The sequence below is a fragment of the Brachionichthys hirsutus genome, chromosome 18 (genome assembly GCF_040956055.1).
Source record: "Brachionichthys hirsutus isolate HB-005 chromosome 18, CSIRO-AGI_Bhir_v1, whole genome shotgun sequence".
Taxonomy (NCBI): domain Eukaryota; kingdom Metazoa; phylum Chordata; class Actinopteri; order Lophiiformes; family Brachionichthyidae; genus Brachionichthys; species Brachionichthys hirsutus.
Window position 1 is genome coordinate 9,244,458 of NC_090914.1, and position 274,564 is coordinate 9,519,021.

General features: G+C 45.5%; 32 protein-coding genes and 1 long non-coding RNA gene across 36 annotated transcripts; 21 read left to right on the forward strand and 12 right to left on the reverse strand.

Annotated features, from left to right (window-relative positions):
• Window positions 1–3,472: 3,472 nt before the first annotated feature.
• On the reverse strand, window positions 3,473–11,999 carry vps39 (VPS39 subunit of HOPS complex). Its single transcript, XM_068751715.1, has 24 exons — window positions 11,770–11,999; window positions 11,593–11,658; window positions 11,410–11,474; window positions 11,276–11,318; window positions 11,037–11,131; window positions 10,781–10,879; window positions 10,607–10,699; window positions 10,295–10,478; window positions 10,041–10,161; window positions 9,787–9,907; window positions 9,406–9,535; window positions 9,015–9,157; window positions 8,666–8,806; window positions 8,289–8,430; window positions 6,927–7,013; window positions 6,543–6,616; window positions 6,241–6,457; window positions 5,857–5,985; window positions 5,452–5,554; window positions 5,320–5,365; window positions 4,690–4,839; window positions 3,900–4,034; window positions 3,717–3,808; window positions 3,473–3,576 (listed from the first exon to the last, which is right to left on the reverse strand). Exons 1-24 carry the CDS (start codon window positions 11,840–11,842, stop codon window positions 3,495–3,497), a joined length of 2,631 nt encoding a protein of 876 aa, XP_068607816.1. The 5' UTR covers window positions 11,843–11,999; the 3' UTR covers window positions 3,473–3,494.
• An 857-nt stretch (window positions 12,000–12,856) lies between these two features.
• Window positions 12,857–20,676, reverse strand: LOC137907329 (transmembrane protein 87A-like). The gene is made up of 20 exons (XM_068751645.1): window positions 20,566–20,676; window positions 19,770–19,827; window positions 19,230–19,327; window positions 18,891–19,007; window positions 18,711–18,758; window positions 18,564–18,605; window positions 18,168–18,291; window positions 18,012–18,073; window positions 17,740–17,923; window positions 17,548–17,647; window positions 17,356–17,449; window positions 16,382–16,453; window positions 16,185–16,293; window positions 15,938–15,996; window positions 15,700–15,803; window positions 15,036–15,112; window positions 14,839–14,903; window positions 14,679–14,731; window positions 14,539–14,569; window positions 12,857–14,438 (listed from the first exon to the last, which is right to left on the reverse strand). Exons 1-20 carry the CDS (start codon window positions 20,674–20,676, stop codon window positions 14,397–14,399), a joined length of 1,650 nt encoding a protein of 549 aa, XP_068607746.1. The 3' UTR covers window positions 12,857–14,396.
• A 1,414-nt stretch (window positions 20,677–22,090) lies between these two features.
• Window positions 22,091–30,937, forward strand: capn3a (calpain 3a, (p94)). The gene is made up of 21 exons (XM_068751644.1): window positions 22,091–22,342; window positions 22,657–22,726; window positions 23,438–23,556; window positions 23,659–23,792; window positions 24,253–24,421; window positions 24,540–24,623; window positions 24,720–24,814; window positions 24,981–25,058; window positions 25,307–25,467; window positions 25,722–25,891; window positions 26,005–26,016; window positions 26,290–26,498; window positions 27,749–27,785; window positions 27,893–27,970; window positions 28,094–28,151; window positions 28,248–28,312; window positions 28,604–28,672; window positions 28,772–28,850; window positions 29,389–29,505; window positions 30,080–30,138; window positions 30,270–30,937. Exons 1-21 carry the CDS (start codon window positions 22,091–22,093, stop codon window positions 30,294–30,296), a joined length of 2,142 nt encoding a protein of 713 aa, XP_068607745.1. The 3' UTR covers window positions 30,297–30,937.
• Window positions 30,938–30,950: 13 nt separating this feature from the next.
• Window positions 30,951–41,919, reverse strand: znf106a (zinc finger protein 106a). Its single transcript, XM_068751643.1, has 21 exons — window positions 41,866–41,919; window positions 41,615–41,676; window positions 39,955–40,149; window positions 37,602–39,407; window positions 37,066–37,513; window positions 36,712–36,781; window positions 36,416–36,570; window positions 36,240–36,300; window positions 35,883–36,164; window positions 35,003–35,801; window positions 34,854–34,903; window positions 34,549–34,694; window positions 34,297–34,431; window positions 34,017–34,133; window positions 33,723–33,914; window positions 33,107–33,169; window positions 32,872–32,991; window positions 32,703–32,774; window positions 32,539–32,610; window positions 32,284–32,430; window positions 30,951–32,203 (listed from the first exon to the last, which is right to left on the reverse strand). The coding sequence occupies exons 1-21, from the start codon at window positions 41,917–41,919 to the stop codon at window positions 32,153–32,155; spliced, it is 5,097 nt and encodes a 1,698-aa protein (XP_068607744.1). The 3' UTR covers window positions 30,951–32,152.
• A 1,603-nt stretch (window positions 41,920–43,522) lies between these two features.
• pacc1 (proton activated chloride channel 1) lies at window positions 43,523–48,978 on the reverse strand. The gene is made up of 9 exons (XM_068751881.1): window positions 48,796–48,978; window positions 47,728–47,819; window positions 47,017–47,131; window positions 46,653–46,862; window positions 45,835–45,989; window positions 45,562–45,704; window positions 45,262–45,403; window positions 44,684–44,791; window positions 43,523–44,588 (listed from the first exon to the last, which is right to left on the reverse strand). Exons 2-9 carry the CDS (start codon window positions 47,761–47,763, stop codon window positions 44,421–44,423), a joined length of 1,077 nt encoding a protein of 358 aa, XP_068607982.1. The 5' UTR covers window positions 47,764–47,819; window positions 48,796–48,978; the 3' UTR covers window positions 43,523–44,420.
• On the forward strand, window positions 48,703–50,276 carry nenf (neudesin neurotrophic factor). The gene is made up of 4 exons (XM_068751882.1): window positions 48,703–48,857; window positions 48,974–49,034; window positions 49,193–49,296; window positions 49,972–50,276. The coding sequence occupies exons 1-4, from the start codon at window positions 48,717–48,719 to the stop codon at window positions 50,146–50,148; spliced, it is 483 nt and encodes a 160-aa protein (XP_068607983.1). The 5' UTR covers window positions 48,703–48,716; the 3' UTR covers window positions 50,149–50,276.
• A 1,002-nt stretch (window positions 50,277–51,278) lies between these two features.
• Window positions 51,279–57,798, forward strand: ezra (ezrin a). Its single transcript, XM_068752145.1, has 13 exons — window positions 51,279–51,290; window positions 52,648–52,731; window positions 52,964–53,059; window positions 53,288–53,562; window positions 53,970–54,053; window positions 54,203–54,349; window positions 54,671–54,767; window positions 54,907–55,070; window positions 55,146–55,276; window positions 55,587–55,747; window positions 56,011–56,103; window positions 56,810–57,094; window positions 57,634–57,798. The coding sequence occupies exons 1-13, from the start codon at window positions 51,279–51,281 to the stop codon at window positions 57,796–57,798; spliced, it is 1,794 nt and encodes a 597-aa protein (XP_068608246.1).
• A 1,932-nt stretch (window positions 57,799–59,730) lies between these two features.
• On the forward strand, window positions 59,731–61,353 carry kcnk3b (potassium channel, subfamily K, member 3b). Its single transcript, XM_068751936.1, has 2 exons — window positions 59,731–60,013; window positions 60,482–61,353. Exons 1-2 carry the CDS (start codon window positions 59,731–59,733, stop codon window positions 61,351–61,353), a joined length of 1,155 nt encoding a protein of 384 aa, XP_068608037.1.
• A 3,183-nt stretch (window positions 61,354–64,536) lies between these two features.
• marc1 (mitochondrial amidoxime reducing component 1) lies at window positions 64,537–67,190 on the forward strand. Its single transcript, XM_068751822.1, has 7 exons — window positions 64,537–64,805; window positions 65,030–65,200; window positions 65,289–65,451; window positions 65,519–65,659; window positions 65,972–66,033; window positions 66,151–66,222; window positions 66,446–67,190. The coding sequence occupies exons 1-7, from the start codon at window positions 64,561–64,563 to the stop codon at window positions 66,570–66,572; spliced, it is 981 nt and encodes a 326-aa protein (XP_068607923.1). The 5' UTR covers window positions 64,537–64,560; the 3' UTR covers window positions 66,573–67,190.
• Window positions 67,191–68,558: 1,368 nt separating this feature from the next.
• On the reverse strand, window positions 68,559–74,811 carry hhipl2 (HHIP-like 2). The gene is made up of 9 exons (XM_068752146.1): window positions 74,458–74,811; window positions 73,030–73,682; window positions 72,107–72,250; window positions 71,548–71,879; window positions 71,285–71,411; window positions 70,917–71,062; window positions 70,753–70,834; window positions 69,658–69,740; window positions 68,559–69,115 (listed from the first exon to the last, which is right to left on the reverse strand). Exons 1-9 carry the CDS (start codon window positions 74,809–74,811, stop codon window positions 68,559–68,561), a joined length of 2,478 nt encoding a protein of 825 aa, XP_068608247.1.
• Window positions 74,812–76,364: 1,553 nt separating this feature from the next.
• Window positions 76,365–79,117, forward strand: wdr32 (WD repeat domain 32). Its single transcript, XM_068752375.1, has 7 exons — window positions 76,365–76,825; window positions 77,068–77,181; window positions 77,344–77,541; window positions 77,681–77,883; window positions 78,161–78,241; window positions 78,343–78,488; window positions 78,746–79,117. The coding sequence occupies exons 1-7, from the start codon at window positions 76,365–76,367 to the stop codon at window positions 79,115–79,117; spliced, it is 1,575 nt and encodes a 524-aa protein (XP_068608476.1).
• A 3,183-nt stretch (window positions 79,118–82,300) lies between these two features.
• On the reverse strand, window positions 82,301–88,600 carry cpxm1a (carboxypeptidase X (M14 family), member 1a). Its single transcript, XM_068751601.1, has 13 exons — window positions 88,285–88,600; window positions 87,452–87,561; window positions 86,783–86,922; window positions 86,519–86,603; window positions 85,993–86,140; window positions 85,829–85,911; window positions 85,595–85,718; window positions 84,968–85,164; window positions 84,145–84,327; window positions 83,187–83,481; window positions 82,961–83,100; window positions 82,758–82,860; window positions 82,301–82,647 (listed from the first exon to the last, which is right to left on the reverse strand). Exons 1-13 carry the CDS (start codon window positions 88,598–88,600, stop codon window positions 82,301–82,303), a joined length of 2,271 nt encoding a protein of 756 aa, XP_068607702.1.
• A 1,997-nt stretch (window positions 88,601–90,597) lies between these two features.
• Window positions 90,598–96,488, forward strand: zmp:0000000662 (RING finger protein 145). The gene is made up of 10 exons (XM_068751805.1): window positions 90,598–90,769; window positions 91,323–91,431; window positions 91,895–91,986; window positions 92,221–92,462; window positions 92,706–92,881; window positions 92,968–93,108; window positions 93,702–93,884; window positions 94,005–94,152; window positions 94,233–94,589; window positions 95,089–96,488. The coding sequence occupies exons 1-10, from the start codon at window positions 90,601–90,603 to the stop codon at window positions 95,947–95,949; spliced, it is 2,478 nt and encodes an 825-aa protein (XP_068607906.1). The 5' UTR covers window positions 90,598–90,600; the 3' UTR covers window positions 95,950–96,488.
• A 630-nt stretch (window positions 96,489–97,118) lies between these two features.
• On the forward strand, window positions 97,119–102,354 carry LOC137907214 (ubiquitin-conjugating enzyme E2 D3-like). Of its 3 annotated transcripts, XM_068751517.1 has the most exons (8): window positions 97,119–97,546; window positions 98,574–98,637; window positions 99,172–99,203; window positions 99,343–99,420; window positions 99,880–99,985; window positions 100,064–100,157; window positions 100,247–100,296; window positions 101,359–102,354. In XM_068751517.1, exons 1-7 carry the CDS (start codon window positions 97,523–97,525, stop codon window positions 100,293–100,295), a joined length of 447 nt encoding a protein of 148 aa, XP_068607618.1. In that variant the 5' UTR covers window positions 97,119–97,522; the 3' UTR covers window position 100,296; window positions 101,359–102,354. The 3 variants fall into 3 exon arrangements, with proteins under 3 accessions (XP_068607618.1, XP_068607619.1, XP_068607617.1); XM_068751518.1 differs by lacking the exon at window positions 100,247–100,296; XM_068751516.1 differs by lacking the exon at window positions 97,119–97,546 and having other exon boundaries at window positions 98,502–98,637.
• manba (mannosidase, beta A, lysosomal) lies at window positions 102,219–109,236 on the forward strand. Its single transcript, XM_068752147.1, has 18 exons — window positions 102,219–102,225; window positions 103,173–103,315; window positions 104,074–104,168; window positions 104,264–104,369; window positions 104,451–104,624; window positions 104,901–105,024; window positions 105,170–105,339; window positions 105,431–105,538; window positions 105,855–106,006; window positions 106,374–106,491; window positions 106,783–106,869; window positions 107,029–107,196; window positions 107,282–107,500; window positions 107,603–107,767; window positions 108,029–108,173; window positions 108,307–108,449; window positions 108,564–108,821; window positions 108,917–109,236. The coding sequence occupies exons 1-18, from the start codon at window positions 102,219–102,221 to the stop codon at window positions 109,139–109,141; spliced, it is 2,607 nt and encodes an 868-aa protein (XP_068608248.1). The 3' UTR covers window positions 109,142–109,236.
• A 670-nt stretch (window positions 109,237–109,906) lies between these two features.
• Window positions 109,907–114,909, forward strand: slc39a8 (solute carrier family 39 member 8). The gene is made up of 8 exons (XM_068751719.1): window positions 109,907–110,134; window positions 110,621–110,783; window positions 111,507–111,676; window positions 111,763–111,885; window positions 112,394–112,564; window positions 113,951–114,158; window positions 114,423–114,607; window positions 114,763–114,909. Exons 1-8 carry the CDS (start codon window positions 109,907–109,909, stop codon window positions 114,907–114,909), a joined length of 1,395 nt encoding a protein of 464 aa, XP_068607820.1.
• Window positions 114,910–116,019: 1,110 nt separating this feature from the next.
• Window positions 116,020–117,380, forward strand: LOC137907997 (probable N-acetyltransferase CML1). The gene is made up of 2 exons (XM_068752358.1): window positions 116,020–116,105; window positions 116,461–117,380. The coding sequence occupies exon 2, from the start codon at window positions 116,472–116,474 to the stop codon at window positions 117,150–117,152; it is 681 nt and encodes a 226-aa protein (XP_068608459.1). The 5' UTR covers window positions 116,020–116,105; window positions 116,461–116,471; the 3' UTR covers window positions 117,153–117,380.
• Window positions 117,381–119,488: 2,108 nt separating this feature from the next.
• Window positions 119,489–130,733, forward strand: dctn1b (dynactin 1b). The gene is made up of 30 exons (XM_068751534.1): window positions 119,489–119,734; window positions 119,818–119,896; window positions 120,235–120,266; window positions 120,916–120,936; window positions 123,175–123,192; window positions 123,987–124,007; window positions 124,213–124,398; window positions 124,637–124,660; window positions 124,932–125,129; window positions 125,197–125,401; window positions 125,502–125,580; window positions 125,665–125,824; window positions 125,927–126,031; window positions 126,108–126,299; window positions 126,373–126,489; window positions 126,577–126,729; window positions 126,802–126,962; window positions 127,126–127,294; window positions 127,373–127,441; window positions 127,545–127,757; window positions 127,838–127,999; window positions 128,084–128,215; window positions 128,294–128,422; window positions 128,506–128,648; window positions 128,727–128,878; window positions 129,535–129,662; window positions 129,824–130,010; window positions 130,094–130,167; window positions 130,363–130,452; window positions 130,596–130,733. The coding sequence occupies exons 1-30, from the start codon at window positions 119,507–119,509 to the stop codon at window positions 130,731–130,733; spliced, it is 3,765 nt and encodes a 1,254-aa protein (XP_068607635.1). The 5' UTR covers window positions 119,489–119,506.
• Window positions 130,734–140,666: 9,933 nt separating this feature from the next.
• Window positions 140,667–141,414, forward strand: LOC137907215 (uncharacterized). Of its 2 annotated transcripts, XR_011105930.1 has the most exons (4): window positions 140,667–140,770; window positions 140,962–141,020; window positions 141,146–141,215; window positions 141,341–141,414. It is a non-coding gene; the product is annotated as an uncharacterized lncRNA (long non-coding RNA). The 2 variants fall into 2 exon arrangements; XR_011105929.1 differs by lacking the exon at window positions 140,667–140,770 and having other exon boundaries at window positions 140,868–141,020.
• A 262-nt stretch (window positions 141,415–141,676) lies between these two features.
• Window positions 141,677–145,860, forward strand: si:dkey-33c12.4 (uncharacterized protein LOC560112 homolog). The gene is made up of 15 exons (XM_068752203.1): window positions 141,677–141,726; window positions 141,811–141,867; window positions 141,974–142,159; window positions 142,311–142,496; window positions 142,657–142,842; window positions 142,935–142,989; window positions 143,080–143,170; window positions 143,254–143,395; window positions 143,559–143,663; window positions 143,744–143,843; window positions 143,937–144,153; window positions 144,453–144,527; window positions 144,625–144,727; window positions 144,990–145,096; window positions 145,242–145,860. Exons 3-15 carry the CDS (start codon window positions 142,124–142,126, stop codon window positions 145,369–145,371), a joined length of 1,533 nt encoding a protein of 510 aa, XP_068608304.1. The 5' UTR covers window positions 141,677–141,726; window positions 141,811–141,867; window positions 141,974–142,123; the 3' UTR covers window positions 145,372–145,860.
• A 14,245-nt stretch (window positions 145,861–160,105) lies between these two features.
• LOC137907862 (nanos homolog 1-like) lies at window positions 160,106–160,789 on the forward strand. The gene has a single exon (XM_068752221.1). The coding sequence runs from the start codon at window positions 160,106–160,108 to the stop codon at window positions 160,787–160,789; it is 684 nt and encodes a 227-aa protein (XP_068608322.1).
• A 565-nt stretch (window positions 160,790–161,354) lies between these two features.
• Window positions 161,355–163,846, forward strand: neff2 (neuronal intermediate filament family member 2). Its single transcript, XM_068752148.1, is given in 5 exon segments — window positions 161,355–161,388; window positions 162,175–162,233; window positions 162,236–163,303; window positions 163,554–163,678; window positions 163,786–163,846. Coding segments are annotated over 5 exon segments (1,347 nt in total).
• A 1,164-nt stretch (window positions 163,847–165,010) lies between these two features.
• On the forward strand, window positions 165,011–167,230 carry mrps26 (mitochondrial ribosomal protein S26). Its single transcript, XM_068751578.1, has 4 exons — window positions 165,011–165,366; window positions 165,491–165,637; window positions 165,734–165,857; window positions 166,028–167,230. The coding sequence occupies exons 1-4, from the start codon at window positions 165,146–165,148 to the stop codon at window positions 166,157–166,159; spliced, it is 624 nt and encodes a 207-aa protein (XP_068607679.1). The 5' UTR covers window positions 165,011–165,145; the 3' UTR covers window positions 166,160–167,230.
• Window positions 167,189–175,203, reverse strand: loxl3b (lysyl oxidase-like 3b). Its single transcript, XM_068751576.1, has 14 exons — window positions 174,924–175,203; window positions 174,318–174,481; window positions 173,227–173,444; window positions 171,496–171,703; window positions 171,057–171,237; window positions 170,772–170,926; window positions 169,993–170,163; window positions 169,250–169,405; window positions 168,545–168,704; window positions 168,222–168,465; window positions 167,997–168,112; window positions 167,668–167,804; window positions 167,431–167,542; window positions 167,189–167,326 (listed from the first exon to the last, which is right to left on the reverse strand). The coding sequence occupies exons 1-14, from the start codon at window positions 175,198–175,200 to the stop codon at window positions 167,253–167,255; spliced, it is 2,373 nt and encodes a 790-aa protein (XP_068607677.1). The 5' UTR covers window positions 175,201–175,203; the 3' UTR covers window positions 167,189–167,252.
• A 2,335-nt stretch (window positions 175,204–177,538) lies between these two features.
• pank2 (pantothenate kinase 2) lies at window positions 177,539–182,418 on the reverse strand. Its single transcript, XM_068751577.1, has 7 exons — window positions 182,118–182,418; window positions 181,347–181,699; window positions 180,911–181,164; window positions 179,133–179,309; window positions 178,887–179,010; window positions 178,490–178,615; window positions 177,539–178,412 (listed from the first exon to the last, which is right to left on the reverse strand). The coding sequence occupies exons 1-7, from the start codon at window positions 182,314–182,316 to the stop codon at window positions 178,305–178,307; spliced, it is 1,341 nt and encodes a 446-aa protein (XP_068607678.1). The 5' UTR covers window positions 182,317–182,418; the 3' UTR covers window positions 177,539–178,304.
• Window positions 182,419–182,636: 218 nt separating this feature from the next.
• On the reverse strand, window positions 182,637–185,669 carry mavs (mitochondrial antiviral signaling protein). The gene is made up of 4 exons (XM_068751798.1): window positions 185,547–185,669; window positions 185,231–185,411; window positions 184,358–184,962; window positions 182,637–184,162 (listed from the first exon to the last, which is right to left on the reverse strand). The coding sequence occupies exons 1-4, from the start codon at window positions 185,667–185,669 to the stop codon at window positions 183,428–183,430; spliced, it is 1,644 nt and encodes a 547-aa protein (XP_068607899.1). The 3' UTR covers window positions 182,637–183,427.
• A 5,425-nt stretch (window positions 185,670–191,094) lies between these two features.
• Window positions 191,095–192,228, reverse strand: LOC137908082 (G-protein coupled receptor 151). Its single transcript, XM_068752447.1, has one exon. The coding sequence runs from the start codon at window positions 192,226–192,228 to the stop codon at window positions 191,095–191,097; it is 1,134 nt and encodes a 377-aa protein (XP_068608548.1).
• Window positions 192,229–207,595: 15,367 nt separating this feature from the next.
• rab11fip5a (RAB11 family interacting protein 5a (class I)) lies at window positions 207,596–218,151 on the forward strand. The gene is made up of 7 exons (XM_068752149.1): window positions 207,596–207,957; window positions 211,677–212,185; window positions 212,364–212,922; window positions 214,363–215,563; window positions 216,596–216,675; window positions 217,347–217,488; window positions 217,894–218,151. The coding sequence occupies exons 1-7, from the start codon at window positions 207,596–207,598 to the stop codon at window positions 218,149–218,151; spliced, it is 3,111 nt and encodes a 1,036-aa protein (XP_068608250.1).
• A 2,480-nt stretch (window positions 218,152–220,631) lies between these two features.
• sfxn5a (sideroflexin 5a) lies at window positions 220,632–229,535 on the forward strand. The gene is made up of 14 exons (XM_068751717.1): window positions 220,632–220,679; window positions 221,526–221,594; window positions 222,467–222,544; window positions 222,801–222,827; window positions 222,997–223,051; window positions 223,386–223,411; window positions 223,546–223,599; window positions 223,858–223,914; window positions 224,011–224,076; window positions 224,681–224,771; window positions 226,676–226,791; window positions 226,866–226,951; window positions 228,109–228,226; window positions 229,147–229,535. The coding sequence occupies exons 1-14, from the start codon at window positions 220,632–220,634 to the stop codon at window positions 229,222–229,224; spliced, it is 969 nt and encodes a 322-aa protein (XP_068607818.1). The 3' UTR covers window positions 229,225–229,535.
• A 1,919-nt stretch (window positions 229,536–231,454) lies between these two features.
• Window positions 231,455–235,023, reverse strand: emx1 (empty spiracles homeobox 1). The gene is made up of 3 exons (XM_068752223.1): window positions 234,678–235,023; window positions 232,992–233,176; window positions 231,455–231,622 (listed from the first exon to the last, which is right to left on the reverse strand). Exons 1-3 carry the CDS (start codon window positions 235,021–235,023, stop codon window positions 231,455–231,457), a joined length of 699 nt encoding a protein of 232 aa, XP_068608324.1.
• Window positions 235,024–240,231: 5,208 nt separating this feature from the next.
• On the reverse strand, window positions 240,232–241,155 carry noto (notochord homeobox; the record flags this gene model as incomplete). Its single annotated transcript, XM_068752150.1, has 3 exons — window positions 240,232–240,429; window positions 240,516–240,700; window positions 240,783–241,155. Coding segments are annotated over 3 exons (756 nt in total), but the record flags the coding sequence as incomplete, so codon positions are not given.
• Window positions 241,156–251,675: 10,520 nt separating this feature from the next.
• Window positions 251,676–255,742, forward strand: cdc25b (cell division cycle 25B). Its single transcript, XM_068751910.1, has 15 exons — window positions 251,676–251,887; window positions 251,988–252,070; window positions 252,278–252,329; window positions 253,221–253,262; window positions 253,404–253,437; window positions 253,538–253,651; window positions 253,785–253,904; window positions 253,994–254,125; window positions 254,224–254,298; window positions 254,406–254,591; window positions 254,724–254,828; window positions 254,933–254,995; window positions 255,065–255,163; window positions 255,269–255,514; window positions 255,602–255,742. Exons 1-15 carry the CDS (start codon window positions 251,676–251,678, stop codon window positions 255,740–255,742), a joined length of 1,704 nt encoding a protein of 567 aa, XP_068608011.1.
• A 3,106-nt stretch (window positions 255,743–258,848) lies between these two features.
• ap5s1 (adaptor related protein complex 5 subunit sigma 1) lies at window positions 258,849–259,913 on the forward strand. Its single transcript, XM_068752329.1, has 3 exons — window positions 258,849–259,077; window positions 259,151–259,442; window positions 259,602–259,913. Exons 1-3 carry the CDS (start codon window positions 258,896–258,898, stop codon window positions 259,728–259,730), a joined length of 603 nt encoding a protein of 200 aa, XP_068608430.1. The 5' UTR covers window positions 258,849–258,895; the 3' UTR covers window positions 259,731–259,913.
• Window positions 259,914–274,564: the final 14,651 nt, after the last annotated feature.

Here is a 274,564-nt window from a genome sequence, read left to right on the forward strand (position 1 = left end):
AATTAAGGAGTTGAATTTTTTCCGTATCCACGCCAAAGCGTTATGGTTCCTTCCGTGGCATGTGCTCGACCCTTTCATCTCCACTCATGGTAACCGGATGAGAAACAAGTGGTGAGAAGGGCCCACTTTTTTAAAGCAAATTGAAAACATCCCGAATCCTCCCACTTTATCCGGATCTACTCCAACATTTGATGGACTTCTTCCCCCCCAGGTGACCTTTTCATCTTCAAGGAGGTTGAAGGAGAAGACATGTAAAAGTGTCAGATGTGGCTTTGTGTGTGTTTTCCACAGTCACTCCCACAGATCATCACGAGCCATTTAGTTCCGCTAAAAATCACCACTGGCATTTCAGACGACCGTGCCAAGATGTGGAATCCACAAAAAGCAAACAAAGACACTCACAAAATACACACACACACATTTTCACTTGAAAAAAAGGCAAACAAACAAGACAGAAATCTCAGCATGTTTGCATACACACAATCCCGTACGCCTCGGTGGAATTCCACCGTGATGATGGTGGAAAGTCATCCAATCGGCGGCCGGCAGAAACCAACCATTACCTGGAGCTGCGACATGCAAGTTCATTCTTGTGTTGTGTGTGTGTGTGTGTTATACAAACAGTGCCAGACAGCAGACACACCTTTAGCAGCTTGATTCTATGGGCCAATCCCTCCTTTTTAAAAACATAACGTTCACTGTTTATCACGTTTGCACGGTTATTTGTGAAGAGATTATATTTATGCTCTTCCTTTCCTGGAACGGTGGCCATCTTTCATTTACGCTTCCTCTGGTTGCAAAGCATTCTGGATTTCTTTTTTGCCCCTCCGGTTTTGAGTCTGCACTTAGTTCGTATAGTTCACCACCACATTCTACCCTCATCAAGCTTCACACGTGTTAAACACGTAGTAGCTGTGGCTTTCTGATCATTTGTTGTTGTGGTGCGGTTTCCATGGAAAAGGCCTGTACACACATGAAGGAATGGTGATGTCAGTGTTTTTACGACCTCCATCGGTGAGTGGAGGTCGTTATGAACCGTCTAGTGGTCTTTTTAGGGGGCAGTCCTGCAAACAACAAGCAAGGGAACGAGAAACAGGACTTCTCTGACCGAGCTAATCAAGAACAGCTTAAAAATAATGAGAACTTTGTCAGAGGGTAAATTGTTACTTGGAGAAAGCTTTACCCTGTGGGACACCTGGTGGTCCTCACTTTTGTTTATGGAGCCAGGCCTCCGAAAAGAAACGGAAAGTTGCCCTCCCATCAGCACCGCGTCATGATTGACTCGGCTTTTACTCAAAGTTCTCCGTGGTTGTTCCCTCTCCGGGTCAAAGGGGTCAATCTCCTGCCACCTCACAGCTTCTAACTGGAGCACAATCCCGAGACATTGGGAGACCTGCCATGATGAATTATTCAGCGGTTCACACAGCTTCATGGACACGGCTTTTACAAACCCGAAGGGGACATGGTGTGATCACATCCTCCGTAAGCAGCAGCGATGCGTCTAGCAGTCGAACATATTCTGCAGGTCCGAGCCGAGTTGTCGGGCTCGTTCCTGTCTCCCTGCCCAGACGACGGCGTCATCGGGACACATCCGAGGCCCGTGATGGAGGAGGAAAGCTGTTGGCAGACTCCACCGCTGAGGACTTGCAGAGCAGCCGGGCTGTTGGGAAATTGTTGCTCCAGCTGGATCGGCTCCGGGCAGGAAGGCCATTAACGGCGTAGATATTCTCCAGAGATAATGGGCCTATGTAGGACAGGACTTCAAGATGAAGTATGGATGATGCCGGCCGTCCATGAGTAGACGAGTAGAGGACGGCCACTGGGGACGTTTAGACTGCATGCCGTTCAGAAAAGAAATGCATTAAATGTTTAAAAAAAAAAAGAAATCAAGAGGGTAAATATTTGCATTTAAAATCAGAGGTCAGAATTCAGATAACTACCGGTAGTATGCATAAACTTTAAATGTCTTTACAATTCCTTAAAATTCAACCTTGACTTATTTTAAAGCATAAACGGCTGCTATTTCCATCCCAATAAAGACTTCCACACATTTGGGGGACGGGCATCACGTGACCAGCCTACCCACTAAATACCGGCACCAGTGTGAACATGTGGCAGACAGCGTTGCATGACGCAGACACGAGTGGAAATTCTTGTTTATTACAGATTAAAGCCAGACAGAGTCGTACCACCTTCAGAATCAAGTGGCATTGTGAATACTTCTGTATTTATACAGTATACACACAGTGGTACAAATGTTCCAAATAAGAACCCATACTCAGGAACAGTCTTCAGCTTAGTGGTAATAATATTCAGTTGTGTACAAACGACCTGGAAGCAGTCTGAAACTACATTCGTCGTTTTATCATCAAGTCCGGACAAACTGGAGCATCTTACCTCTCGGATGAACCTTCATACAAACAATACACAGGTGTCTAATCTATCAGGACCGCTGTTAGAATATATCGATCAATAATTCCTTCCAGTTCAATTAATAAACAGGATTTCCACCCACTTTTAAAGTGCTGTCATTTCAGAGTGAGTTGATATAACCTTTGGTATAATGACTATCTACACCGCTCTATCCAGATCTATATAGATATATATATTACGATACGTATTGTCAGGTTTTTGACAGTCAGCCCTGCTCCAGGTTTTTTCCGATTAACAGCCGACATTTTATTTAACTTACTGCAAATACAGTTAAATTTCACATTTCTGAATTTACAAATTGCTGAATTTCTGTTTTAAAATTGACAAATTTTCAAAATAGATGAACTACCTGATTAAAGAACAAGGTTTACCGATAGAATTTTGAAAGTAGGTAAGAAATTAAAGAGGAAATCCTGTGTTATTATTATGAAACGATTGTTGCTACATTGGCTGCTGTTCAAAAGTTATAACAACTCACCGGTGTGCAGGAACCCCCCCCACACACACACACACACACACACACACAAAAAATAAATATTATTCAAACAAGCTAAAGCCAGTAAAGGAGATCCAGTCGTGAATAATGTTAGCGAAAGAAGCAGCTCATGTTTAAATCACATGCAGCAGCGCACCGCAAGACAGTTTGCGCTATCAGTAATGGCACAGACATGCTAACCAGCAAATGAAGAGACCGAACCCCCAAAGGCATCAGACGGCGCTCCTGCAGAGTGACGCTAGCGCAACGAGGAGTTTCTGAGGCTTACACAATGTTACGGGAGGAGGGAGGAGGTTCTCTGCTGCTGCAGGCCGAGGGCACTGAAGTCCTTCCAGCGCTACAGCTAGCGCTCCCCCCTCCTGATGAGCGACGCCCACACATCCCCACCCTGCTACTTCAAACCGCATCCCAGGTTGAAAAGAATGTCGCCGCTCGTGGCTCTGCTTCGAATGCGGTCGTGTGATTCCACCGCCTGGCAGTTTCAAAGGTGTCCGACCATCAGAATCCAGGGAGACAGAGGGCGGGGGTTGTTTACGAGTGAACGGTCAGCGTCGGGGGGGAGTCCTTACTGCTCCGTGGGACACAGGTTACGGTCCTTGCAGCAGAAGTAATGCACCACCACGCCGTTTGGATAGCGAGCAAATGCACTGAAAGAGGAGGCGGAGCAAAGATTGGACGCTGATCTAGTGATCTCAATAAAAGCAGACACGCAAACGTAGCGTCACACAATGCGGTGGGATCACATGGAAGCGGCTTACGAGCCTGAACTGCTCCTCCAAGCGTTTACCTGGTTCCTATTTTCTTCTTGCAGACTCTGCAGGTCTTCTCCTCCGTGATGACGCATTTAACCTGCTGGTGGAAGATCCGCTCCTCCTGCACCTGAAGATATTGCATTCGGGAACATCATCAGGCTCCCTCAGGTGAAAGGTCGCTGACCCAGCTGCTTAACGCCCCGTTGTGCAGGACTCACCCGCAGGAACTCGGCCTGCAGCAGACTCTTCAGCACCTGGTTGCAGCGTTTCCTCTGGGCCTTCTCCTCCAGGACGCTCTCCAGGAAGACGCGGATCTCTCGGATCTGGGTGTTCGCTGGCAGCAGATTGATGGCCTGGAAAACATCGGCTTTTTAAAACACTGGTAAAACAAATATCTTTTAAGAACTCTTCCACGAGGGATTTCATTCCATCACCAGATGGCCGTCTGTGGATTTTGATATGAAGGTCATTTCTTTAACAGAAACTTGGGTTTCTATTTCGGGATTACAGGCTAACCTCAAAGGAGAGCGTCTCCCTTTTTGCATTTTCTATCACAAAGGCAGCATTCTGATTAAAAAAAGAATTGGAAAGGCTGCTTTTAAACGAGTCGTGTTTGCTTTAATTCAAACCAAATGCCACACGACCTAATTCTAATTGTGTTATTCTATCTCATTCAGATCCTGCCAAAAACGAGCAACTCTTATCCGGTTCCTTTTCAATGCCATGTCTTGTCTGAATTGGCAGCGATGACTAAATTAGAGAGACGGCACAGAGCCCATTCTTTAGAACTATATATAAAGCCCAGGGCTGAATTAGAAAAAAAGCTCCTGCGTTCTGATTTAAAGGGCAGTTTGAAGCACCGGAGAGGTCGTCGTCTGGGAAAGTTGAAGTTTAAGTACAAGAGTTTTATGCAGAAGTACATATATTAAAAAATAGGCTTATTTTTGAGTGTTATGCCGCCGGGGTTTGTACTGACAAAACCCCCGGCGCCGCTCCGTCCTTGTTTACCTTGGTGGTGTCGAGTTTGCTGTGATGGACCTCCAGGACATGCAGGGCCACCTGCAGGTTGGCCTGGGGCTCCGTCAGCTCCATCTTGATGGGGCCCAGACAGTGGGCGTCAGGGGGCGACAGGTACATCCGCAGCAAAGACAAATAGACCTGAAGGAATGAAGCGCAGCCATTGAAACTTTGGTTTGGTCCACGTTTAATCAACCATCAACATTCAATACTAGAGAAAAATCTATGTACGGCGCTTTCATATATACCTATACTGTATATGAAAGCAGCGTTGATCTTTTCAACCATCTCGCGACAAGAAAGCAAACATTTCCAAAGACGTTGAGCAACTTCGACAATAACAGCTTTAATGGATCCAAATGGGGATCAAACATTTTATAGCCCTGAAAGACAATATCAGCTCACTTCTCTGACATCTTTGTAGAACTGGCTACGCTCTTATCCCCGGAGTGCCTGAGGTATAAATAATCCATTATATTTATTGAACATTTTCCGCAGACAAAAAGGCACTCAGCAGAAAATGATGTTAAGTGGTCATGAAAAAGTGAGAATTTTAAAAAGCAGCAAAATCTAAGAAGGCAAAGAAAGAATGAAATCAGGAAATCATGAAAAGCTACTTACGTCTTTGTTCCCATGGACTAAACTGTTGTAATGTCGGTGACAGTATCTGCAGAAAGATAAAACCAGCTTGGTGTTAACGTCCTTCCAGTTGTGCAGGATGCGGGGGGGGGGGGGGGGGGGGGGAGTACTCACTTTTCAGCCATGCTGGTGTCCTTCAGGATGTGAACGTAGATAAAGAGCGCCTGCTCGTGTTTACCCATCCGTCCCAGAAGCAGAGCTCGCTCCTCCAGGAGGCCTCGGGAGGATAAAGATATTCACATAGAAATACACAAGTAGAGAATATTTGTAAATTCATTTGACAAAAATGACACATTTGCTATTCCTTTCCACATAATCCAGAACCATTAAGGAAAGACAGTATTTGTTTTAAAACATACAACATACACACTGTGGCTGCTACAATATAGTCCAAGGTTGAATTGATAGACAATAAAAAGTGTAAAAACTAAGATAATATTTAATGGGTTTTCATTCATGGAGGGAACTGATCCCTTAAGCAAACTGAATCGATGTCCACCGTTGAAAGACAGTCCTCACCATCAAATGGGAAGTCACTGATGAGTCCGGCTGGTTCATAGCTGGTGGAAGTATCCAGGAAAGACAGCAGCTTGTTCCTGAACTCGCCCAGATCTCCTTCCTCCTCCCCGGCGGCGACAGCTGGGTCTCCTACGACGACACGTGGGTTTTAATGATGCCGCATCTATTTGGACGAGCTGCAATGAAGCGGCTGGTGGACTGAAGGAACGTTCCTCTTGAAACGGTGCATGATGGCGTTTCCATTTGCAGAAACCCTCTTCTCAACCTGTTTTTTTTTTCTCTTAATATTTTATCTGGAATCTTTCTGCACTAAAATAAATGTTCCGATTGAAAACGCAAATGACTAAATCCTGCAGAGCTTTTGAGGCTTTCTTTATGCCGTACCTTCTGGCAGTGAGTTGAGGTACTGCTTCATGAGGCCCTGAACCCGCTCCAGGTAGAGCTGGATCAACACGTTGTGAAATTCCGGGTCCTCGTCTTCCCACACGTTAACGATGTGCTCCAAATACGGGATGGCGAGTTCCTTAAAGCCTTCCTTCAGGAAGTTCAGCACCTTGTGTCTGGGCAACGTCTCCACCTCCGTCAGGTCCTCTGTGAAGATCTGGACAGGAGAGATTTTTACATTTTACATTGACAAAATAAAGAAAGAGTTTTCTTGTGTTTTATACAAACGCTTTGTGTCCCACCTTCAGGCCGTCCTCGGGACAGGTCTTTAACACCCACGGAGAAAACTCAAAGATCATTCCCATATTCTCCACCCCTGCGTGAAGGATGACAATCCTTTAACTTCACCACCACAGTAGGAATGGAGATGCAGCACTTGATTTCAGCAATGATTTAAAGTTATTGACATTTTATGTCTTTTGTTGCACAATAATAAAACAGCACAAAAAAAACCTTCAGTCAGCGCCAGACTCTTGAAAGACCGCAGACCGTGATGCAACAGAAGACAGACAATACTGTAAATGTTACATCCAATATCCACAATAAATCAGGGTGAAGGGTTTCTCAGAGGCGTTGCCAGAACCACCACGGCAGATTAAACACGCCGTCGGACCGTCGATGCTCACCCAGCCGTTGGAGGTACTGCACCGTCCGCTCGTGGCCCTTCAGTGGAGAGTTGGCCTTGGTGGACTGGTCCAGCAGCACCTGCAGGGCTGAGAGAGTAAACCGGGTGAGGAAGAAGGGACGTATGGTTGGAACAGTATGATGAGATCACAGTCAACGGCAGTTTACTATTGTTATTATCAGGAGTAGTAGATGTCGCAATTAGAATGGTCCGTAACGGAATAAAAACGGTCTTATTGTTGAATAAAACAGTGGAATCATGAACTTTTTCTTTTCGTGGAAGTGCATGTTTCAGTCTCCCTCGTCTTATGAATGTGTTTAAAGTGGTAAAAGGCATGCTAGGAAAGCTTCCTCAGGACAAAATCTTGTTGGTTTGGCAAATATCCATTACTGATACTGATACTATTTCTTTTTTGGGAGAATGGAAATCGGTGATATTTGCCTGTTTTCACTCAACCGTTTCCTCTTCTGTGTGTGTGTTAGAGGCGCCCACTGCCATATCTGACAGGCAACCGGCAATAAGGAAACGTCCATTATGCGATAACCCTCAGATTTTAGACCGCAGCACATGGTGAAGCTGAGAACTGCTGCAACCCCGACAACAAAGAGCAAATGTGAGTCGAGTTTTAGTGACGGAAAGCAAGAAAATCATCCCCAGAGTCGTCTCCCCTCCCTCACAGGCAATGCATTGTATAATTCCTCGGTGCACGGGGATTGAACGAGACACACGTGGCGTTGGACTGGTGGACGGGAGCAGCTGGTTCTTATTGGCATAGAGGCAGAGCGAGCAGAGTGATTATACAAGCATAAATTACAGCAGACAGATTAAAGCCAGCCGCGCTCGCAGGCCAGGAACAAAACGACTATTAAGACGGCTGACGGTGTTCCGACCTCGTGCTGCCGCCTCAGGCCTGCGACACATCAATCACACACACAGAATCTATTATTCAAACCAGCTCTAAAGCATACTGCTGCATCGTCAACATGCCAGGATATCCCATAATGCCACTAAATAATGTCTCCCTTGTTTTGCTTTTCTATGATTTCCATATCCTCTTGTGTGTGAGATACACAAATGGATTTGGTTGCAACTTAAACACGTTTGTGACAAATAAAAGTCCTAATCAACGGCGGCGATTTATTTGAGGTGAAGTCACGTCTCGTTTGGTCGCCTGTCGAGTGAGAAACAAAGTCTAAACCTTCAGAGAATAAAACCTTTCAAACATCCTCTCATCCAGGAAAATATTCTACCCGAGTCATCTCAGATTATCACCTGAGAACTGCAACTCCCATTCTCCCACCCTCTGTTTTGTTATCAGTGAGGGCCCCCTAGTGGCTGCAGCTATTATAACCCTGACCCTTACCCTTCTGGTGCAGACCCTTCTTCTCATAGAGAATAATGAGCTCGCTGTACTTGTGGGCCTTTTTCAGGACGTACTCGCTCTCCTCGATGTGGCAGTGGTTGTTTTCCAAGCGAAGGAGGGGGGACACCAGAGCCACGTTGGTCTGGACGCGGGAGGAAACATCAATGCTAATGAAGGACACAAGCTGAGCATTTGAACTGTCTCCCCTTAAAGTAAAAGCAAGTCTGTGTAAAATAGCTTTGTGTTTATGTTCTTAAGTACTTTTTAGAGGACTTGACTAAAGAGGAGGAGTTCACAACCAATATGCTGCAAATGCATCATGGTCCAGTCAAATTAGCATCACAATGAATCATGAAAGAAGAACAGGCCGGACTTACGTGCAGGTAACATTTCAGCAGGGTGGTGTCGATAATCTGCAGCAGTTTTTTGCGGCTTTTGATCGTAGGCGTTCCTTCCATGAGCGGCGACGTTGAGGACGGGTCCGAGTCGTTCAGCTGTTTAACAAGATGGCTGCGTTTCTGTGAAAATAAAGTCACATAAATGCCATTTATTTTTCACCTCTTTTAATTCACGCTGATTTGTTTTTATTTTCACCTTAAATACACTACTAATATAAAACCCTTTGCTTGCTGTCGTTTTAGGGCCAATCCCAACCCAAGGAATGATGGGTTAGGGCTAAAAAGAACACACACACACACACACACACACACACACACACACACACACCTGGGTGAGGTAATCGATCAGAGCCAGGTGAGCCTTCTCCAGCTCCGCCCCGGACAGGGAGGGCAGAGGGTTGGGATAGTGCAGCTGTTTGCGGTAGTCCGGCGGGAGCAGGTCGGGATACAGTCCGATCACGTGGGTGGGGTCTGCAGATCACAGGACGGGACACAGATGAGAAGGCAACAAGATCATAACTGGAGCGGAGAAATGATTTTTCAATCATGTTTGAACTCCATCGACAATGAGCAAAATTCAATTCCAGGGTAAACTTTATTGGTTGTTACAACTTCAGTGCAACTTTTCTATTAAGGGCCACAACTCCTGGAAAAACAGTCCAACAGTCTCCAAACTTCGGCTGAAGTCACGCGTCCCTTGGGAAGGAGGGGAACCTCACCTGTGCCGAGTTTGGCAAACACCTGCATGGAATCATCAAATCTCTTCTGGCAAAACAGGTTGAAGGCGAAGAGATTCTGGATGTGATGTATCTGCTGCTTCTTATCGCCCTCCGAATCGTCCTTCATCTTCTGGCAGAAAGAAAGAAAAAGTCAGAAAACGCATCAAAATGTCTCCAGTCACTAAAAAGCTCGCTTCCAAAAAGGTTAAATTCCTGGAAGCCCCCCTGGAAAGACAGATTGGCAGATACGCCGACCGTAATGCAAGAAGCCACGAGCGTTTAAAGGATAAAGGTGAGGAATTTATGGTTCCTCTACTCGGAGCTACAGCTCTAATTGAATCTTAAGGAATTTCATAACAAGGTTTAACAAGCGAAGCTCACCGCCAGCTGAAGAGCCAACTCAAACTGCTTGTCCTGAAGAAGCTGCCGGATCTGGCTGGATATCGGCACGGGAACCAGGCGCCACACAAAGTGGTTACTGGCCACGTAAACAACGTTTGGCCTGAGACAGATGGGAGAACGGGTTTGAATTAAAATGTGCCCCGTCAGAAAGAACCACCATCCAATCAGACGCCAGGGGAACCGATGAAAGCAACAAGTTAGTCATTATGTCTTTTTTTTAAGGGCTCGGTTACCCGGCTGAAGTGATGAAACGGGGTCTCTGCAGCTCCACGCTCTGCACCAGGAGCCTCGGCTCAAAGGTGCGGATCTCCACGAACCGGGGGAGGACGGCTATGATGTACGGCGGCTGGTGCTCTGAAGCGAGGCGACAGGGATACGTTTAACTGCATGATAAAACGCGATGAAGCTGAAACCATGGGAACGGGAACGGGAAGGACATTCAAATCACACGGCAGATTTATTTTCTATTTGCGTGGTAGCGACCTACCCATTGCTATCGGGATGTCTGTCCAGTTCAGGGCACACTTCTGGGTGCAAACGCCCTCCTCGTTTAACACTACAGTCAGGTCATCCTGACCGACGGCCACCTTCCCATCAGCCAGCGGGGCAACCAGAGGCTCCAGCTGTTTCCCAGTGGGGAAAAGCTCCTTGATGGAGCCGCGGCCATCCATCTGGTTCACGGGAGAGTTGGTGTGAGTGAAGGAAGGAAAGACGCAGCCTAATAGTAACATCTGAAGCTTTACTAATACAGTCAGTAAGTGAGCGATGGGCGGATTATCTAAGTGTATGCGACACACACCCGAATGAGGTAATAGTCTCGTTTAAAACCAACACAGATGGAGTTTTCACACCAAGCCATGGATTTTGGAATATCCGGAGCGCCAAAGTCCCCCTGATGGATAAAAGAAAACGTGTCTGATGGAGTCTTGGATCAAACTGCAGCGAGTCACATCTCAAATGTACATTATTTTACCTGCAGTTCATGAAACTCTCGATCCTTCCAGTAATAAAGCTGGAGTTTCTTTTTAACGGCGACACACATTCTCAGTCTTTCCTCTCCTGTGCTGGTTTGCTGAAAACAAAAATAAATAGTGACACAGGAAGACACTGACAAGAGTGCTTTTTGCTTAACTAGCCCAGCATTTTAGCCGACTAGCAGCATGCGTGTAGACTAAAGTGAATATTATTAACACTGTAAGGGTTTAGAATTTAAAGTGACTGGAACTGACTTGGAGATCACAGGCAAAGAGCGTTGCTCCTTTAGCTTTGGATAGCACGGTGATCTGCTGGAAGGTAAGGAGGTCATGGACGTGGATATTGTTCTCTGCAGATGAACACATGAAATAGTCTTTGACTGATAAGAGAATGAAGATCAATCGTTTGTGTCAAATCAGTAGAAAAGTGCAGATTCATGGCTGAACTATAACCTACATGAACTTTCATATCTACGTTAGGGAGAGAAACTTACCGAGCAGACTGACAAGGATTTTGTACTGAGAGACAACATAAAGCTGCAGAAGAAGTGAAAACACAAAAGAGTGAACCAACACAGCAGGTAGTCGTGAAATTGATCGATGCAGAAATCACTGAAGTCTTATGTACCTGCTGAATCTTCTTTGAGAAGTTCTTATTTGATTTTTCCAGTGTCACCTCAAACCGATTGGTACCTAAGGGGGAAAAAAAGACATCGGAAATGACTAAACTTTTAATTTGAAGCAGAAAAACACATTGTCGAAATGGTCTGCAAGGAATAAGCAGTTCGATTATCCCCTTTGCTCTTCGTACATGCATCCTTCTTTATTCGGTAGAGGAGAAGATGCCCCGGCTTCGTTCCCACAAGCAGCCAGTCCTCTGTAAAGGAAGAACTAACAATCAAGGTCTAAACTCCCATATGGACAGTTTTTGTTTTGTTTTGGTCAAATAACGAAAGTCCAGCAGAGGACGAGGTTGACAGAAACTTACCCCACGCCGCCAGGCATTCAATTTGAAGAGGAAGTTTTTCTAAGATAGGCACTGGTTCATACGCGTCATGCATCTCGAAGCGATATTGTTGACTCAATCATAGACCGTTCTGATGGATAAATCCCACAAAGGAGTCGATGCTACATCAGCTAACTGAACGACCGATGATGAGTCTGTCAGGCTGGGGGGGGGGAGATCTTATGTCTCCATCAAACGACTGAGCTGAGTCTCGGTTGGGTTGGAGAGGAAATCCAACAGGGTATACTCTGATAACGTTGAGTTTCGCTGTGCTAAGAGGTTTGGCTTGTTAGCCAGCTATCTCTCCAACCAAAACAACAGCTCATCGCTAGCTTGTTAGCAAGCAAAACATTGTTCCTGTTTTTACTCCATGTCACCTGAAGTCCAAACAATCGCAGTTATTTAGTTTATCGATAAGGACTAACACAACTTCTATGCAATTTAAAATTAAATGCTACCCTCTGTATTGGCCGTAGCATTTAGTTTGCGTTATGCTAGTTAGCTAAATTTTTACTTCCTCATTTGTGTTGACGGCTGCGCGAGCAGGGTTTGACAGGCACGTGACTTGGCGCGCTCTTACTCACGAGGAACGCATTAAAGGCGCAGTGACTAGATTTGTAAAGGTTCAAGGTTCAAGGTTCAAGGTTACTTTGTAGTACAGTACAGTAATATAAGTGTCATGCTATTCTCCCGAGACTTCATAAAAAGATGTCTCGCACGAAGAAAAAGTGCAAAAATAAGTCAAAATAATGCTTAAAAACTGCTGCACATTATGTAAGATTGTTTCGAAATACAATAGTTTTGAAATTATATACTGAGGATCTAACAAGGGTAGACTTAAGTACAATAATTGAGGTATAGAAAAGTATTACTTGTGTAAAACTTGTACTTTTTCCATTTTGTGATTTCAAACGAAATATTTACAGCTTAAAAAAAATCATTTTAACTGAGTACTATTTGTTTACCGAAATCTGAAATCATTGGTTGGCTGTAAATTTTTTTCCATCTGTTAATTAGTATTCAAGTATTTGTTCGACAGTAAAAAATAAAAATAAAACAACTTGCACAGAAATCAGGTTTTAATACAAATTTTATGAGCAGAACATAGGCAATAAGCCATACAATATCATCAGCTTCACATTACTATGCAGACTCACATCGATAGATTGGGCTTTACTGTCTCTCTACAATAAAATATCCTAAACAAGACATGAATATAAAAAAAACAACCCATAAATTAAGGAATTTGGAGAATCCACACATTCTGGAGAAGATTGCGACAGGACGGAAATATTGATTTCACCAGTTAAGGCAGGATTATTTGGTTGTGCGACAAAAAAATCATCTGTTTTTTTCACCATGAAGTGTTACTGAAGTCCAACAAAAGTCCAGTCAGGCCGGACTGACACACTAGATTCAATAGCTAAAAATAATTTTAATTTGGTGATAAAATGAAGCAGATCTAAATCACAGCTGAATGTGAAAAGCTTTTTATAGAAGTGAAAACATCCCTAAAATTAGACATGGCCTCATTACTAGAAAATAGCTATAGAAGATTTTATTTTTACAACATAACTCCACACGCTGAGGAGTCTTTCACTTGCCAGTAATGAACTTAAAATTACTATCAGTCACATTTTCAGCTGGCTGAATGTTTGTGTTGAGATCACACCTGATAGAAGTGAGCTGATTTACTCCTGCGTACAAAATGAGCAATTTGTCGCACTGCTCATCGCTAAAAGGCTCGTTACATTCTCCAACTCTAGGAAATGGCGTTCTATCATCACAAGGATCCCCAAAAACACAACTGTAGAATGTTTTACCCTGACAAATGTGATATGTTTCAAGTATCTACTGATGCAGCTGTGGATATTCAGGATTACTCAATTAGCCAGACAACAGTATTAAGGGATATATTCGTGTTGTTCGTTTTTTATCAGTGTTATGTTGTGTTAACAAAAAGACATGACCTCAGTGGTGCCATTAAAACACTCGTTATCTGGCTAAAAGGATAATTATATATAGAGGGTGTGCTGAGACAGATCAAACATTTAAACATTAATACATTTAGAAGTGTCTGATGGTTGTGTTGGTTTTCATAGCATAATACCTCTTGAGTGTTTTCTCATCTCATCAATCAGAGTGGGTCACCGCTGTATTTTGTTTGAATATCTTACACTCTAAGAAACCAAATGCTGCTTCAGTATTGAAGCAGTCTAAAACCACAGTGCAAGATTTTCTGAAATATTCCACTTTTCACAAGGACACTGTCAAACGCCGCGGTTTGACTTGATCATTAGCGAGGAAAAGGAAACATTCGCAGAAGTGTTCTGCCGCATCGGTTCATCAGATTCACCCCCTCCCGGAACACCGAGCTCGACTTCAGCGGTCAACCGAACCAACTTCAGGTCAAACAGCACATAATGCACCAGTCACGCTTCTGCGAGTTCCCTGCAGTGATACAAAAACGCCTGGGAAATAAAACTCAAAATGCAAAGTGTCTTGAGAGAACAGTTGGCTTTGCCCACATTTTTTTTGGTAATCAGCCCACTCGGCATCTTTTGCTGCTTCGAGTGAAACTGCTTTCTTTGTGATTCTGGCGTTTGCTTCTACTCCATTTTGGATCGCTCCATCTTGGTTTTCAGAATTTCCTAGGAAACGAGAACACAGATCAATGAAAATGCAGTCATGTGATCGGGGGGCGGGGTATTTTTAATGGAAGTCATGGGACAAAGTCAAAGGGCTCTTTACCTCTTCCTCATCTAGCATTACAGGGAGCGCTCTGTGGAGGAAGGAAACAAACTACTGATTTACTCCAGTTGTGTACTTCTACAGTTGCGTCTTCCACCACTTTGAGCTTAGCGAATAAAATTCTAAATGACTGTACGTACACATCGGCTACAGTTGTAGGAATGTTCTCCTCAACCCATTTTAGGTCTTCATCCTGGTAAAATGTGTTCAGAGTTTAGAGATGCAGAAGTCATAAATCGTGAGTGCAAACACAATAAATGGGGGGGGGGGGGGGGGGGGGGGACACGACTTTCAACCCACCTCTTTACTCAACAACTTCTGGGAGCCATTAGAATCAGGCCTTGATCCTCTCATTTTCATTCCTCCTAGATAAATAAAAAGACAATTAAAATTGTGTGTTAGCACATCTATTTACATTCTTAACACTGTATGAATCAATTATTGATTAGCCGCTCGTCTCTCCTCACAATTCACGACAGTAGCAGGATAGGTCTTACCATAAGCCTCATTCAGCATGGGCTCCTTGGCCTCTTCCTCATCATCATCTTCATCAATCAAAGGAGAATGAGAGAACCTGAGAGAAAACAGGATGAAAAATGGTACATTCTGTACTCTTGGCATGGTGGCGCAGTGAGTAGTGGGTATGCTCTTCCTGTATTTGACATGTAATTTAGGTGAACTGATTGTTCATAGGTGCGTGTGAACAGTTGTCTGAGGTCACCTCATCTATGAGATGGATGCATTATCTTGGTGTAATCAACTCAAACATGCAGCCAACATGCGGTATATCTGTGTGACTTTGAAGTGAACCAGACTGCGAGTGAAACTTGTGATACGAGCAGAAAGTAATGTGAAGCGAGGAGCTTCCCTCTGCGTACATCTTGTCCTGTGCAGGAGGGTCAACTGAAGTAATTAACACATTCTGTTAAAAGTCCTTTGTACTATGTTTTACGACCCTCTTCTCTAGCTGCAGATAAAGACTCCAGATCCGTTTCTGGCTGGACATATGATCATTGTTCAATAAATGTTTGAGACCAATTTGAACGTTTCCTGCGACTTCAGTCGGAGCCGTCAATAAAAGAACTAGAAGAGGGCAAGGTGAAAAATGCTGTCCTTTAACAATTTGGGATGATAAACAGGATCATTTCCAGATCCTCTGACCTCTGGCTGTTAGCAGAGGGCCGCAGTAGCACCATGATAACCAACAGAATGGTTGAGAACAGCAGACGCCAGAAGGCATCGTCCACCCACAAGTCCCTCCAACCCTGTGGAAGAGATTTATAAAAAAAAAAAAATAGCAAAAGGTGAACACAGATGGATGTTTTCAGGCTCACCTTTCATCTCTTATTAAACAGAGGAATCAGTGATCCTCCGATCGATCAGCAGAAAACGAACTCACCCTCTGGCAGTCGACCAGCTTGAAGACTTTGGTGGTCCAGATGATGAATATGATGGAAGCTGTGGACGCAAACGCAAATCGTGAAACCTCCCCTCAGCAGACCCAAAACCAGAGAAGAGAAGTCGAGTGCTGACAGTGCGATTCTTGGGTGGGGGGCTAGTAACGCTAGCATAGCCCGGAGCCTCAGGTAGAGAGGGACATAGACGTCTTCCTCGTAGATAGATAACCCATCCAGGATGCTACTCACCGACGACAGAGAAGATGAGAGTGTTGGTGAAGTGCTGATACAAAGACAGTTTCACCACATTCCTGCGGAGCTTCAGGAGACGAGTGGTTTGAGACAGACTGATGAAAATGTGAGTCTAGGTCAAGGAGAACAAACTGTATGCACGCCCAAATAAGCAGAGTCAATCGGCGATGATTCTGAAGATGGGTGAAGGATATCCACCACATGACGCAGGAGTCAATAAGAGAAAGGCTGAGATTAGCCACCAGGGCGACCGTCCCGTAGAAACCCTGGATTAAAAAGACAAGTGTAAGATTTTAGAAGACTTTGGACCTGAGGACAGAGAGTGTGGGTTTCTGTGTGGGTTTTAAACACAAGATAAGATTACGGTCTGGAAATAATGGCGGTCTCCCTCCCCTGTAGCTGCCTCCTGATGAATCCCATCTTCTCATCGAGCTACACCTCCTCCCTCCGGCCTATTTTCTTATCTCAAATTTGTTTGTAGAATTTTGTTTTCAGACCTTTCGACCCTCTGCTGCGTCTTCGGGCTGTTTCTGAATATTTCTCTTTGATCAAGGTCGTCATTCCCGATTATCATCGCACCAACCCTCCAGAAGCGTCTCGCTCCCGCTGTCTCCTCTACTCAAATACAATTCAATTATTTACTGCATTGAATGCTGCGCCAGGCAAATAGTTGTATGCAAAAATGCACGCTCAGCATCGCAAAGCCTGCGGAGGATGAAGTCTGGACTGTGGTGAAAGTCACTGCAGGAACAAAAACCTTTGAACTGTAATAAAAAAAGAAACTGGAACGTGTGTGTCTCTGGGTTGGTTTTAATTTTGACATATTTTGGGATGGGTGCTGGGTGGCTATCAATCAGGCTATCACATCAGGGATATATCGTTTCATGTACTTCCAAAGGTCAATTCAGTGATTTCCATTTATTTAAATTTCAAATCTTAAATGTGATTTTTTTGTTTTCAGATATCACGCATCCACTTGAAACAATCCATTGTAAAAATCAAATTTCTTCTCGTCTCACTGAATCCACCTCCGGTTCTGTTACCGTCCCCCCCGTACATTAAATACTTCCTGTTATCGTTTCACAATAAAAGCATTTAACGGCACAGCGCAATCTGATGGGTGTTGGAAAAAGTGGCGGGTGGAGTTTAATTTAAAGCAAATACTTACACCTGTCACCCTCAGCACTCCTTCCACAGATGAGAAGAGCAGGAAGAGAAGGCCAACAGCAGCCAGCCGGTGCACAGTGGTCCCCAGCCTGGGCCTGGAGGAGAGAGGCCCATTCAAAAGCAGCGGCAAAAGAATGTGTCTGGAATTTAAATGAATCTACTGAGACGTACGCCGCCGCCGCCGTGAACCTACCTGACGATGCCATAGCCAAGACTGACAATGAGGACCAGGATTCTGGCGAGAGACCTTTTGAGTGCAGAGAGCAGCTCAGCGAATATGACGGCACCTTGAACTGCGAAGGTGCACGAACAAAAATAAACAAACAAGCAAAATAGAAAACAAACAAACAATCAGCCTCTCACGACGAGCACAAGATGAACTAACCGTAGTCTCCTTTGTAGCGGATGCTCTGGTACTCGGAGTAAAACACAGCTTTTTCCAGCATGCCGAGGATGATGACAGCGCCGATCCAGAACTGGATCCGCAGCAGATCTCTCCAGTAGCAGGCGCACCAGAAGAGCCAGAGGGCCCCAAACAGCACGTACACGATGCACATGATCATGAAGAACTGAAGAGGACAGGACAAGAAACGGCTTCGGCTTAATTCACATTGCACCGACGACGAGACTGGAACAAACACCCTCCGAAGCACATACCATCATCAGGGGCCAGTCTGCTGGAGAAGAGTAATCGTGAGGTCCCTTCATCTCAACTCTCACTGATAAAAAAGAAAAGAAAATCATTCTTTCCCCTTCAGACGTTCTATGAAACAACATCTAAAGCTCCTGCAGAGAAATGCAGCCATTTCTCACTGGCGAAGGCGAAGCTGGGCTCCGCTCCGATGTCGTCATCCTCGACCCCACGAACCAAAGGCTGCACCTTCACGATGAACAGATAGGGGCTGTCCTCCCACGACGTGGCCACGGCACCGATGGCCTGCCGAACGACGTTCGCAAACAACAAATCAGGAGTGCTATTTTCTCATTTCTATTTTTTATCCAGGAGTCAGCTGGATTCGAGGCACCTGGAGCTCTCATGACTCATGCTTTGCCCTCGCTCGTTCACACAGTCGTCATTCAGTCAACATCCACACCCACATGCTTTGTTTGACTTTCCCTTCACGGCATAAAGTCTCATCTCGACTTTTCAGGATGTAGAAGGACACGACTCCAGTTCATTTAACATGAAATAGAACGATCGCTTCTTACCGGCTTGTCAGGCCAAATCTGGCTCTGATTTGACGGGTCACTCTAGACAGAGCGGAGAGTGAACAGTCAACACAAACAGAACCTTAAAACAGTTGGACATTTAAGCATTATAATAGGTGGTTTAATAATTCATGGCCGGCAACTCACGCTTGGGCTGGTGAGGGGTTGGTACGGGCTGAACTCTGCATAATACACCTAGGTGAGCAGATAGAGGAAAGGAGCTGCACTAATAAAGACTGGGGCTACATTTATGTACAGCGTGGTCATCATTTGTTTGTCCCTGTGCTCTATCTATTCTTGTAAACGACGTTCGCCTCGACCGCAAACCTTGGGCAAGAAGAGCGATGAGCAGTTGTCGAAGTACATGTAGCCTTGACTGTAGAAGCCTCTCCAGCCGTCTTTCAACATGTGGTCCATCCCGACCATGTTGATCGCTTTGCTGTCCTACGGAGGAGGGAGATCAGTCACACCATGAACCGGGCCGACCCCGACAACGGCAAGGACGCCGATTGCGTTGCAGCACATTTGAGATTGCATGTAGCTCAAGATCATCGGGTGGCCGTTGATCTTATCAACTGTTGTGATTTAGCTGGCGGCAAAAGGGAGTATAGAGGAAAACACGTTCTAAAACGTGTCTGAGCGTTAAAAGCACGGACGAATACTCACTGGTGTGTTGAAGACCTCATTGTAGCAAACAGAGGAGCGCAGGTACCAGCTGATGTTGAAGGCCAGGTTTCTCTCGCATGACCTCGCGTCACCCTGGACTGCAGAGACAAAAGACAACCAGTTGTTTCTCACTTCATGGGAACCGACTGCTGCCGCAAACTGCTGTGCTACTTGGTTTTTAATGGGATTTGCACTAGAATGGTGCCGTGGCCCATGCCCCACCTCTCCTAAATGTTTTGTGGAGGTCAGGTCAGGAATTTTTCAGACTTTCTTTGGCCGTACCGCATTTCGCTTTGCAGCAGTTGATGACTGAAAGTCATTACAGAACAGCTTTTGTAATGGATTTACTACTTCTGTTTCCATACTTAAAGATAAATATAAACTTGTCAAACTTGAAAATCCACAGGTTTATTCTGACTGGGTGTTAATGTGAATAATTAAATGGAGGCAGATACAGGAATACGTCCACCACAGTACATTATATTATGCCCACGTGTTTTAGGAAACAAACGAACGTGACGAACCAGTCAGTCTACTCACACTTCATGAAGATGGTGGTGTTGGCATATAGTGTCTTTCGAAAGACAGCATCCTGTGTCTGAAAACACAACAGAGTCCAAATGATTCGATCAAACAAATCTAGCCAATGTTGATACATTTAAAAGGTTTGGTGCGTAGTTTTTTTTTTTAATGTCCCACTCATAATTATGTCTTTGGTGGAGTGTGATCACCTGGAAAAGATCACTTTGTTGCTGCTGAATTAAAGATCTGTGTAAAAATACTTTAAAAAAATCCCTTTGCAGGGTTTAACATTTCTATAAATGAATAAAGAAAAAAGAAGCCATCGAGCAAATCAAAGACAGAGAAAAATACAGTAAAATACAAGTATGGTTGAGTAGAAAAAGTAGTGGATATAATCACTACCCTTTGTTTTAATCGAGTACATCATGTTTACATTTCTAGTTAACCCTAACCCTAACCCTAGCCTATTTTCTATGCTAATACCATTTATGTCCTAAAACATGTCCTGCCTTTGGTCAGTCCCACTGTTAACGTACGTAAGCTAGCACTACTGTTTAGCATCAATGACAGAGAGCGTTATAACTAAACCTGTAATATAAAACAGAGCAATGTAAACCACCTTATTCCCAATAAAAAGCTCAAATCGTCAGACTAGCGAAATCAAAAACTGTCAAAGTGCACTGTGCCAATCTGCTGAATGGGGAGTAGCTAGGGGAGGCTAGGTAGCTACCTGTGCTAACAGCTGCTACAGAAGCTTTAGCACGACATGCTATATGACAGCCGTAAAAACAAATGCTGCTGGTGCAACACTGACCGAGTTGATGTCCACCGTCCACACGGAGACCTCCGCCGCTGTCCCGACGCGACAAAGTATGGTAAACAACAGCAAGCATGACCGACACGTCCGTCCATCCGGCGTCTTCATTACAGCGTCTACTCCTGGGTCAGACCCCTATCCGCCTCCAAGTCCGGGAGGCTCGGGTGTAGTTTACGCTGTGACCACCTGACGGCGGCAGAACACTCAAAGCAGCGAGCATGAAGCTCCTCCTACAATCAGAGATAGCGTGTAGCCGAGATAAAGAAGGAAGGCCTATGCGGAGGACTGTCAACAAACTGCGGCAGGTTCCGTGTGCTTTATTAAAGTGTCCCCCGTTGCCCCAGTGCCCCGGTACAAAGGTTCCTACCACACAGTTATCCCTTAATTTATTATTAAATACACATGTATTCCATGGTTTTCTTCTCGGGAATATGCTCATTTTTGTAATGTAAAAGTAGTCTCCTTCAAGCCGAATCAGAAATTATTACATTATGTAAAACGCACAAATTTTCTAACATTATATCTCCATAGTTAATTATCCTAGTTTTTCATTAGTGGTTAAAAATCATCATTCTGCAAGGCTCAAATGAAAATTAGAAGAATGGTACCATTTAGAAATACAAATATAATAAGTTAAATTAATGACATTAAATGTTATGTATGAGAGGAATCCTTATTTGTGTAGTATAGCAACTTTAATAATTTAATTGAGTATGTTTGTCTGTTGACAGCTTGAATAGCATCTTTCTAAATGTCTGCTTTCAATGAAATTCATCTGTGGCGAGAGGATCTTGACAACTTCAAGCTTGAACTTGATTTCAGGCTGACTTCTAATCAACTGATGTTTGGCAAACCAAGACAAGACAACATATAAATCATAGATGATGCAAGAAAAAAAACCCAAATAAAATGGATAACATTCTCAACCATCATGTCAGATGAGAGTGATTCTCTCAGACGCACTTCTCCACACACACATACACACCAATCGCTGATTGCTGATAATCAATGCTGTGATTGAATCTGGGCCTGTCTGAGCAAAGCTAAAAATTAGTTTTACTTCTCTTAAAGGCATTAGCCTGCTCTAATTATGCTGAGACTGCTCAATGCTAAGCTCCATTGAGAAGAGGTTTAAAGCGGCTGAATGCCTTCTGCTGAGGCAGGGCATCTCCCGACCCCTCTTTGCATGCCCTCTGCCATGGCCTGCTGGCCTTTGTGTAACCACACAATGATGGCACCGTAGCACCACAGCCAGGGAGGGATCGTCGTCTGGTTCAGCCAATAGGAAAGCAACAAATGATGTGCATATGTGAATGTGTGTAACGCACAGGTGAATGCATATGGAGTAAATGTCTCTTAAACAGCGAGCATCTGCTCTGTGACGAACTAGAGGAGGACGTCACTCCAAAAAAGAGCCAATCAGACATTAGCTGCTTGGATTTATGCCAGGGTTTTTAGGTTTGTAAGGCTTTAGTATAAGCTGCAAAACGCAGTTTTTTGTTTACAAGTCAGCTGAGACGAGATGCCTTATACGCCGGCTGGCTTCTTCTGTGACCGGCTGATCCGGGAAAGAGAGAGGAGAGATGGGGAAGGGTCTCTGAACAAGCCCCTCCGCTTCAACAGCCAGGACTTCAACACCCTGAGGAAGGAATGCCTTCAGAGGAAGACCCTGTTTGAGGATGACTCCTTCCCAGCCACCGTGGAGTCTCTGGGCTTCAAGGAGCTCGGGCACAAGTCCAACAAGGTCAAGAACATCGTCTGGATGAGGCCCAAGGTAGGAGAAGGGATGGATCGCACATGTGGGAGGTATTATAATGATCCCCAGAAACTTGAAACCTGATTGGAAATCAAACTGCTGCTGTGGGATCTTCATGGAGATGGAGTCAAAAAGGCAACGGATGGATGTCATTTATAACTTTGTGTTATAATTGTTTGGCTTATTTGATCAGTAATCCATTTAGCGACATCTGTAACAGGTCAGTTTGTTCCTATCTATCTTTAGCAACATATGACTTTTAATTCACAGACGAAATCAATTATTGCCCTGTAATTGTGATGTTAATTCTTTGTTCAAACTGTTGCCCACAGGAAATCTGTGAGAACCCTCAGTTCATCGTTGGAGGAGCCAGTAGGACAGACATCTGCCAGGGGGATCTCGGTAAATCACGGCCTCGTGACGACGCACTACTGTCAGCTGATCCTCTGTCTTCTGTCTAATATTTTGTTTGTCCTACAATGAAATAAAATCAACCCATTATGAACCACTAGATAAAAACGTTGCCCTGCCACGGCGCTGAGGCGTCTTTCTATCGGTGAAACCCGCTGACTGGGGCAAAAACACACAAGGCAGTATGCAAAAAAACTGGTGACAACTTTAATGGAGGCTATGCAACACTGTTTGTATTCAGGCAGCTTTGGGGGCTAACAGGTAGCAAACATCCCAACGACCCCCCCCCCCCCCCCCTGGACATGGCCTCCCCATTATTGTGCTTATTCTTTTGGAAGGGAATCCAACCAGCAGCATTTCTCATTGTTGTTCATTTTAAAGGGTGAGCGCAAGGACAAAGGTGATGGAATCCATCACCATGTTGAAAAACTTACATTGTTTTCTGGGTCTGTCACACACACACACACACACACACACACACACCTGAACAATCACTAAAACACAAGCATCAGCATTCGGCAGCTGCTTTTCCCTCCAGTGCGCACAGCAGGAGACATTTATTCTATTGAAGTGTCACACTCTGCATCGTGAAGCAGGGTCCCCTGTGAAAACATATTTAAATTGGGAAAATGCATGTTTTTCAACCCCCCCCCCCTATATACGTGTTGAGTTCAGGTGAATGAAAAGACTTTCTGTGCTCAGGTGATTGTTGGTTGCTGGCGGCCATCGCCTGCCTCACCTTGAACGAGAAGCTTCTGTTCCGTGTTGTTCCCCAGGAGCAGAGCTTCTCCGAGGGCTATGGAGGGATCTTCCATTTCCAGGTCAGGGAAATGTCCTTCCTCTGTCTTGACCTCCTCAAATCGCCTCTTTAGTGGACGTTAGTCAGAGACGAATGATGTCCTCTCATCATTTTAACTTTGCAGTTCTGGCGTTACGGCGACTGGGTTGACGTTGTCATTGACGACCGCATCCCGACCTTCAACAACCAGCTGGTGTTCACTAAGTCTGCAGAGAGGAACGAGTTCTGGAGCGCCCTGCTGGAGAAGGCCTACGCCAAGTGAGTGCTGGACTGTTGGAAGACAAGAGGAACTTTTGGAGGGAGTGATTTCCAGCAGTGGAAGAAAAGCGGGGCTCAGCTACCCTCAGCTGGGGTTTCTTTGCTCCTACATTTTAACGTTTACGTTTGTTGATTGCAGTTTTGTGTCACACAGTAAATTGGATTCTTCTTGATTCAGACCATAAAATCTCTCTGAGTCACACTTTCAGGGCTTTTCCAAGACTGCACCTCTTTTGAATACCTTTTTTTCCATCAACAGCACCACTTAAAAATAAAAACTCGATTCCTATTGTGTTTCTCAACACACAGTTTCAACGTGCTTTAAGGTTGAGCGGCATTCTGCAGAGCGCTTACGTCTGCGAAGGCCGAACAATCTGCACAAAGCTTTCTGCAAATCAGTTCAGAAGTTTAAACATGATTTGGGGGGGGAGATTCTAACTGTGATGCCGTTGCTATGCAGGCTGCACGGATCCTACGAGGCCCTGAAGGGCGGAAACACCACCGAGGCCATGGAGGACTTCACCGGAGGGGTCACTGAGTTCTACGAGATGAAGGAGGCTCCCAAAGAGCTCTATAAGATCATGAAGAAAGCTCTGGAAAGGGGCTCCCTCATGGGCTGCTCTATTGATGCAAGTCATTCTCATATACTCTTGAAAAGCCGACCACGCACTTCTGGTTGAACGTTTTCTCTACTTCTAATCGTACCTTCACAGACAATCAAATGTGCACCATTTGTTTCGTCTGCAGTCGCTGGTTCCTGTTCGCTTTGAGACTCGCACTGTGACGGGGCTGGTGAAGGGTCACGCTTACTCTGTGACGGCGGTGAACGAGGTAAACGATAACACGCTTAATGCACACGGATTGATCCTGCAGAGCTTCGCAGCACAGCAAACACAGTTTCAATGTGAGCGATGCGTTCTCCTACAGTGCAGGCCGTCTCAGCACAAGGACGCCAAAGTTCGCCTGGTGCGCCTCAGGAACCCGTGGGGTCAAGTGGAATGGAACGGTCCCTGGAGCGACAAGTAAAGCGTCTTAAATCTTTATTGAAATCTCTTCAGTCTTCTTTAATCAAACTGCTTGGTTACAGCAGAGGCAGGTGGATAGTTCCTTTTTTTATTTATTACAACATTGGGTTAAATTCTTGCAGTTAAACATCTTGGAGAATTTCACCATTTTTCTCTCGGACAGTTCTAAGGAGTGGGCCACGCTCTCCAAGGCTGAAAAAGAGAAGCTGCAGCACCAGAGTGCCGAGGATGGAGAGTTCTGGTAATGTTTTAGTGCATTTTATTTATTTAGGATAGACAGCATTTAGGATGGGATTTCAAATCATCTATAAAAGTAGAGAATTTGACTAAAGGTACTGCGAACAGTGACAATCCAGAGAAACGTTGGGATATTTTCCAACTCATTAAATTCACGTAACTTTTATTTCTATTTGAACAAAATTAGAAATTTCACGAGTGCAGTCTTCGACTGAACATGAGCATATAGCCAAATGCCTTGACCTCTTCTAGGATGTCTTTTGAGGACTTCAAGAAGAACTACACCAAGATTGAGATCTGCAACCTCACCCCCGACGCCCTGGAGGATGACAAGATCCATAAGTGGACGGTTTCCGTCAACGAAGGCCGCTGGGTGAGAGGCTGCTCTGCCGGGGGCTGCAGGAACTACCCAGGTACCGCAGACGATTATAATTATCATTTATGCACATGCATTCTCATTCATTGTGTGCACGCAGCTTCGCGTAGTTCCGTTTTCCTTTTCAGAGGCTTTTCAGACAGAGCTGTTTGAGACAGAAAAGAGGGACGCTGTCCTGCAGCATCTGTTTGCTATTTTGACCAAAGACTGTCACAGATATTTCATATAAGTGTTTGGGAACTGCGTTAACTTGTGGAAAAAGAGTAGAATATGTGACCTTTAAACCCGCAGACACGTTCTGGACCAACCCTCAGTACCGCCTGCGTCTGCTGGAGGAGGACGACGACGCCGAGGACAATGAAGTGGGATGCACCTTCGTGGTGGCGCTCATGCAGAAGAACCGGCGCAAAGAGCGCAAGATCGGCGCCAACCTCTTCACCATCGGATTCGCCATTTATGAGGTGCCGTGTTCTCCCTCATCTTTGTTCTGGTGCACGTTCAAAGTATTACTAGCTTTGTAACCCTGAGAAAGCTTTTAATTCTACATCATAACACTGATGTTGTGTCTCCACAGGTGCCGAAGGAGGTAAGGGTGGCGTCGACAGGGCTCACAGAGGAGCAAACGTTTGCAAGTTAATCACCCTGTTTGCTTTTATATTTCCATGACTGGTTTTACGCTTAAAATCATTTCCGATCAATGCATCAGGCAGATTTCTGATGCAACTTAGACATCAATGAGAATACAGTATTATGTTTCAGTGAGTCCTGCATGTTAATTCCGATCCTAGACTCAAGGATGCATTTGGGATTTCAGTCCGAAAAGCAATACATTCATTGATGAGCTCTCCCTCTCCTCCAGATGCACGGCAACAAGCAGCACATGCAGAAAGACTTCTTCCTCTTCACCTCCTCCAAAGCTCGCTGCAAGTCCTACATCAACCTGCGCGAGGTGACGCAGCGCTTCCGCCTCAGCCCCGGGGAGTACGTCATCATTCCCTCCACGTACGAGCCGCACCAGGAGGGAGAGTTCATCCTGCGAGTGTTCTCTGAAAAGAGAAACACCTCAGAGTGAGTGGGTGAGGGTGACCGGGGGGGGGGGGGGGGGGGAGATGAGCGAGAGGAGGGTGAGCAGGATCATGTTAGCAGAAGTTTTGTTTTCTCCACTGGGATGGGTGTTAAAGCCACGCTGGTAATTATAGGCCTCAAAAGATTGCATTCGCTGTGATTTCCGCCTCACAAAGTCCAGCAACACTAACTGGAACTGCACGTGACAATTATCAATGAGAGAAGCCATCGATTGATCCGAAAATGTATTCTGTTCCTATAATCCCTGCATCAGTAAAAACATTGCAATAGTAATGCATTCATGTGGTGCTGGAATAATTTGAAGACGTATAAAGAAATTACAAATTCCCATTAAAGCTAATGAGAAACTGATGTTTTTTTTTTAATTTCTCTGAAGACAAGCAGTTTAAAAGTAATGGAACACAGAAAAAACTGAACAATCTTTAGTCTATTCATTGAAAAACTGCGTGTATTTTGACAAATCTTGTGTACCTGATGTGTTGTGAGTCGGACTGAGGCAGAAATCACAGCTGTCCATCTATTTTACATCTTGCATGTTAGTTTGATGATCATTACTGTAAAGCAGCAGCAGATTGATTTAGCCTAAGACATTTTATTGGTGACTGGTGGGCGGGGTCTGCTAATGAGGGCTGGGCTTGGGGCTTGGTGGGTGGGACTCAAACCTCCAAGAACAATTTTAACGGCGATTTGATTTATAGAACTGGAAGAAATCGGCCCCAGTTCGAAGCTGTTATGGAATCTTTTTTAGGACAAGCCACTTCAGATTTGGGCACGCACCGGTAAACGTTCAAAAACATTCCAATACTGCATTGCTTCAACAAACATCCATCCTCTCGCCCCACCTGCTGCCCCGGAGGACCAGACGGTACGCCTGCATCCCGATGGACCGGGATGGGACCAGGCTATTATTATTGAGTCAATAATGGCTGACTCTTCTTGAAATACCAGGAGGAGGTTGTTTTCTATGACTTTCTATTGTCCAAAATAAGACAAGTCAAGAGACGAGGCCACAGGTGGTACTGTAATAACTTTTTATTTACAGCTTTATTAAAAGGAATCATTTTGTCCAGAGTGAGTATGGGACTGTGAAACCTTAGAAACGTGAAGGTCTGTTTAAATCATCTTCCTGTTAGAATAACATGCAGTAAACAGATGAGCGCACAGGCTTGTGGTCCACATGAGATGATGATGTTGTCACCATGGTGACTGCTTGTTTGTTGGTCTTCACCCAGGGAGATAGAGAACAGGATCGAGGCCGATCATCCGGTGGTAAGCTGTTATACACAAAGCTACGTGCTACGTGCTGTGTAGGCGTCCACTCTTCGTCCTTTCATGTCTTCTTTGTCTTGCTCCTTGGTCGCTCCGTGACTCCTCAGCCAGCGCCGGCCTCAGCGGGAGAGGAGAGCGAGGAGGACCAGCAGTTCAGGACTATTTTTCAGGAGATAGCCGGCGATGTGAGTAAAAAGAGATGAAATACGCATTTAGGTTTTCATAAATGCCCCTCCTGTGTTGCTCGGTGAGTGTTTAGCAGAGACTTTAATCCATATCTCTTCCTCTACTTCTGGTCTTTATTACAGGACATGGAAATCACAGCCAACGAACTGAAGAACGTTCTCAACAGAGTGATCACGAAGCGTGAGTCCGAAGGCATTTTGTTTTTGTCGGTGAAAGACGATGGGAAGCAAGGAGATGGGAGAGGCAGGTGAAGTCTGACACTGTGTCTCCCTGCAGATAAGGACCTGAACACGGAGGGCTTCAGCCTGGAGAGCTGCAGGAGCATGATTGCTCTGATGGACGTATCCTTTGTATCGAGTGCATCGGGCTGGCTGCTCCCTCAGTAGGAGGCAGAACCTGTGGCAGGTCTGTGATGGACACACAGAAGTAGTGATAAAGGATCAAATAGAGCCCCTTTCTGTTTTGACTTGATGGATAACCCACTTAATTATGACGTAATCCACGTATGCAGAACGATCGTGACACAAATCGGAGTCAGGGATTCTCTTTATGGGAAAACCAAACGTTGATCAATACTGAAAGATGGAGGCGTTTCCTTTCTGATCGGACGCACTTAACTCCCGTCGGTTCAGATGGAGGGGACCGGCCGACTCAACCTCCAGGAGTTCAGGCACCTGTGGAATAAAATCAAACAGTGGCAGGTGGGAACGAGGGCTTATTCATCACACCGCTTCATTTACTCACAGTTAAGTTAGAAGGTGGTTTTTTTTTACATCAAATTCACACACGCTCTCTCCCAGGGAATCTTTAAGCACTACAACGCCGAGCAGTCAGGTAGCATCAGCAGCTACGAGATGAGGAACGCCGTCAACGATGCAGGTAATCACAGCACAGACAAATCAGAACGGCTTTCTGCTCATCAAAATTAAAAATATCCATGCAGATCATCTCCAGATGGAGATATGTGATATGTGTTAGTTTTATTGTTTTGTTAAAGTCGATATTAATGGAATTTATACCATTATATCTGGAAGAATGCTCAGTTCTGACTGGCTGGGATTCACTAAATGTAAACCTTGACTTCAGAAATAAATGGCAAGAATGTTTAAGGGGGGGGGGCAGCAACAATTAGTATAGTACCTCATCCTCTCCAACAGATGGCGACTGTAACACACAATCACAAGCAGGCTACACTGCCCCTCCACCTGCCCCTTTCAAGTTTAAGTTTGTAACCCATTAGTGATTATGTTGTTATTTATTGATATATTTTTATACATTTTGAGTCATATTTACACGGTTCTAACAGTAAATGTGCTGTTTTTAAACATCGTGTGCTGCAAGATGACCTTACAGATTGGAACTCACCCCTCTAAATGTTCTTGTCACTGTACAGTTATGTGTCTTGTGTCCCGCTCAGGCTTCCGTCTCAACAACCAGCTGTATGACATCATCATCATGCGCTACGCCAACGAGAACATGAACATCGACTTCGACAGCTTCATCAGCTGCCTGGTTCGACTCGAAGCCATGTTCAGTAAGTCGGCCTTCTCACCTGCCCTGTCAGTGCCTGACCCCTCTGACCCCCCCCCCACTGGTGTTGCACTGTGTTCTCCCATCATGCATCCTGTCATACACTCCAAGGCTGGGCCAGAACCTTCCCATTAAAGATTACACAATTGGTACAAATGATCTAGAAGCATGAAGCTTCATAAATCAGGCCATTCAGAAATTTCCCAGGATATTTTTGACAACACTCCCTGACCCTTTATATCTGTGAAGAATTTATATCTCAGATATTTTGGTTTGGCGCATCACATAGTGAGATTTTGAGTGTGAAACTATACAGCTTTGCTCACAAATTCCAACTCATTAACACCTTGTGGATTAAATCCATTCACACGTTTCAAAATTGTAAAGCCAAGTCCAGAGAAATATTAAAACTGAAGAGGTTGCAGCTAAAAAACAACAACAGTCCCTTTTGCCAGAACACTTGTACAGTATTTTCTATTTACGATCCATTAGCTCCACAGCAGCTGCTATCGCGGTCACACCTGTGTTGAATCAGATGCAATGTGATGTTTTTTTTATTTTTATTTTTATCTCTCCAGGGGCATTCCAGGCATTTGATCAGGATGGAGACGGGACAATCAGACTCAGCGTCCTGGAGGTAAGCGCCATGACAACCCGTTAAGATGTTCCTCTGCCCTGCAGACACCTGAGATCGTCGCCTGAGTGAAGAGTCAACCTGCAGCGAAAGCTTCTCAGCAGTAATGAATCTTTTCCTGCTTCCATCTGCAGTGGCTCCAGTTAACCATGTACGCCTAAGAGGGCCCCCCGCCTTCTCCCAGGTGAGCCGGAACTGCCAGCCTTTACCTCAACACTCGGTGTGACCGATGGTCGTCAGCTCTCATCCACGCCACATCCAGCCTTCCCCGCCTCCACATCTAACCATCTTCAGTTTCTCACCTTTCTAGCCCCCCCCCCCCGTTGGTTTTTTTTTCTGCTCGTCCTTCACGTTTTATTGAAATATCAGTATCTTCTTACAGCCGCTAGCTCGTACTCTCAGGCGTCAAACACATACAACCTCCATTTTTCTGTTGCAATACCTCACAGAACCCGCCTATGTTGTTCATCCCAGTGAACTGGGCTCACTGGTGGAATAAACTTGTGAACCACTCCTACACTGAACTGTTATATTTCCCCCCCCACCTCCCAAAACCGAAAAGCAAACAACAGGAATGAGCCTTCGTGTGGATGAGCTTGTATTTAAACATCAACGTATTTGACAGAATATGGATAATCGGTTGGACTGCAGCTTTTTTTCTTTTTGTGATTTTCCTATGAAGGCTTTGGTCAAATGAGTGTTCTGCATTTTTAACCATTTTAACCCAATAAATTAATGTGTAGTTATTGCTTTGACTGCGTCACCAGTGGATCTGATGGGAAACAATCTCGTATAGAAGACACGGAACACTTCCATAATACTGTCATTTCTTTTATTATTAACAATGTTTTGTTTATTGCCCGTTCCTAAAAATATCTCATCAAAATCTTCATCAACAACTGAAAAACGTAAAGACTCAGGAATGCCAGGTGAGAGGTGAACTGCACACTTTCTCCAGGCACGAACGGCGAGCGGACGACTCGAGAAGAAGGTGAAACATGCAAACGAGAGCGTTTTGTACCGGTTTAAAAAGAAATGGCTTTGCACAAACTATTTGGGGGTTGAGGTATGGCATGGGAGATGAATCCTAATTCTTCTCCTCCAACTCCTCCAACAAACACCTCCTCAAAACGTCCTTCACCTCTACGATTTATGAGAAGACTACCTTCGCTGTGGAAAACGCCACCTTCAGCTTGATGCATCAAATCTAAAAAAAAAAAAAAAAGGCAAAGACACAAATGCCGTAAAACTAGCATCTCACACGCACTCCTTGGCTTCATCCGTCTATTGAAGATGCCGGAACACACACGCAGCGTCAACCCCGTCTCATCACTGCAAACGGTCACAACACGGTGCCATCGACCGAGCAACGGGAAAATAAACCGCCGACAAAACCGAGAGATTGTTAGACGTCTGTTTTCTGTCTTTTAAAAAATAAAATCAAAACCCAAAAAAGAGTCAAAACACGTCACCACGCCGTGGGCGACTAAACCTTTCACTTCTAAACACTCTGTACTGCCATAAAGCGAGTGAATCAGCAACTTGGTAGAAGAAAAGTCATTAAAGGTCGCTCGACATGACACATCACAACTACGCAACAATAAAAACATCTCTTAGCCCATGCCATATTGTCACCGACCAATCAGAAGGAGATTGCTGGAGTCCGTCGCGGTTCCGACGGGAAAGCGGAGCAAAGCCCTCTCACGCTGGCAATGCCGAGACGACTTTGGTAAAAGTCTCTTTGTCGTAGTTTGGTCAGGGATCAGAGAAAGAGACGCAACGGGGGGCGTGTTGTGTAGAACGTAAAAAACAACAAGAACAACGACCCTCCTATTGTTACTGAATTATGGTTGGATTCCAACACCGACACGAAGGATGGAGTCATCAGACGCCACTCATCTGCCGAGACGAGTGGGTCGCACGAATATCCCCCAATATGGGAGGTTAACAGCGAGGGGTGAAGGTAGCAAGGAAGGGAAGGGGGCTGAGGGGAAAACACAAGTTCCCATCGCCACCCTCATGGCTCCATCTCCTCCTCAGCGTGTTTCTGCATGTGCACCAGCATCACCTGCAAGCAAAACGGGAAATCTGAACGTGAGTCCAACGAAGCCAATGTCCTCCTCTGCGTCCTCAGAATAGTTGAAATACCTTCTTGGAGCTGGCGCGTGTGCTGAAAAACTCCTCGCAGTTTTTCCAACGGCACTTGAGCGTCTGGGATTTGGCGCCGGCGTGGTCGTTGATCAGGTGCTGCTGCAGATGCTCCGCCATGCCGAACACCAGCGAACAGCCGTGCCACTGCCAACAAAACACAACGGGATTGGAGTCCCTCAGAGGAACAAAATCTGCTTTTAAAAATGGCCGTTCCGTGACCATCCCTTCATCCGAGTGAACTCCTCGTCTTACCCAGCAGTGGTGGTTTTGCAGCAGGTTCAGCTTGACGGCCTGCACGCTTCCGTCGTAGCAACCCGTGTAGATCTGGAAGAGGAAATAAAACCGCGCTAGGAGGTCGTAGCTCGGACGTGTAATGCGTGTCGAAGGTCAAACTTTTCCGGGAGAAGGCGTCTCACCATATTCTTGTGGATCGACATGCACATAACCATGTCCTTGTGTCCGCCGTAGACCTGCAGCTGCTCCTGAGACTGTGGACAGAACGACATATTTAGACGTCTTAATAAATACGCACAACCTTCACATCTAAACTTAAAAGAACAAGACGGATGCTTCAAGGAGGCAGACCTGGAGGTCGTAGACGCGCACCAGTTTGTCCAGACAGGCGGTCACCATCACCTTCCCCAGGATGGTCACCACGGTAACAGCGTGACTGTGGCCCTTATAGACGCGCACCAGCTCTCCTGTCTGCAAGAGCCGCAGGGGCGGGGGGGGGGGATAAACCGTGATGTCATTTATTAATGTGTCTGAAACATCACAACTCGTGAGACAACTGCTCAAGGACTGCGCTTGAAGGACTCACATGGATGTTGTGTGTGTAGACGCACTGGTCACTGGAGCCGCTGAACACCAAGTCATTGACCACCTGAGAGACAGAAATAGGACAGACATCAGCAGTCACTAAATTCTAATCAAAGGTAACAGTGATGATGATGATTATGTCATTATGATGTACTGTATATGGAGTTATGAGAATTGCAACTTCTGTCAGATCTTTTTGCTCAAACTGAGCAAAAAAGTGAGTTTGGACACGCTGTCCGTCGTTCCCTGCACTGTTTGTTTCTTTGCTGCATTCCAGCATTCTTCCTACACTGACAGTCAAAGAAGTCGCATCACCGTCACGCTTCATAAATATTGAAACAGAACTATGACCGTCACTGAACATTTTCCACCTCGATAGCTCCACATCCGGACGGTCCCGATCGGTGGCCTGTTTAAGACGTGATTAGGACTCCTGCGCACGTGGACCCGAGCCTCCTGAAGGAGGAGCAGCACCGACGCCTCGCTGAGGCATCACGTCAGCCTGGCGTCTCACACGCAGGGTTCAGTTCTTTCCACAAACAATGACTAATATTCTATTCCGTAATAATTTGGGACAATGCCACGACCTGAACGTGACGTGGCTGAGGTCACGCTACCTCCATGCAGAGGACGGTCTTGGTGTGTCCCTCCAGGGAGCGCAGCAGCAGGCCGTTCTTGGCGTCTCTCACGCTGATGGTGCTGTCGTAGGAGCCGACCAGCAGGATCCTCCGGGCTCCTTCCTGGGTTGACGCGAGGCAGCTCACGGCCCGCGGCCCGTTGCAGTCAAACACATCCGCCTGCTTATTTGTCTGAACAAATAATTGCAAAGCAGAGATGAAAGTACTTGAAAGAGTCCGCCGCTCGTTTCTGCCTTTTTTTCTGGACACATTTTAGGACTCCGGATGACTCACCCGGAGGTCAAAGGTCACCACCGTGCCATTTGCCAGACCTGCGTACAAAGACTTCCAGCGACTGTGGAGGCAGAGGACTCTGTCTGCCAGAGAGAACTGCTGCTCCAGTTCTCCAGTCTGGGAAAGAACATCCAGAAATGAGTCAAGTTCATTTCTCACCGAGACGGAAACAGCTGAAATCCACCAGATGAATGCAAAGCACAAGAAAAGACTCACTCGACGTGTGATTGATTGATTTTTAAGACCGCAGATACCATTTAATCCGATTGGAGGTGGTCACCTTGAGTCTGTAGCAGCAGATGGTCTGGTCACTGGACCCAGAATAAAGGCGATGATGCAAAGACGGCGCTGCAGACACCAACAAGCAGCTCACTTTGGAGCTGTGACCATCAAACACGCCAACGCATTTATGGCTCTGCAGCGGAAAGGACAGAGAACACAACTCCGTTTTGGATTCACCTCCACCCTCGAAAAAAGAGAATTTAAACAGACGCAGGTCCGACCAAATCCAACGTCCTTCATCGACACCCACCACGAGGTTGAAGGCTTTGACGGTCCGGTCCCCGGAGCACGTGTACAGGGTCCCGTTGTGGGCGTGCATGGCGTTCACTGCCTCCTGGTGGCCCACGAACGCACCCTCAGTGGGCAAGGCATCCTCACTGCAGTCAGATGACGCATCTGTGAAGCAGGAGATACACAAAAAATACACATTAGCACCAATAAAATAAAGAGAAGGTAGGTGCTTAAAGTCATAATGGCATTTAAATCCAAAATAAAGAGGACCTCTTATTTGTTGCATACATCATTCAAAATGTAAAACCGTCAATGTGAACATACCTGATGGCATCTTTGATATCTTGGCCAATATGGTGACGCCCTGAATGTCACTGTGGGGTCAAAAAGAGATGATGACCCCCTCCCCATATCGACTTTGGAAGAATGAAAGTGGTGGAAAATGAATCCTGAACGCGCAGGACGATTCTCACCTGTCAGAGGATTTACATATTTCCATATCACTGGTGGAGGTGACCTCGTTGCAAGCCAGGCTCTGCGGCTCCGGTCTGGTGGTGTCTTGCATCTGGGGTGGGGAGGATGCATCCAGGTGGGGCTTCAGGGAGGCTGGAGCAACTTCCATGCTTTCTACTGAATCCAAGTGTATCGCGAGGTCAGCGGGGGCCACCTGGGGAAGCTTCACCGCGCATTTAGCGGACTCTGGATTTATGTTCTCAGGTTTTACAGCTGGCCGCTGCTTCTCGGAGGCCTCCTCGCCTCCCTCCGTGTTTGCGCGGCCATCTCTATCTTCGGCGGGCGGTGTGGAGGTGCTGACCTGCGAGCTCCCACTCGGCCTCCTGCGTGGTTTAACCCACTTCAACCTCAAGGCCTCTCCGTCTAGCTCGGTGTCGCTGCTCTCGGGGTGCTCCGTCCCTTGGGCCTTCTTCAGCGACTTCCTCTTTTTCAGCTTCCTGACTCGCTTGCCGTTTCTCAGTTCCGACGGAGAAGCCGGCGTGTTGATTGAAGCGGGGGCCGGCGGGGGCAGGAAGGACTTTGTGTCAGCACAGTCAACAACACTCCCCGCATCAGAGTCCTTCCTACTGGCTGAGAGGATCTTCATGGGAGGTTTGATGTCAGGTGCAGGGCAGTTCCTCGAGGTTTGCACGCCCCTGTCGGTCCCAGTCAGACCTGACAAACTCTCTCTGCCGTCTGCAGGTTCGCCAAAGTTCTCCCAATCATGTTCGGCTTTGCAGGGCAGTGCAGGAGGAGACGGCTGGAAGTCATGGGCGGGAGCTGCAGGAGTTTCAGGAACATATGGATAAATGCGCCGCAATTTTTTATTGATATGAATAAAATGTGTTTTTTCTTTGTTACCTGGCGGCGCGGCTGAAGGAGGGGCGATTTGCAGCTCTGGAGTAGTGCTGTGAGCAACGTGGGTTGCGTTTCCAGCGGGATCCAGGTCTGAGCTGACGTGGAGAGGAGACCGAGGCTCCTGCTTGATGGTGTGGGGGAGGTTGGGGGAGACACGCGGGCTGAGGGCAGCGGCGGTGTCTGTAATGGAGGGGAATGCGATGGTGGACGGGGGGTGCAGCACAGCTTCCGCTGAATCCATCTTGCCTTCGTCCAGTTTGGTCAGAGGTGCTTCCTCCCGACTGCCTGTAGAACAAAGACGTTCATTATTTATTGCAGTTTAAGATTATTGGAAGTTGCCATTCAACCAAACCCGTGTACCTTGCATATCTTTCAGCAGCTCGATGCGTTGGTTTCTCAGCGAGTTCATCTCTGCGATCATCTGAATCACGACAAAATCACAAGACACTCGTGAAAAAGTGAATTAGGAAAATGAGCGTAAACGGGAACAAATATTTATCAAAAACACAAACAAATAAAAGACAACGCCTTCTTACCTGCTCTTTCACCGCCATGAGACGCTGCACCTCTATGTAGCAGGCCTGCAGGGCAGCCTGGGCCTGGATCAGGGAGGTGTCCATGGTCTGCAGGCAGCCACACAGCTCTTCCTCTCGCAGGGACACAGCCAGCAGCCGATCGATCCGTTGCCGCTCTGCACAGAAAGCAAACGATGCTCGTCACACCATGGGCCATGCAGTAGAACAATTCATAAAGTTTGACAAACGTTTAACGTATCAGAAGAACAATACAGGATATACACGACTTCATTAACGCAAAATAAACACACACAAACCTTTTTTGGATTTGAGCTTCCTTCTTTTGTTATTGTGCTCCAAGAAAGCCGTTTCTGCACTTTGAACATCCTACAGAGGTGAAGGAAAAGATTGTGATAATCATAGCTACGCATCTTGACCTCCATGTGACCTTTTATTCAAATATTTATTAATTAAAGTAGACAAATACATGTGGTTGGATTTGAAACAGTACTCCGCAGACTTAGCATTAGCATAATGCTTCCAAACTCGAGTATAAAAACAGAGGCAGCAGAGCCAGGGTCGCCGTTCCTCCCCGTGAAAACATGCTGACGCTTTGGAAAAGGATTCCGATGTTGTCACTAGTGAGTAATGGAGTCTTCCCTTTTACTCACCGCAGTTGCTCTTCTCCTCTTTCCTGTTCCATGGCCGTCACACAGCTCGGTTCCTGAGCTGCTGTCCCCCAGTACTGAATCAGAGCGTAGGGGGGCCTCCGTCGCTGCTGATGGTAGCTCATCCGGCTGCTTCTGTGCTTTAGCGTCAAGGATCTGCTCTACCTCTCGGGGATTCCGGTTGTCTTTGTTCCCGTCTGCGAACATAGCGCTGGGCGAAACAGAAGATTCACGCTTCACAGAGATGAGGCTGCCAGCGTTAGCCATTTCTGGGGTCTCCTTTGGCTTCAGGGGGGAGTGAGCGGAGGCCGGGGCCAGGCTGCTCTCTGATAAGGAGCGTTTTCGGGGGGCACCTGAAGAGGAGGTGTCCATCATCGAGTCCCAGTGGAAACCCTCTAGCAGGCGAATGCCGTCCTCCTCCTGGTCTAACGGCACCATCTCTATCCCAAACCTGGAAGACAGAAAACCAACAGGAGACGACATGAGCAGAGCAAAAAATCAATATTAAAAGAACGTGTCACGTGAGATCAAAGTTTCACCTGGGCATGCCTTTTCCTTTGTCTTGCTTCTTCCTGACTTCCTGGTACACCTGGTCCCAGTTCACACTGCGGCGAGATCCGGAGGAGCTGATGAGTTGCCGTACGGTGGGTTTGAGTCCCGAGTCTTTTTCTGTGTCGCTTTTCCGCCACTCGCTCAGGTTGCGCACTCGTCTGGCGATGTTCAGGTTGGGCTCGTGGCTCCCAGCTTTGCTCTTGGGGCTGATGTGTTTGGTCAGGTCACGTTTCAAGACAGGAAGCAGGTCAAGTTTGGAAAGGCTCGGAGTGTTTGAGCCGGAGAGCAGCTGACCGGCTTCGACGCTTCTGGACGTGTCACTTTCGGAGCTCTGCCCGTATTCGACAGCCTGCATGGCCTCATCCGGGGCAGCTGTTTCCTCGACTTGTTTCCTGCTCCCTTCCTGATCTCTGTTTGAGGCTGCAGGTTCTGACCTCTCCGTTGTAGAGGTGCTAACCTGCAAAGACTGAAGGAAGTGACTGCTGTCTGAAGACCGGAACGCCGAGTCAGGTAAATTTGATTTAGCTCTCTTCTGCCTACAGCCGCTTTGTTTGTTTACTCCAATCTCTGCCATTGCAGTAGTCTTTTTTCTAGCGTTATCCAACGAGCTCTTCCTGTCTAACACAATCTGTCTGGCTGCAGCCAATATTTCTTTCTTTGATTGAAGGGGTTCATTCTGTGAAACCTGGGGACAGAGCCCGCCCGGCTTCGGGTTTGATTTGGCCTGTGCTTGACCGGAGGGCACGTTGAGTTGAGCTCCGCAGCTGAGACCAGAGTTCGAGGGCTTCTTCTGACTTCTGTGGGGCATCGGCTTATTTGCCCTCTGATTGGAGGAGCCTGACGCAGAGCTGTGGTTTCCGTCTCTCTGAGCGCTACTGCTTCTGCTACTCCGAGCTACTGGATCAGTTTTAGGATTCTTTTTATGCCCGTTTTCTTCCACCACATTTGGACCACTGGAGGTCAACTGCTTTGGTTTCTGCTCGTGTTGAGCCTTCCTCTTAGAAGCACCAGGTTCTGGTGCTTTGTCTTGCCTCTGGGGTTTGGGGACATTGGAGCACTTTTCAAATGAGTTTAGGTTGGCGTTTTTATGAGACGCAGCTTCAGAACCTTTTGCGACTGGATAGGGTGACCAGCGACAGGATTTGTCTAACTTTGGATTACTACCAAAGTTCTTAGAGCTCTTACTGCTGGTGTGGTCAAGTTCCACTGTTTGTTCTTCCCCGTTCTGAAGTCTACTTCCCCACTGACCTCCCTTGTCATTGCCTGTATTTTGGAACTTTTTAAACGGCTGTGCAAATAAATTTGGAGGCGCTGGGTACATTGAAGTGGGGCCACCTCTTTGTAGGTTCTGGGAAATATTGTTTCGGCCATAGAGCCCATTGCTACTGCCTCCATTGCTGAGCCAAGGCAGCCGGTTCCGCTGATAGCCGGAGAACGTGCCCTGACCACAGTGCTCGCTGCCCCAACCTTTCTGCCTATGTAAGCTTCCACCTGCAAACCCTCCAGATTCCCGTTCCTGGAAATTGGGAGGCTCCTGAGCATGCCAGGTGGCGCTCTTTCCCTGTCTATCGTGATACCAGGGCCTTGCCTCCTCTTCCCTGGCGTCATATCCCCTGTTCCAGAACCAAGAACTTTGGTGACTGGACCCACTAAACCCGTGTGATGGATTCTGCCACGTACAATCCAGCCGGTAACGCTCCTTAGCTTCCTTTAGCCTCTGCTGTTGAAGCTCCGCCTTTCGCTTTCTATCCTCTTCTTTTGCGAGCTTTGCCGCAGCAGCCTCCTTGTCTTTTCTACAAACAAAAAGCAGATATATTTTAAGATATATTTAAGATATATTCTGCATACTCACTGGTATCCATTCAAGTCACTGTGTTCAATCAGAATCAAGAAGAGCTGAAGGCCAGATTTAAACTACAATCACACTTCCAGGGGAAATCTGTGGGATTTCAGTACCGAGAGGTCGGGATTAAAGCTTCTGCCCGTGCTTTACCATTTCAAGACGCGGCATTTTAGATCTCTGTGAGTGGAGCCGTGCTTTATTTAGGCTGCGGGCCTGACATACGACGCTGACCGCAGCTCGGCTTCAAGCAGCTGCTAAAACAAGTCTGTGAGCGCTGCTGGGCAAAATGTGACTATACATGTACACAAACAAGTAATGGTAAGCTAACACTTACCTTCACATACAGGGTTCAATCGCATTAACCAATGCCATATTGAATGATTACCCAAAGTACTACAAATACTACAACTTTTTGGTTATTTTAAAGCAACAATCACTGTTTTTGCTGAAAACATGATAACGTCATAAACATTGTTCAACACCTTTAACTGTCTTACCGGATCTTTTCTCTTCTCTTCTCAATCAGATCCACCAAAACCTGATCGAAGTAGTCCTTGTCCAGGTCATTCCCAGCCTGCCCATGTTCTGAAGCCTGCACATTTTGCTTGTGCATAGGGCTGGAAATGTGGCTGGCATAATCAGTCAGGCTCACCACCGTTTCCTTGCATAATCTACACTCGTGTCCACAGTCCCTGGGGAGAGAGGGCGAGAGTGGGCGGTCAATCGTTCCTTCGGGCATTGCTCTGATCTAGTCTGGACGGACGTCCTTGTCTGCGGAGCCTGCAGCAACGCACTCCGGCTCCGCTTTCTGTTACTTCAAAGTCAAAGTAAAATCAGGAAAGGAGGATACTCGACAATCCTGAGAAAATAACTTGTCCAAATTCTCTATATCGGTCACAGATCAGGAGGTAGCTAACTTAGAATTTTCTCTCGTTAAGTTTAAAGTTAAGATAAATCTTGATCTTCCTGATCTTGTTTTTCGTTTCTTTAGCAGGCCATCGGTGGGACGGCAGGAGAAGCAGCCAGGCTGGACCGGGCCAGCGTGCTAGTTTTCTGTCCGGACACGACAACCAGCCATGCGGCAGAGCACTGGGGCGTGTGGCGGGGAGCGAGGCAGAGCGCTATTGCGCTTTCATGATGGTGTCCGCTGCGCTCTGAGACTCTACAGAAGGCACCGTCTGTATTTGACCTCACGCTCCTCCACCATGCCCCCCCCCCCCACCCAGGCCAGAGTGTGTTAATAGAACAGGGTGAGCATCCTGCTGACCAATCCAAAGCAAAGCCCGTGTAACTGGAGCATGTGCAGCTGCTCATAGCCTCCGCTTGAAAATCCTTCCCAAGTATGTCATCTTATGATTCCGACAGAGGCCGCGACTCTCCTCTCTCACATTTCTGTTCAAATCTGTGTCAGGGCTCGTTGCTATTTCCTGACCACCCGTGAAGTTGGCATTTTAGAGCGCACACCAGCCTGGCATAGCAACTTGAAGAGGTTTTCTTTTTCTTATATTAGCTGCTAACTGGTGCTAGCTAACTTTGGAGTCTTTTAGTCGTGTGTCGCACACAAAACATGCCATCAAAACCTCACATCCTACATCACAGTCCAGCAATAGGGCTGCGTAAAAGGGCCAATTGACTTCACCTACATCCTTATCAATGTGTAACTGAAGCTACGCTTCACTTCAGGCCCCTCTTATCTCAACAATCGGCTGCATACTTTTCATAACCTACTTGGGAGTCACAAGATGGCCAGCTGCCTTCTATCGGTCATGCGTGCTGTTCTGGAGAGATTGTGTCTAAATATATTTGCCACAGCGGTGGCAGCTGCCCATATAGAGGATCCTCTTTCCTGAAAACTGTAATGAACGCGTGCCTGTGTGCACACGTGCATCCTGACCCAAATCCAAATCGACACAACCATTTAAACAAAGTCAAACATTTTGTTTTAACGCCACCAACTCACTTCTACACAGAATCTTGAACACAAGGTCATTGCCGGTCATCACGCGCAACAGTTTGCCGTGTTGTGATGCCCAAAGCCTGACTCATTTTCATTTCAAATTATTTTCAGAAGAAAAATTAGTCATATTATAAATATTAATGAGTAATAATATAAATAATAAATGTGCTTTGTTTTTTGTTTTTTTTGAGAAATCTCACCGGCCTTTCAGCTTCTCCAGCTCACGGTGGTGCAGCATACTTCTCATGTGTTCATCCATTTCCTGCACAGGGAAAGTCAAGCTTTTCTTTAAGGGATATATGACTTCTACTCTCCTGACAATTTAAACATTTTAATGTAGGCGGTAGATGACACATATTGATCCCAGAGAGGGTGAATTTACATTTAAATATAAAACCATGCACCTCAAAATTGATCTTGCTTTCAAATCTGAACACTAGAAAAGGCTTACCCGCTTGGAAATATGGACGGTCTCACAGAGGATGCACATTCTGTTTCTCTCCATGTTGTTCACAAACTGAAATCAGCCCATTACTGTCAAAAAAATAAACATTTATTTTAACAAGACTCAACAATAAAAGCGGCATATTCATTGATTATAATTACTAGAACTGATCAATCATTTTAGTCATTTTTTTAAAGCAAAAAATGTAATCTGGCTCCTTTGATATCTTCTAAACTTTATAATCAATCATGAAAATAATAAGATTGATAACCCGTATTCACAGGACACGGCGACACAGTTCTACAATATAATCCTGAATTATAAACATGTGTGGTTTAATTACTACCTATTGAAAAACAATTCTGTGAAGTTCATGCACTTTATGTCTGCATCAGAGCTCTCATCAATAATTCGGACCAGCTCAGGGGCAGAGGCATTTAACAACATGCCAGAGGACCACATTTCCAGTTTCAATGACAAATATAACTTGCAGCTTTCAAAGTTGCTCAACGGAAACAAGATGTTTATTTCACATCTACATTGCATTTAAAAACTATATCGATCTTACTGTAGGGATGGCTCCCATCCGTATAATTAAGTTGGTTGGTTGTTAGCCTAGCTGCGGCTAGCACCTCCGTAATATTAAGCACACTGTATTATGGCGTTTCAAAAATAAGTTGAAAGCAAACAAGGATGCCAGCAGACCCTAACCCTAACCCATATGACCCCCCCGATAGAAAACAACTGTAAGCTAAGAGCTAAAAACATTTAGCTAATGGGCTAACAAACTAGTAGCAGCATGCTAACTAGCAATACAACAACTGCACCGCGAGCTAATACGGTTCAGTATTTCTAAAAATCATTATGCAGTAGAAAAATACTATTTGATACGTGACTTCTAGATACCTGTATAAGATCCAAATGTATGTGAGAGTGACGTAAATGTATGTTTTCCATCCAGTACTGAAGCTAACAGCATCCTCTTCAGCCTCGACCCCAACCTGAGCCAGACACTAGGAGGCGTTCACGAACATCCCTCCTCAGTACAATCAACAGTGTTGCGTTCAAGGTTCTTCCGGTCAATTTTAGCTAAGCCATTAAATCAAACTGTGCAGCTTTAGCTTTATGGACATTCCTAATTTATATGTATGCGGATACTTCTCAGGAAGCCAAGATGGTCCAGCGCCAGTGAAATGTTCTGTGGTGTCGGGGTTAACACCCTTAATGCTCAGCTGAGGCACCTGTCATACAGGTTTATATGTCGGCTGCATGACTCAAGGAATGACATCATCAGAACACTGACTCAGCCAAGCCTAAGTGCTGTGAAGTTTAACTCAGGTATTTGGTGTCATTGGTACCTGATGTTATTATAGGATTACTGTGTTTACTGTGTAAACGTTGTAAATGTTGTAAATGTTATGTGTGCTTTTTAATTGGACCATTGTGTCTGCAATAAAGATTTGATTGATTGATTGATTGATATATGGAAAAAAGACTAACTTAAAAGCTTTAATATGTGATGTGTCGTGTATAAACCTGGCTGCATGTTGCTTAAAGAAAATGCCCATAAAGATATGTTATTACATTAATTTTATTATTATTAAAGTAACTCCAGCAATTCATTTCTTTGTCCATAAAATGTTTTGACAATATAATTGTTGGGGTAAATATAATTTCAGTGTTCCATTTTTTTTAAATGCTGTGACAAACAATTACAGTATTCTTGTGCTCATTAGACAAAAAGAGAGATTGTTATGGATAACTATAGAAAGACTGGGCTGATAGAAGCTAATCTTGTACAAAATTATGCTTCAGACAGAAATAATTGAAAATCTACATGAAACTAAATCAATGTTAATTTCTTTGGATGGATCTCCAATAAACAAAAAAATATTTTTTGTTTTCTAAAAACAGAGCATGTGGAATGCAATATTGAATGACAAGATTAAGGTGTAAATTCAAGCAATTGTTGCAACATCAAAGAACAGACTTAAATGTTTTTACATAATTTTAACGTCAAATTAAAACAGTAGTGAGACAGCATTCAGCTTGGACAGACTTAGCCTAAATACTGAAAACAATGACAGCACAGTGGTAGCAGTTATAATACTCTATGATATTTCACTGAAGAAAGTGAACACAAACATATAATACTCTACAATATTCCCTTTAGAATAACATAATAAAACCAGCAACATACTGACGAAAGTTCACATTTTCTCAGATTTGAACCTGAAACAGCCATAGCTTCAAACATTCTTTAAAAGCTTTCAATATTTTCTCTTAAATGTCTACAAAACTGCATTTCCATGAATGCTTGAAATATTTTTTTTTACAAAAACCTTCTTGAAATAAGTAAAATTTCACGGAAGTCTTGACCAGTGACTGCCCACTTTTCAGTGAGCACATAAAACTCAGTATTTTAAGGATAAACATTCATTACCGTCGATAAATCATATGCACACATTGCTTTTACTGCATTGCCCTCAAAGTAACACAACACTGACAAGCATTTCATCTAATCTTATGAGATCAAACGCTTTTCAGGTTGTGCCATTAGTTCATTCATCAGTTATCTGGTTCAGTTCCTGGGTTTTATTCCTCAACTGCCTTTTGCGCATCTTGATTATCCAAGCGATAGCGGAATTGGCAAAGCCAGCAGCCTTGACGAGAGCCAGGAAGAAACCGCAGAGGATGCCAAGGGAGTTCCAGGGATTTGCAGTCACTATCTGTATGGAAATAAGAAAAAGGTGCGATTAAAAACCAATACACTGAGGTGGATCAGTTAAAAACTAATAGGGAATAAATAGTCTGGGGTTCTTACCAGTCGGATTTCTTGCATAAATGGATCCCGCCATTCAAAGACAGCAAAAAAGAGCTCATTGGTTTTCTCTGACTCAGGCCTCTTGTCGTTGAATTTTACCACAGAAGACTGGAAGAGCCGACATAAATGAATAAAATAATGTTTATGAAATCTATTTTCCACATGCATGTACAGTTCAAACCAACATTATTCGAAAATACAATATTTAACAGGTATTAGCATGAACCAAATCAAACCAGAACAAATCCCGAACGGATTTTTGGGCCTGAATCCTGATGTAATCCTAGTCATTAAAAGTAGCATTTTGAGCTGGAAATTACCTGCGTAATAAATCCACACAAATCTTTAAAAATACTTCCCCCCTTCTAAAACAACATTTCTGCAACACGTTCCTCAAATTATCTTGTGGAACCGGTGTAGGCATGCGTTCAGCCGCATCATGAAACTATATGATCATGTATCTGCTGCTCAGTGAAGGTTCGGGTGAAGTTTGGAATTAAAATTGACATTAAATCACTAAAGAATTAGATAATAGACAGGAACCGGCGGATGGGTCACCCCTCATGGGACGTACGCACCTCTTGTTTAAACTCGACACCTTGATTCTTTTCCCCCGATGTCGTGACTAGAGTCATCTTGACCTTGGTTCTGAATCCTCCAGAGAAGGTAAACTTGGAGTAATTTCGCTCACATTCCCTCATAAACGTTGACTTATTCTCACTGGAGACAGAAAACACAAATACATGAATTCTCATGATGCCATCAGGCTGGAGTGAAATGTTTTCTTGCTCTCACTCTCTGTACAAGATTTGAGCTTTCACGTAATCTGTGTTACAACAATCACACTTATCACAATAAATACTTGTCGTTCCGGTTACCTGTCAGTCAAGTCACTAAATCTTGCAAAAAGCATGTAAGTAATAGCACTGAAATCCTCTTTTGTTTCATTTTGACTGAATTGTATGAAGATCAGCTCCTTTTTTCTGACATCAGTAGGGCCACGGATAACCAGAGCTTTTTTCTGTAATGAAAGAGTGATTGGAATTTATCTTTTTGTTTTTTCAAAACTGAATCATGAAGCAATTTACATTTTTGCATTGCTGAAATCTTCAAATCTGTGAAATCGGCAGCTGGATAATATAATGGCTGACCTCTTTTTCGGTTGTAAACGGTCCAAAGTAAGTCACTTCCTCAATAACGCAGTCCGTTTTTTGTGGTTTGCCTGGGTCCACTAAAGGTGGGATGTTGTCATGGTAGTAATGATTGCAGCTCAACAGCTCAGCGTTGCCGGGGTACAGAGCAATACCTGCTCAAAAGAAGGAGAAAAAAAACAACACATTATTATTATTATTACTTAAAACCACTTTAAATAGAATGATAAACACTTATTACTATTGTTGTCAAAAATAGTTGAATACTTTTTATTCTAACTGCATTTACATCCAGGAAGTGTTCGCTTGTTGGCTAGCCTGACGAGAAACCCAATTAGATTTCACCAAGTCAAAGTGGAGCATTCCGTGTGATGGCAAAGACAACTCATCCGCAGGCCAAGTAAACAAACTCTGGAACAATGTCCCATTTTCCAATTAGGTGAGCTCAGTCTGTTGACTCAAATACATTTAAGAACCCATAAAAAAAAAACCCACATAATTCTGTCATTTGTTTGGTTGCTTTGTGTGTGTATGTGCTGCACTTTCCACATGTTGCAGATTTTTTATTTATTTATGAAAAACAGTTTATTACTAATAAATATATTTTGCTATTATTCTTTGAAAAAGGTGCTATATCCTCCTGGGACCCAGCTTTGGGTTAGCATGCCATCTATAATGGACAAATGTCCACTACAGAGGACATGCTAACTGGCTGGGTCTCAGGACGACATAATTAAGTGTTTACTTTAATTAATATACTGTGTGTCACTGCAATGATACAATATATGTATATATATATATATATTATTTCTACCAACCTGGGGGCGGAAACATGTCGAACTCTTTGTAGATGACAGACATAACAGGATTGTTGAGTTTCTCCAGAAAGTCCGAGACGGTCTGGTAGGCGACGAACGCTGCCACCGCAGTCAGCAACACGTAAATGTTGATGAGCACCGCCGTGAAGACGGTCTTTAGGCAGGTTTTACTGACTCGCATTGACGGAGCGTTTCCTTTAACTTCGTCCTCTGTAATGAAACAAGCTCGCTCTCAGGATAATGCTTCTCCAGTTTTACCACGGCACAAACGACTCCATCAAACTGTAAGGACTTTATAAAAGGCAATAAATGCTCGATCATGTGCCGCTTCTGTAAAAGTATCTTTGCTTTTTTTACAGCTCACCGTTTGAGATGATGGAGCCATTTGGATCCTGGCTGTCCGGGTCTGCACGGCCACCGCTATAGAAGCCTGACGAGCGTGCGTCACCCTTGTCATCGTCTTCATCTTCATCATTGAACTGTGAAGATGAGAAAAAGGATCATCACTATGCATGACAGTAGTTCTCACAAACACTTCCCTGTTGCTGCAGAACTTCATTTATTTATATTAGCATCCCTTAGGAGATGTGACGCAAAAAGAATGACAAACAGAGGCGAAAATAAATACGTGTGTTGGAAATCGCTTCTGTTTTACATAGAGAACATTATGAATTAAATAATGAAATTTAAATAATTTATTAAATTACAAGATTGCATCACAGTTTATCCCAACATAGCATGACAATTGCGTCACATTGCCAGGTGAACATTGCTTGACATGCTTACAAATATTACAGATTAAAAGGAGGTGCGTAAGATAATGGATCATAATGGCTAATGGGGTTCAAATATGACATAAGTACAGGAATAATGTTTGCCTCTAGACATCAGGGTGACAGGTAAAGTGATAGATCAAAAAGATGCAGCATGCGTCAAGGAAGCCTGCAGTCACGTGATGCCAGATAGATAGTGCGCGGACTCTCCGTGTCCCGTGAAAAGGCGCTACTCACTATTACCTGGAGATGAGCGAATAAAACACGCGCGTAATGTATCTCGGAAGGTAAAGCGGTCTCACCTCTTTGTATGGCTTGGATTGCTCTTTCCCGAGCATTCCTGTTGCACCTCCGTCCGCGGCAAAAACAACCGTGGAAGCGTCGTGTTATTTGTCTGGAGCGTGAAAACAAATGACATTCAGTAACAGGCGCATTAAAAAAAAAAAAAAAACACACATTAAAACTCAAACTACAAATATGAACACCCCCGAACACGCTGTTCGCCCGTGAAGGTTTGTCCGAGATAATAAAGGCTCATCCCAGAATAAAGACGCGCTCCACAGATCGTTGTCCCTCAGCCTGTTGCCTGACTTCCTCCAACTTCGCGGTGCCGCCTTCACGTGACACTCGTGAATTATAAATCTGTAGATTGAGTTCTCAAATTCTAACGTGTCTCAAAAAAGCGTTTCATACAGTTGCAAGACACTTCTTATTGTATTCAATAGATCAGAGAATTATACATACATATATATGAAATATTTAATTACTTACTTATAATTACTATTTGTTGATTAAAATTATTAACCTAACATTGACAACAAACCTATAATTGATAAGCATCGATTCCATCATATAACTGTGTAGGAAAGTGAATAATTACATCCAATTATTTAAAAAAAATGAAGGCAATCGCATTTAAAAAATACAAATCTCAATTGTTTTGGTTTCTCAAACGTCTTTTTTTTTAAAGTTCAACCATTAATCACACTATCAATCACCTGACTTAAACACTAATCATTTATAATCCAATTAATATTATATTATAAAAGAAAAAAAATACATTACTTTGAGGGCGGCACAGTGGCGTAAGTTCTCCTAGTGTCTGCCGGGATCGGCTCCAGCACCGTGAAGCGTAAAGAAAATGAATTGATGGACAATACTTTAAGTTTAAAGGCTCGATGAAGGGGTAAATTCCGATAGTTTTAAACGCAGCACTCCACCCCGTGGAGTGAACAGGAAAAACTCTGGGAGATTGTTTATTCCGTTCACTCGGATAATCAGCGATCCCGCAATGGCATCAGCGCGACTCTGTGTCCTCTTTGTGTCCCTTTCTCTGACTTTAGCGAAAGACGTTAAATTAAAATACAAACCATCCAACCAACCCGTCCGGTTATTCACGGAAGAGGAACTGAACAGACACGACGGCAGCGAGGTGGCGTCAAACTTCATCTGGAACCAGAACATGGAGCGTTATTGTGCGTGGATGTTCGTGTCTGTGATGTTTGATCCGTCGGCGCTTTCGCTTCTCCCCCCCCCCATCTGTTTCAGGAGGGCCAGCCTATTTACATGGCAGTTAAAGGTGTGGTGTTTGACGTCACCAAGGGAAAAGGTAAATAGTGCGTAAAAACGTTTTTACGCACAGGATAGTTATTCCAATTGACTTGGCAAAAATGCTAAAGCTGGTTCAAACTTCTTTTTTTTCATTCAGAATTTACAGATCATGATTATATGCTGTGTTGAAGTGATATTTAATTGTATCAATTGCAGAGTTTTATGGTAGAGACGCCCCATACAATGTCCTGGTAGGCAAGGACTCCACACGCGCTGTTGCTAAAATGTCCCTGGACCCAGAAGACCTGACATCAGATACTGTAAGTGTAGCGTGGACGCCTAATTCAATTTTTTTGTCCTGCCAGTGTGTCTCCCACCTGATTTCGTGAACTGCAGGGATTGGGAATGTTCCACGGGACACCTGATTCCAGAGTGTTCGGTAAATGTGGTGTTGATTTTCAAATGAAGGCCGCAAACCCGTAGGCTTTCTGATCTTTGATGATGAAAACAAAAACGAAATATATATGTGACCGGAAAATCTAGCAAAATTCTACATATGGGAATATTTTTGTGTATACAAGAACAAGTTGGGAACACAGTGTGAATATGCTGAGTGGTAAATATTGATGACGCTGTCAGGTCTTGTTCACGCAATGTTTAGGGAAATCCAAGGAATAAGTATATAATCTATTTCCTGAAGCGGATACTGATCAAATACCACCAGAGCCAGTATTTCAAAGGTCACTGCTGGGAAGGAACATTAATTCTGGTTTAAATTTAAATATTAAATACAAGTTAATCTAATTATCAAGTCAAATTCATTTTACTCAATGCCGTCAACTTCAAAGGTTTTTTTTTGTAAACTGGTCCTTAAACGTCCTTCAGAAATGAGTTTTTGTTTTTGGTGCTGGTCCTTATGGAAACCGTCTACAACTTAGCTTTTCCAATGACAGATGCTAATAAAATATGCCGTTTCCCATCTTTTACTTCCACAGACTGGCCTCACAGAAGAGCAGCTGAAGTCTCTGGATGATGTTTTTGAAGGCACATACAAAAACAAGTATCCCATCGTGGGTTACATGGCGTCACGCATCCTCAACGAGGACGGAAGTCCCAACGAGGACTTCAAACCGGAGGACCAGCTTCATTTTCAAATCAGGGATGAATTTTAATCGCAAATTAGTAAAATGTAGTTTTTAATAAATCCTTGTTTTGTTTTTTGTTTTGTGAACATTTTCCGTTACATTTAAGTGCGACAAACGTAGAGGCCTTATTTACATTTATATTTAACATAACTAAATATGAGCACTTGAATAGTTTTATGGTTTCCTTACGTCAAGATAAAAATTGTTTTCAATATGAAATTGTGTCTGTTTTTTTTTTTACGTTAAATTACTCGAGAACTTCTGAGGTCACAGAATCATCTCGAACGTATTGAACTAAGATTTAAGGCGAAACTCTCTCTCTCTCTTGAAAATGGCGTTCTATTGTCAAACGCGCGCGCATCATTCTGCACCGTGGAGACCAAACATTAAAACCGATCTAACAATCAGCGACGTGGATGAAGACAGAAATAATTGATGTGTTTCCAAGACACATAAATATCCATCAAACTGTGCCAACATCAGCTGTTGCATTCCTTTGAGTGATCTATTAGTCGGGCTGACATCAGTTACATCATTCACGGTGCCAGAAAGCGGTGAAAAGCGTCCTTAGATGTGGAATGGAGTCAAATCTTTGACTCAAGTCATTTCAGTACAGTGGCAGCAGGTAGCGCTGTTGCCTCAAAGCGAAAAGGTCCTGGGTTCTAATCCACCTTGTCTGTTAAATGAATGAATGAACCATTTCTTTACGAAATATATCAGCATTAACTGAAGTGATTTTGAGAATATTCATGCCAGCAGTTCCCAGGGATCCCGTGAGGAAGGGACAAACGTCAGGAGGAATCTGGATTTCAGTCATTTGCTCCAGGACAGGTGCAGCTCAAATTAGGTTTTGTTTGATTAAAGTCTTTCAATCTCAGAGATCGAAACATGAAAAGTATGTTTTATCATGATCCGATCAAAGGTCACAGGTGATGGTCTTTGGGTGGAGCTGTTCATCGAGGCGGTCACACCTCCCACGCCCCTACGTGTGATCTACGGTCGGGTTCAAAGGACACACGCCCTGCCCTTGAGTCTGCCAGCGAGAGCCGAGCTGTGTTCTTTGTCAGGTGGAGGATCCGCTGAGAGTCTGACTGAAGCCTCGGTCAGTCTGGGAAACACATTGTCCTGCTGAAGTTCCCCCACCGACCTGAGCCAGGATGCCCAAAATGGTAAGATTCAGGGTTTTAATGCTAAACGGTCTCTTCCTGGTCCAAGTTTGAAAGTTATAGATTCTGAATGTTGCTTATCCATGTGGGCCTGAATGTTCATGGAGAAAGACTTAAATTTAATCTCTTTAGTTTTAGTCACACTTTGCTTTCCCCCCCTCATGTCTAAGCTTGTGAGTTGATTCCAAGGGGCACCGATCCTTCTTGGCATTTACTCATTAACTAAAAGTAGATTTTGACCCATTCCATTCCTGGAAGAACGAAATAGCACTAAAAAAAGGTACTTCATTGCTTGAACTGGGCTGTACGCTGTCTGTTTGGTTGTACATGATCATCGTATCTGCCTCTGCAGTGCTGCATTTAAAAAACAATATGTCTCTCATTGTCAACTGAAGTCTACGGATTGAAAGTTTTAATCCCCTCCTTTAATTAGTCAATTACAATGAAACCATTTTTTTTGGGAAGTTGCTAATGTCCTCAGTTGGAATTAGTTACAACCAGTCTGTAGCGAAACTGATAAGAAAGGCCAGATTGTGCATTACGACTACAAATCTTGGCTTATATTGACACATCAAGGAGAACGCCACTCTTGAGAGGTCATTCTGACGTCTGTCTGCAAGTTTCTGAAATTGAAACCGAAAGGTCTACAGATCCCAAAAAAAGTAATCCAAGTCAAGAGAAAAAAAGGGAATGGAATGCAGAAATATACCGTGTTTTTTTCCTTAAAGTTATTGCTTAATTAAAGAATAGGTCATGCTCTGGTAGCTAATAGTGAGGGATGCATCAGTAGGATTTGTTCAGATTTCTACAGATGATTATTAAAAGTGGAGTAAAACGAGCGGCTTCGTTCAGGGATGTTCCAGTTTCTGTTTGCCCGGGTTTCGGTGGATTTATCTTTATTCTTTATGACACTCGGGGTGTGCTCGAGTGCAGCTTCATAAAACGATTGTGTAACGTCTGCCGGCCAGGGTCCTGCAATACGTTTGTTGTGCTTTTTTGCACATATGGAAGGCAGCTCTATTTATCTGTGGGAAATGCATTCATTTAATTGTTTTGTTATAATAAAGATCCATTTTGGTAACAATGGTTAAAGCCTGAAGGGAACTTGGCAAGCAGTGACTGTTTAGATTCTTTAATCTGCATTTGTGCAACCTTGTGGCACCTTGCGAGGGCAGTCCAAAGTCTAATGAGATAGTGAGCAATTACGGTTTATGAACAATCCACTTCACAGCCTCACATCTTGTTATATTTTTACTATGACTAGCAAAAATTAAAATAGCACGCCCCTTCAAGAAATGCAGGATTGAGAAAAAGGTAGACATTTTTGTTGTCATGCGTTAAAATACTTTTTCCGCTGCAGGTCAATGTTCGCGTCACCACTGTGGACGCTGAGCTGGAGTTTTCCTTCCATCCCAACACCACAGGGAAGGAGCTCTATAATCAGGCAAGTATTGTACAAGTTAAGATGCACCAAAACAGCTCGTCTTCAAATTCTAGTTGTCCCAGTTTGATCACATATTCAATTCAATGACAAACGGTAACCTCACCTCCTGATAACATGACGCGGGTTGTTCCTTCCCTTTGTACCTGATTGGCAGTCAGAGCTCCATAAAGGGGTCGTGAGGCGTGACCCACTGCTTTAGTTGACGTCTGCTGGGGCTCTCTCCCTGCCACAGGTTGCCAGGACCATCGGACTCCGTGAGACGTGGTACTTCGGGCTGCAGTTTGTGGACAACAAAGGCTTCAGCGCATGGCTGAACTCAGAGAAGAAGGTGATCCTGAGTGTGACTAGAAAAACTGATGTGTTTGGTTTGAAACGTGGCAGGAAACGACCGACTGAAGTCTAAGATCTGAGGGTTACGATCCGCAGGCGTTGTTGTATTTGGTTGTATACTAGCATAATGCACAGCCAAAAAGGTAGCAGGGAAAACTAGAATGGACAAATATAGTCTGCCATACTTTGTCCAGCTTCTTTTAAATCATACCTGCTCTGTTCTCAGGTGATGGCCCAGGAGGTGAAGAAGGATATCCCCCTGCAGTTCAAGCTGAGGGTCAAGTTTTACCCCGAGGACGTGGCCGAGGAACTGATCCAGGATGTCACTCGGAAGCTGTTCTTCCGTCAGGTGAAGGACGACATCCTGTTGGACAATATCTACTGCCCTCCGGAGTCCTCTGTGCTGCTGGCCTCTTACTCCGTCCAGGCCAAGTTCGGAGAGTACTCCAAGACGGCGAATCAACCGGGGTACCTGTCCTGCGAGCGCCTGCTGCCCAAGAGGTGAGTTGGAATTGTTTGGTTGAGCTGATGCTCAGTTCTCTGGTTTTTCATTGTTTCATTGATGGAATGTTTTATTATTATTTATTATACATCGCTTCAATGTCTTCGAGGTCACTTGTGAATTTCCCCCTGAGATCAATAACATAATATTTCATCATGACATATTGGTTAATTATATTTTGTCTGAATATTCTGAGTCATGACGTAGTAAGGAGGGGCAGCAGCTCAAATCTGTGCAGTACTTTTCCACATTGTCGGCCTTAACGCAGAGTAGATGCATTATGATCTAATATCCTGCTATGGATTCGCATACCACCTAAAGCTAAGACAGGATAGCAACGACAAGACAATGCAGCTTGTGTTTGGTCCTGTGATCCACGCACTGATAACTGATCTCAACTTCTCAGGGTGTTGGATCAACACAAGCTGTCCAAGGAACAGTGGGAGGACAGAATCCATGTTTGGCATGAGGAGCACGGATCAATGCTGAAGTAAGGGATCGATACTCGGCAAATAGCCCTACCGTGCATTTATCTTCAGTTTGCAGGAATAAAATTTCCTCCGAATAGAAAGCAAACAAGCACGCTTGAGCCCAGTTGCACCCCACCCACCTGCTCATCTATCTATCCGATCTGAACAGGGAGGAGGCCATGATCGAGTACCTGAAGATCGCTCAGGACCTGGAGATGTACGGCGTCAACTACTTTGAGATCAAGAACTTGAAGGGCACCGAGCTTTGGTTGGGCGTCGACGCCTTGGGAATGAACATCTACGAGAAGCAGGACAAGTAAGTCACGGAGTCGGTGGTGAGTGCAGGCCGGTGAGTGCAGGCCGGTGAGTGCAGGCCGGTGAGTGCAGGCCGGAGGTCAGCACACGAGCAGTCATCGACCTCCGATGCCTGGCAGGGAAGTATTAAATGGCGCGTCTGGCCACGTGGGTTTTTGTTTGGCCATTGACCCGGTTTTCCTGCTTCTACTACAACACGAACAAACAAGAAGCGGATTCCCCTGATCGTCTCACTGAACCTTCAGTGTGATCACATTCTATCAGCACAGTTCTCCTACTTTTAAACATGCCGTTCAATCGCTCCTTTCTCTCTGTCCTTCAGGCTGTCTCCAAAGATCGGATTCCCCTGGAGCGAAATAAGAGACATTTCCTTCAATGACAAGAAGTTTTTCATCAAGCCCATAGATAAGAAAGCAACCGTAAGTATTCTTCGACTCACTTCCAGAGCGCGTGGGAGCGTGGAAAGGAGCACGCCAGAAGCAGCGTTAAAGGAACAGTTCACCCCATATTGGGTCTTTCATAGCCTGACTCTGCGATCATGCTTTCTTTCCTCCTGAGGATTTCGTATTCTGCACCCCGCGGCTGCGAGTCAACAAGCGCATCCTGCATGTGTGCAGGGGAAACCATGAGCTGTACACAAACCGCCGCAAGGCCGACACCATTGAGGTTCAGCAGATGAAGGCTCAGGCCAAAGAGGAGAGGCTGCAGAAGAAGATGGAGAGGTACAGGAATCAGGTTAAAGCTGACGGCCTCGGATAATAAATTCAGGCTGTGATTCGTCTTTGTGTGTTTTGCAGGGATCGTCTGGAGGAAGAGAAGAAGAGGAGGGAGGCCATTGAGAAAGAGAAGGGGGACATAGAGAAAGAGAAGCAGGATCTGATTATGCAGCTCTTCCAGTATGAGAAAACAACCAAGAGAGCAGAGTCAGGTGAGAGTTTTCACCTAAAGTTGCCACCATTTTAGAGACTCCTGGCTTAAAATCCATCCGTCCCTCCAATAGGGCTGTTTCAGTCAGCTGGTAAAAAGGTGTGTTAGAAATACGCCGATTCAAAATGTGACATGCCTTTACTGCCCTCTTCTGTTCTATGTGCTTGAAATCTCTTGAAGAAAATGACAAGGGTCTATTTTATTCCTCCGGTTTAGACAGTTTCTTCAGTACATAATATTATTTTCACTGCAATGTTACAGTTATTTTTTTCACCTTGCACAATACATTTTACACTGATATGCCCCTGTAGATCTCCAGGAGCAGCTGGAGAGGGCCAGGATGCTGGAGGCAGAGAGGACTCGGGTGGAGCAGGAGGCGGCCCGGCTGGATGCTGAGAGGATGGAGGCCATAATAGCCAAGGAGGAGCTGACCAGGCAAGCTGAGGACCAGATAAGGAGCCGGGAGCAGCTGGTGAGTACGTCCTGCCAGGAGCGCTTATAGCTTTTCACCTGAGAAAGCAGTGATTGTTGGGTGAAATCTATCAAATCTGAATTTGTTGCACCGGAACTAAAGGTACAGCATTTTTTTATTGGCACCTCGCTGATGCTCATAGCTATTTGATCTCTGCTGCCTTTGCCCATCCATTCACGGAATGACATGGCCGAGGTCACTGAGGTAAACAGGTGTCTTTTCTTGGGCTATTTGACGACATGGTTTGCGCCTCGTTCCTGCAGGCTGCAGAGTTGGCCGAGTACAGCTCCAAGATCGCTCTGTTGGAGGAGGCCAAGAGAGAAAAGGAGGAAGAGGCAGAGTCGTGGCAATGCAAGGTGAGCTTCCGACACTTCATCACATGTTGTCCAGGTTCCCAGAAGTCATGGGGGCTACCTGGAAGTCGCCGAGCAACTTTTCAGCTGGCTGCTTCTCAAATGTCATCTGAGCAACCTGATATTTCTTTCTTTAATTTTGGGTAATACCAATAATATGTTCCCTTTCCATAAAGATATTTAAAGAGACAACTGTTTAACTTTAAAAGTTACAGTCAGATGAATACAAATACCTTGAAAAGGTGAATTTAAGACAATATATGAAATAAAATAGCACATAAACTTCTTTAGTGCAACCTTAAATTCAAGGACAACAATCAGATCTTTCCAAATGTTAACGTGAACAAAGATCAACAGATATCAAGAGGAATTTTGAATTTATTGTACAGTTTATCACCCAACCCTTTAATAAAGGGACTCTTATCGACTTGTGCATAAAGAGGAAGGCCTGCCTCAGTCAGGAAGTTGTGTATGTGTATAGTGGAAGAGATAAAGACAAATTTACATAGTCATAAAAGTGTCTTTCAAAAGAGACAGCTGTGAGATCAGAGTCCAGCTCCACCTGATATTGGTCCATAAACGATGCTATTCAAATTTCAATAATTACAGCATTTATGTCACGATCAGAGGTTTTATGCTCTTGAATGTTGCTCCCGTTCAGCATTTGAAGAACGCATGAACTAAAGTGCGCCTGTCCTCTTCGTCCTAGGCTATGCAAGTGGAGGAGAATCTCATGAAGACGAAGGAGGAACTGAGCAATGTGAAGAGCTCTGCCAATTCGGTTCCTGTCACTGCTCCCGCTCCTGCTCCGGGGTCATCCTCCTCCTCCTCCTCCTCCTCTAGCTCCTCGGATAATGAGAGCGACCACGAGCACAGTGAAGAGAACAGCTCCTGCAGTGCCGAGCTACTCACGCAGGGCATCGACAACCACCGCCATGAGGAGGAGCGGCTGACCGAGGTGGAGAAGAACAAGCGCCTGAGGGACAAGCTGAAGGTGAGTTCAGGGAAACAGAAAACAACAGAGCTGTTTTAAATTAGTTTGGAGAAATTATCCTGTAAGCCTGCTCTGATTTTGAGAATGCTTATGCAAATACCTCCATTGAGGTCCAGCAGATCCCTTAAATTAAATTAGGGAGTCCTTGCAAGTATTAAAAACCTCACGGATGTTGGTCGACCTAGCAGAAGATGGGAGGACATGAGAGTGGTTGGTGCTGGGGAGGATGATGCAAAGGATAGGGTGAAGTGGAGAAAGTCAATCTGCTGTGGGGACCCCTGACGGGACAAGAAGAAAATACAGCAGTAGTAGAAGTTAGTCCAAAATTCAGTGAATCCTTCTTTGGCACAAGCCCCTTTCGTTTAATCAAAATCCATCACAACAATGTCGGATAACGATATCTATGCTTTACATATCTATAGCTATGTGATGTAGAGAGTCCAGAACAGACAGAGGATAGAGTCTCCATCTAGCATCAGCAGCAACCATCAGACAAGGATGAACTCCTCTTAAACCGACTCCTCCTTTTCTCTCTGCAGGCCCTGAGCTCAGAGCTGGAAGAAGCCCGAGACGAAAGCAAGAAGACCCAGAACGATCTGCGCCATGACAAGAACGTCCAATACGGCCTGGACAAGTACAAGACCCTGCGTCGGATCCGCATGGGCAACACCAAGCAGAGGATCGATGAGTTTGAGGCCTTTTAGGAACCTCAGAGAACCGGCGGTCTCTCCCGCATGCCTCGTGAATGCCCTGTTCAGCAGTGTTTTTCATGACGTTATTGTAGCCACATCTTATTTTAACCCAGAAAAGCACGGCTCTGCGCTAAATTAAGCTCCGTAAGTTTTATTTTATTGATTAACTTTTGTCTGAAATTACTGCTTTTCCTTTGTAGCACCCAACGTCTCCAGTGCGCTGGATGGATAAAACCTAGCAGACGCTTGTGTGTTCCTCACGTCATGATCGAAGGTGGTGTGTGAGGTGTGAAAGAGAAAGGAATGATCAATATTTGCTAATATTGCAACCACTGCCCTGTATAAATATATAGAAATATTTAAAACAAATGAAATAAAACGTACAAAAGAGTCAAACAGGAAATCCTCTACATTCATTTGGGGGGTTTTTTTCTTGAGAAAATGACTTAAATGAAAAATCTATTATTGAAAATAATTTGTGATTAACCCATTAAATTACCATTGCCACCATAGACAGCTGTATAATAATAGCTTATTTAATTAGTTCTGTTTGTTTGTTTTATTACTCTAAATAACTGCTTTTATGTATTTCACTTCATGCATCCTGCAGCTTCAGAAACACAACAAACATGTTTTCCTTGTTAAATCGTGTCACTCAGCAGCATTTAAACTCCATGCATCCTGTTTACGACATGTCTTAATGTCAGATAAAACCTAGTTCATCTGATTTACTCATGAAAAGCACAGATAGCAATTTTTTTTAGTCTCCAGTATGAGGGAGCATACATTACCCACAATGCATCTCGGAAATACAAGGTGTCTGCTGTTGACTAGCTGTCTTCATTCACCTGTCAATCTGCAGGTGAGTTCATTTTTCCCTTCCTCTTCGGGGGCGTGTACTCACTTCTTTTGGCTTGGGGGGGGGCATGAAAGATATGCATATTCAAACTTTCAAACCGTTTTCCAATCTATATTATCATAACAGCTGCATGCATTCCTGCCTTTATTCAAAGTATGATGATCACATGTGAATAAATCATCCTAACAGAGTGAGAATGAATGATGAATACTTTTCAATTTTATATAAGTCAAAAATAAAATTAAATCAGGCATGTAAAAGAAATAAAAGAAGTATGTCAAATGCACGAGTTTAATAATAATAATAAAATATTTAAGGGAATAATGAAAGCATGGATCTGGAGTATATTGGGGGATGAATGTGACCCATTTGGTGCGGATCCAAATTAAAGTCCACAAGATTGACATTATTGGCTATTACTAATCCATTAACAATAAATTATGGTCATATGAGTGATTGTCATGGAACAAGGGGACTGGTGGGCCTTTGTGCAGGTCAGTCTGGTTTTTTTTTAGCACATATTCTTTGGGGACAGAAGTTGTCTTTGAAGACTCGCCGTGGAAAGGCCTGTGGCTCTTAAATATTTGCTCAGTGGGAAGGACGGTTTATCATGGGGTTGCTAGACAACTTGTGGAACCAGTAGAGCCAGTCTGTTTAAATAACCGCTATGCAAATATTGTATCCGTGGATGAACACACGGATCACACTGCAGCGAACATTTAACGCACTGCTTGTTGGAGGTGGAAGCGCCTCTGCTGAGGATTGAGCTGGGGGTGGAAGTGGGGGGGGGGAGATAAGCATAGTGTTTGCGCGTAAATGCGCCATGAAGGTTCGCGCTCGGTTTGTGCTCCTACTCCAAGCAGCCGCCTCTGAAAGTCTGTGGGATTGCCCGGTGCAGTCTAAATATAAGTCGGTGACAAATATTCCAAATACAGTAGCAACCCAACTGTGATGTGGGGGTGGTGCTGAAAGAACAGCTCCGGCTCCAAAGCCCCTCCCTCCCCGCCCCTCTGTTGGATCCGGAGACTGTCGAGAGAAGGTCGCAGAGTCTCATCTTTTTTTTTTTTTTTTTTTACTTCACGACCATGAAGAGACAAAACGCCAGGACTCTCGCCCTCATCATCAGCATCCTCACCTACCTGGTGGTCGGAGCGGCCGTGTTCGAGACGCTGGAGTCCAAACAGGAGAAAAGTCACAAGAGGAGGCTCGAAGCCAGGAAGTACGAGCTGATGCGCAAATACAACTTGACCAAAGAGAACTTCGAGGAGCTGGAGCACGTCGTGCTGCAGCTCAAGCCGCACAAGGCAGGGGTCCAGTGGAAATTTGCCGGATCCTTCTACTTCGCCATCACTGTGATCACGACAATAGGTGAGCGGCTTTCACCTCCTCCTGCAGCGCTGCAGTCAGGATCTGCGTAAAGGAGTTACATTAACTCTTAATTACAGAGTTGAAAGATGATAATATTGTAATATTAGCAGAAGAGCCAGAATTAGGTGGGAAAAGTTACAATTTTAGGAAGATATTCAGCATTAAAGTTGTCATTTTGGATGAATTAGCTGGAAATTGTGAAGTAAGTGACAAAGCTTCAGGAATATAACTTTGGGGGAACAAAAAAAAAAGCATTATTTTAAAAACATTTGCTGAAAATATAAATACAAATATAAAAACCTCAAATAGGATTTGAATGCACCTCAGCGGCTAAAAATCAGTTGTTTTTGTCTCATTAAAAGGTGTTTGCAGGCGATTGCCGTTGATGGGGTTTTAGGTGAAGCGTGTATTCAGACATCTTGTCATGCCGGTGTCTCTGAGGTGTAAACGTCACGCTGTCTCCTTCAGGTTACGGTCACGCGGCTCCCAGCAGCGACTCGGGGAAAGTGTTTTGCATGTTCTACGCCCTCTTGGGGATCCCGCTCACCCTGGTCATGTTCCAGAGCCTGGGGGAGCGCATTAACATGCTGGTCAGATACCTGCTGCACCAAGCCAAGAAGTGCCTGGCGATGCGTCGGCCCGAGGTCTCCATGGCAAACATGGTGACGGTGGGCTTCTTCTCGTGCCTGAGCACCCTGTGCGTGGGGGCGATGGCGTTCTCGCAGTGCGAGGGATGGAGTTTCCTCCACGCCTTTTACTACTGCTTCATCACCCTCACCACCATCGGCTTTGGGGACTATGTCGCTCTGCAGAGGGACAATGCCCTGCAGAACGACCCCCGCTACGTGGCTTTCTGCTTTGTGTACATCCTGATGGGCTTGACGGTCATTGGAGCGTTCCTAAACCTGGTGGTGCTTCGCTTTCTGACCATGAACACCGAGGACGAGTGGAGGGACGCCAAGCAGAGGTCCTTGATGTCCGGCGGCAATCCCAGAGGCGAGGTGACTCGTCTATTAAAGGTCACGTCCTCAACTCCTCCCACACCTGCGACAGAAGGCACCGCAAAGGGCAAAGGTGTCTACACCGAGGTGATGCATTTCCAAACTATGTGCTCCTGCTTGTGGTACAGGAGCAAGGAGAAGCTGCAGGGCTTCCTCCCTCAGGAGCTGACGTTCTCTGATGCCTACTTGCAGAAGACCAGCAACGGTTCCCGCTACGCGGAGCCTTCATCGACGGGCTGCGTTTGCAGTCCACGTCAGTGTTCAAGCATAAGCTCCATAACAACGGGCCTACACGTTCTCTCCCCGTTGAGGGTGTTCAAGAGACGCAGCTCCGTCTAGCCTTTCGTTACAGCCGGTTTTCTGCAGAGCACAATGCGTGCCAGGCGGACGACAGACGCTTGGCAGTTTCCTGCACGCGGATGCAAACCGACAGCAGAGCGCCCAAGAAGGAGAACGGTGCTTGAAACATCGACAGCGTTTCTTTGGGGAAGCACGACTTGGAAGATTTGCTTCCGAATTGGTGTCCCGGAGGAAGCCCTTTCGGCGATGCGTGTGGTGAGCAGCGTGTAGAACTCACAGCGGAACAGCTGCAGAATAGTTGCTGCCAGAGGACCCAGGAGGAGGCCTGTGTTTTCGTTCATCGTCTCACAGATGCTGAATCATCATACAAGAATCATACACGTTGCCTTATGTTACCTCCCCACCTCCAAAAACAAACATGGCTGATACACACGAGCAACCGAGTGACTCATTCTCCGTGTGGCCGCTGCTGGTATTATGATTTTCTGTGCTCGCTCTCAGATAGCCGGTGCGTCACTTACAAAAACTCTAAAGTGACTCCACATCAGGGGAGAAGTAAAAAAAACATGAAAACAGCACTTTAAAACATCCCAAATATAGTGGAACTCTTTTAGCAAGCGCTGCAACGATAAGTAGACACTCACCGTGCCGGCGGCCACGCAAACACAGCCGATTTAGAAATGACAATTAACTTACACAACCCTGACATTCTCAGCTAAACGCTCCACGCTTTATGCTCTCACTGAAGACGCTCAAAGAGCAGCTCAGCGTGGCAGAGGGGAGGGGCTCTCTGCGTTTGGACAATGGGTAATAAGACCACAAACAATTTCACCAAAAAAAGACGTAGTCTCACTGATTGATGAAAAAGCAAGAAGTACACCCTTAGATACTACTCCTTGTATTTCTGAGCCTAGTCTGGCGCGTCAGTTCAGCATCTGAAATGACGTGACATCATGTTACATTTGTTTCTAGCAGCTGTGAATTCGGTTCATGTCAGGCAAAAGTATCTCAAAAATATAATTATGACTGAATAAATATTGCATGAGGCAGCAGAACTGGAAAATGTATTTTAATTACATATATTCAAACAACAAAAGGAGATTTAGGGATTGCTCTTGCAATAAGTCCAATAATATCGATTGTTTATGGTTGTGTCATGGTGTTGTTATTCTGATGTTTGTTTTTCCTGCTTCGGATTAATTGAATTCTGTGTGACTAAAGTACTGAAACGTGTATTTGATCCAGGTCAGGTGCCATCTGAGATACTATGTTAGTGAAACAGGCCTGCTGTGTTTGTAATGAGCCTTGCTACTGTATATTTTTACCTCTGCATTTTAGAGTTGAACTACTATGTGCTGGCACAAATGGGTTTCTCAGCTTTTCTTAGAAAACATTTAAATATCTTTAAATGGCCAGCGTCCAACTAATACTTGAACACACAAGTATTTGAACTTGCCAAGGGAGTGTGTGCATACGTGGGAATATTCATCTCTTGAAATTACATATACCGTAATTTAAATGTAATTTCTCTCAAGTCAGAAGAGAATATTCAGAGAAAATATTTCAAATGTGGACATTTCATCAAAAAAATATATAATAATTACCTGGCTAATAAAGAAACATTTTCAGGGAACATTTCTGAAGTGAATTTCTCTATACAGGTTGAGTTACGTGTGATATTATACACCTCCATGCTGCTTATCAGGATGTACTGCGTGAGAAAAGCCTGCTGAATGTATAGACCGTTTGGTCCAGATGGATTCCCTCTGGGAATTCTGACTGATGTCCAGGTTTAGAAAAACCTGCAGCAGGATAGTCACGAGCGGAGAGTACGCCATTGTGTCTTTACGTTATTCTTTGTGAATATATGTATTTCTGTTGGATTCAACTGATGTTCATGTGGTACAGCAAACAGAGGGTAGACGAAAATAATAAAGATTTCAAATTGTGCCAGTTACTACTGCTGGGTTTTCACTTAGACCACGAGAACGCCCCGACTAAAAGGTCTGGGCTGTTGATTCAACCACATGTCAGAGGTCTGTGCTATTCATAGAATGATTTCTGTAGAGAAAATGGAAATTGGTGCACTTCTGAATTCTGAAATAAATCCAAAATATTTGTTTTCTTTCACTTGAAGTCGGCGCTCATGCACTCATATGTGTTTCATATACAAATGTCAGGTTTGTCTAAAGGCAAGCACACAATTCCTAATAAGAAATATACAATATTCAATCATGGATTGACCTTTGATTGAAGGTTAAATGGAGTTTTTGTCACCAGAAGCTGTACCATATTCTTGTATATGTTTTTTTGGGAGTTGCAGCATTTAGAACAAAAAATGTCTAGGTGTCAGAAAACGATCTAAGATGTCTTGATCCACATAATACCATGCGCCAAACACGGCAAAACCAAATCAGAATTATAACATCACGTTTGCTCAGAATAGAGCAATATATGTTCCTATAACAATTAGCCTGGCACTGCAACAACAACACGGCTGATAAATCCCGGACCTGCGCCTATTATATTTTGAACATTGTTTTATTATTTTATGATTATTGCTGGGTACCTAGTCTCATCGCTTGTGCCCTGATGCCACTGTTGCTTTTATACACCCATTTTACATTAATGTTTGTTTAATATGTATTTTTTGTTTATATGATTCATGTTGATTTGTTATTATCTGTTAAAGCACTTTGGGAATTTTATTTCTAAAAAAGTGCTATATAAATAAAGCTTATTATTATTATTATTATTATTATTATTATGAAGAGGCGTTCATCTTTTAGAGGTACACAGAAAAGCAACAGAAGGAGTAGCCAGTCAACAAATCCCTGTGTTGACCCCCCCTGTGGCTGGAGCATCTGCTGTTTTCCACTTTGGCCATAGACCTGAGTATCTATGTCAAAGACAAGAATAGTTCCACTGAGAAGGTCAACTGTGGCGGTAGATCGCTTTCTCTCTTTTAAGCCATTTTAAGTACAAACTATATGCACACCAATACGTCACTTGTTTAAGGGCTGCTCAGTAGTTTGCTTTTTTTGTCCCTTTTTTGGGGGATGTTTTTTTTTATATTTATATATATTTGGATTAGAAATTGCCTTTCACCGTCATTCACCTCAAGATGTTAAAATGATGTTCTAATTGTAGGCGGTTCCTCCGCGCCGCCAGTGCGTAAAGGTTGATGACCGTCCGTGAACGTCACAGCCGGACATAATAACGTCAGAACTCGGCTCGGCCCACAAAATGGACCTGAAAGCGACGGCAGGCAGCGCGTTGTCCCGCAGAGCAGCTCTGGCCGTCGGCGGAGCCGGCGTTGCTGTCCTTGGGCTTGTTCTGGGATATAAATACTTGCGAAAGCCAGAAAAGTTTATTTGCGTGGGCCGAGTGTCGAAGCTCCTCATTCACCCTCTGAAGTCCGGCAAGGCCGTCTCGGTGCCTCTGGCGGAATGCGCCCAATTCGGCCTGAAGGCTGGAGACCTGCCGGATCGGTAAGTAACGTTTACCGTGTCCCGTGCGGCGTTTTCCGAACCGGGACGCACCGAAAATAACGCAGTTACGGGATGTGGCTCTTTACGCACGTGATTCACCGACGCGTGTTTACTGTGAAACAACATGGAGTTGCGCGATACGAGCTGAACTTCAAAGGGAGTGACTTATTCTTGTAGAAATTAAAGCGTCAGTGTTCACTGTTTTGGACTTTTTTGGACTTCAGACACTGGATGGTGATCACAGAGGACGGTCGCATGGCGACCGGAAGACAGGAGCCTCGTTTGGTGTTGGTTTCTCTGTCATGCGAAGAATTTCAAGTTTGTCTTAACGGCCCAAACATGGAGCCGCTGCGATTCCCCGTCAAACAGCCCGACAGCCGCATCATCAACTGCAGGTTTGACACCGGGGGTTCACCCCGCCCCCCAACGCACCCGCCCTAAAGACAACACGCACATTTGCTTTTCAATGTGTTTCTGCTGCAGAGTGTTCGAAAAGGCCATTCAGGGACGGGACTGCGGCGACGAGGCCTCTCGCTGGCTGACTCGTTATCTGGGAGCAGAGAAAACCTTTCGCTTGGTGCACTTTGAGCCCCAGATGACGGCCAGGAGACCGCTGGAGAACGAGCCTCTATTCCCACGATACCAAGTAAAGTGGAACCTGCTGGATTCTGTGTGTTTCCAGTTTTTAAAGCTCGATCTTTGCCCTCATCCAGGTGGCGTACCCGGATTGTGGACCCGTGATGCTGCTGTCCGAACGCTCTGTCGAGGATCTCAGCAGCAGGCTGGAGAAGGACGTCACGGTGGAGCGTTTCCGTCCAAACATCGTCGTAAGCGGCTGCGAGGCGTTCGAGGAGGTGTGTTGTTTAATCCGGCTGATCCGGGATCTGTATTCAAAAAAGGGAAATCTACTGCTAATGGAATGTTCTTCCTGATCCCATCTTGCCGTCTATGCGTCCGTATGCAGCAGATCTTATTCTAACAGCAGGTGTGTGCTGTGAAGTTTCGAGTAGGGCCTCTAATGGCCTCGCAAACAACAGATTTTCTGTGGTCTTTGAGGGTTGGTGTTCTCTCCCCCCTCCTGTTGGGAGCATTTCACGCCTTTATTTCTGACTAACACGATGCCCTTTTGAGCGTCACCAGCGCAGACTAATTTTTCTTTTTTTCAGGATTCATGGGAAGAAATCCAGATTGGCAGCGTGAGACTGCAGCGCGTGATGTCATGTGGACGGTAACGCACTTGATGCTTCACACTGATTTTAATTCGGGCGAATCCCTTCGGTTGCCCGTTGCGGCAAATCCAAAGCTTGAATGCACCAACGTCTGCCAAACGGTTTGCCGTTTCCAGATGTGTTTTCACAACCGTTGACCCCGAAACTGGGATAATCACCAGAAAAGAGCCTCTGGAAACACTGAAAAGGTAAATCATTAAACTCTGGATGCTGGAATCTTCATTGTTGCCTCCTCTGAGATAAAATTATGCATGAGCCCTCAACCCATTTCAGGAAGGTCTACAAGCGCTATTAATAATTTTAATGACGGAGTTTTTAAAATGCTACTCAGAAATTGTGTAACATTTAAACTCGTAGTGGGCTTGCCCGTTTTTAGCCTTCAAGCGCTTTCTAATTGTGATTCTTTTCCAGCTACCGCATGTGCGAACCGTCCGAGAAGCACATCTATAAGTCGTCTCCGCTGTTTGGCCAGCTGCACACTGTGAAGAGGACGGGCGTCCTGCACGTCGGCGACACGGTGTACAAGATCAGCCGCTGATCAGAAACAGAAAGTGCTAAATCAAAGGAAAGAAGAAATCCTTGTTGGAAAATGTTTGCCTACCCTAAGGAAATCACTTAAATAGGTGTACGGTAGTATGCATGACTTCAATTAAAAGTCATTCATAGTGCAAAAAATGATAAACTCTTAATAATAAATCATCGTGCTGTTGGTCCACTGGGTTCCACATCAGATGAGCCATCGCTTAACAGCCACGGTTTGTTCCAGCAGCTGTAAGCGCACTGATCATGAAGCCATCTGCTGCTCTTAATCTCATTGTATATCCACTATGCAATGACAAGAAAGGCTTTCTATTCTATTCTATTAGAAGTGAAAGCGAGTAATCCTTGAAATTCACAAAGCAGAGCGACGCTGCTGCGCAACGGGAACGTCTGCCGTTGGGAAAAACGCAAACATTTGGGATTTAAAGGTGGCTGAAGGGTTGGGTGGTGATGCTTGGCAGGCAGCTCCAAGACACTACACAACACAAATATAACACAACAAATGCTGTTGGTTGTCCCCCCCCCACCCACCTGTTTATATAAGAACTGTGTATTTCAGTATTGTATAAATTACATCAAACGCTACAGACAAGTGTATTAAAGCTAATAAATTTCTCATGTTTGTTACTGGATTTGATCTGTTACCGAGCGAGGTGGCTCCCTGGGGAGTTGTTCCGGGCATGTTTTTTTTTTACCAGCAGAGGTCAGTCACACTCGAACAGGAAAAATAGTGACAGAAACAAAGTTCGAACCTGTGATTTGCTAGTTTATTGGCTATCCCTGTCAATATTCAACTCGCTCAGGAACAAATTCTGGTTTCTTTTGAATAAATTCAAAATTTAATAACTCATGTTTCAGATTTCCACTCCTTGATAGCCACTGGATTTCAGTGTGGAATAATATCTAATGATTCTTGATCGATTAGTTCCATAAGGCTGGACAAAAACATCGACTTCATTGACCTTGCTTTAACAAAGTTTAGTGTTTTCACATTCAGTAGTTTTGACAAGTGGTCAGTACTTCCCCTTGACTGGTCTATTATGCATAAACCTCATGGGGGACAGTGGTGAAACTGGATGATGTGGATCATGTCATTGCATTATATGCCAATCGGAAAGGTCATTTGAGTTTTTTCCAGTAATTATACAAATCGTAAAGTAAAACCCTTTACTGTGAGGCCGCACTCGGTCCGCTTTACATTTCCAGCTCTCATTATGTCAGCCACATTCACTGTAGTTTTTTTATCCAGCTGTGTGCAATTTAATTAGAGACACTTTCTAATGTTTATTTTTAACACTTGCATCTGGGGAATAGATTTATATAAATAAACCAGAAGCCTTTAGTATAATTAGTAGTTTTGTTAAGCTTGTTTCTACTTCAAACCTGTTTTTTTTACATTTTAAATACAAACATGGAGGTGATAAAATTGGACCGATGATTTTACAACATTCAAAAATAAAAGTTTACGCAAAAGTCTCATTGCATGCATCGTAAAAATCTGCTCTTTGGACATGTGCACTTCTTCCGTATTTAGGTGAGGATAGATAGTTTGTACAGCCAGTACAACCAGTTTACCAGTTCAGCCTGGGACATCAGTTATTGGGCTTTGAAGCATATTTTACAAGATATGATTTTATTTTATTTTTACAGCCTCAGTTATAAGTAAATCTGTGTTTTTGTTTGTTTATTTATTTCCAGACAGGTATCCGGATCGCTCCCAAAATTTAATGCGATCTAAGTTAGACCAAGATCCATCTAGCAGTTCTTTCTGTAATACTATTAACAGACAGACAGGCAAATGCCCAGAGGTTGTGCCAGTTCATGAGGAGAAGGATTACCACCACCCACCAGCTACTGATGTTTTTATTCACAATCAACCAAGCAACAATTTATTTTCCCAAAAAGCATCCTATAAAAACATAACAATCAACATTATTTATATAAGCAAAAACATACAAAATAGTGACTCATCCAAAACCAACTTTTAAGGTGATTTGACATGTTTTGCCTGCTTATTTTGTTTTACTTTGTTTGGCATTGTTCTGTTAATTTTCACGTTCAAGTGTGACTTCAGGAAGGCTTCTCTCGCAGGTTCTTTCGTCTTCAGCCTGTTTTTCTCCAGCTTAGTTTTTGTTGTCGCCCCTTTCCTTTGAGGAGTCTTCTTTGAGCGGGTTGGGTTACCTTTCGGACTCTTGGTGGGGCGTTGTCGACCATTATTTTGTAAAACGCCTGCAGCAGTTTGATTTGTCTTTGGCTTTGACTTGTCAACGATAGGCTTAACCACATTGTTCTTTTTTAACTTTTTCTTGGATGTTTGTTTTAAAGCATTCTTCTTCATTTGCGCATTAGTCAGCACTGTCTTACTCTTCCATGGTTTTAACTCGTTATTTTTCTTCACTTTTTGATCAAGCGATTTCCATTTCGCCTCCACACCAGGGGTTCTGGTCGTCGTGCTGGTCGCAGACGTCGGTGGTTTGGGGGTGAGTTTGAATTTTCTTGGAGGTGGTCTGGTAGGTTTTTCACTGGTGTCCAGCAGAGTCACTAAAATGACACAGATGTCAGTCAGTAAGAGCCCAGCATCACAATTTTACTTTCTCAGCTCTGCAGCCACACATGTTCCATTTTACGAGGCTGGATGGATTAAATATTTGGCTCAGAAAGAGGCCTACATGTTCGAAATGCATTCCTGCTTTCTTTGTTTGCTTGATGTATAGTGGGAGCTTCTTTTAGAGTTTTTTTTTTTAATTTATATGGTCTCAATGCAATTATGCAATTTGGCAGAACACAGACATTAAGTGGAGAGAAAAAGCAAGGTCTCCTTAGGACAGAGTTGTCTCGCTGGAACAGATGTCTTCTCATAATAATCCCAAACACCATTTTAATCAACTTGATAATATGTTGTGTGTGTTCTTTATGTTGAATGCAAACTTGATTGGACCACAACTATTTCTACACATAAAAAAAGTGAAACATTTCGAACACAATTTCCCTTTTAAAGGGTGTCTGGAGTAGACAGAACCAAAGAAATGAGACCTAAAATTACAAGGAGTGATACAAATATCACGTTTACTGAAGCAACTTACATTCCTTGGGCACAAAAGGAATCTTCTTCGCCTTCACTTTGACGGGCAGCGGCTTCTCCTTACACTTCCCCGGAGGAGCTCTCCTGCAAAAGTTCAAACGAAAGCAGTTTCTTAGAAGCTAATTTACCTCCATCAAGGGTTCTATGTTTTTTTATCTGTCTGTACACAAGTAACAATATATTCCATGAAACTCAGTGGAAAGATGGTACCAGAAAAGAAAATAGCCAATTCTTATTGTAATTCTAATGTTCTAAAACACTTCACTTCACACTTCAAGATTGGGATTGTTGGGTCATGGCAGAGATTGCATTCTGCGGTATATGGGTAATGTCACTTTACTAAGTTAGCTCATTAGATTCAAGACAGAACATGATAGGAATTTTACGACATGCTTGTTTAAGCATTCATTTTGATGTTCTCTAATTCCTTACTAACCATTTGAGAAATGTGTCATATTTGTTTAGCATTTCTGGCTATCACGGTTATGTGATCTTAGCTGATCACCTTGATGATTTTTCTTATTAACTGTCATTAATGATCAACAATTTAATTGTATTTTTATGAATATTGTATCCTTCTATTATAGTCAAAATTACAGTTTCACAGTCCAAATAGACCTCATGAGGCAGAAGAGCCATTTGTTGGCTCATTTTGACTCTCGTCTGAAAGCCTCAGTAACACCAACTGCCGTAACGGACCTCCATCTGTCCCACTTCACGTGGATTGGATCGTGTGGGTGGCGGATCTGTGTATGTTTTATTAAATTCTTGCATTAATGGTTTTCACTGCAAACCCTTTTTGGTTTTTTTTACCCAGAAGGTACATAGAATTTTTTTCTTTGCCAATAAATTATCCATAACGTTCACATTATCAATAGATGCTCATTTAAAATGTATTGACCTCTAAAGACTCATTTTATTCGCCAGTCACAACGTTATTGGTGGAAGCTGATCATAAACGAGCGCCAGTTAAGGAACAAATGGTGGAAAGACTTGACCAAAAATGACATGAAATGTGCTGGAATATAGATTAAAGAAATAACTACCGGTATAGATTCCTTCCTGAATTACTTGTATGATGTGTCTCATACTACACCTGGAAGGGTCCATGAATTTGAAAACAGTTCCCGTGGGAGATATGGTACTCGGGTACCCGGTGGCCAAAAAGTACAATTCTCCTGAAAGCACAAAGGAACGATGAGCGCTGTTAGATTGGTGCAGACTGGAATAAATCACTGCTAGAGACTGAATAAATGTCACCTCCTTCATCTTCAGCAAACGAGATGATGAACTTGTGGTGATGATTGATGAGTCCGGGGTACGAGCATGTCTTTTTGTCACCCATACACACGCTCTTCTCCCTCCAGCTTCCTGTTAATTTGTCCTCCTCCAACGCCATGATCCGACTTGGAGATCGATTTGGATTCATACCGTCATTATCGTTGCACATTCATCACTTTGTTTAATCAGGCATTAATAGTTCATCTCTCATCCTGAACTCGGTCACTGTTCAGGATGAGTCTATTTAGAGTCTATTTTTTTCTTCTCCTCTGAAAGGCTGACAGAAAAATCAAGGTTTTATTTTTACCCAAGTTTAAAAAAATAATAATCACATGACACATTCTTACCCAGTCATAAAGTCTCCAAAAATATACAGGCCGTTCAGATTTGGTGATTCACATCCTCTGTATACATACCCCCCCGTCACAGACTTCCCAACATGATGGCTGTATGCAAATATAGGGAGGATGTCATCTGGTGGCAGAGAAAGAGGCACGGGATTCAATTAGAATCCAAAGCGTCACAACTAGATTGAACACAGCAAGTTAGGGAGGCACTATGTCTCGTTCTTTCCAATGATAATTATATTAATAAAGTTAATAATACTCACTGAGAGAGGAGTTCTGACACAGAATTAGATCATAACACTCAAAGCCCTCTTTGGCTCTCCATCCATAGTTCCCTCCATTCACAATAATGTTGACTTCTTCGTAGCGGTTCTGACCCACATCTCCACAGAATATTCTGCCCCTTCCGTGGCGAGTGACCACGTCTCCACGGTCCACGGAGCATCGCCATATGTTCCTGACTCCATAAGCGTACACCTCTGGATGTGCATCCGGGTCACTGGCGAACGGATTATCGGGAGGAATCCTGTACCGCTTCCCACTGGAGTGGCTTCCGTCCACATCAATGCGGAGCACTTTTCCCAACAGTGCACTCCTGGGTTATAAAATGTTGTAAATCTTGTAAATATCACAAAGAAAAATGGAAACAATTTGATGCAAAACATTTTAAAATGTAACTAAATCCAGCTAACAAGGAAGCAGAGGAATATAAACAGTGCATGAAGTAGCCCAAACATTATAAAATAATAAATAAATGTCAGCTAAACTGCTGATTTACTGTTCATAAATGGCTAATATTAAATGGCCTGAAACGTCCCTTACTTGTTTTGAGCATTGCCATACTTCCCAAAGGGATCCCCGGCTTTCCCCCCGTCTCCGGTGAAGATGTACAAATATCCGTCAACGCCAAACAAAAGCTGACCTCCGTTGTGGTTTGCAGCTGGCTCCTCGATTTCTAAAATGAACCTGACAAAGAGCACAGTCTTGGGGCGATCTTTTCTCTTTCTGACATGCGGATGCCACGACTGATATGATTAAGTGTGCCTTCAGGTCAGGACGCATTGCCTTCTTGGCACAGACGCTTTGTTATACATCATTCATTCAACATGCAGTAATTGCCAAACAGAAGTGATAACAGAAGAGACCTCGGGTGTCGGTTTTCCCGAATTACCAAAGAACCGATGTCCTTATTTACACTTTGCTGACCACGCTATTATTTTTGTTGAGACGACCATGTGTGTGTGACATCAAATACATTAGAGGTGGATGTTGGTGTAAATATTAGGGAAGACGGCTTCATGATTTATATCATTATTCAAGTGTAGCTTAGATAAGCTCAGCGTAAAGACTGGAAACAGGAGAAAGTAGTTAGTCGGGCTCTGCTTAAGTGGAATCAAATCTGCCTGCTGGCTAGTAATACTTACTATCGAATATACTGACTCAGATTATCTCGCCAATCTCATACACAAGATTAAAGGCGAAGCCAGGTGAAATTTCGTTTCTCCATATTTTTTTTCATTGAGTTGAGTGTAACTCCTGCTCTTGGGTCCGACCTGATCTGATTTACTGTATGAAGCTCGGAGCATGTTTATGCAGGCTATGGTACAATTGCAGCCCAGGTGATTTGTGGCAATGTGATGAATGTCTTTCAGTTGATAATTGCAGTATAGTTGTATATTTATGTTGTCAAACCTTGATGCGATAAAAAAAAAAAAGAAACTTAAAGAAACTGGTGTTCTGCATACCTCTCTGAAAAAGGATCAGCCACATTCATATCATGAGCTGACACCTTCATCTCACTGATTCTGATTTTCTCCAGCTTACTGTCAACCTGGACTGAGTAGTAAATGAAGAAACGTCCATTGTCCCTGTACTCGGGGTGGAAAGCCATACCCAGGAAGCCCCTCTCATCCCCCCACCATGGCGTAGTCATCACCTCCCCGCTCAAGTCCAGGAAGGGCTGCTCCAGCCGACTGCCGTCATTTAGGTAAACCCACACGAAGCCCACCTGCTCTGCAATGAACATGCGATGTGTGCCGTCGCCACAGTGTATCATCAAAACGGGGTTCCTGAGGTGGTTGGCCACCTCTGTCAGGCACAGCTGGAGACACCCTCTGGGGTCCTCTGTCACATTTCCCAGGTTGCTGTTGAGGTCAGAGCTCTTCAGAATGTTGGGGTAGCAGTAGTCCCGGTCAGACAAGTCGACCATGCTGCAAAACGTGGCCACGTCTCTCTCTGAGGCGTCCCGCAGCAGCTTGTTCTCAGTGAAATATTTCACCACATGGCCGCATTTGGCGTGAAACTCGGAGCAGAAGTCAAAGCAAAGGCCGGGCATCTCTCTGACAGGTGTGTATGGATCCTCAGCATCATAGAGGTGGGCAGCATATGGAGAGCATTCCTGGTAAAACATGAAAAACTGCAGTGTGGTGATTATCGCAGGCGTTTTCAAGCACTAGCAGACAAACGAGATTGTCTCACAGACCTTCAAATGTAGAAGACAGAGACATATTCTGCTTTTAAAAAAGGCTCATAGGGACACAGCGGTGTCCCATTTACACACCGCCTTGAAATAAAATTATAATGTTAATTTACAATTATTATAAAGACACTGAATTTGAGCCCTTATTCAGATAAACAATCGTATGCATAAAAACACATAAATCTCAATTTTGAGCTTTACCAACAATTTTCTTAATTGAAAAGAAAGAGTTGTTTGTACTAAACATTGTCAACATAGTGCACCTTTACTCCAAAATACATGCTCTGAGGTGTCTGGGTCCAAAACGTCCCAGCGCCCAGATTATATGAATTTGTAGAAAAAAAGTGTGCATTTAAAATTTGCTTTGTTGATCAAACCTAAACTTCCATTAACCTTCTGACAATTAACATTAGGTAGGAACTAGCTATAGTTGTATTATCACATGTGTATCATATAACAAATATGTGTAGTGCTAAACAAAGAGCTCTATATTGACCTTTACCAGTATAGTTGCAGTACCGATAGTGGCTTTATTTAGGACAGTAATCTGTCTCCATTATATGGTTGAGACAGTTTTAGATTTGCAGAGGTAGAGCCTGCGTGACATCTCAGATTTGTATTCCTGCAAGATTTTACAGCTGTTCAGCATCACAAAGGGAAACAAGCCAACCATTATGGAAGAAGATGCCTTTACCTGGCACATGATTTCCTTTAACATGTCAGTACAGAGGTCATGACCCGCCGTTTCCAGCTGCTCAATAATGTCCCAGTATCTCTCCGCAATCACGTTGTCCGCTTTTTGGTCGCAGCAGCCAAACTGCTCATACTGTGCGCAAAACTCCAGGTGCCACGGAGGTTTAAAGGGTGGCTCGAAGTCCAGACACTGAGGGTGAGCTGATGCTGACTGAACAAGAACGAGCAACATCACTGACACGATTTGGGTAAACGCAGGAGGGCTCTTCTCGGATGAGCTCGGACGTGCCACCGTGCGTAATAACGCGCAACGGGCCCCGATCGGCTGGAGCGCAGCATCCCACATACTTGTCATTTTTGCAGTTTGTCCCCCGAAAGTTGAGCCGTTTGCTCTCTTTTATGTGTGAGCCAGGGCTAGTGAATGCGCGTTCGTGCGTAAATACAAGCGCACGCATACAAAAATGTGTAGATACGTCTGCGTCACAGCCAACCAACCTCATTTGCCCTCCGTGTCCCCACCATCAGCTCAGGTAAAAACGCGTCTTGTCATCAGCTCTGCCTGCAATCAGGCTAATTACTATAATTTAAAATCAAGTTTGAAGTAAAATGATTTAAGAAGTGTTTAAAAGGCGCGCTTCCCTCTCCGCCATGCACTTTGGTTGACCACAGAAGTTGGCAAAGGAAAAGAGAGTTAGGTAAAGTTGCCACGAGATTCACAGATTCAGACTTACCTATAACTAAAAGGAAACGGTTCTCCGAGGGCGCACGCTCGTAAGCATGCACGTACACGCGGATCGGACGGTGTCGAGGCATGCAAACATCAACAGGCTTCCACAACACAATTAGTGGTTTGTGTCTGATTCATGTTAAAGCACCGCAGGCAGCGGGCTGCCTGTGTAACAACCTGGCAGCATGCTGTAGTTGATGTGTCCCTGCATGTCATCTCTTATTTGTGCATTGTTCCCGGCGTCTGTCATCACGTTTATCTGAATCCAGAAGGGTTCGTGTTTTTAATTATCATAATTTTCTATTGCGTGGGGGGAGGTTAATTTTAGCTTTCTTGGAGGTTATCAGATGTGCATGGTCATAACTTTGCACTGCGATTAAAACTCGTCCATGTTAAACCATTTTCCTTACTCCTCTTCATCCCCGATGGGACACGAGGTTTGTGTGGCAACTATCCGCATTAAAAATGCATTAAAAATGCATTAAAAATGACTGTAGTGTGGCATCAAAGTTAGGGTTCCTGAAGGCAGCTATTTAATAATGATACCAATGTGATTAAAAAGCACCGTGGTGCAGTGGATGGTGCTGAAGGTCACAGGTTCAAATCCATGAACGTCTTCAGTCAATGGTGTGGCGCGTGGCAGTTTTCAGCCATCAGGTGGCAGCAGCCAACCTACAAATGCGTCTTAAAATCTACACGGAAGCGGAACTTCGTCACTTCGTTTGAGTTGCATTTGTTTTGGCGAAGAAGAAAGTCGTAAAGTTAGGCAGAATTAAACAATGCTACTTCCGGGTTCTGTGCTTCACCTTTAAACCATTTCTTTTATATTAAATTAAAATTAAAAATAACACTTTAATACAATTATAATTACTATTTTATATTTACATTGTGATTTATCCTTAACGTGACATGGTCATATTTTTTGAAAACATACTTGTGCTTTTATTTTGAAGACAGAAGCGGTAGCTTTCGGTAGCATTTTAGCTAGCTGTGTTTACCTGACGCGCTGCCAAATCCGACAGTAAAATAACATTTGCCTAACGTAATCATGCAGTTAAGATCAATTGCCATGGCAACCCGAGGCGTCGGAAGAAGATAAGTTTTCCTGCCCGATCGGTGACTGGAGTCGGTCAAGCGGCTCCGCCATCGTTCGTCTGTGTGGAGGCTGGAGAGAAGCCACAATGAGCTCGGAGCACCAAAGCGACAGCGAGGACGCCGACGGGTCGCAGGACAGGCCCAACGGCGGCTCCGACAAAGAGGACGCGCCACAAATAGACGCGTCGGACGTGGACGATGACATCGCTCGAGTGTGCTCTCTTCTACCGCCGGAGAGCGGCGGGGAGCAGCCGGAACGCGTGTCGAGGTCCCCGCCGCCTCGGGAGCCGGAGCCCGCCTGCCCGTCCGGCCCCGCGCCTCAGACGGCGAGCGGCGGGGAGTCCGAGACGGACGGCCGGAGGGGGAACAGCCTGTTCTCGTGGTTGCGAAGCAGGACGATAAGACGAGGAGCGTTTGTGGACCCGGCTCGGGACAACTTCAGGACAATGACCAGTTTATACTGTTCCATGAACCCGGCTGTGGATTCTGTGAACCTGAGCACCCAGACCCACGGAGCAGTGTTCAACCTGGAGTACTCCCCCGACGGGTGAGGGGGCCACTTGCTTGTCTTTATAATTGATGTTAAACAGTGGTCTGCGTGGGTTTAATGACTATAGAATGAATGGCACTCATCATTTACACTAAAATCTAACCCTCTGACTGTACAGCAGATGCAGGATCTAAATCCTGCAGCCAGTTCAGGTCAAGCTGTGTCCAGTCTGGGTCAAAGAAATGAGGACTCGCTTCCCGCTTTGCTTTTGTCTGATGTGTGTGACGATGTCTGCTCAGGTCTGTGCTGACTGTGGCCTGTGAGCAGACTGAGGTCCTGCTGTTTGATCCCATCTCATCCAGACACATCAAAACCCTGACGGAGGCCCACGAGGACTGTGTCAACAATATAAGGTGCGTTTCTTCAGTCCCAAATAATCCAGGAGGGGTGTTATGTGTTAGCCGTACGACATTTTGCATCCACATTTCGGACTGGAGGCGAGGCATTGATGGTCGTTTAGATTCATATTTTCAGACTTTAATGGACATGTCCCCCCGACTGTCTGTGCCCTGCAGGTTTTTGGACAATCGCCTGTTTGCTACTTGCTCTGACGACACTACAATTGCATTATGGGATCTACGGAAGCTGAATTCCAAGGTGTGCTCGTTGCACGGCCACGCCAGCTGGGTGAAGAACATCGAGTACGACACCAACACTCGTCTCCTTGTCACGTCCGGATTTGACGGCAACGTCATCACGTGGGACACAAACAGGTTTGTGATTCTGTCTCTTTTGTCCTTCCCACCGAATAAACACCTGACAGCCACGAGAGCATCCCCTTTTTTTAACCAGAACTGCACGGCGTTATTCAAGAAATAAATCAGTGTTCGGTAACTGCGCCGCCCTCTGCAGGTTTACAGAGGATGGCTGCCCGCACAAAAAGTTCTTCCACACCCGCTACTTGATGAGGATGCGTCTGACCCCAGACTGTAGCAAGATGCTCATCTCCACCTCCTCGGGGTACCTGCTCATCCTCCACGACCTGGACCTCACCCAATCCCTCGAGGTGGGCAGCTACCGTATGCTGCGGGCGCGACGGACATCCCTCAGCTCAGGTCCGATCTCAGTTGCTCAGTTACCCGTGCTTCATATTATTTAGCAGATTTTTAATATGCTTTTTATTTAGAAATAAATGACATTTGTTTCTGAGAGCCTTCGTAAAGTGTAAGGCAAAACCCGCTGATTTAGAAGTCACATATTTGATGTAGAAAATCATCGCACAAAAAGCGCTAACCTGGGTCACACTTTGAGTCTTGAGTCGTGCCATCATAATATTACTGTTTTTTTCCATTGGGAAAGAGAATGATTTTTGACCCTTCTGTGATTTGGTAGACGGAGGCACATCGGCTTCCAGGCCTGGTGGAACTCCTCGACACGGAAATGATTCCAGCAAGATCCACCCTCACAGAGAAGGTCAGCAATCCCCATGAATAACAGACACCAGTTCTCCTCATCTGAAGTAATAAAGATGGACTATAAAGTTCTCCACACACACTTATTTTATTTTTTTGTAGGCCTTTCTCCCAGGAATAGCCTGGAGGTATTGACTCCAGAGATTCCCGGCGAGAGAGACAGAGGGAACTGCATCACGTCTCTGCAGCTTCATCCCAAAGGCTTGGCTACGCTCATCCGATGCTCCAGCAACATGGACGACCAGGAGGTGAGAAACGTTTAAATTCCATTATTCCACGTGTTTTTACCATTTCCATAAGGAACACTAAAATATTCTAAAACCATAATGGCGGTGAAGCTAATACTGTTAGCCGGCTGCCAGCTGAAGAAGGTGCATTAGATGCTAGCCTGTTTGAAGCTAACACTGTTGTCAGCCTGCTGAAGAATCTAACGTTACTTTGAACGGATCGGTGTCACTGCGGGACCCACTGTGTGACTTCTAACCTCCATTTTGTCCCTCCCTAGTGGACGTGCGTGTACGAGTTCCAGGAGGGAGCGCCCACCCGCCCTTTGGTCTCCCCCCGCTGCTCCCTCCGCCTCACCCACTACATCGAGGAGGCCAACGTCGGCAGGGGCTACATCAAGGAGTTGTGTTTCAGTCCGGATGGGAGGCTCATCTGCTCCCCGTACGGTTACGGCGTCCGCCTGCTGGCCTTCGACGAGAGCTGCGGCGAGCTGGCGGACTGCTTGCCCGTCCAGACCAGTTGCCTCAGGGAGATCCGCTCCATCTACTCGCACAGTGATGTGGTCCTCACCACCAAGTTCTCCCCAACACACTGCCAGCTGGCGTCAGGCTGCCTTAGCGGACGCGTCGCTCTTTACCAGCCCAAGTTTTAGCAGCGAGTCCCGTCAAAGAGCGACGCGCCGCGGCCCTGGGACCTGACGATCAGGGTTCCTGCACTTGACCCTGTTAAAGGCTTCAGATTGTGCAGCTACATGTTTTCAATGGTTTTAAACTCTTATTATCTAATATATATATATATATATATATGCAGATTTCAGCTGAAGGTTACGGCAAAAGTAAAAAAGAAGAATACTTCATCTGCGACTCCTTGGCTTGGAAAGTGGTAGGTGATGAAAGTTTTCTTACTCTGACTGAACTTCAAGGAGGAAAAGAAAGACTTTGGTGTCTTGTTTCTAAACTCCAAACCTTCAGGAGATGAACCAGTGGGAAACCAACCCCGCAGCTCATTTTCAGACTGACGATCAGCTTTGGTCTCCAGAGCAGTAAATAACCTATTTTGAGATTCAGTTCTTTCTGGAAAGAAAAAGAAAATGATGCAAACAAACGGTAATCTTTTCATTTCTGCGACACAAAAAATAAACATGCACTTATGTGTCTTCTCATGCCTTTCCCACAGGTGCTGCTTTTCTTCTCATACAATCTGAACTTTGACCCTCCCCACCAACTTAAGGACCTCGACATCAGCACCTTCCCTTTTACATGTTTGCTTTCTGTCTCCACCCTGTTTCCGCCATCGTGCCCTTTAGCTAGTGGTCTAGATTTTTAGCGGTTTTATTGGTGTATTAATGTTGCTGCCTTTTTCCCCACAGTATTTAATTCTATTCTCACTGTGTAGCTTCTCGGAGGCCACTTTACTACTTCCATTGGATCCAGATTTCTGCTCACAGTGTGAGGCTTTTCATCTTAAACCTTAAACACTTCACCACAAACCCAACGTCTGTCACTGTCTTTTGTCTTGAAAATGATTTCATAATTGCATCACATGGTTCCCCATTAAAATAAAAAAGGCTCGGTAACTCCTTGAAACAGTTAGCCGATGTAATATTTAGCAACCCGTCCTGAAACTAGCGTAAATACTGAAGATGCCGGGGATTACTTTGCAGAATGTGCCGCAGTATTCCCAGTCACAGCACAGTCTGTATGGAATTTATTTGGGGATGAATAAACCGATTTGCACATGCTTGTTTATGTACATGTGTTCATGAAGGAATGACTGAGCTGTAAGGTACAGAGCTATAGCAGATTTGGCCCCACAGGCGATACGGATTAGTCCTTTAATCGTTATTATTCACTCTTTCGGTAACAATTTGTGGCTAAAGTTGCCTTGTTTGTTTAACCATTATTGGATTAAAGTGTTGCCAAGAATCACATTGTACCTCATTTTTGGCTTTTTTGAGCCCTATGTCACATTCTCATTTTTACAGTATTGTCATTTTTTACCTCTCTTGATTTCTTTGACTGTCTAGCATCTGCAGTGCTTTTGTATTTTCAACCACTGTAGTGTAGCTTGACACGCGTGGTCAGACACCACAGTAAACTAGACTGAATGCAGAATAGATACGAGCATACCCTACTATGCATATCATCCTTTATGAAGATCCTTCTCTTATTTATATAAGGTGATGCTGTGTGTGGCGCTTTCAGATGCCAAAATATGTTTTGCTTGGAAAACGCAGTGCAAATCCTCTGAATGGTGAACTGAAAGCTAACGGTGCTTATTATGCTTTTTTTTATGTTTCTGATATGTGGCAAAATCATAATTTATTTGATTAAAAAAACTGATTGGGGAATTAGCTTTGTTGTTGGATGTTAGATGAGCAGATTGATCAATGTGCTGATCAGTTAGACGAGCTCGCTTGTTGCAGAACCTGGTTGAGCTCCTTTTGCTCTCCTTACTCTTTGGCGTTTGAGTCCAGAATTTCGCTTCTATGTTTTGCTTTTATTCACACACGGGAGAATTGACCACCTCTTCGGCTATCGGTCTTCCCCAACCCATAGAACATTTAAAATGGTCTTATATCTCAAATATTTGAAGTTACACAGTTAAGGTTACAAGGTGTGATGTCGTAACTCAAAGCTCAATGTTACTGTGTGGCTTTCAGCAGGTTGTGCCTCCGTTAACTCCTGAAAATGTGCACATTTTCTCAAATGGGGCCATTTTTTTCTTTTATTTCAGTTCTTTTATAAACTTGTTTTTCTGGAGTTCTTCTTCCTGCTCTGGAATAACTAATTCCGTAAGAGAGACATTAAGAAAATACTATTAAATGTTAAATTTATTTATTAATTGAATGCTGTATATTCAGTGCTTTTAATTTTGCTTATATTCACAGAAGGAACGTGTGTTCTTGTCACTTCAGATTCATTTTTATGAATTTGTTCTGTTGATTTGGGTTTTAATCTGTTCCTGGAGGAGGGAATGTAAAACATGTATGCTAATTTCCTCCTGCTGTTGTTTCCCGAATGACAGCACATCAAGGAATCCCAGCAGTTCCATGAAAATGCTACTTGTCACTGAAATAAAAGATTCAGCTTCTTTTGCACTGATGTTCCGAGTTCAATATTTCTTTTCTAGTGTTTTTTAATTATTATATTCCACGCATGGACAGACGACCATGAGGTGGCAGCCAATTCATTAGTAAATCCTGCAGCTACCCAAACCACTGATACACAGGCTGGGGACCATGAGCCCTAATGTAAAGAATTTTGAAATCCTGTGTCTTTTTCTATAATGTGCTATAATGAGGATTAATATAACAGTTTCCTTGAGTTTCAGAAGCACAAGTCAGTCATTTTATTTGAGATTTTATGGTCCATTTGGACTTACCGGTAAGTCAAATTAAAGAATTGACAGGTTTATTAAAAAAAAGGGCATGTCATATATCAGACCAGCTGACATTTAAATCCTCAACTCATTATCAGCATCATCATCTTAAAGACTGAATAAAACAACTAAAGTGAATGCCTGTCTACAAATGTAGAATCTCTGTTCAGTTTGGATCCTTTTCTTGAGTATCGTCCTCTAAGTGTTTGTGTGATTGTCGTGACCTTAAAGGATCAGTCCACCCTACTGGATTTTTCAATACGCTATTTACCTCAATCAAAGAGGTTATTTTTTCATCTGTGTACTTGACATATTTCCACAAGGATGGAACATGAGTCAGCAAAAGCAAATTAAACTTTGGAGCGGCCCATTTTCCCCTAATTACAGAAAAACTGCTGAAACTATTTCCATCAAAATTTGTGGAGGGCTCTCCCACCCCTCGTCCTGTCTGCTATCATGCTCTTCGGGCACGGGAGGATCGGATCTTTCTTGCCAGCCACAGCTGTTGATGCCGCTCCCGCTGACTCTCCCGGCGACGGTTGATGACCTTCGTGGTGGCGCGAAGCATGCGGAGCCTTAGAGCGCGGAGGCGCAGCTGGAGGTCCTGGGGAATCTTGCCTCCATTTGCCCGAATCGCCTTCAGCCTCTCAATGGGTGTTTTGATCAGGGAAAAGTCACAGATGGTGGCACGTGGCTCCATTCCAACACGGCACTGACGCACGGAGGGAAAGTAGCCCTCCGCCCAAACCATCACCTTGTACTCGCCAGGGTTCAGCAGGCGCCAGTAGTCCCCGCCCGCAGCTGAGGAATTACAAATGACATGGAAGCAAAGGTAAGGATTAATTGTCTTTTGTCAAACCTCGAGTGGTTCAAATCTAATCAGTCATTTTGTTCTACAGTACATTAAAGACCTGATCGGATGTCATGGTCGTGGTCTTCCACCTTGATTACGGCATCTGCTATTCCCTGTTTGGTCAACTTGTCTCTGACCACACCCTTGATGCCTCTGTGAATCTTAGGGAACCGAGGTAGAAATACAATTGTTAACAACTCGGGCTGGCGATGACTTTCATGACTTTCTTCAAGCAGAAGGGGGCAGACGTTTCTGACCAACCTGCTCCATGTAAATCAGCAGAGATTCCTTGTTGTTCTCCCACTCGATGGGAAGCTCGCTGGCATGAGGAAACTTGTCACAGGACAGTTCCACCGTCACCTCGAAGCAGTTGGCGTGCAGGTAACTGAAGTCATTCATGCCTGTGGAAAATGCACAAGTACTTTAGACAGTCATGCAAATAAAAAGAAGGATTTCATCACTCAAAGATCTCGCCGGGCCCTCTCACTGCCGGGGACGGTGTGCCAGGCCCCGCCGTTGATGATGTTGTTGTATTGCTGAAAGTCGTCGTAGTGGCACATGCGGCGGTTGGCGTTGGCCATCACCAGGTTGGTCGAGGCGTAGACGCTGGCCAGCCAGCGGAAGAAAGCGTTGTCTGCTGTGGGAGTGTCTTCCTGAGGGGCCCAATCCCGCGTGCAGTCAAAGGGATACGAGACCACCAGCTCTCCCCCATGGAGGTTCGCACTGAGCACAAAGGGGATATCCTGCATCCAGCTGATGACGGCGCGAGTCTCTGGTGCAACCTGGCAGAGGGTAAGACTTTAGATTCAACACATAAATGCGTTCAATTCTCCTTGCATGCAGAATATTTGATTTTAGTTCGGGCCAAAGTGCAAGGATGATGAGTCGATCCCATCTAGTGGTGCATAAACATGTGTTCGTCATCATTTGTGCTCTAAGTTGAAGATGGATATCCTGCCGGGCGTCATCTGTTTTTCATTTGGTATGTATTCGGACCGGTTATCAGGCAGCTTATGGTTTCGGAAGTACCTGCCCAGTAATGTCCGTGTCACTACAGTTCCATGAAGGAATGAGTTTATGAGATACAATTAAAAAAAAGAATCAAACAAAGTGGAAAAAAAAACCTCTCATTCCTCATGTCGCCATTTACATCAATGGACAATCAATATGCATTTAAAGAGCTGGACTTTAGCTCAGAAGTCACAATTTAGTCTTAAAAAGGATGCAAATAAATCAGAATGCATCTGTACAGATTTATTTTATGCTGGCTTTTGCTTTTCTTTTAACCCTTTAAGCTAAATCCATGCCTCCTTCAGTCTGGGGGAATGTTGCTGTGCTATTTATAACTCACAAGAATGAGTTTATAATCATCAAACATTCCTTTATGTTTCTGTGGGTGGATCTTTTTCTTTCTTTTTTGGTGTGTTCTTTCTTTAGCTTCTCACCATTGCATCTTCCTTGGTGTAGTACTCCGGAATGGGGATGTAGTGGTTGGAGGCCTTGGAATTTTCGGCTGCTGCCGTCTCCTGAGCGTCCCACATGATGTTGTTCAAGTCTGGAAAGTTGTGATTCAGGTCAATCCCTTCAAAGGTGTACCGTCCTTCAGCCCACCCGGCCAGTTCTGAGCCCTGCAGCAGGCCAGACAAGCAGAAACAGAGTTAGTGACTACAAAGGGTAAACGGATTCATGCATGACGGACAACAGAGCCCAAGGAACCTTTTACCATATCTTTACCTTATCTGGTATTTTATTAGTTGCCTGGCTGGCTCAGTCGGTAGAGCATGATACTCTTAGTCTGAGGGTCACGGGCTAAAGCCTCACGTTGGATGAAGCATCCTAATCTCGTTGTATATCCACTGACTATGCAATGACAATAAAGGCTTTCTAGCATGCTTTTTGGCAGCACGGTGGCAAATGGTTAGCTCTGTCGCCTCACAGCAAGAAGGTACTGGGTTCAAATCCTAACTGTGTGGCGTTTGTATGTTGTCTCCCACCTCCAAAAATATGCAATTTAGGTAAATTGGCTACCCCAAGTCCTGATTCATAATTAATCATTGCTTATTTTTGACCCAAGTGTCAAAGAGACCCGGAATGGAAGTCAGCTTGTCATGAACTCTTGTGTTAGAGCTCATTGTTGCCCTGCGTGGTCTGAAAATACTCTGGGCAAGTCAGCAATGTGTAGATTTGTCGGACCTTTTGGTCAGGTTTTTGTCAGTGAGTGTCACATATTAAACCTCCACTAAAACAGGACTTTCCTTTTTCACTCACCTTCTCATAAGCTTCTTCATATCCGTCAGGGTTCATGGAGGGCAGGAGGTGGATTCGTGTCTCAGTCACCAGTCGTCCGACGCGCTGGTTGCCCTTCTTGTATTCTTTACATAAGAACTGCATGAGGTTGAGGACCAGCTCTCGGCCAAGAACCTCATTCCCATGCATCCCCGCCACGTAGCGAAACTCCGGCTCACCTGCCAAGAGGAACACTCTGCGTTTTCAATTTACTTGCCAGCGAATAATTTCTAAAGCTTAAAAACTGAAAATTAAGAACATGTGCAGTGCCGGCCTCAGTTGGAAATCAACTGTAGATCCCGTAAATAATCGCATTCATGAGAGTGAGACTGTTTCTGAGCTAGACAGGAAATCTGCTTTTAATTTATTGAAACCTTGTGGCTACAAAACTCCACATCTGAAGGCAAGTTCTCAAAGGAATCTGTCTCCGATTTGGGTCTGTCTCCAATTTAAGCCCGTTATCAGTCTGTTTACAGAGTGAAGCCTCCTCTGCATGACCCATTTCCCAGTGCTGAGGGGTACGACCTGTACAAACACTGCAGGATGTTGAACTGGGCCTCGGGGGGGGGGGGGGGGGGCTGGCTCACCGGAGTGTTGAAGCGCTCTTACCAAGTTCATGTTTGCTGGGGTTATCCGAAATCACCATGACATACATCTTGAGACCCATGTAACTCTTCCCGATGGTGTAGACGTGGGTGATGTCCGGGCACTCGTCTGTCACGGACTTCATGAGCTTCAGGGTCAAGAGCAGAGGTTGTACAGAAAGTCTTTAAAGGGTTAAACTTGAGGTTCTGGGGAACTCTGCACACTGTTGAAGAGCCGTGCCTGTCCTGACTCACTAACCTTTCTCATCTCTTTGTAGTTGTGGTGTCTGAAGTCCAAAGCGTCCTTTGACGGCGGGTCTTGGAAGCCAGCTGGGTTTACGTGGGGAAAAAGAGCATTCATTATAAAGCCGCACTTTCAAATGAATCAGGATAGTTCTGCACTGTTGCACAGCCACCAACCGTTAGCACGACAGCCCAGGATCTCAGCCCGGAGGCAGACGGTGCCGTTGGGATACCAGGTCTGAGGGTTGATGCGGATGTAGCGGGCGACCGTGGGAACAGGGAGAAGTCCAAGCACTGGAGTCTCTGGATTCTGGTTCCCTATAAAGATCTGACCGGGTTTAGAGCCGAATTATGTTAAATTGTTAGACTAAAATGTAACTGAAAGCATGATTGACCGCATTTTAACATGCTAAGAGGATTTGTTCAAAGCACCGCTGCCTCGGTAGAGTCTCATGGAGTTGATAACTCGGTATAGATCTGACTCTACTGCAAAGAAATATTGGTTTCACCTCCAGCGGTTTGGACAGAGATCAGATTTATTCCAATTTCTTGCTTTGCCTTTGTCTTTTTCTCTCTTTACTTTTATGTTCCCAATCCTATTTCATTATGAATCAACCAAAATAAAATCTGTTTTCTATCTGTGCGTGGTTTACCAGTCACATTAGATGCATTCCTCATATCGGAGTACACAGAGAACTGTTCTTACTGTTTCTTCGGTCCCATTCATGCTGGTCTTCCACTTCACAGTGTCGTTACTCAGCTGGACTTTGTAGGTGTGAACCCAGTCCCAACTACAATGAAGACCAAGAGGACAGGAAAGGACTATTTTAAAGAATCCAACACCTCGAACGTAATGATTTTGCCAGAAATAAAAGCCAAGAAATAACTACTTTGCTTCATTTTAAGCAGCTGATGTCCATTTAAGGCTGAAGCAAACACTATTCAGACATCACTCCTGATACTACCTGACCTCCAGATGGAGTTTCGGCCCTGCAGGATGACTCCAGTGAACAGCATGAGGTGGAGGGCATCCACCTCAAGCCACTGGTCCCTGTTCTTATACGCAGCGCACCAGGCTCCATCGTACATGTCGCCGTCGTGTATACCGGACTGAAAACACATTTAAAGGAGACGTTTTTACGCAACACTTTAAAACTCCTAACCCCTGGTCACGCTCAGCTCCTCCTCCTCTGATGCATTGCATAACCTTTTGACGTAGACGCTCATGGTAAAGTAATTGCTTACAGACTGCAGACCATTGGCTGCAGACTGTGAGGCAGCCGGCCGGGGTTTTGAAGAGCTCTGTTAGCTCCATATTTTACAGGCTCGCTACTGTAATCTTATTGTAGTGGTACTTTTACGTTCAATTAAAAACAATTTGGTATTTTACTCCCATAATTTAAAGATAAAAACTTATTCTGTTCTTGAATTAAACATTTAATGAAATTTGTCATTCAAATGCTTCTGAGGATGAATTGTTGTAACTTTGGTAAAACTTTCAGTGTTTAATACTACTTTAGCTTATGACTAAATACCCCCCAAAAAATCTATTTACCTTCCCATACCTCAGCCATACCTTGTGTTTTGCGCTTACTAACTTATGAAGGCATCAACATTCAGCTGACCCAGATAGACCAACCTGGATATTGAGCCTCCCCCTGTGGGGGCCCAGACCCATCCGCTGAAAGGAGGACGCTTGGATCTGGCTGTCGTCGACCCGCAGCGACTCCATGCCAAGGGGAGGACATTCTGGTGGGAAAAGTTCAAAACAACAAGCAGATAAAACCTTCTTTGTTTTGTGCCTGTGCTCATCTGGAGATGTTAGAGCTCTCCTTGGTTTCCCTGAGTAAGCAAAGCCATGGCTGACATTATAAAAGGTCCCAGCAGTAACGTGGACTATCTAATCATCTGGGGTCAGTTCTGGGGAAGTTTGTGAGGCCCTGGCTAAAGGAAACTGCAGACGCGTGAATTCAACGAGGGGCTTGAAGGTAATTTGAGACCAAGTTGAAGGTGCCGAGAGAGAGAAATCTTTCTCAAGGCAGGCAGAAGAGAGTTAAAGCTGCAGCTTATTTTACACAAACACTAGTCTGTTTAAAAAGAAATGACAAATTACAGCTTTTTACAATCCAAATGTTTGCAGAGTAGTCACTCAGTTTATTAGAATGGATCCACGACAAAACCAGTCCTCTTAATTCTAGCGTGGACGTTTATCAAATAGGAACATTTGTTAATTTCATTTTTAGGTGTCCATAAATGTATTTTCAATGTATTTTAGTTTGGGACTGTTTTCAATTACAATTATTTAAATTATTAATTACAAATGTGCACATTGATGCCTTGATGCTTGTAATGCAGTATTAAAACATGTATGAAGCTGTTCATTGGTTTACATTAAGTATATTTTGTCCTTTTTTCCTCTTATCTACTTTAGGTCATTGAATGCATCGTGGATTACTGCTCTCCTCGTCTTACCCAGTCGTGCTGTCTCATCTGTCTTTTTGCCATCTGTTTCTTCTTTCTTTTTGATCTCGTCTTCTCTGTCCTTGCTGGTGTCCTTGGGGTCCTGTTGAACAGTGCTGGTGAAGAACTCAGAATTCGCTGGAGTCGGTTGCTGTCGGCTGGTGACTGTTGTCGTGGTGATGTTGTATGAAGTTTCTGCAGCATCCACTGACGCTGCCTCGACGAATCCAGTCAGAAAAATCACTGCAGCCAAAAAGCATAACGACTTTTCCATCTTTGCCTTCTTCTGCAGAGTGGGGGAAGAAACTTGACAGGGCCAGACCTCCATCCACATCTCCCCTCCCCCCTCAATCCCACCGCCTTGTCCTTTTAAATCCTACCTCCTCCTCCTCCTCCTCCCCATCTTCCTTAAATCCTAAACAAAGTCCAGGGGGAAAACCATGATTCATTAAAACATTAATTGCTGTTTATTTAAAGATTATGATGATGAATATATTTATTAGATAGAATGTTAGAGTACAAGTACAGTCACACAGCAGCATGTATTACAGTACAAATCTGTATGATCCGTCTCATATCCTCCACAACAGACGATATACCTCAGTGTAAGCTCAACTGTATTTGAATGGAATGGTATTATTACTGAACAGCCAGTTTTGTGCCACTGAATCCACAAGTTTACCTTTACAATCCCCCTTCTGTTTAGTGGCACAGCTTGTAAATGTTATTGTCAATCTGCAGAAATGGCTGTTTCTGTTCTTCTCATATCCCTGTTAACAAGGTCTGGCGGTTATAAATGTCTGGATCCAAAAAACAGCATACCGTAAATGATAAGAGACATATATCCTAATATAAATCCTGTAACTCTCCAGCAATATTGGGACTATTTCCTAATACAGCTGACGTTTTCTCTTTGGTTTAAGCATCAGAGTTGATGTACACTCGGCTTCTTGCCATTTCAGATCCCTCAGAGCAGAGTGTTTGGACACGATGACATTTTATTTTTCTTAAGTTCTCACTCCCCACTAGAAATGATGAATAAGCTTCTGTGGAAATGAGAGCTGTGCAGAACTTCAGAGAAAGGAGAACAGCTTGAACATGTTCGATGATGGTGGGGAAAATTGTAACACCCACACAGAGAAACCACTTTATATTTCCTGCAACAAATTATGTGTTTATCACCATTTAACCTATTGTGATTCATTTATTGCTGAGTTTTCTTTAAAGTAGGATTGATCACAATTAAACCTAAAAACTTTGGTTTTAATGAAATAACCATGCATTGTGATGAATCCCAAATGGACAGTCTTTTTCTTAACTTATCCCCCATCGATAAAACAACACAAAGATTGGACGAAAATTAAATTTCCAATAATGTCACAGTAGTGTTCAACAACACGAGGATGATGTCACTGCTGTGGACCACGTGTGTCCACCCACAATGTCATAACCAAAATCATTCCACTGGACAACACCTGTAATTACTGATTGTGCAAAATGTTGAATAGTCAAGTTGTGCAATTTGATTTATTGTTGCTGCTTTTCTTATTTACCTTTATTTTTGTTTACAAGTTAAATTCAGATAACCATTAAAACTCAATTATTAATAAAGATAAAGGCTATTATTTTCCTGTGCCTAATCAAATTTGCAAAGAAACACAATCGTGCGTCTGTAGTAGTAGTAATAGTAGTAGTAGTAGTAGTGATGGTACAAGTCATCACTTTTATTTTGAAATCAAGAACACCCGATTCTGATTGGTACATGTGGGAATGACGTAGTAGGAAATGGCCACGCAAGCGAGCAGAATCATAACATTGCATGATAAGTCTTTTTATTCGTCTCTGTCTTTGTAATTCGAGCCCTACGGTTCCCATTTTCACTGCACCTACTTCTAACTATCTCTGACAAGCGGGTTACAGAGAAACTGAGTTATTTGGCATTAAGTGTGATGAAAACATGTCGCTGATAGCTGGGAAAGCTAACAAGCAGCACCAACTAGCTAGCAAGTCGCCGTTCGGCTCTCATGTCTGCCACTGTGCGAAGTAGGTGAACTATTGTCACTTTAAATGTGCTGAAGGATGAAAATAGTTGTTATTAACATATTTGAAATTAGAATTTAACTTCTGGCCTCAAGCGTTAATGTATAATATATGTCAAAGCAGGACTTTAAAGCTAACGAAGGGCCTAGTTGCGTTTTGAATCCACACAGACATGGACTTTTCTGTGTGTGTTTTTGTTCAGATGACAAGAAGACGAATAAAACAAAGACACACTTAGCTAACAGCATGTGACCTACAAGCCCTCTGCTCATCGAAAAGGTTTCAAAGATGCCTCGTTTGGAAGAGCTGGCCAACGTTGCCCTTCGGGTTCCCAGCATACTGCTGCTGGACCTGTTGTATAAATGTGACATTGAAGGATTAACGGATCACCTCAAGGCCAAAAATGAAGACATGCTCTTCAAATACAAATATGTGATCTGGAACATGTACTATCTTGGTAAGTAGGCATGTGATTCTTTTCTTATGCAATCTTTCATCAGGCTTCAGCTGTTTCTTCTGGTTTTATTTAACATTTAAAATGTACATTTTGCTGCTTTTATGTGATGTTAGCTGCAGATCTCCAGATCTATCTGGAGAGTGTTGCAGAGCCATTGATTTGTCTGGAACAAAGTCAGTCGTCTTCTGATTTCTCTGTCTGACAGGTTTTAGTGTCAATGTTCAGAAGATATGCAGCTTGTGATAAATAGAACTATTTAATCATGAATCTGAAATGGTTCAACCAAAATATTATGTAGTATTAACAATGCAAAACAGGTTTTACCTGCTATTCTGGTCTCTAGAAACAACAGTGAATATACAGTAAACCTTTCTATTTGCTTAAACCAGTCGAACAAAGTACAGCTTTCAAAGCTGCACCGTACAGCAGTTCCGGTTTGCATATGTGTCCATTTTGTGTGCCTATTTTGGCGTCTCTTTACATCCCAGCAGGTTTTCACGATCTTCACTCATTGTTTCATTAGATAAAACAAGCTTTCCCATTTGCCTTCTAGGACATCTGGTCAATGTGGTGGTGCTGGTTTTGCCGCTGCGACACATCGTAACGCTTTACCTCCATATCCTCGCTGCCCTTTTGCTCTACATGGGACATCAGATTTCTAAGTAAGAAGCACTCCAGTTTCTGCTCCTTCTTCTTCCTGTACCAGATCAGTTTCCGCTCTAACGAGGGACGACTGCACTCAGAGCCCATCCTAAAGAGAATCCTGTGTAGATGCCATGGTTGTTTGCTGCTCACTTGCTGGTGAAATTATTACTTTAAAAAGATCAATCTTATTTGGATAGAAATAAAGTGATACAACTAAGAAATAAACAAGCATCAGTGAAGTATAATATTTTGAAAACATCATCACGTTCTAAATGGCAGAATAGAGTTCTTGGGATAGTTGTGACAACGCAACTACACTTCACTCGTGGCTATTTCCTATTAAGTAACGCACAAGCGCTGTTATTTTGTGATGTTGGTTTTAATGTTACACTGCTCTCTACTGGCCAGGGGTGCATACTACAGCCTACAAAAAAGATGTTTACATAAAATTCTAAATGTGTTTTGTGGTTTATTTTGCAGGGACTACGTTAGAGAGGAGCTGCAGTACGACTATGACGGAGCGGCGTACCTTGATTCTCTGGCCTTCAACAGATTTGTCTCTGCGATGACGAGTCAGTCTGGAAACTTCATATATAAACTGTTTCCTTCTCGCAGGTTTTCATAGGAGTTCACAGTAAATAAGCTGCAAATCATCCTCTTGACATACAGTTCTAGACTTTAGACTTGGGAAATCATCATCGGTTATGTCTTGTGTAAAACCTTTAAGTCACAAATATTTTACCTAACGTTTTCGTATCGTTGAAATCTTTGTTGTCTAAACATTTTTGAAATGACTATCTGTGCAGGTCAGATTATCCTCAGCACGCTGTGCGCCTTCCTGATGAAGACGAGGAAGGTGTGGTTGTTCTCTGCTCACATGCTTCCCCTGCTGGCCAGACTGTGCGCTGCTCCTCATGCCACCCTGGTGGCCGTCGACACTTTCTCCATGGGGCTGACGGGAGCAGGAATCGCCGTGTTCCTCCTCTCGCACCTCTTCATGCCGTATCGCCTTGCAAGGGCTTGCTATTCAGAGCTGCTGCAACACGAGGTAAAATCTCTGTGGGGATTTCACCTATTTTTTGAGTTTCATAAAACTAAATCAAGATTGCATTTAAGGCGCATTTATGTTTTCTCTGTTCATGCATGAAATGAGTTTATTTCTCTGTCACACACTATTAAAAATATGTTGTCTGCTCCTCTCACATGTCTACCTCTTGCTGTTTGTTATCGGTGAAGCACTGTGTCGTGTTTTTTACGCCTCTCATCGTGTCCCTGTCTTCCCGTCCTTTAGGCGATTGAGCTCTATAGACTTCTGGCGGTGGGACTCTCTCTCTGGAACCAGTTTGCTGTCCCAGTGCTTTTCACCGTCTTCTGGTTTGTTCAGTTTGTTGTGCAGCTGTACTCTAACACCGTATCTGGCGACGCCTCAGCAGGCCATCAGGGAATCGTATTCTTCCTGCTCACTAGGTGTGATGACATTATGTAGATTGTACACAGGATATCTTTGTGTGTGTTTGTATCTAATTCTGTACTTGTGGTAATTTATTGAACAGTGTCTCTGAATGTTGTGCCACGCCGTACTCTCTTCTGGGTCTGACCTTTGTGGTGTCCTATCTTGCTCTTGGATTACTCAACCTATGCAAGTTCTATCTGGGAGGTTATGAAGCCATTCAGAATGAGAACGTCATGCACAGGTGAGCTTTTGCTCTGGTTTTCAACCTTCTGGTTCCACTTTTCACAGAAATCCTGAAAAAAAAAATCATCTCCAAGGTTTTTCTGATAAATAGGGAAACAGAATATCCATATTGGAAACAAATATGGAAGCAAAAATGGGAGGGACAGACGGCTAACGGTGGCTATGAGCCGATTTGCCAGTTTCAGGGACATTCTTCATTTTGTTTTAGTTGCTTTAAGTATATTTGCAGCTAATAAAAATGTATTTTATTGGAAGGATATTGGCGTACCCACGTCCTATAGAGTCCAGCAAACGTTGCAGATGTCCTAGAACAAAGTACATACTATGAATCTAGGATGATTTACCTCAGTAAAACGTTAGCTGTGAAATTCCCTCCCTTTGTTTTATTCACTTACCGGTACGCAAACCTTGTGATTCAGAGTGGAAAGTTGAGCGCTTTCTTCCAGCAAATTCAAACAGTCCATTTTAATTGAATTAAGTCTCAATCCTAATCCCCCCCCCTAAATATTCTAAATGATCTGGATCCACTCCCAATTTAACAGATTCATGAAAAGCCGTGATTCATCGGAGTTCTATGTTTCTTCACCACAGAGGTGTGACCGAAGGCATCACTCTGCTCCTGCTCGCTCTTCAGACGGGCCTGTTAGACATGCAGGCACTGCAGCGCACCTTCCTCCTCAGCATCATCCTCTTCATCGTGGTGACGTCAACCCTGCAATCAATGATTGAAATAGCAGATCCCGTTCTTCTGGCTCTCGGTGCGTCCCGCAACAGGTAACAACAATAGCCAGGAAAAAGATTTCTGTTAAGTGAGGCACAAAACAAGTTTGCATTTAAGATTTATTAAGATATTCTAATTGTTAGTTTTAATAATGTTTCTTCTTTGCCTTCTAGGAGTGTGTGGAAACACTTCCGCGGCCTCAGTATGTGTCTGCTTCTGTTGGTTTTCCCCATTTTTATGGCATATAAAATCTCCCAGTTTTTCCACATGGACTTCTGGCTTCTTATACTGGTTTCTAGCTGCATATTGACGTCCCTTCAGGTAGGAATATAGCTTTATGCCGTTCTTATGAAACGTTCCGCACAAGTTTGAAGACTGTAATCGATGATTATTCTGCTCAGGTTACCGGCACGCTGCTGATCTACTCCCTGTTCATGGTGGAGCTGTTTCGCAGTGACCCAATCGAGAGCCTGGATGAAGTGATCTACTGGGTGAATGCAGTCAGCAGGGTCCTGGAGTTTTTGGTGGCTCTCTGCGTGGTGGCGTATGGCACCTGGGAGTCGCTGTTCGGCGAGTGGAGCTGGATGGGCGCCTCCGTCATCATCATCCATTCATACTTCAACGTCTGGCTCCGAGCTCAGTCCGGCTGGAGGAGCTTCCTGCTCCGACAGGAGGCAGCGAAAAAGATCAACTCCCTCCCCAGAGCCACGGCGCAACAGCTGCAGCAGCACAACGACGTCTGTGCCATCTGCTTCCAGGTTAGTTTCACAGTTTCCACGTGGCGATTGTTTAGACAGAAAGCTCATTGGGTAGAACGTGTTGGTCCTGTATTTCCAGTCATTTGGTCATTCCTCCGCTCATCACTAGCTTGTTACATACAGGAAGTAGTTACTGATGGGATGCGAAATGTTAGCTCTGCCATTTCCCCGTTCTTTAGTGTTGGAAGTTGTAAAGATCAATCAAGTGGTTAAACATGTATTTATGGAACACGTGTCAAACAATTTGCACACCTTTCAAATAGCTTTACACGGGATAGGATGAGATTTCATTTCTTTCACCGCTACGATACAACAGCTGATGAAGATGCGGACTGATTTCAAATTGTACATTTGGAAAATTACATTATCATTTTTTTTGAAAGGTAGGCAGTGATCATACATATTCGTTCATATTGTGCATGTACAGCACATTCATTCAGTAAGTCATACATAATGCATAATGTGTTTTAAGACCAGATCATAATGTCTTTTCTGACAGGAAATGACCTCTGCTGTGATCACATACTGCGGACATTTTTTCCACGCCAACTGTCTCCGCAAGTGGCTGTATGTGCAGGAGACCTGCCCCATGTGTCACCAAACAGTCCGACCCACCCCGTCAGATCAGAGCCATGCTTCAGGTGATGCTCCGGTGGGTCCAAATCAGGCGGACACGGGGCCAGACCTGCTTGATCAAGAAGATCAGACCAGTGCCACATCTCCGGAACAGGAAGCTCCTGATCCCTTTGGGCCGCACAAGGATACGGAAGACTGCGGAGGTGGAGACCACGGGACAGAAGATAAAAATGAACCAGTCGAAGGTCTTCTTTTTAGCTCCAGCGGAGACTTTGTAGGATTTGCCAGTCCAGCATCGACCTTTACTTCAGGGTCCGTTTCTGGTTCCCATTCCCCGTTGGGTCAAACGTCTTCTACCTTACTAGATGACAAGAGTGTCGAGGATTCGCCGCTGCCATCGACTTCTAACGCCACGACTGAGAACACGCCGAATGGCCAGCGTGACTCTAACGGCGCCAAGTCGGAAGTTTCCGTCTGTCCTACAGTTTCAAAACACAGTGATGATGAACACGACCGTTGTGACGGGACTCTCAAGTCAAGTAACGGCCTTCATACAAACCGTAGTACCAGTCAAACTGCTGAGTCGTGTGTTATAAGATGTGCCAAAAGCCAAACGTCAGTCAAATCATGCAGTGAAAACTCAGAACTCTCAGACTGCTGTGACGATCCACAGACTTTAAATGATAACGGATCATTATCAGATTCGTATGGGCCCGATGAAGTAGAAACCAGCCCACTGATCCCCCAGCTGTCCACCTCAGATGCCTCCTTTTCTCGCACATAGAGTGAGCGGCGGCCCGCATCAGTGCCTTGAAGGGTTGTTAAAGGGTGAACCTCCATGCTGGGGAATTAAGCACATTTGCCTTGTCTCTGTAAAGGGATTGCTTATTAAATGTGCTTCAGTTCAAGAAGCAAAACGTATCTGGAGTGAATATAGACCCTGAACTGTTCTGGATTATACGGACATTGATTGATCTAATTCTCAGAAATCATGTGCTACAAGGAAAGAGTTATATTGTGGAAATATTCTAGCAGGTTACAAGTAAAGATGTTTACTTGTAGAATTAAGCAACATTAAATTTTCTCCACTTTGTAACCTGGTGGTGCTTTTTTGGGGGGTTTGTTTTTCAAATAGCAATTTTGTGACGGCAAACAGGAAACGCTTCAAAAGTGGTCTTTTCATTAATGAGGAATCAGCCTTTTGTACTGCAAGTGTTCTGTTCCCCAGTATTAATATACTGCTGTCTACATGCACTGCATACTTTTTTTTTTTTTTAACTGTGATTTCTATACTAGTTAATAAATCATGATGATGGATGGTGAGATCTGGCGTCGTGTGTCAGTCTAACATGATTTGTGTAATCTCTTCCTAAGAGACGAGATGATTTGTCATAATATGTCTGCTGTGGGTTTAATCTACACTAAAATATAAAATGATACGAGTAGCACAACAGCCAAATTTCTGTGGATCCACCACGCTGTCACACGAGGTAGTTGTAAACAATGGTTGGAAAGCTTTGAATTAGATTTTGGATGCGACTTCTGCTTTAGATCGTCTGCAAGGCCTTATGCCACAATTACAGAACACATTTCCGTGAAACTCGGAAGGTCCCATTCAATTCTGATGGATCAAGAATCAAAGTTAATCTTGATTCAAGATTCATTTTTAAAAACCTTTTCAGATTATAGAATCTCTCTTGACATTACAAAAATAAAGTTATCAAAAAGTTACAGTAGAACATATTTTTGAATCAGAGAATATGTGGCTATTATTACACGAACAATAATTTAAGTTCTTTAAAGATTCCGCTGACACGTCTGAGTCTGACTGCTTTGTCACCAATGTTTTTTTTGTTTGTTTGTTTTTTATTTAAAGACTTGTAAGCCAATCCGCCGCCGCATCCGTCCCGTCACTCAGCAGCTAACCGGACCGCCTCCGTGTAGCTTCAAATACAAGCAGCTAGCATAGGTGGCTAACGAAACCAGAAGAAGACGAGCGCTTGCCGACCGGGTTATCGCACTCGATCTTCGGTCTCGACTAAGGATAGGATTATTTAAGCTTAACTATTATTTAAAAGTATAATTAGAGCGCGGGGAATCGACGGGAAATTGCGGCGTTTGTTGTTCGGCGAAGAATAAGCCGGATAAGCTCGCCAGCTAGCTTTGTTTCCGACTCCGCGCATACGTAGTTTGATCTCGCTACTCGTCAGCTAATTCCGCTAGCTAGGAGGAAAAGCCGTCGAGTTGAACCGGCGTCTGGAATTTAACGCGGAGCAAATCATCCTGGCACGGCACGGTTGCCCCTCACTGATCGGATTGGAACAATTTGAAGTAAAAGAGAAAAAAGTCGAGAGAGGATGGCTCTGAAACGGATCAACAAGGTAGGGTACGATAGTTAGCCGAACTAGCCTAGCCTCCCACAATGTAAAGGGTAGCGCTGCTCTTCGATGCGGTATAACCTGTTAAACATGGCGGATGAACACGTTTCGAGACGTGGTGAATTTGTTCTTCTCGTTATTTGGGATCGTCTTGGCTTACTCGCAGAACGTATTTTCAATTATTGCTATCCAGTTCGATATTGTTGGACGGACCAAGACCAGCTAGCTAGCTAGCTAGCTAACATTGGTTGCTGTTTTGGATTCGGTGCATTTGTCGAAGTGGATTGACGACAAGAACGAGGCCGCAACACCCCGCACAAGCCCACAAATGTAATAACGGTGATTCGAGTCTTTGTGACTCGTTCGAATGTCTTAAAAAATACTGAAGTTACGATAAATCGTGACTCATATCGATCTCTGATTTAAAAAAAAAAAAAGAAAAAAGTTCGCAGTCACAGACGTGTTTATGATGCACTTCCTTGGTATGTGAACGTGTTGTGTGCCTGCGCACATCTCAGGGTGTGTTCTGGTGCGCAAATGGAGGAAGTTGGCAGCAGAATTGTGACGTTTAATGAGAGGTTCACGTCGTGGTTTTATTTTTTTATTTTTTTTCACTGCTGGAATGTTCTATGAACTTTCCTGTGAAATGGTTTTGTGTCTGCTGGTCGGGGTGGGGCCTTGGCTTCCGCTTCGCCCCGAAGTAGCTGTGGACCTATAAATAACAGTAGAGGCAATAGTAGTATATATACTGGGGTAAAATGTGCGGCCCCTTGCCCCGTGAGCTGGTGGTGTTGTGAAATAAATGACACAACCTCTCATGGCGAACCCCCCCCTAAATCTCCATGCTGACATTTAAACTTGAAATGTAAAATAACACTGGGGGGGGGGGGGGGGGATGGTGACGTGACGCCAACTACTGGCCTGGCATGCGTACTACACCGCATTCTAGTGGATGTGTGTTCATTGGGCTCAAATGAAGACAGGAAGGGAGAAACTTTCATTTATTTGCGATTTATTTGTGTCGTTACAGGAGCTCGCAGACCTGTCGCGTGACCCTCCGGCGCAGTGCTCGGCCGGGCCCGTGGGTGATGACAGTAAGTGTTCCGAGCTGTCTACTATGCTTCTCGTCCATTAACCTACCCCCCCCCCCCCCCCCAACAAAAAAGGACAGGTTATAATTCATCAGAAACTAAGACGACGTCTTCAAACGTTGTCTCTTTTTCCTGAAGTACAATTGACAATCTGGAAAGTATCCGTGTTATGTAACGAACATAAAACATTGATTTCATACTTGGTTTAAAAAGTTCACTAAAACAGAACGCCTGCCTGTTACCCTGATCCTACTGATTATTTGGGGGAACGCCTGCCCCCCCCCAGTTAAATGTCGCTCAAGGATTCAGGAGAAGCTATAAGCACACATACAGGTGCTTTTAATGCGTTGACTGCTGGGAACTGGTTTTGCTGGTTCTGAAGGCATACGTCCTAAAATGGAGTAAACAACTGCAGAGTGAAACTACAGATGCCTTTTGGGGATTATAAAGGAAATTATGTTTCAGGAGCATGTTTTAGGCAGGGGATCATATGTTACCCATTTTTCATTTCTTAACTCGTACTTTTGTCTTTCGTAGTGTTCCACTGGCAAGCAACAATCATGGGCCCTGTAAGTAGATACTTGTAGTGATCAAAGCTGTATAATGTTGCTATTATTAATCAAAAAAATGATGTTTTACATGAAGTGATTGATTGTATTTTTTCCTCAATTCCCTGCTGAAATATGTAAATTTCACCTTTGTTTTCAGACCGAGAGTGCATATCAGGGAGGTGTTTTCTTCTTGACTATTCATTTTCCTACAGACTATCCCTTCAAACCACCCAAGGTACGCTAAAGTGCTCCAGGAATAAAGTTTTCCTATTTCTTGCTTTGTTTGGTAATAATAAAACGTGTTAATCATCACTCGGACGCCCCACTCTCAGGATTAATCATGCAACAATTTAACAGAATACTTCTATTGATACCAGAGGGAAATTCTGGGATCAAATGTTAAGTGCATGGCTGCTATATTCAGAAGATAGGGTATGAGGTCTTTTTAAATACTGCTGAGCTCTTTAAGGATTGTTCAGAGGAGGAAGCAACGTCTCTTGTAAACGAGTCCAGCAGTTGGGCAGCGCGAGCATGCTTGATTGTTTGACAGCCTGCATGAAGTAATACCAGTCATTCCGGTGTCCGACTCGGCGTCAGACGTCGTGCTTTTGATCAGGTGCCGAGTCGTTAGAATTGCATAACATCGCCTCATTGTACAATTAAATTTTCCGATGTCTTTCCCGCACTTCTCCAGGTTGCATTCACAACAAGAATTTACCACCCGAATATAAACAGTAACGGCAGTATCTGTCTGGATATCCTCCGATCACAGTGGTCTCCAGCGCTTACTATTTCTAAAGGTATGAGTGATCGCCCGCGTCCTGTTTTAGCGCCGCGTAGCTTTCACTTGTGTGATTATCCGTTTCCATTTCTTGCAGTACTTCTCTCCATTTGCTCACTCTTAACTGACCCCAACCCAGACGACCCGCTTGTGCCAGAGATCGCACGAATCTACAAAACAGATTCTTCGAAGTGAGTGGCGAATCTTGTGTGCAATAAATAGTTGGTGATTATCACCAGTACTAATTTGCTGATTCTAGTATGTCACGCGACTCTCTCAGGTACAATAAGCTAGCTCGGGAATGGACGACGAAGTACGCCATGCTTTAGGGTAAGGCCAGGAGGCCGCGCCGCATCTTGACTCGCGCTGTACGGTTGGCCGGTTGTGATGTTTCGGGCTGACTAGCAGCTTGGATTTGGCAGTGACTAGCTGCCTTGATCCTGAGCCTGCCTTGCACAGCGATGCAATGATCTGTTCCCAGCTGTGTTTTAAGTGAAGTCCTATTAGTAGTAATCACAAGTCCTGCAACTGCTATTGCTTCTGTTGCATGAAAAATAAAGTCGTCTTTCACAAATACAGTAGTGAAATGCTACCAGGGCTTATTTATATTCATGCTCAGAGAATTGACTCATTCCCTACAAACATTTGATTGGATCAATACAAGCCACGAGTTTAGTTCAGCCCTTTCATGGTGATTTTGAAAATCAACACGTGGAGAGGTGTGTAAAGTGATCCCTTGCATTTACTGTTGTTGCATGTTAAAGGAGTTTGCTTGTTCTCCCCGTTTCTGCGTGGGTTCTCTCCGGGTTCCTTCCACCACGAAAAAACATGCAAATTGGGGGGTTGGTTGCACTTAATTGGCCGTAGGTGTGAGTGTGTGTGCAGAAACTGTTTGTGTAGCCCTGTGATTAATGGCGGCTTGTCCGGGGGGTGTACCCCCGCCTCTCGCCCGTAGACTGCTGAGAGGCTCCAGCACTACCCGAGACCCGGTAGCGGATAAAGCGGCTGAGAGAATGAATGAATGTTTCACATGACCCAAAGCAAACAGAGAAATGTCCTCATGAATGAAGGCAAACAAGACGCCGGGCGTGCTGTTTGGTCTGTTGTGCTGCAGCGGCTTGGCTTTGTTTGGTGACAATAACCGATGGCTCAGGGCAGCGCTGTTGTAGCAGCAACAAAGCCTCTAACTCCCGCACGACAACTCTTGATCTTAGTAAAAGAAAATGCAGTCGTACTCGTTGCGTTGTTGGGTGGCGGCGAGAAAGACCTGAATCCTTCGGATAAAGCCGGGCTCGTGCTTTTCTTCTGTATTGTTAAAAAAAAGATAGTGCTCATTGGCTTGATAAGTTTGACTTTGACTTACTGAATATTTATTCCATTTTCTCTTTACAGATACAGCAAAACAGCAAAAGAATGGACAACCAAATACGCAATGTGAGGGGAACAGGCCGGAAGGAAACGTCATCGCTGGTTCTGATTTTACAAATACTAATGATAAATTCCAGGATTTTGGTTCTTTTATTAATTTCTCCCCACAGAGCATTTCTGTTTTTTGTTTTTTTGCTATAGCGTTTTACTCCCCCCCCCCCCCCCCCCACCTCACGAGCTTATAAGAAGATAGTGTTTTCTCTGTAGGCCAGTTTATGAACACTCAAATTGCGCATGCACCGGTAAATTATTTTTGACCCTCAACTGGTGGTTAGTCAATTCATCCGTGCAGAATCCGATGCTTCCTTGACCCTGAACATTGCGTCAACCCCGAGAAGATCCAGTTGGTTGGGTCCTGTGGGGGTGACTTTTACTGGGCTGCTAGATTTCAGAGCACTTGTAGTGAAGCGTGTCTTCTGCCACACGTTTCTGAATCTAAACTTTTCCAAACTGGCAAAATTCTGCTGCGTCTTATTTGAACTTTCTCACAAGATTTGGGGACTGGTTTTGTTGCTCCTGCGTCTGCCTCTTGGGCCGGTGTGATGTTGGTATATTCTTCTGATCGTTAGTATAGGAATCCATTACCTGAGAAGAAGAAGTGTATCGTATTCCACGATCTGTGTACGGAGAGGCGCAGCATTATATATCGATGTTAAGGAAGCAAAATGTAAGAACTTCGGTGTTGTATTTTATGCATGTTAATAAAGGTAGGATATTATATCTGGTGTTTCTGCAGATCAGGCGGTTTGTAAAGGCTGGAAGTTGGAAAAAATTTAATTCCCCTCAGGCTTTCTATTTTATTTCTGTTATTTACAAGCCAGTAGATGAGCTGTTAGTTTTATGCCCACTTGAACACTGTCTTCTTGTAGCCCTAAAATATTGATGCAAACCTAATGGTTGAAAATCAACTCGCGGCTCTGTTTTTACTTTCTCCCCTCAATAAAGTCACTTAAACCATAACTGTGCTTCCTTCTTTTTCCTATTTTAACTTGACATGTAAATTAGTGAATATAAAAGTTTAATTTGTAATGTGCATATCTGGAGGCGAACGTTACAGGGACATTATTTAAACTTGCAGAAAGTGTATTTTCTCAGTTTTGGATGTTTACTGTTGCTCTTATGAAAACTACCAAAACCTTTGGGGGGGTTCTCACATAAATGCACACTTAATGAACATTGGTTGATGAAGGTCATAATTATTGTTATTAGAGCTCTGGGACACTGCAGGTCCATTATTTACAGTCTGACCAATAGTCAACCTTCCAGAATTCCACTGTAGTAAAGAGTTCTGTTCTATAGAGGAGGTGAAAGTTTAAAAAAAGTAAAGGGGGGTGGATCCTTGGTTAATTTGGAGGTCCTTCAGGTTTATTGATGGTTTATTGAAGTTTATTGATGGTTAGTTGGCATATGTTATGTCACTGCCTGCTTAAAATGAAACATGTCCAGACCTGTAATTTGATTCTGTGCAAAAACACACACTCAACTGAAGTTGTATTAATTCTAATTTAATAAAGAAAGACATTTGAAGTGGAAGTGTTGATTATAAAAGTGTGACATCTCTGTAAACTAGCTTCAGCTCCGAATCGTTCTGGGAAAGTTCGACACCTCCCAACACAAATCAGCTGACCGCCGCGTGAGCGTCACGTGACAAACACGGAAGTGGATCGCCAACTAGGAATATTCACCTTGTTTACAATGCCTACAGGGATCAAACACAATGATTCAAGATGGAAATATTCGTATTGGTATCATTACTGTTCTTTTGTGTTGGTTTACAGCAGTTTTATCCGAGTTTTCTCCGGATGGAACTCTGAGTCTGGACGGTAAATGGACTCTGTCTAACGCCAACGCGTCGCTGTCATTGGCTGCAGAGGTTCCGGGATGTGTTCACTCGGCTCTGCAGCAGCAGGGACACATCCAGGTATGCACGAGAACGATGCACGTGCACGAGAACGATGTACGTGCATGCGTGCACACATGCACACATGCACGTTCAGGTACTGTGTGTACTTTGGTAGGTTCTTAATTAATCCGTCTAATGGATACTTAGGTTGTGGTGCATTTGGGGACATGTTGTCCATAATATGTCTTCTTCAATTAAAATGATGAACCTACAATGTTTTTCATGTTATTAAACGAATACATATTAGGTATAGAATCTTATTCATTCGTGCACTTTCCTATGATGAAACTCTCTTGGTCATTTAAAAAGATAGGAATATGGCAAGAGGAATTTATGTTATTACCAAAATTGTGCTTTTTTTCATTTTTAGAAGGGAGATCTTCATTTTGAGAGGGTAGAATTTACAGTAGTAACTGAAAGCGTACACTTTGAAGCAGTTTTTATTCGGTAGGTGGTGGAGATGCATCTACTTGCATCTAAAAATACTATGTAGTTAAATAAATACTTCCCCGCAACTAAAAAAAATATAAGGAAGGCAAAAACAGATAAAGAAAACCAAAAACAAACAAATCAGCCAAGGTTAAAAGTCCTTACTAAGTACACACACATGTATAGCCAATATCTATGTACATTTCATTTAAGTATTTCCTGCCATTCCTCTTGTAGTCTAGATGCACATAGTAGAAAAGTATGTCCTGATCTCTTCCATGAGAAATGTCAGGGGAATCGCATTGAATTACCAAAGAGTCGTCTAAATCTTTCTGTTTCTCTTTCAGGACCCGTATCACAGGTTCAATGACTTGTCTTATCGGTGGATTGTCCTTGACAACTGGACATACACGACCACATTTACTGTGTCCTCACAGCTGTTGTCAGTATCATGACATTTATGGTTTGTTTATTTTTAAATGGGTGCCTTTGGGTGCCTTGTTTCTGACTCGGATCTGGGTTTTTCCTGCAACAAAGGTCCAAACAGAAGGCACTCCTCATCTTTGACGGCGTTGACACTGTTGCATCAATTTCCCTGAATGGAATCACTGTCGGGAAAAGCGACAACATGTTCCGCAGATATGTATGTTCCCTCGAAAACGAGAGTTCTCTGCTTACATGTTCTTCTACATCATCATCTGGGTTTGTGTGGTCATTTCTGCAGGACTTTCCAGTTAGAGATCTGCTGAAGGATGGGGACAATGTGCTGAAAGTCAGCCTGTTATCTCCAATACTTTATGCGTCTGAGCGGAGGAAAGCTCATTCAGCATACCGAGTTCCTCCTGAATGTCCTCCAGATGTCCAGAAAGGGGAATGTCACGTCAATTTCATCAGGAAAGTAAGCGCTTCCGAATACCTCGCCCTTGGAAAACTAAAACCACAAAATAGGAGTTTTCTTTTATATTCCCTCTGTTTAAAATATAATGTTGAAAAAGAAGATGAAGAAGAGGGTCCGGGGCTTGTTGCTGCAGCGTTATAATCCCTAAAGCACTTAATGTTTTGCTTTTCCGGGCTTGTTATCAAAGCTAATGCTAATCAATACCTTTTTATTAACTTTACATTATTACAGTTTGTATAATACATCTAAAAGTCCAGTTTTGGTGTTTTGGTGAAGGAACAAAGCTCTTTCAGTTGGGACTGGGGGCCGTCCTTCCCCACGATGGGTCTCTGGAAGACAGTTCGGCTGGAGGCGTTTGACGTCCTGCAGCTCATCCACATTTCATCCGTCCCTCTCTACAGTGCGTCCCATCTGATCTTCATTCTCCACCTTTCGTTGGCTACAACTGCAGAAAATAAAGAGTGCTGTCAATGGCTGTAAAATGTTACTTCATTTTAATAGAGATGTTTCGGTTATTTCACCTTCCCTCTTTGTTTGCTGCTTAGATTCCAGCGTCTCTCAGTGGCGAGTCCAGGTGGAACTTTCTGTTGACGCAGTTCACGCAACTAAATGCCAAATCGCGCTCTCCCTACCTGAGCTGGACTCGGATCAGACCTTCCAAACGCAGTTCCTCCCGGGAAAGACCAGGAACAGCTTTGCCTTACACATCAACGCGGTACTGCGACTGCCTGGCGGAGTGAAAGCAGACTTTTCATCTGTGGAATAGGATCTCTGGTACGAGTTTAAAGATCTTGTCCTTCTTCCAGAGCAGCGTGAAGCTGTGGTGGCCCAGTGGGCACGGCGAGCGACCCTTTTATCGCGTCACTGTCAGAGGATTCCAGGAGGGGCTCTTAATCCTGACTGCAGAAACTAAGGTCAGAGGGTCCTCACTGATGGGTGACATTAGGATCCGCTTAAAGTCCGATTTTACTGACATCGGTTCAGAAAAAGCGGACAAATTTAAAGTTAAAATATTCTGCAATTCTGATTCAATTCTGATTCTGATGTCTAAACACCAAGCAGTGGACATTAAATAATTTGCATTCAAAATCTAGATTAAGATTGTGCAGCTCACCACTCCGTTCTCACACTTGCTCGTTCTTTAATTTAATGGTGTCACAAAGATTTAACGGAGACCATTGTTATTGTTGTATTTTTTGAATCAATTCATTCTTTTAATGTCTCCTGCAGCTGTCTTTTCGCACAGTAGAACTTGTCCAGGAGCCAATTGTTGGATCGCCAGGATTGAGCTTTTATTTCCGCATCAATGGGAAACCTATTTTCCTCAAAGGCTCCAACTGGATCCCGGCCCACTCCTTCCAGGACCGAGTCAGCCCCGCTGTGTGAGTTCAGTTTGAAAGGCTGCATTTGAGAGCGGCCCGATAAGAAGAATACTGATCTCATCTTCGTTTTTGTCTTCATCTTCCCGTTCGGGGTCGCCACAGCAAATCAGCTTTCTCCACTTCTAGCTCCGCCTCCTGTCTTTTCCACCAGCTCTCTAGCTAGCCCAACGTTCAAAGTCCCAACTCTCAATCCTAATCTCTTCCATTCCAATTATAAGAATCTATTTCCACTCTTCTTCTCCTTTCTGTGTAATTGTTTTGTTTTTTTTTACACAGATTTAGCACTTAGATTGGACCTCCTTTCAGCCGTTGCTGCAGTGATGGATTCGTTTTTACAGAGGCTGCCTATGCTCTTCTTGTCCTGCAGCTTAAGGAACTTGTTGCAGTCCGCTGTGGATGCTAACATGAACGCCCTCAGAGCCTGGGGAGGAGGAGTGTATGAGCAGGATCTATTCTACAGCATCTGTGACGAGATGGGAATCATGGTATAAATGTATATATATATATATATATATAATGTTGGATCATTGTACCTGTCTGTACCAGCCAGATTTGAACTAAAGTAACCCCTGAATCACTCATTTACTGCATTCACTGTGTGCCTGAAGAAAATAAAAGACCATCATCAGCATAAAGACATTTCGTAACGCCACTGAAAGACGCTTGAGGCCAGCCATTTATTATATCTCTATAAGATATGATTACATCACCACTGCTCGTGACTCTAAACGTGACATATAAAACGTGCGTGTGCGTGTGTGTGTGTTTGTGTTGAGGTTTGGCAGGACTTCATGTTTGCCTGTGCCATGTATCCCGCCGAGGAAGACTTCATACAGACGGTGAGAGAAGAGGTGATCCAACAGGTGAGCTGATCATAAACGATCATTTAAATGGAGACTCGATTGTTCTCCGGCTTCCACAGTTGAATTCTATTTAACAGGTTCGCATTGCATTCAGCGTCTGCACACCGACAGAAATAAAAGTTGTAGCACGAACTGTCTCGTCTTGTGTTCATTCATCAGGTTCAGCGCCTCAAGTCCCACCCGTCCGTCATCCTGTGGAGCGGGAACAATGAGAACGAAGCTGCCCTGGCCACGGACTGGTTCAGCATCCCAGCCTCCCGGAGGCCGGTGTACCTGAAAGACTACGTGACGCTCTATGTGGACCACATAAGAGCGATAGTCCAGGAGGTTAGAGTCAAATCATGGCATGGAATGTAGTTGTGTTATTAGAGTTGGTTTAAAAGCTTGTAAAAATGTCCAACATCTCCTTCAGGAGGACCCGAGTCGCCCGTTCCTAGTCTCCAGTCCGACTAACGGGGTCGAGTCAGAGCGGGAAGGGTGGGTGGCGGCGAATCCCTACGACCCGCTCTACGGGGACACGCATTTCTACAGCTACATCCAGGACTGCTGGGATTGGAGGACCTTCCCGCGGACGCGCTTCGCATCCGAGTATGGCTTCCAGTCCTGGCCTTCCTACTCCACTCTGCAGCCGGTGACTGATTAGAACTCATGATTCCAGGCGAATGGCGAATGCAAAGCTAGCTTTAAACCGTGTAATGTTGAAGCCCTAAGTCTCTATCTTTTGACGCTTCAGGTTTCCATAGAAGAAGACTGGAGCTACGACAGTTCATTCGCCTGCCATCGTCAGCACCACGAGAATGGGAACCAGCAGATGCTGCTGCAGGCTGCGCTACACTTCAACCTGCCAAACGCCACCGATCGCCTGAAGCGATTCACAGATACTCTCTATATCACGCAGGTGAAACAGGCATGTTGTGATTTCTGGGCCGTGTTTGGAGCTGCGAGGGTTTACACACGTCTGACTATGAGTGTGCGCTCTGGTGCTAAAATATATATATATATATATATACCGAAACAGACATTTCTCTGGTGCCACAAATCTGTTTTAAAAAGGAGATTGAGATGACGGTAAGATCAGAAAAGCAATAACTGGGGGGGGGGGGGATGAAGCAAAATAATTTTGTGTGACGACTTTTCAAACACGACTTTTCATGTCCAGGTAATGCAGGCTCAGTGTGTGAAGAGTCAGACGGAGTTCTACCGGCGAAGTCGGAGCGAGATCGTTGAGGGCAAAGGTCACACTATGGGCGCTCTTTACTGGCAGCTCAATGATATCTGGCAGGCGCCGTCTTGGTCGTCGATCGGTGAGTCATGTTTGTCATTTGTAATTTGTACTCGTGCATTCAAGGCTTTGTAGCTATTTTGCTGTGTAACTAATTTTCTCTGGATTAGACGTAACTGTCGCTCAATGATCGGATATCGTTTCTGTGTGCGCAGAGTTCGGTGGGAAGTGGAAAATGCTGCACTATTTTGCACAGAGCTTCTTTGCCGCCGTCCTGCCTGTCGGCTTTGAGGACGACGACGCTCTTTTTGTCTACGCCGTCTCAGACCTGAGTCACGACCTGAAGCTCCGGGCTGTGGTAGGCCCGATAAAAAGCAGCTGTTCACTAAACTTGATGCTAAGCTAATGCTAACATCTGTTTTATCCATGCATCCATTTCAGACTCATTGATGCATCATCTCGTTTCCATTAGGTGAACGTGTTTTCATGGGCTGATCTGGATCCGGCGTGCACACTGACGTCAGACCCGCTCCGGGTCGCTGGTGGCAGCGCGACACCCGTTTTTAAACAGCGGGTCAGCGCCCTGCTGGCAGGGTGCGGTCGCTGCACCCGTCTCACCTGTCTGCTCACCTTTCATCTGGAGGACGGCAGTGGTCAGCTGGGTCCCACGAACCATCACTTCCTCTCCTCACCTAAAGACGCCCGGGGGCTCCGGAGAGCCAACATCACGGTACGGCGCTTTGCTAAACAGCTGCCGGACCGCTGTTATTATTTCACACAGATCTTTTTATTTGAGTCATTTTCAGAGTATTTTTTTCTCTGCAGGCCAAAGTGCAGGAGGATAAGACCGGATACGCCATCACCCTCCACTCCACCTCTGTGGCGGCCTTTGTCTGGCTGGACGTGGGAGACATCCCCGGACGCTTCGGCTCCAATGGCTTCCTGATGGTTTCCAGGAACCTGACGGTCACCTTTGACGCCTGGAGACCCACCAGTGTCGCAGAACTCTCCAGATCTCTCACTGTCAAATCTTTAAGGGACGTTTACTGACCTGAGACCACCTGGCCTCCAGAAGGAGCAATGGCTGCATGTTTTATCACTCTTCTGTTCATTAAAGATCAAATGATGCAGATTAAAAGTTAACTGCCACCCTCCAAAGTGGGGCCCCTGCTGGCGGCGGCTGTACGATAACTGTCATGCAGACTGTTTGCACAGAGAAGTGAACAGACCCGTTTGGTCACTGGTTAGATATTTGAACATTGTGCCTCCTTTGTTTTATATTTAGGTGTATGTTCGTCTTTGAAATAACTTCTAAAGCACAGGTTTTGACCGAATACATCTTTACGGGGGAAGGTGCGGGTAGGTCTTCTTTGCTTGGGGGCCCCCCAGAGTGCAGCAGCCCCCATATGATCTCATTATTTATTTCAGTCTTGCAGTCTCTCTTCTCTGGAGGCCTCCTTCTCTGCAGTACCTGAATGCAACCTTGTTCTTAGGAATCCTGCGTTAACCACAAGCGGCCACTAGGCGGGGACAGATCTACTAAAACCACGTGTTCGAGAGAGAGAGAGAGAGAGCAGATTGAATACAAAGTGATAAAATCTCCCTTGCACGTGTTCGAGCGGTCTGTTTTTTCCATCTGATCTTTGGACCCGTCCTACCTGAGATAATTCGGCTCGACCATCAAAAGAGAATCCTGTATGGAATAGGACGAACTTCTCTGGATCTAGAAGCCGGTTATAATGACTTTGGACGTTTCGAGTGAAGCGGTGCAGGAGTAGCAGATCAATCCAAGGGAAACCCCGCTTCAAAGCAGCGATGTTTAATTTAAGATATTTGATTGCGTGCGTTTTGAGTTTGAGCTGTTGCGCACAGAGTTTACGCACGATCGACCCGGATGGACACAGATTTCTAGAGAATATTCTGCTCTTTTATGGTGAAAATAACTCCCTCTCGTTAGATAATCTGGATGATTTGCTTCTGATAATCTCAGCCAGACGATCGGAGGAAGTGGTCAATGAGGAAAATCCACTGATTGACCAAAATGTGAGCATGCAGTTGACTTTATGTCAAATTAGTGTCAAAGAAGAAGAGAGGTTGATGATTTTTTTTAATTACTTTGTTATAACATGTAGTAATAACTACTATCTGATGATAAATGTCTGATCCATACTGACTATTATTAAGTCACTTCATTTTTGCATTCCATGCTTATTTGTTTTTGTCAAATATGAATGCATCTTTTAATGTATTTTTCCACTTCACATCCATTTTATTCTTAATAGTTTTTGTTTTTTGCTGTCATTTTGCTGTAAATTAAAGCAGCACAATATGTTCTAAAGTCTTTTAATAATAGTAATAATAATAATAGACTTAATTATAATAGAACTTTGATTTTGCCACATTTCTTACAAATAGATCCAAAAAGATGCAGAAAAGCAACATTTTAAAAAACAGTGGTGAAGATTTAAATGACTAAAGAGAGGTTTAAGACAGTGAAAGGATTTTTACGGTGACGTTTCTGCCCCTCAGTGTCCCTCTGCTGCAGAGATTTTGTCCGACTTTGGCTTCAGTAATGTCAGTCAGCTAACTGTGGGACATCTGGAGAAAATCTGTCCTGCAGTGTTGACCCAGGTGCTGCTGCCCTCCTGCCCCTACGCCGTCGCTCCGCCTGTGCCCCCTGTTCACTACACTGGTGAGTTGCTTCATCACAATGCCGGTTTATTTGCACAGACCCCTGCGACACAGATAATTCAAATGTCATGTTGACTCGAGTTTGCACAAGTATTAGAGATTATTCCAGGGGAATAAAGGATGGATGATTCTCCCTGAAGTTTCCGATTTTGTTTTTTTTAAACAAAACAAAAAAAAGGATCTGAGGCTTCATGCCCAGCTGCGCTCAAGAGTTCAAATGTGACCTCAGAGCAGTCAGAGGTCATTTTTTCTGTCTGTCTACAGCAGAATCCCCCATAATAAACAAAACCTGTGGCAAACAGCACCTGAAAATGTTTCCAGGAGTGTCTGGGAGTGGGAATGTAAGAACGCTGATTAAGCTGCCAGACCCCCGACTTAGAGAAGCTATGATGAGCTGTAGCGGGAATGTTAAGAGCTAAAAGTGTCCTAAAGAGTCTCTTGAATCCAGCATCATGATTAAATATGGCCCTCCTTCTATCAGCTTTATCTTTGATGATCTGTTCCTCACTCAACACGAGGAGAAACAAACCGATCAGAGTCGAATCTGTTGTTTGTTTGGCCATTTTGACTTTTGCTTACGAAAGAATTGTATAAAGTTTTACCTCTAAAAAGCGAATAACTTAAACTACAGTTGAATAAATATCAGCGAGCACAAAAAGAGCAGGATCCACCCTGGTTTAGTTTAGCCTTGCATTAACTGTTTCTTGGACTTCTGCCCTGACAGTGTGGGGTTACGGCTTTCTGGCCGTCACCTTGATCAACCTGGCGTCTCTGCTCGGACTCTTCGTCATCCCCTTCACCAAGAAGTCTTATTTTCCCAAAGTGCTGACTTATTTCATTGGCCTTGCTATCGGGACGCTCTTCTCCAACGCTGTGCTTCAGCTCATTCCGGAGGTTTGTAGGGGGTGTGGGCGTGGGCCAAACACGGACCCCATGTTTGGACCAGGGAGGCGTACTAACGTTCTCCTTTTAACCCACAGGCTTTGGGGTTTGATCCCAAGACACATAACTATGTTGATAAGGCTGTTGGGATATGTGGAGGCTTTTACATCCTGTTCTTCATGGAAAAGATGCTGAAAATGTTTCTCAAGCTGGACCAGGGGGTAAGACGATCATGACGTACAGCGTGAGTTCACCGGGTTCCACTTCCTTTATGGCAGAATGATGAATTTATTACGCTTGCATAACCGCGGGTGAAGTGATTTATAGCGTAGCTTGGGATCCTAATGAGCAATTATCACAAGAACATCAACTTTATGGGGTCATGCATTGATGTCGGGTTTTTTTATATTTGATTGTGTGGCCTTGAGCTCTTTTATTATTATTATTTATTTAACAGGGATAATAATGTAAGGCAAATATACAAATGACAACATTTGAAAAGCAAAAAAAAAATGTTTGATTAAAGCTGAAAAAAAAAGACTGATAATAAAAATTTATTACAAAATGAAAGTTATAAGTTTAGAAACCAAACTTCATGAATTGTTATGAATATTATGTTTACATGAAGCACTGCAGAGTTGCGGGCTCCGCCACAATCCCAACATTCATCTTGGGCATCTCGCCTCCTCCTCAATTGACTCCTGCATCTCCTTCCGCATCTCTCGACAGCACAGCCACAGCCCTTTCTCTCCTGCAGAGCCGCCTCGAGAAAACTCCCTCCACAACGGAGACATAGCGGATAAGATGGACTCCATCGTTCTGACGAGCCTCAGCACCATCGTCACAGAGAAGATCAGCAGCAAAGCTGAACTTTCCCAAGGAGCCGTGACGTCGCCTGAGGTATTGATGAATTGGTCGGCTCTGCGCGGGGGCGTCTGGCGAACCAAAGCAGCAATCAACCTTGTCCTCGCTCATCTTTACCCTAAAGTGTAGCCCAGATTAGCTTTTGAACTCTGGGGAGTGGCCGTAATCTTATTAAGTCACTGTACAATTACACAGCAGATGCTAATTCATCAGGGACTATAAATTAAAGACTGCGGTATTGATATCTTATCAGTCTGTAATTTACAACATGCGTCAATGCAAAGAGGAATTAGATTTGGTCCAGCATAATAAGTATCTCAGAGGTACAGTGCGTCCTGCGGCTTTGTTTTTGGATGAGCGCAGATGTTTTCATTTTTGCTTGGGAGTCATTTATTGAGCTTTTGACAGTGACGCAGGACGTTTGTAGCAGATGTTAATATTTAACAGTGGCGTCATCGGTGTCCTTACAGTATTCTGGTTTTGAAGGGGTCGATAATACTATCCAGACAGGTACAGTATGTCGCCGCCACAGAGGGATCCGTGCCGAAGGCCTCAGCGGCGTCCCCTCCTGGTTAATGCAGGAATGGTCTGACTTGAGGACAAAGACTCCTTGTCTGCCTGTGGCTAGTAGAAAAGTCGTTTTGTCACGGCGGCGTATCTTCAACCAAGGCCGAATTCTTTGCCAACGTCTGCCTGATCTCGGATTTCCCCATTTAAAAACACAAGCGCCTTTATACGTTGGCGCTGTGGAGTTCCTTTAGACGTTCTGCACACAACAGCACATCTCCTGTAGTTGATTAATGAGGAACTCTTACATTTTATGCTTCCAAGATCAATTCTTGGAATGTTGATGAAATCCTTTAGGGTTTTTCACCTGGTCTTTATTGATGGGATCACGTGGCTCTATGAATGGTGATGTCGCCACACTTTGGCGATCCCTTAAACAAATCGAGCACCATCCTCCCGTCAATTTGACCGATATCTCTGACAATATATGGATTTATAACTCAGCACATTAATTCAAAGACCATCCTTCATCCTCATACTTCTGTTAAGGCCAAACAAACTGTAGTTTAACGTATTTTTAGAGTCGGATGAAATCATGTTTCATGATTGTTTAAAAGTTACATATCAACTAACATTCCTGATGACACAGGTGGGGTGTTGACAGTGTGTGTGTGTGTGTGTGTGTGTGTAAAATGTAATCATAACACACCAGCCATGTAGCGTGACTATGTTAGCAATTACAATGATTGCAAATGTACTGTAATATGCATTAGCATAAACAAACACAGTGCTCATTTTCTGAATGCACTTGTGTTTCAAGCGTAGCGTTATCGTTGCATGCTAGCTCTGCATGGTCTTAAAAGCCACGTTGTTTACATGTAACTTTTGTAAATCTAAGCCTTTAACTTTCTCCAGGACATCCAGGAGCCCAAATTAATATGTCACTGGCTGCGTGGGAAACGCATCTCCAGCATTAAGACAGTGGCGTGGATGATAACGCTGAGCGACGCGCTCCACAACTTCATCGACGGTCTCGCTATCGGCGCCTCTTTCACCGTGTCGTTACTGACGGGGTTCAGTACGTCTGTCGCCATTGTCTGCGAGGAGTTCCCCCATGAACTGGGTGAGTTAAGTCTGCCATCCAGTCCCAGCCCATGTGGCGTCCGTCACTTTGTGCTAAGGAGAACGGTTTTCGGTTGCACCAGTCCATCAGGAGGAGGATTACAATCATTGCTGATGGTGTACTTTCATATTTACGGCTGACTGCATGTTTGAGGACGGGGTGAAGGTGGAGGAGTTTGATTTGCTGTGGCGACCCCTGACGGGACAAGCCAAACGTTTCAGCCAACAACTTGTTTGTTTGTTTGTTTGTTTGTTCCCTTGTCAGGCGACTTTGTTATCTTGCTGAACGCTGGCATGAGCGTCCCACAAGCTGTTTTCTTCAACCTGCTGTCTGCGATGTCCTGCTATGTCGGTCTTGTGTTTGGTGTCCTGGTCGGGAGCAACTTCGCCCCGAATCCAATCTTTGCCATTGCAGGAGGAATGTTCCTGTACATTGCACTGGCAGACATGGTTAGAACAAACAGCTCTTCATTATTGCATTATTATTTGTGTAGGTCTTGTTTTCGTCTAGCATTACTTGCTGTTGCATCTGTCTACTTCTTCCATTCCTAAAGAAAAAAGTTGGTCTCTTAAGCGATTTTCCTGATTGTCGTTCTTCAACTCAGTTTCCAGAAATGGACAGCATAGCACGGGAACAGAAGGGGACGACCAACAAGATGATCTTCTTCCTGCTTGAGAATGCAGGGCTGCTCACCGGCTTCGTCATCATACTGATGATCACCATGTTTGCAGGAAGCATCAGCTTGGGCTAGAGGACAGGGAGCCAGAGAAACACACTGGAAAGAAAGTCAATAAATCAGCGGCTTCCTTTTCTCAGCTCACTTGTCTGGGCTGGGAAATGAAAATGAAATGAATGTTTTGTACAAACAAAACTGGATGCTTTTTGGGGAAAATGAATTATTTTATATGTTTTGACTTGAAATTTGGTGAAATGTTTACTCCATTTTGGGAACGAAAATCTTTACAATAATTTGACGTATGAACTGTAGTGTGATTTGTTAAAAGGAGACAATAAATTATATTTTCTTTAGTCTTCACATTGTCTGAATTGTTTTGTACCTTTTTAATGCTCCAATTTAAAACAATATACCGGTATTCATATGTAATACAGGGTGCATTGTAATCTGTATGTCCGTAATCCTTTTTTTGTCTGGAGCGTATCTTGCAAAAGCCATGGAAAGATAATTTATCCTCAATGTTGAAGGTTAGTCAACTTCTCCATAGCATATACTACTCTAATTAATATTTCCTGCCAAAGGAACCACCAAAGGAAGTGAGGATTTTTAACATTCTGATTTGTATTTTTACTATCTAGTTTTTTTGGTATTTCCTAAATCCAACATAATAATAATAATAATGTTTTTATTTATTTATTTGTCATTGAAGGGGTCCCAACCTGAAACTAACCATTTCAACAATGGAAAAATATATCATGGGAAAATATTTCCCAGCTTCAAAACAAAATCCTTAGACCATTTTTTATTATAATTATTAATAATAATGCGGTGACGATGATGCCTTATTTACTTCTTATCTTGCTAAACGGAAACACAAAGCGATGCAGACGCGCAACCAATCAGCATTAAACAGGAAGTGCTGCAAGCTGCGTTCAAAATACTCGTATAACTGATACATTGCTTACAACCATTAATTTATGCGCAGACAGAAGATGGTAAAAGCACTAAATTCAAGCAATGCTATACTTATCATTTGTCTAATAAAAAAAACATGTTTTTCAGTGATAGCTACAACGATCCCAGGATAAACCTGGTGGCTATTATCCAAACGGATTTTTAGGAACCCATTTTTCCCACAATTCTTCCGATATATTGAATGCAACATCCTTGAAGTCGCATTAAGGTATGTTGGACATGTGAAACGAGGCGACTTTGATTTATCTACGCTCAACATATCCAGAGAACCCAATAAACAAGAAAAATATAAACACGTAAGACTTTTTTTTTTTAATCACGTCGTTTGTTCCTTCAGAGAACCGCAAAGCAAATCCTTGAAATCCTCTTGTTTTATGACGCTTGATCCGTTAGCTGAAAAGGACACAGCAGTAGTCGTAGTTTTTGCGGTTTTATCAATAGCTATTTGTGGGTTAGCAAGACTAATATAAACCGACTTATCGGGTGGTTAGTCGCTTTGCCTGCAGCAATAATTCATGGTGCGTTTACTGACGCTAAACTTTGGCCGTGACCTTCCCAAAATGCCTCTTTGTACAATAGAGGTGAGAAAGTACTGCTGGCTATAATAATACAAATTGTGTATTAATATTTTTGCTATATTTTGGCCCACAGGGCTCTGAACCATGGCCGCCAGTTTCCAGATCCGGAAGTATCAGGATGATGATGCTGAGACAGTGAGGGAGATCTTCACCCTGGGGCTGAGCGAACACGTGCCGTCACTATTCATGCACCTCCTGAAACAGCCGGTGACCCAAATGGTGCTCATGTGTGTGTTCTGCACTCTCATGGCCAGCTCCAAGTCCTTCCTGCTCCCCATCCTGGCCGTTACCCTCCTCCTGGCCGGCATCCGGCAGTTTGTCGTCCACATGGCAAACCGATACATCGAGACCGGCCTCAGCGGCGACTTAAACGACATCAGTGAGGCTTACCTGAAGCAGAAGGATTCGTGCTTTTGGGTTGCTGAAAGCGACAGCCGGGTGGTCGGCTGCGTGGCTTGCCTACCTGCTGAGAACGCGCCTGGGTGCTTACAGATGAAACGCTTGAGTGTGCGCCGCAGCCACCGCGCGACGGGCATCGCAAAGGCTCTGTGTCGGACGGTAGCCGATTTTAGTTCGGAAAGGGGTCATGCAGGAGTGATCTTGTGCACCTCAATGGTGCAGACCAGCGCTCAGAAGCTCTACGAGCACATGGGCTACGAGAGGATAAGAGAATTTGCCCCCCCGGGGTTCTTATTCAAAGTCACAAACTTCGTTACGTTTGAATACAGACTCGACCTACAGAGGAGCGGGAAAAAAGACAATTAAAGGGGATTTTAAAGGAAGTTTGGCTTCGCCCCAAAAAAATGATAATTCCGTAATCGACTCGCCTCCGAGCAGATGGAAGGTTTGGTGAAGTTTCTTAATCTCAGGGGCTTTATTTAGAAATGGTGATGCATCATTCTCTGCAGCCAACAGGAAAAGATGGACTTGTTTTGACCTTTACCTTAGCTTAAGAGTCTAAAATGAAGATTCAGCTTTCAAAAGGGTGTAATTTTCCAATAAAATCAAGGTTTCTGGAGACGTGGATGCATGTGAAGTCATTATTCTATAGAACCTCCTTCAGGATATTTCTGATCAGTTCTTGCAGCATTTCTTGATAGAAGTTCCTCCCTCCCACGTGATGCTGAAACTCGGCGTCTGAGCTGAAAGATGACGGCGCAGAAACAGGGAGGACTGAAGTTCCACAGGCTCGACAGGGATGATGTCATGCAGTTAGCTGACAGAAGCTGATAGAGTTGGGCTAATCCTGGCTCTGTGGGGGGGGGGCCACAGCGCCAGGATGGGCCCCAAATGCAATCGCTGTGTGACAAAGCAGCACCTGAACCTTTTGTGCTCAGACACAATGCAGCAGCGTCGCGTTCAGTTACTGTCTGCGACTTTGCTTTTTGCTTCACCTCTCTGTAGTTCTGTGCTGTATTGATAAATCATCGTTTGGTGCCGTTCAGTTGGAATGATAGAGATTAAATCCGGATTTTAGACTTCGATTATTGTCCTCATCGGGACTTCAAACACTGGAACGACCCTGATATGCTTCCGAACCTCTGCAGCAGATCAAGCACTTTTGGGAAGCTGCATTTGGTGGGTGTCAAGTTTGGAAGCATTCCAGGGTGTGTGTATTTGCAGGCTTTAGGACCCAGTGCTTCAGCCTGGGCCTGAACCCCCCCCCCCCCACCAGCACACAGACACTAGCGCAGTGCTGCCACTCAGCTGATGTTCTCCCAACAAGCCAAGCCTGGATGCTATTTCTCCTCCTTCGCCCTTTTGTCCCAGGAAGTTCCTGCCAGATCCCAAAAGGCTTCCTGCTGCCACCTTTGATCGGAGAGGAGAGGAGAGGAGAGGAGAGGAGGGCAGAGGGGGGGGGGGGGTTTGGAGAGACTCTGGCAGCATCACCCCCCCATTCCCTCCTCCTAGACCCCCTCCTGTCTAGCCGACGCTGCTCCAGGAAGGACCGGGGTGCCTGTCCCCAATGAGGAGGAGCGCGTCCTCCAGGGTGAGTCGAACCGAGGGATGCTCTAGTTTGCCCCGATTGGTGCACCGTTGTCCCCGTCATGTCTGTTGAATTGCCTCTCCCTTCGTCGGGGGGGGATGACGTCACGTGACGGCAGCATCTTCAGGCTGCTTTCAGCACCTTCTCTGTCGGACAAGCTTTGTTGTCTTATTGCGTGCGTGCTTGTTTCAGGAGTAGAGTGGCACTAAATCATTCAGCGCGGAGCGCGCCCTCCTCGGGTCCGGCTTCTGGCACGTGGCGAACGGGCGGCGGCAGCGACACCCGCATGACGTCACGGGAAATGCGTGATGAAGGATGAGATGGATTCTTTGGATTACACAGATTATCCAAGAGAAGACGCTGTTAAATATTTGTGCGGATCTGGATGAAGGGGGTGGGTCCTGGAGGTGGGTGATTGGACCAATCGGGTGCGTTTGAGACCTTTTGTGTTGGATGGATGCAAATTTAGAAGAACATCCAACAGGGATGATTTAATATAATTCGGTACTTGAGTTGGTTTGTCAACTTCCTGTCTTGTTGGTGTTTCCTGTGTTCCCCAGAAGTCAGAGGTCAAAGGGGAAATGACGTAACTGACGGCTTCAGTATAGCATTACGGAGTCATTGGGGATAATAAGATCATTTCAAACAGAGCAGTGCATAGAGTGCATTTAGCAGCTCAGACACAGGACGGCCTCTCACGCGTTGCTCTGTGCCGTTCTGCTGAGTCACCGTCACATTAAAGGACGAATGAGGTGACGTGGCATTATTATTATTATTATTATTATTATTAAATGTTTGGCTCCGTTTTATAAAGTCTCAGATTGTTGCCATGGAATTCTAGAAAAAGGAACCTCCAGCTAGAACTCAAACTTGAAACATTGAAGCGAGCAGTCCCGGCCTTCGCCTTGGCTTTTTGTTCGGCCCTGAACATCTCAGTGAGTCAGAAAGACGCCGCATTAGCTTCTTGTTCAGGCTTTTCTCTGGCAGCTCCCGCGTCCCGTTCAGGAAGAGCTCTTTGTGGAAAGGCCTCCTTGCATCAGGCCGGTAGCTCCAGCCTCTGAGGAGGAAACCGACTAATTATCATGTCTACTTTACCCCTATCCAGCCCACCAGCAGCGGCAGCGGCAGCAGGATGAGCTCGGACGGGGGAGGGCAGCCCGTCAAGGTGGGCTCCCCGGTGGAGGTGATCGGGAAGGGGCAGCGCGGCACGGTGGCCTTCATCGGCAACACCCTGTTCGCCTCCGGAAAATGGGTGGGGGTCATCCTGGATGAGGCCAAGGGCAAGAACGACGGCACCGTGCAGGGCAAGCGCTACTTCACCTGCGAGGAGAATCGTGGGATATTTGTGAGACAGTCGCAGGTAGCTACAGAGCTATTTACAACTGGATAGGGAGGGATAGAACGCTCCTCTATGACGGTAACCAGTTTTTGTGTCTGTCTTAGATCCAGCTGGTTGATGACGGAGCAGAGACCACCTCACCGGAAACGCCCGAGACCGGGACCGGAAAGGTTCCCAAGCGAGGTAAAGGACGCCTTTACTCTTTTTTTTCCCGGCGCTCTGATTGTGGTTTAGCGTTTTTGGCTAAAGAACTAAAATATAAATGGGCTTCAGAATATATCCCATTACAGGGGACATCATCTGGTTTCATTTTGGTCAAGAGGCACCAATTGCACAGCCAAGGTTGTTGGTTTAAATTCCCCCCACCCCCGGTCTTGTAGCCTGCTTCACCTGAATGGAGAAAAAGAACTTCAGCGTTTATGGTCTGATCTCTATGGCGCCTTTTAAAAGGCCATAAACCCAGATGATAATATAAAACTTTGTTTCTCATGCACGTTGTTTGTCTTCTTTAATCTCCTCAGAGATCCCGGAGGCACCAAAGTCCTCTAAACTGGTGAGTCAGATCACGATAAGTTCTCAGCAAACACCTGACAGACTCACAATTCTTTTTCATGCGTGGTAAACATACAGATATGAAATTTATGCAAGCTGTAAAAACATGTATTATTGACTCTTTTAATCTGATCTGAATAAAGTTTTGAGTTTAAATTGTGTGAACTGATGGTGCATGAGCTGAATGTTGTATTAATGTATGACCAGCAGAGGGTGCTGCGTTTCAATACATGGATATGAAGTAGAATCTTTACATTTGACGCTACTGTTTTATGCCACATTTAGATTCTTGCTTGAATGGCAGAAAGCATTTGGTGCTGCGTTTATTGATAAAGAAGGAGCTGCTCTTTTAACAGGATCACATGAAACACTTTTAGTCTTTGCTGAAATCCATTCCAGCAATTCAAAAGCTCTGTTTATGAGTCTCATTGCATTTCTATTTACTATCAGAGGAAATCTCAGAAGACAATTTATGCTGAGTCACAGCGGCCATGATCTTAATATAATATAACATTACAGCGATCTGCTCTTTAGATGTTTTGTGTGTGTGTGGACGGGAACTGAACTGATGAGACCCCGTCACATCCGGCATGCCTCTGACAGACTCTTGACCTTTGACCTCACTCCTCTCCTTCCTTCGACACATGCAGCGAGGAGCGAAGCCCAAAAAGGTGCTGCATGTTTCTCTAACATCGGTGCCGTTGCGACGATGACTGTAGTAACCGTGGCAACCGTTGCTCTGTATGGCCTCGCTGCTGCATGGCGATAGAGCTCATGCTCATGCTTCCGCTCAGCTCGCCACCATCCTTTTAGTCTTGTCATCGAGCGGCTCTCTGCTTATGTGTGAGTGAATGGAAGAGGAAATGCCACGCCCGCTTCCTGTCATGTGACCTCTGTCGCCGCTCCATGTCCTGTACTCTGCTCTCTGTGTCTGCGTTCTGTTTATTTCAAAGCTTGACGTTCATGGAGGAGATCATTGCCTGATCCGTGGTGGCGCTCTTTACCCGTCATCCTCTGCTGAGTCATGCATGCAGGCGTTCCACTGCTGCGCTGCAGAATTGTCATCTTGTGATGGAGCGGATCTCCGTCCTGCCTGCGGACCTGCAGAGGATGGATTTACTGTCAGCTCCGTGCTGCTTTCTCCTCCTCGGCAGGATCATTTTGGATTAATAGGGTTGCATTTTTTTTACTCTTACATCAAATCCACAAAGTTTTAGTGCAAATTATTTTGGTGGTTTTTGCACAATAGTGAAGATTGCTGATTTCCTGACTCCACCTTTGTCTCACCTTTGCTGGTCCTGTGAGATGAACCTCCTCACTATGGACATGATGTCATCCCATAATGATTTAATAACCGTCAATGTGTCCAGGGCTGCAGGCTCGGGTTGAGTTAATGCATCGAGGCAGTAACTCTATCCGCTGGCAGGAGGCTGCAGGGCGGCGTTCCTCTCTATGTGCTGGGAAAGCAGGAAGTCGATACATCCCATCATCCTCATCACTCCGGCGGAGGATGCTCTCGGAGCACCACTTAGTCTGTGCGGTGGACCGGAAGGGAAAGATGAATATTTCATCAGGACAGATCTCCCTTTGCTCCTCTGTAACGGATACACAAACACTTTTTTCTTTCTGCTTCAGCAGCTCAGACTAATTTACTAAAACCCGAGCCTCGTTCAGTTTCTATTCATCCATCTCAAATTATTCCTGTGATGTCAGTAGTCCAGGTTTAATGCTCGCAGCTAATCACAGTATTCCCACTGTATTAATCGGCTTACGTCGCTGAGCTGCTGGTGCCGAGGAGGAGATTAGCAGAGCTGAGGAAGACATGATAGCTACTCAAACTCAAAGGAAGGAACCGACCCGTTATGACTGAGGCTTTTACAAGCCATTGTCTCAGATATTCTGTGCTTTATCCATTTCCCAAAGATTCGTGCTGCTTTTGTTCCCGTTTTGTAACTGGAACAGGGAGAGATACAAGCATATATAGAGGAACAGTCAGATCCGTAACCTGCAGCGGGCCGGCATCGAGCTGCTGACAATAAAATGGCAAAAGGTTATTTTGAGAAAGAAGAAAAATATTTGAAATATTTTACTTTATGTAAAAGCAAAAACATTTGACCCTTAAAGATCCACTAAAAGTAGTCCCAGGCTGTTTCCTGTCTGTACATATGAGCAAAATGTACACTTTAAAATGTGCCCTTTAAATCAGTTTCATTTGTTATTCAGATCAGGAGTTTCCTCCTCATCCTCGTTGTGTTTATTCTCATTTTAATGAGCCTTAGGAGGTCCTAGAGACTGTTGCTAGGAGACAAGAGAGGTTTGCATCACCACAGTGCTTGATTTGCCCTCCAGCGCCGCCCTCCTCTGTCTGCCCCCAGTTGCCCCCCCCCCCCCCCCCAACACACACACATCCCTCGCTTTCTGTCTGAGGTGATGAAGAGGTGGTGAACTGCAGTAAGCATGTCGAGGAAGAGGGGAGGAGGCTGCGCCGTGATGTAATGCATCAGCCGGGCTGACGAATCATGCAAGGCTTTGGGGGCCAGGGATGGGTGGGGGGGGTAAAGCATCACCGATGAACAGCAGCAGATCGGAGGCTGGCAGCGGAAAGATGTCAGAGTCGTAATCAGAGCAGAAAGGGAAGGGAGGCGCCGGCCGGGGACTCCGACAAATGGATTACAAGAGGAGCACATAAAGGAGGACGACAGCAGGAGGAAGGGGCTCACCCTGGGAGGGGGGCGGCCGAAAGGACGTTGCGTCTATTTGCACCATTGCACCCTCCCAGCCCGATCGGCTGCTTGTCTGTTCGGCTTCGGCCGGTCTCTGCAGATCCAGCATCGTTTTCTGTTTCATCACCTTCCTCTGTGTGTGTGTGTGTGTGTGTGTCCTCTTCTCTTGCAAATATGATGAGGCAGACTCCTGCACCGCGGAAGGTACAGTAATCCAGACGATGGTCTTTTTGTGTTGTTGTTTTTGTTGTCGTCGCCATTCATTTGTTTTGAGCTGCGTGAAGTTTTACTTCCAGCTCATTTCATTTTGCCAGAATTCACTATTTATTCTGTTGAAGTAGAGAAGCTAATTGGTTGAAGTGTGCATTTTTTAAATATTGTATTGATTTCTAATCATTATTCCATGCTTGTCTGTGAAGCAGCTTCTTTATTTCAGTGTCCGTCCTTCCTTCCTCAGGTCAATGATTAATTTATTATTTGGCGGAGAATGAAACGATTTTCATTCTTGACTTGCAGCCAAAAAGGATGATGTGATTTTAGTGCAGCCTGTTCTCGCACCCGCAGCGGCTCTGAAGACGGCTGTTAGCGCTGGCTAATTTCTGCTGAACCGACCGTACTCCAGTTTAGAAGGATAACGAGCCCGGGCTGAACCTGAACCGGACGCAGGAGGAGAACAGGATGATTGTGCAGCTAAAAGAGCAGTTTCCATTTAGAGATTTTAGACTGTGCATTCATTCATGCGCCCGAGGCCGTACCAGTCACGCCGCCCCCACCCCACCCCCCACCCGGGGACGGTCAGAAGCGTTGTCTCCAGATGTTTCTATGTTCCAGATAAAAACAACAACAACCTTCATCCACCCATTTTGTCCTTGTTTTCTGAGATTTCCAGTTCCAGCCCTCGATCACTAATCCTGGATGTTTCCTTCCTTCCTGCCTTCCTCTCCTCCTCTTCTGCCCTTTGACCTTTCCCACTTCCTCTCCTCCATCTGCTCCTTCAGAACACGGTCAGAAGGCCTAAGGTGAGCCCCGTCTTCACGGCCTCCCATTTCAGTCTTTGAATAATCTGGCTTGTTTTACAGCGACGGGATTCTATTTCATCATCAGATGAACGATCAGTTTTTAAATGCACTATTGATATTATTAATGTGACGCTTTTGTTTTTGCACTCATTTAGGGATTACTGGATTACCCTGTCAACTCTATCACATTACTCTGTTTCTCCAGCAGCCCAGTCGGCCTGCAGGGGCCGGCGGCGGGAGGGGGGCGCCGTCTGGCTCGGCCTCGGCCTCGGCCTCTGCTGGGGAGATGAGCAGCAGTGAACCCAGCACGCCGGCCCAGACCCCTCTGGCCGCGCCCGTCATCCCGACCCTCCGCTCCCCCGGAAACCCTCCTGCCCCCGTTCCCAGCAAGGTCAGTATCATCAGCATCACGCTGTAGCTGACCCTGTAGTTCACGCTGTAGTTAACTCTCTAGGTGGCGCTGTAGTTTAACTTTGTAGGTGGCGCTGTAGTTTAACGCTGTAGGTGACAAACTCACAACATCGGCTGTGAACAGCATAAAAGTTACCATTTTGCAAAAGTCAGCAACCGTCTGGACTTTAATTTTCAGGAGGTTCTAATCCATCTATTGCATATTTGTAACCCTTCAGGAGGACATCACCATGGAAACGCAGGTGCAGCAATGTGGCTTGAAGTGATTTCTTTGCACCCAAAGTGTTGTTTTCACGCCGAAGTGTGTCTGAAGTGTATTTTTAATTGGTGTGTGAGGCGTCTCTATTAACAGGCAGCGTCCCTGCATGGTGAAAGCTTCCGAACACATTAAAAAAAGAGTCGAGCGCTGCCATCCAGAGCGTTTCCATTCGGCTTCATGAAAGCAAAACGATTAAAGAGGGAGAACCTGAAGCAACTGTCCTCCATCCTCTCGTCTCCTCCACACGTATCCAGGAGGAGGAGGCGCTGCGTGGACAGCTGAAGGACCTGGAAGAGAAGCTGGAGACGCTGAAGATGAAGCGGACCGAGGACAAAGCCAAGCTGAAGGAGCTGGAGAAGCACAAGATCCAGCTGGAGCAGCTGCAGGAGTGGAAAGCCAAGATGCAGGAGCAGCAGGCCGAGCTGCAGAAACAACTCAAGGAGGCCAAGAGGGTAAGAAGCAGGATAGACGATAGGATAGATCCACCTTTTATTTACGGACTCCATCGCTCTCTCAAAGGAGGCAAAAGAGGCCCTGGAGGCGAAGGAGCATTACGTGGAGGAGATGTCCGACACCGCGGATGCCATGGAGATGGCCACGCTGGATAAGGAGATGGCCGAGGAGAGGGCCGAGTCCCTGCAGCTGGAGCTGGACTCGCTCAAGGAGAGAGTGTATGAGCTCAGCATGGACCTGGAGATCCTCAAACACGAGATTGAGGAGAAAGGTGCTGCCATGAGTCCTGAATTCTCGTTTGCAGTTGTTTTAGCGTATTTCTGCTGCTGGACCGGCAGCACTCACACCTGCGGCTTCTGTGTCTGTTCCAGGTTCGGATGGCGCCGCCTCCAGCTACCACGTCAAACAGCTGGAGGAGCAGAACGGCAGGCTGAAGGAGGCGCTGGTCAGGTACAGTCGGCCCTGCCAGAGCTGAGAGTTTGGTCAATGCGAGATGAGAGAAGGGGAATGACCTCGGACTCGCTCTGACCTCAGGATGCGCGACCTGTCGGCATCAGAGAAGCAGGAGCATGTGAAGTTGCAGAAGCAGATGGAGAAGAAGAACGTGGAGCTGGACGCTCTGAGGAGCCAGAAGGAGAAACTCCAGGAAGAGACGGCGGCGGCAGAAAAGATCGTTGACGAGCTGAAAGAACAGGTTTCAGGGTTTCATCACACAGCCTGCTGCTTAGTGTTCTACTCAATGAAAAGGTAATTGTGCTGCTATTTTATTCAAAGAGACAACATGTCGTTTTGGCAGGTGGATGCAGCTTTGGGGGCGGAGGAGATGGTGGAGATGCTGACGGAGAGGAACCTGGACCTGGAGGAGAAAGTCCGGGAGCTGAGAGAGACGGTGGCTGATTTAGTGAGTGAGAACCGTCAGGCGTGGACGGTTTGGTCCGCCTTCATAGTTTAGAAACAGGCCTGTCTCCGCCCATCAGGAAGCAATAAATGAGATGAACGACGAGCTCCAGGAGAACGCCAGAGAGACGGAGCTGGAGCTGAGGGAGATGTTGGACCTGGGAGCCGGCAGAATCCGCGAGGCCGAGAAACGCGTGGAAGCGGCGCAGGAGACGGTCGCCGATTACCAGCAGACCATCAAGAAGTACCGCGAGCTCACGGCTCACCTGCAGGTGCAGACCGGCGGCGGCGGGTTGTATCACGCGCCCTCAGTCTGACGGTTCTGCACTTTGTGTTGGCTTGCAGGAGGTGAACCGGGAGCTGACCAGCCAGCAGGAAGCATCGGCAGAGCTGCAGCAGCAGCCGCCGGCAGAGATGTTTGACTTCAAGATTAAGTTTGCAGAGACGAAGGCCTACGCCAAGGTCAGAGACAAGTCGGGACGAGCCGACGTGATTCGGTTTCTAAAGTGACCTTTGTGTTCTTACAGCGTCGCTAATATTTGTGTCCAGGCCATCGAGATGGAGCTGAGGAAGATGGAGGTGGGTCAGGCCAACAGACACGTTTCCCTTCTGACCTCCTTCATGCCCGAGTCCTTCCTTCGTCATGGCGGCGACCACGACTGCATCCTGGTGCTGCTGCTCATCCCCAGGCTCATCTGCAAGGTTAAAAAAAAAAAACATGTTTCCTTCGACAGAGGAGGAAGGGCTTTCTGGACGATGTGTGTGTGTCTGCAGGCCGAGCTGATCAGCAAACAGGCTCAGGAGAAGTTCGACCTGAACGAGAACTGTGTGGAGCGGGCCGGTCTGAAGGGCGGCGCCGGCGAGCAGCTGAGCTTCGCCGTGGGTTTGGTCTATTCCCTCAGTCTGCTGCAAGCCACGCTGCATAAATATGAGCAGTACGTTTCACCGAGCGATGGCTGCTTCACGTTGAATGAAGAAGCATCATCAGCCATCAACGTGTTTAGATGATAAATTGTTGTTCCCATAATTTACACACCTTAAAGTTGTAAGAACTGCAGCTCAGGTGATTTTAATAACACGCCTTTGCTTGCATGTCAGAGCGCTGGCCCAGTGCAGCGTGGATGTCTACAAGAAGGTCGGCGCTCTGTACCTTGAGATGAGCGTCCACGAGCGCTCTCTGGACTTCCTCATCGACCTGCTGCACAAAGACCAGCTGGACGAGACGGTCAACGTGGAGCCGCTGACCAAGGCCATTAAATACTATCAGGTACACACACACACACACACACACGGGAGGATGGAGGAGAACTCAGATGAGATCAAACCTCCTGCTTCCTCTCCTCAGCACCTGTACAGCATCCACCTGGCGGACCACAATGAGGACTGCACCGTGCAGCTGGCGGATCACATCAGAGTGAGTCCCGACACCGCCCACTGCGGCGACAGTCTGTAATTACAACTAGCATCGCTTTTTTATTTTTTACCATCTCCCATTCATCGCCTGTGTCCTGGTGTAGTTTACCCAGAGCGCGTTGGACTGCATGGCGGTGGAGGTGGGTCGCCTCCGGGCCTTCCTGCATGCGGGTCAGGAGAAGGGCGACCTCGCCGTGCTGCTGAAGGACCTGGAGACGTCCTGCAGTGACATCCGGCAGTTCTGTAAGAAGATTCGCCGCAGGATGCCTGGAACCGACGCTCCGGGTATCCCGTCCGCCCTCAACTTTGGACAAAAGGTAACCATGGCACCCAAGTCCACCTTACGGAGAACGATGACAACCTTAAGGTTGCCAATGTCTCGACGTTTGTCCCGCAGGTGGCAGACACCCTGTCTGACTGTAGGAAGCACCTCACCTGGGTGGTGGCGGTCCTGCAGGAAGTGGCAGCGGCCGGAGCTCAGATGATGTCACCTCTTGGTGAACAGGAAGGACTGTCAGCCGTCAAACTGGAGGACGTGGCGTTCAAGGCGGGAGAGCAGGTATAATCGATGCCGATTAATAATTGATCTGTAAGCTGACGAATAGAAATCGGTGACGTGACGGTGTGATGCGTGTGTTTTCAGATTTACGGCTCCCAGGGCGCCAACCCCTACGAGTGCTTGCGCCAGTCCTGCAGCATCGTCATCGCAACCATGAACAAGATGGCCACCGCCATGCAGGAGGGAGAATATGACTCAGAGAAGCCTCAAAACAAGGTACGAGTTCTGAGGTCTTGTCCTGGCGGGGCTTCTTTCCTGCTGCAGTTTTACTGTTGTGCGTCTGTCGCCCATCAGGACCCGCCTCCTGTGGACGTCAGAGCAGCGGCTCTCCGAGCCGAAATCACGGACGCCGAAGGTCTCGGCATGAAGCTGGAGGACAGAGAGACAGTCATCAAAGAGCTGAAGAAGTCCCTCAAGATCAAGGTTAGCAAATACAGCTGCAGCAACGGCGATCCCTCGTGATCTTTTAATTGCTGAATCACCATGTTTACTGCATTCATCCTCAGGGGGAGGAGCTGAGCGAGGCCAACGTCCGCCTCAGTCTGCTGGAGAAGAAGCTGGACAGTTCGTCCAAAGACGCGGACGAGCGCGTGGAAAAGATTCAGACCCGACTAGACGAGGTTCAGACTCTGCTGAAGAAGAAGGAGAAGTAAGAGCGTTGTGCGGATTCAGACGTGAAAGGCGCGCTCGGAACAGAAGTCTGCAGCTGCGTTTGTCCATTCTGCAGGGACTTTGAGGAGACGATGGACGCCCTGCAGGCCGACATCGACCAGCTGGAGTCAGAGAGGACTGAGATGAAGCAGCGGATCAACAGCCAATCCAAGATGAGCACCGACGGAGTGAGAGGAATCGCCTCCATCGTTACGGGGATGGCAGGAGGTGAGCGGCAGGACAACTGCACCTCCTTCAATGAAGATGCACATGTGCTTTTTCCAAGTCTTTCCAGTCGCCTTTTGATCTATTTTTTTCCTAACAATGTAAAAACCTCCTCTGTCTTTATCTTTTCATTCTTTAAATCTATTTACCTTCGACAGAGGAACAAAAAGGTATCCCGCCTTCTTATATTGGTATCGATTATTAATCCTGCATGCTGCAATTGATCCTAAATTCAGATTATTTAATTAGGTGCATGCTTTGAGTGCAGTTCAATACTTTCATGCGTGTTTTTATTCAGGGTCTCTGCAGGTTTTAAAGTATCTGCACATAAATATGTTATTATATATTTATTATAACATGGTGAAGCATGCAGAAACCCTGTTACTAAAGACTGAAAAGATATTCTGTGTATTCCCTCAATGTGCTCATCACGAGTCTGTGGTCGTGTGTGTGCTCATCACGAGTCTGTGGTCGTGTGTGCCCCGCCCCCATCGTCTGTATCTATTGATCTCCCCTAAGGGATGACGTCAAAGCGGATTTCTCTCTCGTCTCTCTCGCAGCTCGTTTTAAATGTTTCGTCTGTGAGCATCCTTTGCACCTGAAGAGATGGGGAGGTCAGGGTGTTTCAGAACTTGCACTTGCTCTCTCTCCCTCTTCAGCGAACACGCTATCTGGTGCCGGCTCAGGTTCGGGGGTCCAGGTCATCGACTCTCCGCTGCTGACTCAGCAGATTGAAGCTCAGAGACTCTGCATCAAACACCTGAAGAACGAGAACAACCGACTGAAGGTAGCTCAGGCTAATGTCAGCCGCACGGTTAGCAGAGTTAGCAGATAATAATGCTTTGTCTCCTTTATGTCCTAAAATTTACATAAAATTAATTAAACCCATATTTATAACCACAGAAATCAGTGGAAGCTGCTGTATTTGTCTTCAACATTTCCTTCCAGGCTGAGAAGATGCGTGTGCAGCTCGCTTCGCTTCCTCCTCTCCACGTGACCCGGCTTCCGTCCAGAGACGGCGGTCGTCCCGAAGTGCTCTCTAGCGCCCTCTACCGCAAGACGGAGCAGCTCCTGGAGACGCTGCTGCAAACGAGCGCCAACGTGAAGGTGGTTGACGTCACGGGGAAATCTCCAGGTCTGAACACGCGTGAAGGTTTCAATAATAAGTGAAATGTTTTTTAACGGGTGTGGAGATAGCCATTCAGTGTTTGTTTACAGTGACCCCTAGTGCTCAGCTGCTGGAACAGACGGCCAGGTTACAGTCTCTGAGTGACACTCTGGGAAGACTGAAGGTACCTCGACTGTAAAAATCATTTAAATAAATGTTTGAACCATTTAATTAAACCATTTGTCCTGGAACGGAACTACCTTTTATAGCGTTACAGAACGGGACCGTGTAAACCGAAAATGTCTCCGGTGCAGGTCACCAGCCTTGAGACGCTCGCCTCCACCTGCTAATCCAATCAAATTATATTCCATCTCGGCAGGATGAAATAGCGGAGCATGTCGTCAATCAGCAACCCGGAGCTCGAGTCTCCACAGATTTCGCAACGTTCCCTTCCATCTCGTTTGTGAAGGTAAGGATGAGGTTTCGCAGTCACATCCCCATCCATTAAGTGCGTTCACTTCCTGTCCAGGTGAGCGTTGGAGCCCCCCCCCCCCCCCCCCCCCCCCTTCCAGGACCACCCCCTTTAATGCTCAACTCTTTTTCTTTCTTCAGGCGAAGGAGGAGAAGCGGAGCGACCCGGTGCTGGTGGGTCGGATCATGGTGCCGTGCCCTCGCGGTCAGGAGCAGGTTCACCGCCTGGTCCTGTCCCAGCGTCAGCTGCAGAGAGTTCACCGCCTGCTGCAGACGTAAACGCCCCCCATCCCGATGGTAGTTTACACCAGTCCGATCTTCAAATGCCTGCAAATCGTTCAGCCTGTGAAAATTTACTGGAAATAATTGCTTATTTAACGCTGTGAAATAATCACGTGTTCCTTGAAATGGTCAAAGAGACAAAACCCTGCACAGACGCTTCTCCTGGACGTTCATTTATTGCTTTAAGACATTCTACAGAGGGACTAATGCAATCGGCTGAAAGCGTTGAGGACTTTGTTCCGTGTTGGGATTCCTGGACTGCACAAAACAAGATTAGCCTCAAGGGACTTTATCAAGTGTGATTCTTTGGCATTGTTGAATCTTTTAGTATTTATTATGATTGTTAAGATTACTTTAACGTCCGCATTTACGTAACTTATTTGAATGAGATTATTGGGTGAAGTTACTGAATTAGAAAAGCAGCGCTGCCGTTTACGCGCCTTAAACCTGCAGCGATCGCCGCCTTATTCTAGGTTTAGTTCAACAGGAAGAACACAGACCTTATTTAATCTGTCGTTTACCAGCTGGTGTTTCTGAATCCGTCTTCACTCCTCTTCTTCCTCCTCGTGTGGCTTCCTGCTCTTTCCAACTGATAACTGATCAATAAAGTCATCGATACGCCAAGAGTCTCCGTCGGCCGTTACTGTCTTTAATTTAGATAAAACCCTTAAGGAATAAATACAAGCTGTTTTTTGTTTGTTCTTTATAAAATAGTGTAAAAACGGAGTAAAAAAAAAAACAACAGCTCTGCTGGACTGTTTCATCAGTTCCACGCCGTTCTTCTGTCCAGGACACGGCCGGTGATCCTCTGAAAGAGTAGAAACGTTCATTTACTGGTACATCAGGCCGCCGTTGCTAACGAGAGAAGCTGCTGCCGTTCACCTTGTTGTAGCGCTGGGCGTTCAGCCGGTAGGAGCGATACGCCGCTTTCCTTCGTTCCTCCTGTCTCTTCCGCTGCACCTCGGGGAGGCTCTCGTAAATCCTGGAGCGGAGAGGCATGAAGGACTCGCGATCAATAAAAAAAAACAGTTTGTCTTTAATGAATAACTTCATGAAATGCACTCACTGTTTGGATCTCTGTATCATCTCCTTCCTGGGGACGGCCCTCCGGAGCGGAGCGGTCCCTGCATGAAGACATTTACAGTTTAAAATGCTGATGATGCATCATTTGTTAAAACCCACGAGGCACGCCTCCACCTCTCAGTACCTGCTGGCTTCGGCGGCTGCCGGAAGAGTTCCTCCGTCTCTCTGGAGAACTCCCGCAGCTTCCTCTCATCCGCCCGCAGAGCCAAACGCTCCACCCTCTGCCTGGACTGGGAGATGAACTCTGGGAAACGCGTCTCCAGAGCTTCCTGTGGGATCAAAGAGGAGCGCGATCATTTTATTTTGTACACAGAAATCAACATTGTGCTTAGGAAAGACCAGCCCACCTGCAGCGACACACGTGCCCCACCAGAGGGCGCCTCTTTGGTTCCTGCTTCTAGATCTGGCTCAGCTTGTGTAAATCCGTGCCGCTTATTTCCATCTTCAGCGGCTTGTCTCGCTCCGAGCGGTTCTCTCCATGGTTTGGTTCTGCTGTAGCGCTCAAACCATGCGATGCTCGGGTTCCACTCCCATTCCTTTTGCTCGGGCCGGTTCTCCTTCCTCATCTCGTCAGCGGGGATGAACCATGAAACACCTGCAGCACCGCCCACACAGGTCTTACTGCCGTCAGACATTAACATTCTTAACCAGCGGCTGTACCTTTAGGGCAGGCCTTCGATGGACTCCACCTCTGCTTCGGGGAGCCCTTCGTCTTGGAGGAGCGCCGCTGTCTTCCTCCTCCTCTCCCTGACCTGCTTGAGGAAGATTGGCTCAGCCCGGACGTTCCAGGTGAAGGGAATGTGGTTCCAACATCTCTGGTGTGGTGTCGAGTCCCGCTGCAGACGAGCTCCAGGTCACCTGAGCAAACGGAGGGATGACCTTTACGTTTCCGTCTATAAAGCGTTTGCTCTTCCTGCGTTTCCTCGGAACCAGAACCTCGTACGGACCCGCTTGGATGTTTTTGTGGACCAGTTTGACAGCCTTCTTTCCCTCCAGAGCCCTGGAGGGGCCGCGGTGCGAGCAGGGGGTGCTGAGGCTCGTAGATGAAGCAGAGCCCCCACCAGCCTGAACGATGACGTCAAAGATTAGAGCCGTGTCTGGAATTCTGATCAGATTATTAAACAAACACTTACTGAGCACTCGTCGGTCTCATACAGGAAGTGAAGCGGCTCGCCGCTTCTTCCTCTCCTCTGTTCCCTCCCGTCTTTTTGCCCGTTGATGGTTCTGTACAGTTTGCTGATGCTGGGGCTCGTTTTCAGCCGCTGGACTCTGTAGGCACCGAAAACCTGGATCAGCCGGGCCGTGTCCACGGTCGACATGGAGCCAGAAAGGGAGGACGGCGTCTCCGACTCGTCTGTGGGACAGAGGACGGGGCTCCGGGATGAGTCTCGGGAGGTGCTGGAGGTGAAGGAGTCGTCTTCTGCGGGCTGAAGCCTCTGGGTCCAGGCCTCACGTGTGAGCACTGCTCCGCCTCCTCCGTCTCTCCGCTCCGGTTCTGTGGCCTCCCTCACTGCTCTCCTCCTCACCTCTCCTAGCTTCTCCGCTGCCTCCGGCGTGTTAGCACCTCTTGCACCGTGGATAAGAAGGGACAGACGCTCCAGCCTGTCCAGCAGGGACCCCTCCCTGCCGCTGGTGGGTCGGGACTCCTCCAGGGTCCACTGGCTGGAGAACCTCTGCCACAGCTGGTCCAGAGCGCTGGTCCTGTCCTTATCAGGGTCCATTTCCACATAAACTGGGCGAGACGGCTCCCGGATGGGCTCCAGCTGATCAGGACTGGTCCCTCTGTCTCTCTTGGAGGCTTCATGGTTGCTTGAAGAAGGCGCTCTGGTGAAGGCGGCTGAAACCTGAGACGTCTTCGGAGCTGGAGACAAACTGGATGCTAAAAAGAGGCACCTTTTTAATAAACGTTAGGGTCACTGTTGAGCGGGATGTGACCCACAGCCTGGATCCAGTCTGGTGCGTTCAGCTCACCTCTCTGTTCAGACTCGTTCATTTCGAACGTCGCCGTCTTCAACCTCTTGCTGTAGATTCCCTCCATGTGTTTGGTGGCGATGCCGCGGTCCACTCCCGGGTCTCGGTGTCCCAGGACGTCGCTGCTGAAGGGTGGAGGCACGGCGTCGTCGGAACCTGGATAAAAAAAAAGAGACTCGTTACCTCATGACCGGTGAGTCCTCTTCCCATCTGTCTCTCTGCTCGGGCCCCAGCGCTGCCTTTGTCTAACACAGCCCCTGAACATGAATAATCCATGCACTGCCTGGTGTCTGTTACAACAGACGCTAGCCGCCTCATGCTAACAACCTCTAGAGGGCGTACCTGGGTGGGTGCTCTCCATGCTGGTGGACCTGTCCCCGGTGGAGGACGAGGACGAGGACAGGTCCACTTCAGTCTGAGGCATGTAGAAGACCTCCTCGCTGCCACGGGGTTTATAAGGCAACAGAACAGGCACAACTGGAAGAAGAGAAACCATCGGATCGGATCCCGTTGTTCTCAGGTCGCCGTTTACTGGGTTTTTGTTTTGTATAAAGGAATGATTGAACTATAAAACTTCATATATATTTATAACACACGGGTATATTTCATACCTGGTGATGAGTTTAAGGGTCTTGGTGACACCACGACGCTGTGATACGGCGAGGACTGAGAGGACGCGGAGGTCGTGTTTTCCTGAGGGACCGTGGTTTGGAACAGGGCGGAGGCGTCTGCTCTTTCGGGGCGCCGCGGTCTCATCAGCTTCCTGTCATCGTACCACTCAGGCGGACCGGATAGCCCGACGCCTTCATCTGGACCGGTGGCAGCAGGAGACGAGTGTCTGAGGGGGACAAATTCTTTTTGTGGCGGTGCCAAAGCTGTTTCTCGGTGTCTGGCGAGGACCGCAGCGCCTGAGCTGGAGCCGGCGGGTTTCTGGGAAGGCGTGAGACGGACATGCGAGACGCGACCCGCTGGGCCTAGAGATTCTGGCGTGGATGGACCTGTGACCTTAGCTTTTACATCCTCTAAAGCTGAAGGCACAGCTTGTGGCGGAGGGTCTTCAAAATGGCCTCCGACAGTTTTTTGCCTCTTCCGATCGCCTGGTTCTGATCGAGGAGGAAGGTTTTGGTTCCTGACGTACCTGCTGCCCTCATCGGTGGTGGGGAGGAGGCGACTGTGAACTTTGACACCTCCCGTGGAGAAATCGTTCAGGTGGAGCAGCTCAGGCGCTGGACTGGTGGAAGGTGGCGGGGAGGCCGAGCGCCTACGATCGGTGATTGTGACGGACGCGGGGCTTCGGGGATCCGACCTACGGAGGGAGACGCCTTCTCTGGCAGCAATCTCACGAATCTGAGCTTCTAGATCCGGCCCAGGACGAATCTGGAGCTGAATGGCGGAATGAGACAGAACTGAAGCCGGGAGAGGCAGAGCCGGGGATGATCGGTTGTTAGCGTCACTAATAGCAATGAAAGTCTCCGGATGCTGGCCTGGATCCTGGCCCCTCTGGACTCGAACGCTGGACGCGGCACTGCTCTCCGTCTCCGTGCTCGCTTGACTCTGCGAGAAAAACAAAAAAAAGGTCAGCACCAAACCGTCACGTTGGGTAAAGTCGTCCAGAAAATTCATCACACAGAAACGCTTTTTGGGTGTCAAAACTCCACTAGAAACGAAGTGGAGCCAGTTTAAGTAGGATCTGAACTGACACACCGTTTACCTCAAACAGAAGACTCGTGCTGTCCACAGATTGGAGGCAGACATTAAAATGATAAAAAGAATTAGTACTTTTTGCCCATTACACAAAAGGAACATCTGTTAATGTTACATTTGTTTTTATCTGCATGGGAACGGAAAAGGAGTCAAATTTAATTCCCAGGTGAACTAAACATGCTTCTAGACGTATTTTAGGTTTATGAAACACCGTCACATGAAGTACGACCCTGAACTTTTCATTCGTGTTTTACCTTTACTGGGTTTTTTAACAGCAGCTCCCTCTTGATCTCCTCAATCCTCCTCCTGTCTTCTCTGTCCAGCTCCTGAGGCTCACTCTGCTGTGCTGATAGCTTCATCTTAATCCAATCTGCAGCACAGAAGCATTGACCTTCTGCAGATACTTCCTGGACAGATGTGGGTGTAAATCTTGAGCGAAATACGGGCCTTCTTACCTCTGGCTTTGCTCTCCTCTTGGTTGCTGGACGCCATGGTGGCCGTTGAGTCGCTCTGCAGCAACTTGGCCACTCTGCCTGCCAGTGAGCTTCCGCTGCTCCCGTCACTGATCCCTCCCTGATCGGTGTCCTCGGGGACGGGCGAGGAGGAGCTGCTCCGTGGAATCACCTGGTTTTCCTCCACTGTGACGCCCGTCATGTCAGTGGGAGTCGAGGCGAGCTGTTGCGTACCGACGGCGGGCGAAGGCTCGCCGCCCGGCGGCTGTGGCGGGATGGCGTTGTCAGGAGGAGCAGCGCTGCAGCCTTCTGGCTCTGCCCGCCGGGCTGATTGAGAAAGGACAAAGGAGCCCCCCTCAGCTCGACCGACAGCGCTGTCAGGCAGTCTGTGTGCATCTGTGGGCTCTGCCGTGGTGAGAGCTTGTGTGGATGGATTGTAAAGTTCCCCGGCAGGCCGCAGCGTAGAGCGATAGGAGTCTTCAACCGACAGGGAGGAGGACGCATCCAGTCTGCGCTCACTCTGAACAGCCTCGGCTTGTAACGAAGGCAACATCTGTCTGGTCCACTCTGGAATAGACACTGTGGGTCCCAGACTGTCCGAGCTAAATGGTACGGATACACTGGAGGCTGCTGACAGAACACTGGACCGGGAAAACTCTCCTTTATGGGGACTGCCGTCTGAAAATGCAAGATGTGGCGCATTCTGTGATAGCCGCAATGATTCACCGAGGATAGGAAAGCAATTTAAGATTATAACATTTTCTACTTTCTATTAGTGCAGCAAAATGATCAATAACCAATACTATTTCCTTTTGTCTCACAGACGGTACCTTCACATGGCCGAGCGCTCTTGGTCGGGGTTCCGGTCGATCCTCTGACGGTACAGAGATCCGTGGGAGAGAATTCGGGTTCTCTGATTGGCCCTCTGGGTGCGAATGGATTTAAAATTGTTGAAGGAGACTGGTCAATACCGAGGTTGTGAAGGTACAACTGAAAAAAAGGAAGACATTGAATGCTTAGTCATTAAAATAACATTTCAATAAGTGTGACATTTAAGGTTTAAGTACCGGAATCCTGTCTTCGATGTTGAGCTCCTGGGTCCCGAGTGGAGGCGGCGTGTAGTTATCCACCTCGAGACTGACAAGAGAAGAAGCTCCGATTGACGTTCCTAATTTCATTCCGCTGTGCTGACTATCCTGGGAACTCGACGGGGTTAAATCCACATCAGACGATGCATCGCTAAAACGGCCGAGGCCTGCGAGAGTCGAGGGTTGAGCCGTGGTGCTTGGTGGACGGGGGGCATCATCCCGAGTCTGGCTCTCCTCCTGCTGATCTCTATTGACTGACGTAACAACGGTGCTAAGAGAGGAGTGGGACTGTGACCTGCCCGCGGGTGAAGCCGAGGCTTTTGGTGCAGCGTTATCTCCGTCGCTGGGAGCACGGCCCGCTGCCTCCCCTCTTCTTGAATTAGAGGAACACGAGGGGGCTGAGGAGGAAATCTGACTGGCATCCTGATTGCTGGGAGTTAAAACAGGAGGCTGTTGTAAACTCCTCAAATGTTGACTCAAGATATGATCCAGAGTGTCAGACACTGCATCGTACGCTTTCTTTTTAGGCGAAATGCCAGAAAACCCATGGAGCGCCAGACTATCAAATAGCGACATCTTGCCTGACGTTTGGTTTGCCCTCCACGCATCTACTTTCTGCATGTAGCTGAGACTTGGGAGAGACTGGACTTTATCAGAAGTGGGCGCTTCCTTTTGGCTTTGATTTGGTGTATCCGAGTGTTGGAGATCAGCCCCCGGAATAGTTTGCTGCAGAGAAATCCCCGAGCTTGACTGATTAACGTTTTCTTTTTGCGATTCTATGGGAGAAAGTTGCCCTACTTTTGCCTTCGCGCTGGATTTGGCGGGAGGCTGAAAGAACCCTGGAGTGGACTGAGACTGTGGAAGGATACCCAGGTAAGACCCGTCAGTCCCTGCTTGGGTTCCCGTAGACCAGCGGTCTTCCTCTCTCCACGCTAAACCTCCTGGAAATGCCCGTTTCTGTGGAACACTGAGCGACTTTGTTCTGGTGAAACTTGCCCGGCCTCCAGACACGTCTTGGGGATGAGGCGTAAGAGACCGAGCAGGTAGCGGACTTTTACTCTGAAGGGTTCCAGACTCAGCCACCAGCTCTCTGTGTAAAAGTTCACTGCTTTCATCAGGCTGAGTGCTGCGAAGCCCCGCAGTGACGTTACAGACCTCAGACAACAACGTCTGCGATTGGTCAGAGTCTAAAACTCCGTCAGCTTCTAGTGTCTGACACTGGGGAAGAGCAGCTTCCCCCGGGGGGCCTTTTCTGATGATCCTGTCAATGCCTGCTTGAGTGCTTCTAAAATCTTTAGAGAAAGAAGCAGCAGTTTTTACAGAGGTCTCAGAGGCGGATGAAACAAGACTACCATTTCCACTTGGTATGCCGATATCTCTCTGAAGGAGACCCAGAAGATGCTGAGCAGGAACTTCCTTACGCAGAAGAAACATCTCATCGTCAGGAGTGTCTTTGATCGTCTCAGAGTCCTTCTTCCTGTTGTCTGTATAATCTCTGGATGGAACTTCCTGTCTGCCAGTCGAGGTTTCCTTTTGTTTGCCGCCATCTCCTGGTGAGAGACTGTGCTGCGACAGAGAAGCGCAGCTTTCTTCTTGTTCTTCAGACTGGATTGTGTCCTGGGCCAGCGGATGCTGGGAGAGCAAGCCAAGCTCGGAGACACGATTGGTGCATTCCTGTGGTGGAAAGTGAAACCGCTCCGACGCCATGGAAATATCCGGATATGCCCTTAAAAATTTATTGTTATTAATAAATGTTTCGAACACATAATGAACAAATACGTAGCTTTGAATTTTTTCATCTTTTTTTTACCTTAAAGGGGCAAATTCATTGTCACTTTTTTGGAATAAAGAGTATTCAATGGACATCCGTTCCACTCCGGGATTTCCAGCCATCAGGGGAAAGGCTGGAGACAAATTACTGTCCTGAAATTCTGATGAAACATAAAAGGTTAAATGTTATTTTAATCAGAGAACCAGAATTCTCTCCCACGGATCTCTGTACCATCAGGGGATCGACTGGAACCCCGACCAAGAGCACTCAGCTATGTGAAGGTAGCTGAGACATTCTCAAAAGAAAATAGTATTGGTTATTGATCAAAACTGTTTAGTGCTTCACTAACTTCTGCTAAAACAATAAATACAGACATTCACGGCTTTATTTAATGCATATACCTGGCTGTAAGGAATGTTCCCACAGCTGCGGAACTTCCCAGCCATCTGTTCCCGACTCTGGATGACTCTGGTCCTGCCCGGCACAGTTACGACTTCCAGCTTCAGGTTGGTTTAAGGATGCTTGTCCAACAGACTGACTCACATCTTCATCTGCTGGAAAACGAAGAGGAGACGCCACCACCACCCTCTGTGAGGACAAAAAAAAATATCCAACAGCTCACCGACGATGTCCTCGTACAATTGGACACTGCTGCATAATATAGTGAAGTGCAGTGAAAAGCCTTTTTTGAATTGAATAAACAACAACAATGGGCGCGTTTGCCATTGAAGCCTCAGATTCAGACCTCAGTTGCACCTTGCAGCAGCCTTGGCTGCACATTTTGTGTACACCCCCCCCCCCCCCATCTGATTATCCCTCCACTTCAGGATTTCCCCCTTTATTTACTCTTATTTCCCCCCAAATGGAAGCTCTTGGTATAAACCATATCCTGGGGATTGAAGCACATCAAACAGTTGGCTAATAACAACAGGTCACTGTTAGCTTGGTGAGAAACACATCGTTATAAACTTCCAAAAAATTGCCAGGCTCAACTTACAGACAGCCAATAAGTGCTAGCATCACTGCTATTTATCAAATACAGAAATGGTGTGTAACATTGGTGTAACGTGCGCGGTTGACAATTATTCGTAAGAGAGCTAACAACCTAGCAAAGCTATTAGCAATTAGCTAGCTATTGATACCGGATGCCACTGCGGATTTCTTCACATTCTAAGAATGTCGACATTTAGCGTATAACACAAGCGTATAAATACTTACTTCAGAAGTTTCCATGTTGTTAGTGGCGTGACTAGCCGGCTTCCGTCAACTCGTATCCAAGGACCTTTGTTATGATCTGTAGATAGAAAAACCCGGAAACGCGCGCGCGTGAGCGCGAATTTAAATCAAAGAACACCAGAGATCGTTTATGAATGAAGATGTTTCTTGGCATAATAAAAGAAACGAACTTCTGTTTAAACAACAACAACAACACACTTTCGAGTATTTGAGTTCAGCGTAATTTTTTTATTTATATTTGATTTGTTTTAAATTGTGATCAATTTCAATTATCATACGCCCAATAACAGGTGTCAAGCAATTTCACTTGGACAGGGCTCTTATTTAATTTATTATCATTTATTTAGCTTTTATCATCTATTATTTGGCGTATGTATGTGTTTTCTATTTTGTAATTTTGCAATAATTCTTATGCTTTAACTAAGACATGATGCATGTAAAGCAGAAGAAGAAGAAGACAACAACGAATAAGAAAATTATTATTATTATTATTATTATCATTGTTGTTGTTGTTAAAACAAATACAAAACATTCCAACAGTCGGTGGCGGTAATGCGCTTTTACAATTTTCGCCTACCGTCATAAACCGCAGTGAAGAAGAGGACGACGCGTCATCTTTGACACGGTGAGGAAGGCTGCGCTCACAAGTTACTTTAGCGCTGCTTCTACAAGAGGACAAACGTCACTGACAAGCTGACGTCATGCGCAGAAAACAGCAACATTTTAAAGGTGCGAACGCAGCAGAGATTAGAATGTGGGGATTCTCTATCTCGTTGGCGGAGTTTCATTTCGTCAGAAGTTGTTTTTGTTGTGGTTTGTTAGCGGCTGCTCGGTGTCTAATGTCGGTGAGCGACGCAGCAGCGTCTTAAACCTTAATGTCGTAGCTTTAAAGTCTATTTGATCCCTTTTTAAACTAACAGGCGGCGCTCCCGTCGCCAGGATTCGAGAAACGCCGAGAGCAACGCACGGCCATGCGAGTGTGAGTGTGTGTGCACGCTACCAGGAACAGAAGATTAAAGTTTGGTGTTGATCCAGAAGAGATCCTGCGTTCTGGATCACTTTGAAATGTACAGTCTGAACCACCTGATCATTTCTTCTTCATAGGGATCTATGGCTGATTTCAGGAATGGAGATCACTATAGCAACGACTTCCTTTTTACCTCTGGCTTTTATGGTAAAGTATTTTTTTTTATTGACTATATGGAACAGAAGTGGAGATTAAACACAGCTGACTGGATCAATATTGTAAAGGTAAATGGATCATCCTTGACTTCAACTGCACTTATCTGTATCTCCCAGATTTTAATCTCAGGAGGGCTTACGCAGGCCTGAGGGATTACATATACTGGGGACATTATGAGGATAATCTCTACCCACACAGTGTCACCCACAACCCTTTACACCCACACCCACGGATAAGACAACTGACTGAAGAGGTACTGTTTCAGTTTCACTTCCATGAAAGTGAAACACATTTTATTTTCCACCTTGTCTGTAACAGGATGACTAGAACATAAGAGCTTTAAATGATTCACAATGCATTTTTAGTTCTGGTTTAATGCATTCGTTGTCTATTAGTTTAGAGGTTTGTTTGTTTTTTCTAGGAGGCAGATAAACATGCTGAACTTTCATTAGAAGAGGGATTGCTTAAGGCGAGAACGGAGAGGAACAGGCGTAAGAAATTGGTCAGTTCTGGCATATTTATCAGAATTTAGCTTCTTTTTTTTTCTTGAGAAGTCACTCGTCAAACATTTCTTCTTTTGTTACAGCGTAAAAAAGAAAAGAAACGGTTAGAGAAGGAGAATGCACCTAAAGACGCTTTACCTGTGAGTCTGGTGCACAAAGCTTTAACAGTCTAAATCAAATCCAGAGGGGAGAAGTCTTTACCAAGCAACATCGATTGTTTCTCCTTTCTGTATTTTGTCATCTCAGGAAGAAGAAAACAGAAAGTCAGAATCCCTAGAAAATTCAGAAACAGAAAAAAATGAATTTCCTGAACCCGGTAAAACAGACAATGGGACTGAGGGAGGTGGACGTGATAAAAGCCATGCCCGTAGCTCTGATAATAAAGAAGAAAACAATATGGAGATGTCTAAGAAAGAAGACGTGAAGAAAAAGGTTAGTGGAGATTTCTGCTTTCTGTTCTCACATTATTTGTGTTTTCTTCTTTCAGGACGTGAAGAAAGTGTAAAAAGTCAAACATCCTGAGGGGAGAAGTCTTTACCAAGCAACATCGATTGTTTCTCCTTTCTGTATTTTGTCATCTCAGGAAGAAGAAAACGGAAAGTCAGAATCCCTAGAAAATTCAGAAACAGAAACAAATGAATTTCCTGAACCCGGTAAAACAGACAATGGGACTGAGGGAGGTGGACGTGATAAAAGCCGTGCTCGTAGCTCTGATAATAAAGAAGAAAACAATATGGAGATGTCTAAGAAAGAAGACGTGAAGAAAAAGGTTGGTGGAGATTTCTGCTTTCTGTTCTCACATTATTTGTGTTTTCTTCTTTCAGGACGTGAAGAAAGTGTAAAAAGTCAAACATCCTGGATTTAACATTGGTGTCGTTTATCAGTATCAATAATGTCTCGAGTGAATGAGACTCTCAAAACCTCAACAGGTTCCAGAATTAAACGGTTCATGTTCTGAGTCGGCGCCTAAGGAGACGCGTCGGCAGAGGCCGGCCAAAGCAAGAAAAAAGGGAGGAACTAAGTCGGAGGTTCAGCAGATCGATGACGAAACCCCAAAAGTTCTGGAGAAACCTGAAGTTCAAAGGAAGGAAGAGAAACGGGAGCCAGACGAACAGGTGGGAACTAAATAACTCGTCATCTAATTAACATTCCAGTGCTTTCTGCTGAATGTGCGTCAGACTGATGCGCTGCGTGTCCTTTTTTACAGACCACGACGGATCCCGTAGCGGAAGAGTTCACAAAAAGAAGCATCGATCTCGCCGGTGATTTCTGTTTCCATTGCGTGTTTTTCATGCCCACTCTCTTCGTGGCATTAACTGAAGTAATCCCAACCTTCGTCGATCTTCTTCCAGGTCTCGGAAATAGTTTTGCCGCCTCTGGAGAGTATGAGACGGCAGTGAAATGCTTTACCGATGCTATTAAATACAACCCAAAGGAACTTAAGTGAGACCTTGGTTCTTCTGAAAGCGCTCCGTTAAAGATCTTCATGAATTACGTGTACTCTGGTTTTTTTTTTTTTTTATCAGGTTGTTTGGAAACCGGTCGTTCTGTTATGAGAGAATGCAGCAGTATGAAAACGCTCTCAGGGATGCTGAGCTGGCGCTGTGCATGGAGCCAAAGTGGATAAAAGGTTTATTTAGGAAAGGGAAAGCTCTCTGTGGACTGAAGGTAACAGTAAACCTGTCTGATTATGCACTTTGGTTTATACCCAGTTAAGCTTTTTATCGTATTTGTTCATTCCTTTGCTTAAGAAACATTTTAATAATCGTCATTACTTAATAATTGACGTTTAATTTCACCCCTGATTGGCTGAATTGAACTTTTTTCTCAGCGATACTACGAGGCTTCGCTGATCTATAAGGAAGTGTTGCAGCAGCAAAGTACGAGCGCCGAGGCCGCGCTGGAGCTGGAGCGAGCGCAGACGGCTCACCTCACGGTAGGAGAAGGTTTTACCATTCGCAAAAGGAAGTCCGGGAGCCTTGCAGCGTTATTTTTTATTATTTTAATTTATTCCAGGAAATGGGATTCACCCGACAGCAAAGCTCTGAGGCTTTGAAAGCACACGGGTCGTTAGAGGGAGCGGTCGAATCTCTGCTTGGTGGCACAAATACTAGAGGTGAATGTGACACAATGATTGGAGATTCTTTTTTTATTAAAACTTTCCTCCAGTGTTTGGTCTTTTTTTTTTATTATTTCTTCTTTATTTTAGATTCCAGTGCCAGTAGAGACGATACAAGCAATTCATCTGAGTGGGAAGACACGGACGATGAAGAAGAAGAAGATGACACTGACAACGAGGAGGGAGAGTGGATCACCCAACAATCAAACCAATCCAGAAGGCGGCGCAAAATAGAGCCCGATTCTTTGTCTCAATGCAGGGTGGACTCGCTGTCACTGATCCCTCGTTCTAGGAAGTCCCCAAAATCGTAAGTTCAGTTATTTAAAGTCAGAATCATTCCTGACGCATTATTCCCAGTAGTAACGGGGATATTTAACGTATTAGCACAAAATGTGTCTCAGATAAAACGAGCGTGTTTCCTTGTGTGTGTGTTTCAAGGTGGGTTGTGTTGATTTGCTTTTCAGCGCTCAGTTATTTGGTGTCACATTTCTTACAGTCATCTGAGTAGAACTCGGTCTTTAACCGACGGTTTCAGGCGTGACGGCGTGAGGAGTTCACCGCTTGGTGTGTGTTCAGGATGAAGTGTCTCCTCTGTTTTCTGTAAAGGGAGCTGCACTCCGTCTGGGCTGGATTCCTGGCCCCGGCTGTCAATTACGCGACACTCCACGAGCTCTTCAGCAGGTGCCTCTGAAGTCTTTTCATTTGGGGGTTGGGGCCGTGAATGACGCCACGGGGGTGTTTAAGATGTCAGCTGAGGTGCTCAATCTCTCTCCCTCAGAGCCGGGACGGTTCAGAGCATCAAGATGCTGCTGGAGCACCAGTGTGCCTTTGTGAAATACACCAAGAAGGAAGAGTGTGACAAAGCCATTCAGTGTATTAACGTGTGTACCCGATTGGTCTGAATGACGCCTGCATACCAGTAGGACCCTCCTCTGTGATATTCAGATGCTGTGTGTCTTTTCTCATGGGAGCTATGGGTTGGCTTGCCAGTGAGTGAGGCTCTCTCACCCCCCCCCCCCTGCTGCTGCTCTCTCTATCAAGCCACAGCAAAATCCTCCTCATTTGAGGGTCAAATGTGATGAGAATTCACTCTTTTGACTGCTTTTTGTTCCACCGTGCTTCTGACGTCTACGTCCTCTTTAGGGAATGGTGGTGGAGGGGATTCCACTGACGGTACGCCATCCCTATAAAATCAACACTGGGCTCGGTGCGTCCGACCCGGTCGCCACGGGCGGCCCGTCACGCCCTGGGTGAGGACCTGCTGATGCGCTTCTTCAGATCGATTAAGTTTAATCTTGGTTATGAGCGTTGTCTTCTCGTATATTTTTGAATGTAATGAAAGCAACTTCTACATAAATGGGTGGTAAAGAGCGAATCTGCTGATTGTCTTTGCAGTCAGTACAGGAAGGAGTGCTTCTTCTGGAGGACGACGGGCTGCACCAACCTGGACTGCGACTACAAGCACGACCCGGATCACAAGAACATCGACAGGGACAAATTCACTGGCAGACTGAGCAAAATTTGACATGTAGGCAAGCAGAAATGAATAAATAAATGTGCTTTGGGCACTATTTAATGGGCATTATTTAATGAAGGATCAGTTATTAATTTGTTTGCATTGAAATTGCTTTTTAGGTGTTCCTGTTTCCCCCCACTAGGTGACGCTATTACCCTTAACCCAGTTAGATTGTTAAAGGCTGTAGATATCAACACATTTATTGCGCCGTGTTTAATTCTGAAGCTGTTATTGAACAATGGAGGCGTTGCAGGGTTTTAGTTCATGTTTCGAGCAACACGTTTAGTTCATGCGTGTTGATCTGGATGAGTTTTGTCGTGTCTGTTGTTAAACAACTTGTTAAAGTGCCTGTTCTCAATGTGAGACATGCAGTTGGAAGTGAAATGATTCAAACTGCCGTTCTGAACCGTGCATCTCAGTCTGTAATGAAGAAACGGTTTTAAAAAGCTCAAATACAGCAGAGAGTATTTTTTATCAATTAAAACACAAAATACATGAGTTGTTGTTGTTTTTGCTTTCAACTTTAGTATGTAGGACAGCACGAGGCGGAGTGCTTGTTGAATCCCAGCCCGTTCCTCCCGGGTAAAGACCTCCAACGCTGGAATATTCCTGTACATATCCTGTACTGTGAGGGGTGAATGCATTTATCTTGTGGATATGAAGTTGATTTGTGAGGGGGATTATTATACTGTAATTCAATCATTTCAGATATCAGCGGGAGCTAAAGGAGGGGGGCCAAGTGTGTCCCCACCGGATTAATCCCTGCTGCAGTGCCCTTGAGCGCGGAGCGCTCGGCAGTCAAGTTTAAAGCCGAGTGCAAGTTAAACTCCTGAAAAGTATCGCATTGTCTCAGAGATTTAATTTGAAGCGAGGTTTCTCTTAAAACTAAAAGCCCCCCCCCACACACACTTGATCCGCCTGACTGCATCTCCTCTTTGGTAATGCCGGTGGGATTTGTGTAGTTCCCACTTTGTTCCAAAGCCTGCCGGGGTCAAGGTCATGTCTTGCGGCTCCTGTTATGCAATACGCAGGGTGGGATACAAAATTAAAAAAAAGCCATGCCAAATAACTGACTGATTACAAGGAACAAAGTGCTCCGTCTTGTCCTTCCAGATGCAGCAGCTGCACTTGTGTGCATTAATTGGCCGGTGGTGGCCAATTCCTCACAGAGGCCTTTGATCTGAGAGCATTAAAAGGCCTGTAATTCAAATCGCCTGAACTCTGGGTGAACTCCAGCAGCACCGGCGCATTCAGCTGACACATTACCTAAAAGACTCCATATTTATTCTTATTGGTCTGCTTAAAAAAATCTCCTCCAATGCAGATAAAGGCTGATAAGAGGTTAGGGTTCACAAACCGGCTGGAATCAACGTCACGCCTCCCGGAGCCTGGACGAAGCCAATCCCTCCCTTAACTAAAGCAAACACGGGGAAGATTAAGTGCCTCTTGTTAAAAGGCTGCTTGTTTTGTGGATGTTTCTGTCTTTTTTTTGTTCTCTCTCCCTCCCAACAAGATAAAAAAAGACAAGCTGAAGTTTACCAGCAGATGTGACAGGCTGCTCTCCCACTCTTTGCTTTTTTCCTTTGATATGTGGTATGCAGTGAAAAACACAATCCTCCCTCAGGTCGAGAGAAGTTATTTTTGTTATAATTGAATGCATTTCTTTAAGCACAGGGATAATACATAATCTAACTTGAATTCTATAATTCTGTGGTTTCCCTCCGCTGTTACATAAACTCCTGATTTGTTTCTTGGGAAGCCAAAATAAATGTGGCCCCTGCAGCTTTTGCAGCCGCTCGGCTTGAACTTAGTCACCTTTCCCAGCAGGGCTGCTGTCGTTTGCTCGGCCTCTTTAAAGGAAAGAAACTTAAAACACAGCAGTGTGTTGCACATTTGTGCAACGCGACAAGGTTTCCTGCTGTTTCCAACAAAGTCTTGAAAAAATGTTATTACCCCTTTATACTGGAATCTTTGCCCTGTAAAATAAAAGCACAGTTAAAAAAAATTTTGCATTAACTGTTCCTTTTAAACTGTTATTTTAACTCTGCATCCACACCAAAGCTATCCTTTCTGGTTTATAACATGAATGATAATAGTTAAGTCTTTTTTCCCCCTCAGTTTATTGCTCATGAACGTCCATCAAAACATGGTTGTTATTAAGAAAAGTGATCCATTGCATCTTTATCTTGAAACGTAGACGTATGATGTGGGAGTGGGAGTGGAATGCCTGAGATCAACAAGCTGTTGTGATGGTGGACTCACACAGTGGAGTCGCCGCCTGCTCTCAGACGTTGCTGGACTCCTTTGTGAAACGAATACAGTGATTGTCACAATGAGAAATTGACCTTCCCTTTAATCTCGACAGTGGCCCCCCTTAACAAGTCGAAAAACAGCGCAAACCCAATTAGGGAATTGATTGCTTGCTTTCGTTTTCCTCATTTGCATCAGGGTCATATAGGAAAGATGAATTCATGTCTAGCCCTTTTGTCCGAGCTGTCGTTCCCGGTTGTGGCGCGTCTGTTGCTAAGAAATGAGCAGGAAAAATATTTTGTCTACTGCTAAACACCTCCAGGAATAAAGGTTTAGAGATCTAACACACTCCTATTTCACTCTGTAAGGACAACTAAATCAATTCCAACACCGGAGTCTTTATATAGGTGGATCAGTGAAGCCCGTGCCGCCGCGTGTGTCTGCTTAGCTCGACCGATCCACACCCGAAACACTCAGAGTTCTGCGCCGAATTGGAAAAAGATGGAGGTGAATTTGCACAAAAACGTACACATGTGCAATGTTTCCATTCACACAGAGACCAAAGGGAATCGGAAGCATCGACTCTCCTGATACGCAAAGGCGAATCTCAGATCGCTCGGCCTCCACCAGACAGCCGCCGCTCTATTTCGGTCTCTGTGATGGAGAAATGTGTCGATAACACAATTTCAAAGCCTGTCAACAAAAAAGGCAAGAAGGGCACACAAAAGGACACAAAACGTGTGTCTTCCTCAAGTATTTATATGACTTAATGGGGCAAGAACTATGTGACCCGTGTGTGATGCATTGATTTAAACCTCCAGTCGGCTTGTATTTCATCTTGCTATCGTCCAACATATCCAGAGGTGACATGTTCAAGGGCACGAAAAATATAGCAGCCTGTAAATCCTCTCATTGTTGCCGTGAGGAGTTTGACTTCCAATGACTGATGCCTCTTTCCACCCAATCCCCGGCCCTAAATCCTGCAGAGCTCTTAATTCTAAATCTTTTTTTTTTTTTTTACACATGTTCCGTTTGGAGGCGTGCATTTTTCAAAGGCCATCGATTAACCCTGTGGAACAGCGCTACAAAGCCATGTCGCCGCTGATCTACGAGTTACTCCTCGGACCAGTGATTTATAACAGGAGACACGTGTAATAAAACTCTGTCCTCCAGGCCTGACCAAAACTGTGCACTTCCTGTACAAGAGCAAGCTGCTTCCTTCAACATAGATAGCGCTGAGTGGCGTGTCAGCCCAGCTACTCTTTTATTAAAAAGAATTCATGAATGTAAAAGAATACAATCCACCACGCCGGGCTTTATTTTCCAGCGCTGTGTGTGCAAGCGGGCAGGCTTTGCTGTGCGATGTTTGCCAACATTGCAGAAGCATTTATTTTTTATCTCTCTTCTGCTTCCAGAGGCTGTGAAGCAACAATTAAAACCTTCCTCCTGCTCGCCGCTTGCCTTCGTCCTTTGAAAGCGCTGCAGAGGAGCCATCCATCGCTCTTGTTGTAATGAACCTCCCCGGGGTGGGGGGCCCCCGGCCGCACCACGTGAAGACGCCTCGGCACCAGAGCGATTCATTACCCCGGAATTGTGAGCTTTTGTTCCGTTTTCTGCAGAGTCCCATTCATCTTGGGCTGCCTCCTGGCTTTGGTAATTACGGTTAATCATCATTCAGACGTGCACATGGACCGCTGGCTCCTAAGTGTTTTCCATGCAGGGGCCTTAATCTGTGCGTTTACACACTTCCAACTACATTTCTGCCTTCTTTGTCCCGGGAACCGAACCACCAGAGGTTTTAGTAATGGCGTCCGGTAAGGTTTGGCACCCGGTTTCCTTTCAAGCACAAACTAGTGAGCATCCAAGCCCCCCCCCCCATCTAAACATTTACACTATATCCAGCTGTCAGCGGTGCACAGTTACTGGAGCCTCCTGTTCACCTGGCGTTTATGATTGTGATTAATGGATGATGGATCACTGGATGGCCGATTTCCAGGAGGCAACAAGCAGAAAGATACCATCTGTACGCTGGTGCAGAGGAGAGATGGATAACTTCATCACCCGGGGTTGCACTGACGACACATGGATGATGATGTGTGTGCATCCACATCTATATCAACCGGTACATCACTCCTTTGGCAGTCTGAGCTCTCCTGAACGTAAAATGTGCTACGATGATTTAATGCTGATTTATGTTTACATATAAATGGATGTTGATTAAATGTTGTAGAAGGATGGGATATGGAGAAAGAAAGAAGCTTCTATATTTTGATGCAAATATTGACAAGCCAAGGAATTGATTTCCTGTTTCTTTAATGCTAATCATGCTAAAAGTACCGAACTTACTTCCATGAAACTTTGAGGAGGGGTGGGATTATAAATCAGGCGAACATGTAGGATTATGGTATGGCAGTTTAAAACAGAAGCATTTGCTTGTGTCAGAATGTTTCATTCTTTGTCCAGGATGACAATTCATCCCATTGTGTTCCTTTTTGCTTCTGCTATGTCTCGCTAGAGAAGATGTCAGCCTTTAGAGCCCCCCCCCCGGAAGAACATCCAGTCAGTCATCCGTTCAGCACATTAAAACAACACTGGTGTCCAGGGAAACCGTGAAGACGCTTGATCAGCTCGCTGTGGCACATTCCTCCAAAGACCAGACGCAAGCTCTCGGGGTACTGATTAACATTTTAGATATGAGCAAAGACGGGAAACACTGTGTGCTCTTCTACTGGCAGAAAGAGCCCTTTGACGGTCGCGGTTAAAAATGTAAATGAAGATAAACTCGCCGTTTAAAGGCTCCGCGGCGGTAAAGAGAGCGGAATGGTTGACCGCCGTCAAGAGGAACAAAGGCAAACTCAAACAAGGGCTGTGATAATAACCGAAGAACAAAGGACGCTGAAGACGTTTGGGTCTCGTCTGTCAGAGGGGAGAAAGGAGGGAGGCCAGAGGAGGAGAGAAAGCTTCTCTTCTCAGGTTTGCTTTCCACCTGCCAGGCTGCGCTTTGTGCACAAAGGAGGCAGAAGCAGGAGGATGTCCTGACGCTCACTGGTGCACGCACAGACAACAGAGGTGCGCTCTTTGTTTTTTCCACCCTCAGAACATTCCTGGGAGCTGCAAACCGAGTCTGATTTGAATCATCAGACTCTTGCTGTCAACAGATCTGGGAACACACTCCAGAAAACCCGGATCCCGAACAGAGCGACATCACCGAGAATGTTCGCTTCTTTATTACACCAGCAAATGTAATATTTCAAAGCCACGACCGGCTCTCCATCAGGCGCAGACCTACTGAGGTTATATTTACCCTCGAACCTCGACAAAGAGCCAACCTGGGCTCAGAATGTAACAAATCGTCTATGCTCCAAAGACACGTGGGTTGGGTTTTTGTGATATGCCTGTTAATATCGCTGAGATAAAACCAGGGTAGAACTGTTGGGTCTCCTCTTCCACAAACTTACCCTCGCATTATCGCGCACGACACACAGAAGGCCTGAAAACGGAGCTCGACGAGAGGAAAGACTGAAACGTGCGCGCGCCGGACTTCATTCTGATTTCAATGGTCGAAAATCATAGAAGATGAGCTTTATCAGAAGAGGCATGATTATTACGTTACCGTCGTTCTGCTGGTTTCCACACTCGAGGCTTAACCAGATTGGGGAAGCGCGTGTTTTCCGGCGAGGCCTCGCCGATTGTTTGCTTTTTTTTACCTTGAACCGCAGGACACCTGCCCCATTGTGCGACACTTTCCACCCACATACGCGCAGAGAAAAACCTCTGGAGGTTGCTGCTAGGTCATTTGGTACATTTTTGATGTTGAATCAAAAAAGACAAAATGAGAGCGCGAGGTGGGAGCTGGAGGGGGGGGGGGGGGGGGATCTGGGCTTTCCAGTCCAGTGAAAGGCAGTCTTTGTTGAACGCTCCTCTGCAAACCTCCCTCCCTTCAAACTCAACCCGCCCTCCCTCATCCGCCCGGGTAGATTTTTCATTAAATGCTATCAGAAATGTGACTGGTCCCATTCATGGGCAGATGGAGGTCCGGCTGTGCTGGAGACCAATACCTTCAGTGGAGAATGACAGGAATCTGGGCTGGAGGCGACGGTCCGGCCCAGGAGAGCCGGACACTTCAGAGAAGGGAAAATGTGCTTCACTTTGTGCCCTGTTTTCCAATCCTCAAGACATTTCTCCTGACCGGCGTGCGCTTTATGATTCTCTCCAGTTAGCCCTCCTTTGTTTACGTGAGGAAAAACAGCATCAAATCTCTTAAACTCAAACTCTGCTCCTTGTTGTTGTTGTTGTTGTTGTTGTTTTTAACAGCTACTTAATTAAGACTCCTCTGCCTAAACAAAGCAACACATTGAGCCACAGTTTCCTCAGACAAATAAGGTGACCAGATCCCTCCGCTGTTCACTTCTCGCCCAAAGGAAAGAGATGAGCCTCCGGTATTGTTGGAAAGTGGTTGATTATGTCACGGGACAATGGCGGGCAGCGGGCCGGAAGAAAACACAAACAGCAATTTAATCCTCCGGTGTTAAAAACCTGACACAAAGTGGACAAAGGCGAGGAGGCTGGCACGAATAAACCCCCCAAATCTGAAGATTAAGCAAAAAAGAAAGAAAGAAAAGCGGATCCTTTGTGCTTAAAAAAAAAAAAGGCCTTTATATGCTTTTGAAGTCTGTGAGACCTGCCAACCGTCCTGGGCCTCTTTTGCTCTTTGTAACAGGGCCCCTACGTCCCACAGCAAGCCACCGCCTCACTTTCATCTGCCTGTCATCTTAGGGGGGGGCAATTAATGCCATTCAGGTTTTAACCGCTACGCAGAGGCAGAGAAAGAAGGACGGTGGGGAGGCTCGTCGACTTGATGAAGCAGGCGTTTGACGAGAGTTTAGGGTAGCCTAATTTGGAGGAAGTGAGTGCCATTTGTTTTCAGCAGATAAAATCCCCCCCCCCACCCCACGCCTCATCCGGCCTCCTCGCCACATTATTATTTATATATGATTGGACTTCTGTTTACAGGCAGACAGCGTGGAAACCAGTCAGGCTGTTTCTTAATGAATATTTCACTGTCTCTACACAATAAGCCCCCCCCGATAGCCTCGTGAATAATGTCCTGCTCTGGCTCAGCAATTCCACCGTGCTGCACGCACTAACTCCAACTCACACTTGATGCAGGTGCATGTGGGGAGAGAGAAGCCTCGGGTTTTCCTCAGTGACCTTTTTTCGCTCTCTGCTGTAGTTCCTCTACTCTGGGGACGCCCACTGTGGCCCCGGCCCCCGGCCCCAGCGTCTGCGTCTGCATCTGCGAGAGGCAGGGGAAATAAAATCCTCATTTGCATTACGTAATTTCATGCATTATGCAGAGCTTGGAGAGGATCATTTCACGTAGACAACTCCTCAGATGTGCAGCGAGGAGATAACTGTTAGTGACGGCGCCGGCTCATGCAATGCAGAGTGACTTAACCGCCCAATCTGCTCATATTATCCCGGCCTGAATTGGAAACAGACAATGGAGTGCTCACACAGATGTGCTCTTCCAGAAGCACAAGCTCGCTGCTATTTTGGCTGTTTTGTTTTTCATCGCTGAGAGAGAATGTGGGATATCGGATGCAGGCTTTTACAGTGTGGTGTATTTTATAATAGAGCCAAACAAAGCAGATAAAACAAAGGGTTTCAAAGACCACAGGAAACTGAATCTGTAGCAAGTTGGCTTTTGTCTTCCCGACATGCAGAACCACAATAAAAGAGGCAACTGCCTTGAATGCGGATAGATAATGATCTATTCCTGCTCAGGCTCGCTTCCTCAGCCCGTTGCATTTGGGTCAAAATGGGAACGGCCGTCTGAGGAGGCTTTATTTTGTAACCGGATCGCGTTGCCGTGGGAGCAGAAGCTGCAGCAGCAGCAGCAGCAGCATCACGGGGCAAAGAGGACCCAGGCGACCCAATTAGGTCAGTCAAAGATGCCACCGGAGCAACGGCTGCATGGAAAGGCAGCTCACCTCAACTGGACATTGTTTCTTTATTGTCCGAGCCTGAAACCAGAGAAGAGTCTGAAAGAGCCCACAGCTCCAGCGGCGGCGCGCTTCATACCGCAGCCGGCAAACGCTGCAGAGAAATAATCACAGACAATGGAGTGCATTTCATTAAGCCAGATAATGGTGTGTGCATTTCATTACCATAGATAACCAGGAATATTTAGATGAGGGATGAGGTGCTCATAAAGCGCCAATTGGTAGCCATGGCAACCTGGGTCTTGGCAAACAAAAGAGTCGGAGAGAAATGTTTGCAAGGGGACGGCAAGGGAAAAGGGAAACAGAGAAAAGAGGTAGGACTGAAAGGAACCGCAGAGCCAGAAGAACCGGGCCAAATGGCTCCGTGTTGTTTGTCTTCCTGCCTCCAGAAAGAGGCTCAGGTGACCAAATTAAACACGCTTCCAACCCACCCAGGATAATCGCATGCTAATGTAGCCGTGGGCCAGATAATCAACTTAATCAGCCAAATGTGGAAATCACTGTTAGGAAACCAGCCCATCCATCCTGCACCGCTCCCGTGAATATTACAGCCCCCCCCCAGTCAAACCCGACTGCATTTGTTTATGTGTGCAAATTTTAAATAAAAATAAGAAGGGCCTCCGAGTTTAAATGGACCCGAACCGTTACCTTGACCTTGGGAGGTGGTTCTCATTCATCCCGTTTCAGAGCTGTCTTTTTGAAGATGAAAAGCCATGACGGGTTATATTACTACGGATAAAATCTAGTTCTTGTTGGCAGGAGGTGACAAAGTCCATCGTTATTCCTGCAGCTGCATCAATGACTGATTTGGCATTTGGAAAATACAAATAAAGCCTTACACAGATGAAGGTCGCTCATCTTTCTTTTATCAGCTTTCCCCGGACAGTGTAATTACAATTTCAGTCACAACTGTCTCATTTAATTTAACAGATTACAACACATTTTGTGCTTCTGGTCATTTCATTTAATGATAACTGATAATATACAAAGAAAAAAAAGTACAATTTGACACTTTAATAGCACTTTTTATTTAACGTGTGTGAATATTACTGTGAATAATTATCTCGCCGTGTTGATGCGTTCTTCTGATGCATCGTGCTTTTCAGGCTTCATCGATTTGACGCCGAAAATGGAGAATAACTGCACATGATCTGCACGCGGAGTCCAAGCATTAGGCGAAAGAAGATAGGGCTCCATATGGACGGCCTGATTCTTGTCGCCCACCCCTTTAACAGGAATGCAGAGCTGCTGTCAGACCGTTTGGTCTATAAAAATTCAGCTTGTCAAACCTTCATGCTTCCTCATGGGAACTTTTACAGGGCAGATTCTCATCGACTCGAAACCTCCATGCAAAATCGGTCAGGTGCGGCACCTTTATTTAAACGGGAAGGGGGGGGTCATTCGCTGTAATTAAAAATAGGGTTATTTAAAATAAATGCTTTGCATTTTCTAGGATTCGTGTTTTCATGAATGGATTTTTAAGACATTTAAATGTTTTTAAAGTACGGCGGTGCTTAAATGAACGGTCCGCACTAAACAACGTCGTTTTAATGAACGGGATCCAACTGAAAAATGTCACAAAGGGAGCTGCATTGCATGCAGGTTGGTTGTATATGCGGCGTTCCACTATTCTGAGTAACCTGAGAAGGCGCCATATTCCTGGGATCAGCTTTGTTTTGTTATCTAATCCCACGTGGAACCGGATTTTTTTCTCATTTGAACACCAATGAAAAAAATCTGACAAGCCACACACACACACACACAAACACACACCCACACACACACACACACACACACACACAAACACACACACACCAGGCTGAATCCAGCCTGCAACAGTCAGCCATAATAATGCGGGTTCCCCTGACGATGAGCCTGTGTGTGTGTGTGTGTGTGTGTGTGTGCGGAACCAGACTCCAGTCTCAGCCCGCAGTAATAAGATCAGCCTGTTTTGGGCCTGACAGGCTGAGCCTCTCTCAGGGTGGCCCATCTGGCCAGCGCCCAGGTCCCGGCGCCAGCCACCATCTCCTCTGTGCAGGGACCCATCTGTGGTATCGACCATTATACTGCCAGGCCTGTCCCGATGCGCACAAGGGTCCACGCGGGTCACACCGGTCTGTGTGTGTTCCGCAGATGGGATCCCGGGTCAGGTAATATCAGGAAAACACAAGAGGTTTATGGACGGGGCGGATCCACGGCAGCAAGATGCAAGAAAGCGCTTGGAAAAGTCACACACTTCATTTTAGGATGTTCAGCTAATATAACGATATAGTATGAGATGTTTCAGCATTGATTATCATGTTTGTTGTTTATCTGTGTGCTTGCATTACCCCACATGTTTCAAATGAACATCAACTTTCATATATTCATGCTATCCTGTCTCCAAAATGCACTTTTTCCTCCTCTGAATGCTTATTTGAACATTCGCAAATTGCCACGAGGTGATTTTTCATCTCTGATCATTCACACGAAACAAACAGGACTGGATACTTTTTTCAACCGGATGAATTATAAATCAAAAATGTTTCCGCTTTTTGTCCTCAAACTGAGACGCCCCTCGTCAACAACCTCAGCGTGCAATTTCAGATCTGCACGTGAGCATATCGTAGAAAAACATCTCCCGACTGAGACGGGAATCCAACCGTCTCCCTCCAAATATGTTACAGCTCCTATCCATAAGTGATCAATCTCCTTGTAACGCGCAGTTTCAGGAAATTGGACGTGAGACGCCGCGTCCGCCGCCGAGAGCTAATGGTCCACGAGGTAGAAGAGTTTAGATGCAGAGTACAAGACAGGCTGTGTTTACAGTACAACGTAGGATACGGGAGGGTTTCTCCACTTGCCCAAAGGAAATATTTGCTTGCTTCTAAGCGATTGAAAGGAGAAGACTGTCGTGTTTACAGTAATTGCACAAATTTGTTCCGAAACTTTGATTTACTGCCGGGGCTTTGAGCCAATCTTCCGGACCCTGAAACATTTTCATCTGCTGCCATTTTACGGACGATCAGAAAACTGTAGCTGGCATGTCATATTTCTGAGCGGTTCATTTTGCTCGAGGTTCGCCGCGGCTTTTTTGGCGCTGCCTCTTGGGGTTTTGGGGTCAACCCTGAGGTCGTTTCTCTGCGTAACGGCTCTGCAAACCGAGGAATGGCTCGCTCGCCCATCAATCTGATGCACGCCATCGCTTTAAATGACTACAGCCAAACGCTTTCACAGGCACAGTCACCACTCTATAGCGCTATGCTACAACACATTGCACATCGCACAGGACTGCGTGCATGTATTTAAAAGGCATAGCGACGCCGCCGTTAGCATTGTGCTTCAACCGTACAGTAGATGCACATATCAGCATTGTCTTAGCGAAAGGTTATTCCCACCGGGGACACGACACGGGGACTTCAAACGCCTCGCAGTCCACTCGCCTGGCTGCACATCTTAAAAGCTCGACATGGTGTGTGGGACAATGGCGGCCCATCGAAAAAGCACTGTGGAAATCGGGGGCAATGGAATTTCCCCTGCATCATTAAAAAGGGATTGGCCTGTTCACTGCGCTCGTGGGAAGTGGCGCTAGTTAACCCAACAAAGGTGCTCTGGCAGCGGACCCCCAGAGATGAAGGGCATCACGGGGGCTCAGAGTCTCCTAATCCTCTCTGCCTCGTTGTACCGATACGCTCTAAACCCTTTGCCCACTTCCCGCTCTAATCTCTGCAGATTTGGGCGAGTTAAACAAGTTCCTGATCCACAGGCCGAAGCCTCCTCCTTCTCCTCCTCCTCCTCCTCCTCCTCCGCTTTGTGCTGTAAAGTTTAGTTAACATGAACCAGTGCTGGTGTTATTTAAGTATTGCTGGCTTACTGGGTTTGCTGGGTGGTACCGCAGCAGAACTAAACCGGCCCAGTTCAACATTTAAGATATTATTATATTATGTATCCATCAGCAGCAAAAACGATTTCCTGACCGAACAATCATTTTATGAATCAATGAGGTTGTTACAGTAAAGGTTTGGACCTTCGGAACAGAACCAGCTAACGTGATTGGCGTCAGGAAATTGGGAGGGAATTTCTTTGAAAGATAAACCAACAATCCAAAGATTCTTTTCTATTTTCTTAGACAAAAGAGATTAAAAAATGCCCAAAATATTCCGCATTTTAAACAACATTAATATTAAAGTGCACAGTTGGGTTTTCCTGAAGCGGATGCAATCCTTTCAGCTCCACTTCCCCCATGTCAAGAGGACACTGTGTCTGTGAGTGTGAATATATGAATGCTAACCGCCGGTGGGAGGAGGCCGAGTTTTCGGGGGGGGGGGGAATTGATCGCGAGCTGCATTTAGAGGGCCAGCAATCCTGACAAAACACTTGACAGGCCCAAAGCCACCTCCTAATTTAAGGTTGACCTTAGCTTGTTTAGCATTCTCCATTGCTGCTGGTGACAAAGACACGTGTCTGGGGTCGGGCTCAATGTGTGTGTGTGCGTGCGTGTGTGTGTGTGTGTGTGTGTGTGTGTGTGTGTGTGTGCATGTGCACAGATGGACGGACTGTTACAGATGCAGTCGTTTATCCCCGAGAGCAGGCAGAGGTCAGGGATCAAAGCCACGACTGATTCCCCTCCCGTCTTCAGCATCTGGGGATGTACAGGAACCAAGAATGAAGCGCTCCCTTGGCTGCATAATGTGGTTTGCACAATGAATGCAGGGAAAGGTGCGTCAGGGTCGGGGGCTGCTTCTGTGTCCCCGTGCGTTTGCATGGAAGTGAGAGTGTGCGTGTGTGTCATTAGTGGCAGTGTAGCTGGGGCACACACACACACACACACACACACACACACACAGCCGGGTCTGGAGAAGCCTTTTAATTAAGGGATTTGTTAATTTTCTATTCAACTTGGCAGTGATGGATGGGGTTGCAGCGCATGCCCACCTCGCCCTGGGCTGTTGGGCAGGCAGCGCTGCGTAGGAGGCCTCCGGGTGCGATCATCACACTCCTCATCACAAGTGAAGAGTTTTAACCCTTTAGAAGCTCTCGGACGGTTCTGTTCTGAGAAAGAACTTCTGTGAATATTTGTGATGTGATGCTACTCTGAATTCTCCTAGAACGGATGAATATTTTCCTTTGTTGCTTCAAGAGCGCTCTAGGAACCCTGAAGCAGCAGAGACACGTGTCACATTGGCCTCCACGCAATTTATCTATTGTGATTTGGCAGCCATTCATCCTTTAAAACGCTCTCTCGTGATTTTCTTTGTGCGCGGAAAGCCGGAGGTGACCTTGAAAATGCACCATGCGGTTTATTCTGATGATAATTTATTCTCGCTCATCACAAATTGTCTCACTAACACAATTTTCTTCATGCCACTCTTTTTTTAAAAGTGATTTTAGCATAATTTAACATCAAATCTAATCCTTTTGTAAACCAAATTTCTCTTTCTTCAGCATTTATGCGGCTTGCTGATGAACACAAACCGAGAACCCAGGAGTATGAACATGCAACAGTGGATTTTTGATTTTATGTATTCTTGCTTTCTATAAAACAGAACAAGATCAACAACAGAGAAAGGCTGATATTGATTTATTTCATTTCCCAGCGATGGCAAACTGGATCTGGGCTCCGATTTTAAAACACTCAGCATATTCGGATTTAATGCATATTAATGACGTTAAATCGGCCAATGTAGAACAGGAGCAGGGAGGAAAACGGCTTCCTATTGGTTCATCGGTGCAGGAAGTGATTTGTTCATGCGATCAAATGCATCCTCCTGATTTTTGTCGTCTTCACCCTCTGTGCCATCGTGACATTTTAATGAAACGCAGTCAGTCTTGTGTTCTTTGGTTTTCTCTCACGTTGAGAAACTTTGCAGTTGGAAAATAAAAGGCGATGTTTCGTTTCACGATGTTGTCTGTGGCACCGTGGGGCTTTGTCCCATTTTTAAAAGCAACCCTGATGATGTCACCAGCCTATAAAAAGCATGGTCCTATAAACCCTGTCTTTAGGATGAGATATTAGAGCTAACAAAAGGTCAAACTGAAGGCCTCTTAATAACTGGTATCGATGCAGCTGAAGGCAAGTTCAAAACATTTTACAGCCCAACATTACATTTACACAAAGTAGAAATCACTGGGTCAAAGGTGACGCTTTAACCCAGAGTCAACACCGGACTGGATTATTGAAGGAATAACGAACCATCAGAAGGAAAATAATCACCTCTGATCCAACAGGGTGAATAATTCTGTTGTAACACAAAGAGAAACTCTTTCCATGTCAGTGCGGTGGGAGGGAAACTGATTTTCTGTTCTGCAGCCCGTCCTATGAGGCCGAACCAAACCACGCCCCCCCCCCCCCGGTTTTATTCTGGGGGGGGGGGTTATCTGCGCCTACATGTTGACTACGCTGCAGACTAGCCCCCAGCAGGAGAGGAAAGCAGAGCCCCTCCGCAGACTCCCCCAATGCTGACAGACTCCCCATCCGAAGCGACTTTAAACTCCGCAGCTCCGACAGGATGGAGTTCTTAGACGGTGGCTACCTGGACGCGCGCTCCCCCTGCGATTACACCTTTAATTTCTGGAACGACTACCTCGGCCTGTCGACACTTGTCGCCAAAAACAAGACGCACAATCCATCCTGCAGCCCCAACTCTATAACCGAGTCTCTTAAAGCGACCCTGGGTCTGGAGGACGACTCCCCGGTTTGCTCCTGCGTAATTGCGCACGGCAGGGACAGCGACGGACACTTGGAGTGCTATTGCGCGGCACCGGGCTCCCCGCCGATCTCCATCTATGATCTCAAGGAGCGCATATCGCTCCTCCGGCCGTACGCGCGCCTCTCCGGTGACCCGCCGCTCGGAGACGGAGACTCGTCCTCCCACCGGGGAAGCTTCGCCAGCCTCGACCTGCTCTCCGTGGACAGAAGACGCAAGCAGACTCCAAGGTGCAAGCCGGAGCCGAAGGTGTGCGTCTTCTGCCGGAATAACGGCGCGCCGGAGGAGGTTTACGGCACCCACATCCTGAAGACGGCCGACGGCAGGGTGCTGTGCCCCATCCTGCGCGCGTACACCTGCCCCCTCTGCAGCGCCAACGGCGACAACGCGCACACCATCAAGTACTGTCCGCTGTCGAAGGACCAGGCGAGCCAGAGAGTGGCAAAGGGGGGGCGAGCGGTCGGCAAAAGGCTGAAGATCTTCTAAGTTGGAGCTGCGCTGTAAATTACGAGTGATTTTAGAGGCCGTGCCCCCATTTAAAGCACACGTTTGGAGAGAAATAACGCAAGAGCTTTTCTTTTTAATGCGTAATTTGTCATGTTTTCGGCTAGAATTGCGCGCGACAGCCCCCCCCCCCGTAACGCTCCTTAAGATCCAAAATGAACCAAAGTACTGTACAGATCGACCTGTGAATGGTGTCATGAGAAGACGCTGTGTTTCAACCAAACAGCTTATTCAGTTTATTATGAATGCAGATACAAGAATGTCTAATCCCACCGTTGATTGCCCCCCCCGGATGTAAACACCACGCAGGATGCAATATATATATTTGAAATCGAGCACATTCTGTTCGCTGAATTCAATGTTTTCTACCAAAGGAATACACTTTTTTTTATCGTTTGTATGTCTTATATTCTAATTTGTGATATTTTCTTTATGTGGACAATATTTTGCAGGTTTTAACGGAATGCGTCACAGTGGAAGGCAGACCTGACTGTTTGCAGCTCACCTGTAAGCGCTTCAAAAGCTCTAAAAGCTTTATTGTTCCAACATGGAGATTCCTGTAATTCTTGTAAATATTAAAGGTGTGAACACTTTTAGAAATGAAACGCCTGACATTCCAAAGTCTTTACCTGTCAATAGAAATGTTTTTATGTGTACTTTATTTTTACTTTATGTATCATTGGGAAATATATTCACTGTAAATGATCTCTGAATAAACGTGTAATTTTTACTTTCTTTGACCGTGAAAGACTGAAATGAATTTTAGTCGTCATGAATGAATGAGTTAAGAGTATTTGTTTTTCGCCTGAAAGCGTCTCAGTCCCACAGAGGAGCGCTGCAATTGCGCCACCTAGCGTTCAAACCTCCAAATATCAATCAATCAAATCTTTATTTGCAGACACAATGGTCCAATTAAAAAGGATCAGGCTGTTTACTGAATTGGATGATTCTAAAGGGATTCTGTACCATATAATGATTAAAACATCTAAATGCTGGTCTTTTAAGAGATTTGCCCACCCTCACGTTGCCTTTCTGCACTATATTGTGATTATGGGATGGACAAGCCATTTTTTGCAAGGTTCACCCCAGTCTTTGCGAGCCTGCGTAAAGCAGAATGAAATATGCAGTAGTGAGCAGTGAGGATAATCCAATAAAAGTGGTTTAAAGGGCAGAGGAAAGGAAAAATCCGCTCTACTGCATCGACTCTGGCTGTCATGGATGTGAGAGAGTCTGAAAACCAACCGCCTCTCTTCGCTGCAGCAGTCGGCTATTGGCCTGTGATGCTTCCCCGTGGCGGAGGGAGGAGGAGGAGGAGGAGGCTCGCTTTATAAAAGCCGGGGATCTGCAGCATCATTGAGCTGGTGCAGTGCAAAAACGCTCGCTCATCCTCACCGATGGTGTGCAGAACAAGGGGGACATAAAACCCTTCTGAAGCTACAAACATCCATAACCTTATCTTAAACAGACCAAAAAAAAACAACAATCATCATGAGCTTCGACTCCCCTCTCTCTTACTCTCGCCCTTGGAGCAACTACAGAGGCACTCGCTCCATCTCCAAAGTCTCCGCGTCTCCCTCCATCTTCTCGTCTCCTCGAGCTCCTCCTTCCGGGAAGAGGATCCCGAGGCTGACTTCCTCCTCCCTGCCGGATGGGCCGGAGCGGACGGACCTGGCCCAGGCCAGCTCCCTCAACGCGGAGCTGCTGGGCCTGCGCTCCCACGAGAGGGAGCAGCTGGTGGACCTGAACGACCGCTTCGCCACCTACGTCGAGAAGGTGAGGCACCTGGAGCTGCAGAACCGGGCCCTGTTGGCCGAGCTGGAGGCGCTGAGGAGGCGGCAGAACAACCCGTCACGTCTGCAGGCTCTCTACGAGGACCAGGCGCGGAGCTTGAGGGCCATGATCGACCGCGAGGACGGGGAGAAGCTGCGGATGGAGACGGGGAGAGACTACCTGCAAGATATGCATGAGCAAATGAAGGAGTGCTACGAGGAGGAGTTGAGCCGACGCATGGATGCTGAGGAGGTCCTGCAGAGGGCCAGGGAGGAGGCCAGCAAGGCCGTGCTCGCCGGCTGTGACGCCGAGGCCACTGTGGGCTCCCTGTGTGATGAATTGGTGTTCCTGAGGAAAGTCTTTGAGGAGGAACAAGTGGAGCTGCAGGCCCAGCTTCAGGTGGCCAACATCAGTGTGCACACGGAGGTGTCCCGGCCTGACCTCTCCACCGCCCTGCGAGACGTCCGGACTCAGTACGAGCGGCTGGCAAGCAAGAACATGCAGGCGGCCGAGGACTGGTACAAGAGCAAGTTTGTGAGCGTGGCGGAGATGGCCAGCAAAAACAACGAGGCGGTGCACGCCATCCGGGAGGAGACCACGGAGTACCGGCGGCTGCTTCGATCCCGCTCCTTGGAGATTGAAGCTCTAAGAAACGCCGTCGACTTGCTGCATAAGCAAATGGAGGACCTGGAGGAGACGCAAGCCGAGGAGGTGGCAACCTACCAGGTGATATTTGGCTCCTGTGCCGTATGAATGCTCAACCAGTAGGAGAACGTGAACTAATGTGATGTGCCCCGCTTCCTGCCCGGCTGATATTCAGGGTAAGACAAGATGGCGTCATATTTATGGACAGCATTCACAGTAAAGTGAGACGGCGGGTGAAAGCGGTGCTCCTTTTAGACACGATGCATCCATCCATTCATTTTGTGCGAGTGTTGTAACCGTCCCCTTTGTGTTCCCTTCCTACGGCCCACAGACGAGGATAAACGAACTGGAGCAGGATGTCGCCGGCGCCAAGCAGGAGATGGCGCGCTACCTGAAAGAGTACCAAGACCTCCTGAACGTCAAGATGGCCCTCGACATTGAAATCGCTGCGTACAGGTGAGAGCTGGGTTTAACCGCTTTTGCTTGTGTAAAGGTTTTAAACCAGATATGACCCCCCCCCCCCCCCGCCATCCCATCTCTCTCTCTCTCTTTTTTCCTTACAGAAAACTCTTGGAGGGGGAAGAAATCCGACTGGCTTACCCTTCCCTTGCTGCCCTAAACTAAAACCTTTAAGTGGCAAACCCGGCATAAACCTATACCCCCCCCCCCCCTCACCCCCCCTTTCTCTCCCTCACGCCCCTCTTCCATCGTCGAAACGGTAAAACAACGCTCATTTCCCCTCAAGACAGACGTGCCCTTGTGCCAAGCAAGAGGTCCACCAGGAGTCCCCCTTCTTCTACACACAACAGGAAGACGCAGAGCGGCTGCGCTGCTTTAGCTTCAGAGCTGCTTCGGCTTGCAGTATTGTTTTAAGGTCCAAACATCAGAGTTACTATTTGACTCTCCTGAAGCCTCGTTGTGCAAACACTTGACCAATTGTTTGTGGAGCAAGGGAATAATGTTTGGACTTTTATCTGTGGGAGTTCTATCAGTCCACAATGAGCTGTTCTTGCATGTCTGCTTCTGCAGTGAACCGGTAACCTTAAAGGTGTATTTTAGTTATTCTTCCTCTGCATTTACATCTACAAAAAAGGTTTGGTTTAAAAAACAAAAAACAGCGAGTTGGGGGGGGTCTTCCCACGTGGCCTGTTGTGTAAAGCTCGACTGTCTTTTATTGCTAAACCTTCTTGGACGTGCAAATGCTGCAGAAGAACAATCGTTACTGGATTTACTTCGTGTGTCTTGCGGCTTCTTTGCGTTAGATTTTCTTTTCTGTGAGTCTTTTCTGCTGAAGGCGTTTACACCTGTGACACGAATACAAGGTCTGCACCGTCGTGCTCAGCGTGCCTCTATTCTGAGCTGAATAAACATAGAATTGATCTGCAAGCCAGCATCTCGTGTTTTCCTTCGACCTCCTGGTAGAATTTGTCACATCGGTATTCTTGTCCACCTGAATCACTCCTCACTTACAGTAGGGACACGGCAGCAATGCACCATTTCCCATCCTCCCATGCTCCCGGCCAGCTGACTGCAGCAGTATTTGTGTTCAGGATAATCCACCAGACTGACATCAGGCGTCCTCACTTAACGATGGAAAAACACACAAAACACACATTTGATATTGATCAAATCATTTCCATTCACAGGCAAAGAAAATTGTGCTCATTTATATCTGAATAGACTGTCTATATATTCTTAATGGAGCAAACACAACTCGAAGCGACCGACGGATGGCGCTAGGATCTTAACACGCGCTACTTCCGTATTCACTTCCGCCGGTCAGAGGTCACCAAGATGGCCGCTGCCTTGTGTCGATAACATTTGTGTCTCAATGTTAAGTTAACTAGTTCTCTTCGGGCCCAAATGTTGTGATTATTCTCGCACCATAATCGGAGTCTGTTAGCACATCTTGAAAGGTGCGACATGTTCCGGGTATTCGGCGGGAGGAGCGTCCGGGCGGCCCGGCTCCTCGCACCCAGGACCGCTGTTCTCGTGGAGCCTGTCCGCGGTAGAAAATCCCGCAACGACCCTAAAGCGAAGTCCAAGGAGGGTCGAATCAAACTGCCTCCTCCGGTCGATCCGGTGGAGATGGTGGTCCTCAGGGAGAGGTTCTCGGAATACCGGTTGATCGTGAAGGCGCTCCGGTAAGATGCTAATGATGGATTAGCATTTCACCACAGGTTGTGTCCAGTGTGATTTAACGCACTGTTAAAGCGCTGATTTCATAAGCATATGTGGATTTGATTCGTTTTTTGGTGTGCTTGCCAGCGTGGAGTTCAGGGAAGAGATGCTTCGGAAAAAGTACGAGGAGGAGACCGGCTCCCTGGCGGAGGAGAGGATGAGGCAGGAGGTGGAGGAGCATCGCGCCCTCATGGCCTTTAATGTCCAGGAGAACAGTCGCTTGCTCAAACTCAGGTGAGAAGAAAGTGAAAATGACACTGCATGCATTAATCAGTAGCTGAATAAAAACACGATTGAGTAATTTAATATGTTCCCTCTGTGTTTTTTCAGGATGCAGAGGATCCAGGAGGAACAAAAGGAAGCAGAGCGTAAGAAGGCTGAAGCTGCCCTCCAGCATGAACAAGAAGAGCAGGAATTCATCAAAGAAAAAGAAAGGGAAATTCTGCAGCTTCAGGTTGGATTTTATTATCATTATGGGAGATGATGTTTTCACCCGAGCCTGTTTGTAGTTTGGATGGTTTATGCAATAACTATTTTTTGGTTTAGCTCGGGATAAAGATTTGTTAAAGCGTTGGAACCGGATCCAGATGAATAACAAAAATGTTTGCTTGCATTGGTTTGCAGGAGGATGTGAAGAATTTCATCACTCCGGAGAATTTGGATCAGCGCATAGAAGAGTCTTTGGATAATCCGAAGAATTACAACTTTTCCATTGACAAAGAAGGGAGGGTTGTGAAACAGACGATTCTGCAGTGAAACGCGGGACCGTCCTGGATGATTAAGGAAAACTGTTGTCTTTGATACAGGATGCGTCCAATTCACCCTGAAAGAAACTCGTGTCCCTGGATACGTGATGGACATGAAGGCCACACTGCTTTTATTTTTCATGGCGTCGATTCTTTTTCTTCTTTATTTCAGTTCTGATTATTACTGTCTTCTCCTGATTTGTACATGCAGTAAATTCATGCTAATTAAAGAAGAGTCTTATTATTCACTCTACATTGAGAAGACGCTCCACGGCGTCCAAGAGGAGTTTTCACCCTTCAAATTTGACATCCACCTTTGCTTAAAAGGAAGAGAAATAAATCAAGATGACATTACAGCGAAGATAAGGAGATGCAGCACAATTATGAATCAGCTTTTTATTTAGTGCAGTGGGGGTGAATACTTCGGCACATGTTCAGCTTTCCTTTGAGGGTAAGTGTAGTTTTCCCAGATATGATCTATCCTCTGGCTCTAAATGATTAAAACACAGACTAGTAGAACTACAGACGCTTCAGACCGACAGTAATACGAATGAACCAGTGTTCTTGAACAGTTTGATAGTAGCAATAAATAAATACACAAAGCTGTTAAGACGTACTGATGAGCTTTTATATATATATATAGCTTCCCAGTAACATTTCAGTCTTTCAGGATATTCAATTTCTCCTGTCCATCATGCCCAGTATGAAGTTGCACTCAAGACCAGTAGGACTTTTCTCGGAGCTCCTGTTCACGCCTTGTTTTTTTTTTTTTGCTAATCCACCTCAGGTAGTTTTTAATAATAAAAAAATCTGGTAATAAAAAAGCTGCAACATTAAACTGAAGGCTGTGTGTTTGTCGTACACGGACTTAGTGACTGACTACATATTTTATTATTAAAAGGGTTGCATCAATTAACAGACTTAAAATAAAGACACATTAGCAGTTGAATATTTAAGTATACGAATATAAAACACATTCACTAGATGGAAAAGTACCGCAGGTTTCTTCCACGAATCCAAATGCTCTGATATGCTGATACCCTGAGGGTTGGTGTCTTTCTATCAAATCTCTTCGGCTCTCGTGTTGTTGAAATGTTCACCGATTAGGAAACCTGGTTGTTCAGCTGCCCCGGGTATTTCTCAAACCTCTTCTCGGCCTCTTCGCTGAAGGCGTCGCCTGTAAGGATCAAAAGACGGAGCAGCGAGAAGAGATTCAGACGCAGCCGGATTCAATGTCGACATCTTCAGCGTGTTCTTTTTTTTTTTTTTGCGACCGCTCACCGACGTGGCAGTTGTGGAGCCAGACTCGGTTCCCGTCATATTTGCAGTTGCATTTCATGGCGTTGTTGGTGAAGTCGCTCTCAGCCACCTCGTGATTTGGATTGATGACAATCTGAGGAGGCAAGAAACGTGACATCGTTTCTTTTCCTACTCATCCAGGTCATGGTAGATCTCGGCGTTGAACAAAGCCGACGTTATTTTGACCTCCGCTCCACGAATAACGTTGCATATGCTCACTTGAAAAATGTAGTTTCCAGGTCTGACGTCTGTGATGTCGACCCACTGGCAGTCGATATCGTGGCGGTACAAATCCCAGCAGCCCACGGTGATGCCCTGATCGCCAAAGTTGGCGCACTCGTACCGCTTGGAAACACCTGGGTTAGTAAACCACAGCTTTAGTCACAGCATAATTCCATTAATAGTTATAACGGTCTGATGATGTCATGCATCTTCATAACAGTCACACACTCAATAGTTCATTCACCCAAATTGAATACTGTGACCGTATCCATAGGAACAGACTTAAGAGGAGCTCCTATTTGCAAAGAAATTGTTGGAAATCTCACCGTCTTGGCAGTCGGTGTCCTCCAGACAGAAACTGGCTTTGTGTCCCTCGGCCACTTTGGATCCGTTGGCGTTCAGCAGATCGTAGTGGGTGAAGATGTCCATGCTGTGGTAGTGTCTGTGTGGAACACAGCAAGAAAAGGCTGACGAGCAAACATCACATCTGAATTCTGCCTCCTGTTTCCCCCTCTCGAGCCGTGCTCTGGAACCCGTTGCCAAACATTTACCCATGGCAGGCGTGCCAGACCCATGAGTGCCGCCCAGCTTTGGGCTTGAAGTCGGCCCGGCCGATGTTGTTGATCTGGGAGGAGAAACGGAGCAGGCGTCGGTGTCCGTAGGGCCAGTTGGCCTTGGCGGCAGATTTGGACAGGCAGTCCTCCTCGGCAGCGCAGTAGAGCATGTGCAGGGGACGATCCTCAATGTAAACCGTCTGCTGCACCAGAGGGGCGTTCAGGACGAGGTCAGAGGTCGCTAGGCAGAACCGGGATTACACTTAAATGATGTTCCGCAGAGAACTCAAGATTTTATTCTTTGTGTTGTCGTCACTCACTCTCAGAACAAATAACTCCTGCTGCAAACTTCGCTGCCGACTTCTGGCAGCTGACCGTTTTGTGACGCTGGCACTGACTCAGAGACATCTCGCTCCCCTTGCATTTGACGCCGCTCATCACCATCTCCGTCACGTTGCTGCTGTCCCAGTACCAGGTTTCCTTAGATGGGGGGGGGGGGGGGGGGGGGGGGTTCACATGACAGGAAAGAATGAGAGTTCAATGTGATGCTACTGATCTGTTTTTCAGATGTTCATGACTCACTTTTTGGCTGCAAACCGATGAACTAGAGGGGCTTGTTTTTTTAGACAGATTCAACGGTACTAAGTAAAATACTACTTACTGGAAAGCTTCTCAGTTCCACACTGCCGTCAATGTGACTTAAATATAGTAAAGTATTAAAGTCAAAGTATAACTTAAATCTCATCCTGATGCATTTACTTTTACTTTTTTGACTATACAAGATAATTATGTCAAAATTCTGATAGAAAATTTCAGGGGGAAAAATTACGCATCTCTTCTGCTTTCTTCTTTTCTGCTGTGATATGCAGATTTTTTTTCTTAAGATGATATATTTAATATCAAGCTACTTTCGGTTGTGCTTGAAATACCTCATGTTGATCTAATGAAAGAGTCCAGGCTGACCGGATCGGATCAAACAAACATTTTCAATATCTTATCGGGAAAGGCTATTAAGTCCGACTTACATTGACTGCATGCATGGCGTAGCCGAGCCCTAGCTGCCTGCAAACCACCATGGCTTCCTTGGTGGTCCAGCCTGTGCTGCACACTGTGCCCCACTTGGAACCAACCTGAACCTCCACCCGGCCCTCATAATGGAGCCGGCCACCCACTATCCGGATCTGAGGAAATACCCTGCTGGGAGTCAGTGGAGGGACACGTTTCCTGTCCCGTGCTCGGACACAGTCCTCCAGCAGTGGAGGGTGTGTCACTGAAGCAGCAGTTTGGTTGGACTTTTAAAAGAGTGGAGAACATGCTTTAAAGATGAGGTCATCTCTTGACCTCATCTCATGGCTTTTGGAGTCTATTTGATCCGTTGCTGTCCACATAGCAAAAGACATACGTCCATGTCCTCCACATGGACTATTAATGCACCATTAAAGGAACAGCTGACCCAAAGTAAAGAAATATTACTTTATTTCTATCAACAAATGCATTTTCAATTTTTGGTAAACAATTCCTTTAATACACGCATATATGTTCACAATACTCCAAAAATATACACGGCAACCATTAGCATGATAGCATTGGGTTTTCAGCACTATAACTACAATGAGTACGCAGCACGTATCAGATAAAGTATTTGAACATATATGCGTGGACTTAACTACTTGAAAGCACTGCTTTAAAATGGGGAGAGTTATATTTACAAATGTTAAATGTACAGGTGTGCTGCAGCACGCCGACCTCAGCGGTGCTATTGACCTACTTGCACGCCCTGGTTAGCATAGCCTAAGCCCAGTTGCCTGCAGGCCACCATGGCCTCCTTGGTGGTCCAGGTCTCCCCACAGATCAGACCCCAGCTCTGAGATCCATTAGCATCTGAGCTCAGCACCTCCAAACGTCCCTCGTAACGGGTCCGTCCCCCCGCGAGTCGGATCTGTGTGGGGGCCAAAGGGGTTAGAGACCACAAAGAAGGGCGTAGATACACAAGGGCCGGGCCGGGCTGGTTAAACCTCTATTTTTTTTAGCTGATGTTGTCATTGGACTTACTTTACATGTATGTATGTAATTGAAAATTGTAAAAGTTGTTATCCCACTTAGTCCGGCCTCTTTGTGCATCTACAGGAAACATGGAAGAGTAAGATCTGAATAGCCAGAAATACTCAGCGTTAAAGGGACGTCACAAAAAGCAGCTGCACCCGGAGCCGTTTCCGAGACAGACAGGTAAGTCAGGAAACACAAAGCCAGAACATCAGACAAAAACGGCGATGCTGATTTTTGTGACGGCGATAAAGAAGCAGTGATGGAGAGTTAAAATGTGGGAAGTCCTTTGATGCGGCGAGTTAGACCAAACTGACAGGACCACCGGGGCAGCAGAGGATTAAATGACGACACAATTAAATGGCATGAAACAAAACAATCCCAAGATCTTGCCTGAAGCAGCAGCAGCAGAAACTAAAAAGATGTCTTTTCACAGAACTTCCAGTCCTCATTCAACACATTCTTTTTTTATAAGACTCTTAAGATGGAACTTTTATCTCTGACCGAGTTCTCCAGGCCCATGTAGGGTATGTTGCAGCGGACGCCAGCGTCCTCCGTGTGCTGACAGTCCTCTGATGTGATGTTCTTAAAGGGACAGCTCCAGATGGACCTCTCCTGACCGGCGCACTTCACCTCGTTCATGTAGATCGGACCCATTCCTGGGGGGACAGACAGAAAGCAAAGCATGATGGGGAAAAGATCACAGATTTTAATGTTAATTTTATTTTTCACTTGGAATTCTATCAGAAGAAAGAAATCTGAATTCCCATATGACATTCTTTTCCTCGCCTTGTCCCATTCTGCTTCCGGTGAGAGCCTCCTTGGCGCTGCCGAAGCCGAGCTCCCTGCAGACGACGCTCGCCGATTGCAGGTTCCAGCGGTCGTCGCACACCGTTCCCCACTCGCTGTCCTTCAGCACCTCCACCCGACCTTCGCCAAGTCTGGCCCCTCCCTTCAGCCTCACGTTCCTCTAGACAACAATCAGACAAGTGAAATGATATTTGAATCCACAGTATTCATTCATTCACGTCAGCTAGTAACTTCCACTTTTCTCGCTTTGCGGGTGACAGGAGTTGCTGGAGCCAATCCCAGCTTGCTATGGGCGAGGGGCGGGGTACACCCCGAATGCGTCGCCAGAGCATCGCAGGGCCACACAGAGATAACAACCATTCATGCACACACTCACACACTACGGACAATTTGGAGTAACATTTTTAGACAACTTTACAGACGTTCGAAGTTTTCGTTTCAAGCCGCTCTTCTGGATGAACAACGGCCCCGGCATGCAGCTGACCACAGCCGCCATGCCTCCCACGCAGGACACGGTGGCGTTTGGCTTCCTGAACTCCAGCGGGCAGGCGGCCAGGTGGATCTCCGTGCCGGCACACGCCACAGAGTGAATGTGGAAGACGCTCTTCTGACGCTCCAAATACAACCTGCAGGGAGCAGAGACAGGGAAAGACGACGATGACGGAAGCCTTCACTGTGTCGGAATGGGAAAGCGTCCGTACACTCCAGAGTTTTCTGGCAGTAAAAAAAAAAAATGGAATTAGGGTTCTAAAATTCTGATTCAGAATACTTTATTAATCCCAAAGGGAAAAGAAAATGCATAGAAAAATACACATCTAGCATTTTCTCATCCGTCTGATTGTCTCTTTGGTTTAATAGCATTAGTCTGTGCCACTTTTCGGAGCCACAAGTATTTGGTTCTTTTCAGACAGCTTGAATTCACCCACTGAGTGAATTCCCATTGTCCTGGGATTACCTTTTGTCGGGGCTGCTCTTTTTAGACTTAGAGTTAGCTTTAGCTTTGGATGCTGGCCTGCAAGGTAAACACGCAATGACGTTAAACGTGGAGATATAGTGTTCCCAAGGATGCATCGCCTTCAGCACAGAGGATGTAAACAGAGACAAAAATGGGACGGGAGCCCAGATTCATTGAAAGGGACACATCCTTTTAAAACAGAAATAAAAGCACAACAAACAACTGAATCACTTTGTGTCATCTTGACACATTTTATCCACACGAGCTCATAGAAACTGCATGGCCAAAAGTATGTGGACACACAGCCCAGCATTGATCTCAATCCCAGGTCATGGAAATATTATCGCTACGGGATAGAATGATTTGTTATACAATAGTTTACATTTATTGATATGAAAGAATCGGACTGGCTGCCACAAAACCCTGACCTCACCTTCTGAATGTGTGCATGGTGTCCGCCTACCTTTGGCCACGTACGACGGGTATGGCAGGCGAAGCATGACCATTAACACTGTAGCCAATGTGAACCTCGAGTTGCCACATTGATTTTGTTGGATGAATGGCATTGCTTTTAATTTCCTGACCGCCAAAATGAAGTCTAAAAGTTCCCATTGTCGGTAGAAATGTGAACGAGAACTGCAACCCATTCACATGCTGCATATCACAACGATATGACGGGAAGAGGAGAGACGGGAGCGTCGTCCAACAGGAAAACCACCGTCTGCACTGGAATGAGCAGCGAGCAGACGAAGGTTTTCCAGACGGTGTACCTTCCACCGGCCGGAACGTTAATCTTTGGCCTGGAGACCTTCTCAGCCGCTCGCTTTCTCAGCCGTCTGCAACAGTAGGACAGCCAAATTCCATCACACACACACACACACACACACACACACACTGCTGCTGCGCACATATCGTCACGGTAACGCGCGCGCGAGAAGCTGTGGCGTCAGACATTTTTTAAATTCCACAAGTTTCCTGTATATTATGTTAGGGAATTCAGGAGAGGAGGTTTTCCAAGCTACAATATTACAGACCGGGAAGCCACAAAGATGAGTCACTTCCACTAAATGGTTACAGATTTCTCTCTTGTCTTTTTCTCTTCTTTGACATGTTCCTTTTTTTGACTGGCACAGAAGAATTTGTCAGTTGCAGCTTTAAATTATGAATCATGTCTGAAATAAGACCTTCACTTACTTGTAGACGTTCCTGTTGACTTTCTTCTCATGGGGGAAACCCAGCATGCCACAGACCACACGCGTGTTTTTGATGGTCCATCCCAGGTCGCAGATCTGCGCCCAGCCGTCTTTGTACTTCACCTCCACCACACCCTCCGTGATGGGCAGCCGCCTTTTGGCCGTGGCGAACACGGGCCGAAGTCGCACCTCCTCCATCTTGTCCTCATCAACGTGAGCCTGCATGGAAGGAGTTTAGACTATAAGAAATCTTAAAACCTCATGGATGATTTCTTCTGTGCTCTCGTATAAGAAACCAAACTGTGAGTCGCTGCTGCGAAGGAGAGCAACTCCTCTCTAATCCTCCCATTTACAGTTCCTCAGTGGGAAACATGGCCATCTTTATTTACCACAGAGTTATTTCTGCCGTGGTTTATGTGTGGAAAAAAAAACTAGCTATGGTCAGAAGTCTGGATGGCACATCTGACCGTGACTACCAGCCAGAGAGGAGAAACCGTTCCAACGCCCACTCATCCTTATGAAACTGCTTTCACGGGATCATTCTACGGGACAGAAAAACCTCATTTAAGTTCATGCAGCCGGATCCCCGGTCTAACCTTGTTCACCTCTGACCAGTCAAAATTTGAACTGTCTGGAAACAGCTCACACCTTTCTTTATAGGGGGGGGGGGGGGGGGGGGGGCATTCTCTGCATAGCTGGTGTGGTGTTGTTTTTTTAAACATATGAAACCAACATTTATTTGTGGAGAAAATTATTTATAATAATAATACTCTCCATGAAGTGAAATGATTTTACTATTCAAGAAAACCTTAAATAAGTTAGTTCAGTCCACAAATGAAAAAAATAAATTGTCAAGAACATTTTTCTCAGTTTCCATATCCAAGATTATAAATACTAAATAAATAGGTATAGAGTAAAAGATTTATATTTGTGGCATCTGCCAGGATCTTTTCCAGAACTTCTCCATGATAAGATGATAGAGGCCAAACTACAACCGTGTGGCTGACATTTCAAAACCATAAGGAGACAAATTAAAGAGTTGCTGAGAAAAGGAACAACATTCACATCTGAAACGTTCATTTAGAGACTTACATCAATCACATTTGACTCCACAAAACCAGGGATCCTCTCGTCTTTGCAGACGACCCCTGCGTCCTCGTCGTGAGTGCAGTCGCTGTTACCCCAGCCGCGAGACTTGCAGAGTTCGATGCTCTTCTCCCCTCCGTTGCAAAGCACGTTGTCCAGCCAGATTCTCCCTGGACAGGCAGCAGACTGTCAGTGTGGATCCAGCACGCTGCCAGGTCTGCAGAGAGCAATCAGTCCAGGCCTGGAAGTGACATCGTGGCTACAAGCTAACATAGCCGCACTTCAGACAAGAAGCTGAATGTAAATGTTTAAAATAGAGGTGACATTTCATTGATTTGCTATTTCGTTTCCAGTTTCCAGGTGATCGTTTCACTCAGAAAGTGCATCAAATGTTCATTCTGAAAATGAAATCAATGCACAATTCCATTCATTTTCATTTTGTGAAAGTGCAAGGTGAGAAGAGAGGCATTCTGGGATATGTGCAGTGAGCTTGTGCTGCGTTTACAGAAATTCTATCCACGTGTTTGCATTTCTCAAATTTCATAATATCCTTTTCGATGAAACACAATGATCTCAATCTTTGCCGCCACAACGGGCCGATGAGCCTCTTACCTTGACCCTTGCCGTATTTGGCGCTGTGAGCCCATCCCGTGGCTGAGACAAAGCCCATTTGGCGACAGAGGACATTGGCGTTTGCTAAAGAGAAGTCGTCGTCGCAGATGGTTCCCCACTCTCCCTTGTAGGAAATCTCCACCCGACCCTCGTTGTGTTTTCGCGGGTATCCAGCCAGTCTGACCTTTAGCCGTTCTGGAGTCGGCGCCGGCGTGGTCTGAGCCAAACAGCACGTGATCCACGAGCCGAGCAGAAGGCCGAACGCTAACCGCGGCATGCATCTGGACTTCTCCATAGCTTCAGCTGTATGGGAGAGAAAGGAAAGGAAACCGCTAAGCGTTAGACCTGCTGGAGGAGTGTAATTAAAAGCATGTGGTTGCTCGGGAGTCTGGCTGGGGGGGGGGGACAACGTGTAAAAATGTGTCGACATGGATGTTCATGAATTAAATCATAAATCCAGCTTCTCCATCGATTGCCTTTCAAATTCCATTGAGCAGGAATCCCTTTCACTCAGCACATTTTCTTCTGGAGTTGAAGTTCATTCATATTTCTTGGTATTTAAAACATGTTTTTCCCCCATAATAAGTTAAATATCTTGGAAAATTCCTGTGCGGTTCTGGTAGAAACATTAACACAAACCTGCTATTGATAACTTAACGCCTCTCTCTCTCAGCTTTTAGCAAGTGTGTGTGTGTGTGGGGGGGGGTGTTCCTTTGGACACACAACTACAGTAGTGTGATGTGTCTGAACAGAAGCCACAGACCGAGGTTGTATGTCTGAGTCCAGTTCCACAGTTTATGGAAGGACACACAGGTTTACACACAGTTTTAGCTTCTGTGATTTTTGCAAGCTTTTTTCTGCCCCCATGTCCAACCTCCTGATGAATTAATGTATGAAACAGAGCAGAAGATTTTGGGGGGAAATGCATGATGGGCTATAAACTACATCCTGGTTTGTTGCCTGCCCCTAAAAAGGCAGCAGAATTAGGGTTCAGTCGTTCCCTACTTCCATAACACACATCCATCTGACCGGCCTCCTCCTCCTTCGTGCCCAGAGATCTGCAGCTTGTTATTCTTGGGACAAAAAAAAGAAGAAGCTTGGAGTGAAAGCTCTCTGGGCAACAAAGGAGATTTTCTAACTGTGCTGCTGTTGACCTCAGGAAGTCAGAGAAAGTTTGTTTAGACCATTCGCAGCGTCGGAATGAACAGTTTTATGGACAGGATAAAGTTACACCACTCATTTAACGTCACAATTTGACAGATTTCTTTTACATTTTAAAATTGGTTCTACATTTATATGAAAGGCAGGATTTATGTTACCGGTACTTGTTTTTTGGACCCTAATTACCGCTGTAAAAATCCTACTGTATTCTCCATTACATAAATGCATGTTGCTTCTATTGTGATGTTTTTTAATTTGGTTTATGAAAGTTAATAAGTCGTGCGACAAAGCAAATTTGCAAATAAACACATCTGTTGAAGTCTTTGGAGCGTATATATATCCCAGATATAGAAACAAAGGGAAATGCACGGTGGTTTGCTATGATCTCTGAGAATGTGTAATTATGGTTTGATGGTTTTTCTCCACCTAAAAGATTCCTGATGCAAACTACACAGATGTCATAGTTTCCAAAATCAAGAGAGAACTTTTGGGCGGTACTTCCACACACAGTAGATGCTGTCTGCGTGTTTTAAGTTCTTGAAGTTCAGTTTATGATCAATTTAGATAAGCTACAGGCTTTTTGGCTTGTTAGGCAGTGAAAATGTTGATCTGTCACTACAAAGAAAACGAGACAAAAGAAGCTTCATGTATCCCACAAAGTTTAATTATTATCTATAACGTAGTTTTTGCGCAATTCTCCTGATCACTGGTTTATTCTGCTTACCTTATCGTCCCAGTAGAGACACGACGGGGTCCTGAATTTATCTGATCCACTGACCCCCCCCCCCCCCCCCCCCAAAAAAAAACAAAAGGTTAATTAATATCCAAGTATTATCTCCATTAATCTCCGCGTAAGGATTCCATTTATCGACCAATTACTCCTCGACTATTGTGCGCAGCCCTCACTGAGGAAGAGGAGGAAGAAGAGGCAGCAGGAGTGAAGTGGGCTGGATTTACTCTGTGGAAGGACACTGACTCTTTCATGCGTGGTTCTCTAACAGGCTGTCCTCTCTTCCCCGGCTGGAAGAGAGGACAGCCTAATAAAATATTCCTTTATTATAAAATGTATTTTAACAATAATATGAATATTTCACAGCATATATCAGCTCTACAAACAAGTTTTCCTTTCCCTGAACTTTTAATTGAAATAATCTCTGGAGCGCCTGCGTCACTTCTGGCATGTTGTGGTGGGCGTGTCCACCGGCCTACGTGCGTTGCTTGACGGAAAGCTGCTCTGGAGGAGGGATGAAAAGGACATTTTGGACAAATCGCAATTCTTCTTTTTGAGCCCGCCCCCTAGTTCAATCAGCGCATGCTGCAGAAGCGTTCAGACTGAAACCAGAAATGATTCCCTATAAGTAAAATAACTTGACTATAAATTTAAATGTGTATTTTGTTACATTTACTGCATTGTTCTTGAATGTAACGTGGCAACAAACAGCCGCACTGCGACATCAGTAAACGTCATTTTAATTCACATTGCATTACACATGCATTCATTCCATGAACATGACAGGCACTTCATTTCAAGTTGATTTTACTGCGTATAAAATTAAATTACATCATTTAAATTCCAACAGTTGGGAACTAAGTCTATTCATTAGGTAGATTGCGATGCATTTGATCCCTGTAACCATCGAGGGACACGTTACGGAACAAAGGGATTACATTAAAATGGGACAAATAAGCACAACAAAAATAATAATCACATTTTTCAAGCACTACTATTTAACTCCCTTGACAGAACGAAAGACTGACCGTTTAACGTGGTTGAATTAAAAACATCTGAAACCGGATTTAACATTAAAGACGCATCTACTTTTAGTCATAACAGAACCCGTGAAATATCATTTAACAGCTTTACACAGTGAGGGACGCAGTGACTCAGAGCGACACACCAATAAATGACTTAATCATTCAGTTTATCAAGAGGATTATGGCAATATCCAGAGCACATTATAATACACTGGAAATCTGAATCAACAGTGAATAATTTTGGAGTTCGACGACCTAAAACTCAACTGGGGTAAATAAATAAATGAGGCCGGGTGATGACGGGTTGTTGTTAGTTTTTCAGGCAACCGTGGTGAATTTCCTTTGGATCAAACATAACTCCTTTTTGAAACAGACAATGACTCTGTCAGCTCTTACAGCTTTGGTCCATGCAGGACACGGATTTTCATCCACCTACATCCCACTGTGGAATTATTTCTGGACAATCTAAAGTGCTAATGGTCTCTTAGAGACAAGTGCTTCTTCGGACGCAGTTCGGACGGATGAGGAAGGATGCAGGAGCTCCAACAGTGCGCCGACTGCTCCAAAGTAGCCCTAGCAAGAGGAAATAACAGTTAGACATCCAGTCAAAGCACAAAACTCTGAGGACAACGAACGCTCTAGCTATTTACCTCGTGCCGTAGGAAGAGCGCCTTGAGCTGTCCCTTGGACCAGTAGTCCATGGCGTAGGCCAACAGCTTCATGGACAGGGTGTTCACTCTGAGGAAGTTGCCCACGAACACCACCCTCTCGATGTTCTTCAGCCAAACAGAATCAAATAGTATTATGGGTTTACTTCTGGAAAGGAGGTGATGTTTTCAGCTTCACTTTCAATTAATTATACCCCCCCCCTGCCCCTCCATGCATTGGGTGGAGGGAGACAGAGAAACACCGCAGCTCACCTCCTCTCCGCCTTCATAGCCCTGTACAATGCTGCTTGATCCAGATGCCACAAGGCAGCACCGTAAAGAGGCTGAACGCAGAGAGGAAAAAGCAGGAAAAAGCCAGCTACGCCCCCCCACCACTAACCTCATTGAGAGCACACATCCGGGTGATGGAGCCGATGTTATTGGTGATGGTGACCAGCGTGGCCCTGGCCAGGTCCTCTTTGGACACCGACTCCCTCTTCTCTTTGGACACCATGTTGCCAAAACTACCAAATCAAAACACACAAGAAGAATCTCAATAGGATAATCCTTTTTTAAATACATTGACAGTCTGAAATCACCCTGCAATGGCAAACAGTAAGTGAAAAGAGCCGCTGTCAACTCGTACCTTGAGGCTACAGCCCAGCCTGGAAGCCCAAACTTCTCATAGTCGCCTCCATAGATGTCCCGAACCAGCTTGTCCACTCGGGTGCTCTCCCCTTGAGAAGCTATTTCTAGAGCTTCCTCGAAAGTTGAGCAGCCGGTCAGCAAGCAACAGAGTCCCAGGAAGGTCCCACCGCCGAGGCTGGAAACAGACACACACAAACACACACGGTTGTTGTTTTTAATAAACTGTTGCCACCCGTTCTAGCCTGCCTGTACACAATTCTTCACTTCCTTTCCATAACGCTGCAGGAGGTCGTTGTTAACCCGAGCCTCGACAGATGCGGTATGTCTTTCTTATTCACACTAGCATTTTGTAGTTTGGGAAATGTTTACGCCAGGTGCCATTCCTGACACAACTCTCTGCATTTATCCGGGCTCTAGATAAACAAGGGAGAAACTGGCATTGCTAAGTTACCGGTAGCTCCTGCTAACCACACTACCTGCATCGTGAGGCTGCATCAGTTCATATTTAAGTGATTGCCTGTTTAAAACTTGTATTTTCTTCTTTTTACAGAATAATTAGGTGACTGCAGGAGGAATTAATGGAGGAACTCTATAAAATATCTGAGAATTTTCAGATCATAATATGCCAAATCACAGATATTGATATATAAATATATATAATATAATATTATTTATATATAATATAATATATATTATTTATATATAATATAATATATATAATATAATATATATAATATAATATATATAAATAATAATTATAATAATAATATCCCAATTCTCAGCATTCTAATTACATTTTGGTATTTCGGTCAAAAATGTAGGTCAAAGTATCAAAGCGTTGATTGGCTGAGCGGAATGTAGGCCAAAGGTTGACCGGATGCGCAGAATGTAGATCAAAAATGCAACAATGTAACAGCGTTGACCTGGTAAGCGGCGGATGACGGATTTCCGGTTAAGCGTGATGACGTTTCACAACATCCGGCATGGCGACAGGAAGCCTTGCTTCGCTTCTGTTTACGAGTTACGGAATATTTCGTGATGTTGAAATGTCTCCTGTTAGTTTAAATATATAGTGAAACTACACTTTAACTATGTCGTCGACGCTGCTGCAGAATATTTCTGGGGGAAAGGGCTTTATTGATTGTAGCATTATGGAATCGAGAGAAGGTAAATAAATAGCGCTACTGTTAGCTTAGCTAGAGTTAGCATCGCTAATTTTTCTGTAAAAAGAAGAAAATACAAGTTTTAAACAGGAAACCAATTAAATATGAACTCCTGCTGAAAGCGTATACACACTATTATATACTTATGCAATAGGAATAGTCTCATTTTGTATCGCTTGATCTCTAGTTGCATCTGAAGCGGCGCTAACGCGTCATTTGATTGCTACTCCATCCGTCTGTTTCGGTCGTCTTACTCTGTTGATGAAGATGATTCGGTTCTGTCGCTGCTTCTCATGACGGCTTAGTGTGAACGTCGTACGCATAAAAGAAGTGGACTGATGGAGGGACATTAACGTACGAATCGCTGCCTCTGTCCTGAAGGTTATATTCATTTGCATTAAAATCTGAACTAATGGAGAGGATTGTTGTTTTTTTCAAATATGCACAATTACACTATAACTGATGTTATATTCCCATTATTATGCTGTATGTCATTAACATAAGAGATCTGAAAAGCACATATTTGGAAAGTCAAGTATGTTGCTCTCAGAAATCCTACGTGACTAATAATCAGAGTTCACCAGCCTGTGGACATAAAGTCACCTTCAATTACCTGGTCCCGGTGACCCGCTTGTAGTCATTCTCCGAGTAGACAGCAAGGATGCTGACCCCAGACCCAATGTTGACCAGCAGCAGAGGGTAGGGGTTCTCCAGTGTATAGGGCCTCTGAATGCAATGATCTGGGTCTGTGGGATTCTCAAAGTAGTAGCACTCTGACAGTCCACTGGAAACCACCGAGTCGATGTACAACACTCCCCGAACCAAACAGTCCAGCTCGTCCAGCTTGTGGAGCTGCAGGTCTGCCATCTTTTTGTTATTGATGAGAGGAAGAGAGAACACGGATTGCATGAACAAGGAGATGAGAGTAAGAGAACACACAGGAAGGAAACTGGAGGAACAAAAGATGGCGCCCCCCCCCCCCCCCTACCTGCCCATCCTCACTGATCAGCCTGTTAAAAACAAGCGAAAGAGAGGAAATTCAAACCCACCGTGCGGAAATCAGACTCAAACTTGTACGCGCCGCCTCCCGTGGCACAGAGGGTGGTGTGGAGGCTGGAGAAGTGCTTGTTGCGGCCCATCTGCAGGAAGGCGGGCAGGTCATGGGTGGGGAAGCGGATGAAGTGCAGGATCCCCGTCCTGCCACACATGGTCAGGTCCTGCAGCTCCAGGTGAACGTCTCTGATGCCCGTCTTACCGTAGGCAGTGTTGGAGGTCAGGTAGCGCCTGATGCTCTTCAGGTTCTCCACCTCTTCCTGCTCCTCCTCTGCTGTGATGTCTTTGGGCTCAAAATACACCAGCTTCACCAGAGTGCCTCCGATGTCCATCCCGAACCAGGGAAAGGCTGCGATATATGCAAAAAATACTCTCATGAATAATGCTTATAGTTTTATTTTAAAATGATTTTTTATCGTGTTACATCTAAATGCATTGGATAAACACGAGCGGTGTCTCATTGTCGGCCGACATAACAAGCAGCAGTACAGTGTGCACCGCCATCGCCATCTTGTTGCGAAATAGAACCTGGCTATTTACTGTCGATATTACATTGTAATACCGATTGCAGAATGTTCGTTCCGATTGATTATGCTGCTACTGGTATTCGTTTATAGCTATAGCGCCCGCTAACTTAATGTATTCTCTCTTTTATTTTATGTTTTATATCTAACTACAGTTTCAGTGGAACGCCTCTTGTTTTCATAAACACGCAACCTTCCCCGGTGTATATCCTTAGCCCACGATAGCAAACGCAAAACACCTACGAGGCCTCGTTTTCTTCACCGAATCGGCCCGATGTCTGGTGGGTCGGTCGGACGGGGCTCTCCCCGCGGACTCGGCTGCCTCACTGCCCGGTTTGTGACTGAAATAACCGGGCATCTCCCTGTTGAGCCGCGGCTGCTTCGTGGGCGTTTCGTCCTCGTCGATGCCTCCAACATCTTGTTGGTGGTCATTGAACGCCATTGAAAATTAGTTTAGCATTTATGGTAACCTAAACCATTTGGACTTAAAAGTCTTCTCCAGACAACGAAGTCCGAGGGTTTATCAGCGGACTAGCGCTAATAAGCTACTAAACACAGTAAGCAGCGACGTTCCACAGACGCGGGCGGGATACGCCTCCTTTTTATATTCGCTGTCAAGCCTGAAGGGGGCGTAGTCAGTGGGTGACCGACGCCTGTCCTAACAAATCAAAAATGAAAACGCCAGCGACGTCACGTGTTTCTTTAGTTTTGGGTCACACTAAAAAAAACAATGTGCCAACTAAATGTACAAAATAGACAATCTTCTTTTATATATTTTTTTAATTAGTACGATCATCGGAAGTGTATAATATGCTTCAACGTAAACTGCATGTGTGAATTAAATTAAAATTCACACATGCACCATTAAGAGAATACAGTATAGTCAGACCTTGAAGAAGGAACTGTTTACATTGAGTCCTTGATTTAAGAGAATACAGTATAGTCAGACCTTGAAGAAGGAACTGTTTACATTGAGTCCTTGATTTAAGAGAATACAGTATAGTCAGACCTTGAAGAAGGAACTGATTACATTGAGTCCTTGATTTAAATGAAGCACTATTGTTGCTGGAAACCATCAAAGGCAACTCTATAGGTTACTGACATTTTGTGCCAGAAAATGTGTCCTTGTGAACTGGATTACGGATAAAGCACCAGGCAAAAATCAATGGCACCAAACTGTGCTTGAATATGTGTCCTTGGACTATTTAACCAGCAAGTTGCACAATAGAGATGATGTATTCCATAGAATGTGGGACCCCATACATTGTCTGGACATTTCTACCATCTTTCTTAGAAGGAATAATTTGAATTCAAGACAGTCCCATACGGACTCGCGAGTTTTCCACTTGCCAGAATGTTCCGTCCTGGGTTTTTTGTCCTTTTCTATATTAAGACAATGTCTATCAACATATTTTTTTTGGGGGGGGGGAAATAAATAGTTTGATACTTCTATAGTAAATATACAGTATATGTACAAATAAGTACAGACAGTGTGCAGACTCTCATTTGTAGTGCTCCTCCAAACAGGAAGTCAAATAAAATACTATGGCTCCTCAATGCTTAAACCTCCATGCCACCAGTAGTGCACAGAAAGCGACGCCTGCGGCAGTCAGAATGTACTTCGTATGAGCTGGCGGGTGGCGAGAGGAAGCCTCCTCTGTATCCTGCAGCGTTTTCATTGAAGTATCAGCAGGAGCAGGCTCAGTGGGGAGGTGTTTCTCACAAGACGGGCCGTTTATGATTTCTTCAGCGTCGGCATCGTTAGCCGCTAGCGGCGACACAGAGGCGGAGTCCACGGCTGCTTCATCATTCAGGACTTGAGGTTGTGGCGTCGAGCTTTGGCCGTCTAGGTTAAGGACAGACGGCTGTTCGGATATTTGCACCACGTGCACCTGCACCTCCTGCGTATCTAAACTCTGGCGAGGAGACTCGTAGTGGTTTTCCTGCGGTTCATTGTTATAAAGAGCAATTCCGTTCTCTTGGCACGGCAACGCGCTGTTTGAATTCAGGGTGGCGGAGTCGACAGGTGAGCATGCAGGAACGTGGGCTGAGGTCACAGCAGCAACACTTATTTCCAGTCGATCAGTGTCACCCGAGTAGGGATCCTCCGGTGAGTCGGGTGCAGGATTCGTTGGGTGGCCGTTCTCCTGGGACTGGATGCTGACCAGCTGGCTGGGCTTGCTCATACAAACAGAGTTGTCATCGAAGACGGGGGCATTGATCCCAGCGACACCTGGGAGGGGAGCGACTACAGGTGCAGCTTCGTTCTGTGGGCCGCTTTCAACAACCTGCAGAAAAACATTAGGATAAATGTCAAGATTACTTTATACAAAAAGGCAGCTGGTGAATGTTTAGAAGAGCATACAGTAGAGAATTTAAAATCATCATCTACTCGGCCATTAGATTTTATGAGGTAATGGGGAAAGAGAAGAAGAACGGAGAACAGATTTTGTACTAAAGTACACAAATGATTAAATATTCACTTGTGTGGTAGCCGGCTCCGAAGTCTCCTCAGGCTGTACGTCCACAGGAGGGGCGGTGTCCTGGACTGGAGGCTTCTCGGGGGTCACCACGGCGAAAGAGGATCCATTAGTCACACCAGAGTTCACTCGAGTTAGAGAAGAAGTTTGTGGTGGCCTGACCTCTGGGGTGGTTGTTGTTGGTTGGAGAAGATCTGGGCAGGATGGAGTTAGTGTTTCGTATTGTTCAGCAGTGTCCGCCTCCACGTCTCCTGCAGTCACCTGATCGGGGAGCCCACCATTATCGCCGGAGACATCCTGGACGTCTGATTCTGCGTTCTCCTCCGGCTCCTGGCGAGTAGCGACCTCCCGCGGGGGTGGCAGGGTTGCTGCAGGTGGAGCAGGTGCTACTTCGACCCGAGCCGATCGGGGAGGCTCAGGAATGGGAACAGGATCAGGAACGTGATCTGATGAGCTCTGAGGGTCTTGTGCAGGGGTCTCCAGAGGAGGTGAGGCCAGGGCAATCCGGGCCTGACTGGTTGCTCCACCCGCTGGGGTGGATGCATGACTGGCAGGTGGTGCCGGGTGGACATGGGCCCGGATGACAGTCGTCGGAGGGGAGCTGGAATCTAGGATGAAGCAAGCAGTACCGGTATCACTTCTGTTCTGACTGCAGCTGACTTTATCTCCTGTTGGGCTGGCTGAGCTGTCAATCAGATATGATTTATGCACCAGCAGGATCAGCAAACATTACACAAAAACTACTGACAAATGCCGAACATGAACTCAACTGGACTGCTATAGTGTCCAGATATTCTAGCCCCTGTTGGAGCAGAAAATGGATGACTGAGAACCTGCACAGACACACTGACGAGCTTCACCAGCTTGCAGACTTACCGTTGATGCCTCTCAGGGAGTTGTATTCTCTTCTAATTTCTGCTGCTATGGCCGGATAGTCGCACGCCTCAAGCGCATCGATGAATTGCTCCGGCCAGTTTTCCCTTCTCTTTAGACAATCCAGAAGAAGCACCATGCCGTCATAGTTCCCACAAATCTCTCTTTTAGCTTCTATGTTTTCCTAAAATTGGATAAAAACAAAAAATGAAAATACACATTTAAGTTACGCGTTAAAATGAAATGTCCTTTTTGATTGTGATCCTTAATCTAAACATAATAGAAATGACATCTGACAGCGCATTTGAATATTTGATACCTTGTCATGGTCCGTCAGACAAGGCAGGTGGGCGATTATTTCTCTCACTTTCACTGTGGACACAATTGTCGACAAATTCCGCCGCAAGTATCCTTTGTAGAGTTTGTCATTGACGAATGACATCTGTGAACACACAATGAAGTCAATATCTGTCTCTACTTTCATTGAATGTTTTATTGTCCAATAAATCATTTATGAATGGTTGTCTGTCTTCGCGTGGCCCCGCGATGCATTCGGGATTAAAAACAGAACTCGACTCCTGAGCAGCAGCAGCAAGCCCTTTCCTTCCTAACGCTCAAAAGAAAGACAACGTTCCAACATCTCAAGGTCGCAGCCATTTGTAGCAGCGAGAAAGCAAAGAGGCCCCAGCTAGTCACTGTTTAGAGTTAGGACTCAATATCTGAATGAATGAATGAATATATTTATTAGATAGAATGTTAGAGTACAAGTACAGTCACACAGTAGCATGTATTACAGTACAAATAAAGTCAAACATCCTGTCTAAGAGGAGCATTTCAAAAAAGTCCTTGCGGTCTTGTTTCCGTTGAAAGTCCTTCGTACATAAATCATCCACAATTAACAATACAAATTTAACAATACAAATACAAATAAAACCAATATTCAATAACTCAATTGATGCAACGTAACATTAGAAAAATAAAAATAAAATGATTTTACACCGCCAATGCAAACTAACAATTAATCTAAAATAAATTACACCACTGATGCACAGTGACAATGAATGACAATAGATTACATAAATTACAATAAATTACTAAGGCAATTAATATGTGCAACGTAGGTGGACAAAAAAAAAGGGGGGGGGGGGGTTGATCCGGAGAGAGTCGTGATGACTATCTCCGTTTCTGTCCCCCTAAAAGGTGTATTTTTAGGGCCGTTTTGAAGGAGGCCAAAGAGGTGCATGTTTTGAGGGCGGGAGTCAAACCGTTCCACCCTTGGGTGGCCGTATTGTAAAAAGATGATTTACCCATGTTAGTCTAATAGGAGGGGGTAATCAGGCTGTTGTTTGAGCTCCCTCTAGTGTTGTGGCTGTGGGTGTCACTAAATCTGTGGAGGTGTTCCGTCAGGTATGCAGGGATTGAGGGGACTGAGGGCATAGCTGCATTGACTATTTTAAATGCCAATCCCATTTTGAGTTGTTTAACCCTGTATTCTACCCTGAGCCAGTTTAGGCTAGCAAAATGTCCAGGAAGAAGGTGGGTCATGGGCCCCAGATTGAGGAGTAGCCGAATCAGTTTGTTTTGGGAGGTTTGGAGCCTGGTTTTCAGGGACATTTTGATGTTTGAATACCAGGAGGTGCTAGCATAGTCAAAGAGGGGCTGAACGAGGGCTCCAGAAAGCGTCCGGAGAGCACTTTTGCTGACAAAAGCAGACATTCTGCCCAAAAATCTTGTTCTCTGATTGACTTTTTTGATCACCTTAGTTGCCATACTATCGCCAGACAGGTATTTGTCAAGAACACAGCCCAAATAGGTAATCTCTAAACTTTAAATGCACAGCATGAAAGTCCCAAATGTCCTGCACCAGACACACTTTGGGGTCAAACTCTTTCGGGGTGCTGAATACACCTTAAAACCTCAGCTTTGTCTGTACTAAACAACCGGTCGATGTAATCCGATTCCAACTTCAGTCAGGTGGAACATTTTCACAGTGAACTCAACATCGCTGGCTGCGTCCAACAGAGCAGCACTTTTAAAGTTTAGCGTAAACGTGACGCAGCAGTCAAGCAGTAACCGAAGAGCAAAGTCCTCCTTGCTGTCAGACAGGCCACGGTTTACCTGAAACTCACCTGTCAAGAAGACCGGTGCTGCGTTCAGCTATTAAAATCAATGTTGGAGGTCTGTGGAGATTTTCATCCATGCATGCAAATACAAAGTGACAATGGATCGGAGATTAAAAGGGGCAAAAGCGCCTTGAAATGAGAGCGGATGACCTCTAAAGAGGCCGGATCTCCTTAACTTTTCTGTGGATCAACATTCAACCTTAACAACAGGATCTAACTGCGTCAGAGCGCACGGCTACTGCTTCAGGTTTTCACCACTGCAGGGAAGTTTTTAAATGCGGGGGGGGGGGGGGTATATGTTCTGTAATTTATAAAGAACGAGCTACTTTAAAAAGGAGAAATAACATTGCGCCATCATTTCTTGACAGACAACGTCACCACAAGGCTGTTGTTACCAACCCTATTAATCAACAAAGCAATGACCGCAGCCACGTCGCGTCTGTTTCATGTACCTTTATAACACGTAAAGCTCACCTTTCGTATCTTGACGTCTCTGTAGTTCGCGACTCCGCCGTGTCCGACGCTATTCCTGCTCACTGCGCTGCGCTTGCGTCCTTTTACGCACGTCTGCGCAGCTGTTCTCGCGCTGGTCTCGTGCTGCGCTGCCATTGGGCGCCGGTGCCGTCAATCAAGCGTCCTCGTTCTTTTAAAGAAGGCGGATGACATTTGCTCTGATGGGATGGATTGCATTTTGACTTCTGGTTTATATTTGATCTGCCTCTAATCCCTGAACCTAATCCGTTCACATGAGGACAGAGAGAGAGAGAGAGAGAGAGAGAGTAGTGGATAAACTGTGACTTTTTATGCATGAGATAGATGGCGGTGCATTTTAAAGTGCAACGCTACACTTTCACAAAGTTGCTTTAAATGTAACCTGCTCCATTTACAAAGTGCAAAAGCTTTTCTCTCGCTAATATCACGACATCATTAGCGTTTGGCTCCGGCAGTAGGAACCAATCATGGCTGGGAGTGGTAGCTGGAGAACCAGTTCAACACCCGTCATGTTTGTGTACACAGCCGCCAGCATTCACGTGTTCTTTCCAAGTCAGCGTTGTTTTCACATTTCCTGCATGCCAGTTCTGTTTTGGAAAGGAAATTCCAAAGCATGTTTAACATGTGTTTACCTCCATCAAGGAGATGACGCTGCATGCCACTGCTTGCTCTTGGCTGATTTGTTTGACCAAGTTCAAACATACTAGAGAGAATTGAGAGTTTCTTTCAACTTGGTGGGATCAGAGACTATAGTGGGGAGAGTTTATGCGCTTTAGGAGTAGATATCCCCCCCCCACACACACACACACACACACACATTCTTAAGTAATGAATCAACATTCACTCCATTAGTTGGAGACCGGTGGACTTCTGCGTTGCGTTGTTTGTGCAGCGAGTGATAGAGGGAGGAGCCACGGTCATAAACACACGATTTCATGCAAGACAAGAAACAAATTGAGCAGTTCTGTGGCCCCCCTTCCCAAGAAGTAATCCAGTCTTTGAATCTGTTTCACGGTTTCCTTTCTTTGCTCTAAAACAATGTTCTGAATGTGGAAAACGTTTTAGAGTCTGTCATTCTCACTTTATTTATCATTGCAGCCTTATTCTTAACAAGATGTATTGATCCCATAACTTGGAATGAAAGCATTTAAAAGGGTGGGAAAATTTTGTTGGGCATAAAATAGATGTGCAGTAGTGTGTGTGCATCGTCCAAACGGCTTTATAATAAAAAATACAGCACCTTTATGACATCACAGCCATATAGCGCCACATGAGAAAGGAACCAAATGAACTTATGGTCTGTGCCGCAAGGTGTCGCTATTTGCTCACTGCTATTTGTTCAATCCCCTTTTGGATGATAAACACATGATTCCAAGTATAAGGAGTAGGTTTAAGTAGTCAATAGATCATGCAGTATTACTTCGTTTGGCATAAGTTTAGAGCTTGGTAGAAGAACCGGAGACTTAAACAACACCAAACCAGTTTATCAGGTCAAATGCATCTTCGCAGCGAGGAACAAGAGCTGACCGAAGTCTGCTTCAAACCTTTCATATCTTGTAGGGCGATGCTTCTTGAACAGGAAGGATGTAAAAAAGAAAAGGCACAGTGAGAGCCTGAGGCAGCAGCGACAATCCGTCACGGATGAGTGAAGAGAAAAACAGTGTGTACATCACAATAAAATGATGGGACGCTACTCTTTTCAGAGGCCTTTAGCTTTGAATATACACTAGTAAGAAAAACTGATGAGCAAGGCTCATGCGTTGGTCCAAATGTTTTAGCGCAGGATTTGATTCAGTTTGGCATTGGAAGTGGGGTTTTTCAGATCCTTACCTATAAGCAGGAGAAGTCTAAAAAGAAAAAGAAAAGTGACCCGAGGGCAGACACTCGGGACATCATCTTTTGTCAATGAATAAATTATGTGAAGGAGCACAATCACACCGAAATCCTTTAGAAGCGTGTGTCGTCCCCCCCCCCCCCCCCCCCTCTTCAACCTGTAACCTTTCTTTTCACTCAGGCACATTAAAATGTCAAATCTGCTGGGGCGTCTGAGCCACGGGCGGCTGCTGCGCCGGTACTCACAGATGTCTAAATGTAGGCTTCTTTTCACCACTACTTAAAGGTTATGCTGTTAATGCAGGTCGTCTGTGGTGGAGGAGGAGGTGGTCGCTGCTGGTCATCCGCTACACATCTGGACAAAACATCTGACAAATAGCAGAGCGCATTATAAACATCTTATAATGCGTTATATGTAGTTATAAGCAAATATGTGGCCATTCGTCATTGTAAGTGACCCTCAGTGTTTACAATGAGCATATAAATAGTTAATAAACTGTTTACAACACATCATAATGGAGCTAGAAGCACATACATGTCAATATGTGCTATTTTAGATAACATTTTATATTCAGTATTTACAAGTAGTTTATAAACGTGTAATAGAATGGTTATAATTTATTGACAAGTATGTGGATAAATGTGAATGTTAATGGACAATGCTTTAAACTCTTCTTTGCAACATTTTGTATTTGGCTTATAAGCAGTATACTGTATAAATCTGTAATTGTTTGTAATGGACCAAATAAGGATAAACGTACGTGTTTTATAACACTTGAGATTATATTATATTTGCTCTGTAATAATGCCATACAATGCACTTTAGTGGCCACTTACTTGATCAGGTTCTTAGTGTTATTATATCTTCTGTTAAAAAGTGCAGATTTCACTGAAATATGATGGACTTGACCTGAAACACGGATGGATTACACTTTAATATAATACATGTGCACCGTGCATGTTATCTCATAACCTCCTGAATTTAATGGAGAGATTAGATGTTAGAATTGTATTTTTATCCGTGATTAAGCTCGAGTCTTTTTGCAGGCTTGAAAAAAAAAGCAGAGCACCTTTGACAGATATTTATTATCCATGTTATGTGTCACATATACACACACAGTATACAGTATACACAATCACAACAAGCCTCCTGGTGCTTGATTGTCCTGGATATTTACATTGGCCTCATGGTACAAACCTGCAAGAATTCAAGGTGTTATTTATCCGTGACGTTGCAGCAACACTGCAGGCAAGCACAAATATTCAAAACATGATAGTAGAAAACATCCAAACATGATAGTGTACAAGATCATTTCACATCTAATCGAGCTCACGGCAGCAAACAGGCCACTAAAGTCGTTCAACAGGAGGTAAAAAAACAACTACTACAAACCAGCTGAAAGCAAATTGGCATTTTTATTACAACATTTTCTCCTCTTTCTCCCACGGAACTGGATCCTGCTCCTCCTCGACGTGCGTATTCCTGCGCCCTGTCCAAAAATGCTCCAAATCTGGGAAGGTCTTCTCCTTCTCCGGTGAGACGGCGTTGGCGACGGCGTTGGCTCCGATCTCGGCGCCGTTTCCCTCCGTTTTCGGACACTTGTTGCAGGGGGGCTGCTTTGACCCTCTGCAGGTCACGATGAAGCAAATGCTGATTAGTCCTTGGCGCACGTCGTCGTACATGGTCATCAAGATCACCGGCGAGAGGAAGCTGCATGCGTAAAGGAGGACTTGCGCGAAGATGATCAACCCCACGGGTGGCGTGTTGTACCCAAGCCTGATCCAGGTGAAGGTCCCCCACTCCGGCAGCAGCAGGAGCCCGAGGGCGCCGCTTACACACAGCAAAACCAGGGTAACCTTGCTCTGATGCTGAGGCCTCGGTGCGCGATTCACCGCAGAGTGCAGCGTTTTCGTGTAGTACGCAAGCGTGAAGGTAACCGGCACTACGAAGGTCGCAGTTGGATAAATCTTGTAGAACAAGCTCATGAAACCAGAGGCGCACACTGGCACCTGAGAGACGCAGATGGTGTCCCGACCGTGCTGCACCAGAGACGCGTAAAGCATCTGGGGCATCGGAAACATCATCGACACAATCAGGATGAACGCCAGAGCTCCGTGGATCCATGACGCGCTGCAAGGGGGAGCGGCAGCGGAGCTGGGGATGAACGTGTGTTTGGCTCGGGTGGTGGCTGCAAGGATTAAAGTTTTGGCAACCACACACGAGTGCTGGAACCAGTCCGTGGTGCTGCAGACGAAAGTCCCGAAGGTCCAGGTCTGCTTGTAGTAGGTGACGGCGCGCACGGGGACGCACAGCAGAAGGATCGCCAAATCCGTGGAGGCGAGAGAGGCGAGGAGGGCTTTTACCTCGGAGCCCTTTCCGTTTCGAAAGTCACGAATAAAAATCAGCAGAACGAGCAGATTCCCCACCGCTCCGGACAAGCAGATCCCGATTAGGATGACGGGCATGGCGGTTCTCACGTCATCCCTCTGGAGAAGTTGAACTCCTCCGATAAAATCAAAAAAGGAGACATTTGCTGGTTGATCAATATGCATGTTTTTGGATTTTTAAAGTTCGAGCTGGGTCTGCAAATTGGAATAGAAGAAATTTCTGGAAATGTATCCAAAAAATATTTCAGGGTCCTGAGGAGGAAAGCGAAGTCGGGAGAAGCAGTCCAGCGCGGCGCGTCTCCGAAACGCGTCTTAATGGGGTCGCATCGCATCAGCCAGTGGCTGAGCAGGCTGGCAGGTAGAGGCTATTTCAAGAGCTGCCATTTAGCACTCACGTCATTTTATCAGGGTGGCCCCAGGCTGCAGACAGCCCAAATGTGATGTGATCTCAGAGAGAGAAAAAAGGTCTGGCGTGGCGTCTCAGAAACATGCCCCAAAATCACAAGTAATAATCTGGACTAATCTATGTAGATTATACATGCAAACGTGTGTATCAGAATTTGGATTTTTAGTGAAATCAGTAGAAAAACATCTGGTTTTTGTGCAACCATATGAAGTAAAACCAAAAATGCACACAACTACTCTATAGTGACAATATATTTTTATTTTCCTTTCTCAATCAAATCAATAAAGTATGTTTCTAATGGCCTCCTTCGTTTTACAAACCATCATTATTAAACCATGTCAGCTTCTGCCTCCGTACATTATTAATCCGCTCAGAGCTCCATTTGAGGCAAAAGTCAGAAAAGATCAACACCATTTGGCCAACTGAGGATTAAATCTTGTTTTTCGGGACCTTTAAAACACTTAGAGGCGCTTAAACGTACATTTTAATAAGACTCTCGCTTCTCTTTTGGATGCAGCCTCAGTCAAAGTCTTACCTGCTGTCTCTTTATAATCGTTCACCATTCTGAAGGCCTGTTTGTCATATTCCTTGTTGTGTCGCACACATATTGCGTCTTCGAATGTTTGCACCAGCAGCTAAGCCAATGAAAACTAGAAAACGACAATCAGAGATAGCAGACCCTCGCCTCCAAAAGACTATTTGATCTTGTGAGATAGTAAACAGGGCTTCCGGATCAGAGGGGTCAAACCTGCTCTAGCTTGCTGCTCCGGAACGTACTACAAGACTCCTTCTGGACTCTTTTTCCCATCATGTCATTTGTGTCCCTCCCTCTTAAAGTGGCAGTTTACAGCACAGGCACAATTCCAGATGTAAAAATAATTCTAGAATCTGGATCAACGCCATTCTCGGGGAGGACCGAGCCACAGACAGAACCTTGCTTGTGTAAACATTTCAAGTCGATTGGGTTACTAGTTTTTGAGTTATGCGCTCGGACAGACAAACAAACAAACAAGCAAACAGACAGACAAAAGCACCCAATTGCAACACCCTCGCCTCCTCTTCGGCGAGGGTAAAGAGCATCTTATTAAGGAGGAGAGAGGAGGAATGTATTCGTCTTGTCCTCCACACAGAAGGTAACATTAATGGAAGGAATGTTGCTGTCCTGTTATTAAGTGTTTACAAAGCAACTCATTTGTAAACATATGTTATGACTCATCACATGTTTGAACAGCATCATTTAGTTTTTCTCAGTGTAAATAAAAAGGCAGAGCAAAAAAACTACGTTCATTTTGGGAAATAAAATGTTCAAAGTAAAGGTTGGACTCATGTGATAAACACATTTCTTCACTCAGAAGTTTTGAGGTTGCACATTTATTTGTCCTAGTGAGGACTACTGTGTGTCCATGTTGTGTTTTTTTAGGACTTTCACTAATAATAATGTCTCTATTATGTGTTTTGTCCAGCAGAGAGTAATACCAATATTTTGAATGCTGGGATGCATCGCCATTATACGAACCTGAAGCCTCCCCATCGGGTCATATATTCACTGACACCGACAAAGACGTGTGGATCAGGTGATCTCTGTGACCCGATGCAACAAACAAAGCCAGTATATCTGGGTCACCATGGAATGTATGGAAAACAACATGTCCCAGTCTACTACACGCAGTGATTCAATTATTCTAACGAGAATGAAGTGAATGACATTTCAGGTTAATTATGAGTCTGATGTGACCTGAATGCATCAGTGTGCGGCGCAGGCTGCACCATGGAGTGAGGTGTCTTCATTTGACTTGAAAAAGGCATCCAGATGATGAGGAGGAGGAGGGACGAAGGGTGAGTTTGTGGGAGGTGGTGTGCCGAGGTGAGGGTGCCCACTCAAATGCTGTCACCACCTGTAAGAGGGCTGGTTGCTAGGAGACCAGAGCCACCATCACAGTATGGGGTTAGGAAGAAGAGGCATCGTGAAGAAATAGTGTGAAATATGGATGGATAGGGAGGCTCTAGGGCAGGCATGGTCAAACCCAGGCCCGGGGGCCATATGCGGCCCGTTGGTCTTTTTAATCCGGCCCGCCAAACTTGTACAAATTATATCATTCAATAAAATTGTTATATAATTAAACCTCGTTCATTTGACCTTTTCCCTGTAATGCTGCCTGTAAAAGGCCAAATCCTTTAATGCAATAGCTTTCATGTGTCATTTATATTAGCTCACACAAATACTCCATCCATCTGTTCTTGGTCCAGCCTTCCTGTCAAATTTTAGAACCGATTGTGGCCCGCGAGTCAAAAGGTTTGCCCACCCCTGCTCTAGGGCTTCAGATCTAATCAGTGACTAGTGCCATCGCAGAGGGGTGGAGGCTTAGTGGTATTTAGAGAGATAATATAATAAAACACAAGCTCTCAGGGTGGTAATAACCAGGGATAATGTATATATTATGTGCAAGGCTATGAATAGAAGTCAGCTCCCACTGGTTTTGGCTCCCACCGTAATGTCATTTCATCACTCAAAACACCATTAGTTTAGGATTAGTAATAGTAGAAATAGTCCTAGGTTAAGTGGATAATATGATTAAAAGCACAATAATGATAATAATGGAACATTCAAAAGAAGTCTGGCACTGGGTGAAAAGAATGTGTCCAGATCAGTTTTGGAAACCATTAGCATTTTAGCATCCCCAATGAAAGCATTACCTCGGCTGTGCATGCTTTTGTCTAATAAACTGTGGCCGTGAGTTATTGAAACAAATCAAAAGCTTATTAATAATCCATTTCGGAGTAGAAATTCCTTGAATATAAATTGCTTTGGGTCTCATTCTGTCAGTCGTGGTTGCTATCGTCGCCTAAAAGGTGCATTAATGTGCTGTAATTGCCTACTGTGCCTCATTTGAAAAGATGAAGTCTCGTCCTGGAACATAACAATCTCTCTGCGTGGTCTTGTGAGAATGAAATGTTCTTTGTTTAATCAAACAGGCGCCTACGTGTTGTGTTGTGTTGTGCATGCTTTTTATTCCAACCCAGACCAAATGAGACACAAGAGTAGACATCCGCGACTCTATTTCCCTTTTCCATCCCTGCATCCGCCACTGCATCCTCGACTGAATCGGTATTATGTGAGAACTGGATCATTCCCTCAAGGCTTTTACAGAAGCAGAGATTTAAGGACAAAACAGCCCGAGACAGGATGGGGGGTGGGGGGCGGGGGGAGAGCATGAACAAAAACCCAGAGCTCAGTAAGAGTCTAAAATGAACTCCAGTAATGTTCCCTTCGGATACTCCAGAGGAACAACAGAGATGAAGTACTTTTTCGACCACAGGGAATACCACAAAAAGCAAACCTTGTCGTGATGCATTTTTGTCCCATATCCCTTGATGCAGAAAAACCTTTACAGTACCAAAGAAAACAAATGCAGGTTTTTGTTATGGGAGGGGTGAAAGGTCTCCTCAGGTAACTGAGCTCATGCCTCTTGTTGTTATCAGAAGCTGAGAAACAGTTAGCCTTTTTATTGTTGATGTTGCGGTCTCGTTTTACACGCTTGTTTCCACCAAGCGAGGCTCGAGATGGAGAGTGACGGCCACATCAATGGGTGACGAGATTGACGGTTACCACGACAACCTGCACGCTTGGCTCGCGGAGCTGCTCTGACTTTGTCTTCGGGCGGTGGAGGGTTTTCTCCCATCGGGCCACTTGCATTCAAGATAAGCTGCAGGAAGTCATCGTCACGTCTTCATGTTTATTTGTTTCAGACATTATGCAAAGGGTAAATGGCTCCCTTAAGCAAAAGGGCAGACTCCCACCTGCAAAACAGCAAATAATTAATGAGATGGGGAGCGGCTATAGCGATGTAGGCTTTTTTTTTCTTTTTTTGACCTCAAATACCCCCTACCCACCCCACCCCCCCTATGGAGATAAATGTGTTTATTTTTATGCAATCAAACAAAAAATGGATTTGCAACCAAATATAATGATGTTGATAGATAATAATTGTCTTGTTTGCAATTTCTTTTTTTTTAATTGCAAATCCATTATTTTTGCCTTTTTGTGCACGCAGGCATCTTCTGTGCCTTGTGAAAGGGACTTCCGACTCTTCTCCAAGGCCGGAGAGGTTGTTACAAAAAAAAAGAAATAGTTTAAAAGCAAAAACAGTCAAATAAACTTTTGTTTATGAATAAAAATGAATAAAATGTTCCCCTGCCACCAACTGTAGCAAGTACAAAAACGTTTGATCCTCAAGCTTCCAGGAAGCATGTGTTGGACCAGGCTATTCGGAATGTCATTGTGAAGAATGAGGGGTTCAGGGAACTGCTTCAAACATGAAAAGTTAAAAAGTAATTAGATTAAAGAAAGAACTAGTGTAATTCTACTACATGAAGTAGATCGTGATTTACAAAATAAAAGCACAACAATTTTTTTTTAGAATTTATTCTAGAGTCAGTCAGGGTATGACCCCAGGCAGTCTGGAGGCTTCCGACGGCTTCATACGATGCATCAACTGAAGAAAGAGACGAGCGCCGCCGTGTGGTAGATAAAGGAACAACACCTCAGCCCTTCCCGACATTCATGCAATCATTGCAATTATTATTTCAATAGTTGAAACCAACTGCAAACATGAATACAAAAATAATATATAATAAAATTATCCGTAATATAAATTAATTTATACAACATATTGATGCTGGGAACAAGTTTTGTCTTAATATTACTGTTTAATAAATGAGCACAAAAAAATGAAGATGTTTCTATTTCTACCATCATTTTTCTTTCTGTGAGGAACATCCTATAAGAGAACAGGATGTATAAACACTGGAAGGAGATGCTTTTGTGAGGCGCTGCAGCCTCTGAGCCGCTAGATGGAGACTTCAACATGTGAGACGTCAGAACGTTTGGCAGAGGAGAGTGAATGTCAATCAGCACAAATATCTCCTTTGTGGTTTCAGACAAAGCTCAAACACTTTTGTTGTGAAGCTCCGGAAGTGCTTTCTGAACTCACTTAACTTTCCATCAGCATGGGGTGGAGCCGTGTGTATGAGGATGATTCATTTTGGGGCCTGCAAATCTTGTATAATTAGAATGACTTGTTTGTGCAGTGAAGGCGAACTAACAACCACGTTATGTTTCATTTTGGCGCCAAGAAACTCCTCTGAAAGAGCTGAAAGAGTTCCTTTGCCCAGTTCCACATACATATACGCATTAATAATGAGTTCAAATGTGTCTCTTGAGGTGTTTCATTAAACTGGAGAAAGAGGTGCAAACACGCGCGCAGTCAAAGTTATTCAAGTTCAAGTTAACCAATGAAAAACCAAATGCGTTTTGTTTATGTTTTTTATTTCATCTAGATGACTTGTATGTTCCTGCCTTTATGCACACGAGCCCCCCCCCCTGCTAATCTTGTTCTCCATCGGCCCCTGTGCATAATGAAAAGGGGCTTATCGTGACGCTGGCCTCAGGGTGACGTCGACTTTCTCCATTTCCGCCGAGAATAAGGTGAATGCCACTTAAACCACGTGACTGCCGGAAATCTCCCAGGACCTATAGGTGCCGTCCCCGGCTGAAATGGGAACAATAACTCAGAGAGAATAAAATGAAGAGTTCAATTGGGAAGCGATTAAAATGAATGGAAGCTTTGACCAGATAAGACACATACCATTTCCTCATCTATTTAACATTCATTGAATTGAATAATCCGGCTTTATTATCGTAAATAGTCTGCATATTTACCCTGAATATGCTAATTTATGTTTGCTGCAAGCCCTCTGTGATTTAACAATTTTTTCCATCAATATACGTGGAGCTCTTGCTCCTGTAAAAGAGGAGTGGAAAGCGAGAGAGAGCAGAGAGACCAAAGAGACCAAAGAAAGGGATGAACAGTGCTCATTGTTTCTGTAACGTTTCTATTTATTTATTTATGGTTTTTTTTTGCACTTTGCCCAAGGCCAACCGAGTTACATTTCAATCAAAAATATTCATTGCAAAGTCATTATCCCAAACTAGGCCTCCATAATTGGCTGTCATTCTGCATAGTGGCGGCACTCTGGCTTTAGGGCAAACCACTGCGGTCTTATCTTTCACTTTTAAGGAAAAATAATGGACAATTTATCATTAATCTTCTAAGGGAAATAATAACAAGTTAAATGTCATTCTCCGTGTCGTGCCTGACAAATAAAATCATGTCGCTCAGGGCCTGGACTGATCACCGACTGACCGCTCCTCTTCACAGCAACGGAGGAAATCCAGGGTTTTCTGTGTGGCATGGTTCGATTAGCCGTGAAAACGTTTCCCTTTTGGTTCCCAGTTCCTTAGCGAGTGACTTTAATTAAGAAATGACTTAAAGGGTTTTCAAGAAAGTTAGTAGGAGGGTTCTTCTTGAACCCATTCAATCTAGGAGAGAGGGAGGGCGAGTGGTGGGTTCAGGTGCTGCTGAAAAGGTGTTTCTTTTGCTCTGAGAAAGAGCTTAAAGAGATGAAGGAATGGATCTAAGTGACCTTCTCCAGTTCTTAAATCAGAGGTGGATCTGAGACATAGCCTTGTGGGACGCCATGTCCTGTCTCGGTAGTACATATGCTATATACAGTGTGAGTTTCCAAACAAGCTTTTTTTTCTTTATAAAACATTGTCTCTTCCTCTCCTGATGAGATCCTGCAGCTCCCCTCTGTCTTCTTCCATTCTCTACTCTGGCGACGGTGGCCTGCTGAAAGTCTGAACCATCAAAAAACAAACAAACACTAATGCCATAAACAAATAAAATAATGGTTTAGTTTTATGTAGAATGTGATTGCCTCTTATTGTTGGGCCAATGTCTGGCTGTTTGAACCCTCGAACCAGCAATTTTGATCCAAGTCAAACTTTGCGTTTAAAAAAAAGAGCTTAATAAACCTGTTTAAATCTTTCACTATTGATGAACCCTTAGATCCCAGAGGTTGTTCTAAAGTCTCGACGAATGATCGCGTCCATTCCGAGGGCCTCATCAGTAAACAATAAGAGACAAATGTCGGAGTGAAAGGTTGACATCAGCAGAGGACGACACTCATTCCCATTCGTTTACCGGATTAGGCTGCTGCGAGAGGAGGAGGCGGAATGACTTGTTTGGCATTCAAAGGCAACTGTGGCCCAAAGAGCGCCTATTTAAACAGGGATCAATTATCAATCAGTCTAGAGACGAGGATCAGAGATTACCGAAGCTATAGCCGTGTTGACAAATAGCCCGTGAGATCCTGTCAATGAATGCACATGGACAAACGCCTTTGGCTTTGACACTGGCCACTGCTGAAAGTCGGATTAGAGTCCATCTCATCAGAAGATTAGAGCGTTTATGTCTGCCGTCATTTCAGACGCGTTTAACTCCTGCGTGGTCGACTATGTCTTAGACAGTTTGCAGGGCAGTGTGTCGCCGGTTTTGAACGTTAGACATTGAACGGTTCATTCTTGCAGTGCTTGTTTGTGTTTTCGTGCCCTAGATGCACAAAAATAAATGAAAATTGAGCTGCAGGTGCGGCTATAGAAGGACTCGGAACGATGGATCGTCTGCTTTTCACATGCATATGTTCATCGGATGCAGCCGCAGGGTCACGAATGTTGCATCGCTTCTCTCTGCAAGTGAACGAAGAGCAGAAGACGAGGATTCTCATGACCAAATGTTGCTTCTCTTTTCTATAAAAGAATGGCATCATAATTTTTTCACAATGCATGCAAAGGCGCTGAGGGTTACATTGTTCTGCCGCGTTCGTGAATGCATCAATGGCACAGGCCAGCCTGTCTGTTTGGAGGGCAGGTTGAAGGTTACAGGGGGGCCTCGGACTCGGAGTGCAAACAGTCCCGACGTAATCCCGACCCGAGTTGACCGTGACGGTTAAGAACCCCCATGGATGTCCCAGCACGTCTGGGTGCTGTCAAAGTCGAAGGGACGGGACAGTATTGGACGGCTTTGCCGGGTGGGATGATGTGGGAAAGGCAGAATAGTGTGAAGTTAGGATAAAGGTTCATACAAACATACATGGGATTGAGCATGTAATGCAATTTTAAAATTCCAGAGCTCCAAAACATCACCGGGGGGGGGGGGGGGGGGGGGGTTGTGGGTGTTTTTAAAGGAAACACCCTTTTAGCACCATGTTTTGCAGTTAAACTAACAAGAAATTAAGTTTTATATGATTCCCCTGTGAATTGTGTTCTCCAGGCATTTATCTCACCCTCGGTCCCGAGGAGGGTCACGCCGCTCCTCCGCCCTCACGACCTGCGGGGGGGTCAACGAGAGCAGCTTTACAAATCCTGACTTTATAAAAACACTGCAAGAAGGTCCTCATGGGAATTAACCCTACCCAGGCAACCCCAAACAGTAAATTACAGGGGGGCTTACATGATTCCTGCCTTCCCCGGGGACATCAAACGGTCAGACGGGCTCCGCTAACCTCGGCCTGCTCGCTTCACTTCAGATCTGCTCCTCTCTTTTGTCACGCTGTATTTAGTTTGATACCTTAGGCTACAAGGAGGCTGCTCGGTCTTATAAAGGCGTTTTGCTCCACCAAAGTAGACCCCATAAAAGTTTAGTAAGAATTCACAAAAGGAGGCAAATCCAGGATTTATATGTTATAATTTGATTTATTTTGTTTGTTATAATTTGATTTCTTTGGTTTGGTGGCTTTTTTGTTCTTTAATTTGACTTAAATAAAGGATCCGAATGGCACTTTGAGAACTGTGGCTCATACGTCTGAGTGTTTTTTTTTTAACTCGGTTCTCTCTCTCCATTGAAAAGAGGCCCCCGCTGGGAGCAGATTAGCCCCTTCATGGGGGGATGTGACGCCTACAGAGGAAGTATCAGCGTAGGACAAACACAAGGACAAATCATCCGCCCGTCACTTAATATTCAGCACAGACAGGAGGACAGCAGGAGAGGACTTCCTCTGTGCTGGATACTCGTCTTTGATTTCCTCTGGTCTCATCTCTATTAGCCATGCAGAGAGAGACAAGAGGTGGTGACATTTACTCATGTTTGGTTCTCTTTCTCTTTTAATAACATTGCAGCAATAAAAAGTATAAACTGCTGACAAGCAAACCTGAGCAAAATGAACTAACACTGCCCTACAAACTGTCATTTATTTAATAATTTATTTATGTACAAAGCACATAAATCATCTTATTTATGTCTATTGTCGTCTGTCGCTGTTTTATCTGTTTGGTATTTCTGCTTTCTTGTCTTAATGTTCTTGTATTGACTTAAATCATGTATTCGTTTATGTTTTTTTTAAAAGCTTGGATTACATTTTAATGCGCCTTTTTATTTTAATGGAATTTGGATGCAGTTTACGTTTCTTATTGAGACGCTGATGGGGAAAATGCATTTTCAATGATTAAACAGGAAACATCAGGGATGTTTCTTTACCAACAGATGGCGTCAAACAACACGATGAAAAAGGAACCTGAAACTTTACATCTTTAATGCAACTCTCATTTAAATATGCTTTGAAATGAAATAAACATTTTATGACCTTACACAAACTATCCTGGAGTTTTAATGCATTACTTTAAAACACAGTTTGAGTCTGGCCTGCTCCTTGGAGGATGATTGACAGCTGCCGAGGTCGGCTCTTTCCCACATTTATCAGATAATTAAAATATAAATCGGACAAAGACCACTAAGTCTCTGGTTAAGCGTTACAAAGAGAGAGCCCACATCCCCAGAGCTGGTAAACCAACACTCTATTATTGAGCCCGAAGGAAAACACGCCGCTCTCGCCCAGCTGTTCGTCCCGGTGGCCGCGGATTCCGGCTGCTCTCCGCGGGAGGAACGTTGCGTTCAGGGGCATAAGGCAATGAACCCATCACTGCAGGGTTGCGTTCACACACGCACTCCACACATAAATCAAATATACACTAATAATAATAGTTTAATAACCATGTGAGGTTATATCAAGGTGGCACCACTATGTACTGGATTTTTGAAGGATAGAGCGCGTAAATTGAATGATTACCCCTGAACGCAGCAGTACACATGGCTGTTTTACAGAATTAATCCGTGAAATTGAATACAAAATAAAACACTCATCTACCTGAACATGATGAAACGCAAGGAAGCTTTAGTCATATAGTACATTTCATGCAACAGTTCAGTACACGTCATAAAATAAAATAAAAGTTAAAAGTTCACAGAGGGCGCATTAAGGGACCAGAATTTCAAAAATGAAATGGTGCAGTTCAGAAAATAAAGCTATTTAAATGCATGAAATTAATTTAAAACAAATTAAATTACATCCGTTTAGTATCTAAAATAAGATGATTTGTTTTTAGCCATTACTGGGTATAGATAGGTAAAATAAAAATAATTATTTTGGACTTCAATATAAAAATCACGAGCGTTGCCTGATAGCTAAGTTGTTCGACAATGGACTACAGCTTCAAGGGAAGTTAATTAAACTGTGGCCTGTATGTTGCCATTAATAATATCCTCATGGTTTTACTTGGCAGTGTAACCTCACGCACTTATAATCACCATGAATGCTAAAGAAAACACTGCTTTCATAAAATGCTCTGAAGAAATGAAAAGGACTGATGTTGTCTTCTGCTGCCAAGTGTTGCATGAACATGCATGAAATGCATAACATAAAATAAAAGAACATTGTGTGTAAATTTATTGGGGAAAAGAAAAGTTGTAGTGAATGGCTGCCACTTGCTTTCGGCAGCAATAAACTGATTAAATAGACCCAAAAGTGTTTAATAGAATTCCTCAGCTGGTAAAGTGTTTATCACGGTGGGTTCGAAAGACTTTTTCCTCTTTAGTCCAGAAATTAAATCAGTTGTATTCACATGTTTAAACTCAATTAATAAAGGGAGCGGTTCTGTTTGGATTTGGTCCCAGTCTGGATCCACGATGCCGTCTTCAGTCTGCATAAAAAGTCATTATGGATCTCTAGACACCTGATCTCCTGCACGCAGTCTAAACATTTGGATTTATAGAAAGCCCAGTAACACCACTATCACCAGTGTCCATTGCCCCAGTAACAGCTGCTGTTCAGTGTAATATGACAGACCTGACAAAGGTTTAGTTTGTTTAGTTTCCACCCACATTTGATTGGTTATTGGGATTTTTAATGGCTGTTGTGATGTCGATCAAGTCGATCGGAGTTCCTCTATAATCCATGCAAAATGTAAAGGTGAGTGTTTGATTCATCTTTCGGATTCCGTGTCTCTTAATGAGTGAACTTACGTCTTGCTGAATTATATATGAGACTCATCCGTTAACGTGACGCGCTTACTGGCAGCTGTTTTCGGGGGCCTCGTGCACGAGTACCATGCATATGAGGACAGGAGCATTTCGTTATTCATCAGGGGTGACAATGTGAGCCCTGATTAGTTTTATAATTGCCCAGTTTAAACTCTAAGTAGGCCATTTGCACTCCGGTGCTTGAACTGGACCCATCTATCTGTTTCTCTTGGCTCCACAGAAAGTGTGTGAGCGGCAGCTGCTGGCTCTTATTGTCTAGCAGAGTGTGTGTTTACGTGTGTGTGTGTGCGTGTGTTCCTATGTTGCATGTGGATTAGCTGTGGTTATGTAACAGCTGTTGGTGTCAGGATCTGATATGAGTCTGAGAGACTGATGAGGGGGTGATTGGCAGCTCGCATCCCGGAATAGACAAGGAATCTCTGTTTTAATGAGGCCTTGATCTCTTCACGGGACCCTCGACAGAAATCTCTCATGGTTGACACGATAATATCTTAATGAGACAGATTAGTTTGTAAAAAAATATGGCTAAATGTTTCAGCCCCTCATTTATATTCCATTAGATGCACTGATGGCTCTCAAATATGTTTGGTCTTTCGTGTGATAAGACGACATGGAGGAACGCTGGGCAGCTTTAAATCTTTTATTGGTCTGCCAGCAATTAGAACATTTAGCCACTGCTAAAACATGCAGCACAATCCAAGTGTCCAGAGACCCAAAGATTACAACTTGATTTGAAAATACATGTTTTGTTCATGCACAAGACAAGCTGGATGGACTAATTTAGTGACATCACTGAGTTTTTTTTTAATCTAATATTCAACTTACAGAAGCACGATGAGAAACGAAAAGTGTTTCAATATGAGTAGAAGAAACCCTTTGAGTCATTATTATCTGAAACGATACATTCAGTTGTGTTGGAATCTAACTGTGGTTGCCTGTGACGGCCAAGAGGGGGCGCTGTAAGCCTCAATTAGTATCTGTGCAGCCCATGGTCACCTGTTCCTAACTGCAGTTCTTACAACAATGAGGAAGGAAGGGGTGGAAAGAGATAATTAAAAGTTTAAAGGGGCTCTTGTCCAAAAAGGAAAATCACATTTGCACAAATTGGAATGCAACATCAAATAAACGAAGGTTCATTAGAGCTCTCAGACGGTGGTTTCACGATTCACGCACTAGGATTCATAGGATTTGTCACTTTTAGGTCTATGATATTGCAAGCTCAATCAATTCATTAAATTCCATAAAACTCGGACTGGACTATCTTTACCAAGCCTACATTTTTCTCTCACAACCTCTGCTTTGGCCTCTGCATTACTAATTCCCTGAAAGCTAATTTATTTTCAGACTTCATCATTGTCTCCGCTAAAATTAACTTCCCACAGAATACTACGGACAGATCACTGGTATCTAAAATAAGGTGACCACAGCTGCTAAATTTTTTAAATGCATACTAAACAAGAAAAAAAAGAATAATTGTGAAATGGTTAAATTCATTAGCCTCACTCTTGTGCAGCAGGTATTAAACACCTGTTGAAAGAATAAAAAGTCCAGCAGCAGCAGCAGCACAGAAAGGATGAGGACCAGAGGTAAGGGTCAGTTTTATGAAGATAGCATCCAATAAATGTCATGTCTCATTTTGACTTCCTGGAGCAGTAACTTTTCTGTGTCGATGAATTCCCAATATGGCTGCTGAAAATAACAAAATAAAAAAGGCTCATGAGGTAAATAATCAGCTCATATACGATCATTATTTAAATACGGTTAAAATAAACATTGCTATAGCAACAACTGTTTAGCTGAACATTATCCAAGAGTAAAAAGCCATTTAAGAAAAAGACTTCTTTATTGAGTTGCTTTCATTTTCAGACAAAAAAAATGATGCACCAAAAAAAAGCTTTGTTCTTTTGTGATTAATAGAATATAGTACTCACATCTGTCACAGAGAGTGTCTTGATGGCAGTAAAAAAAAAAAAAGCAATTAGTTACCTGTAATGTCAAATATTTTTCTCTTAAATGCCAGTACTGGGATTTGAAATATCTCAGGTGAGGTGGTGTTAAATTCTTTACTGGTTCCTCAAATGTAAACTGTGAACAATTCAGCAACGCCAGCAGCGACATTAGCCACATCCATCCATCCATCCATCCATCCATCCATCCATCCATCAGTCACCCGCTGGGTCAAACAAGGCCTTTTGCAGCCACACATCAAGTGAGTTCAGACCGAAGCAGGACATTCAGCTGGTAATAAAGTCGACAAAGTGGAATAACGTACAAAAGATGAAGACTTAAACTGGCTTAAGCACAGAACCGAAGACAGCAAACAGCTTGAGGGATGGTGTGAGCAACAACAAGCACATTACTCCAAGCAATTAAAACACGTGACAAACACTGAACTCAATATGCAGAGAAGCGCGTGCGTCTGTTCCTGCAAATGAATATGGCAAAGTTGGCTCTTTTTTTTTTCTCTACACCCGAGGGGACAAAATATGTGATAATCTGCTGTCATGTTCCGGAAACATGTACTGTAGCAACACCATCATGTTGAAAAAAAAAAACAAGATGTGCCAAAAATCACAGCATCAGCCAGAGTACCGAATGGCACATACGTGCTGATGGAGAACATGGTGCCAATAGCTGGTTTCTTCCACCACAGATCGTCAACAGAGAGACGTCATGCTGAACTAACACGCTTGTTCTATATCTGGATACATGCGTGTAAGATCAGTTTTTCGACCAATGAAAGGCTAACGTGCTATTTGTCCGACCCCATCTCCTGCCCAAAGTCAGCTGGGCTAGGCTCCATCCATTCCCCCCCAACCTTACCCCATCCTCTCCGATTGAGTCCTCTCTCTGCCTATCAAATGCCATTCATCAGGTGACTTGAAGATTTTTTTTGTTCCTATGATGTCGCAGCACTATAGCTACCAACCGCTAATGATGCTCATGCAATATATTTAAAGAGGTCATGAGTTCTATGGACTCTGGATCCCAAGACCTGGAATGGTCATCTTTAGACGTGGGGCAGATCTCATGTGGATGTCATTGGATATTTGTTGGGATCATGAATGAACAAATCTTGTAAGATTGTAAAAACGTTTTTATTTTAAAAAAAATATAATACATCTTATCTCTCAAAACAAAATAAACAGAATAGTTGAGTAAAACATTACCCTCATGATGGAGGTGATAAAACCATCATCTGGTACAATAAATCTAATCTAATCCAAACTAGTTTCATTCTAATATATAAACACGTCATCGGGTTTGACTCCAGATTAGAGCTGCAGCATTTAAATCCACTCTCATGGGCATTTTTTTTTAAAAATATCCTTTAAAGTGTTGTGTAACTTATTGTCTAAAGTATTTTTTGCAGCTTGTCGTCCAGTGGAAGTGGATTTCATCACGGCGCGTGCAAAGTGGACAGTCATCACAGAGTCCACGTGGTGGTGGAACCGCCACGGACGCGAAGCCGCCCTGCATTTAATCGGAATAGTTTCAGTTTCGGGCTGAGGCGAAGCAGAACTTCCTCCTCGTCCTGCAGAAGGAGGCTGGACGCGTGACGTCGCTGCCCGCAGAGAGAGAGGCCCGCACGGCAGAAGGAGCGGAGGGAGGGACGGCCCCCGCCACCGCCGCAGAGCAGAGGCAGCGGCGGCGGAGGAAACTTTGTCGGGGGCGGCCATAATGCGGCACCGCTCGCTGACCCCGGAGCTGGCGTGACTTTCATCCAGAGCCGGGAGGGCGCGGCGCGGCGCGGCGCGGCGGGGGGGGGGACGCGAAACGCGTCTGCGCGTCGGCCTCACCTCATCACGGTGAGCGGCGCGCAGCAGGTCGGTCGGTCTGTCTGTCTCAAGGAGGAGGAAGAGGAGGAGGAGGGGGAGGAAGAGGAGGAGGTGGCGAGGGGCGGGGGGGGGACATGTCCTCGCTAACCGGAGAGGAGGACCAGCGATGGGTACCGACGCACGTCCAGGTGACGGTGCTGCGGGGCAGGGGCTTGCGGGGCAAGGGCAAGCACGGCACCAGCGACGCGTACACCGTCATCCAGCTGGGGAGGGAGAAATACTCGACCTGCGTGGCCGAGAAGACGACGGAGCCCGAGTGGAAGGAGGAGTGCACGTTCGATCTGCAGCCCGGCGTGCTGGAACGCGGCGGCTCCGGTAGCAACGAGCTGGCGCTCACCGTGACGCACCGGGCGCTCATCGGGCTGGACGTGTTCCTGGGACAGGCGCTGATCCCGCTGGATAAAGTCTTCCACGAGAGGAGATGCGTGAAAAACGAGTAAGTCCTCTCCTGCGTGCGCGTTTTGCGCGCGTGCGTGAACGGGCACGGAAGGGAAACGCGGCGCGCCCGTGCTGTTTGTGTTTTTCCATGTTCTCTGAACTCATCACGGTGTTCCTTCTCTTTCCTGACATGCAGTTTGTTCTGTTTTCAACCGAGCTGTCAGATCTGTGGCGCTGCACCAGGGCCCTGCAGACACACCCTCCCCTCCTCCTCCTCCTCCTCCTCCTCCTCTTCCTCCTCAACTAACCCTGAGCACAGCAAAGCACCTCACTGAGGCTGAAAACCCCCTTTCCCAGGAACGCCACCTCCCTCAGGGTGTCCACATTGCAGGAGGGGAGTTCAAATGTTGTTTTCCAGTGTCTGGGGCATAACTTCATGCAAGGGGATTAATTCCTGCTCCAGTTTTAGGGATTATCAGAACATATTCCTGCTCTGAAAGGTATTTTCAACATGTTGTTTTACCAACCCCCCCAATGCATTGTGGTCAACTGAGGCAACAGTCATCGGAGAAACCGGACGTCCCAAGATTGATGAAATCGATGAACTAGCGATGTAGACACGTCTGTGTTTTGGTGCCGTGGTACCTTCGGGGCCTCTGCGTGGCATTCAAGGAATCTGTCGGTCAGCAGCAGCAGCACATTCCTGCACGCTGCCGGGAGTCGACTGTATAGAAACCCCCCAAAAATATTTTGACAGGCTGCTGGGGGGGGGGGGGGGGGCAAACGTTTTGGCTTGAACAGCTGGCTTTTGTGTCACCTGACGCCCCGTCAGCGCTTTTTATTTACAAGATTTACAAGATTTAAAAAAATTGAAAGGGTCACCTTCAAACTACTGGAGCTGTCAGCTGGTGGCTTTGAAGGTCGCTGGCTCTAAATTGATGATGCTATCTTTCAAAGCCATTTTCCTGTTGCTGTAACGGATTAGTGTAGCTGGGCGGGTTCGCACGATCAGCCGTCGTCACAGAGCAGATTCTTGGAAAGGTGGGCGTCGGGTGAATTCCCCTGCATGTTCTCTGGGCCAGAAGAACCGCACGCTGTGGAATAAGACTAACAAGAATTCCTCAGCAATACTTTTTGCTTGTCATTTTATTTCTCAAACATTTTTTTCCAGGTTTCCAAGACGATGCATTTCCTGCAGGCCAGAATCGTGGAATCGACTTGACTGTTTTTTTATTGTGCTAATATCCCGACCGAGATGTTATTTTGGCTTATTTTTTTGCAACCACTCAGGTTTCATGTCATGTTAAGGGATGGGGGGGAGGCGAACATCAGGACAGGCCTGAGGAGTGAGTCTGAGACGTCCAGTAGCCACTGCAGAGCGGATGCTGCTGTCTAATGGACATGCTGGTTATATAACCCGCCCAAGCCATCTGAATCATGTTGGTGCACTTCTGCTAGTTCTGCAGAGATTTATCAGGTTATGTTGGGTAAAATATTTGGGATGAGCAGGTATACAAATAGCCCATCAGCCGCCGCCGGGGAGGTGCAGACAAAAGAAAGGAAGAAGAATGTCGCTAATGAGTACCGGTAGCTTGATACCCCACGCTGGGGTATCAAAAAACAAGAACTGTCTCGGAGCAATTCAAGCTAAAATTCCACAGTCGACACGGATCTTGTGCCTTTGGCCCCGGTTTTATTTCAGAGAGGCTTTTCTGTCTGACTCTGATAGCTCTCGTGCTCACAGACCCCCCCCCCCCCCCAATCCCCCACAGGGGCCGAACAGAAGCCGGATGAAACGGGTCTGCAGCCACCTTGTCAGGAACTTCTAGCTCTCTCCCCATCGTAAAGATCTGTTTCTTAAAATTCCTAGATCTGTGGAAGGTTTTGCAACAACGAGGTGGTAGCTTCTGGAAGAGAGGAACTTTCCTGTATATTTCACGGCGAGGGGCAGATAAGGTGCCGAGCTGGGATGGGGTGGAGTGTTGTGATTTCCTGTTTGCGCAAGATGGGCTGGCTGATATGCAGTTATGCTCTGCAGCTCTGGGATGGGATTATTTAAAAAAAACTAAATCTATATAGACTCCCACAGATTGTAAAAAAAACACGGGCCTGAAGTTTGCATCAGAAGACTTCATACAACCCGGAGGCCTAGCTGACCTGCAGCCTGGCTTGTGTGGGACGATGCGTTTGAGAAACTGGGTCTTTTCAGTTGCAGACTATGCTTGGAGTGTGTGGGCTTTCGAATACAGGCTGCCGGTTTTTGCCTGCGGTGCAGTTTCTCTGTTTGCGCCTCACGTCTGTTCACTTGTATGTGCATTTGTTGTTGTCAGGCCTTTTCGCATGAGTCACAAACAGGATGCAGAGATGCAGCAGCAACCCAATGCATCGCTCTGTGTTTCAGAATGTGAACCCCACCTCGGCTTGCAGGGTGTTGGCTCCTGAATGTGAGGAGGAGGAGTGATGCTATTGTTGGAGCATCGATGTGAAACGCCAGACACATGAGCGAGAATCTCTTATTTCATCTGCCTCTGAACAATAAAAACAAGACGCGCTGTCCCGGGGGGGAAGGGATTTCCTTTAATGAGATGCTCCGATGTAAAAAATTCCAGATCGACCACGTTTAGTTACTGGAATCGTCCTCAGGCTGCCACATTTCCAGTGTTGTGTGTTCTCGGTATGTGTGACGTAATGGTTGTTGTGGGTCGACAAAAAAGCGACAGCATTCCGCTATCCCCTCTGGACCCCACCTGCGTGCTCGTCACGCTTCTCCCAGCTGCTCTGGAACGCGTCTATCTGCTAATGGTTCTCGCTGGCATTCTGTTTGGGTGTTAGCCAGCCCTGAACTGGAGGTCCGGAGCAGAACGATGATTCCACAACAAACGGCCTGCGCTGGTAAATCGTCCTGCAGCCCACAGCTGTGACGGTGCTTTTGTTAGAGCGGAGAAATGTCCTGCCTCTTTTCCCATATAACCAAAAGCCTCACGTTAGAACTGGACACTTCCCGGATACCGGATTTGTGTTTGCCGTGAGGAGGTTTTTATTAAATACCGAGGAGCCAGCTCTTTTCTGGTGTCAATAAATGGATACGCTTCTACTAAGCATGTCGTCTCTTTCTGATTCTTTCATCAGAATTCTTGCTTTCGTGTTGGTTTGGTATAAGGTCGAATATTTTATCCGTGGTTACAGCCTTTCACTTTATTTGTTCAATTTTTCACTCCTGTCCTTTTTAACTGCGAAAATATTAAAAATAATTCTTATGGAAATAGAAATAATCTGTATTTCATTTGCTGTTATCTTCACAACAAAAAACCCAATTCCTCTGATTGAGTCAAGAAATGAGTGTTGTCTCTGACTCCATTCTGTATTTTTACATTTAAGTCTCTCGGTGTTTGGCGGAGAGACTCTGTGGTCGCGCTGAGAGGTGAAAATAGCTCAGTGGCTCAGGAAGTGAAAGAATAAAGCAGGTCTCGGTGTCGGGTGCAGATTTGAGTCCTCGTCCCCGACACGTGAGGTGGGGGGGGGTACTTTTCTCAGTAACGATGAGCCAGATGAGACTTTCCCACGGGTGGTTGGCGTGCAGAACTTTTCCGGTGCTGTTGCACGCAAGCCTGGGACGGGACGATCTGTTTTTCCATTCGGGGCCTGTTGCATTTACACGACTCTTCATTTCAATCAGAATTGATTTGTACTTCATCGGGTCCAAAAACCACACTGGTGTTGTGGGATGATGGGCGCGCCCCCTCTTTCTGTCATCCTCATTTTCGCCGTCTGATGCAGGTGGTACCGGCTCAACTCGAAGACGGGGAAGAAGGAGAAGGAGCGAGGCGACATTCAAGTCACCATCCAGTTCACCCGAAACAACCTCACGGCCAGCATGTACGACCTGGTCATGAAGGACAAGGGCGCCTCCACCTTCGGCAAGCTGAAGGAGCGCATGAGGGGGAAGAGGAGATCCAGCGACGACTCCTCCTCGGGCGTCCTGCCAGGCGGTCACGGCTCCCTCGGCAGGATGCGGCAGCGCCTGCCGAGCGACGGCGGCGGGGAGGAGGACTACGAGGACGATGAAGGGGGCGAGGTCCGTCGGAGCAAGATGAGGACCTTCTTCCTCAGAGGGAAGTTGAGGAAGTCGTCCGACGCGCGCTCGAGCACGTCGCTGGGCTCGGAGAGCAGCGAGTCGTCGTCGCGCGGCGGGAGCCTCAGCCCCACGGCCGGCATCAGCGTGGTGGTCTCTGACCTCTCCAACTCGCCCAGCAACAGCAGCAACCTAACGGCCGACGACAGCCCAGGTGAGACGCCAGTTCAGCGTGGCACCATTCCTTCTAGTGAGCCGCTCCATCATCCGGCCAATCAGAAACCACCACTGGAAACGGAACGTTCGTTTGTTGCTATCAGCTAATGTGCTGCACTGCACTTTTCTCACGCTCTCCGCCACTTCTTTTCTCCTCCTCTTGCCTTGCTTTGCAGATCACACGGGAGAGACGTCGCCAAAGTCGGCGAGCTCCCTCCAATGCGAGTTTGGCGATGACGCCGGAGAGATCACCATCGCAGTGCCTCGGCGCTTTGTGTGCGTTAATGGCAGCCACGCTTATGGCGCCCATCCCCTAGATCCAGGCTCGGGGAAACCTCCCAAGTCTGGCGGCCCGGGACTTTTGCAGAAGCATTTGCCTCTGTCCGTGTCTCTGCAGAATCTCAGCCCGCCGTCGTCAACAGGCGTCCCCAAAGGTCCCGTCGGAGACGGGCGGCGCTGGTCTTTTGACAAGCCGGACGAGGAGGAGAAGGCGGCCATAGCGGCGGCCCTGGAACAAACCGGCCCCGTGCTGCTTGAAGGAGAAGAGGAGCCGATTCCGCACAAAGGCGTTTCCCCGGCGGAGGGGGAAATCCAGGGTAAAAAGCAGAGGAAGAACTTGTCCTCCGCAGGGAAAGGACAGAGTCAGCCCAAGGATGAGTCTGAACGGGTTCACGGCGCCGCTGAGGACAAACACAAGGGATGGTTTGGATCGAAGGAGTCGCACAGCAATCCCAGGTGAGACGCCACACTGTCATGACAGAAAAGAGTCCGCCCACGCCGTCAGGCCGATTTGTTACAAGCGATCGATTGTTCCATCAACGTCCGTGTGGGTAGAATCATGAAGGGCAAACATTGTTCAGGAGCCTGCTGAGATTCTAAACATGAGGAAACGGGTCAACACTTTTAGGCATGTTTTATTTTTCCACTGTTATTCTATCAATATGTTAAATGTGGACCTCAACTTAAATTTATGACCAGACATAAGAGAAAACAGCCTGGCTCTGTGGAAAATAAATAAATAAATGCATCTACCAACACCCGATTAAGAGAACGGGGTGCGCCATGTTAGTGAGACCGGAAGGTGTCAGACCCGAGGGAGCTGGCTTCCTGTCTGACTGCGAAGCTACTCGCCTCCCATCTCCTCAGAATAAAATAACAAACAGTCATCGGGTCGCATCTAAGAGTCCGTGTCCAGATAACTTGTGTGGAAGTATTCTCATTTCATTCCGCCTGCTGTGTACCTAAAAGACTTTGCTTCCAGCTCTGCGTGTGTGTGTTTCCCCCCCGATTACAGAAGGCAGCTGCTCTGGTGAAAGGAGCGTTATATAGCCTCGTGCAGATCATGATCACTGCTCTCCTACACTTCTCTGTGTGCGTCTGGGTTTCGTGTTTGCCTTTGCAACCAGGGAGAAGAACTAGAAGCGAAGCGAGAAGCTAATTATTGCATTTGCACTTCTGGCACAAGCACATTTTTAAGTGGCTAATTTATTTTTAGGGTGTCGCATGATTTACTGTACTTTTCTCTTGAGTGGTATTGAGATATTTCTAAAGACCTTAAAGAGCGTAGAGAGAGATTCCATTTCATTTTAAACTTTTCCAATTATTCTTACTGCAAGACTTGAGAATTTGTGGGGTTTGTTGTGCCTCTAATTACAAAAGGAGATTAACGCCTGAATAGGATGAAACATTAATTCAAATTATATAAATATGGCAGCCAATTACTTTCATATTTACATATAATCAGGAAAGAGCACAGCCAAGCCTTCACAAGATTTAGTTAAAATTGATTACAAGCTAAGGAAAATTAGAAATATTCCTGGATACACTCAGAAACTTTAGGCATCTAGACCTGGTCCATTCCCTGTCCTTCCACAAAGTGCCGTTGAAATGCTGACGTGACTGCATAAAGAATAATCCATGTTGGACTTGCTGGCCACAGAAACACTGAAATAAAAGCATTTTCATTTTTCCGCTGGAATCTCTGGAGCCTGCGAGGACGAGTGAACCGGGAGCTCCGGGTGCTGCAGAGCGGAGACGAGTTAAACGTTGTTCATTAATGGCTGTACCTTTTTACAAAAAAAAAAGTTGCATCATGTCATTTTGAGACCGGCCTGTCGTTCAGCCTTGTGAGCGATCCTCACTAATCACCAGGACCGTGTCCCCTTCCTTTCACAGCCTGGTGGTGTCACCTAAACTAGAGCCCTGCACTTACCCCCCTCAGCTACTCTTCCCACCGGGTCGCCCTCTAGAACCTGCCTCCCTGGTGCCCCCGCTTCATCACTCTAACCCCTTCTGCCGCTCTCTTAGCACCCCATCTCCCACATCCCCCTGTAACCCCTTCTTCTCTTTCCTCCAACACAACCCTTTCTACGAAGACATGCTAATGGCTCCGCGGCTAAAACCCTCACTGCCTCCTCTGCCCTATCTCTCCAGTTCCAGCCCCCCGATAGCCCGTCTCGTTCCGCAGACGAGCGACACTAACCCCACTCGCACCTCTGAGAACCCAACCGTCGAATACGCCCTCACTGGTACAGATGCAAACGACGAGTTGATGGCCAGAGTTGAGAATCGACCTCTTCCACCGACTCCCGGGGAGGGGGCAACAACTTTGATCAGGAGGTCGTCCAACCCGTTTGTGTCTCCCGCGGAGCCGGATCCGAATCCGCAGTGGGACGAGTCATTTGAAGCTTTCGCAGCAGGCAGGCTGCAGTCTCCCGGCGAACCGACTGCAGCTCGCAGAATGCCGCAGGACATCCAGCCACTGACGGACCACAGGAAACAGGAAGCCACACTAACAGACGCTGGTCAATGCGCTCGTGTGAACGATGCGTCGCATCATCAAGCTGGCACAGAATGTGGACTCAAAGCTCAGAAAGTCACCGGCCTGGTGACCAGCACTAACCCTCATCAGTTTGACTCATTCACACACTTTCTCGAGACCATCCCCGAGCACGACAGCTTTGAGCGTGACGACACAACTTTAAATAGTCCTAACTCCCGAAGCCTGGCTGCTGCTGCTGAAACTAATGACGCTAACGGTGCTGCTAACGCGAGTGATCTAACGCACGTTAACACGCGTCTAGCGCTCGGCCACACCTCGTCTGTAAAGTACGACACCAGCTCCTCAGATCCTGCTTCCTCAGGTCTCGGCAGGTCAGCAGAGGAAGAAATCCTCTCCTGTCTCTCGTCTTACTCGGATAAATTCTCTCCATCGTCCTCCGAGGAGCAGAACTTTGACATTCAGAACTTTGAGGACGCCGCCGAGCTGGCGGTGGTCAAAAAGCCCTCCGAGTCTGAAGCTGACGCGTCAAATGATTTGTCTTTAGATTTTCTCGATCAGCCCACCGTTATTCAGCCCAAAGATGGCGATGAAAAGGTAGATGTGAAGTCATCAGCACCACAGTCCTCGCTCCTCTCGCATTCAGAGCCAATGATCAACGCCGAGGAGACTCGGGCACCAAAAACCAGCGTCTGTCTACAGCCTGGGGGGGGAAATGAAAAGAAAGCAGGTGATTTAACTGCGTCTCCAGGTGATCTCTCCCAACTGCTGAAGGATTCCACTGATGTGATGACCGCTACAACGCCAGATGACGATTTTTGTTACGCGTCATTGCACGTGATAACCTCCTCCCCTAATGAGAGTCAGAGTTTGTTGAACTTCCCCATTGAGGGTTTAGGGGGGCGGGATGCAATCCGGCATTCTCCAATACCGTTTGAAGATTTGGATTTCCTCCACACGAGTCATGTTGCACGCAGTCCTAGCCAAGGCTTTGATGGTGCGCTGCTGCACACTCGGGTGTCCAATCAGAGCACCAGCAGCTGTCTCCGGAGCTTTTACCTGAGCGCTGATTCCCAGGATTACCAAACCTGCGAGACTCACCTGTCATCGATGTGCTCTGGCGGCTCTGAACCGAGCCAGACGTTACACTCTGTAAATTCAACGCTCTGTGGTGATCTGAGTAACATTCAGCCAAATGCTGGCGCTGCTCCGGGCCCAGAATGTAAGCCAGCCAATGAAGAAATTAACTGCACTAACCAACCGGAGGGATTCCTCCGTAGAGGGGAGGAAAACGCTGCATCTGGGGAGCCAAGTTTCATGGTCGGACTGGATTTCGGTTTGGAAGTGCTCCCGATGGCTTTGGCGAAACATGTAGAGTTCGGGAAGTGCCCACAGACGCAGAGTTCTACGCTACACCGCTCCCAGTCTGAGGGCACACTGACTCCCACCATTGACCAGGTCCTCCTTCCCTCCTTTGGAAGCGATCCCGGTGCCATGCAGGGGGGCCTGCCCTCGCCTCAACCCGGCCCTGACCTCCCCTCTTTGACCTCCTTAACTCCTTCTTTAACTCCTGAGATTAGTAGCTCCCCTGTAGCGCTCTGCTCCCTCCCTCCCGTTGCGGATGCGAAGGCGAGGTCGCCACCCAGCAAGGCAGGAGCTACAATGCCACTGGAGACCCAGCAGCAGCAGGCAGCCAATCGGCAGAGCAGGTGAGGTAGAACGTGGTCGGTGAAAAGGTGGCGAGGAAGCACTCGTTCCTATCCTGTTGTCTCTTCAGTCTCCCTCTGCAGCTCTGCTTTGGCCTGCTTCTCTTCTGTGCCATCTACGCTCAGGAGGTTTCTCCTCTGGTGTGGCCTTCTCCTCTTCATCACTTTATTACAACACACACGTGCAGACATATTGGCGTTAACGGCACTTCTCCTGGGCTTCTGGGGTGTGTGTGTGTGTGTCCTGGCTGTGTCGTAATGAGAGGGGAACAACAGCCTCAGGCCAATTAACAGTAATTATTTTACCTTGAATCCTACCACACATATCCTCTGTCCCAACACACAAACACACATCTCCCTTCCCCAGTGGGCTAGTTAGTGTTCTCACACAACCACACCCGTTCGCTGGAAATCCACAACGCAGCATCATATGAGGTGAAAAAAAAAAGGTGTTGTTGCCCCTGACTGGAATCATCTTGGGATAATAAAGCACTTAATGCAATTGAGCATATTAGATTGCACTAACGCATGCGATTAAGTTTTTGATTTCAATTTTCGACAGTGTTTCCTGTTGTGGAGAGTCTTAAACATGTCAAACGGCCCCTAAATCATCTGACAGTTGTCTGTACTGAACAACACTGACGGTGTGTGTGTGTGTGTGTGTGCCCATCCAGCCCCCACCCAGTGAAGCCCCTGACCACCGCCATGCTGGCTGAAGACAAGCGGACCGAGGGCCGGTCTGTGCTGGAGAAGCTCAGGTCCACCATCCACCCGGGGAGGAGCAGCCTCGGCGAGCAGGACACGGACAGGAAGAAGGTAGCGTGTGCTGAAGGCTAACACGTAGCAGGTGAAAGCCTTCCCAATGTGGCCTCCTGGGGAGGGACGCATCATTTTTCACCAGGAATGATTGCATGAAGTGTTAATAGAACAGCGGCAGCGATTGGATCGCAATCATCGGATCTGTTTTGCATCGACTGTTAGAACCCTGATTCCAACTAGGTTCGGTTTTTACCGGTGTCTTGTCTGTCTGTCAGCAACATAACTTAAAAAAAAGTTACAGACAGATATTGATGAATGTTACCAGGATTAAATGATTAATGATTACATTTTGGTGATGATCCAGAAAGGAGATCCTGGATTCTGGGTTGAAATTTTCATTACCATAAACGGAGCTTCAAAATGAGTGGTTTTAATATTAGAGTCTTCTTTCCGTGTCCGCAGTGCGTGGTGGCAGGAGCCGGATCGTACTACCATCTGAACCACGGGGAGCTGGTCGCCCTGCTGGCGCAGCGGGAGGCGGAGCTGCAGAGCAAGAAGGCAGAGTTTCAGCAGCTGAAGTGTTTGCTCGCCAAGCGGGAGGTGGAGCTGAAGAAGTTGAAGCCGCAGATCAAAGATCTCGAGGACTACATTGACACTTTGCTGGTGCGCATCATGGAGCAGAAGCCGACTCTGCTGCAAGTGCGTTCCAAGTTAAAGTGACGAAGGGGGGGGGGGGGGGGGGGGCAAAGGATTTGCAGGGCAGCCGCATCTGTTCACTCGAAGCTCCACAGCCGCTCTTTAGTCTTTTCACTGCTACGCTGTCCTTTTTGATACCGATATCCAGGCACTGAGATGCTCCACGCGTTTGCCAGACGGCCCCCCTGAGACGCAGCCTAATCGAGGGGTTTGGTTGCTGCGGTTCCGAATGTAGACGGTTCTCAGGTCCACACAGCAAGTTGGTTCTACGCTCGTAGAGGAGTGAGCTCAGTGGGTACACTCTTCCATTATGGGATTGATGGTTGACTCGTCCTCTTTCACCAGAATGAATAAGCAAATATAGAATGAACAAGTGACCCACCTGACATGTTTGATTGAGGAAAAATATGATTTATAGAAGTATACATGCATATTTTAATTCATGCAAAACCACCACCATGCTTCATAATATATTGACTTACACATGTGTGATTGGCTTCAGTCCCCCCCCTTAGCTTAGCTTATGAATATTCAAAAGTGTTCTTAGCCAGCAAGTGAATAGTTACATTTATTTTTTTAATGCACGATAAGTGCCGTTTGCATTTTTGGCTTGCTCTTTCCTTATCCCTTGTCCTCCGTGCTGAAATTACCCATAATGCTCAGCGCCAATAAGCTTGCTGATCCTCGTGTGGGTCAGGTGCAATCAGGTGAAGACAGTATCCAGTCAGTATCAAAATCACACGCGTTTTCACACGTCGCTCCTGCTTTCAGAGGGACATAAACTGCATTTGATGGCATATATGCTGTTGAAATGCCAAATGCTGCCTTATTTTTGTTTTTCATTAAGAATCGAGCACTTCGTTTCTAGTGTCCGGGCAGGTTATGGGAAAGAAGCCATCCGTTCAGTTTTTGCTTTTGTATTCGTGTTGTGTTGTTGTTCAGATCGCTGCACGAGTTTATGCATACCAATGGGAAACGAGCAGTAACGGTGGTTTCCTGTGAAATGCCCCCTCCCCCCAAAAAAGCCTTGAAAGTTCACCATAAAGTATTCCGATTTGATGCCACTTTCAGCATTTGTGGATGTTCTTGCACTACTTCATCGTCAGAACAAAACTTGACTGTACCTGTCCGTAGGTATCGGTATACTTCGATGTACTTCTCACCGTGCTGCACTTTGGAATAGCTCTGTAATTTAAGCACTCTGCCACCACAATGATGACGCGCTGGTGAGCTTGAAGCATCCAAAAGCGTCTTATCATCTTTTCTGCTGTGTGATCTCAATATCAAGTGCGTAGATGACTGTAGCGACATGGTAAAAATTTACTTCCTCCTTCATGTCTTCCATTTTCAGAGGTTTTGTTCAAGTTCAAACTGATTGTATTTTGTCCTTGACTGTCTAGCTGGTGGAATATGATTAAGGTAGTATGTAAGATCGGAAAGTTTACAATTCGCGATGCAATTCTGTTTCACAAATTTTGTATATTTAATAAAGAATATTTAGTTTCTTGCTCACCGAATGCTTGGCTGTAAATCTTTATTTGGGGGTGTTCTATGTTTATAAGGTTTGTGTCTGATGGTGGTGTTTTTTTTATCCAAGTTTTTGACAGTTTTTATATTTGTATTTATTTATTTGCATTCATTCAATTCACACAATATACCGTGACAAAATTATTTGATTTTATCCAAAATATAAGTGAAGTGGATTAGATGAATTTTTTCATAAATAAATAAGTTCTACTTAATAATGTAAATAATGTGCAGAGCTTTTGTTAAATTTATGACACTCCTGTTTTTAGGCCTTAAATATTTACTTCATTTTTGTAAGTTCAGTGGATCCATTGCTTATAATTTGAAATTGTTATTTGCAACACTCTGTGTTGTGCATGCTATTCATAATTTTAATAGTTCTGTATTTTATTTTCATACTTAGTTTAGTTCATCTTTACTTCGATTATTAGCCCTTTTTATCTACAGTATTCTACAATATTTTTCTCCTCAAGTTCAACTTAATTTTCTGTCCGTATTTATTTGGTGCCATGTCTCTCTTATGCAAAGTAATTGTAGCCAGTAATCACTTTTCTGTAAAGCCTTTAGAGTTGCACATTTTCTATGAAAGGTGTATACAAATAAACTAATATTATAGACTAATTATAGACTAATATCATTATTAAGAAGGAAGTGCTTTCATTCAAGATCACCGCTAGGGGGCAACATTAGACATGAAACTCCTTCCCTCAACACTAAAATTCACAAAAGAGAAACGCAAATGTTTTTTTTTGCAATGATAAAAACTGATGCTTAGCTGTCATTTTAAATATTTTTGATATTATTAGTTTGTTACTATCTCCACCCGGCGAAGCGCCCCAGAATAAACCCCACTTCCCACAATGCAACGCTGCTCCGACCGAATGAACTTTGACAGCGAAAACCTCCGGTTGTGTTTACCGACACAGAACGCAGTTTTATGTCTGAAAAGAAGGTTACTCCAATGTGTTTGTAACAAGATGCCCGAATATCCAACATTCCAGCATGGGACGTCCCGTTTCGACCAGGTAATCGAACTGTTTGTGACGTCATATGAAGAACCTTCTGTACAAGCAATAGTTTTTGTTTAATAAGGAAACATGTTCAGAAAAAGAGGGGCGTGGTCAATAAAAGCGCACTTTGGAAGGACAGGCGTAATAAAGCGCAACTCCTCCCAATGATCAGATCTATAACCCGGATGTACAGGTGAGTCCTGATGAATGAATGAATGAATTAAAAAAGATTTTCAAAACTATTCCGCCATGCTGTGTTTTCACCAACCTCCACATGTTCAGGAAATCACAAGCAGATTTTCATCCAAATTAGCATTCGGTGTAATTAAACGGGTTGGGGGGAGAAATGGAAGTCTCTCAAGCCGCCATAATGTGTCTCTGCATCTCTGAAATGATTCCTTATGCACAGTTGCGAATAAATGAAAAAGGTATTTCAGGCTCGGTAATTACAGAAATTAATTGCAAACGGTGCGAGAGGATTGGGGTTACTAAGAGATGCCGATTGGAAACGGTTTGCACGGAGCCCTAATGAGGAGCCTCCACCTGGAGCGTTACAACAGCTGGCGTCTGGTAATCTCGCTGTTTACTGCCCGACAACTGGAAACTCTGCATTCAGCAAATATCCAGATTTCATTTCCTATACATTTGAGCAAACTTTACATTTCTCTTACCTGTATAGTCTATTTCTGAACTTTCTCATCCTGTCTCAGGTGTTTATAGTCTTTGCTTTAAAATTCCAATGATCAAAAAATCATAGGTTGCATTTAATATTGTATTTTATTATCTTTTATATTTCATGTGTTAATGTGACTCTAAAATTTAGAGTCTAAATGTTTGAATGATGTATTTTCCTTGGCTTAGGGAACATTCTTTGGTCGATTCCGGCACTTTCTGGATGTGATTGACCCCAGCACACTCTTCACCACGGAGGTAAAACCTTTCATCTAAAAGTAAAACTAAAATTGTAGAAGTAAATATGAGAAACTTCCACTGGAACCAAAGAGGATAGATTTTTCCTGTTCAATGTTTTTTGTTTTTGTTTTTGTTTTTTCTCGAGTGATCATAGTTTGTAATATGAGTGTGTGTGTGTGTGTGTGCCAAATTTTGTGGATATCCGATGACGTCAGGTTCATCTGATTCACACTTTGAGTCTGTTTCATGTTAATTTGAAAAAGATTGAACCAAGAATTAAGAAAAAAAAAGCCCCCCAGAAATAACGTTTTCCTTTTCTCAATAATCTAAAATCTCCTCATCTTTGTTTTTACCCCCCCCCCCCCCCCCAAACTCTGGTCTTCTCCGCCCATCATTACTTTACCTCAGGTTTTACTTGTGTTCTGCTAATTTTGCTCATGGAATCATCAGTGCCGTGGGGGCTCTGGGTAATGAAGCTGTTAGCGAGCTCTTTGGTGACAGTAATAGCAGCGATAGCTCCTGGGACATGATGAGCTGTGGACATGTGGGGGCAGCTGGAGACGGTCCACGCTCACACAAACACCCTGCATTGTGCCGGCATCCTGCTGGGCCAGTCGAAGCCTCGACTTGCCCCTAATGACGAGAGTGGAACTGGGACAACTGTGACCCCGTGTGTGCACAACTCGCACTAGTGCAGGGACGCAAACGCACACCGTTGGCAAACTCATTTCAACAAATTGGGCCACATAAGGTTGTATTTTACAAAACATTAGTTGGCGATCGCGCCATCCAGCCTGCATTAAAATGTCCAGTCGAAGCATTAATAGATTTGTTTCTTGTTTTTCTTTCCAACGTCAATAAAATATTTTGGTTGTTTTTTTTAAATTCAGAAACAGCTGCAGGAGAGCGTGGAGCTCCTCGCCCGTTTCAAACAAGGAACTCTGCCTCCAGGAGTGACAGATGCTCAGGTGGAGACAAAACACTTCACTTTATAAATGCTGCGAGACCGTCGGGTATCGTCGGTCCAACTAAGGGGACATTTGTTTGTGAAACATTCCGGAGCGAGGACACAACTGTGGAGACGTGTAGAAAAAAAAAAAGTCCCGATATCTCCTGCATAAATGTTAAAATCCTAATTTCTATATCATTTATTAAAAATGCACAACTTCATTGTGTAGACATGAAAGTTGTCTCATTATATATATTAATAATTTATCTTTGCAGCTTTGGCAAGCTCAAAAAATAAAGCAGGTAAGAACTTCCTTTCTTTTTAGTGTTTTTTTTTTTGTCTGAATCTCACACACACACACACACACACACACGAACAAAGAAAAATGCAAAATGTAAAGGCTTTTATTCTGAAGTTCATTATCGTTTGATTCATTCATTCATTCATTCATTCATTGCTCTCTGATCACAGGCGATCATCCACCCGGACACAGGGGAGAAGATCCTCATGCCCTTTCGGATGTCAGGTACAGTAACTCTGTGTGGAATCCTTGGGCAGGGCGGGGGGGAGGGGGGGGGGGCGATGTCATGGCTCTGCAGGACACTTCAGGTTGTCTATAGAAAGGTCACTCTCAGCTGGACGCTGATTAAAACCCCCCTCCCACAGTGACGGAGTATTTTGATGGCCTGAAAGCACCTTCTTTGTAAGGCTGGAGTGTCGTAGTGAAAGGTAATGAGGGAAGTGTGTGTCTGGCCACCCGGGATGAGCTGCAGAATCGTCCTGCTTAGTGGATCTGCCCAATAAGCCTAAAATCAAAGCTTTACCGGTGTTCAGTGCTGACGCCGGCTGTGTTCCAACAGGTTTTATTCCATTTGGAACACCAGTGGTAAGAGTTTATTAACATGCATTTCAGTCCTGCAAATATATTTATTGTAAATATATTGTAGACTAAAGTTACAAAGATTTAAAAACAAAATTGCCCTTCAATACATTTTCTAAAGGTTTTTATCCATCGTTTAGGTTGTTGGACTTCTTCTCCCGAATCAGACATTGGCGTCAACTGTCTTCTGGCAGGTAAATACTTCAAACTCCAGAAATGTTATTTCCAATTACTTTTTGATTTATATACTAGTGTAGACATGCTCATTTTTAATAAAATTAGAATAAACAAAAAAAACCACAGCAGGGGTGTGTCCTCGGGACTCTGCAAGTCCAGTCCAGTGTGTCCTCATCTATGTTCAGATGGGGACGCAGCAGTGCTACGATGCTAACTGTCCTATAGTAACACACCTGATGTAACGACACATTTATTAACACGCTCTCCTTTCACAGTGGTTAAATCAGAGTCACAATGCCTGTGTCAACTACAGCAACCGCAACGCTTCTAAGGTAAGCGCGTCGGCAGGGAAGCTGCCCGATCCTGTTTGATACTTAAACTGTATGTGGAGAAGTATTTACAGATTGTAATCCCACTTTCCACCGAAGCCGGCTCCAGCTTCAAAATTCATCCAGGGATACCTCGGGGCGGTGACCAGCGCTGTCTCCATTGCTGTGAGTTCTCCTGCGCCTTCGACTGAAACGTGTAGAAATATAGAAATGTCTGTCTGGTTTTTTGTGTAACTAGAGGGTTCATGTTCCCCCCAAAACTCTGTAAAACCTGCCAGCAAATTGTGTTTTTATTCCTGATTAGTTCACCCAGTTGCTTTCTGTCGTCTCTTGGTAATACAGGTCAAAATTTAAATGGCGGTGCAGAGTCGTTCTTGTTACGCTCATAGGGAAAGGTTTTCAGGTGAAACAGGAACTTGAACTTGAACAGCTCTTAGCAGTTCCTCTTACCTTAATGCCAAAGGAGTGCAAAACGCATTCTCACGCCTTCACAACTATTCGGACAGAACAAACTTGTGGGGTGCCTGGAGGGTGGAACAACAGCCAGGGAGGGGGGGTAGGAGCTCTCGAATTAAACCTCCGCCCAAGTGAAGGCCCCCTGACGGGCCCGTGGAGAAGCGGGGTCTGAAGTGGCGTGGTGGCGTCTTATCTTCTACACTACAGTCTTCTAGTCTGTTAGATGTTATCTGAGCATTTGAGCCTCATTTCCCGTCTCTCACTTTTTATTCTGTGTGTGTCGTTGCTTCTGTTTTTCCGGTTGTCCGTTCAGGTCGGGTTGAACGTGTTCCTCCAGAAAGCCAGCCGCTTCAGCCCAGCCACCAGGCTTTTGGTTCAGAGGTTCATCCCCTTCCCAGCAGTGGGTGAGTTCAAATAGCTGGGTCTGGTGGGATGAGCTGGGATTCGACCCGCAGGTGCTGCTGAAACGGCCTCTGGGTTTCCGTTTATTTCAAAACTTTAACGGACAGGGGATGCCTATTTTTAGTATTTTTAAATTATGTCGAGATTTGATTAATTAGCCATGCAACAATTTAATTGTAGGAGGCTAAGTGTGTGTGTGTGGGGGGGGGGGGCAGGCAGGATGCTCAACCCTAGCTGGTTGGGTTGAATAAAAAACAACAAACAGGCATCAGATTCTTGGGGACTATCCTCCAGGGACCGCCAACAAATGTCACGGGTCTGCTTCCAATTTGTCAACATGTGTTGTCAGATTGTTAATTTGTGTTTTCCCTGTTTCCGCTTTCACAACGTACAACATTAAAGACGGTAAATGGGAATCCTAACGAAGTCTCCCGACGTGGAACGTCCCTCTCCTTCTGTGTGGATAAACCCGTCGTTGCACGTGAACCTTCTGCTGCGGAGCCACAAAGCTGGTTTTCGTTGCCACACCCAGGAGTGCAGACCCATGTCCTCCGATGCCCCCAGGCTGCTGGCTTATAATTAAATTGTTTGCGCCCCCCCTCCTTCCTTTCACCATTCAATTAAATCAACAGGTTGCTATGGCGCAGCCTTTGCCTGGTAATTGGCTGCATGTTGGAACTCTGCTGCCACAAACAAATTGGATAATGGCCTATGTCAAGGCCTCATTTACCTGATTTCTGTTTGTTCATTGTGTTGCTGCTGTTGTTTTTGGTAAGCTCGCATAAAAGGTAATTAAAATGGATAATTGAAGCGAATGAAAGCCAAAGTGCTGTTTGGATTTTCACCCGCTTGATTTTGTTTGCTTACTTAAGGCTAGATTTATTTGTAATAACCTAATCAAGCAGCGGCCTGTCATTCAATTAGATTATGAAGACTCTATACCTGCAGGGGAGAGATGCGCCGCTGGAAAATGGACGGGGAGAATTCATTTATTCTGCTTTTGAAAATATTTCTCACTATTTGTGATGTTTAGGAAGTCATTACGTGGAAAAAGTTCCCCCGGTGCGTTTCCGTGAGCACAACATTAGTTATTAGTTGACAGTTAGAATCCACATAAATGTACTGTAATTATTTTAGCTATCAGACAAATTACAAGCTGATATTTGTTTTGGGAGGGGGGTGATCTAATGTGTTTGCATTAGTTTATTATTCCTCACTATCGGGCACTCTGTTAATTGGTCTGGATAATAATTCCTTGTAGGTAAAAAGAGCTATTTGTCGCCCCCCCATGATGCGACCTGCCAGCCCCGAAGCCCCTAGCAAAGATAATTCTGAATGCTTTTGTCTTAAATTAAAAAGGCTCGCGGCGCCATCGCTAAACTCGCTAAAATGAGTTGCTCACATTCCCGTTGGAGTCGAGGAGAAAGGTCGTTCCGTATTAACATGCATAAACAAGGTGGAGGGTGAGAACGCCGTGCGTTGACCTCTCCTTCACCTTGGTGCTCATGTGACCGTAAGATCTTATTTCATCGTCTTTTCATTTCGATTTGACCCACGTTTACTGGGCTGGGCTACGTGTAACGTGCGGCCGGCTCATTTCTGTTTTCACCTTAGCATCTCGTTGCGTCACTGCGAGGGAATGGCTGCATGAATGGCACAGCTTGGAGGCCCGCATATTGCAGGCGTCTCTCTCTAACGTCTCCGCGGGGGGGTGCGGGGGTTGGCAGTCTATTGCATGCTTAGTACTGCTCAACCCATTGGGTTAGCAGGTACCAATTCCTGACAAATGGCCTGAAGATGTGTAAAGTTCAGCTCAACTTTTTGCCAAAAATATAATTGCGTAACTTTAAAAATAATGTATTTTTAAGTGAATGAAGCTTTTTAAAAGTCGCCGGCTTCTCTACAGCGACTGCAAACGTCTGCAACGTGGTGCTCATGAGACACTGGGAGCTGGCGGAGGGCATCAACGTGCTGGATGGAGACGGGAACGTCGTGGCAACATCCAGAGTGGCTGCCAGGCATGTATGTTGTTGCTGCTTTGTTGATGTGTGGATCATCAAGCATCCGGTCGTTTCACTGTTTTATTTCTGTCTCAGGCACTCTTCGAGACGGCTCTGACCAGAGTGGTCCTCCCCATGCCCATCCTGGTGCTGCCTCCCGTGATCATGGCGGCGCTGGAGAAGTAAGCATCGCCACGATTACCTCTAACAGCCGTGCGACGTTTTTTGCATGTTGTGGGTGGAAAACGGTCACTGGTGAGATCCGATGATGCCGCCGAGGCGATGAATGTCAGCTTTGGTTGAAGTGGTAGCTAAAATTGTAGCTTTTTAATTGATGATGATTGATGATGCGCTCTGTTCAGACTGACGTCATGTGATCGATGCGGTACGCTGAGGAATGCGGCTTCATTATATAAACCCTGGCCGCGGGCCGGCGGTTTTGAACGCCCCCCCCGCTGCCCAGGTATGTTTGTGATTCCTGCAGCTGCAGGACTGAATGAGAGAGCGAGGGAGGGAATGTATGAGAGAGAGAGAGAGCAAAGGTGGACTCCAGGTTGCAGGTGAGTAGCGCTGAGCCATCCTCTGTGTCAGCTAGCCTTCACTGGCTCTCAATGGAGCGAGAACAAGCCCCCCCCCACCCCCCAGTGATGGATTACCCTGCTGAGGGCAGGTGCAGGGCCGTGACGGCAGGGTCTGTGCTTCAGCAGACGAGAGCTTATATATCAATAATTCAAAGGTTTTCAAACTTACATGTGCGCCCAAAGACCGTCCCTCGTCGCTCACATCAACTTTTCTGCCATTGTGTTTCCCCTCCTTTAAAGCTCAAACGTGTATCTGCGCATGTGTGTGTGTGTGTGTGTGCGTGTAGCCTAATTAAACCATGGCTGCCATACGTGTTAATGAGCTCCCTCATTAGGCAGCAGTTCTACTCGTTAGGGGAGGAGGCGTTGCTGGTTGAGGAGAAACGGAGCGGCTCTTTCTCAAGCTCCCGCTGAGCTCGCTGTCCCACACGCTGAAGGAGGGGATTATTGTACGGAGGGGCAGCGAGGAGAAGGACGGGCTGAGAGGAGGGAATGTATTTCTGGAGATGGAGCTTTAAACGGTCCTTGCAGTGCGTTTTAGCTCAGAGAGAATGCATTTTGATGGAAAACTTCTCGTCAATTTTAGGTTTATCCAGTTATTGACTTAAACCGGTCTGTGGAAGAGTAGAACACGTCCTTAAACTTCCACGTGGTGCAGTGCAGGTCATGCAAGATCCCCCCCCCCCACACACACACACACACACTACTCCCCTCGCTGTGAGGTAAATTGGTTTCCGTCTCCTGTGCTTCCCACCCAGACTCCCCCTCCTGCAGAGACGCCGGAGGCTCGTCCTGCCCGTCCACAGCCTGGTGTGCCTCGCCGCCTTCGGCCTAGCGCTGCCGCTCGCCATCAGTCTCTTCCCACAGATGTCCCAGGTATGAATGTCATGGAGTTACAAGAGAGGAATCAAAAAGCTGGGATAATAATTTAACTTGTTTCCGGGTCTGCCTGGACTCGTTTTCAGTGACTGATGTTGATGAACGCGGCCCCCCGACCTCTGTAACACTCCCCATTGAGCTTTACAGAGGCTCTCCTCTAATGAGGCGTAGCCCTCGGAGACTTCAAGTGCTCTGTTGTGATCGTCCCACAGCCGCTATATCCTGCGTTCGCTGATGCCGCCCGCCCAGGCCAGCGGGCTGAGTTCTGACTTTAGCCTTAATACCTCCGTACGCGTCGCTCCACTCATTAACTGCTGCAGCATTATTTTGTTTTCCTCTCTTCTCTCTTTCGTCTTCTCTCTGCCAAGTGACTGGCTGAGACGAGCCAACCGGCTCTGGCTTTAAAAATATTTAGGATTTAATTACCACTGGAAATACAGACGGCCATATGGCGAGAAAAAAAAAACGTCAGACATATGTGCCGCCAACGGTCCTGTGAAAAACGGAGGGGCTTGTTTTTCCCTTATTTTTTTTTTTTTTTTTGCACTTTCTCAAGAATGGCAGATGAAAAAAAAAGAACTCCCCAAAAAGCAACAAGAATGCCCCCCCCCCCAGTCCTCGACACTACCCACCCACTCAATTTGTCCCACTCCTACATTTCACACCTAGCAAGATGTCTGATTAGCATACTGCCTCCGACAGCCATCTGTCTCTCGTTCAAATATTAGGAGATGTAAACCTCAAATTAGACTGTAATCTGCCAAATTGGCTCTCTTTGCACATTAGCAGTAAATACAGAACATTTAAAGCTTTTTAAAATTGTTTAGTTGCAAATCTGTAAGTCGCAGCTCGTATGGATGGAACCTACTCTACGTGCAGTGTGTAGTGTGCAATTTTTGCCCTTTATGTTCCCACAGATCGGTGTGAAACAGCTCGAGCCCGAGATCGCCATGGCAACTGATTGTCAGATCGTGACATACAACAAAGGCCTGTGACCGGAGTTCACCTCCTGACTCCGATCATCAGCAGCCTGAAGCTGCCAGAGAAGGAATTGTAATGGATTTGTTCTGTGAGTAGAAAACATATGTTGGCTGAGAGAGGCGCGGGGGGGGGGTTGGCGGCGGGACGGTACTCCTCCTGTCAGCACCAACGCACGATGACATATCGATATTGGGAAATGTACTCGATAACTTATCAATTTCTGGAAGCCTGCCGTACCACGACCTCACTGGACCTCGTTCCAATAGTGATGATGTCATAGACGATAGACCAGGAGGGATTCCTATTCCTGTTCTATGACGGCTGACCTGTCGCAATTCAACCAGGGAGATGTGAGATCAATAAAACCAAACCCTGCTCCTCAAGCATCCTGTAACACATTTGTTATTTCTGATTCCTTTTAATATATAATATTCCATTTATACTCTTATTCCACACAGATTGGTTTAAATTTCATCTGAGCATTTCATGGAAATGTATACTGACTTCAGAAAGATTCGTATTTTCATATGTAAAGTATCTTGTTTGTATCTGTTGAAATCTTTTGGAAAAAAACAACTTCATATTTTGGGTGAGAGGTGAGTGCAAACATCTCAGATTAGGGAATATAATTCATTTCCTGCACAGTCCACAGTGAGTGGATTGCAGCTTCATCTCTCCGCCAATTTGAAAATGATTCCGAATTTAAATTTGTCGGCTTGGGATTTGTGACTGACGCCTGTAAAAGTAATTTATCGCTCAACATGCAACTTTCTAACATGGAATAAAAGGTGCAGATTTGTTGGGTTGTTTGAGGAAAATGAAGATCGCACAGACGATCAATGATTAATCTGGTCGTGTTTTAACACCTTCGCTGCAGCAGTGGGGATTTGTCAGCTCCTTCCTCTCCTCAGGAGAGACTTTGTTTTTCCACAGTGGATCCCTCCTCCCACCCAGAACTCCTCTCTGCTGACTCAGGCGATTGGAGACCGGCATGATTTTCATTTTAATTGCTTTCCTCAAAGGCGAAGCTCCAACCCCAGAGTGCTTCGAGTGTCAGAGTGAGCTTCTGCATTTGTTAAAACCTTTGATGCTGTTTATTCAGGCAATAATGCACCTCTTTCAAGATGCATTTGCACCTGCAGGGTATCCTGTACACTCAAAACAAGGCCCCTTTTGGAACTGTACGTGTCTTTGCGGTGAGTTTTACCCTGTCTGGTTGGGAATGACTTCTGTTCCTCCTCCTGCTGGAGTTTGGGTAACACACCTGACACCTGTGCAACAGTCCTGCAGCATTCCTTCACCTCCTCCGCAATGAGAGGATCTCAGCCTGAGAGAAGTGTCGCCTTCACCGGCGAGGCTGCGTTTGGCGCTCTGGCTGCACGCCTGTCGGTTTGTCTGCTAGCGGGATTACGAGAGGGCTTCCTTGATACTTGGATCTGGATCGTGGATCGGGAGAGACCATTAAATGAAGAAGAGTTCAGTTCTAACCTTAAAATTTGTTTAGAATGTTCACTACTAGCCTGCACCACAGAGCACCGACTATAACGGGCGGCGGTGCCTCAGCCGGAGAGAGAGGAGCTACAATTTATTTCAAAAGCACCTGCAAACTCATTACACATAAAAAATTCTCATCCGATACATTTTTGTTTGTATTTTATTCTAAACAATAATTGCACATCCTGCTTGAAAAGTCTCCTCTTGCATGCCGCCATGTTTCCTACTCCACGCTTAATGAAATCTGCAGATGGTGATTTCGTCCATCGTCCCGCACAGAGTGATGCTTCATGATGGGAGAAGTGGAGAGCTTTTTTATTATAGCTGCATGCAATTCTCTTTTTAACACTGGAGGAATCAGCAGCGTCTCTCCCGTCGCAGAGTCGTGTGCTCAGCTGCTCACGATTCTGCTCTCTGCGGGAAAATCTTCACTGGTGAGCGAAACGGGATCAACGCCGGAATGGCTTCCAAGATCCGAACCGTCTGTCATTTCCTGCTTTGCTTGTCGAGTAACTCTCAGAAAAGTGCGTGACGGGTTCTTGTCTTTGAGGAGAACAATTACATGGTTGGGGGTGGGGGAGGAGAGAGGGGTGTCATTGAGGCGTTAGTGGCCTAAGCAGGTGAGTAAAACAGCTTCAACAAATCAAATGGCCTCTTTCAAAAACAACCTTTAAAAGTAGACTGTGTACAATTTATATATATATATAAAATGCCTTAAATAAGATGGGGGGGGTTAGGGTGGACCACGTTTTAGTCTTCTGAGGTCACGTCTACGTCCTCAGAGCTGGTTTGCTTGGTGGCGAGGCGCCATCTGTTAATATGGTGGCTTGCCTTCTTCTTCTGCTGGCTCTCTGGCCCTTCTTCTTCCAGCTTCTGCCGCTTGTACTTGGTCCGCCTGTTCTGGAACCACACCTTCACCTGGATAGAGAGTTCAGAAAACAAACGATGGTTTAATGATGATGATGATGATGCAGGTTGTAGCCCCAGAGAAGTTCAGGAGGTCAATTATTTAATTCTCTATTAATCCTTTGGGATGTTTTTAGGTGATAAATGAATTGTTTGGTCTAAAAATAGCACAAAATGTCCTGAAGATACTCAGTTTGATGCTGTTTAGAACGACAGAAATAAAGTTTTTAAGCTTTTAAATTATTAAATGCTCAGAAAAAATACTTGTTAAATGAATTAAAAATATAGATGCCTGTTTACACTGACATTCGCAATCCATTTTCCAATGTGGTTGCACATATAAAGAATATACACTTGCAATTATTCACTTCCATGACAGAAACCTGAATCCCTTGTTCTTCATTTTATTTCATTGTGGCTGGGTGGGCTGAAAAGCTGCCTGAATGAATGATGCTGCATGGCCTGACCTTGAAATACGAGCTCAGCTGACTAACCTTAACATTTAGGAGGTATTTTTCTAACACCTGCACAAATATTAATTTCCTCCCGAGTCCCGACTAACAAGAGGAAGCTCGGTTAAATCTTTGTAAATCATCATGCTGGATGATCGCCTTTCTCTTTGTCTGTGTTAATTGTTATTTATCTCAAATCCATTACAGTTTACCTGACAGGGATTAATGGCAGAACATCAACCGATTTAACACTGAAACTCAAAGCAGCATTTATCCAAATCGCTGACTCGGGTTCATTCTGATGTTGCCTGTTCGACCAAGATAATATGGACTCTTCAAACACAACCGTATGTACACTTTATAATCCTCTAACACTCATTCATTGCACACCTTTAAGAGACATAAATGCAAAAAAACAATCAGAACTGTGTTGGAAACTACATAATAATTAAAGAATCCCAGAGGCCATTCTAAATTATTTTATACTGTATTTTTTTAATCCACATTCAGATAGTTTTTGAATTGTAAATAATGACAATAATTGAAAATACTAAGTAGTCTAAATATTTTTTTAAATAATAAATGCATGCAGAAAATGAATACTGATTTAACAGAAAGTGTTGGTCTAGCTAAATGGCAAATGTCCTGAATAATTTAGCTTGTTTGATTTATTTAATTTAAATGTATTTATCTTTACTGTACAAAAATAATTGCTTGGCTTCTCGCTATGAGTGACAAAATAAAATATTAGTAGAAGAAATATGCAACGCAAAAGTATAGGAGAAAAAAATTCCTCGAGTCAAAGAAGAATTATTTCAGTTAGACGATTTTAAAGCTTCAAGGTTCAACTCTTTATTTTTAAAGTGAGATTTAAGTGTCGTAAAATCAATTTGACGTCACCGAGAGCACCTGCGGAGCATTAAACTTACCTGCGTCTCAGATAAGCTCAAGCTGTGAGCCAGCTGCTTCCTCTCGGCTCCGACCACGTAGTGGTTCTTCTCGAAGGCCCGCTCCAGGCGCAGCAGCTGGGACGGGGAGAAGGCGGTCCGGATGCGTTTGGGTTTTCTGGCGAAGGGACCGTGGAGGAGCAGACTGTCCTGGTGCAGGTCGTTACCTGGCGGCGGGTTCAAGGGGAAGGAGAAGCGCCGTGAGTTCGGGCTGGCAAAGGTAACCTCAATGCGTAATTTGGACCGGACGGGCATGTAGCGCGCTTTCAGAGGCCGTGTTAATGACGAAATGATGCTATACAGGCTAACGTTCAATATACATTCACATATTAATATACTTGTTATTATTGTTATAATCATCCCAAATAAATAGCTGTAGTTATTTACATATTAATACCACTATAATACCACATTTCCTAAACCGGTTTAAACCACTTTTCAATTGCTATCTTTTTTTTTTTTTTTTACAATAATTAGGCCTACTTTAAAATCCTGCCTTATAGTCCACGCAAAGTTCATTAATTCACGACACGGGTATTATGTAAATAATTTCCTTGTAAAAAAAAAAGAAACGAAAAAGAAATTGTCATAAAATTACAATTTTAAGTGTTAACATTTATGTATTACTACTATCATGAGTGTTATGTGTGTATTTTGTCAGATGAGTAAAACGGGAGAGAAATAGGCATCAAATATTAAAATGACAAACTGACAAAAAATTATATGTTTACGTAAAAATGCTTATATTTTACTATTCCAATTCGATTCACAATACATTTAATAAATGTTTACTATTTTGTGTTCTATCGAAATAATATACTTTTTTAGGATAGAGAAACTAAAATTATTCTGATAAGATGTAATTTGTGTTATAGCATCCGAAAATGCAACCAAACTTGTTTTTAGTTTGTCTTAATATTTAAATTAGATTATATATTGAATCCTTTTTTTCTACCTCACATAACTATTTTAAAACCTGGTGTATATTTGTAAATCATCGTAATAGATTAAATGAAAATGCCAGTGATGGATTATTTAAGGATTTGCATGATTTGCCTTTAATAAAAAACATATTTCCCTTCTGTCAGAATTCAATAAAAGTCTGTATGTTGATAAAAGCGGAATTAGTCTCCTATTAAACTGCTCTAATTATTCTGCACCGAGATCTGTGGATTAAAAAAAAAATCACTGCAGGCTGTCTTCAAATCCTTTGCTGCTATAATAGCCGGACAGGATTTCCTTCTGATTTACCTTTCAATTCGCATTATGCTGCAATGATTATCCTGGATTTGATCTATTCCGTCTCTATAGCTTGGAAGATTTGAGAACGAATAGCTGTATCTTATCCCGGGGCGAGTTCTGTCGGACGGAAGAACAGCGGCGCTTATCTCCGACTCCTGGCTGCGGCTTTCTGAGAGGAGCTGCGGGGCGACCGAGAGCGCAAACCCGGGGCAGACCGCTGCCGGCTCGGCGGCGTCGTCTGTTATCCGTGGCAGCGACTCGTTCAGAGATCACCGTGGAAAATTAGTTCCAAAATCACGTGGAATGATCTCAAAAGCGAATCACTTTTTGGCCGAGTTTATTCGGAATTACGCGCAATCAACGTATCCATTATTTTACTGTATTTATTTATTTACACCTATATAATTAACACTCTCTCTTTCCTACCTTGAAATCTGTGTCCGAAAAACCTGTTCCGTAGGACCCAGGGGTAGAAGTTGAGCGGCTCTCGGTGCTGCGTCCCAAAGAAGTGCGGGTGCTGTAGATGGGAGCCCCCGAGCTGGTGGGGGGCCACGGTGAGGGAGGGGTGGTTTACCGTCTCTGGGAACACCAGCTCCGGGCTTTGATAAAGGTGCCTGGCTGGCGGGCCCGGGTAACTGTTCATTAGGACATCAGCCGTCGGGTTGGAGTAGCACAAGGCGGTCGGCCGGATTGGATCCTCGGCCGTTGGGGGGTTCTCCTTGGCTACCAGGGACTCGATCGTGAAGCAGCGTTTTCCTGCAGTCGAAAACATCGTCTCTTGAAAGAAAGACAAACAATAACAGTGATCAGATTTCCCTCCTCTTCCTGAAAAATAAATAACCTCCCTTTCAGAGACGCGTCATCATGGTGGGTTTTTTTTTGGGGGGGGGGGGGGGGGGGTGTCCAGTGGAGATGCTGCTATAAAACTAAACAGTACTACAAGCGTCCCATGGAAACCTGTGTGCGCAGTGAGTTTCGCGCACAAATGCGCGTCAAGTACCAGCGCGTAAAATCTTCACTGACTTTACGCAGCGCAAGGGAAAGCGCTGATTGGACCAGAGAACCTGCCAATAAGTCTCCTCAAGTATCTGCTTCACAGATTTGTGTGTTTCGATTTAAACTGTGAAAGAAAAAAAAAAATAATTGCAGCTACGTATACCTATTTAAAATATTGTGTTATAAAGTAACACAACAACAACAATAATAATATGTAATGGCTTCCTGGGGACGCACCGGGAAACTTTCCTCTAAATGCATTCGTTAAACTGAAGCGTTCAGAAAGTCTCACGCGTGATTCTGATCAGGAAGGAGCAGCTCTCCCCACCAGCGGGCCCTCCTGCAGGAGAGCCTCCTCTTTGGAGCTCCATCCATCCGCGCCCATGCATGGCTTCCATTGCGCACTAACCAAGTTAATAATTGTCCTCTTAATACGATCGTTTGTATGAAGATGGCATTAGAAAATCATTACCGATGGAAATTATGAGGTAAAACAAGTTGTTGATTAGGCATTTAGAGCTAAAGGCTCCTAAAGACGCGCCAGCAGGATGAATTGGTTAAAAAAATCTCATGTTTCTTCATGGGTGTCTTTTCCTGTATTTATATTGATCGTGTAAATCTGCATTCATTCTGCTTGAGCTCCGAAAGGATTGATCTATACTTTCTATGGATTCATATGTTTAGCGTGTTGAATACATCAAGCCAACGAATCATTTCCATCCGACCCCAAATCTCCACATTTAGTTGCCACCTTCTGTTTTTAAGGATTCGCGTGAATACCGCATGAATGAGAAACAGAAATGAAAGCAAACTGGTCCCAACTCTTTTTTTTAAATCGATCCTTTAAGGACAGGTAAACAGCGATCAGGACTGTTTTCCTTCTGTGGCTGGACTCTTCACCTGCGGCGCTGCAGCAGGAACTTGGGTTTAATGATGAAGCCCTGCGGGCCTTTGCGCGCTGATCCTGATCGCCGCTGGTTAATAGATGGCCAAACCCCTCCGCATTAATGAAAACAAAGCGGTGAGAGTCCGACCACGCTGATCCTCAACGACGAGGCCGGGTGGTGCCTTCAAGCACTCGGGATTCTGTATATACATATATATATTTAGGGTGAATGCGTGGAAATTGGTGGAGAGTAGTGATTTTAATTTAAGGTGGCCATTTCTCTGTTGACACTGGATGTAGTAAATGTATTCGGATTATGTATTAATTGTATAGGAGGAGGGGAGAATCGCTGTTACACATTGACTAATTAAGTAAAGTAAAACAGAGAATAGTTAACAGGAGACGGTGAAAAGAAGGTCGACCCGGGGCACCGAACTGCGCATGACTGTTTTAGATGTTGCACTGTTTCTGTAAGATGGACTCAAGTAAACTTATTTCACCTCAACTGCTGCGCGTTTTCTCAAGATCACAGCATTCCGGGGGAAAAGCCACGCACAGAACCAGCCTCGATCTTTATTGTTTTTATTTACTAAAGATAAGATCATTAAGAAGCAACAAGCATCGTTTATGCACACTTTGTTGGTTCTTGGCATTCGGTGACATTAAACTGTTTTGTGCGCACATTTGGAAAAACCGCGTCACTGAAACAAACTGATCAGACAATTAAATCACGTCAGGCTGATCTAAAGTGTTGTTTTCTGATGACTTTTATCGAATTCTTTAGAATCGGATTAAAAGCGACACAAATGACTTTTACGCCGTTTACCGACCTGATTTACTGATCATTTAAATTCCCTTTAATAAATATATTAAAATTGTGGCTTATGTTCTTGTTACAGAACATACCGTTAGTGTCCAATATGAACAAAGCAAGTGCTGCCATCTCGTGGTCATTATCTGACGTGACGTTGCGGATGATTGAAGAACATTTCGTTTTTGCAGAAGGTTTCGTTGATCAATGCAATTATCATGATGAGATGATCATTACTTCCGAAGTGAATGTTCATGAAAAATGGTCCGTTGTGTAAACTGTGAGTTTCGGGCCGTGTTTATTGGCTTGAGGAACTGCGCTCTTTCCCGTCTGATCCCACTGATCAGATCAATGCGGGGGCGGGGGCGGGGGCGGGGGCGGGGGGGGGGGGGCTCCCGCGTTCATTTATAAACTAATTAGTCATTTTGTTTCGCATTAGCGCGTTGTGTGTTCAGCTAATCTATCCCACCTAAATACTCGGAACATTTCACCCCATTAAAACGAGATGGGAAAAGTAGCACGTCGCTGCGTTTGTGCCACCTGCGTGAGAAGTGCGGTCGTTCGGGCCACCTGTACGGCGCCCCGCCCCTCCGCCGGCTCCCCGCGGAAGTGTAAACAAACATCCCAGCTTTAACACCGCCTGAAGAAAGTACAGTATTCCAGTTCAATAGAGGAATATTTATGTACACATGAGGGGTCTGGCGATGCGTCAAATACAACAAATGTGCGTAAACATGAGAACATGAGATTAGCGAAATTATTTTTGAATAAATGAAGGAAGATGGGGTGAGTTTAGTTTCCTGCTCACCGCATGATGGAGAAATCACCGTTTATTCTTCCACCTTTCCGTTTATTTTCCCCGCGCGTAAAAGACGCGCGTTGATTTATTGCGCGTCATTTGGAGCCAGGAGTCTCTCGTCTCCCAGGACCAGTCCTCCCAACCCCAGGACGACTTCAGGCCGCCTCCTCTCCACAGTGCCCGTGTCAGAAGTCATTGTTCCTCTCAAATGCGGGCCTTTCAGCGCGGGACAAAGGCCAGCTCCTACTTCAAACGCCTGTAATGAAAGCTAATGACTATTAGATGGAGTCGAGGGGCCCGGGTCTTTTGTAAATAATTTTTTTCCCCTTTACAATCGACTACCCTAAAAACCGCGTTGGTCAAATGAAGAGCATCCTCTCCATTTATTACTCTCCATGAGAACTTTCACACCTTCTTGGAGGCGCATAATCTGGACCGAGTCACGTGACAAACAGTATTTACATGCAGCGAAGAGCAGTGTGGACTCAAATCCTTTCAATGACTTTAATAAATGTTTATTTTAAATTAACTATGACACATTTCCTCGGCAGGCTTTTCCACTTCCAAAGGCCAGTTTTCATTTTTAACCATTAGAATAAAACTTTAATGACCGTATTTTCTGTCCTTGTTTTGGCATGGTACAAATTTGAGTTTACAACATTGGTCAGATTTAAATACATTTTTTTTTTTTACAATTGATTGGTTAAAACAAATGCTTGTCTGATAGCTTCAAATGTCTTATGCTTGACCAACATCTCTAATCCCAAATCTTTTGGCATTTCTATCATAAAAGACAAAGAAAAACTCCCAGTCAAATTCCTTGAATGACGATTAGAGTTGTCAAAGCTGCATCAGATGAATTTCTAACCATAAATTCATCATTTCAGCTCCAGAACTTTCTGAATATATATATTTTTCACTTGTCCCCTGAGCTCCTGATGGAGCACAGGATTCATCAGGAAGTTTAAAGTGTGTAAAGAAGAGCCGATTGGAGCAAATGAAGATGCATGCTTCGGTCTGAGTCAGCGTGGAGAAGCTTCCAGCCTCTAAGGTGCCCCGTGCTAATTGGGACGATAAGCCCGGTGATCTCCGTCCCTCATCCCTCCAGCCCTCCTCTCCGGGTTTTCTCAGCCCTCTGGCTGCTTCTTTCTTTTCCTCAATGGGATTATGATGGGCAGCGGTGAGAGGAGAAGGGAGCCGGATCACATCAGAAAAAGCTCTCTGGGGTTTTTACACAAATTCTCCTCCTCCAGCGGTGCTTCTGCTCCTAATCCGATGGAGCACGGACACTGGGAGAGAGATCAATCCGTCTTCGGTACCGTCACCAGCCATCTTTTCACAGTTGGGTCTGTAAGATCAATCGTCTTGTGTGTGAATCATTTAAAATGAATTAATTTTGGCACACTACGCGCTGATGTGTTTGGTGTTCTGCCTTAAAAAGGCAGAGAACGAGGTGAAGCCTCCTCACATCCTCACTCATCCTCAACATGTCTCTTCGTCTTCGTCTTCCTCTTGTGGCATCGAATGCATTCACAACTGGAGCTTCACCTAATGCGTGCTCCCATCTGAGTCCTTTCAGGTTGTCCACTCTGATGGCTTTATTTGCTGCATCCTGATCCTTTCTTCACGCTGTTTTCTCCCTTGTCTTATCCCTCATGTCTGCCAGGCGGGCTTCAGCAAACAGCATGAGGCCTCCTCCACCTGGAAGGAAGGACATCCAGTTTGAATAGAGGGGAGACAGGACACCTGCTGGTGGTGGGTGGGCACCTCAGAGCCCCCCCCCCCCCCATCCACGGAGGAGCAGTGAGAGCAGGCGTATTGACCATTTTAAGGAGATTAACTTGCAGTGAGACCATGCTCTCCTGCCCCGAGACAGACCGACGGCCCCCGGGGGAACAGATATCCCAGCTAATCCCTGAGCTGGTTATTTGTTTCATCCATCCCAAAATGTGAGCACGATCAAACTCAAGAGGAAATGTCTCCATCGTCTTGAAGTCTGATGCAGAGAGGCAATAATGAGGGGTCAAATGGAAGGGGGGGTTACATTGAGGAGGTGCACGGTCTCTCTTTAGTTTAACTTTTGTCTTATTTTGATATGCTCCCTTTACAAAATAAATTCTAGAAATAAAATGTTTCAATAGTTCATGTAAACCTTTGTTTTTCTTTACGGATCAGAGTTTGAAATATTGAATGCTTTATATGTTTGTTTGTTTTTTATTTATTGCCCAAGAACTCGGTTGTCGGGTTTTTATCAGTTCATGTTTTCACTTTAACTTCAAAAACCTTTGCAGAGAAATAAAACAAGACAAAGTCACCATTACTGTCATAAAATATATTTCTAAATTCAAATGTATACAAAAAGCACAAAGTTGAACTCATCCAAGAGCAATTGGTGAATAAATTTAAATATATAACTATACCTCCATTAAATATTCAGAGCCTCTCTAACTGTATGTACAGAAACGGTCTTTTCAAAAGTGTTGTTTGGTCAGCAGTGGTCAATCGAGTCATCAGACACGTCAATATCCAGGTCTGAGAACTCTTCCTCCTCCTCTTCATCACCGTGGCCTTGGGATCCAGGGCTTTTCGGCGGGGCTGCCAGGCCCAGCTTGGCCAGCTTGGCCTGCTGTTGCTCCAGACTCTGTTTGCGCCACTTGATGCGTCGATTCTGGAACCAGACTTTGACCTGCAGTTATAGAATTAAAAGGCGTTTTAGACGGATTGCATTGAATCCGATGCTGCAGTTTAAATATCGCTCATCCCTTTTCTCACCTGAGCCTCTGTGAGCTGCAGAGCCGAGGCCAGGAGGAACCTTTCCGACCCCACCATGTACTGCTGCCGCGCAAACTCCTTCTCCAGCCGGGAGAGCTGCTCGCTGGTGAAGCTGGTGCGCATGCGTTTAGACTTCCCACCCTTCTTGAATGAATGCAGCCCCGTGTTGACTTTGGATACAGACGCTGCAAATAAAGAGATAAGACATTTAATCACACCCGCCACAGGAAGCAGGCCCCGACATTTCCTTGAAGAACTGACATTTACCTTGAGCGTAAAACGCTCCACGACACGGTGACTGGTAGGTGAAAGGCGGGCAGCAGTACACCGAATATCCCGGCTGCGTCGACCGCAGCATGTTTGCGGAGTAGAGGTAAGGCGCTGCCGCCATCGGTAAACCGACGTGACCGGTGAGAGGGAGGAGCGGAGCCGCTGCGTGATATCTCTCCTCGCACGGAGTCGGACTCGTCCGGCAGCTGCTCGCGTCCTCGGGCTTGGCGAGCAAAGCATCGATGGTGAACGATTTTCCATTGGAAGGCTTCGTTGACGCGCATTGGCCACCCTGGCGCGGTTGGTACAGCGCGGCTGCTGCGTAATTACGCACCGCATATCCATAACCTTGCATCCTGTCAGGGCGAATGTTTTAACGAAGCGAGCTGTTGATCCAGATGCACCTGGAGGAGAGACTGCCGCTCCTCTGGAGAGCCCACATTTATATTCCGGACAGACCCGGAGGTGTCAACAGCCCCCCCGTCGAGCCTTTGTCTTTCTAAGCAGCAGATGAGAGGGTTGAACATCCCGACAATGTGTCCAATTAATTGGTGGAGTAGTACAAGCTGCGATTGTCAAACATCCTAACCCTTTGAATGACAAGGCTTTTGAAGAGCCGTGGGGGCTGTGTTGGAGGGGGGGGGGGGGTTACTGGGCTACAAATTCTTGCATGGATCTTAAATCCAAATGTAATCATTACCGCTGGGAAAGCCTTGATGTTACCAAATCATCTTATTCGGATCCTTTTAAGTCGACAGATGCTTTAAGCAGCGTAACGACCTGCTCCACGGAGACGGACTCCAAGCCGCGCGTCCGACGCAGAAACTGCAGCGATGATTTTTAGGATCTTTAATTCTTTCCCAAACCAATCCGGGGATGTCAAAGGCTGTAATTTATGTTTTCCCGATCAACCAGCACCAATCCAAGAATCGCCCCTGCATGTGTGTGTGTGTGTGTGAACACTCTTTAATCTTTTTCCTGTGTAAAATCAATGCGCTCCATTTTCAAAGTGTGCCTTTTAACAGCGGCGGTGTCGCTTTTAAAACTGAATAACAGCTTCGCGTAATGGAGGCGTCAAATTCATCGGGTGCTGCGCCCTGACGGGGGGGGGGGGGGGGGGGGGGGGGGCTGCGCCCTGACGGGGATGCAAACTGCAGATGCACTAATGAGTTAATCCTGCAGGTTGATCGGCCTCATCTTGAAAACAAGCCTTAATCTGAAGATATGTGCGTATTTATTGTGCAGTCACTTCCTGACCATAAACTCCAGTCTCATCGCGGCACTAAATCATCCAGTATATATTGTGACGTAATCTCATTTGAGATTAGGAGATAAAGGCGTCGGAAGCGAGCTGCTTCCTAACAAAGGTGTATTCTCTTTCAACTCGGATTATTGCCAGCTCTGCAAACTTTGCAGGCTCATTTCCATCATTTGGAGGTGGCAGAGAGTCTCTGCAGAGCCTTAAGTAACTGTTAAAACACATTTAAACACCGAAGCGAAGCGCCCCCCCTTCCCTTTGACCTCGGATCGTTTTATTTATCCTCCTTCGGTGACACTAGAATGTCTAATGAAGAGGGCAAACACAGACTTTCTCGGCCGGGCCTTAACAATGAGGAAGCTGCTTGTGACAGGACCACCCACTCCACGGCCCTGTGTTTGCTGACGTGCCCTGGAGAAACTCTCCAACCAATCACATTTATCGTCCAAAACTTATCAAAGGAACACAGGAACACCTGTTTGATGGCTTCATGTTCTGGGTGGAATATATAGATGACTGGAAAATAAAAGAAGATCATATTTTGGAGTATTTTCTGCAGACATTTGAGTTTGCTTTGAGAACTTTTCTCATTTTTTTAATGGGATTAATATAAAGGCAGCAATCAACAGTTGATTGACACATTAAATCTATTGATTATCGTGCCTCATGAACCAGACCAACCTCGGCCTCCTTAAGGTCAGACCTGCTGCAGGGACGGCAACATGTCTTCCTTGTGTATTGAAGCCAGACAATGAATACACGGATATCTGTCACAGTCTTCTTTTCATAGTCATTGCCTGAGAAAAGAAAGGAACCGATGGCCTCCACCTAAAGTGACTTCTGGCCAGCCGCCTCAAACGAAGCTCTGAGCCCGAAGCTCGCTGTCAGAGCTCGGTCAGTATCTGGTGGATTGTATTCAAAATAGGCCTCGATTTCGTTTCTTCTTTGGGGTTGTTTTGCCAAAGAGCCCCCATGGTGGCTCCGCCCGAAAAACAATTCACAGAAAAGTTTTGTAAAAGTAGATAAAATTGTCGAAAGGTTTACAACTTACATTTGTTGTTCAGCAAAAATATGCAAAAGTAAAAGAGGCTTTGATTGATATTAAGATACAAAGCAAATGCTTGCTTAAATGATGAGCATTTGCATAAAAGCATTTTATTCTGGGCTGTATTATACTGTATCTCATTAAATTATATCAAGCATGTCACAGAAAGAGTCTGTTCTGTCTCACCTTCCAGCTCAGTTCACACGTGATTGAATGAAACAAAAGCATGGAGAAACACTGTCATCATTATTATTGCTGAGGTGAAAGAGGGATCGCTTTTCTCGCCTGCCTGGCAGGTTTAGCAGCCACTGTAATCTCAGCCTTTCCCGTCCGCACGCATCCATCACTAATGAGTTTATGAAGCCATTTGAGGAATGATCCAGGACGACCTGCCTCCGCTGCCTTGTTGCTAAACCCGGGTTGGGGGGGTCCAGTAATAAGACAGGGATGCTCCATCTGGCTCTGATTCAGGCTCGGCTGCAGCTAAATGCTGTCTTCATTGTCTTGACGTACTCAACACGTTTTGAATGTCCCTCTCGTTGTAGGAGCTGCTGGTTGTGTTTCCGCTCATGCTTGTTGTCAAGTTGTCGTTTTCTTCTCCCACCTGTTGTGCTTTAACCGCAGAGTTTTGGAATAACTAAATATAGACGCCACCCCCCTTTTAAAATGGCCCAAATTAACACACAATAAGAAAAGTGGTTAAATGTGAATTGAAGTGACTAATTCCTGCACTGATTCTTCCTTTTGCATGTCACTCTGTAGGCTCTGTGTGTTTTTCATTTACATGTGTGGCAGAAGGGAGGGTCTCCGCTAACCCAAGATCTGCCCTCCAGCTAATCCACCTTTAGCATCGACGCCGCCGCTGTGAAGCGCTACCGTACGAGCCGCTGCCTTCTGGGCTAGCGCCGGCCGTGTCCGCGGCCGGTCACAGAAGTCAGTGTCTGCGTCATTACTAACCTAATGAGGGATTAAGTCTCTCAGTGAACAGTGGCGTTGACTGAGAGGACGTCCTGTCCTGGGAAAGGAGGGTTGTGTATTAGACCTGTCTGGCGCCACTCCGGCCTCCACACGTCTGACCGGGATGATTCCTGGAGCAAAGCAACGGTTTACATGCAAAGTTATTCAGGGATCAGTCCATCCATCCATCCATCCATCCATCCATCTTCTTGTCGATAGTCAACTTTAATCACAGGAACAACTTTTCATAGAACCAACATGGCCGACAATTTGCGCTTTGCAGCAAGTCCTTGTTCTGTTTTAGCTTGTTTAGTGTGTTACTGATCTGGCTGGCGCTCGTAATTCTCCTTCGCCGCTCATTAGCTGAGTGTGATTGACCATAACTTCCTGGTTAGTCATTCATTCTCATGAACACGAATAGGACTCATCTTAAATCACATACATTTTAGACTTAGTGCATCTGAAAATTCAAAAAACTCTCTGCTCTGTCTACCGTGACCTCTTCATGCTACGTTAACCCAACCAGCGGTGGCCTCACATTTAGCACACAGGCTTTATTTTTCACTTGTTAGAGTGTGAATGATCTCCATAAATCTCGCAGTTTAAGGCCTTTTTAAACCACTGATGTTACCGATAATACAGATACGTAAAATGTAAACGTTTCACACCACTGTTGATGTGTGAGCTGCTTTATGAAACCAATCATCCAGGTGCTTTGACGACTCAGCAGAACCCCCCCCCCGCCCGCACCTCACCCTGTTTAATGCAAGTGAGAATTGGCGGGTTGGACTTTAACACTTGACCTCTGTTTACACTTCCTGTGGGTGCCCGGCTTCGTCCATAAAGCGCCGCTTGCAGGATTCTGCTGCATTGAAAGGAAACAGAGAGCGGTGGAGCTCCCCGGCGCTGGGAGCTGAATGCACGGCTGCTCCTGGGCGTTGATTATTGGGATAGGTCGTTTCCTCTCTCTCCACATTCTCTGTTTGCTTATATTACTGCAACACTTCCTCAACCCCCCCCCCCCCCCCCCACATGCACCTCCTCAGGCCTTTCATAGATAAATGAAGTAAAAAAACGATAGTAAAAAAGGACGTGTGTTCTAGCGCCTGTCGAGCTCGGATGGAGCTGCTACACCTGTAAAGGGCCTTGAGATAACTTTCTGTTCTGATCTGGCGCGAGATAATTTTTTTTGAATTGAATTAGTTAGAATGCAGTTTTCTTCGGGTTCTCTCTGGTGTAGCAGAGATACACCACTGAGTATAAATATTCAACATGAGAAGTGTAAGGGTATATGATGCAGAATTCTTTGTCTTTACTCGGTTCTGCTCTCGCGCCACCCGGAGGTTTTTATCTGAGGCTTAACTCCTAGAGTTTTCTTTGTCCTGATTAGTTATCTTAGTTCAGATTATTTGTGTGTTTTGTAATTTAACATCTCATTACTTTCGGTTTTTACTTAATCTGAACATGTGAGCGACTCTTTAAAAGCATCAGGAAAAGCACATTACAGTAGAGTGTGGCCCAAATGTCTTGCTGCTTGGTGAGTTTCTCTACTCTGAGCCTTTACACTGAAGGGTCTGTATTTCAGTTTCCCTCCCCTCTGCAGTGGCGTTACTTCAGGTTTACTGTCATCGCACCTTGCCTTGTTGTCTCTTGTGTCCATCAGTGTAGTCCTGAGTTGAACAGAAGACAATCAGAGCCTCTGATAGAAGATCAAAGCGGCGGTCTCCAGGGAGAAACAACAAACAAAGACCGACATGTGACAATGGGATGGAGAGTCAGCAATCACCAAAGACCGCCTGTTAAAGGCTAGATGGTCCTCACTTCCCTGCAAAGAGCGAAAGCTCATCTAATGTGTTTACAAGAGCTGACTGAACACTTCAAACAAGACCACACACAGGCTGGCAGGTGGGACAGCAGCTCCCATGAGCCTCTAGTGACATCTCGTGGACCAATCAGGTACATGAGTGTGTGTGTGTGTTGCTTCCAGGTCAGAATGAACTGCACTGTCATTCATCGTGTGACCTTTAGATGGCGGTAGATTTCTATATTTAAAGCTGAAGGTGACAAGGATAGCAAATTACAATTTACTCTCATGTTTAGTTAGAAATGAGACAATAAGAGGGACAGTGAAGGTTAGAGACAAGGTCAGAGAGGACATACTTCGATGGTTTGGACATGTCCAGAGAAGAGACGGGGACTATATCGGTAGAAGGATGCTGAGGATGGAGCTGTCAGGGAACAGGGCTAGAGGTCGACCCAGGAGAAGATACATGGATGTAGTGAGGGGGGACATGAGAGTGGCTGGTGTTGGGGAGGACGATGCAAAGGACAGGGTGAAGTGGAGAGCATTGATTTGCTGTGGCGACCCCTCAGGGGACAATCTGAGAGTACAGTATACCCTGAAAATGTAAAAGAAATATAGAGAGACGTTGATATCAGCATTCAGCCACTGCGGAGCTAACATTTCTATTTAATTAACACTCAGATAATATGATACAATGTTATCAGCTTCTTATCAACAGCGATGTTTGAACCTTTCCTGCATTACTAAGAATTGTAAACTAGAAAAACGTAGCTGGAGGAAAATGACTGCCAAGTTCATGTGGGTGGATTCCATCAATTCCATCATCATTATTGATCTCTTATTACGCTAACAGAGCAAAAGAAGGCAATTTGAATTTTAAGGGCAATATGAATAAATGAATAATGCCAAAGATCATATTTTAATGATAACTAGCTCATTAAATTAGACTAGTCTTTCTGCCCACAGGAAAATGCCCCCTGACCTCAAACGCCCCGCTGTGGGACTGTTTTGTAAATTAGCTGTAACGTATAAAATTCTATCTGAACGTGTGCTGAGCAGATGTTTAGCCCCTGTGGCGAAGAATGGTGTCTCACCCAATTAATCCGGTTTTAATGAGGACTCGGTTAGTTAGGACGCCGTGGCCAAGCAGTGCTAACCGTGGAGTTATGAACATTTCATAACGTTACCTTTGATACTTGTTAAACTTATTAACTTTTAATCCCTGATCCATGATTAATAACTCTCCGTCTGATCCTTTTTCAAATGAGGCCCCAGCTCTGACAGATGGAAACCCCAACTGCTGTCCATGTCCAACACACGCACACACACACACACACACACACACACACACACACACACGCACACGCACACGCGTGCCCCTCACTCTTATTAGCAGTCAGACAAAGGGGGAGTGTCACTGCAAGGATTCGGTTCCGTAGAGGAAGTATTTTCTAGTCTATCAACATGCAGGATAATTCATTTGCATAAGAAAAGCAAGCAGTTCCAATATAGTAGGAAGGATTCAAAGACTTCTGCGAGACGTTAAAGTGCATCCCTGACAAGCAAAAATGCAAATATCAAATGAGGAAAAGAGATATTTCGTATGATGATATCCTCCATAGCGATGTATCCTGATCTATTATTACAGATAAACCCCACCTCAGTGACTCTAGGGGTCACGTCTCTACCCTTCTCTGTTATATTTAAAATAAGACGTGTCCCTTTCTGCGAGTCATTTAGCTGAGAAGTGTGTAAAGGCAGCTGCTGATGGCCGTCTTATGCAAAGTTTTTCGGGCTGCATAGATTAAGATCAGCTCATCTAACGCTCTTAAGTGTTGAGTGTATTCACACACAAACAAGTTCTTTTTTTTTTTTTTGGAGTGGGAACCAACAGACTCTTCATCGCTGCTCGACGCAGATGAACCGCTTTGCATTTGTAAATGTCCAATGGCGTGAAATCTGTGAAACGCCAGAGGGGAGATGGGAAACAGCCGTCCTGAGAAAGGTGCATGCATGGCACCATCTCACAAACGCGCCGATATGACGCCGCTGCTCATAAATGCGCCGGAACAGTTATGCGATTAGTTCTCTGAGATACCTTCCAGAAAGATTTTATTTATGAGCCGATATGAGAATTTAATCTTGATAAAATAACTCTTGTGTCATTTAAGTCTAATTTAAAGCTTTAGGTACATTTTGGATATAGTATATATGGATGATGAAATATACTCTTTCAGGATGTGCCCCTGCACGCTATAAACCTCTTCCTCCTTCCTTTCTGTAGCCCCCATATCCACTACAGCCTCCCGTCTTCGTCTCCTCCTCATCTTTTGTCTGTCTTCCCTCCAGAGCCTCAAGCTTCAGCTCTCTGTGTCGTTGTCCATCTGTCATTTGCGGGACTCCTCCACAAGCAAATGTGCACTCCTTCATCCTCCACCCCAGCTCTTTGCATTCTAGTTGGGGGGGGTGGGGGGTGCTTACCGTTGAGGAGGTGACCTTTAGCAGGGGAGAGTGTGCATTGCTCTTCATGGAGACAATAAGAGGAAACAATGGCGTGGATGAACAGCACCAGGGAGGCAGTGGGGGGGAACCCGGGGCTAACCGACTGTCTGCATGTGCTCCCCCCCCAGAGCTCAACAAAGACAAGTGTGTCTGGTTTTATATTAAAACTGTGACCGATCGTCAAACAGATTCATGATAACAGTCATCGTCAATATGTGCTTAAAATTACTGCACAAACTCTCAATATTTCACATTTCAAATATCTTTATAAATCGGTTAAGTAATGCGTTTTGTAAATTGATAATAATCTTCTCTCTCGTATCAAACGTGAATTTCTTTGCACCTCAATCGTGTCTAAATCAGAACCCATATTCACCACCAAATCGGAAAACCCAGGATAAATCTAAAGATTCCTCTGAAAGATAACTGCTAATACCTCATGAATGGTGGATCTGCTGTGGCTCTCAGTCGTGAGGAGAAACCAGATATTTTGCCAACAAACCTGCATCTCAGTTTGTAAAAGCTTATCTTGGAAACCCTCTTATCTGGAAAGTCTGCAGCAGGAAACTAAGATGGTGGTAAGGATTTAATCCAACAGGAAACACACTGGGACAGTAGTTCACTGTAGTTGATTGGATAATTGAAAAATATTATTCATCTCGTCGAATTTAATGGGGTTATTGATACCGCGCTCACATCGACAAGATAAAGGTGAAGCTTCATGCCCCGAATGAGATTAGCCTAACATCATGCCAAGCAGCTTGTATGAAAACAGCGTGAGTTTATCCAATCACCAATTAGCTGTTGATTGGATAAACAGTTAGCTATTATTTTTAATGAAATCAAGAGCGATATTGATCATTTGAAGTGACTTTCTGCAAGAAAGAGCTGAGTGTGATTGCATTAGCCTAGTGACCAGCAGCTGAAGAAAGACAGCTACCCTGGCTTTGTTAATGGCGTTACTTAGCTGTTAGCTTTAGCACCATTTCATTACCATTATGGCTGGTATTGACAATCACAATGGAGGCTATATTAGAAGGCACATAAGCACATTTCAAAAAGTGCAAAATGCAAAAATGATGTTAATCAATTACAATTATTCCACAAATTGGAATCTAGAAGGCCAAACTATAGGCTTGCACCAATTTTTAATTGCACTTTAAAATATTTTGCGACTTTGTTAGAGTTTTTTTTTTTTTTCATTTCTTAACTCAGTCTCTTGAAAATTACCGGGTCAGTTCTAAAGTGAGAAAAGAAATACAGGCTTGTGGCAAAACCTTTTTGACTTTGATTATCTGGAAAATGGCAATGGATGTGGAATCCATTGCACCATTGACATTGTTAATGTTTATGCAAAGATTTTAATTTCAGCTTCAAATGAAAATTTCCAAATATTATTGGTCTGTCTCATTGGCCAAGAACAGTAAATCCAACGCAACCAAAAGACACGAATAATAATGGGATGAGGACTATAAGAATGAACCTCATTAGTTTATGGCGTTCACTGAAACTTTAACTGATGCGGATTCTACCAGCTAACTGCGTTCATGTTGTTTGAATGCCTTGGACCGAGTTGATAAGTGTCCACGCTAATACGTTATAGTCTTCATCACTTTGTAGGAAGAATCTTCTTGGAAGTAATCCCTGCTACGTGATCTCTGGGACTCTAGCTGTAGCTGGCGGTCACTGCCTGAGGCGAGCTGTAGAGGCCATGGGCTCGACCCGGGAACTTTATCCCACGTTGATAAAGCGGGTGTTGTGCCTCATGAGGAGATAATGTTTGCTTTACTGGATTCCAATGCAGATGCTATCAGTCCCTACCCTTAGCACCACCCGCATCTTGAGTCTCATGAGGTTCTTGGGCAGCTGATCAATTTTCTAGTTCTCCTTTTTCAGATGGTTCCATATCAACAGTTTATGTTCTACATTTGTCTGAAGTCACAACTTTGATGCAATGTGTGAGCAGAGTCAGAAAAAAATTCAAAGGGAAACTTTCATCATAATGACTGCAGTATCTGGACAGAGATAACCACAGAGTTGACAAAGAGGTAATGAGGTACAAGAGGTACGAGCTTTGGTACATCTGTTATCTGTGTGTTTCTGTCTGTCAGTGTGTGTAAGGAGGAAACTGTCTGACGGCGGGGTGTCAGTGCAGGTTTGGTGGGAAAAGTCTGAGGAGGTTAAATTCGAGGTGAGTCGCTCGCTCCCTTTGTCTCTTTCTTTTAATGTGGGGTGGGGATTCACAGGCCTCTGATCGTACCGAGAAAGATCATTAAAATTAATTTACATTTGAGATGCCAATTACACAGATACTTTTGTTGAATGAGGACTACTCCAGTGGACACTTTTTCTTCAAGCGAGAGGCTTGTAGTAGGCCCCTGCTTTGCAGCTGTAGTTTTGATTTAAATGACAGTAAAAGACTTTCTCATTGGAATACCAAAAGCACACCATGAGCCCAATAGTTTGGGCTCATGTGGACAACACATTCTTAATACAGTAGGATTATACATTGAGAACATTGACCTCTGGACAAAATAAAATTGAAACTTTCAAGATGGAATTCTGAATATACAGATGACGGTGACAAATTAAGGTAATATAGAATTTTCCTCTGAGATTAATAGAGTACAGTATTCTGATTCTGATTCCCAGTGTGTTTATTTCTGAACAAATGTGTTTTTCTTTAGACACGCAAAAACCACATATAAATAAAATAAACACATCTTTTTAAGCACATTTATCCATCACCATCTATCACCAGACAAACTAATTTTACACTGCACATATAAAAAAAAGTATTTAGGTTTATTAGTTAGGAACGGGATTCTCGGATGAAAATGGTCGAGAAGAAAGACGAACTTTTTAAAGGTTGCAAAGTTGCGATACATCCTCTTTCGTCACATCCGGTGAGAGAACAACGACAGTAAGCCGTTCCTGTCTGTGATTGGCTAAATTGGGAGTAACAGCAACAGTGATTGGCTGAAGGATTGCCGCTCTTGAGCTCCTATTTTGAACATAAATACCAACCCCTCCCATGTCTTTTTCCTCAGACACCAGGGACTGTCAGAAGGGGAGCTCGCTGTGCTGCAGCTATCTGACAGAAAGAACAAATATGCGGCTTTAGCGAGACCAATTCTGACCCGCCGAGTCACTTCTAGCGGGGATTCCGGATCATTTCGAAATGTTTTCCTAGTTTCTTTTTGCGAGGTAACTGGTTATCTTACCGGTTAGCCTGAAGTTCGGATAGTGCTAACTCACATTCCGACACGAAATTCCAACATTGCCATCACGTCTGCAGAATTCGTGCAGAATTGAACGTTAACCATGGAATCGCCAAGTGTTTGCGACGACGCCAGTCCCGTGAACATCGTTTACAAGAGTAGGCCCGACGATATCCCCGGCGTTTCTCCGCTCTCGCTGGCCGAGCTGAACTCGAATTCGCACTGCAGGAACTTGTTCTCCCCTGGACCTTCGACCATGTTGTCTCCCGTCACCAATTTGACTCTGGATTTGAACAATTTAGCCGGACTCGGAAAGTATTGAACATTTTATTCATTTATTTACTTTTTTATTTCAGTCTCCAACGGCTGTTTTTCCTACGGGCTCTGATTTGCATTTGCGTTTCCCCCCCTGCAGCCATTGCGATACTCCCAAAAGGAGAAAGTATGCGCCACTTGAGAAGGTCCCGTCCTTTGCTTCTGATGCTTCATGTGATTCTGGTAAGCCTGCTAAAGACTGATGCTACTGAAATTGATTATCCAGGGCCTGTGCATTTTTAGTTATTGATTTCAGTTATTGCTTTGATCACATGAGTATATGTCAGTTATTATTATTATTTTTCATCCAAAACGGAAACTAATTCAATAGTCTTCTACTGATTCTTGTGTTCAATCGGATTGATTTGCAACAAAGCTCTCTCCCTTCAGGTGTTGGCATGGATCCCCTCAGTCCCATAAATCCTGCTGAAATGGAAGACGCGTAAGTGTGATTGTCCTCACCGGGTCTGTTGTAATTAATCAGCCCCCTCTTTGTCTGTCCACCCTCACCCTGGACTCATCTGAACCAAGGATTACTGTTTCTACCGTTGTATTAAAGATGATGGGTTTAAAGAGATTAGCTTTCTTTGGTGTAACATCTTCCGATGGATGGGTCCAGACGTAGAAGATGGAGAGAAAACATTGGTAGTAGATAACGGGGGACTAGTTATCTTGAGTCGTGGGTGGCCCCCCCCATCCTTAATTCCCAGCTGGTTGAATCTGCAGACAGCTGCTACCGCCAGATGTGAGTTCCTTTACAGCAGCATTTTGTCCTTGCAGCTGCTTGGTTGCTAGGAGTTTTCAGACTGGGGGGAGGACACGCACTGTGGTTTATAGATAGCCCAACCCCTCTGGGTTCTGGCACACTCTTCCAATGCAGCCGGGGGGGGGGGCTATCCATCAGGGCTATTGAATTAGGGCACCCCCAGAGCATCGCTTGCCTCCCACCCCTCTTGCGGGCTGCACTGAATGGGGCACGCTCTCCTTGACAAACAAAGAGCTGGCTGCGTTTGCTCCAGCAGACATATGGTAGATTATGTGATCTCTGCATCCCTTCTCCCTCCGCACACACACACACACACACACACACACACACACACTTGGCAAACCACGTTTAGCATACAGGTGGGCCTTGCGCCAATACAAAGACTCGTCTCATTCAGCATTCGTCCAACTTCTTCTCGCCTTTTCTTTTTTTTGCTGGAGCCACAGGATTTTTTAACTTGATGACTCTCCTGTTTCTTTTGACCATTTCCTTTCAAACGTTTAAATGAAACTTGTTGCAGCTCTAGTTTCCATCTCGACAAGTTAGTTTGCATGTTTTCTGTTGCAGATTTGAAAAGGCCATTCAGCAGTCGAGCAGACTTGTTAACCAGTGAGTTTCTCTTCACTCAATCAGAATGTTTTATTGACTATATATATATATAATAATATATTTTGCCTGTCCTCATTTGGGACAGGCGAGTCTGTGCTTTTTAATCGACTTGCATTCACTCACTGTTTTTGTCAATTTCAGAAAAATGCCAATGAGAAGAAACAACTCGCTGCCCGTGAGACGTTTATTCCAAATAAGGCTGTCAAACATCCATAAAGCGGCGGCGTCTTTCCAGTCGCTGAGGCGCTTCTCACTGGAGTTTTCTCTTTTTGCAGCTCCAGCTTCAGAGTTTTAGTCCATCTCTGAAGGGACAGGAAACACAACCTCACCGCTATGGAATATTCAGCCAAAAATCCTCCCATCAAGTGGACAAGGAGAACGTTCCAGAGGTCAGTAGCTCCTGCTGCTAGTTGCTGGTGTTTGTTTCCGTTGCATTGTTTAAGGTTCTTTTTGTCCTGTTGGTTGTACAACTTGAGGAAGAGTCGGATCAATTGCTTAAATTCCGATTCTTTTTCTTTCCAGGAGGGTTTTGAGTTTAAGAAACCAACTAAGCCGGCGTCACGGAGCCGCATGAACTCCCTCGGCAGCAGTCAGACAAAGGACGGCTTCGCCTGCCGTCCCGGCTCTGCACCGGCCCTCATGGTGAGTAAACGCAACGGGATCGGCGTTCATCTTCAATCTGAAGTCTTTCACCACGATGCTGAAAACTTTAAATCTTCTCCACTTCCTAGTTTTCACCCCCCCCAGTCCAGCCGCTTGACATTCATGACTCCAGCCCTTTGTACCTGAGGCGCTCCTCCCTGACTTCCTCTCTAAATGACGAGGACGACGGCTTCCTGGATGTACTGGATGGTGACATCGAGGTGAAACCCCCCACTCCCACAGCTAGTCAAGCATCCGTAGTAACTAATGCGTCCACTTGGTTATTATCCGTTATACATTTGCCCCTTCGTGCCGACAGGACGACTCTGCGATGCCGATGGGAATGGTCAGTTTGCTCACTGCCCCGCTGGTGGCTGATCCCGGTGAAGACTCGGTAAGTTTCAATCAAGGAACTGAAGGCGTCCTGTTGCCCCGGACAACAGGTTTAAGGTTTAAGACTTGTCCTGAACGGCGTACTGAGTTCAGTCATTTTGCATCCAGCCTGTGATACGTTGCCGGCCGAGGAACCTGTTTCGGTCCCCGTCCACGCCCAGTCCCGTGTCCCGTCCCTGTGCGAAGCGTCCCGACTGCTCCCGAGATGAAAACACGCCCATCAGGGTGAAGAGGCGGCGAAGCCTGGCCGGAACGCAGGTCACCCTGGAGGAAAACTCCGAATCCCCGAGAATGGTGAGTGTTTGACTGAACACGTCTCCGCTGACCATCGGTTACCTTCCTGGTCTAAGTGAAGTAATGGATTTGAGGTCGGATGCCGATTGTCCCCAGTCACAAGTTGCCTCAGTTTCTCTCTCCTCCTTCCAGGACTGCTCTCTGCTGCAGCGGTCCAAGTCCTTCTGCCAGAAGGAGATTGAGAAGCTGCTGGATGGAGAGGACGACGCTAATGCGCTAATAGGTGACTTCACCAAGGTATTGGGAGCCTGTTGTGTTTCTGTGCATGTAAGGACTTAGTATTGTTTAACTTCCTCTCCTATTCAGCTTGATTTTCCTTTTTTTTTCTTTTTTTTTTTTAGCCTTTCGTCCTTCCCACAGTGGACGGCAAACACCAAGAGCTCAAGTACATCACCTCAGAGACGGTGAGCGGGGGCCCTTTGCTGGAAACGTAGGCGACGCATATAAAGTGCTGACGTGTATTCTGTCTTTAGATGGTGGCCGCTGCGTCCAACCAGTTCGATCTTTTGGTCGAGCGAGTCTTCATCATCGACTGCCGCTACCCCTACGAGTTTGAGGGAGGACACATCAAGGTGAGTCTCCAGACATTTAATGAAGACCCCTCCAAACGTTTCAAAGCGTCTCTGAACAACTGCGCCGTTGTTAGTTCCTCCGCTTCACGCGTTTTGTTCTTTCAGGGAGCGCTGAACCTCTACCAGGAAGAGCAGGTGGAGGAGTTCCTCCTCAAAACGCCCATCATCCCGTCCTGCCCGGAGAAACGCGTGGTCCTCATCTTCCACTGCGAGTTCTCGTCGGAGCGCGGCCCACGAATGTGCCGCTTCGTCAGGGAGCGAGACCGGGCCATGAACGCCTATCCCAAACTCCACTACCCCGAGCTCTACATCCTGAAGGGCGGATACAAAGACTTCTTCCATCAGTTCGAGGTTCGTAGGGAATCCGCCTCTCATTTAGCGAGCGCTTCAGCTGGAGCGGGTTTTTAACTTGTCACCCCCCCCCCCCCCCCCCTGCAGCCGCAATGTGACCCTCGGTCCTACCGTCCCATGCACCACACGGACTTCAAGGAAGACCTGAGGAAGTTCCGCCTCAAGAGTCGCACATGGGCCGGAGAGCGCAGCAAGAGGGACATGTACAGCCGACTGAAGAAGCTGTGAGCCCCCTCAACCCCCCCCCCCCCCCCCCCCCCGAAAAACAGACTGAGCACGAACTCCTTTCAGAGCCCCCACCAGCGAGGAAGCACCTTCTGGAATCGAGCCGACTCGATGGGATTTTTATACAATATTCATTCAACGACAGGAAAGTTGGGTTTTTATGCAAAATTGAGGAGAGGAATCCTTTGAGGTGCAGCGGTCAGATTCTTGCAGACGACCTGGAGCGATGTTTTTAAAATAACCACTGCCTCTTTTTTACGTTTTTAAAAATCATTCTGCTGAGGGTGCCAACAATCCCTGCCACATTGCAACAGTTCCACCAAACCACACTGCCACGCCCGCCGCCTCGGGCTCCTCAGGATGGCTTTTGCTTTACATTTCTTATTCAAGCACTTAAATTAGATACTTTAAAATGGCAAGGTGCTTTTTCATAACCCCCCCCCCCCCCACACGCACACATTTTTATGATTTATATTTACCCGTATTGCGTCACTGATTCGTTAACTATGCCTTTCTCTATGCGTTTCATTCTGACAGCAGTGTGTAAGTTTTTGTTATTTTTATTCGTGTTTTCTCTGTAAGAAGAGGCCGAAGCGAAACGGCTACCTAGCTGATCGTTCAGCGAGATCATTCTGATGCCGCAGGTCCGGGAACGTTCGGCGACTTTGGTTCCAAGAAACATTTTTCTTTGTTTTGCTTTGATTTCTTAATGTGGGGAGAAAAATGTTTATCGTCTTTTGAATGATAATGGTACAGGCTTGTTGGGGGAGCTGCTGAAATAAACGGCCAATGCGTGTTCCATTTGATGTACAGTTATTTCTTGAACTAGGATTATTCCTCTTGCTCTTAAACTCAAAATTTGTCCAACGCGTCCAGGCTTTTATTTTTCTTAAATAAAAACTTTCAATCTGGCAGCGCTGTTGGAGTTTAACGCCGGTTGTAAATCATTTAAATCAAAGCACTGAACCTTTATGGAATCATCTTTCTCTTAACTTTAATCCGTATTCCTAAACCTCAGACCCTTGGAGGCTGCGTCGCGGCTCCAGTCGGAACTAGTCTTCCCATATCTGAACACCAAACACGGCGTGTCTGCAGTTCTGTTTGGGCTTCTGTATGTGGCAGGATGCTGTCCACACTGCAAGTTCCTGTTTTTCAAAGTCTCCCTCTTCTGTCCGTCCCTGCTGCAGCGCGCGCACACACACACACACGCACACATGCATTCCTGTGTGCAATGGGACTGGTTCCGCCGGGATGGTGACTGGCGGCCGGCCAGCCGTTTGTTGGAAGTATTCTGATGGGTTCGACAGCAGCGAGGGAAGAAAACCTCAGAGCCAACGCGTGACGGATCTGATGTTTCTGCCACCTCAACAGTTTGAAATCAGGGCGTTTCCTGCCGTGTGTGTTGGTCTGTTTGCATCTGTAGATTGCATTTACTCTTGTCTCAGTGACCCTAACGCTTACTTTCCAGTCTATTCATGTCTACCTCATTTGTCTGCATGAAGCAATTAATAATTAACCTTCTCACCTTCTTTTCCCTCTTTTCTTTATCTTACAATCATGATTCAATCTAGAAGAGCAGATTTGTTGCTCCAGAAGCATTGAAAAGGCAACAATCTGTCTTGATAGACAGAAGTGATGACTTCATGATTGAACTCAAAATGAATGCTAGCTGTTGCTAATGCTAATGGCCTGCTGAATCTGGATCCATCTGTAAGAGTTGGTACAGCAGCTTCTCTGGACCAGACAAACATTTATTTCAGGTGCTTCACCTTCCTTCAATTCGAACGCTCAGGCCCGTCAGTGATTGGTCCAAACAAAGAACGGGCATCCTGTTGTTGTTCGCCAGCTTCTTTTTTCCATCAGTGACTCACAGAAACCTGCTCAGACTTTTCTTGCTTTCATAAGTAAGCTTCCTGTTGAAACTCTTTTTCTCAGTTTAAATTGCTGCAATGAAAATCTGTGTGGGGGGAAAAAAAAAGAACATTTCAGCTCAAATTTCAATCATTGCAAAACAGGAAACGAGACCGGACTTGAGTTTTGATCATTTCATGAGGAAGAGTCCCCACACTGCTGGACATCCTCCTCAGTTGAGTGGAAGCACGCTCCTTTTAGGCTATATCATGATTTATTTTGCAAATCTGTCTCTTTGCAGTGTCTCATAATTTTCATTAAACCAAAACACACACACACACACACACATCCAACCAAACACAGTTGCTGCTCTCTCAGCTTTGACATGAACAAAAGCAGAATGTGAGCGAGGTTTTATTTGAAATACAGAAATCCCGCCAACCGTTGGAATCAGCACCGCCTCAGGCCTCGAATCGGCCTCGGTGGGTCCGTGCAGGGCAGAGGGTGAGGAGGTTAACAGGGCAGTGGGGTTGAATGGGACCAAAGCTGGTTGAACATTTTCTTTCTTCGCTCCTCAACTTCTTTTCAGGGGCCTCACACTTAGCAGGGCTGCAGAAGCGTGACCGGCAGCAGCTGCTGGATTAACAACTGCCTCTCTTTGTCTGCTGAGACCATGTTCTCATCTCACTCAAGGGAGGCCTCTGTCGTCTTTTCATTCATGTGCTGGACTTCTACTCTCAATCGCTTATAACAGCTGTTCGGCTCAGTTCCACCAACTTCAGCTGTCATTGACGTCGTTTCATGTTTAATTGTTGAAGGATCTTTACATTAAAAATCGACTAACTTTTAATAATAATAAATGGAAGATCTTTAGGTCTGGGTTTATGTGTAAGATGAATATCAGACTTATTGAGCATTTTATTTATTTTTTGACATTATAGTGAGTGAGTTATTAAACTATTTAGTGACTAAATGCAAGCTGGTAGTGTTTTACTTGTTTCTATATAATAAAATTAAATAAAAATAAAATATAATATAACATAACATACTATTCTGTACCATACTATACTATACTATAATAAAATAAAATAATATAATATAAAACAAAACATACTCTACTGTACTATACTATAATATAATATAAAATGGAACACAAGCGCCATCTGTTGGTTTAAGTAATTCAAAACAACGGAAGCCGAGAGCAGTCACGTGACCAACGCGGAAGTTGGGCATCAGCAGCAGAATCGCTGCGGCGGAAGTAAACACAACGTGTCTGTTTTGGTTCTTCTGGCCACGAATGACGACATGGTTCGATGCTTCCTGATCCACACCGTCTGCCCGGTCAGTGCTCTCGGTGCCGGGGAGACTCGGCTGCTTTACTCCCGGGTGTTCGGACCAGACGAAGCCATTTCTACCGAACAGCACCAAGAAATGACCCCGGAGGAGAGGCGACTTCTGCAGAAGGAGAAGCTAGCCGTGGTAGCAAGGTGACGAGGTTTCAAAGCAAGAAGTTAATGTCTCTTTAACTGTTTAATAAACCAGCGATCCTCTGGGTCTCAGGCAGGTCCGGAGCGCCGCCTCCTTGTCCCGGGAGGCCTCGGGCCGAGCTCCGGCGGAGGCGCTGCCCGGCGAGGAGGCGCTGGCCCTGCAGGAGGCGGACACCGGGGTGGTGCGTTTAAGGGCCGGAGACCCCTTCAATGAGGAGACGAGCGCTCTGTGGCTCGGCGTCCAGAGTTTGGGCTTCACGCTGGTCTGCGAGGCCCACGAGAACCTTCTGCTGGCGGAAGGGACGCTGCGGAACCTGAGCCGGCACTGCCTGGAGCAGCTGCACATGCTGGGGCAGGGCAGCGAGGTGAGCGGCGGCAAAACGCACAACATAAATAAAGGTGCGAGAAAATACCACCAGAAACCGGTTAGGGTTAGGGTTGAGCTCTGTTTGGGTCGGGACTCGGGAGTCGGTCGGGTCGCTCAGACGTCCAGAATCTGATTAACAGCTCCCGCCTCCCTCCAGGTCCTGCTGAGGAGCAACCGCGTTGACGCTCTCCTCGGCCGCCTGCTTCCTCACGGGCAGCTCCTCTTCCTCAACCACCGCTTTGCCCAGAGTCTGGAGAAGGAGGTGGCGTCATACATGTCAAAATGACCCGGCGCCCCCGGAATCCCCGGCATCCCCAGCGGCCGGCCGGCTCGGGTTTGATCCCTGATCGCTGCGGCTTCGAGCGTTTTCGACACGACGGACCGAACCGCTGCTCGCCTTCTGCCACGTTTCCGCGGCGACGGAAGGATTAGTAGCAGCTGCTCTTTCAGATTGCGGGAGGTGGAAAAACACAGACACTTGCAGCTCTCTGCTGGCTGCGTGGGGGGAGGGGGGGGCTTCAGCTCAAATCCTGTTTGTCAAACTGAAGAGTGGAAAGGAAAATGTGGCAGATTAAAGAGCGCCACATTCTGATTCACCGCACTCGAGGCGCCGCGGACCCGTCGGGACCTGAGGGTCTGACTTGAATTTGTTTTTGACAATAATGGGGGGGGGGGGGGGGAACTGAATCTCCGGTTTCCCTACGAAGGCGGCGGGCGTTCCTGAAGAGCAGCAGGACCACAATCCCCGTTTGATGTCATCGAGCTGTTGATAATAAAAATTAAAGTGGGAGGCGATTTGAAATATGTTCTCGTGTTACTTCATGCTTGTTATTTACACGACCCCCCCCCCCACATACTGGTTTGAAAGGAGGTTCTTTAGCCTTTATTAAGATGGAACCTTCACCGTAGCATCTTTGCTAAATGTTTTGGCGTGTACCCTGACTTCACAGTCACTAGAACTTCATTTGTGGCACTCGATGGTTTCCTATCACTAGAAGCCCCCCCCCCCCCCCCCCCCCCAAGGTGATGCCACAATTACTGCTCCTCCTCCTGGCATCCTAAAAACCTCTTAAAGCCCAATTGATGTGCTGGCAACCAAATCCAAAACCAGAGCAGGAATTTTATGTGGAGGAAAATATCTGTCAGGGTGCCAATATCACTTTGATCCCCCGCTATTAGAAAATAAAACTGATTTTACCATTACCCAAGGCGTATTCTTTGAGACTTGTGTTGTCTGCAATCAAGGATAAACAGTGTTGTTGTTTTTATTTATTTGTAAATAAAGCAAAACTCTCTTCCTGATCATACTCAAGCATCATCATCATCATGCAGCATCAGGCCTGACAATCCCGGCGCGGCCGCTAGGAGGCAGTATGCAGTCACCGTGACGACAACTGCGGAGAGATGAAAAGCTGAGCTCTCAGCCTTCAATAGCCCTTACAGGGGGAATCAACTGAAGACCATTAGCTGGAGTACATAAAATTCTCATAGCAAAAACAATCTTGTGCTACTAACTATGGCTGCAAAGTGCATTTTAGCAGCCCGACATTTAATAAAAAACAAGCAGATGAAGAGTCGGACAGGCCTCTCAAGGGTGTCCATAAAGGTCAAAGTGCATTAGACAGAAATGCGAGTCAATCAGCGGCAAAACCGTGGAGCTGCTTTCCGCGTGGCCCCGAGTGTATTGCTGTCGAGAGGGACGGCTCTTCCAGAGGATCTTAAACATGCACTTAAGGGATTTAAAAATGCACTACTGTGGGCACATTTTCTGGGGTATTTTTTTCCCCGTCCCTCCACCCGTCCATCCTCTTTTGCTTTATTTGGGGCTATGGTCGCCGTGGCAGCAGCCTAAGCAGCCTCCTCCAGACATCCCTCTCCCCAGCAACACTTTCTCATTCCTCCTAGGGAATCCCAAGGTGCTCCTAGGCCACATTAAATATGAAATCCCTCCAGCAACTTCTGAGACTACTCCGGGATCTCCTCCTGATTGGTCGAGCTCAGACAATCTCCAAAAAGGAGGCGTCCAGATGAAACCCGACCCTCCTCCACTTTTATAAGTTGCCACAGGAGCGCCTCACCCGGCCTCTGTCGCTCATAAGAAAGAGACAAAACCAAACCACAAGCAACATCAATTTACACTGAATATTTTACTCAATCCCACATCGGCCCTGATTCCAACGGTAATCCTCCTCCTCATGGACTGATCCGACCTCCTGATGATGTCATCCCGTGGGGCGGCGGCCTGCCGGCTCATTATCCGGGGAGTCAAACCAGACCAGTGCTGGCATTGTCCCAGCCCATCGCCGTCACTCGCTCCATCCTTTCTTCTTCTTGAGTTTCGTTCTCACCCTCCCACCAGCCTGGAGCTCCAACAAAAGGTTCTCTGATTGAATTTCAGGGCTGCCCATTCAATACTCCGACTCCTTTAAAGACTCTGGTCTCCATATTTTCTGTCTCCTGCCTCATTAGATGTCTCCTTGACGATTGTGCGGCTCGTGGCGAGAGCACTGTGGAGCTCCAGCCAAGGATACAATATGAATTTCAATGCCAGTTGACGACTTATTCACTTTAGCCTTTGTCGGGGAACGTGGCGTGAAAATACCTGAACGCCACGGCGCCCATTCGCACACATAATAGGTGCAATTTCTGTTCCCTTTCATGCATAGACCACGAGCAGTTCAAATATTAATGCAGCACACACACATTTAGTCTATCAGAGATGCTCTCCCTTTGCTTCTCAAATCGTGTTGGATTCCAATTTCAAGCCATTTTATTTTGTGTTAAATGCCTGGCGTCTGAAAGTATCGGCGTGAGACTATTGCAGCATTTCAAACGACTCAATTATGAAAAATAAAATAAAAAAAATCACTCCATTATTTCTTAATTAAGCTCCCTGTGAAGCTCCATCCCTCTGTAGGTTTGCCGTTCATGCTGTTCGCTATCAATAAAAAGGCAGCGCTGTCTCCGGGTAAACATCCGACCTCACGGAGATGTTCGTGCTTCCTTTTTATTTTCCCCTCTCAGATTCATTTGTTGGTCTGTAAATAAGCTAAGGAATAAAGCCATCCAGACTGAGAAAAGGCCAAATGCGATCTGAAAACGATTCCATCTGCCTTTCGTCCGCTTCTGTCTCACAAACGATGCAACGGGCACAGTTCGTTCATATTTCCATCATGTGGGAAACGCTCTGCTTCTTCATTGCTTGCAATTTCTTAACAGTAATTACAATAATAGCGCTGAGGTTATGGCTCGCTCTCTGTCAGAAAACACGTCGTTCTGGGTTGTAATCTGTGCAAATGTGATCCAGCAGTAAATGTTATGGCCTCATCAGTAAATTTTAATCTGGGATCGTCTGACTGTAAATATGTAGTCAGATGGTGCATCGTTGTATTCCTCTCATTGGGTCTGACCCTCAACCCTCCCTCACGTCTCCTACCTACACGACTCTTTGCTTGGGTCAGAATTCCCCAGGAGGACGAGGCCCCTTTCTGGATGGCGTGAACGTCGGCTGACTGTGGCTATAGCTTCGGCCCTAACGCGGTTGCTTTATTAAACACTTCTGGCTGACGGTGCTGCTAATGAGTGCAGCCGGAGTGCTGTTTACCAGGAGCTCAGCTCGAACCGGCGAAAATCTCCCGGGAGCTGCAGAGCGGTTGTAAACCTCCGAGTTTTATTTAAATACCAAAAACATTCCTCTCTGTCCTGAACTTTGTGAGTTCATTTTGCGTAATCTATTTGCGCCTCCTCAGAATATGAATATTTTGTGTCTCTAGCTTTCGCACCAGTGCACTGCAGTCCATTAGCAGCTTTGCATCCCACACAGCGCTGATTGCACGTGAGCGCCCTGAGTGGGATAACACAGTGCAAAAGTGCCTCATTATAGCTGCTTTCCAAATTAAATGGAGACGATGCATTATTCATTCGTGAATCCCCCGTGTGTAAGTCCCGACAGGAGAACGGGAGCCGTGCTTCTGCCGTCGGCTGGGACCCGGGAGAACCCATCCAACGCTCGCTCACATTAATCACAGGATATCCAGGAGGCCTTCTCCCCATACCTGCATCCTCTCTTTGTCTGGCACAAAAACACATATCATCGATGTAATTGTCCAAGTTCTTTCCTGGTCTGCATTTCTAGATGTCATAACAAGTATTTTACGTTAGATTGGAGGACATGATAGATGGCAAATGGAGTGCTGGTATACGAAAAGGTACATTGTCTCCACTCAGAGAACCCAAACCTCCACCAAAACAGCTTTGTTTATCCATTAAGCCATCGCTCAGCATAAGACAGCTAAAACATCATGACTTTATTTCTGTGTTTATAGCACAGAGACTTGTTCGAGGCTACCTGCTAGCTTGGGCCAATGGAAAGAACATAAAATAAACCAGTAACCACCTGTTAGGTTTTATTGTTGTCTCGGGAACAAATGCATTATGATTAAAAATGAAGTGCAGGGAATTTTAAGTCACGTTACGCTGTGGAAGTGCATTTATGGCAACATCCCAGCCGTTCCTTCCCTCTTCGGTTCAAGTTCCACTTCAGCCAAATTTACTGTCTTGGCGGAGATAAAAAAAATTAGACGGCAGCAGGACACCGCTGCAGCCTGTTGTCTGTCCATCGTGCTTTCGTGTGTAATTTATTTCCAGTTTTATTTTGAAGGGTTCGTTTCCCTCCAATATCAGTGTTGACCATCTTCATCTGTGTGTGATCCCCGCTGCTTCTCTGCAGTGATCTACCTGAGGAGAAAAGTCCCCCCCCCGGGCTGGCCTTCCTGACGCAACCCTCGTGTCTTCCAGAATGTGGACACAAACACAGAATATCACGGTAAATCTACATTTGTTCTTTCTCTGCGTTAGAAACACTCGGTGCTTCTTTGACAACGAGCGATTTGCATCTCGTGTCTTCTGCAGCAAATTGCAGTCGCACCTCCGGATGCTTGTTTGTGCAACGTGATCCAGTTTTAAAGAGGGAATTGCAATTAGGGGGGAGGGGGGGGGAGTGGGTCAATCAGGAATGTGTAGTGGACGGCACTATTTGCCTGTCATGTCAGGAGTGGCCCCCGGGGTCAGTTGCGTTGGGCAGGTTGAATCTACTCTAAAAACAAGCCTGTCCAGCTTTTACACATGATGGGATGTCTCATCAGGGCGCCGATTTTAGTTTCCATATTTGATGCTTAAGGTTACAAGGACTGCAAATGACAAGGTCGGAAATTGCAGTTATTCCAAATTCTAAACGCCTCAGACTCGAGTGCGTCGCTGGCTGGTCTCTGAAATGCTTCCCCGCAATGTGGACGGAAACGAGAGGAAATAATTCACTCTTCTTATGGAACTAAGTCATGAAATCGTGTGCAGTTTTTATGAGCTCATGTATCACGGGAATGAAAAGAGAGATCAATTTGCCAGAAATGGATGGAAATGAAGTCGATGTGGAAATAAGTAATGGAGGAAGCGATTCTTTCAGTTGGAAGTAAAATTTAAATGCGTTGGGAAGTTATGGGCTGAAAATGGGACAGCAGAGCGTCTGATGGGTCAGAAGTGTCACCTCATCGGCTGAGACTAAATAAACCCACGCAGGTTCAGACTATTCCAGTGCAGCTTTAGCACAAAAGCATTCTTCTACTGCCATGTTGTCACGGCGACCTCGTTGCTGCACCTGCACCAACGATCCCTTTGGTCGCTGATAGCGACACGCATGCCATCAATCGACTTGCCTTCAGCCGGCCCGAGGGCCACAATTAGCCGACTAAAGGTCATCTCAATCAATTCCAATTTCACCTCTTGTGGAGCAGATTGAGAACACAAGGGGTTAATTATCCCTCCGCTGCATCGATTGGGGTTTCTCCTCGCCTATTAATTAGGCTGACTGATTTGGTGCCAGGGTTGGAGTGAGATGCAAAGGCAAGCCGGAATGGAGACCTCCACAATTGAGGCCCCTCCCCCTCTCCTTGCGTTCCAGCCACGCTTTCGCCATCGGGGTGAATGACTCGGTTGTCTTTCCCCCTCCTCGTTCCAAACTTGCTTTGATGGATGCTTTTTCTACCACTCAGATGGCTGAGACTGTGCATATCGTATGTTACTGACCTATGAACGGTAGATTTGCTGCAACGCGTGTATTTTGCATGATTCAGAGGTGCGTTTTCCTCTTTGAGGAAGAGGAGGCCTCTCCAAGCTGTCTTTTTGTCATGTCCCGTTGATGGGCGTATGATTATGGAATGATAAAAGCCGCCACAGACGCGTATATATGCTTCTGAGTTCTCCACGTGTGCCGGTTCAACTGCGTCCCGGCTATGCTCCGCTGTGAAAGTGACGAAGACGGTCCTAATTGAAATCCCTCCCTATACGCCCGACAGAGGAGATGGAGCCGTTGAAAAGCCTGTAATTACCGAGGCCGCTAATGAGAGATAATTGGGTCATACGGCAATGTCTCTGCTGCCAGAGTGGTCGGGAATAAAAAGGTTGGCAAACTTATGAGCTCCTGTTGCTCATCAGAGCAATTACAAAAATGAGCGGCTCATTAGTAACGAGTTGTCATTTTAAAAAGACCGTTTCTCATTAGCGATGGCGAATACCGGCGACTCAGACGCAGACCCGGGTTCCACAAAAGGAGCCCCAAGACGAGATGCAACAGGAAAGCTTCAAATTTAAAAAGCTGACTATTTAATCTGTTATATGAACTGCCATAGTGGAATAAAGTGAATTGAGGCATTTCGTTCTTTTTTGGTGTAAAGTTAGTTTGTTAATTTCTTCACATTGGGTTCGCCTGAATCTTTCTGTAAATTCCATCGCTGTTCAAAAACGCAGTCAAAAAAGTGAAATATTTGCCTCTTAATTCCCGCAAGAAGCAAATAAACAACAGTAAGAATATTTCTCCTGAGCGAAGTGCAACGCGTGACGCTGTACTTTTTATTTTTGGCATTCTGCAGCTGATTTGCTGCATTTCTTTTCAGCTTAAGCTCCACAACACGCTTGATTTTAATTTTGGGCTGTGAGTCCAGACGACCGTGAGCGAATTTCATGTAAAACACCGACGCCCCCGACACGAGTGGAGGTGAATTAGCTCTCAAGTGTCCCTGGAAATCCCGAGGAACTTGAGCCGCCCTGCATAAGTGGAGCAACAAATGAGTTGCACTCCCGCATTCATGATGCCGATCTTCCACACGCGGGTCTCCTCTGTATTTCGTCTACATTCGTGTCGTTTTATTTATTGCTCCAATCTCAGTGGACTCTGTTTTGCAGTAAAGCCCTCATGAATAAATGCAGCTTCGACGCGATGTCGGTGAAGTGATTGCGAGGATGAGGAGGTTGAAACGGTGGGACGACTGCTGCAGGAGTCGCTGCTATGATGGCCTGAGTGGTGTCATTATGTGGATGCTTTTAAAAGGCTCTGTACACAAAGTGCTTCATCTCCTCCCTCGACATGTTTGTGCATAATTAGCTTTTCCCTTTACCTCGTTGTACAAGGCTAACACGAAATATTTTTCACTTCTTGCTTTGAGTGTGGCGCGCAGTTTATGGCAAACACTTATCCTTTCTCTGTACTTTTACTAGACATGTGGAGGTGGGCGGGACCAGCTGGTGGGAGACAGCCAATGAAAGGCAAGCATAGATGAGCAAAACTAAAAGAAAAGTGATGGAATATTAGAGTATTGAAATAAATAAAATATATAAATCTGTTCAAAGGACATGAGTTGAGGGCTGCGTTAGCCTAGCGGGCTGCTGGGCTGGTGCATCCTTGGAATCCCTGCAGGGCTGATCCCGGAGTTTTCTGAGGTCACATCTGTCGCTCTGACCAGCTTTGCTACGACGATGCGTTCAGTATGTTCAATATCTCCCGGGTAAAACTGCAAGCGGCTTGTTTTCTGACGCTACCACACTGATTGAATCACTAAAATCCAACTTTGGCCCCTTTTAGAGGATCCCCCTCCCCTCTGAATGATGAGCAATGGGTGAACATTGAAGTGCGGGTTGCAGATTCTCTTGATTGGCATTTTTCTTCATGTTTTGCAGTGTTTGTGTCCAGTACCTCCCTCTCATAATTTTTTAATGGCTTAAAAGGATCGAGTGCTGCGAGCAGGTGACTCGTGTAGTGTGCCGAACTCACGACGCACTCCTCCTCATCCTCTTCGTTGGATGGTCAAGCAGAGCAGATTCATCCACGTGTCTTTTTACCGGAAGGCCGGCGTGGAGGAGTCCGGGGTCCAGCTGAGGAAAGCCGTAATGGGCTCCTCCAGAGCTCCTCAGTTTAATGACCTACTCGGCTTCTCAATCATTGAAATGATCTCCAGTTAAGTGGGCAGCAACCTGCCCCCCCCTCTATTTTTATGCATTACCTTGTTTTCGGTTCCTCACATCATTTTCACAGCGTTCTTGTTTGAAGATTGCACTTTTTGTAGGCTGGTGGGATCAGACAAATATTCATCCCTGCCTGCCAATAGAGACAAAGGAGGGGCGTGAAAATGCATGCAACGGTGATGTGTGATGGGAGTCAGCCTTGATGGATGTGAAGTCGGTTGAGGGGGGAGGAGAGGCCTCGGTTCTGAGACTCTTTGACCGGATGAGCGAGACAAGTTGGACGCCGAGAAATGGAGCAGCGGAAAACAGACGGCCTGAAACGCGGGAAGAGATTGCTTCGGAGAACGGCGGAGAGGGGGGAAAATGACAAAAGGCGTGAAAAGGAGGGGCTTCAGATGGGGGATGGGGAGTGTTTTGGAAAGATGAGTAATTTGAAGTGGCGTCAGAGTGGCAAAGGATGAGCCTGGAGCGACGGGCCGACGGCGTGAGAGGAGAGAAAGGTGTGGCAGTTTGGCGTTGGCGTAAAGAATGATTTATCCCCAGATGAAGACAGAAGCCGACCTCCCCTTTCCCCTCCTTCCTCCTGCTCCTCCTGCGCCTCCCAGCTCCTCCTGAGTGCTGGCTGCTCGCTTCCTCGAGGACCGGCTGCCGCTGCTCTCCGGTTTGGGGATAAGTAAACAAGGCTGTTGCTCACAGATGGGACCGTCGAAGATGGATGGGCTTGTCTCGGAAACAAGCGCGCGTGCAGACGCACGCGCAAAATCCACTCGCGCTGTGCCAAAGTGTGGCAGCGCGGAAGGGGAAAACAAATAGTCCCACAAAGAGACTCACTGGAAGAATCACTTTAGGCAAAAACAAGGCTGTAGTGTCTGTTGTTTGTGGGGGTGGGCACGACTCCGGGGGGGTGGGAAGTGGTGCTGCATTCAATGGAGGTGAAGCTGGAGGCACACCTACGTGGTTCACCTGCTGTGTGTGTGTGTGTGTGGCTGAAAACCTCAAGGTTCTCTTTCATTAAGCTGCGACCCGTTTCCTCCACGCTTTCCTTCGACGCCGCCTGCGTTGTGCGGGAACCTTCCAGACATGGAGAGCATGCAAATAACGAGCAGGCACCTTGGATAGACGGCTCTAAATCAGGACGGGCGTCGCCGGGGAAACAAATAAAACAGTCATCAGCCGCACGCGTTTCATTTGTCAGCGAGCCACAGGCGTGAAAGCGGCGTTCTCCACATGAAGGAGAGAAATATCAAGGTAGAGGAGTTCAAACCTGGTCACGCCGCCGTCGCTCGCGTTGACCGGCGCCGTTTGAAGCATGAAAAAAACAGGAGATGGCCGTTCATTATTGCTTAATGCTAATGCAGCATCGATCACGGCTCTCCTCGTGCAGTCGCTGCATCGCCGTAAGAAGACGGCGGCTAAAAATAGGCCTGTAATATCTGCAGCGGCTTCCTCTTCTGTAAAGCTGACGGGTCCGGATGTTGATGGATGGTTTCCAGCTTCCTGCCAGCACTCTACAGCGTTAGTTTATGAAAGCCGATGGCACGCGCGCCTCTGCGACTCGGAGCTTCATGAAAGCGGCATCACCTTGAGTGGAGGTCAAGCGCTGATGGCATTTCACGGTGACCTTCTGGCCAAAAATGCGCCTTGAAAGAGAAGAGATGTTTACTTCTAGCAGCTGTAAAAGAACATTTAAAGTTATTGCAGCTCGGGTGATGCATGTTGTTGTCCTCCTAAATCACAGAGATTCTTGTAAACACTTTGGAAATGAGCGTTTTTCTTCCAACCGCAAACGGCGGGAACATTTGGCGTGGCCGGCCTGGAAGTCTGAAAGGGAAGCGGTCCATTCCGATGACGACAATGCTATCGCTTTAGCGCTTACGGGTTTAGCGTATTGTTGTCGCCGCTCGCCAGATGAAACGTTCTCTCTGCTCGGTGAAAGGAATAAACGCTCGAACCCCGGGAAAATATTTTAAGCACCACAAATATGCGATTCTTCATTCAAGTCGTTTCCTCACCATTGAATCATCAAAGGATCCAACATGTGACAAACCGTCCATTTAAATGAGACCTGCTGCGACGTGAAGGACGGCAATTTTTTTTATGTACTTATATTTTCGCCAGGACCCGAACTCTAATGATTGAAAAGATATTGATTTGTTCAGATTTTTGCGACAAATCAGTTTATCATTCTTCACGAGAAACCATTTTCTGTCACAACAACTTTTTTAAAGTAATGACTGTAGAGAACAACCAGAAACCAACAGATGCATCTTATAATCCAATCGATAGCGGTGATGCTGCAGCTATGAATTCAGTATTGATTCTCTGTTGGAAAATATTGAAAAATGATGTCACCTTTCCCGCAGCCCGAGGTAACCCCGGCCAGGTGTTTCCACCGCAGTGACATCACGGAGAGGAAATGCATCGACTAGTCCTCTTCGTGATCTTTAATTTAATAATTGATGATGAAACTTTTATAGCTTTATATTCAATTGCCTTATTTGTAGGATCCCATATGTGTGTAAGCAGCTCCTCATGACCCAACGGTACCAGAGCCAGAACGCCATCACACTTCAGGCGTTTCTTGGAACCGACAGCTTACTGCGGCTAATCTGTCTGAAATGGAATGGCTTCCTGTCGTGGGCACGTTTTGGTTCTTGAGCAGAGGGCTCTTGATCCCGATCCATCTTTTTTGCTGCCTGGTTTCCAGCGGCTTGTGTTTACTGTATGTGTGACCGTGTTCTGATCCGTCTGTATGAACAATGTCAGGACTGGCTGTTGTGATAACGGAGCTTCTCTCTGTGGGAACACGCCGGCATTATCGTCACTCTTGCTTATTTTCAAGCTGCATATACATTTTACGTCCCGACTCTCGATGAAAATGCAGAGATGCTCGATTTTTAGACTGAAGTCACTTTGCATCCGGCGTGATGGACGGTGGGTCGTCCCAGAGGGGCGCGGCACGCCGGCTTGCCCCTCATCGGCGAGATTCTTCCAGAGCCACCAGCAGTTTGAAAGTTTACCTGTTGACACCGACGAGCGGCGAACGAGGCACATGCCCTTACGAAGGGAAGCTGGCTTTTGGAAGGACACAACTCTAATTCTATAAGATCAAAGCTATACTTAAGCCGTATTTGTCCAACCTTTTTTTTGGATGGCCTCCAGATTGCAGCCCTGCTGGAATCACCGACACCTGTCGATTGCAGTCATAACAATTTGGCGATGAGCTTCAGGAGTCGTAAAAATGGGATTTCGGCTGCCACGGGGTGTGTGGTTAAAAACACGCTCAGATGGGATGAGGATATTTCCTAAAAGCTTAGTGTTTCCAGGAAAGGAAAAGCAATCATGGGTTTTTCTTTCTTTCCAGAAATACACACCATTATGGAAACCAGCAGTCCATTACAGCATCTTCATTCCAATATTTAAAATTTATTTTGGCACTTTTTAAAGGCAACATGGATTGCTAACACTGTAGCTGCCAGCCTCCTCACAAAAGCAGTTTTTAATATTAAGAGCTTTTTTTGTGGCTTATGATGAAAGAACATTAATACCGAATTCATTAAGTCTCAATTAGGCTTCAGAAGCCTTTCTGATTATGTAAAGGTAGAAGCTAGAGTACGGTCCGCGCAAAAGTTTGATACCTGAAGATTGTATTGCAACTTCAGTGTTTCTTGCTTTGCTTTCCCCAAAGTTGTGTTACACGACGTGAAAGGGAAATAGCTGGCGCCAAAACAATCCGAAATGAGAATAAAGATTACATTCCAAATCCTCCCTGAATGTGCACTGAAATAAAAAGAGAGGTTTTCGGAGTCGTCTCTGCCCGGAGCTCGCCTCCAGACCGAGGACACGCCTCCCATTTCTACCGCCGCTGCGAGTAAAGCTGCGGTAAGCGCAGAATAAAACCTACATTTTTAAAGACTTTGTTTTGCATGCTGCAACGATATCAGTACTTTTGCAGCAGACCTGAGACTTGAGCAGACACTTAGTATTATAACTTTATTCCGTTTTAAAAAAATTCATTCATTTCCACACAAAACTAACTTATCTCCTCCTCTCGGACAATTTGCATACTCTGACAAGTTCGCAAAGTTTTTAAAGATTGAAAATGTTCCTCCTGAGACTGACTCAAAAGTGCCGTGGTAGTTTAGTGAGTAGGCAGTAAACGCTGTGGACATCCATAATGGCTTCATGATTCATTAAAGCAGCTTTATATCAGGAGGCAGGAAGCAAATCCGGACTTTGTATTTCCTGATTTTGTGAGGATCCTGACCTCCAGTGACTTCCACCTGCCCCCAGCCCCACTTCTGATGACTAAGATCTCGTTATCCTTGGATCTCGGGTGTTAAATCTCCGTTCTGCAGTGCCCCCATGTTGTTGTGTCTTCCGGTAAAGGATTTTATTGGATGAGAGCGAGGTGATGGATAAGGTCTGTTCCCGAGATCCTTCGCCCAGGGAACGTATCATCGGTGTCAGACTGTGATGGCGACTCGAGGTGATGGGTGTCAAGCGCCGAAGCGGGAGGGAGGAGGCGCAGATCAGAGCAATGACGGTATCCTCATCGTGATCGAGTCTGCCCGTGGCCCCTCTCCACTTAGGAGTGGACTCCATCCGTTCTTAAAAAGGAGGTGAAATGATGCTCCTTTCTGTCAACTTTTCTGAATTCGGTGCTTTGAAACGGAACAAACGTGCGCTTGTCTTTCCCAAGGACAAACTAATGGAGCTCATATCTGCTGAAAGATGCAACGTGTCTCACGGTGGTTCTCCAAGGTTCACGCCACATATGATATGTTTGTCATGAGTATAATGAATTTGGTTTTGTGATGAAGTCGGCTGTGTCCTAGCGGATGCTAAATGTTCATCAGACACAAGAGTAGATGTGCCGACCGTAGAACAAATGATGGAGACACTTTTTATTTTTCATTATTAGCAGAATACTAGCATCGTATGGCTCATGGCTGACAAAAGCACAATACGAGTGTGTTGTCTTCTGTCGTGAGTCGAGGGAATGCGCCACTCCTCTGAGAGATTTGCAAAAATCACTGTCTGTTGTGATGTCAGCTTGTCTCTATCGGGCTTACAGTTCGTGCAAATAGTGCTTTAGCCTTAAACGGCAATTTGCCAGTCTGATCAGCTAAGAGCTTCTGACAGCGGTGTCGTTGAGCAACGTTTCTGGGACGAGGCGGGGATCACTCCGTTGCCCTCATTGATACGGTACTCCGCTGGTGGGATTAGCTTCAAATCCGCAAATCCTCAGCAGGGAAGGCAGTCGTCGAACCTGCCGCAGCGGGGCTCGCTTCTATTTTTATTTTTTTAACTCTTTTCAGCTCTTAGTCAGCCTTGGTGCAAAAACATCAAAATATATTAGTAGTTCAGCAAAAAGTACCACACATGAAGTAATTATTCAGGTCGGCGTCCACCAAGGGAAACAACAGGAAGACGGAATGAGACGCAAACTCAAAGTTAAGGACTGATAATGAGCGGTTGCTGTGTTTCTTTGGGGGGGGGTCGGTGTGTAGCCCAACTCCAAGGTGTTCCTGAGACGATTAGGAGGTGTTTGGAGGCTGATAAGCGCACCGATTACCTGAGCGCCTCTGCAGTGGAGTTGAAAGTTAAGCCTTTAGTCTGTGATGAGTAATTGGGCTTCTGGCTATACAAACAACATAATACATAATCAATGAAGAGCTGATATGCAAAACACATTTAGAGTAAACAATGTGAGCTGCCACAAAGGGAGTTAATGAGGGAGTCGAGCTAAAGGAGTAAAGCACGCCGTATAGACGAGTCGGCAAGGTCAGGAGCGGAACACGTGGGTTTCATGACGGGATTGAAGCGCATTCAACTGCGAAGACGCTCATTACTACAATCAATGGGACATTTGACCCTTTTTTTGCCTTGACAAGCAGCTTAATTATCCCCATGCAAAATTTCAATAGCGCAAAACATTCTACACCCGACTAAGTTCAGCGGTTTAACGTTTTTTTTCAAATATTCAGGTTACACCGGTGTCTTGGATCGCGTGCGTTTCAAGTTCTGTTCCCATTTGGCATGCACCTTTGTGCGCACGACTTTCCACTGATCGGCTAGAACCGATGTTACATCGTCGATGAGCCCCGTCTGCGGCTCTTGCAGGTTTCAGCTTGAACAGATTTGTCTAAATGAGCCAGTAAAATGGCCTTCCTTGTTTATGTTTAATAACGCCGTTGCTGGAAGTGGCTTCTGGCTGCTTGTGCACAGCTTTATTTCGAGCTTTTACAGTAGTTTAATCTTTCTGTTTACATAGATCATGTTCACCTGCGCTTATTATTGCAGCGAAGGTCATTTTGTCTCTCTCTCACACACGTCGCCTGGTTAACTCTCTCTCCTCGATTTCCTCATGCGAGTCTCAAAAAGAATATCATGAAGGGATCCCATGAATAATTCAAACGCACGGAACAAGTAAATGTTAGGGGTCCACAGGAACGTTTCGACTTAAGAACCGCATTCACGCCGTTACTAAACATTTCAGATTGATAATTGGAGTTTGTGTTTAACGAAAAGAGTGTGTGTTCTGTTTTTGATCTTTGACCACCCAGATCTAAGACAAATATAGACAAGACCAACCCTAAAATAATTCCTCTGCATCTTTCCATCCCGCTAACCCACTCGGGTCCAGCTGATGTCTTTTCCATCTTTCATCTGCCTTGTTTTTTATCCGTGCTTTCGCGTAAACTTACACGTTTTGACCTGGGGCCGCTTCAACAAGCCTGCTCACAAAGAACTACAACCCCCAACAGCTTGGAGAGACCCCTCCTGCTGCCAGTGCCAGGAATGAGATCCACCTGCTTCGGCTAT

Bases quoted from the DNA above. Each gene is read 5' to 3' on its own strand.
- emx1 (XM_068752223.1), bottom strand. From the start codon at position 235,023: ATGTTTTCGACTGCAGGAAAACGCTGCTTCACGATCGAGTCCCTGGTA. The intron at 233,177-234,677 runs GTAGGAAAGAGA...ACCCGCCGCCAG, and splicing joins TTTCGGACACAGATTTCAAG to GTAACGACCTGCACCAGGAC. The intron at 231,623-232,991 runs GTAAGTTTAATG...CTCTCTATCCAG, and splicing joins TGAGCTTATCTGAGACGCAG to GTGAAGGTGTGGTTCCAGAA.
- marc1 (XM_068751822.1), top strand. From the start codon at position 64,561: ATGGACCTGAAAGCGACGGCAGGCAGCGCGTTGTCCCGCAGAGCAGCT. The intron at 66,034-66,150 runs GTAACGCACTTG...TGCCGTTTCCAG, and splicing joins CGCGTGATGTCATGTGGACG to ATGTGTTTTCACAACCGTTG. The intron at 66,223-66,445 runs GTAAATCATTAA...ATTCTTTTCCAG, and splicing joins CCTCTGGAAACACTGAAAAG to CTACCGCATGTGCGAACCGT.
- manba (XM_068752147.1), top strand. The intron at 106,007-106,373 runs GTGAGTTCAGTT...CTTGTCCTGCAG, and splicing joins GACCGAGTCAGCCCCGCTGT to CTTAAGGAACTTGTTGCAGT. The intron at 107,768-108,028 runs GTGAAACAGGCA...TTTCATGTCCAG, and splicing joins ATACTCTCTATATCACGCAG to GTAATGCAGGCTCAGTGTGT.
- LOC137907997 (XM_068752358.1), top strand. From the start codon at position 116,472: ATGGCCGCCAGTTTCCAGATCCGGAAGTATCAGGATGATGATGCTGAG.
- LOC137907214 (XM_068751516.1), top strand. From the start codon at position 98,517: ATGAAGACAGGAAGGGAGAAACTTTCATTTATTTGCGATTTATTTGTG. The intron at 99,421-99,879 runs GTACGCTAAAGT...GCACTTCTCCAG, and splicing joins ATCCCTTCAAACCACCCAAG to GTTGCATTCACAACAAGAAT. The intron at 99,986-100,063 runs GTATGAGTGATC...CATTTCTTGCAG, and splicing joins AGCGCTTACTATTTCTAAAG to TACTTCTCTCCATTTGCTCA.
- nenf (XM_068751882.1), top strand. From the start codon at position 48,717: ATGGCATCAGCGCGACTCTGTGTCCTCTTTGTGTCCCTTTCTCTGACT. The intron at 48,858-48,973 runs GTGGCGTCAAAC...CATCTGTTTCAG, and splicing joins ACAGACACGACGGCAGCGAG to GAGGGCCAGCCTATTTACAT. The intron at 49,297-49,971 runs GTAAGTGTAGCG...TTACTTCCACAG, and splicing joins AAGACCTGACATCAGATACT to ACTGGCCTCACAGAAGAGCA.
- kcnk3b (XM_068751936.1), top strand. From the start codon at position 59,731: ATGAAGAGACAAAACGCCAGGACTCTCGCCCTCATCATCAGCATCCTC. The intron at 60,014-60,481 runs GTGAGCGGCTTT...TGTCTCCTTCAG, and splicing joins CACTGTGATCACGACAATAG to GTTACGGTCACGCGGCTCCC.
- wdr32 (XM_068752375.1), top strand. From the start codon at position 76,365: ATGAGCTCGGAGCACCAAAGCGACAGCGAGGACGCCGACGGGTCGCAG. The intron at 77,182-77,343 runs GTGCGTTTCTTC...TGTGCCCTGCAG, and splicing joins GACTGTGTCAACAATATAAG to GTTTTTGGACAATCGCCTGT. The intron at 78,489-78,745 runs GTGAGAAACGTT...GTCCCTCCCTAG, and splicing joins GCAACATGGACGACCAGGAG to TGGACGTGCGTGTACGAGTT.
- LOC137907862 (XM_068752221.1), top strand. From the start codon at position 160,106: ATGGAGTTCTTAGACGGTGGCTACCTGGACGCGCGCTCCCCCTGCGAT.
- LOC137908082 (XM_068752447.1), bottom strand. From the start codon at position 192,228: ATGCATATTGATCAACCAGCAAATGTCTCCTTTTTTGATTTTATCGGA.
- mavs (XM_068751798.1), bottom strand. From the start codon at position 185,669: ATGTCATTCGTCAATGACAAACTCTACAAAGGATACTTGCGGCGGAAT. The intron at 185,412-185,546 runs GTATCAAATATT...ATCCAATTTTAG, and splicing joins GTCTGACGGACCATGACAAG to GAAAACATAGAAGCTAAAAG. The intron at 184,963-185,230 runs GTAAGTCTGCAA...GCTTCATCCTAG, and splicing joins CTCCCTGAGAGGCATCAACG to ATTCCAGCTCCCCTCCGACG.
- pacc1 (XM_068751881.1), bottom strand. From the start codon at position 47,763: ATGCTCGGGAAAGAGCAATCCAAGCCATACAAAGAG. The intron at 46,863-47,016 runs GTGAGCTGTAAA...GTTTCATTACAG, and splicing joins TGGCTCCATCATCTCAAACG to AGGACGAAGTTAAAGGAAAC. The intron at 45,404-45,561 runs GTAACCGGAACG...TTCTGTCTCCAG, and splicing joins TTTAGTGACTTGACTGACAG to TGAGAATAAGTCAACGTTTA.
- mrps26 (XM_068751578.1), top strand. From the start codon at position 165,146: ATGTTCCGGGTATTCGGCGGGAGGAGCGTCCGGGCGGCCCGGCTCCTC. The intron at 165,638-165,733 runs GTGAGAAGAAAG...GTGTTTTTTCAG, and splicing joins AGTCGCTTGCTCAAACTCAG to GATGCAGAGGATCCAGGAGG. The intron at 165,858-166,027 runs GTTGGATTTTAT...ATTGGTTTGCAG, and splicing joins GGGAAATTCTGCAGCTTCAG to GAGGATGTGAAGAATTTCAT.
- dctn1b (XM_068751534.1), top strand. From the start codon at position 119,507: ATGAGCTCGGACGGGGGAGGGCAGCCCGTCAAGGTGGGCTCCCCGGTG. The intron at 124,399-124,636 runs GTCAGTATCATC...GTAACCCTTCAG, and splicing joins CTGCCCCCGTTCCCAGCAAG to GAGGACATCACCATGGAAAC. The intron at 126,490-126,576 runs GTCAGAGACAAG...ATTTGTGTCCAG, and splicing joins AGACGAAGGCCTACGCCAAG to GCCATCGAGATGGAGCTGAG.
- loxl3b (XM_068751576.1), bottom strand. From the start codon at position 175,200: ATGCCGCGGTTAGCGTTCGGCCTTCTGCTCGGCTCGTGGATCACGTGC. The intron at 168,113-168,221 runs GTAAATGTTTGG...TGTTCCACACAG, and splicing joins GTCTGGCACGCCTGCCATGG to ACACTACCACAGCATGGACA. The intron at 167,805-167,996 runs GTGAGATTTCCA...TTACTAACCCAG, and splicing joins GGACACCGACTGCCAAGACG to GTGTTTCCAAGCGGTACGAG.
- cpxm1a (XM_068751601.1), bottom strand. From the start codon at position 88,600: ATGGAGGTCTGGCCCTGTCAAGTTTCTTCCCCCACTCTGCAGAAGAAG. The intron at 85,165-85,594 runs GTAAGAGCGCTT...TCCTCTTGGCAG, and splicing joins CCCCAGCAAACATGAACTTG to GTGAGCCGGAGTTTCGCTAC. The intron at 83,101-83,186 runs GTGAGAGGGCCC...CATTTTCCACAG, and splicing joins CTGGCACACCGTCCCCGGCA to GCATGAATGACTTCAGTTAC.
- cdc25b (XM_068751910.1), top strand. From the start codon at position 251,676: ATGGAATCGCCAAGTGTTTGCGACGACGCCAGTCCCGTGAACATCGTT. The intron at 253,652-253,784 runs GTCAGTAGCTCC...TTTTCTTTCCAG, and splicing joins ACAAGGAGAACGTTCCAGAG to GAGGGTTTTGAGTTTAAGAA. The intron at 254,996-255,064 runs GTGAGCGGGGGC...TTCTGTCTTTAG, and splicing joins AGTACATCACCTCAGAGACG to ATGGTGGCCGCTGCGTCCAA.
- vps39 (XM_068751715.1), bottom strand. From the start codon at position 11,842: ATGCATGACGCGTATGAACCAGTGCCTATCTTAGAAAAACTTCCTCTT. The intron at 10,479-10,606 runs GTGTGTGTCGCA...CCCGTGAACCAG, and splicing joins GAGACTATTACCTCATTCGG to ATGGATGGCCGCGGCTCCAT. The intron at 4,035-4,689 runs GTAAACAAGGAC...GATGTTTTCCAG, and splicing joins GCAAACTCGACACCACCAAG to GCCATCAATCTGCTGCCAGC.
- rab11fip5a (XM_068752149.1), top strand. From the start codon at position 207,596: ATGTCCTCGCTAACCGGAGAGGAGGACCAGCGATGGGTACCGACGCAC. The intron at 207,958-211,676 runs GTAAGTCCTCTC...CGTCTGATGCAG, and splicing joins AGGAGATGCGTGAAAAACGA to GTGGTACCGGCTCAACTCGA. The intron at 212,923-214,362 runs GTGAGACGCCAC...TTCCTTTCACAG, and splicing joins GAGTCGCACAGCAATCCCAG to CCTGGTGGTGTCACCTAAAC.
- znf106a (XM_068751643.1), bottom strand. From the start codon at position 41,919: ATGGAGAGAAACAGAATGTGCATCCTCTGTGAGACCGTCCATATTTCC. The intron at 41,677-41,865 runs GTAAGCCTTTTC...TTCCCTGTGCAG, and splicing joins CCGTCCATATTTCCAAGCGG to GAAATGGATGAACACATGAG. The intron at 33,170-33,722 runs GTAGCGTGACCT...TCTGTCTCTCAG, and splicing joins AGACCGTCCTCTGCATGGAG to GTGGTCAATGACTTGGTGTT.
- ap5s1 (XM_068752329.1), top strand. From the start codon at position 258,896: ATGGTTCGATGCTTCCTGATCCACACCGTCTGCCCGGTCAGTGCTCTC. The intron at 259,078-259,150 runs GTGACGAGGTTT...TCTGGGTCTCAG, and splicing joins AAGCTAGCCGTGGTAGCAAG to GCAGGTCCGGAGCGCCGCCT. The intron at 259,443-259,601 runs GTGAGCGGCGGC...GCCTCCCTCCAG, and splicing joins TGCTGGGGCAGGGCAGCGAG to GTCCTGCTGAGGAGCAACCG.
- hhipl2 (XM_068752146.1), bottom strand. From the start codon at position 74,811: ATGACAAGTATGTGGGATGCTGCGCTCCAGCCGATCGGGGCCCGTTGC. The intron at 71,412-71,547 runs GTGAGTATTATT...CTCTGCCACCAG, and splicing joins GTGTCAGAACTCCTCTCTCA to ATGACATCCTCCCTATATTT. The intron at 69,116-69,657 runs GTAAGTTGCTTC...GTGTCATTTTAG, and splicing joins TCCTTTTGTGCCCAAGGAAT to TGACTCTGCTGGACACCAGT.
- si:dkey-33c12.4 (XM_068752203.1), top strand. From the start codon at position 142,124: ATGGAGATGTCTAAGAAAGAAGACGTGAAGAAAAAG. The intron at 142,843-142,934 runs GTGGGAACTAAA...CCTTTTTTACAG, and splicing joins AACGGGAGCCAGACGAACAG to ACCACGACGGATCCCGTAGC. The intron at 143,396-143,558 runs GTAACAGTAAAC...CTTTTTTCTCAG, and splicing joins AAGCTCTCTGTGGACTGAAG to CGATACTACGAGGCTTCGCT.
- slc39a8 (XM_068751719.1), top strand. From the start codon at position 109,907: ATGTTTAATTTAAGATATTTGATTGCGTGCGTTTTGAGTTTGAGCTGT. The intron at 110,784-111,506 runs GTGAGTTGCTTC...CTGCCCTGACAG, and splicing joins GCCCCCTGTTCACTACACTG to TGTGGGGTTACGGCTTTCTG. The intron at 111,886-112,393 runs GTAAGACGATCA...ATCTCTCGACAG, and splicing joins TTCTCAAGCTGGACCAGGGG to CACAGCCACAGCCCTTTCTC.
- ezra (XM_068752145.1), top strand. The intron at 55,071-55,145 runs GTACAGGAATCA...TGTGTTTTGCAG, and splicing joins CTGCAGAAGAAGATGGAGAG to GGATCGTCTGGAGGAAGAGA. The intron at 57,095-57,633 runs GTGAGTTCAGGG...TTCTCTCTGCAG, and splicing joins GCCTGAGGGACAAGCTGAAG to GCCCTGAGCTCAGAGCTGGA.
- pank2 (XM_068751577.1), bottom strand. From the start codon at position 182,316: ATGGCGTTCAATGACCACCAACAAGATGTTGGAGGCATCGACGAGGAC. The intron at 181,165-181,346 runs GTGGGTTTGAAT...AATAACAAAAAG, and splicing joins TTGAGTCTGATTTCCGCACG to ATGGCAGACCTGCAGCTCCA. The intron at 179,310-180,910 runs GTAATTGAAGGT...GTCTGTTTCCAG, and splicing joins AAGCGGGTCACCGGGACCAG to CCTCGGCGGTGGGACCTTCC.
- zmp:0000000662 (XM_068751805.1), top strand. From the start codon at position 90,601: ATGCCTCGTTTGGAAGAGCTGGCCAACGTTGCCCTTCGGGTTCCCAGC. The intron at 92,882-92,967 runs GTGTGATGACAT...TTTATTGAACAG, and splicing joins GTATTCTTCCTGCTCACTAG to TGTCTCTGAATGTTGTGCCA. The intron at 94,153-94,232 runs GTAGGAATATAG...TATTCTGCTCAG, and splicing joins GCATATTGACGTCCCTTCAG to GTTACCGGCACGCTGCTGAT.
- LOC137907329 (XM_068751645.1), bottom strand. From the start codon at position 20,676: ATGAAGACGCCGGATGGACGGACGTGTCGGTCATGCTTGCTGTTGTTT. The intron at 16,454-17,355 runs GTAAGTATTTGC...TTTTTAATCCAG, and splicing joins GAGTGCTGAGGGTGACAGGT to GGTTTCTACGGGACGGTCGC. The intron at 14,570-14,678 runs GTACGTACAGTC...CTTCCTCCACAG, and splicing joins CCTACAACTGTAGCCGATGT to AGCGCTCCCTGTAATGCTAG.
- sfxn5a (XM_068751717.1), top strand. From the start codon at position 220,632: ATGCCCGAATATCCAACATTCCAGCATGGGACGTCCCGTTTCGACCAG. The intron at 222,828-222,996 runs GTAAGAACTTCC...CTCTGATCACAG, and splicing joins AAGCTCAAAAAATAAAGCAG to GCGATCATCCACCCGGACAC. The intron at 224,772-226,675 runs GTGAGTTCAAAT...GCTTCTCTACAG, and splicing joins CATCCCCTTCCCAGCAGTGG to CGACTGCAAACGTCTGCAAC.
- capn3a (XM_068751644.1), top strand. From the start codon at position 22,091: ATGCCTTATACGCCGGCTGGCTTCTTCTGTGACCGGCTGATCCGGGAA. The intron at 23,793-24,252 runs GTGAGTGCTGGA...GTTGCTATGCAG, and splicing joins CTGGAGAAGGCCTACGCCAA to GCTGCACGGATCCTACGAGG. The intron at 28,152-28,247 runs GTGAGTCCGAAG...GTCTCCCTGCAG, and splicing joins CAACAGAGTGATCACGAAGC to ATAAGGACCTGAACACGGAG.